The 288,358-nt window shown below is 43.1% G+C and overlaps 2 protein-coding genes and 1 long non-coding RNA gene across 5 annotated transcripts; 2 read left to right on the top strand and 1 right to left on the bottom strand.

Annotated features, from left to right (window-relative positions):
* Positions 1-5,489: 5,489 nt before the first annotated feature.
* LOC139546749 (transmembrane protein 163a-like) lies at positions 5,490-108,376 on the top strand. Of its 2 annotated transcripts, none has more exons than XM_071355495.1 (8): positions 5,490-5,968; positions 22,254-22,373; positions 84,760-84,803; positions 85,463-85,554; positions 86,450-86,546; positions 99,391-99,502; positions 100,586-100,727; positions 101,678-108,376. In XM_071355495.1, exons 1-8 carry the CDS (start codon positions 5,785-5,787, stop codon positions 101,736-101,738), a joined length of 852 nt encoding a protein of 283 aa, XP_071211596.1. In that variant the 5' UTR covers positions 5,490-5,784; the 3' UTR covers positions 101,739-108,376. The 2 variants fall into 2 exon arrangements, with proteins under 2 accessions (XP_071211596.1, XP_071211595.1); XM_071355494.1 differs by having other exon boundaries at positions 5,490-5,971.
* Positions 108,377-155,247: 46,871 nt separating this feature from the next.
* LOC139546748 (parathyroid hormone 2 receptor-like) lies at positions 155,248-273,496 on the top strand. 2 transcript variants are annotated; one of them, XM_071355492.1, is made up of 13 exons: positions 155,248-156,410; positions 162,568-162,667; positions 166,947-167,057; positions 167,266-167,393; positions 168,035-168,132; positions 197,341-197,524; positions 210,682-210,835; positions 240,156-240,216; positions 252,131-252,197; positions 259,894-259,988; positions 261,737-261,875; positions 270,984-271,025; positions 271,259-273,496. In XM_071355492.1, exons 1-13 carry the CDS (start codon positions 156,321-156,323, stop codon positions 271,655-271,657), a joined length of 1,668 nt encoding a protein of 555 aa, XP_071211593.1. In that variant the 5' UTR covers positions 155,248-156,320; the 3' UTR covers positions 271,658-273,496. The 2 variants fall into 2 exon arrangements, with proteins under 2 accessions (XP_071211593.1, XP_071211594.1); XM_071355493.1 differs by having other exon boundaries at positions 155,249-156,410; positions 168,038-168,132.
* LOC139546747 (uncharacterized) lies at positions 215,074-216,748 on the bottom strand. The gene is made up of 2 exons (XR_011669265.1): positions 216,301-216,748; positions 215,074-215,904 (listed from the first exon to the last, which is right to left on the bottom strand). It is a non-coding gene; the product is annotated as an uncharacterized lncRNA (long non-coding RNA).
* Positions 273,497-288,358: the final 14,862 nt, after the last annotated feature.

Below are 288,358 nucleotides of genomic sequence, written 5' to 3'. Positions count from 1 at the left end.
GACAGTTGATTTGAGGACAAACCATCCACAGAGACAAACTGATATCTTTCCGACAGATAAGATCTAAACCAGGCCAGAACTTGTTCGTGTAGACCAATTTGGGTTTCCAATCTCTCCAAAAGAATGTGGTGATCGATGGTATCAAAAGCAGCACTAAGGTCTAGGAGCACGAGGACAGATGCAGAGCCTCGGTCTAACGCCATTAAAAGGTCATTTACCACCTTCACAAGTGCAGTGATGGGGTCTAAAACCAGACTGAAGCGTTTCGTATACATTGTTTGTCTTCAGGAAGGCAGTGAGTTGCTGCTTAACAGCAAGAATGGGAGATTTGATATAGGCCTATATATATTTTTTTTTCTGGGTCAAGGTTTGGCTTTTTCAAGAGAGGGCCAAGCACAGGGAGCAGCTCTTTCAGTAGTTTAGTTGGAATAGGGTCCAGTATGCAGCTTGAAGGTTTAGAGGCCAGGATTATTTTCATCAATGTGTCACGCTGCGTGGTGCAGCGTTGTAAGCGCTTAAAAATAAACAATCGTGAAGCTTAACAGGGCTATAGTGCCACTAACAAAGATAACTACCCACAAATGCGAAAGGAAAAAAGGCTGCCTAAGTATGATTCCCAATCAGAGACAATGATAGACAGCTGCCTCTGATTGAGAACCACACCCGGCCAAACACAAAGAAATAGAAAACATAGAAATAAAGAAACTAGAATGCCCACCTTAGTCACAGATATAGTTGCGCTTGGTGACCTCTGACTGTTTCATCCTAACATCGTTGGTGCCGACGTGGATAACAATATCCCTATACTCTCTACACTCGCCAGTTTTAGCTTTAGCCAGCACCATCTTCAGATTAGCCTTAACGTCGGTAGCCCTGCCCCCTGGTAAACAGTGTATGATCGCTGGATGATTCGTTTTAAGTCTAATACTGAGGGTAATGGAGTTGCCAATGACTAGGGTTTTCAATTTGTCAGAGCTAATGGTGGGAGGCTTCGGCGTCTCAGGCCCCGTAACGGGAGGAGTAGAGACCAGAGAAGGCTCGGCCTCTGACTCCCGACTCGCTGCTTAATGGGGAGACCGGTTGAAAGTTTGTCGGCTGAATGAGCGACACCGGTTGAGCATTCCTACAGCATTTCTCTCCAGAAGCCATGAGAAAGTTGTCTGGCTGCGGGGACTGTGCGAGTTGACTTATACTATTATCTGTACTTACTGGTGGCACAGACGCTGTTTCATCCTTTCCTACACTGAAACTACCCTTGCCTAACAATTGCGTCTGAAGCTGGGCTTGCAACACAGCTATCCTCGCCGTAAGGCGATCGTTCTCCTGTATATTATGCGTACAGCGACTGCAATTAGAAGGCATCATGTTAAATGTTACTACTTAGCTTTGGCTGGTGGAGGTCCTGATGAACCACGTCCAGATAAAGCGTCCGGAGGAGAAAAGTTGAATGAAAAAAAATGTTGAGTGAGGGAAAAACAAAAAAATATTAACAGTAATTAAAAAGTAAAAACCGTAAAGTTGTCAGGTAGCAAAGTAAGGTTGGCAACAAAACGCACAGCAGCACGTAAACAAGTCTGCAAGTTGTGACCGGAATATGCTGTTTAACCCCAAATGGAAAAAACAGTGGTGATGCGATAGTAGCCAACTAGTATAGCACAACTGAATGAAAACATCAAGTTTGCAGACGACACAACAGTAGTAGGCTTGATTACCAACAACAACGAGACCGCCTACAGGGAGGAGGTGAGGGCTCTCGGAGTGTGGCGTCAGGAAAATAACTTCTCACTCAACGTCAACAAAACAAAGGAGATGATCGTGGACTTCAGGAAACAGCAGAGGAAGCACCCCCCCATCCACATCGACGGGACAGCAGTGGAGAAGGTGGAAAGTTAAGTTCGGCGTACGTATCACTGACAAACTGAAATGGTCTACCCACAGAGACAGTGTGGTGAACAGCGCCTCTTCAACCTCAGGAGGCTGAAGAAATTTGGCTTGTCACCTAAAACCATCAAACTTTTACAGATGCACAATTGAGAGCATCCTGTTGGGCTGTATCACCGCCTGGTACGGCAACTGCACCGCCCACAACCGCAGGGCTCTCCAGAGGGTGGTGCGGTCTTCTCAAGCATCACCGGTGGCAAACTACCTGCGCTCCAGGACACATACAGCACCCGATGTCACAGGAAGGCCAAAAAGAACATCAAGGACAACCACCACCCGAGCCACTGCCTGTTCACCCCGCTACCATCCAGAAGGCGAGGTCAGTACAGCTGCATCAAAGCTGGGACCGAGAGACTGAAAAACAGCTTATATCTCAAGGCCATCAGACTGTTAAACAGCCATCACTAGCACAGTGAGGCTGCTGCCTACATACAGACTTGTAAGCACGGGCCACTTTAATAAATGGAACACTAGTCACTTTAAAAATGTTTACATATCTTGCATTACTCATATCATATGTATATACTGTATTCTATACTATCTATTGCTTCTTAGCCTATGCCGCTCTGATATTGCTCTGACATTGCTCATCCATATATTTATATATTCTTATTCCATTCCTTACTTAGATTTGTGTGTATTAGGTATTTGTTAGATATTACTTAGATATTGCTCCACTGTCAGAACTAGAAGCACAAGCATTTCGCTACACTCACAATAACATCTGCTTACCATGTGTATGTGACCAATAACATTTTATTTGATGCCACCAGAGGTCTCTACACAGCCCCCAAATCCAGAACAGACTATGGGAGGCGCACAGTACTACATAGACAGAGCCATGACTAAATGGAATCAAGTAACTCATCCAAGCAGTACAATTAGACAGAAGAAAAGACACCTTATGGAACAGCGGGGACTTTGAAGAAACATAGGCATAGACACATGCATACAAATGTAACAGATGTTTATCTACTCTACTTGCATTGTGTTTTGTCCAAATAAATCACCCCAGTCTGTGGTCCCAGTTGAGCATTATTTATTATCTGCTGTTGTTAAATAGGAAACAGCACGTTAGTTGTGCATGGCTTGATGATGTTGATGGCTGTCGATGGTAAAATCTGTAGCATGAAAACAACTGTGTTAGCAGTGGGCTTATGTGACCAGCATACTAGCTAACACACTTATATACAGCAATCATATACCAAAGCACATCCCAGAAAGCCCCTAAATCCCTAACAGGTACCATATACCCACACATGTATAAAATCAGCAATGTACAGCAAACTTGTACACACTGTAAAATAGAAAACAATATTCAGAACGTGACCTACCCCTTGCCTCACATTTTCATACTGGGGAGACCTGCCGTTCGCGATCTCCCCCTATCTGCAAGCGGGGCCAATCACAACACGCCTTATTGTCATCAGAATTGAACAAACCAATAAGAATGCTTGAACATTAAATAGAACCTTTCTTTAGAGGCAAGTGGAAACATAACCAACCCTGTTACACAAACACACAATAACATACACTATATACACGTACACATAGATTTTGTGTTGTAGATGTGGTAGTAGAGTAGGTTCCTGAGGGCTACACACTTAATATGTTGTGAAATCTGTTGTGAATGTATTGTCATGTTTTAATTTTTTTTATAACTGCCTTCATTTTGCTGGACCCCAGGAAGAGTAGCCAAGGCAGCAGCTAATGGGATCCATAATAAATACAAATACAAACGTTACTTTAACAGGCTAGGTTAGCTAACGTTAGCTTGGTAGATTATAGCCACGTTAATGTTAGACAACAATACAAACCTAGTACACATACACCAAAGACACAGCTCACAGTGAATGGCAAAATGTTTTGCCTAACTGAAATTCCTTATCATCTCTGTTAACCAAGACCATGAGGAAGACTCACTGAAAGTTTGAAACACAGCATAACAAATCTGCTCAATTAGCTTATTCGCTTGAAATATGCCCACTTCGGTTGATCAGCCCACTTCTGTTTACACATCACTTTCAAAGACTCTCCACACATGACTCTGAAAATGCGGCAAGTCAATAAAGTTATGCGCCACATTTCGTGTTTACTGGATGTACACTACAATGTATACTACAATAAATTAATGTACACTACAATACCAAAAGTATGTGGACACCTGCTCATCGAACATTTCATTCCAAAATCATGGGAATTTAGCATTGTCATGCTGAAACAGGAAAGGGCCTTCCCCAAACTGTTGCCAGAATTGTATAGAATGTCATGCTGTAGCATTAAGATTTCACTTCACTGGAACTAAGGGGCCTAGCCCGAACCATGAATAACAGCCCCAGACCATTATTCTTCCACCATTAAACTTTACAGTTGGCACTATGCATCTCCTGGCATCCGCCAAACCCAGATTCGTCCATCGGACTGCCAGATGGTGAAGCGTGATTCATCACTCCAGAGAATGCGTTTCCACTGCTCCAGAGTCCAATGGCGGCGAGCTTTACATCACTCTAGCCGACGCTTGGCATTGTGCATGGTGATTTTAGGCTTGTGTGCGGCTGCTCGGCTATGGAATCCCATTTCATGAAGCTCCCGATGAACAGTTCTTGTGCTGAAGTTGCTTTCAGAGGCAGTTTGGGACTATGTTGTGAGTGTTGCAACTGAGGATAGACGATTTTTATGCGCTATGCACTTTAGCACTCTGCAGTCCAGTTCTGTGATCTTCACTGCTTAGCCATTGCTGCTCTTAGTTGTTTCCACTTCAAAATAACAGCACTTACAGTTGACCGGGGCAGCTCTATCGGGGGAGTAATTTGACGAACTGACTGACTTGTTGGAAAGGTGGCATCATAAGACGATGCCACATTGAAAGTCACTGAGCTCTTCAGTAAGGCCATTCTACTGCCAATGTTTGTCTATGGAGATTGCCTAGTGTGGCTGAAATAGTTGAATCCACTAATTTGAAGGGGTGTCCACATACTACTGTATATATTGTGTACGTTGCAAAACTGAAAACTATGTTTTGGTTGGTAATGTGAACCATAGATTAAGCTATAATACACACATATTTTATGTTTATAACTGTTTATTATAATTCAACAACAGGTGCATCCGGCGTTCTGTTTTCTAGTATGTGCAGTTTGCGCCACCTTGTGGACTCATGCTTTCAAGTTGCTGATACCATTCACTCATACCATTCAATCCATTACTGAAGTTTAATCTATTACTTGTAAAACCAGATCAACTGTAGGCAACATTGAAAAGTAACCTATTATAATAATTAATATCAAACTAGAAAATATATTTACAAACCAATAGCTTAAGTAATTATTGTCAATCAAGTCGGCCCAGGTAGCCTATCGATATCACACTAAAGGCTATTATTTTCCATCAAGAAATTAGAGAAATAGTGTATGGAATCCAAACCCAGTGATACTGTATATTGACAGTAGTTTTTTTGAGCGGGGTTCTTGCATTTTGCGCATGGTTGCGTGCAAGGATTTAGAGGGAGGGGTGAAAAAGTTGCTGTGTCTCAAATCGACAATTGAGCATCACATGGCAGTCTTATGTCTAGCAAATGCATGTGCTGACAATCAGATCTCTCCTACACAAGTGAAACAAAATAACCTTAATTTAGGATTCTGCACACGTCAGAGTTGAGAGGGAGGGATTTGGGGTCTGTTGCTGCTGATGCTGTGGTGTGGATATTGCGTTTATCTTTCTTCTAGTCATCGCCGCCTTCACTTCGTACCTGTCAACACCGGCGGCATTCGCGCCCTAGATGGCTGCACTTGGCAGTCCTTTGTGAGATTATTTTCCCGAGGATTTTTGACCTATAAGTAAACCATGACTGACCCAACGACACAAGATTCCTTTCCCGTCCCGGATCCCACAATCGTGGATCCTTCAGCTGTAAGAAACGGCGGATGCGCTCCGGAGGCGAACCTATCCAAAAGACCGAGTCAGGGCGATCCTTTCAGTATGGACCGGGACCAAGAGATGAAAATCACGGACAGTGTTGAGGGACAAGGTAGTAAGTAATGCAGGGATTACAAACTTTATTGTTGTAAAAGTAAATCCCCACTTCGATGTGATTGATTGGCACTTCTGGACTTTACTTATAGGCCTACCATCTAGAAAGTGTTTTTTTAAATATATAAATTATGAATTTGCTCAATTGTTAATGTGTTTTTCTAATAATTTACAACGTGCACAATAGCCTATCAAATACATGGCACTATGTCACACATTTCTTTGAGAGACAAATAATAGTCAAGCATTTTTCTTGTCATTATATTTATCAAGGTGTTAATTGAGTGTGACATCTATTTTTTCTGGATGAATCACAAAAACCCTTATGTGAATGTGTATAGGCTATCAAACAATACAAAAATGAATGTACATTCTGAGCCCTAACTCAGTCTGTAACATATATATATTTTAAGTTATTTTAAGAGAGATAATAAGATACAGTTTACAAAACAGTCCTGCAAGAGAGTAGAGTCTTTGGTGATGCAGTGGTTATGAAAATTCACTCAATATTCAGAAGTTTTGTCACTCTCTCTCTCTTTCACACTCACTCACTTACTCACTCACTCACTCACTCGCTCGCTCGCTCGCTGACACACACACACACACACACACACACACACACACACACACAGGTTAGCACATACTCTTGTTTTAAGTCCCTGTTTGAAAGAATTGTGTTCACAACCACAAACTGTGCTATTGTCCTCAGAAAGGTGGTGAGGACATCATTAATCTTTACTTTATGGTCATGCAACATAATCATACATGATTACTATAGCTTATTTGAACTCAATACCTGACATAAATTCTATACATAACCTATGTTATATACACTTATAAAACTGGTTGTTTGGATCCTGGATGCTGATTGGACAAGCAGCGTTCCAAGCCGTGCTGTATTGGCAGTCACAGACACACACATATGCCTGCTAAAAGTTCCATCTGAAAATGATCACTACGCCCCCCTAAGAATATCATGTTCATTGTTGCTGTACGAATCATCCAGTGGTGTAGTGGTATACCCACTTATTTTCCCGTGGGCGTTCTGTAAACTCACTTCTTAATCCCCACTGATACGTACCAAAGTAGTGTAGTGGAGGTATACGCCGTTTTAATTAAGAAGGCTGATGGAACAGATCAGCATGTTTAGCTTAAAATGTTGATAAACTATTATTCCTTCACTTTTTAGTCGCGACAATGTACAGACAGACGGCGGTAGGCCTTCGCTTAAATGTTCCAAAATGCAATTTGCTGGAAAACAACGTTCTATAACGTGCACCGCACATGCGAGCGGTTTCATGGACAGAGATAGACATATCTTTTAGAAATTTAGAGAGAGGGGGGATTTAAACATGCAACAACTATCGTGGGTTGCTAATATGACTAGGATAATGCCTTTGGCTGCTAGACAATGAAAGACAGTTGAAAGAAAATCAATAGAACATTAGAAAGCATATGAGTAAGTCATACAAATAATTGCCTCCACGTTTCTATCGTGGGATTTTGGCTATGGGCTACTTTCAAGTAAGGTAGGCCTAAAACATGCCTCATAATATGAAGTAAAACGTCCAAGTTTCAAACAAATAAGGAATAACGTATATGTTTTCTAGCGATGCTAATGGTAGGCCTAACCATCTTCTGGTAGATGGAAAAGCTTTCCCAAAACCTTGTCTATTAAATGTTAACTACAGTAGCTACAAAGTAGCTTTGTCTGTCAGAATGATATCATGATTATTTGCATCAATCCAATAGCCATTTATTTTGCAAACTCCAACTCATGTGGTACAGAAACACCGCTAATCAAACAACAGTGCTAGGTGCTTCTACACTTTAATTAAGGGTAACTACACTTAAAAATATACATTTCTTACATTTTTCCAAGACCTCAAAAGTGGTCTCCCGATGTAGTTTGAGCATGGTTATGGACTTAGAACTGTGTTTCCCAACCCTGGCCCTCGTGTACCCCCAGCAGCACACATTATTGTTGTAGCCCTGGACAACCACACCTCATACAGCTCATTGAGGGCTTGATGATTAGTTGACAAGTTGAATCAGGTGTGCTTGTCCAGGGTCACAATAAAAAAGTGTACTGTTGGAGGTACCCCAGGACCAGATTTGGGAAACACTGATTTAGGACATTCAATTTTTGTTTGTTGCTGTTAAAAAAAGTGTGACTTTTTTGAAAACCTGAAGAAATTTGGAAAAATCTGAAACCTGTGATTTTGATTTTTACAAGTATCTGTTTCAATGGTAGGATTACTATTATCCTACTTGCACAGTACAGCTTGGGTTGGCCACAGGGTGCCTTTCCTTCACGGTGTTTGAATTAAAAAAATTATAATAATTCAGTATACCCACTTCTCCAGACACCACTATACCACTGGAATCATCTCTTGTAATTATCTTGTATTTATCCTAACTCACACATTATTTCCCCATGCTTCCAGCCTAGTATTTAGTTTGGTACAGCGGTGGTTAATATAACCCTGTCCAACCTCGGAAACAATGTTTCACTTTTGAATTTCTATTTCTGTAGTACCATACATAGAGTGAACGAGACAACCACGTTGCGTCGTGCATAAGAACAACCATTAGCTGTGTTATATTGGCCATATACCACACCACCTCGGGCCTTATTGCTTAATTCTTACATGTTCTATGTTTGAGCATCGTTCATTATTTTCCATAGAACGCATAGCCCCTCGTTGATTATCCTTTACATGATCTCGTTCACAAGTTTGATCATAATCCCTTTGTTATCCACATGGAGGCTTGAAAATTATAAAAAATATTACTGGATTGTCACGGATGCCTCTGGAACTTTCATTGCGCACACCTGGCCCCTATTCCCACTGATTGTATTTGTATATATGTGTCCTTTGTTCACCATGGTGGGGTTGATTATTGTTACTAGGTCCGTTGGTGCATGTGAGTACCTGTGCTGTGTGTTTTGGGCTTTCGTGCCCTTGTGGATTGCACAGATGATTACGGGTCTCGTCCCAAGTGTTAATCATTGTGCTCGTGTGTGATTTATTCGAGGTACTCCTCGCTCTTTTGTTTGGGTTTCAACTCTGTGTTTTTGTATAGTGTTTGTTTGGTCTTCGTCCCCGTGTCTTTACACGGCACGCCATAATTTGGGTGCAATAAATACCCCTATTACGCATTGCTGCGCCTGTCTCCCGAATCTCTTTATACCAACGTGACATGGATATGACCAAGGATATGACCAAGGCCCCAATTGTGCTTATCATAACTCCCACCCCCACTTGGCATTCATCTTTGTAATAGTGTGAGATTACACATGGGGGCCCCTTCCATGCCAAATTATTAACACATTTTCTTTTTTGCTTTATGCTGTAATATTTATATTTACGCTTAATGGAAATCCATTACCAATTGGGTCATATGATGACCAGAGCCGTTGTAATGAGATGGTAATAAGGTAATATAACATATAATTGCCCTAAAAATTATAGTATTTATAATCTCAATCTCAATCAATCTCGGTAGAAATTTTACAAATAGAGAGGTTCAAGACCCTCATAAGACATCACAGTAAAATAGAAGGATGTATTGCAAAAATAAACAATACAATGGTAGTGAACTGGGAAAGATGGGTTAGTCTGTGGACATTTGAGGGTTGGAATTAAGATTGGAGTGATTGGTTGATTGGCAGATGTGCTTGGATTCCAGTGCAATTAGGAAATAAACTTATATATAATTTTTATGTTTTCCATTAAGTCTTCCAACCAGGGGAGAGGGGGTATCGGCATAATAAATAAAACAATACAGTATATATAAAAAAAGGGGATTAGAAATTATGCAAGTAATGTTACTTGATAGACTTCAATTCTATCTGCTTATTTCATAGCTGATTTATCCCCCCGCCCCCCGCCAAGGACCACCTACTCTAGTTCTGTAAGTACCTATCAAAAGCGTCTGTTGAAGACAGACAGGTAAAGTGGTGAATGAGGTGAAATCCTAACTTCCTTAAAAGGAGCCACTCACCTGCCCTCTGGTTATTCTCAAGCATGCTTCTCTTCCTCACACTCTTGCAAGCAGGGGAATGCGATGATTGATGTCACTCATATTATTAGTTCTCTTTCAAATACTTGACAATTTTTAAAATATTTTTTATATAGTCACATAAACCAGATAGGTGTAGTAAAATGAGTTAATTTACAGGGTCAGCCATAGTAGTACGCCACCCCTGGAGCAAATTAATGTTAAATTCCTTGCTCAAGTGCACATCGATAGATTTTTCACCTTGTTTGCGCATGTATTCAAACCAACGATCTTTGTGTTTCTTGCCCAATGCTCTAACCGCTAGGCTACCTGCCACCCTAATTTCACTGCATCACTATGGGGATATGGCCAACATCTGTATCGCAAAACATACTCTCCGAAGCCAGGGAAGTCCCAAAATCAGCAACCCTCAGAGGTCCCGAAACTAAGGGAGTACTGCCCCAAAAAGATGCAGAGACAACCCATTAAGGGAAAAACCTCATAACAAAGTGAGGGGAAGCCCAATACAAGGCGCATACAGTGCCAACAAGAAAATAGCTTCAAGTGTTTTGTCCAAATACTCATGGATTCTAGTAATAAAAGAATGGACGACCTGACCAGAGAGGTCCAGGACCTGAAGAACAGTTTGCAGTTTTCTCAGGGTCAGCTCGATGAGTTGAAACAGGAGAACGGCAAGAAGACAGCAATCTGTAAGTCATTGATAGAGGACATCAGTTCTGTGTATGAGTCCATGATAGCAATGATTGTCTCGAGGGACAATCAAGGCAGAACAACATGGTTGTGGATGGAATTGCAGAATCTCCACATGAGACCTGGATGGAATCTGAGGACAAAGTGAGGGAAATGATCTCTGAGAAATTGAAGATGGACCACAGGAAGATTGAGGTGGAGCACGCCCACAGGACTGGAAAACCCACCCCTGGCCCAGGTGATAGGCCCAGGTGACAGGCCCAGGTGATAGGCCCAGGCCAGTAGTGGTCAAGTTCCTGAGGTTCAAGGACAAGGTAGCTGTTCTGGAAAGAGCAAAGAACTTGAGAGGAACGTATATCTTCCTCAACGAGGACTATCCAGAAGCTGTGCGCCAGAAGAGGAAAGAACTGATCCCAGCCATGAAAGCTGCCAGAGTGCATGGGGACATTGCTTGCATCTGTTATGACAGGCTCCTTGTCCACCCTCCCTCCCAGAAGCCTGGAAGGGATGAGAGAGCCAAGCCTATGGTTTCGTAGCGCGCGCACGCACACACACACACACACACACACACACACACACACACACACACACACACACACACACACACACACACACACACACACACACACACACACACACACACACACACACACACACACACACACCAATTGATTAATGGACTGCTGAAGGTATATGTTTTTCTCTTGCTTTGTTTGTTCTTTTCAGTTTTATGTCTATCTCTGATAAGGTTCATGAAATCAATAACTTGCTAACATCAGATAACATTCATATATTAGCCATTTATGAGACTCACTTAGATAATTAATTTGATGATACATCAGTAGCAATACAAGGATATAACATCTATAGAAGAGACAGAAATTATTTTGGGGGAGGTGTTGCTGTATATATTCAGAGCCATATCCCTGTAATGCTTAGAGAAGATCTTATGTCAAGTGTTATTGAAGTGTTGTGGTTGCAGGTTCACTTGGCACATCTAAAGCCTTTTCTTTTGGGGTATTGCTATGGGCCACCAAGTGCTAACAGTCAGTATCTAAATAATATGTGTGAAATGCTTGATAGTGTATGTGATGTAAACAGAGAGGTCTACTTTCTTGGGGACCTGAATATTGACTGGTTTTCATCAAGCTGTCCGCTCAACAGGAAGCTTCTTACTGTAACCAGTGCCTGTTATCTGGTTCAGGTTATTAATCAACCTACCAGGGTGTTTACAAACACTACAGGAACAAGATCATCTACATGTATCGATCACATTTTTACTAATGCTGTAGAACTTTGTTCTGAAGCTGTATCCGTACCCATTGGATGCAATGATCCCAATATAGTGGCTATATCCAGGAAAGCCAAAGTTCCAACAGCTGGGTCTAAAATAGTGTATAAGAGATCATACAAAAGATTTTGCTGTGACTCTTAGGTGGATGATGTTAAAAATATGTGTTGCTCTGATGTGATTAATGAGGAGCATCCAGATGGTGCACTTTACACAATTTATGCAATTGCTTCTTCCAATTATTGATAAACATGCACCTGTCAAGAAACTGACTGTTAGAACTGTTAAGGCTCCATGGATTGATGAATAATTGAAAAACTGTATGGTTGGAAGAGATGGGGCAAAAGGAGTGGCTAATAAGCCTGGCTGCACATCTGACTGGCTTACTTCTTGCAAATTGAGAAATTATGTGACTAAACTCAACAAAAAGAAGAATAAACTTTATTATGAAGCCAAGATCAATGATATAAAGAATGATTTTTTTTGAGTACTTTAAATTAAATTATGGGCAGAAAGACAAATTCAACTCCACCTTTCATCGAATCAGATGGCTTATTCATCACAAAACCATTTGATGTTGCCAATTATTTTAATTATTATTTCATTGGCAAAGTGGGCAAATTTAGGCAGGAAATGCCAACAATGAACAGCAATTGTATTCATGCATAAAAAAAAACAAATAATGAAAGAAAAGCATTGCAAGTTTGAATTTTGTAAAGTTAGTGTGGGAGAGGTGTAAAAATGATTGTTATCGATCAATAATGACAAACCTCCTGGCATTGACAACTTAGATGGAAAGCTACTGAGGATGGTAGCTGACTATATAGCCACTCCTATCTGTCATATCTTTAATCTGTAAACTGTCTAGGTCAAAACATATAGATTCAATGGTTGTAAATATGGGGAGAGGTCTAGACGTAATAAAGAGATACTCTACTTTTTTGACACCACACTTCAAAAAGTATGTTCTGCTAGTTTTGTCTAATCTTGATTATTGTCCAGTCGTGTGGTCCAGTGCTGCAAGGAAAGACCTAGTTAAGCTGGCCGAGAACAGAGCGGTACGTTTTGCTCTTAATTGTAATCAGAGAGCTGATATAAATACTATGGATGTCTATGGAGTCTTTCTTGGCTAAGAGTTGAGGAGAGACTGACTGAATCACTTCTTCTTTTTATAAGAAACATTAATGTGTTGAAAATCCCAAATTGTTTGCATTGTCAACTTACACACAGCTCTGACACACACACTTACCCCACCAGACATGCCACCAGGGGTCTTTTCACAGTCCCCACATCCAGAACAAATTCAATAAAGCGTACAGTATTATATAGAGCCCTTATTGCATGGAACTTCTCGTATTGCTCAAATAAACAGCAAACCTGGTTTGAAAGAAACAGATAAAGCAAAACCTCGCGACACAACGCCTCTCCCCTATTTGACCTAGATAGTTTGTGTGTATGTACTGATATGTAGGCTACGTGTGCCTTTAAAAAAAAAAGTATGTCGTTCTGTCCTTGTCTATTGATGTTCTGTATTATGTCATTCTGTATTATGTTTCATGTTTTGTGTGGACCCCAGGAAGAGTAGCTGCTGCTTTTGCAACAGCTAATGGGGTTCCTAATAAAATACCAAATACCAACTGAGATATGTTCCAAAAACAGTTCCCAATAGGTAAACTCATCAGAATATTGTCCCAATGAGAGAAGAGCATGACACCCTTGCCCAAGCTCTCTTACAATCCAAGTTGATGCGAACCGCACGAACTGGACAACGACAGGGACACCTTTCTAGGGAAGGCGACAGGTGAAAAGCCATAGTCTCCTAAGGTGCAACAATGCGAGAAGAAAAAAAATTGACCCGAGCCAAAGATGGGGTTCGGTACATTAACCTGAAAAACCTCTGGGCAGACTACAGGCGCGAACAGTGGCTGGTAGAGCACAGTCCAGACATACGCTTAGGGCAGTAGTAAAGCATAAGTTGGAGAAATATTATATCTCCAAGCTTTAAGCACAATAGACATGTCCCAGGACGAGCTAAAAGCTTAGCGACTGGGCATAAGCAACATGCCCCCCTTAGAGACGACACAACAGTTATGGATAAACTGTATAACTGTCGGGGCCTTGGCAGGCAGAGAAAGATGAACCTTCTCTCCATCCAAAAGATCCCGCAGGGAGTATAGGACCATGGAAAACAGAGTGTAGGAAGGAACAATCTGTATAGTCACACCACTTCTCCACAAAAAATGTAACAACTGTAAAACAGAGAGCGTGCATAAGAGGCTGGCACTCTTTTCCTACTCTCTTCCCCCCCCCCCCCTTTTTCTCTCATCGGCTATCCCCGAAGGCTAAAGTGTCCTAGCCTGACGACTTATACTACATTCTTCCACTGCTCTATTGCTTGCTAAATACTTTAGTCTGAGACTGCCACTATTGAAGTCGTTGGTGGTGACGAGGGGCATGGGTGGTGTTGTACAAAACAAAGTCATCAGCGATTGGATTGTCTCTAACAAATCAGAATATCAAAGCCAATGACACATTTTCTAACTGCCTACCACCGCTCAGTCAGACTGCTCTATCAAATCATAGACTTAATTATAATATAATAACACACAGAAATACGAGCCTTAGGTCATTAATATGGTCAAATCCGGAAACTATCATTTCGAAAACAAAACGTTTATTCTTTCAGTGAAATACAGAACCGTTCTGTATTTTATCTAAGGGGTGGCATCCCTAAGTCTAAATATTGCTGTTACATTGCACAACCTTCAATGTTATGTCATAATTATGTACAATTCTGGCAAATTAATTACTGTCTTTGTTAGGAAGAAATGGTCTTCACACAGTTCGCAACAAGCCAGGCGGCCCAAACTGCTGCATATACCCTGACTCTGACTGCACAGAACGCAAGAGAAGTGACACCATTTCCCTAGTTAAAATGAAATTCATGTTAGCAGGCAATATTAACTAAATATGCAGGTTTAAAAATATATACTTGGGTATTGACTTTAAGAAAGGCATTGATGTTTATGGTTAGGTAAACATTGGTGCAACGACAGTGCTTTTTTCGTGAATGCGCTTGTTAAATCACCCGTTTGGCAAAGTAGGCTGTGATTCAATGATAAATTAACAGGCACCGCATCGATTATATGCAACGCAGGACAAGCTAGATAAACTAGTAATATCATCAACCATGTGTAGTTAACTAGTGATTATGTTAAGATTGATTGTTTTTCATAAGGTAAGTTTAATGCTAGCTAGCACCTTACCTTGGCTCCTTGCTGCACTTGCATAACAGGTAGTCAGCCTGTCACGCAGTCTCTTCGTGGAGTGCAATGTAATCGGCCATAATCGGTGTCCAAAAATGCTGATTACCGATTGTTATGAAAACTTGAAATCGGCCCTCCCGATTAATCGGTCGACCTCTAGCATAAAGCAATCACAGGTGTTGATCAGGAGAGCTAAGACAACACCGGGTAAATGGCGATGGGCAGAGCGGGTCAGTTAGGGTCAGTTAGGTACATATAGGACCTGAGTTGAAGGTTTGGGCCGACAGGTAAACAAAATGAAGTACCGTGTTATTGAAACAGTCCAGGGGGCATCAGCTGTGTAGCCGAGTGATCATAGGGTCAAAAGAGCAGCAATAGGCGAGTCAGGGTGCCGTTCGGTAGTCACTACTACGCTAGGCGAGCAGGGGACACAGCGTTCAGAAAAGCTAGCGGGCTTGGGCTAGTAAATGGTTCTGACTGGCTATTTACACGGGATAAGACACGGGATAAGACAACGACAAATACACACGTTCTACTGCTACGCCATCTTGGGCATTTGTATCTTAGCTCTTCCATCCCAAACGGCATGGTCACCATGTTTTGGGATGGGGTCTCCCTGGGCCCTCATAGGGTTGTCTTGTCTACCAGGCTGCAGCAAGTCAGTCTGGATAGATGCAGCAAGCGGGCTCTTTCGGGACAGAGCAGCCAGCGCCATGACATAAGACGTCAAGCAATAAAGCCTAAGGAAGAAGCAAACAACTGTGGCGCAGTATTCGTAATCCTGGGCAGCAGAACAGCTTCGTAACTGGTATGTCTTGGCCCTGCTCCATGAAGAAGGGTTTTCAAGAGCAAAGGCAGAGCAGGCAGTGACCCGGCTGCGTGAACCAATCGCAGTAAAAAGCGGTAAGATGAAAAGCCGAAGCTTTGTGGACTCCCAAGACCGCAGAGCCATGAGGCTAGCCAGTCGGTCTAGTTAACACAAGCAAATAAACATGGGTTAAACTTGATGAGAGAATGGAGAATGGCCCCGGTGATGTACTGGGCTGTACGCACTACCCTCTGTAGTGCCTTGCAGTTGCCATACCAGGCAGTGATGAAACATGTTGGTATTATAGACTCAGACAGGGAGAGGTTGAAAATGTCAGTGAAGACACTTGCCAGTTGGTCAGCGCATGCTCGGAGTACACGTCCTGGTAATCCGTCTGGCCCTGCGGCTTTGTGAATGTTGACCTGTTTAAAGGTCTTACTCACATCGGCTGCTTAGAGCATGATCACACAGTCGTCTGGAACAGCTGATGCTCTCATGCATTTTTCAGTGTTACTTGCCTCGAAGCGAGCATAGAAGTTATTCAGCTTGTCTGGTAGGCTCGTGTCACTGGGCAGCTCTCGTCTGTGCTTCCCTTTGTAGTCTGTAATGGTTTGCAAGCCCTGCCACATCCGACGAGCATCGGAGCCAGTGTAGTACGATACGATCTTAGTCCTGTATTGACGCTTAGACTGTTTGATGGTTCGTCGGAGGTCATAGCGGGATTTCTTATAAGCTTCCGGGTTAGAGTCCTGCTCCTTGAAAGCGGCAGTGCGAATGTTGCCTGTAATCCATGGCTTCTGGTTGGGGTATGTACGTACAGTCACTGTGGGGACGAGGTCCTCAATGCACTTATTGATAAAGCAAGTGACTGATGTGGTGTACTCTTCAATGCCATCGGAGGAATCCCGGAACATATTCCATTCTGTATTCCAATCTACTATCCCCCAAAGTTGATGTATTCTATTGGTGAACTTGTCCTTCTGTGAAATAAATATATATTTAACACTCTTTGTTTCTGTCCATTTTGAGCCTGTAATCGAACCCACAAATGTTGATGCTACAGATACTCAACTAGTCTAAAGAAGGCCAGTTGTATTCCTTCTTTAATCAGTACAACAGTTTTCAGCTGTACTAACATAATTGCAAAAGGGTTTTCTAATGATCAGTTAGCCTTTTAACATTATTAACTTGGATTAGCTAACACAACATGCCATTGGAACAAAGGAGTGATGGTTGCTGATAATGGGCCTCTGTATGCCTATGTAGATATTCCATAAAAAATGTGCTGTTTCCAGCTACAATAGTCATTTACAACATTAACAATGTTTACACTGTATTTCTGATCAATTTGATGTTATTTTAATGCACAAAAAAGTTGCTTTTCTTTCAAAAACATGGACATTTCTAAGTGACCCAAACTTTTGAATGGTAGTGTACATGTTAGATATAACATACTGTATCTGTGTCTGTGTGTCTACAACTGTGCCTTTCTGCTCCTCATAGATTTAAGCTGAGGTTTCAGAGTCTTCAGACACCCATCATGTGTTACTTGGAATCACCCCAACCAATCAATTCAGTGTGTTGACTCATTTAGGAGTGTTTTTAATTGACAGCTGGCAATATGGGAGACTGTGGGGAGGAGTGGAATGTCAGAGTGAATTGACATTCTGTTGGATCTACCTTTTGAAAGGGAGGGTGCCATGGGTTTTATTCATATAATTTATTAACATTCTAAGAGAGATTATACTCATAGCCTAGAGTGTCATGGGAATCTAATTACCTATCCATTAGAGGGAGAAAATTGGAATTACTGCCAATATGAGTATGTTGAACATTCTGAATCTATTCAATCCACAAAATCAACATGGATGGAAAATCTATGTATTTCTCTGGGATGAATTAAACACTAGCCACTACGTATACAGTGATCTTTACCCTCCGTAGTTCTGGGAAAGGGAAAGTGTGAATCATCCAATGTATGCTGTTTATCATCATGACGGCAAATGTAGTGTGTGTGTGTGTGTGCATGTGTCTACAGAGGGGTTTGTTGGGCACATGCTTCCACTGCTGATCCTAGATGTGGATCATGTGAGTTGAACGAGGCTGCATCCTTCCCTGCTGCTCTCTCACTCACTAAACACACACACACACACACACACACACACACACACACACACACACACACACACACACACACACACACACACACACACACACACACACACACACACACACACACAGCTGATTGCAGGTCAGTGCTCAACAAGTGATAAGATCTGTTGGGTCCTGATGACATTCAAATCAAGTCAAATCAAATGGTATTTTTCACATGCGCCGAATACAACAGGTGTAGACCTTACAGTGAAATGCTTACTTACAAGCCCTTAACTTAAAAATGCAGTTTGAAGAAAAATAGATACAAATTAAATAAATAAAAGTAATAAATATTTAAAGAGTAGCAGTAAAATAACAATAGCGAGGCTATATACAGGGGGTACCGGTACAGACTCAATGCAAATAGTCTGGATAGCCATTTGATTAGCTGTTCAGGAGTCTTATGGCTTGATGGTAGAAGCTTGTTAAGAAGCCTTTTGGACCTAGACTTGGCGCTCCAGTACCGCTTGCCGTGCGGTAGCAGCGAGAACAGTCTATGACTAGGGTGGCTGGAGTCTTTGACAATTTTTAGGGCCTTTCTCTGACACCGCCTGGTATAGAGGTCCTGGATGGCAGGAAGCTTGGCCCCAGTGATGCACTGGGCCGTACGCACTACCCTCTGTAGTGCCTTGCGGTTGGAGGCCGAGCAGGCAGTGATGCAACCAGTCAGGATGCTCTTGATGGTGCAGCAGTATAACTTTTTGAGGATCTGAGGACCCATGCCAAATCTTTTCAGTCTGAGGCTTTGTCGTGCCCTCTTCACAACTGTCTTTGTGTGTTTGGACCATGATAGTTTGTTGGTGATGTAGACACCAAGGAACTTGAAGCACTCAACCTGCTCCACCACAGCCCTGTCGATGAGAATGGGGGCGTGCTCGGTCCTCCTTTTTCTGTAGTACACAATCATCTCCTTTGTCTTGATCACATTGAGGGAGAGGTTGTTGTCCTGGCACCACACTGCCAGGTCTCTGACCTCTTCCATATAGGCTGTCTCATTGTTGTCAGGGATCAGGCCTACCACTGTTGTGTCATTGGCAAACTTAATGATGGCGTTGGGAGTCGTGCCTGGCCATGTAGTCATGAGTGAACATGGGGTACAGGAGGGGACTGATCACACACCCATGAGGGGCCCCCGTGTTGAGGATCAGCATGGCGGATGTGTTGTTACCTACCCTTACCATCTGTTGGGGCAGTATGCAAATTGGAGTGGGACTAGGGTTTCTGGGATGGTGTTGCTGTGAGCCATGACCAGCCTTTCAAAGCACTTTATGGCTACAGACGTGAGTGCTACGGGTCGGTAGTCATTTAGGCAGGTTACCTTACTGTTCTTGGGCACAGGGACTATGGTGGTCTGCTTGAAACATGTTGGTATTACAGACTCGGTCAGGGACAGGTTGAAAATGTCAGTGAAGACACTTGCCAGTTGGTCAGCGCAAGTACATCCTGGTAATCTGGCCTTGTGAATGTTGACCTGTTTAAAGGTCTTACTCACATCGGCTACGGAGAGTGTGATCACACAGTCATCCGTAACAGCTGAGGCTCTCATGTATGTTTCAGTGTTACTTGCCTCGAGGCGAGCATAGAAGTCATTTAGCTCGTCTGGTAGACTTGCGTCACTGGGCAGCTAGCGGCTGTGTTTACCTTTGTAGTCTGTAATAGTGTGCAAGCCCTGTCACATCCGACAAGCATCGGAGCCGGTGTAGTACGATTCAATATTAGTCCTGTATTGACGCTTTGCCTGTTTGTGTCACGCCCTGACCAGAGAAAGCTTCCGGTTTAGAGTCCCGCTCTGTCACGAACGTCGTCAGGGAAATGACCGGACCAAGGTGCCAACAAAACAAGAAACAACAAAAACGAACGTGAAGCTGTCTAGGGCTATACAGGCCACTAACACAGTCAAATACCCACAACTAAGGTGGAAAAACAGGCTGGCTAAGTATGATTCCCAATCAGAGACAACGATAGACAGCTGTCCCTGATTGAGAACCATACCCGGCCAAAACATAGAAACAGAAAACATAGAAATAAAGAAACTAGAATGCCCAACCTAGTGACACGCTCCTTGAAAGTGTCAGCTCTACCCTTTAGCACAGTGCGGATGTTGCCTGTAATCCATGGCTTCTGGTTGGGGTATGTACGTACAGTCACTGTGGGGACAACGTCATTGATGCACTTGTTGAAAAAGCCAGTGACTGATGTGGTGTACTCCTCAATGCCATCGGAAGAATCCCAGAACTTATTCCAGGCTGTGCTAGAAAAATTGTCCTATAGCTTAGCATCTAACCACTTTTTTATTGACCGAGTCACTGGTGCTTCCTGTTTTCGTTTTTGCTTGTAAGCAGGCATCAGGAGGATAGAATTATGGTCAGATTTGCCAAATGGAGGGCGAGGGAGAGCTTTGTACGCGTCTCTGTGTGTGGAGTAAAGGTGGTCTTGAGTTTTTTTCCCTCTGGTTGCACATTTAACATGCTGGTAGAAATGAGGTAGAACTGATTTAAGTTTCCCTGCATTAATGTCCCTGGCCACTAGGAGTGCCACCTCTGGATGAGCGTTTTCCTGTTTTCTTATGGCAGTATACAGCTCATTTAGTGTGGTCCTAGTGCCAGCATCAGTTTGTGGTGGTAAATAGACAGCTAGGAAGAATATAGATTGGTAAATAGTGTGGTCTACAGCTTATCATGAGATGCTCTACCTCAGGCGAGCAAAACCTTGAGACTCCCTTGGATTTCGTGCACCAGCTGTTTACAAATATATACAGACCGCCACCCCTTGTCTTACCAGAGGCAGCTGTTCTATCCTGCCGAAAAAGTGTAAAACCCGCCAGCTGTATGTTATTCATGTCGTCGTTCAGCCATGACTCGGTGAAACATAAGATATGACAGTTTTGAAATATTCCGTTGGTAGGATATACGTGCTCGTAGTTCATCTGTTTTATTATCCAATCATTGTACGTTGGCTATAAGGACCGATGGTAAAGGCAGATTACCCACTCGCCGTCGGTTCCTTACAAGGCACCCAGACCTACGTCCCCGATATCTCTGTCGCTTTCTCCTGCGAATGACGGGGATGAGGGCCTTGTCGGGTGTCTGAAGTAAATCCTTTACGTCCAACTGGTTAAAGAAAAATATCTTATTCCAGTACGGGGTGAGTAATCTCTGTCCTGATATCTATAAGCGCTTTTCGGTCATAAGAGACGGTGGCAGAAACATTATGTACAAAATAAGTTACAAATAACGCGAAAAAACACACACAATAAATCTGTAAAATGGCAGCCATCTCCTCCGGCGCCATTATTCCTGCCTCCCACTGAATACAAATCAATGAATGAAGGGACTGGGAGAAGAGCTGTGAATATTCTGTGAAAATTCTATCACTATTGTCCTCCCAGGCAATTTCTCAGAGAGAGTGCCCTTGTCCCCTAGCATGGGACTGTTAGGATCAGAATAAAATGAGAGGAGGGGTTCCCATGTTGTTTTCCACCCTTATGATATCACTACATGACTTTGCAATCTCCTGTCAGTCAGTGTGTATAAAATGTTAAGTCTTACTGCTCATTCACACGAAGCCACATGACAATGGAGAAGGAAGCCACGCCAGATTCACAATCCCAATATCTAGTAATTCTCTCTCTGTGCCTTTTCTTCTCAGGAGTCTGTCTTCATGGGTCCATGATCACACCGCCACTTGTCAGCACACTGTATTTAACTTCGCAACAGCAAACTTAATTCATCCTTTATCAAAAAGAGCAGCAAATTAGTGAGCCCTGCCGTGTCCTGAGAAACAATTTAGTCAAGCTAATTAAATGTAGCTGTGTTGTACCTTGCTCTCAGTGAGTCATGCACCCTTTACCTCCCTACAACACCTAGCAAATTACATATTCACTGACCCAGTGCTTTCTTTGCTAGCTGGGACAGGAGGAGAGGGAGAACTACTCCATTGTGGTTTGAGGCAGTGTTAATTAGCTCTTGTTGTGGTGTATTCTTCTCCTGCCTTTGGTTTGACGTGCATGGGGGCTGCCATTAACCACCAGTTTCTCACCTCTCTACAGGCCTGCTGGAAAGCAGCATGCGACTAAAGCCCCACGAGGCTCAAAACTACAGGAAGAAGGCATTGTGGGTGTCTTGGATCTCCATCGTGGTGACACTCATCCTGGCAGTGGCAGCGTTCAGTGAGTACATACCATTAAATGGTGTCCTTCAATGGTTTAGTGTACCCTGGTGTCCTTCAACTGTTTTATATTGTTAAGTGAATGTCCCTGAGTGACTGTGGTTCCAGATGTTTCTTGATGAGCATTGCTATTAGGTTTTTAACTTGGTGCTCATGGTGAAGTGTGACAGAATATTTTTATTGCAAAAAAGGCTATACTGTAATATTTTGTTGTCAATATGTTTGTTACACTCAATTATAACTCAGTACAACAATAAAAAGACCAGAAGAAAGAATGAGAGGGGGAAAAAACGTGGATAGTCTTTTGAAGCATTTGTAAGCTAAACCAACCTGCCACTAAATTTCTGGCCCATTGGCACTACTGTACAAAACAACAGAAAGATAACTTTGCAATCAGACAGAACAGAAGACCAAATCTAACTCTTGTTCATAAATATTGTAGAACATAATTATTTTGAAGCCTTCACAATGCACTGTGAAAAAAGAAAGCAGGCCTATGAACTACAATTCGGGAAAATACTCTTGCAGTGCTGCCATTCATTGCTAGTCGCGTCATGTCAAAAAGTTCACTTCATGAGGACTCATTCTGTTTGGTGTATTTTGGTGTTTAGATTCAAGAGATAAAGAAGAGAGAGATTGTCTCTTCAGGTTCAAAGCACACTAGGGCATTACATTCCAACTTCCTGTTACAAGTCACTTTAGGGCCCTTGAACTTTCCTGTGACCTTCGACACCATGAAAAGGGGTCAGGGTTGTCTTTATGGTGTGGTGCATTCACTTGGCAGGTTTGACTTTTAAATATCTCTGTGAAAGGCAGCGGTGTCATCATGTAACCTTTTCAAGCTTTCTTCCGAGGAGGATGTCTTTTGTCCTCTTTCAGGTGTAACTGTCTCTCACCTCAGTGTTTTATATTACAGTTGTATTGCCATAAACGGCCTTGCGTGACTCAAAGTACAGCTTACTGTTGCTAGCTGCGAACAGCTGTGGCTCAGAATCAACATTTTGTTTCCTTTCATAAACCAGCTTTTGATTGTACGAAGTAGTTGCACAAAGTGGAGCATCTTTAAACTGGCTCAGTCATAAGTGTCTGCAAACTCAACAGAAAAATAGAATATAAAACGTTGGAGGTTTGGAGTAGACAAAATCAAATCAAATCAAATTGTATTGGTCACATACACATATTTAGCAGATGTTGCAGGTGCTGTGAAATGCTTGTGTACCTAGCTCCAACAGTGCAGTAGTATCTAAAAATTCCCAACAATACACGCAAATCTAAAAGTAAAAGATTGGTATTAAGTAATATATAAATATTAGGACGATCAATGTCGGAGTGGCATGGACTAAAATACTTCAGAATAGAATACAGTATATACATATGAAATGAGTAAAGCAGTATGTAAACATTATTAAAGCGACTAGTGTGCCATTATTAAAGTGACCAGGGATTACATGTCTATGTATATAGGTCAGCAGCCTCTAAGGTGCAGGGTTGAGTAACCGGGTGGTAGCCGGCTAGTGATGGCTATTTAACAGTCTGATGGCCTTGAAATAGAAGCTGTTTTTCAGTCTCTCTGTGGATCTATTGGGGCGGTAAGCAAATTGAAGTGGGTCTAGGATGTCAGGTAAGGTAGAGGTGATAGGATCCTTAACTAGCCTCTCAAAGCACTTAATGATGACAGAAGTGAGTGCTACAGAGCGATATTCATTTAGTTCAGTTACCTTTGCTTTCTTGTGTACAGGAACAATGGTGGACGTCTTGAAGTAAGTGGGGACAGCAGACGATGTGCCCTTGAGCAAGGCCCTTCACTCTAATTCAGATCTATCCAAATAGCTTGATTGTCCACATGGTAATGAGTATCTACAGTGGAATAAACCTAATGTATATTCTAATGTTGCACCTTCCAGAATAGTGGCGTTTGTTTATTTTTTATTAAATTTTTATTTCACCTTTATTTCATTTAACCAGGTAGGCCAGTTGAGAAAAAGTTCTCATCTACAACTGTGACCTGGCCAAGATAAAGCAAATCAGTGCGACAAAAACAACAACACAGAGTTACACATGGGATAAACAAACGTACAGACAATAACACAATAGAAAAATCTGTATACAGTGTGTGCAAATGAAGTAAGGAGGTAAGGCAATAAATAGGCCATAGTGGCGAAGTAATTACAATTTAGCAATTAACACTGGAGTGATAGATGTGCAGATGAGGATGTGCAAGTAGAAATACTGGTGTGCAAAAGAGCAGAAAAACAAAAACAAATATGGGATGAGGTAGGTAGTTGGGTGGGCTATTTACAGATGAGCTGTGTACAGCTGCAGCGATCGGTAAGCTGCTCTGACAGCTGATGCCTAAAGTTAGTGAGGGAGATATGTCTCCAACTTCAGTGATTTTTGCAATTCGTTCCAGTCATTGGCAGCAGAGAACTGGAAGGAAAGGCAGCCAAAGGGGGTGTTGGCTTTGGGGATGACCAGTGAAATATACCTGCTGGAGCGCGTGCTATGGGTGGGTGTTGCTATGGTGACCAGTGAGCTGAGATAAGGCGGAGCTTTACCTAGCAAAGACTTATAGATGACCTGGAGCCAGTGGGTTTGGCGACGAATATGTAGCGAGGACCAGCCAACGAGAGCATACAGGGCGCAGTGGTGGGTTGTAAATGGGGCTTTGGTGACAAAAGGCACTGTGATAGACTGCATCCAATTTGCTGAGTAGAGTGTTGGAGGCTATTTTGTAAATGATATCGCCAAAGTCAAGGATCGGTAGGACAGTCAGTTTTACGAGGGTATGTTTGACAGCAAACGTGAAGCAGACTTTGTTGCGAAATAGGAAGACGATTCTAGATTTGATTTTGGATTGAAGATGCTTAATATGAGTCTGGAAGGTGTAACGGGTGACGCTCTCCTCATCCTCGGAAGAGGTGAGGAGAGAAGGATCTTCAGACCAAAACGCAGGCTCAGGGAAATAAGCCATCTTTATTATAAATTACGATGGCACACGAAACGAAACAAAACACTTTCCAAACTACAAAATAACAAAACGACGTTGACGAGACCTGAACATAAACTTACATAACTAAACATAAACTTACGTACAGGTAACAGACGACATCGAAACGAAACGAACAACCGAAACAATCCCGTATGGTGTAAGACATAACACAGACACAGGAGACAATCACCCACCAACAAACAGTGAGAATGCCCTACCTAAATATGACTCTTGATTAGAGAAAAACGCAAACCACCTGCCTCTAATCAAGAGCCATACCAGGCAAACCAAAACCAACATAGAAACGAATAACATAGACTGCCCACCCAAAACACATGCCCTGACCATAAACACATAAAAACAACATAAAACAGGTCAGGACTGTTACAGTACCCCCCCCTCAAGATGCGCACGCCGGGCGCACAAGCACAAAGTCCAGGGGAGGGTCCGGGTGGGCAGTTGACCACGGTGGTGGTTCCGGCTCAGGACGCTGTCCCCATACCACCATAGTCCATCCTAACTCCCTCCCTTCAAGAATGTCCACCCTCTTTTGACCCCCACAAAATCCCCTTAACAACATATCTAATAAGGACAACACCGGGACAGAGAGATAAATCAAGACAGAGGGATAGATAAGAATATAGAAGTAGATAAAGATAGAGAGGGAGATCAGGATAGAGGGGCAACTCCGGACTGAAAGGCAGCTCCGGACAGAGAGACAGCTCTGGACTGATGGGCAGTTCTGGGTATCTAGCCTTTTCAGGCTGAAGGGCAGCTCATGGCTGACTGACGACTCTCGACGCTCATGGCAGGCTGACGGCTCTCGACGCTCATGGCAGGCTGACGGCTCTCGACGCTCATGGCAGGCTGACGGCTCTCGACGCTCATGGCAGGCTGACGGCTCTCGACGCTCATGGCAGGCTGACGGCTCTCGACGCTCATGGCAGGCTGACGGCTCTCGACGCTCATGGCAGGCTGACGGCTCTCGACGCTCATGGCAGGCTGACGGCTCTCGACGCTCATGGCGCTCTGACGGCTCTGGCTGCTCATGGCGCTCTGACGGCTCTGGCTGCTCATGGCGCTCTGACGGCTCTGGCTGCTCATGGCGCTCTGACGGCTCTGGCTGCTCATGGCGCTCTGACGGCTCTGGCTGCTCATGGCTCGCTGGCGGCTCTGGCAGATCCTGTCTGGTTGGCGGCTCTGGCAGATCCTGTCTGGTTGGCGGCTCTGGCAGATCCTGTCTGGTTGGCGGCTCTGGCAGATCCTGTCTGGTTGGCGGCTCTGGCAGATCCTGTCTGGTTGGCGGCTCTGGCAGATCCTGTCTGGTTGGCGGCTCTGGCAGATCCTGTCTGGCTGACGGCTCTAGCGGCTCCTGTCTGGCTGATGGCTCTAGCGGCTCCTGTCTGGCTGACGGCTCTGTAGGCTCATGGCAGACGGGCGGCTTTGCAGGCTCATGGCAGACGGGCGGCTTTGCAGGCTCCTGGCAGACGGATGGCTCAGACGGCGCTGGGGAGACGGATGGCTCAGATGGCGCTGGGGAGACGGATGGCTCAGATGGCGCTGGGGAGACGGATGGCTCAGATGGCGCTGGGGAGACGGATGGCTCAGATGGCGCTGGGGAGACGGATGGCTCAGATGGCGCTGGTGAGACGGATGGCTCTAGCCGGATACGGCACACTGTAGACCTGGTGCGTGGTGCCGGAACTGGAGGCACCGTGCTAATGATAAGCACCTTCCTACTAGTGCGGGGAGCAGGGACAGGGCACACTGTATTCTCAAAGCCTACTCTATCCCTGATGCGTGGTACCGGCACTGGTGACACCGGGCTGAGGACAAGCACATCAGGATTAGTAGAGGGAGAAGATACAGTGGGTACAGGGCTCTGGAGACGCACTGGTAGCTTAGTGCGTGGGACCGGAACTGGAGGCACCGGGCTAGATACACGCACTACAGGGAGAGTGCGTGGAGGAGGAACAGGGCTCAGGATACCAGTGCGTAGTGTAGACACTGTAGGTACTAGGCTGGGGCGGGGAGGTGGTGCCGGAAATACCGGACCGTGGAGGCGTACTGGCACTCTTGAGCATTGAGCTTGCCCAACCTTACCTGGTTGAATACTCCCGGTTGCCCGACCAGTGCGGGGAGGTGGAATAACCCGCACCGGGCTATGTAGGCGAACCGGGGAAACCATGCGTAAGGCAGGTGCCATGTATGCCGGCCCGAGGAGACGCACTGGAGACCAGACGCGTTGAGCCGGCCTCATGACACCTGGCTCAATACTCAATCTAGCCCTACCAGTGCGGGGAGGTGGAATAACCCGCACTGGGCTATGCACTCGTACAGGAGACACCGTGCGCTCTACTGCGTAACACGGCGCCTGCCCGTACTCCCGCTCTCCACGGTAAGCCTGGGAAGTGGGCGCAGGTCTCCTACCTGCCCTTGGCCCACTATCTCCTAGCCCCCCCCCAAGAAATTTTTGGGAATTACTCACGGGCTTTTTTGGCTTCCGTGCCAGACGCGTTCCCTCATAGCTCCGGTTCCTCTCCCAGGTAGCCTCTGCTCTCCTCAATGCCTCCACCTGTTCCCATGGGAGGCGATCCCTCCCAGCCAGGATCTCCTCCCAAGTGTAGCAACCCTTTCCATCCAAAACATCGTCCCATGTCCATTGCTCCTTTCTCTCCTGTCCCTTACTCCGTTTCGTTTTCCCTTGCCGCTTGGTCTTAGCGTGTGGGTGGGTGATTCTGTAACGGGTGACGCTCTCCTCATCCTCGGAAGAGGTGAGGAGAGAAGGATCTTCAGACCAAAACGCAGGCTCAGGGAAATAAGCCATCTTTATTATAAATTACGATGGCACACGAAACGAAACAAAACACTTTCCAAACTACAAAATAACAAAACGACGTTGACGAGACCTGAACATAAACTTACATAACTAAACATAAACTTACGTACAGGTAACAGACGACATCGAAACGAAACGAACAACCGAAACAATCCCGTATGGTGTAAGACATAACACAGACACAGGAGACAATCACCCACCAACAAACAGTGAGAATGCCCTACCTAAATATGACTCTTGATTAGAGAAAAACGCAAACCACCTGCCTCTAATCAAGAGCCATACCTGTAACGGCTGTCCTCTCTCTCTTCATAAGAAGAGGTGGAGTAGTGATCGAGCCAAGGCGCAGCGGGTTGTGAATACATGAATGATTTATTAAATAAACAAAACGAACAAACACGAAAACGGACTATACTTGAAAATGATACAAAATAACAAAACGAAAGTAGACAGACCTGAACAACGAACTTACATACAACGTGAAGAACGAAATGAACAGGAACAGACTACATGAAATGAACCAACCGTAAACAGTCCCGTATGGTGCAAACATCGACACAGACACAGGAGACAATCACCCACAAACAAACACTGTGAACAGCCTACCTAAATATGACTCTCAATTAGAGGAACGCCAAACACCTGCCTCCAATTGAGAGCCATACCAGGCAACCCTAAACCAACATAGAAACAGATAACATAGAATGCCCACCCAAACTCACGTCCTGACCAACTAACACACAAAACTAAACAGAAAACAGGTCAGGAACGTGACATAACCCCCCCCTCAAGATGCGTACTCCGAACGCATCACCAAAAAGTCCAGGGGAGGGTCTGGGTGGGCATCTGACCACGGTGGTGGCTTAGGCTCCGGGCGTGGTTCCCACCCCACCATAATCAATCCCCGCTTCCTTAGCCTCCCCACAATGACCACCCTCCAAATAACCCCACCTAAATTTAGGGGCAACACCAGAATCAAGGACAGCTCTGGGACAAGGTAGTTCAGGACATAGGGATAGCTCAGGACAGAGGGATAGCTTAGGAGAGAGAGGTAGCTCAGGATAAAGAGGTAGCTCAGGATAGAGGGGCAACTCCGGACTGAAGGGCAGCTCCGGACAGAGAGACAGCTCTGGACTGAGGGGCAGTTCTGAATTACTAGCCGCTTCTGGCTGAGGGACAGCTCTGGACGCTCATGGCAGGCTGACGGCTCTGGACGCTCATGGCAGGCTGACGGCTCTGGACGCTCATGGCAGGCTGACGGCTCTGGACGCTCATGGCATGCTGACGGCTCTGGACGCTCATGGCAGGCTGACGGCTCTGGACGCTCATGGCAGGCTGACGGCTCTGGACGCTCATGGCAGGCTGACGGCTCTGGACGCTCATGGCAGGCTGACGGCTCTGGCTGCTCATGGCTCTCTAACGGCTCTGGCTGCTCATGGCTCGCTGACGGCTCTGGCTGCTCATGGCTCGCTGACGGCTCTGGCTGCTCATGGCTCGCTGACGGCTCTGGCAGATCCTGTCTGGCTGGCGGCTCTGGCAGATCCTGTCTGGCTGGCGGCTCTGGCAGATCCTGTCTGATTGGCGGCTCTGGCAGATCCTGTCTGATTGGCGGCTCTGGCAGATCCTGTCTGGTTGGCGGCTCTGGCAGATCCTGTCTGGTTGGCGGCTCTGGCAGATCCTGTCTGACGGGCGGCTCTAGCGGCTCCTGTCTGGCGGACGGCTCTAGCGGCTCCTGTCTGGCGGACGGCTCTGTAGGCTCATGGCAGACGGGCGGCTTTGCAGGCTCATGGCAGACGGGCGGCTTTGCAGGCTCATTGCAGACGGATGGCTCAGACGGCGCTGGGGAGACGGATGGCTCAGATGGCGCTGGGTAGACGGATGGCTCAGACGGCGCTGGGTAGACGGATGGCTCAGATGGCGCTCGGGAGACGGATGGCTCAGATGGCGCTCGGGAGACGGATGGCTCTGGCCGGATAAGGCGCACTGTAGACCTGGTGCGTGGTGCCGGAACTTGAGGCACCGGGCTAAGGACACGCACCTTCATACTAGTGCGGGGAGCAGGGACAGGGCACACTGGACTCTCAAAGCCCACTCTATACCTGGTGCGTGGTACCGGCACTGGTGACACCGGGCTGAGGGCAAGCACATCAGGATTAGTAGGGGGAGAAGAAACAGTGTGTACAGGGCTCTGGAGACGCACAGGAGGCTTAGTGCGTGGTGCCGGAACTGGAGGCACCGAACTGGATACACGCACTATAGGGAGAGTGCGTGGAGGAGGAACAGGGCTCTGGAAATGCACTGGTAGCCTAGTGCGTAGTGTAGGCACTGTAGGTACTAGGCTGGGGCGGGGAGGTGGCGCCGGAAATACCGGACCGTGCAGGCGTACTGGCTCTCTTGAGCATTGAGCCTGCCCAACCTTACCTGGTTGAATGCTCCCGGTCGCCCGACCAGTGCGGGGAGGTGGAATAACCCGCACCGGGCTGTGTAGGCGAACCGGGGAAACCATGCGTAAGGCAGGTGCCATGTATGCCGGCCCGAGGAGACGCACTGGAGACCAGACGCGTTGAGCCGGCCTCATGACACCTGGCTCAATGCCCAATCTAGCCCTACCAGTGCGGGGAGGTGGAATAACCCGCACCGGGCTATGCACACGTACAGGAGACACCGTGCGCTCTACTGCGTAACACGGTGTCTGCCCGTACTCCCGCTCTCCACGGTTAGCCTGGGAAGTGGGCGCAGGTCTCCTACCTGCCCTTGGCCCACAACCCCTTAGCCCCCCCCCAAGAAATTTTTGGGAGTTACTCACGGGCTTCCGTGCAAGACGCGTCCCCTCATAACTCCGGTTCTTCAACCCAGTAGCCTCTGCTCTCCTCAGTGCCTCCACCTGTTCCCATGGGAGGCGATCCCTTCCAGCCAGGATCTCCTCCCATGTGTAGCAACCTTTACCGTCCAATACATCGTCCCAAGTCCATTCCTCCTTCTTTCGCTGTCCCTTACTCCGTTTACACCGCTGCTTGGCTCTGGATTGGTGGGTGATTCTGTAACGGCGGTCCTCCTCCTCTTCTACCGAAAAGGAGGAGTAGTGAGGGAACCAAGGCGCAGCGGGTTGTGAACACATAATATTTATTAAAGACAAGACGAAAACGAACTATACTTGATAATGATACAAAATAACAAAACGAAAGTAGACAGACCTGAACAACGAACTTACATACAACGTGAAGAACGAAATGAACAGGAACAGACTACATGAAATGAACCAACCGTAAACAGTCCCGTATGGTGCAAACATCGACACAGACACAGGAGACAATCACCCACAAACAAACACTGTGAACAGCCTACCTAAATATGACTCTCAATTAGAGGAACGCCAAACACCTGCCTCCAATTGAGAGCCATACCAGGCAACCCTAAACCAACATAGAAACAGATAACATAGAATGCCCACCCAAACTCACGTCCTGACCAACTAACACACAAAACTAAACAGAAAACAGGTCAGGAACGTGACAATACCAGGCAAACCAAAACCAACATAGAAACGAATAACATAGACTGCCCACCCAAAACACATGCCCTGACCATAAACACATAAAAACAACATAAAACAGGTCAGGACTGTTACAGAAGGAGAGTTTACAGTCTACCCAGACACCTAGGTATTTATAGTTGTCCACATATTTTAAGTCAGAACCGTCCAGAGTAGTGATGCTAGTCGGGCGGGCGGGTGCGGGCAGTGAAGAGCATGCATTTAGTTTTAGTAGAATTTAAGAGCAGTTGGAGGCCATGGAAGGAGTGTTATATGGCATTGAAGCTCGTTTGGTGGTTTGTTAACACAGTGACACTTGACAATTACATGTAAATGAGGCAATGTCTCATCTGTTAGACAAACGGTAGGCAATTTGTGGTTGTTAGTAGTAGTGGTCCTCTGTAGCTCAGTTGGTAGAGCACGGCACTTGCAACGCCAGGATAGTGGCTTTCAGTTCCAGGGACCACCTGTATATGAACTGTATGCACGCATAACTGTAAGTTCCTTTGGATAAAAGTGTCTGCTAAATGGCTTGTGTTATACTGAACAAAAATATAAATGCAACAATTTCAAAGATTTTACTCTGTTACAGTTCATATAAGGAAATCAGTAAAATCAGCCCTAATCTATGGATTTCACATGACTGGGAATACAGATATGCATCTGTTAGTCACAGATATCTTTAAAAAAAAGATAGGGGTGTGGATCACAAAACCAGTCAGTATCTGGTGTGACCATTTGCCTCATGCAGCACGACACATCTTCTTCACATAAAGATTATGGGAATGTTGTTCCACTCCTCTTCAATGGCTTTGCCAGGTTGTTGGATATTAGCAGGAACTGGAACACGCTGTCGTACACATCGATCCAGAGCATCCCAAACATGCTCAATGGCTAACATGTCTGCTGAGTATGCATGCCATGGAAGAACTGGGACATTTTCAGCTTCCAGGAATTGTATACAGATCCTTGTGACATGGGGCTGTGCATTATCATGCTGAAACACGAGGTGATGGCGGCGGATGAATGGCACGACAAAGGGCCCCAGGATCTCGTCAGGGTATCTCTGTGCATTCAAATTGCCATTGAAAAAATGCAATTGTGTTCTTTGTCCGTAGCTTATTCCTGCCCATACCATAACCCCACCGCCACCATGGGGCACTCTGTTCACAACGTTGACATCAGCAAACCGCTTTCCCAGAACAAGGTGCATCTGTTTAATGATCATGCTGTTTAATCAGCTTCTTGATATGCCACACTTGGATGGATTATCTTGGCAAAGGAGAAATGCTTACTATCTGTGATGTAAACAGATTTGTGCACAACATTTTGGAGAACTAAGGAATCTTTTATTTCAGCTCATGAAACATGGGACCAACACTTTACATGTTGCATTTATATTTTTGTTCAGTGTATATAATCATATCTCTGTGGGATTGTGTGATGCCTGATGATGATTGAAAGTGTTTTAATTATTGTGCCTGCTCTATCTACAGTAGTCTATGCCTTCGAAGGTTAAATACGGTGTATTACTGTTCTGCGTGCCTGCTGAGAGAGCACTGTATAATAGCAAAGCTGCTTCATATTCAAAGACGCGTTTCTTCACAACAAGCTGATTTAAGAAAGCCTACAGCCCTGTTAGGGATTGTCTGAGGATTCTGGATGGTGACAAATGGTGTGCTGCTCGATTAATCTGTCCCTCTGTCCGGTTCCATTTGATGCTATGTGAGGAGGGAGGGAGAGAGAGAGGGAGAGAGGCAGAGAGAGAGAGGTAGGGGCAGAGGGAGGGAAGGAGAGAGAGATGGGAGAAGCAGGAAGGAGTAGATGAGAAGGAGAGAGATTGGGATAGAGAGTGAGATAGAAAGAGGGATAGAGATAGGGATATAGAGAGGGAGAGACAGAGAGAGGGTGAGACAGATAGAGAGAGAAAGCGGGAGAGATGGGGAGCGAGAGAGAGGAGGATGAATAAAGCACATCAGTGCAATCTCTGTTATGGGTGGTCCAAATTATTCCCATCTGAATGAGGAGAGAGCTAGTTTGGCTGAGAAAACAGTCGCTCCCTCCTTTTATCCATCTCTCACAGCAGTAATTGGCTTGGTTTTAACCCAGTTATAGTCTGAACACAAGTTAAAAATAAACACTCAATGATTTTGGCTATTGAATCGGGCCAGCAACATACCACCCTGCATCCCACTGCTGACTTTTCTCTGAAGCTAAGCAAGGATGGTCCTGGTTGGCCCCTGGATGGGATACCAGATGCCAGATTGGGAATCACACACGAAGTGGTGTTGGAGAGTGTTGGAGAGCCAGTAGGAAGCACACTTACCTCTGGTCTAAAGAAATATCCCAATGCCCCTGGGCAGTGATTGGGGACAGTGCCCTGTGTAGGGTGTCCCACGTTAGACGGTTGTTCTGACTCTCTGTGGTCACTAAAGATCCCATGACAATTGTCATAAGAGTAGGGGTGTTAACTCCGGTGTCCTGGCTAAATTCCCAATCTGGCCCTCATATCATCATGGCCACCTAATCATCCCCAGCATCCAATTGGCTCATTCATCCCCCCTCCTCTCCCCTGGAACTATTCCCCAGGTCGTTGCTGTAAATATGAATGTTTTCTCAGTCAACTTACCTGGTAAAATAAGGGTTCAATTAAATTGGCTATCCAGTTCACATTAAACGGATTCTCTGGTACTTTTGTATACTTTTTAGCCAGTAGTTCTGAAAGTAGCGCCCACAAGCCAAAAGTGGTCTCCTAAAATTGCGTACTACATCACATATGTGCAGATAATGTGCACCAAGTCATTGCTCTCTCTCTCTCCCTCTGTCGTGTGTGATTCTTGGCTGGAACTTGAATTGCTAGGGGGCTGGCCCATGTAGGGGGAAATGTAGGGAAAATGGTGCAGCACCGCTTCCAGAAAACAGTTGCTTTCAAACTAGGGATGTCTTGGCTAATTGAGGTAAGACAGTGATTATGCATGTATGAACTACACATTGATACATCCACCCCAAAGTGGTTTAAAAAAGACTTAGTAGTCCCCAAATACCGGAGTCTTTAAGATAACTTTGTGCACATAAGGGACATTCTCTTGCAGGTACTAAAACAGTTAAATGTGGTAGCTAGTGCAGGCAAATGTTCACAGGAATCTATATATTGTGTATTGGACATCAGATCTGAAGAATTAATTATCTTATTTGAGACCACTTATGTCGTAGAGGTAGCCCTTTAACTAGAATCATTGGCCTTCAACTTGGTGCTGTGTTTTCCTATGTTGCTCCTAGACCTCCAGCTTTCCCCTTGGTTTTAAATAAAACATTAGCTGGCTTTCACAAACCGCTGTGCCGCCAGGCTTAGTGCACTTCGCCTCATCCTTCTCCGTTCCCTCTGTTTTCTAATCAACTTCAAATCTAATAATTTCAGCCAAAGTGCAGCATCAAAATTGCTTTTAGAGCACAGGAGTATAAGGGAATGAATACCTTCACATCTTTAGAAGATACTGTTCATATTCCATTCGTATAAAAGGATATTGTCATATAATATTCTGTTCTTTGAAGTGGATGAGGCAAACAATGCCTTCAGAAAGTATTCACACCCCTCGACTTTTTCCACATTTTGTTGTGTTACAAAGTCGAATTAAAATGGATTTAATTGTCATTTTTTTGTGAACAATCTACACAAAATACTCTGTAATGTCAAAGTGGAAGAGAATATCTAACATTTGTATAAAAAATATATAATGTCAAATAAAACAGTCATATATCTTGATTAGATAAGTATTCACCCCCCTGAGTCAATAAATGTTAGAATCACTTTGAGTCTTTCTGGGTAAGTCTTTAAGAGCTTTCCGCACCTTGATTGTTCAACATTTGCCCATTATTCTTTTCAAAATTCTTCAAGCTCTGTCAAATTGGTTGTTGATCATTGCGAGACAACCATTTTCAGGTCTTGCCAAGGATTTTCAAGCAGAAGTTTAAGTCAAAACTGTAACTCGGCCACTCAGGAACATTCAATGTCTTCTTGGTAAGCAACTCCAGTGTAGATTTGGCCTTGTGTGTTAGGTTATTGTCCTGCGGAAAGGTGAATTCATCTCCCAGTGTCTGGTGGAAAGCAGACTGAACCAGGTTTTCCTCTAGGGTTTTTGCATGTGCTTAGCTCCATTCCGTTTCTTTTTTATCCTTGCTGATTACAATAACATGATGCAGCAACCACTATGCTTGAAAATATGGAGAGTGGTACTCAGTAATGTGTTGTATTGGTTTTGCCCCAAACATAACACTTTGTATTCAGGAGAAAAGGTTAATTACTTTGCCATATTTTTTGCAGTATTACTTTAGTGCCTTGTTGCAAACAGGATACATGTTTTGGAATATTTTTATTCTGTACAGGCGTCCTTCTTTTCACTCTGTTATTTAGGTTAGTATTGTGGAGTAACTACAATGTTGTTGATCCATCATCAGGTTTCTCCTATCACAGCCATTAAACTCTGTAACTGTTTTAAGGTCACCGTTGGCCTCATGGTGAAATCCCTGAGTGGTGTCGTTCCTCTCTGGAAACTGAGTTAGGGAGGACGCCTGTATTTTTGTAGTGACTGGGTGTATTGATACACCACCCAAAGTGTAATTAATAACTTTACCATGCTCAAATGGATATTTAATGTCTGCTTTAATTGTTTTACCCATCTACCAATAGGTTCCCTTCTTTGCGAGGCATTGGAAAACCTCCCTGGTCTTTGTGATTGAATCTGTGTTTGAAATTCACTGTTTGACTGAGGGACCTAACATATAATTCTATGTGTGGAGTACAGAGATGAGGTAGTCATTCAAAAATCATGTTAAATTATTATTGCACACAGAGCGAGTCCATGCAACTTATTATGTGACTTGTTCTCAACATTTACTCCTGAACTTGTTTGCCGAAGGGGTTGAATACTTATTGACTCAAGACACTTCAGCTTTTAATTTTTTATTAATATGTAAAAAATTTGACATTATGGGGTATTGTGTGTAGGCCAGTGACACAAAGGTTCAATTTAATCCATTTGAAATTCAGGCTGTGACTCAACAAAATGTGAAAAAAGTCAAGGGGTGTGAATGCTTTCTGAAGGTACTGTATATTTTAATCTAATGCTATTTAGGTTTGTTTCCAACAATAAAGCTTTACATTCCATGGTGAAATTACAATGCGGTGTTGTGAAAAGATTAAACCTTGTTCGAACATAAATGTACCTGAGGTCATTACTCACACAGTATTCAGGGATTTGACTATGACTGGTCCCAGATTTCATGCCAAATACCATAGAGTTGGTAAGACAGCACAACGAGATCTGGGACAAGGCTTTGGAATGTGAGTGACACTTGGAAGGAAAGCTTCACTATAGTTGCTGGGCAGCTGAACATGACAGATGGGTGGAAAAGACACATTACAACGGAAGGCAGTCCACCCCCATTCTGTCTGAAAGCTCTGCTAAACTGTTGGTGATTATCTGTGTCCTAAATGGTACCCTTTTCCTATATGGCTCTGGTCAAAAATAGTGCACTATATATGTACATGTAGGGAATAGGGTCCCTATTGGGACTCCCTCAAAATATATTTTTTAGAGAGACAGACAGATGTACAGGAGTCTGGAGGGAATACAATACCTCATTTGTAGCTTTGAAAACACCCAGCAAAGGAAAACATTCTCACCGGCGCAGCCATTCATCTTGTCGCCTTTTGCTTGGTGGAAAACATGATTATTTATTCATTTGTTTTTCTTTCCTGTAACCTATTTGTGTTGGTAAATGTCAAAACAACAGGGAGAGATGGACAACAAGGCATGGTGAATAAAAATGGAATCCATTTGTGTCTATAATTAGAGGGGCCAATGTGTGACATCAGGGTTAAAATTTCTAAATGGTTTGATATACATTTAAATATAATTTTCTTGCAGCTTCACATGTGCAGTTACATTAATACAATTCTAGGTAGGCACAATGAGACCATAAATCCACCTAGCAACAACAAAACATCTACATGTCATTCAAAATGTCACAAGAAACATGTTTCTTTGTCATGCCTAGTTGGCAGGTCTTTTTGTGCTTTAGTAAACTTCTCTATAATGTATAGCCATGCTAAACATTCCTGAATAATGAAAAAGATAAATAACAGCATTTCTATATGTTTTAATAGTTGATATAATAATGGAATATAATACAATTATATAATACAATGGGTTCTGTCAACAAAATCATTTATAACCACACTTATAACCAATAATGAAATCATTATAATAAGTTAACTCTTCAAGCATTGTGTGTGTGTGAGTCTGTCTGAAAACTAGCCATCAAATTCTTGCTTCCTCTGTCCTTCCTCCACTCCTTGTCTCTCCTTGAAAATGCATTGTAGCCTGAGGAGAAGGACCTTCACCCCTCACCCCCAAAGTGCTTTGAGAGGGATGAGAGGAATGGTGAAAAAAAGGGGAGAATCTCAATTGCATTTCCTTGCTGCCTCACATCCTCTCTCCTCGCCTCCTTCTTAAAATCCATTGGATAAGAAGGTGAGAGGGAAAGGACCGCTGACATTCTCATCCAATCGGTTTTGAGAAGGAGATGAGGAGAGAGGATGTGACGAATCAGGGAAATACAATAAAAATTATACCAAACACAGAGGAAGTAAGTATTTGACAGCTATTAAAGCCCCCATGCAGTCTTTCTAATTGTATTTTTAAATCATCACTGTATGTCTAATAAATCCCTCCAAAATATTTGTCTCTTGAAATGCTCAGTCTGATCGTGTGGGTGTTATGAAACAAATTTGAAGATATTTACATACACAGCCCTGATCTGCTGATAGGATTGTCTAGAGAGCCTACCCCCTTACCAAGATGAACAGTCATTGGTGTATTATAATCAGATCACATTGTGACGTCATGATGTTCCAGAAGGACAACCATCTCTGCAGCACTCCACCAATCAGTCCTTTATGGTAGAGTGGCCAGACGGAAGCATCTCCTCAGTAAAAGGCACATGACAGCCCGGTTGGAGTTTGCAAAAAGGCACTTAAAGGACTCTCAGACCATGAAAAACAAGATTCTCTGGTCTGATGAAACCACGATTGATCTATTTGGCCTGAATGACAAGTGTCACGTCTGGAGGAAACCATGCACCATCCCTACGGTGGAACATTGTGGTGGCAGTATTATGCTGTGGGGATGTTTTTCAGCGGCAGGGACTGGGAGACTAGTCAGGATTGAGGGAAAGATGAACAGAGAAAAGTACAGAGAGATCCTTGATGATAACCTGCTCCAGAGCGATCAGGACCTCAGACTGGGGGCGAAGATTCACCTTCCAACAGGACAACGACCCTACGCAGGAGTGGCTTCGGGACAAGTCTCTGAATGTCCTTGAGTGGCCCAGCCAGAGCCCAGACTTGAACCCAATGGAACATCTCTGAAGAGACCTGAAAATAGCTGTGCAGTGACGCTCCCCTTCCAACCTGACAGAGCTTGAGAAGATATGTAGAGAAGAATGGGAGAAACTCCCCAAACGCAGGTGTGCCAAGCTTATAGCGTCATACCCAAGAAGACTCAAGGCTGTAATCGCTGCTAAAGGCGCTTCAACAAAGTACTGAGTAAAGGGTCTGAAAACTTATGTAAATGTGATATTTCAGAAGTTTTTTAAATAAATTAGCTAAAATTTCTAGCAACCTGTTTTTGCTTTGTCATTATGTGATATTGTATGTAGTGTAGATTGATGAGGGGAAAAAACATTTTTAATCCATTTTAGAATAATGCTTTAAACGTTTTCTTTGGGGGGAAAAGTCAAGTGGTCTGAATACTTTCCGTATTTACAAACGATCAAAACGTACACGGACCACAATCTTACCTCAGGAATCTTGACATAATGTTGTTCATGGCTAATTATCTTGACCACCATAACAAAATGGACACAAATGTTCTGTCAATTCTCCAGATCAACATTAATTCCCGCACTTTGGCTGTTGTTCAATCGCGTGCAGTATTACACCCACTCTTTATCACTTGACTGTCATTCAGAAAATCCTTTCCTGAATTAGCTGATGTTGCGCGATAATTTCCCCACGTAACTAAATAGCTAGACATCAAATGCGCATCAAACAACTATTACGCATAATTATTGAAGAACCCCATTATTGACCCTATCGATTTTGTTTAATTCATCTTGTTAAAGTTACTCTTTCTGTTAGAAGCAATCAATTTTGCAAACCATACATTATTTTGGATATGTGTGCCCGTGAAAACTATTGTCACACTAACATAGAGAGATACAAAATGTTACAGGTAGGTTACAGTGCTCTTCTGAGATCTCCATAGATAAAAAGTCTGACAGCAACATTGGCATTCATTCATGGATGCCAAGGGAAGCCAGGCTTCCCCCAAAAATGTTTAAAAAATGTCTCTGTGTTTATTTTTCTTCAATTCGCAAGAGGTTGAATGCATCTCACCTGAGATGGCATCCGAGTGCCCCTCTGTCTCTGTATGTGTAGCCCATCTATCTGATACTGTCTGGTCAAAAAGAATATGATATTGTTGCCGCCCGTAGCATTGAATGCAAGGGAAGCCAGCGAGCATTTGGCCTCCCGTGATAAAAAATGTATAAAATAATAGCCATTCAGCGTTGAGCTAAACTGAACGAGCTCAACTGTGAATGGTCCTGGCGCACCAAAAAAAAGCGTCAAGGGAAGCCAATTTGACTTCACACCAATCACATGACATCGAAAGCCAAATGTCATTGACAGAAAAACTTGAATTGCTGCATCTTGTAGTGTTGTTGTACTCCAGTGTCCCTTTCCTAAATTAGCAATTTTTTTGTAAATGTTTTTTGGGGGGTTGGGGGGGGGGGTAGATCAGCTTTAATATTGCAGATAGATTGTGGCTTCTGTCAATGTAATTGTCGGCATCATTTCCAATCCCCCATATATTATTTATATATAGTTTCACTTAATTCCCCGAACTGGCCAATGATGGCGTTTCTGATCCAACCATAAATTCGTACATTGTGCCCCTTGCCTGAAAGGATGAAATTTCAATATGTAGCTAGCTGTATTAGGCTAATATTAACTAGCTGACCCATTGTTGCACATGAAAGGAAGGTAGGCTAGCAAGCAAGCTAAAAAGCGTGTACTAGGGTTGCCAACTGTCCCGTATATTGGGCTAAATTGGTTTGTCCCATACGGGACCTCCCTTGTCCTGTATATTCATCCAATCACAGTATAGCGTAAACTCGCCAATTCCTGCAAAGTAATTTCTGTTATTGTTCGGTCGGTTTGGCATATCAAGGAAATATGGATAAACATGCAAAAATGAAAAGACTGTGCAGCTACAACAAACAATGTGAAGCAAAAAAGACGTGGGTTAAGCCCGTCAGTGGTGACTCGACGAAAGCTTTCTGTACTTTATGTGTCTGGAATTCTCAATTGGCCATGAATGGGAGAATGACCTAATTCAGCATGCATCCACAGAAATGCACAAGGCCTCGCTAGCTAAAAGTGCTAGCAATATCGGTGTATTCTTCGTGACGTGTCCTGCAGAAACTGACAAAATTGGGAAACACCTCTCCGTTTACCAGTTATTGAGCAGTGCCAACAATCACATTCTGAAAGCTAATTGCCCAGCTCATAATGCCTGCAAGCACACCTGTGATCAGCTGTCAGTGGATATTGAGACAATTGTTTTACAGATCTACAGCCACTTATCAGTATCTGCTTCCCGAAGGGACGAACTGCGAGCATTTTTTTGCCTTTGTTGACATTGATTGGAGTGAAATCCTGCGACATGTTTGCACACGATGGCTCTCTCTTCATCCAGCTGTCGATCGTCTCCAGAAAAGCTGGCCAGCTCTTACATCATACTTCAGGTCCCTTGGAGAGACCTGTCCTGTGGCACTGAAGAGTATTTTTGAGTATGAAGAAAAAACAGAAGCTGTTGAGATTTATGTGATTTTTTCCACAACGTGGGGTGTGTTTTTGACCAACTCGTAAAAAAGCTGGAGGAAACAACGCTCTGCATCACAGATGTTTACGAGGAAGTCCAAAAGTTCAAAATGAAGATGCTTCAGCTGAAACAGGACAGTTTTTTCCCCGATACCAGACCAAGCAGCTGATGGACAAACAATTGTCAGCACAAAGGTCCAAGCAGCAACAGGACTTTGAAGTTCTATGACACTGTCATTACATACATTGACAAGTGGTTTGATTTCTCATCAGAAAATGTAATGGTGAAACTGATCGGCCTCTATGAGGAGCTCTCCTTCACTGACCTGGAGCAGGTGGTGGTTGACCTCAAAATGACAGAGACGGTCAGTATGGACCAACTCTATGAAGAGTTTTGTGCTAGCCGGGAGGAAATACAGAAAGCCAGACAGGATATCACAAAATCCACCAATGAGCAGTAGGTGGCATTTTTCCAAAACCTAGGGAAAGCCAACTTGGTCAACATGCTCAGGATTGTCTCATTTGTCCTCAGTGTGCCAGGCTCAAATGCATTTGTAGAGAGAATTTTCTGTCTGATGACCATTAAATGGTCAAACTCAAGAAAAAGATGTAGCACAGAGCTGATCAAAACTGAACTTCAAATATCTGTTAACTGTGACTTGTCATGTAATGACTTCTCTCTGGCTATGCAAAAGGAGAAAGGACTGCTTGAATCAGTGAAGAGCAGCAAAAAAAATGGGAACTTGGTGAGTGACTCATGCTCCTCTTTTCCTCTTTTGCATTTGAAAAGTTTTTTTGCTGTAAAGGTCCAAATTGGGATTTCTTTGATAATTTATTTTGAGGTTTATTCACATAAGTTTACATAATGATACAGTTTTAGTAAAGCTATAGGCTAAATGGAATATACAAATGTTTTTCCTTTCCAATTGAATAATAATATGAATATACACTGTATATTCATTCACACAACACCATACCCCCACCGCCGTGGCACCATGCACTGGCACGCAACCTTTTGTCCCTTATTTGGTAGTGAGAACGTTGGCAACCCTAGCATGTACTGTATGACAGTATCATAGACCATGTCAGCAAAATGAAAGAGAGGAAGATGGCATTGGCATTTCTTTACAAGTAGGGTGAGTCAACATGTTTGTTCTACTTACAACCACGTACACGCACACGCACAGAAATCAGTTCCATGGACAGCCACATCATATTTAGCTGACATTGATTGGACTAAATTGTTTTTGGTATCTTTTATTTGTCACTGTGTTAGACTAAGCAGAGGTGATTTGATGATGTTGAAATGTTAAAGTTGAAATGGTGCTAGAATAGTGGAGGCAGCTTCGGTTTTCTTTGTAACTTGCGGTAGGTAGCCTAACTCTCCATGGTTTTAAATCAATAACATTAGTTGTTTATTAGTCCGGATATGTTGGAAACATTGACTTGCTTGACCGTGGTGTAGGTTTTGTAACTGTTTGTTACGTGCTTTGTGGACTTCACTAGATAGATGTTGCTCTCCGGTTTTGTGATGAAACACAGGTGTGGTTGAATTTATTCTGCCACTGTGTCTTCTTATTGTCTCAGCCTTAGGCCTATATATCGTGGTGGCAAGGCATATGAACTAACAGGTTATAGCGCAAACAATACAATTATCACAACACATACAGTAGGTTGTAATATGGCTATTTTTCCTGGCTTGGCTTCCCCATATAAGGGCACAAGGCGAGACCCAGATGCAGACACAGGAGGCAGATGGTTTGAGTCTTTGATATTTATTAATCAATCCAAAAGGGGCAGACACGAGAATGGTTGTGGACAGGCAAAAGGTCAAAACCAGTTCAGAGTCCAGGAGGTACAGAGTGGCAGGCAGGCTCGAGGTCAGGGCAGGCAGAATGCTCAGGCAGGCGTGTACCTTAGTCCAGAAAACAGGCAAGGGTCAAAATCGGGAGGACTTGCAACAAGAGAATAGAAGCAGGAGTACGGGAAAAAAACGCTGGTTGACTTGAAAGGCAAACAAGACGAACTGGCACAGAGAGACAGGAAACACAAGGATAAATACACCAGGGAAAATAAGCGACACCTGGAGGGGGTGGAGACAATCACAAGACAGGTGAAACAGATCAGGGCGTGACACCCCAGTGATTTTACCAAGGCACCGCTACTTGACAGCAATATCCACACATTTTACAGGATCAAGCTCATTGTGTAATTAAATTGTGAAATGCTTAGTACGATATAAGAACAAACAGCAGCATCATAAATGTAAGAAAAGAAAGGTAGTGTTTTATGTCACATGATTTTTGCCAAATATGTGAAGACTCCAAGCATGAGAAAAGTTTTAAACATTAGGCTTTGATTCAACTCATGGATTATATTGAGTGTATTTATGTTCCTTCCCCCTTTATATCTTAATGTATTAACGTAAAAATTGAAAAATTGAATTATTATGAATGACTTTGTAACAGCTCCAAACAGTTGTCCTCTACAAGAAATAGAATATAGAATGACCCATTTACTGTGGGACATTTACAGATTTTTCTTCAATGTAATTGTGTTTTCCTCCTTCACATAAAGGCAATATTCTGTCGGGTACAGTACATTGATTAAAACACTTAGTAAAGCAGTGATCTATGGAATGCGTTGTTTGTATGAACTGCTATAGGAAAATAATGTGTTACTGGAAAAGCAAGGACCAGTGAGTTCAAGCCTGCACAGCTTTTATATCCTCTAGTCTACGGGATCGGTGTCCCTATACCGGGGCGGTTGATGCTAACTTGCGCTAACGTGACTAGAATGACGTTGTAAGTAACAGCAAACTTTCCAGGACGTAGACATACAGTGGGGAGAACAAGTATTTGATACACTGCCGATTTTGCAGGTTTTCCTACTTACAAAGCATGTAGAGGTCTGTAATTTTTATCATAGGTACACTTCAACTGTGAGAGACGGAATCTAAAACAAAAATCCAGAAAATCATATTGTATGATTTTTAAGTAATTAATTTGCATTTTATTGCATGACATAAGTATTTGATACATCAGGAAAGCACAACTTAATATTTGGTACAGAAACCTTTGTTTGCAATTACAGACATCATACGTTTCCTGTAGTTCTTGACCAGGTTTGCACACACTGCAGCAGGGATTTTGGCCCACTCCTCCATACAGACCTTCTCCAGATCCTTCAAGTTTCAGGGCTGTCGCTGGGCAATACGGACTTTCAGCTCCCTCCAAAGATTTTCCATTGGGTTCAGGTCTGGAGACTGGCTAGGCCACTCCAGGACCTTGAGATGCTTCTTACGGAGCCACTCCTTAGTTGCCCTGGCTGTGTGTTTCGGGTCGTTGTCATGCTGGAAGACCCAGCCACGACCCATATTCAATGCTCTTACTGAGGGAAGGAGGTTGTTGGCCAAGATCTCGCGATACATGGCCCCATCCATCCTCCCCTCAATACGGTGCAGTTGTCCTGTCCCCTTTGCAGAAAAGCATCCCCAAAGAATGATGTTTCCACCTCCATGCTTCACGGTTGGGATGGTGTTCTTGGGTTTGTACTCATCCTTCTTCTTCCTCCAAACACGGCGAGTGGAGTTTAGACCAAAAAGCTCAATTTCTGTCTCATCAGACCACATGACCTTCTCCCATTCCTCCTCTGGATCATCCAGATGTCATTGGCAAACTTCAGACGGGCCTGGACATGCGCTGGCTTGAGCAGGGGGACCTTGCGTGCGCTGCAGGATTTTAATCCATGACGGCGTAGTGTGTTACTAATCGTTTTCTTTGAGACTGTGGTCCCAGCTCTCTCCAGGTCATTGACCAGGTCCTGCCGTGTAGTTCTGGGCTGATCCCTCACCTTCCTCATGATCATTGATGCCCCACGAGGTGAGATCTTGCATGGAGCCCCAGACCGAGGGTGATTGACCGTCATCTTGAACTTCTTCCATTTTCGAATAATTGCGCCAACAGTTGTTGCCTTCTCACCAAGCTGCTTGCCTATTGTCCTGTAGCCCATCCCAGCCTTGTGCAGGTCTACAATTCTATCCCTGATGTCCTTACACAGCTCTCTGGTCTTGGCCATTGTGGAGAGGTTGGAGTCTGTTTGATTGAGTGTGTGGACAGGTGTCTTTTATACAGGTAACGAGTTCAAACAGGTGCAGTTAATACAGGTAATGAGTGGAGAACAGGAGGGCTTCTTAAAGAAAAACTAAGAGGTCTGTGAGAGCCGGAATTCTTACTGGTTGGTAGGTGATCAAATACTTATGTCATGCAATAAAATGCAAATTAATTACTTAAAAATCATACAATGTGATTTTCTGGATTTTTGTTTTAGATTCCGTCTTTCACAGTTGAAGTGTACCTATGATAAAAATGACAGACCTCTACATGCTTTGTAAGTAGGAAAACTTGCAAAATCGGCAGTGTATCAAATACTTGTTCTCCCCACTGTATCTTATATGGGCAGAACACTTAAATTATTGTTAATCTAACTGCACTGTCCAATTCACAGTAGCTATCACAGTGAAAAAATACCATGCTATTGTTTGAGGAAAGTGCACAACAACAAACTTTTATCACAGCAACTGGTTTGATACATTTAGCTCTGAAGGTAAATAATGTACTTACATTCAGTAATCTTGCTCTGATTTGTCATTCTGAGGGCCCCAGAGATCAAATGTAGCATAGTTTTGTTTGATAAAATCAAGGAACTGGGTTTTACAGTTTGAACCCCTGCTGTCTCTGGCTCAACACCCACCCCGCCCATTCATCTAGATGTGTGAAAGTTAGTGTATGAGCTAATGATCCATCATGTATGACATTCCTGGGAGTGTGTAAACTTAAATGTTGTATTACCATATCATTTTTGTATTTTCTCTATAGTTATGTACTTGAAAATGTATCAATTGACCAATTCCGCACATTTGGGCAGACTTGATACAAAATACTGTTCAGTATTGCAACGCTTCTATCACGCTTTAAGGTATGACCCAGGTGCAGACAGTGTTGAAGAAACAAACGTTTATTCTTTAAACAGGGGCAGGCAAACGACAGGTCAAGGCAGGCAGTGGTCAATAAACCAGAGAGGGTGTAAGGCACCAGAACAGCAGGCGGGTTCAGGGTCAGGTCAGGCAGAGGTCAGTAATCCAGAGTAGTGGGGCAAAGGTACAGGACGACAGGCAGGCTCAGGGCAGGCAGAACGGTCAGAACCTGGAAACTAGAAAACAGGAGCAAGGAGTAGGCGGGCGCAGGGAAACAAAACGCTAGTAGGTTCTACGAAACAAAACGAACTGGCCCCAGACAAACAAAGAACACAGGTATAAATACACAGGGGATAATGGGGAAGATGGGCGACACCTGGAGGGGGGTGGAGACAAGCACAAAGACAGGTGAAACAGATCAGGGTGTGACAGCTTCACTGGATCAATCTGAAACGTTGCACACACACTGCTGCCATCTAGTGGCCAAAATCAAATTGCGCCTAAACTGCAATATTATATTATGGCCTTTCTCTTACATTTAAAAACATTTGAAAACGCTTTTTTTTTTTGTATTATCTTTTACCAGAACTAATGTGTTATATTCTCCTACATTAATTTATCCTACATTAATCTAGTGACTTGTGTTATAACATTGTATTTTTCCACCGAGGCTGCCCACACGCCTACATGGTCACAACCACTTTACTTTGTTGACCCTGGATGTGAGACATAAACGCTGCCTGATTTCGACCCATCTCTTGCATTGGTGTCATTTGTTGTGGACTGCATCTCTCGGAGTCTCTCTTTACTGCGGCAGGTAGTCAGGTAGAGAGATAGAGACACTGGGGTGGTGGACTGAAAGATCTCACAGGGAAGTGTTTGTGTGTGATGATAGATACTTTATTATCTGTTAGGACAATGCCTTTGTATCACAGGCACCATGGTGGCAGCAATAGTGTGTGTGTGTGTTTTGTGTGAGACGTGTGTATGTCGGGATGTATCACTGACTATTTGTCTTGTTTATTATCAGGGCCGCCACTTGCCACAGGGTAGAGAATAATTTTGTAATAAAAGTAGCAATGTGCCTCTCCGCTGTCTCCCGAGGTCTGGTGGTATGAATAAATCTTTGTTACGTGTGTCTAGATGACCGGGCTATGGGCAGATCGACTGGAGCTGTTTTTCACCACTGATGTAATGGTTATGGTGTGTTGAATGCCTTGGATTCTGGCTTCTGCATGACTTCGTACACAAGCACAGTATCTCATGTGAGGGGTGGTATGTACATTGCTGAGATTTACATTGAATTGGGAATCTATGGTGTGACGTGAGGTTCATCCAACTATGCTGAATACAGCTTTTTCAATCATCAGGGAATTAATGACACAACATGCCCTGTCTCCTGATACATTCCTTGGCATGTATATTTGCTCCCATTAGGCCTGCATTGTAAACGTTTACAATGCCTGTTGTCAGTAAACTGATAGGGAGTCGATCTGTTAATCAAACAAGGTATGGTAACCCAATTATGTTGAATTAGTTGAAGTAAGTAACAGGAAGCACCCATTGATACCACAACATTTTTTAGTAACTATCAATGGAAAAGGTACCGTAAAATAAAGTGATAAAGTGCAACCTAATAGGTAAAATAGCTCAACAATGGTTTGTAAGTAAGTAGTAAGTAAGTTTGTATTAATTAAACCTATAGCTAAACTCTGTTAATCAAACGAGGTATGGTATAATAATCTTGTTAGAAGCTCAACAATCCAGGACTGATTCTTGGGGTATGCATGTCATGAATGAGCAGTCTGGTTTAACCAGGCTATAGGAGAATGCTGTATCATTATTAGACAGACAGACTCCCTCTCAACTGGTCATCATTGCACAGCAGTGACTGAGCCCTCCAACAGGAAGTTCTTAGGTCACATGCCAGATGTAACATTTCACAGTTCCCCCTTTCCTCTCTTCACGCCTAATGACACATGTTGTGGTGGACTTGTGACTCTCTCCTTCTGATTCTAGATAACACAAACACAGAGGCATTCTCCTCTTTTACATTTGTTTCTTTGATAAATATTGCCTTACCCTCAAAATACGTGTTTGTACCTATCATATGATGTGTTTATGAAATGTGTTCTTTATGGATATTACGAGAGGTTATGATCATTTTGCTTCAGCTGTGGTTATTAAATATTTTATAAGGCCATGGAAATGTCACTGTCACGACTTCCTCCGAAGTCGGTCCCTCTCCTTGTTCGGGCGGCGTTCGGCGGTCGGCGTCGCCGGCCTTCTAGCCATCGCCGATCCACATTTCATTTTCCATTTGTTTTGTCTTGTCTTCCCACACACCTGGTTCCAATTCCATAAATACATATTGTGTATTTAACCCTCTGTTTCCCCCATGTCCTTGTCCGGATTTGTTTATTATAATTGTTTGTGCTAGTTATGTCTGGCGTGCGAAGGGTTTTTGTCCCGTTGTATGTATTTATTGATTTTGTTCATGGTGATTTTTATTATTAAACTGCGCCATTGTAACACAGTCTTTGCTCTCCTGCGCCTGACTTCTCTGCCGCCAGTACGCACTCACTACAGTCACAATGAATAATCGCTGATTATTCATTATTTGTTTAAAATTCCGTCATTATTATTTATTATAAAACATCCACATACAAACAACAACATACAAACGCACACCAACATCCTCAACATCACCCCTGCCCAGACCCACCTGCTCACACCCCCGTCTCCAGCGCCCGCATCACTCTCCGCTACATGGCCTCAAACTGCACCATTTTTGTTTCTCTTCGTCGCCCATGGCACTTTCAACATATAGTTAATGAAGCATTTGACCTTTATAATTCACAGTCATTCTGCTGCAATAGTTCACAGTTAAACTTTGTTCAATGAGCTTTGATTTATGCCAAACCCATACTAAAATATATCGTTTTCAGCAGAAATTTGATTTTTGTTGATACCTTATGCAGTTTTATTGAATAGAAAGCAGTGTTAGAAAATATTCCTCGCAAATGATTAGAGCCAAATTCAGAGGATATTACAGTAAATAAATACAAAACAACACTTCCAGTTATTGGTCCTTTCCCTAGGGCACAACCACAGTTTCCTCCATAGGATCACATCAGGACATAGACATTACTGGTGTCATATACACAACACAGAGCATCTGCTCACTGTAGTGCTACATGGAATTATTAGGTACCAGCTCATAGAGACAGTGGCAGAGGATCTGTTTCTGCTTACCTTTTGACAATTCCGTCAGTAAATGTCTAATTACTATTAATTGAAATGTGGAGTAAATGTTTGATTTCATTCTGATAGGACCAGCCAGCTCATAGAGACAGTGGGCTAACTAATGGGAGGGTAAAGTTCAGGTCTGGTGAATCTGTATAAATCCTATAGTTTCTGTAAGTCATATAACTCATAGTTTGACCCTATCTGCCTACTGAAGCATGTATGTCGCCCTGCAGTCCAAGGTCACTCATGGCAACTGAGTGGACTGAGTGTGCTGGTTAGATACAGCAGTTTGTTTATGGGCTTGAGGGCATCAGCTGTTTATGGGATGCAGAGGGGATGTAAAGGGGATGTGTCCTTCAACATGTGCTTCACTGATCCCAGTCCAAAGGGATGTAAGAATGAAAGTGGGATTTTCTGTTTACCAGTCTGACCACTGTGTCTAAAAGACCCTATTCACACTGTGCATTAATATGCAACATACTGTAGATAAAATAACCAGTATACTATATGTCACATTCTTGTTGTACTGCGGTTAGATACAAACGCTGATGTGTTGCACCATAGTGTGTATAGCTTGCGCAAATGTTTCCAGGTGCAAGGTAAACATCCCTCAAAGAGAGAGATTGGGGTCACATAATGCTCACTGCCACACCCTGATCACAGACACTTCTCATGGGATTATGTGTAAAATTCCACCACAAATCCGACTAATCCAGCCAGACTGTTGTGCCAAGGGAAAACATCCATACAGGCCAAGTGACCGACCCAGCCAGCTAAAAGGCCTAAAAAGGTGCCTCTTTATGACCTCCTAGACTGCCAACTAAAGCTAATCTCCCCATGGCACTAAAAATAACTCCTTGATATATGTTTTATTTTGAGTTTAAACAGATACAAATAGATGTATTCTCTCTCGGCTTGTCAAAACGACAAAGTCATTGTCAGTGCACAAATGTTCACTTGTATTTCCCTCAGATAGGCCTACAACATGTAACTGTCTGTCCGTGCCATGTAGTCAGTAGTTCATACACAAGGTATATTCACTGGTGTGCTAATGCCAGTTAATCTGTGTATGACCACTTGTAGCGTGTGTGCTGTACATTTAGTCAAAGGCACAGGTGTACATGTTGTTGACCAACCCCTCTTACATCACAGGTACAGGCAGCTGCTGTGAGGTGAGTTGGTCCAGGATTCTGGCCATCCTGATATACTGTCTCTCTCTCTCTCTCTTTCTCTCTCTCTTTCTCTCGCTCTCGATTAGTACTCTGGTCATCCTGTTCTGATAGCAGCTGCAGGGGCAGTCGGGGCTTAAAGGGAGTTGTCAAGGAGATGATAAGTTGTCTATCCCTCAGCGTCAGGAATTGGCCTTGTCTCTCTCCTGTCTGAGTGGATGGAAGCTGTTTGAGCATTACACCAGATTTACCTCTGATCTGGCATGTTGTTTGTTCCGCCCAATTAGGTTTTATGAGTGGCGCGCTCTGCAACCCCACTAGGCCCTGGTAATGCTCCATCAACAGAAAAAGCAGTACTCTTACAACAGCAGCATCAGTCACTGTCACTTATAGAGTTCCCTGTTTAGTGGAGTTCCTTCTTCTGTAGCGGGTTTGGTAAACTAGGTTTGGCCTCGGGCAAATTTTTTATGCGCTAATAATCGGCGGGCCAGAAAATAATTTGCATAATAGCACAATGAATAGGCCTACACTACAAATTGAACAACATTTTTAACACATCTGATTAGTGCATAATAAATTCAATGACAATAAATAATAATTTCGATCTGATTACACTCATAAAATCACCAAAGTCTCTATTCAATGATTATATTTGTCTATTTCTCTGTGTGTTCATTGGTGGGGAAAAAGGTCTACCTACGTAGCCTACTATAGGCTACTCTACTTTTTTTTACGTCAACATTCGTTCAGAACAATTAGTTTGCTAGCAAGAGAAACTGCCGCTCTCAAAAAGTAGCAAAAGAAAGGTGGATAATGAAAAGGTTCAGGGAAGAGATATGCATTCATCTTACCATCTTTCTCCAATGCCATGCCAGTGTGTCTTATTTGCAATGAAAATGTTGCTTTTTTCAAAGAATTCAATCTCAGACGTCATTATAATTCTAAGCGTGGTACTTTCAAAGTGGCTTTCCTGCCCCAGACAGAGGCCCGACGCAGAATAATTTAAACGTTAACTGCAAGCTGCACATGGCAGCCGAATCATCCTTCATGGCCTGACCCAACAACAGAAGGTCACCAGTGATCGTCGTGTGTTCTGACTAAACACAACATGCCCTTCACAGACGCGGGGGTATTTAAAGTGCCTGGGGACAGTTTTGGAGGAATTGGCTACCGGCAAGTCTATGGATAGCATAATTGGATGGGCTCAATCAGGCTGAGAATTTTTCCCTGGCTATTGATGAGAGTACTGACAACACCGATGTAGCACAGTTGTGTGTCCGTTATTTTGATAGAATTGAATTTAAAGAACAGCTAGGTACTGGCACTGATTCTCATCGAATGACACCACCGTGGGACATCATATTCACAAAGCTGGAAGAATTGTTTACGCAGCATGGCCTGTCATTCCATTCCTTCGTGGTCACCGACGTGGCACCTGCTATGGTGGGCCGAAACAGGGACCTGGTCATCAGGTTAAAGGAAATCGCCCCCCAAATGAATGGCTTGCGTTGTCTCATCCACCAGAGTGTTAAGTGTGCCAGACTAAACGCTGAGCTAAAAGATGTGATGGATAATCAACTTTGTCAGGGGGACATCAAGCACCCAACACCGTCTTTTTCACAAGTTTGTGACATAATCAGAGGAGGCCACCCAAGATGATCTCCTGCTTCACATCGACGTTTGTTGGCTGACTAAAGGAAAAGCGCTGGAGCGGTTCTGTGAGCTGCATGACCAGGTTGTGGATTTTCCCAGAAAAAGCTAAATGAGGACAGCAATTGACCATCTTCGTATTCTGGGAAATTGTCACAGAGGTGATGGAAGATCTCATCAAGCAGCTGAGGGACATCTTCTCCACCAGATTTGAAGACTACAGCATGCCCAATGATATCATTACGTTTGTACATGATCCTATCATAATCTGCACAAGTGGAGAATTCTCCTCCCTTGCTAAGAAAACGATACCCTCGCTGGATGAGGCCGCAATTCAAACTGAGCTGATTGAATTCCAGATATCGAGCCAAATCAGAAATGTGCTCAGGACTTCCGAGTCCCTGTGTGCGTTTTGTGTGGCATGCACAGAGGAATACAGCGAGTGCTTGACTTGGACTGAAATCGGTGCCGATACTCATGTTGGGTGCCAGTACTGTTTATATTTAGGTGCAGGAGCTCCACAATACTTTTGAGCTAATATTCTATAAGAGGAACAGGAGCTCAAGTAGTAGAAATGTGAGGCGCCTGTACTCAGCTCCTATGAGCTCCTGCCCAAATCATACAGTGAATACAACACAATCAAGAAACATCGAAATAAAGACTTACACCTGCAGGTTCTCCTTTTCGTCTTTGAACGCAATCAAGACTCACGACAGGAACCGATACAACATTTTTGGCCAGTTGCCACTGTAAGTAGGACTAATTAAAAAATACCACTTCTATTAGGACACATATTTTCTCAGCCAGTTAAGTAATTTTTTAAAGGCTTGAAAGAAATAGACTCCAATTAAGCCCTCTTGTTGTTTGTAAAGTCAAATTAAAATGAAGATTATTGTTGAAATGAATTACTCGACTGGTGTAGTTTTTCTCCATCTGTTGCTGTGCGCCAATTGCATAAAAAGTTAGCTATATTTTCAGCACCAGGCGCTGTTCACCTCCTATTGATTGCGCTGCAGTTGCACCACAAAATGGCCCGCTGCCTGCTTTATTAGTTGACTGTCTCCTGCATTCTCTCTCCTCATGAATGAAAGTTAAAATGTAACTTTTGCATTATTTAGGTGGGGTAACTTCCTTCTTGGGACATTGTAGTTGGGACTTTTTGCATCTCGGGACCGAGATGCAAAAACAAATAAAAAAGATTGATATTTCATTTTGGGGGCTTTGGGGGGCCAAATAATATTGCCAGATTTGGCCCGCTGCCGTTGGTTGGGGAACCCTGTTCTATAGAGACCACCATAAGACCAATACCTTCTGAGACCAATTTAATGGTTGATGGAAAGTCTAGTTTTGCCATGTTTTTGGCAGTGCTTCTAATGGAGGTAATAATAAATAGTGTTATAATGTGTCTAACACATTATAGGATCAACATAGCATCGTTTCCTCCTATCTTCTACAGTCTATATATACGGTATACCACTCCTCTGCTGTCTGAAAGGAGAAAGTGAGACTTCATGGTGTGAGGAAAGAGATCTGGCATAGGGAATGGTAGGGCGTGATGAGGATGGGGATGGTAAGGGGGGCTAGTGAGGCCTTTAAGCGTGGTTGTGATGGCCCACGAACTCGAAGAGGAGGTGCAGAATTTCACACCCACTTTAGAAGTCCCGATTACTAGGGCTAGAGCTGTGACCCTCTCACCTCTCCCACTCCAAACCTGTCAAGTTCATCCGTGCTGCTGTCATTCAGTGAGCAGATTACGTATGTTCTGTTTGACAGGGCTCACCTTTCAACTACGCAGCCACCTCATGCATCATGCTATCAGCACGAGACAAGCCCGTGCTACTAAATCAAACCCAGAGGACAAATATAGCTCACTGAAACACCTTTACACAGACACACTTTGTGACACTTTTCAATAATAAATGTCCTCGTTTTCTTTACACACATATGAAATGTCCCTCATCCCCTGCTCTTTAAGCATCTCATCATGTGGTATATATGAAGCATATTTGAGCTCCCTATGGGAAGAAGCTGAGAGTGCATAGAGCTATCTTTCTTTGCATCAGCATAAAACCTCCTGGAGAAATCAGCACTTACATATTGATCAAAGGGAAGTGAGCACTATATGTTATCCATTACCAAAGGCCTGCTTCAGGCTTTGTATTAGAGGGTTATTTGTTACCTGCAAACACATCTAGCTGTGCTCCAATTTGGCCTCCGGAGTAAACTGTTCCCCAGCTGTGTTTAATGTATGTATGTTATATATCCTCCTATAGAATTGCTTTCCACAGTTCCTATAGCGGAGGTAATGGAAAACAGAAACCAGGCAGCCAGGGGTAAGGTATCTCTTGACTTCATAATGATTCCAAGACTCTGCCACCTATTTCAGAACAAAAATATATTCTCACATGAGATGGCCTTAAGCATAGATGCATCTATTTTTCACCACGTTCTCAGTTCTGTTTGGTGCCAGCCTGTGAGAAAGCTTGTGAGAAAAGGTGTCTTGACAGGAGTCTTTCTTCAAAAGCTGAACAGTGCCTTAGTTTCAAGCCTGCCTCTAGAGCCATGGAGTTGCTGGTCTATTTCTCAAGCTCCGATGTGTGATATTGAGATGAAAAGACAATGGCTGATTTGAGACAAGTTTCTTGACAGGATGGATTAATTCCTGTACAAATGGAAGGTGGTTTCGGGGGTATCGTTGGTCATCCAAGCAGAGTTACTGTCCTTTACTCAGTGTCCCCTAGCACAGTGTTTCCCAACCTAGGTCCTCGTGTACCCCCTACAGCACACATTTTCATTGTAGCCCTGGACAACCACACCTCATTCAACTCATTGAGGGCCTTTTGAATCAGGGTGCTTGTCCAGGGTTACAATAGAAATGTGTACTGTTGGAGGTACTCGAGGACCAGGGTTGGGAAACATTGCGCCCAGCATATCAATTAAGCTGCTATATTCTTATAGTTGGTTATTTTGTGGCTTGGAAATGTCATTTTCAGAAAAGTGTCCTGCTATGGGTTGAGATAATTAAGAAGAGTTCAGTGCTGTGTAGCAATTAGAACCAAGGTGAGAGAATGGAATCAAATGTTTTTCAGAACTAATATAAAATATGCTATTTAGCAAACACTTTTATCCAAAGCAACTTACAGTCATGCTTAAATAAATGTTATATATAGGTGGTTCTGGGAATCAAACTCACCACCCTGGTGTTACAAGCGCCATGCTCTAACAACTGAGCTACAAAGGATCACTGTCTGAATCCTTGAGACGGTGGCCTTCTCAGACACACAGACAGACTGCTCTTGAGACAGCAGAGTAATTTACACTCAATTTGAAGGCAATCACTGGGCACCTCTCTCCCAGATAGAGTTAAGAGTCCTTCAACCAGGACTGTGACACATACCTCACTGTCTTGCTTTTTATCAAAGGAAGTGGATATATTCTGTGCATGTACACAAACAATAAGCATAGATACAATGACTTATTCACACCCCTTGACTTTTTCCACATTTTGTTGTGTGACAGCCTGAATTTAAAATGGATGAAATTGAGATTTTGTGTCACTGGCCTACACACTATACTCCATAATGTAAAAGTGGAATTATGATTTTAGACATTTTAACCAATTAATAAAAAATGAACAGCTGAAATGTCTCAAGTATTTAACCCCTTTGTTATGGCAAGCCTAAATAAGTTCAGGAGTAAAAATGTGCTAAACAAGTCACATAATAAGTTGCATGGACACATTCTGTGTGCAGTAATAGTGTTTAACATGTTTTTTGTTGTTATGACTACCTCATCTATGTACCTCACACATACAATTATGTGAATTTCAATAACAGATTCAGCCACAAAGACCAGGGGGGTTTTCCAATCCCTCGCAAAGAAGGGTACCTATTGAAATAGCAGACATTGAATATCCCTTTGAGCATGGTGAAGTTATTAATTAAACTTATCAATACACCCAGTCAATACAAGGATACAGGCGTCCTTCCTAACTCAGTTGCCGGAGAGGAAGGACACCACTCAGAGATTTCACCATGAGGTCAATGGTGATTTTAAAATAGTTACAGAGTTTAATGGCTGTGAGAGGGGAAAACTGAGGATGGATCATCAACATTGTAGTTACTCCACAATACTAACCTAAATGACAGAGTGAAAAGAAGGAAGCCTGTACAGGATAAAAATATTCCAAAACATGCATCCTGTTTGCAATAAGGCATTAAAGTAAAAAGAAACATAATAGAGCTATGCACAGGCAAAATCCTAGAGGAAAACTCAGTTTATTCTGCTTTCCAACAGACACTGGGAGATACATTCACCTTTCAACAGGACAATAACCAAAAACACAAGGCTAAATATACACTGGAGTTGCTTACCAAGATTACATTGAATCTTAAAATCGGCTTGAAAATCTATGGCAAGACTTGAAAATGGCTGTCTAGCAATGGCGAACAACCAATTTGACAGAGGTTGACGAATTTTTTAAATAGTAATGTGCAAATATTGTACAATTCAGGTGTGCAAAGCTCTAAAGAAGTCAGCTTGCTTCAGTTCCACTGCCACCTAGCCGAACTCAGCTAGCCGAACCGAATGAGTGTGCTCACATACTCCATTAAAAGACCTTTGCTTGAAAAATGAGAAAAAAGCGGCAATTTGTCTATTTTGGTCCATTTTGAGACGCCATAGCCAGTATACACTTCCTCAAAATAGTCAGAATTAATCTAACATATCTCAAGAAATCTGTCATTAATATTGACGTTTTGACTTGAGTCAAGTCAAGCATATTGACTTGAGTCAAGTAATTTTACATCTAACTTTACATCTAATCTAAGATATTTGGTGCAGTATTTCTCCTCAAAAATGTTTTAATGAAAACTAGTTGTCTCTTGTTGAATGATAACAAAGACTTTATTAAATAACCCCTATTGTTGACCAACCCCCGACGAGGGGGTGTAGACTTTAGAACTTCGACTTTCCTCCATAAGAAATGTTGTGTTCCCAAAACAGCCGAAATAAAACCCCTCACCAAAGTCCAAAATGAAAAAAATACTTCACAAAAATGTCGTCAAAATAATATGTACGAACTCTTCTGAACTGTTTCGGCTGGGAAGCATGCTGACACCTTTAGAGACTTACCCAGAAAGACACAGCTGTAATCGCTGCCAAAGGTGTTTCTAACTTATACTGACACAGGGGTGTGAATACTCATGCAAATTAGATATTTCTGTATTTCATTTTTAATACATTTGCAACAATTTCAGAAAACATGTTTTCACTTTATCATTATGGGGTATTGTGTGTAGATGGGTGAAAAAAAATCTATTTAATCCTTTTTGAATTCAGGCTGTAACACAACAAAATGTTTAATAAGTCAAGGGGTGTGAATAGTTTCTGAAGGCACTATATATGCTTTCTTGACTCTCATCGTGGGCATATGGGGTCAACCACTGAGTTTGCATGTTACATAGAGAGCCTTTCCAGAAAATGGCATTAGTTGAGCTCTATCTTTTTAGTGACGCATGTGGATCATGACAAGCCCATGATCAGATGGATTTCAGATCAACATTAGACCATGACTAGGCAGACGATCATGTGGCTGGCTGTTGTTATGAGGACATTGTTGTGGTGTGATTTATCTGCCCTGTGGTACAGTTCATTTTAAATGACCATACTTACTAATTCTCCATGGCTCACCACATGCTGTTGACTGAGATTCTTTGAAATGCAGGGCTTGTGTTGATATTTGACAATATTGATTTGTTATTTATTTTACTTCTCTGACCCTTTCTTCTCTTTCTATCTGACTCTCGCTCATCCCTTCCTCCTTGTTCAGATCTGAGATCAGACAGAGACTGCCAGTCAGCAGAGACAAGAAATGGCAAAGGCTACTTTCATCCACTCTGTCTCCCAGTTTTCAACCCACCCAAAATGAAGGGTAGAGTATTGAAAAGTGACAATAGAATAAAAATAGATGTTGGTATGATGAGTTAGACATCATGCATTTTTCAGTGATGAATGTGCAACTTAATGTTTTTTCGTGAGACGTTTGTATTAAAGCCTTATGTGTGTATGGAACACAAGGCTTTGTGCTAAATGTTTTTTTCTTAAACTTCCTGCTCTACACCTGTGATTTAGTTGAACAGCCAATCAGTGTGGAGTGGGGGCCACTGCTTTTGGCTGTTGCTTAGGGAGATAATGAAACTGCCCTGGGCTGACAGGATAGGTGTGGCTCTGGTATCAAAATGGAAGTCCTATCCTCCATCCTCCACTGCAATAATCTTTCACTTTCACCACTTCAGCCCAGTTTTTTTGGCGGCAGAAAAATGAACAGTTCAGACTCAGCCATTTAGGATATCAGACTCTTTTATGCTCTCTAACATGACTGGATCACATATAGTATATTGCAGATCTGATATTTAGACCACCTAATTACAGCTAGAACTATATGAGGAAGACATTTGGACTCAATGTAACTCTCTTGACAGGCTATATGATATGTGCAATGCCAGAGAAACAACCAAACATCGCTTATCGCTTTGCATTTGCATATTAGCATTTTCATAGCCTGTCCTCAATATTCGTCATTGGATTTAAAGACACTGAAAAGTATTTCATAACAGTATATTAATTTATCTACTCCCTGTGTGTGTTCTTTACTAAGTGATAAATAGGTGTGTTATAGAATTACTGGTACTATCATCCAAAGGGATATTAAATTGTAATTTCCAACAGTAGGAGGACATTTAGACAGCGCTGTTGTGATGTGTGTGCGTGCGATGTACTGTTACTGTATGAGTCACAGTTGCATTGACGTCACAACATTACCTCTGATTAATCACATCTCCTGCCTTATTTGTGCTGTGCTTCATAACATTGAGATATACTTGATCACTTACTGTTGTACAATACAAGTCATTAATAATATCACTGTAGAAATATGGTCTGCGTCCCGAATATTAGGAAGGTGTTCTTTATGTTTTGTACACTCAGTGTATAGGGAATAGGGTGCCATTTGGGACACAGGCATGTTGTCTGTGTCTGCTCAACCAATGAGCCTCTGTCTGCCTGGTACACTCTAAAGCAATAAATAGTGGTTTAGCCTTGAATTTAGCCCCGATTTGAGGTTGTTTTGTCACTATTTCATCTTGCGTTAATAAACTCGACTGGATCAGTGTCCCGAAATCGGGAAACTTGTTGCTCAATATGCAATATTTGACTAGAATGTCTTTGTAAACAACAGCCAACTTTCCGAGGCATAGACATGTCTTATATCGCCAGAAAGGTAAAATGATTGTTAATCTAACTGCAGTGTCCAATTTACAGTTGCTATTACAGCGAAAAAATACCATGCTATTGTTTGAGGAAAGTGCACAACAGCAAAACACTTTCATCAAGACAACTGGCTTGATACATTCACCTCTGACGGTAAATAATGAACTTACTTTCAGTAATCTTGTTCTGATTTGTCATTCTGAGGGTCTCGGAGATAAAATGTTTTGTTTGTTAAAATCAAATTTTATATCCTAACACATGTTGTTTACAGCGATTTGCATGAATTCTGACTCTTTCAACTGACAATTTATGAAATCTAATTAGCAAAACTTTGTTTAACCCGGTCAAGTTCGGTTTCTGTGCAATCCTCAGATGCTCTAGAAGGCAACCAAACTTGTTTCGTCATTCTACATTACGTATTGGCTACACAACACGTCAATTAGCCCATGAAGGTCAGCCATCATTACGCACAAATGAGACGAGCGGTGTTCACTTGATTGACAGTGTCTTGGTCCAATGGCAACCTATCATTTTGAAACATAGCTAGCTAGAAAGCCAATGAGCTGGGCTTTACAGTAGTATGTAAAAGCCCTTTGTACGACAAACAGCCATCATGCTAGAGCTGTGCGCAACCGTATTCATTCTCAAGGGGAAAGCAAACAGGACGCACAGTGGTTTACATTACGCAGCGTTTCGTTCTCTTTTACAAACTTTTCTCAAAACTGAAAAAGTAAAACATGGCTACTAAGAGTGTAAAAACTAAATATAAATCCAAGTATACAAATTTGGATGAGATTATTGCAGAAATTGACCGGGACAGTGACATTGAACGAATGGATGAGGACTCTGAGTGAGCGCAGTTTTGATTCCAGCACGGAATAAATGTTTTTGGATGGAAAATATCCTAGATCCCTTTCCTTTCCCTTAAAATACGTTTTTGCTTCTCATGCTAATGTAGTTGTTTAAATGGTTGCATACTCATTTGAGATATTTTATTTTGATTTCTATATGTATATACATAGACCTAAGGCATACAATGTATTAGCAAAGCCTATGTGTATGTTATGTTGGCCATGACATGCTGTGGCTGTGGTTTTTGAGTGTCTTATTTTTTATTTTTACCCCCTTAGACCGCTGCGCCACTCGAGAGGCCCAAGGTTTTTGATTGTCTTATTGCCTATTGGTCCACATATTTCATTATAGTGATTGTGTTCCCCATACTCTATATAATATATTTGTTTATAGATATGTGTTGTGTATTTGATGTATTTATGCAGGGCTGATCTGTAAAAGTATTGATGCAGGGCTCACCCCCTGCTAAAATAAAGGTTAAATAAAATAAGTAAAAGTAAACGTGAGATCTAACTGAATTTAAATAAAATCCTCAATAGTGGTATAGACTCAGATTACCTCTGGGAGCCAACCCCAAAGAGACCACATTTAAGTCCTCCATCCCCACTCATTCAAACGTAGGAACTGGTTCCTCCAGTCTGACCTCTGCTGCTGTCTCTGGCTCCGCACCCACCCCCGCCTGGCCAAAATACGTAACTGCAGACCTGAATGTGCCTCAGGGCAAAAAGAACAGTACTCTGTGCCACAATAAATCTCCCATCACCTGCACTATCTGTGCTGTTTCTCTCTGCTTCACAGCAGAAATGGACTGCTATGGGACTTGGTATCAGCAGCACAATCTTGTGTTGAGGACTGTGGGTGTTCTAAATACTCTAATTGTAATAGTGTGTAAATGTGTGGTTTCGTCACGTCTCCTCATAGGACCTTTTATGTAGGGAAGCTAATGATCCATCATGTATGACATTCCTGGAAGTATGTCAACTTACATTTGTCATTACCATAGCATTTTTGTATGTTCTCTGTAGTTATGTACTTGAAAATGTATCAATTGACCAATTCGGCCATTTGGGTACATTTGGGCAAACTCGTGAGGGACACCTGGGAGACTTCATACTAAATATTATGTATCTCTCTCATTCTCGAATGTACCAGTCTGAAACTGTGCACACACACTGTAGCCCTATTGTGGATAACATCTAAATTGTCCCCAGATACCTATCTCAATGTATAGCTTTTATTCTGCATTTCAAAGATGATGCAACAAAAATAAAAATAGAAAATGCATGTTTTTGTTTGTTTTCTCTTTTACCAGATCTATTGTGTTATATTCTCCTACATTTTTTTCACATCTCCACAAACTTCAAAGTGTTTCTTTTAAACTAGTATAAAGAATATGCATATCCTTGCTTCAGGTCCTGAGCTACAGGCAGTTAGATTTGGGTATGTCTTTTTAGATGGAAATTGAGATGAAGGGTCCTATCCAGAAGAGGTTTTAAGATGGGTGTATCAGCTCTGTGTCTGTAATTTTTTTAGGTTAGAGGCTGTGGACTTGCTAAGAGGAGTGTTGCAAAACCGAATAACTAGCCGGCTAATATTGCTGCACTCGCTAAGTCAAATCAAATCGTCATGTACACATATTTTGCAAATGTTATTGCAGGTGCAGTGAAATGCTCATGTTTTGTGGCTCCAACATTACAGTAACACCTAACAAAACAATACACACAAATCCCCAAAATAAAAAGAAAGAAATTAAGAAATATCAGAACGAGCTATGTCAGAGTCCGGAACATATAGTGCATTCGGAAAGTATTCAGACCCCTTGATTTTTTCCACATTTTGTTACGTTACAGCCTTATTCTAAAATTGATGAAATATTTTTTCCCCTCTTCAATCCACACACAAAACCCCATAATGACAAAGCAAAAACAGATTTTTTGAGAAATGTTTGCTAATTTATAAAAAAAGAAACCCGCTAATATCACATTGACATAAGTATTCAGACCCTTTACTCAGTACTTTGTTGAAGCACCTATGGCAGCGATTACAGCTTTGAGTCTTCTTCGGTTTTAGTCTTCTCGGGTTTGATGCTACAAGCTTGGCACACCTGTATTTGGGGAGTTTCTCCCATTCTTCTCTGCATATGTCAGGTTGGATGGGGAGCGTCGCTGCACATCCATTTTCATGTATCTCCAGAGATGTTTGATCGGGTTCAAGTCCAGGCTATGGCTTAGCCACTCAAGGACATTCAGAGACTTATCCCGAAACCACTCCTGCGTAGGTTCTTGGCTATGCGCTTAGGGTCGTTGTCCTGATGGAAGGTGAACCTTCGCCTCAGTCTGAAGTCCTGAGCGCTCTGAAGCAGGTTTTCATCAAGGATCTCTCTGTACTTTGCTCCGTTCATCTTTCACTCGATCCTGACTAGTCTCCTAGTCCCTGCCGCTGAAACACATGATTGGTGGAGTGCTGCAGAGCGTGCTGCAGAGATGGCTGTTCTCCTATCTCCACAGAGGAACTCTAGAGCTTTGACAGAGTGACCATCAGGTTCTTGGTCACCTCCCTGACCCTCCCAGGCCCTTCTCCCCTGATTGTCAGTTTCCTCTGACATGCACTGTCAACTGTGGGACCTTATATAGACAGGTGTGTGCCTTTCCAAATCATGTCCAATCAATTGAATTAACTACAGGTGGACTCCAATTAAGTTGTAGAAGGCAGTATTACAGCCATACAGGATGCTCTCAATGGTGCATCTGTAGAAGTTTGTGAGGGTCTTAGGGGCCAAGCCAAATTGCTTCAGCCTCCTGAGGTTTAAGAGGCGCTGTTGTGCCTTCTTCACCACACTGTCTGTGTGAGTGGACCATTTCAAGTTGCCAGTGATGACCACGCTGAAGAACTTGAAGCTTTTTGCCCTCTCCAATGTGGATAGGGTCTTGCTCTCTCTGCTGTCTCCTGAAGTCCACGACCAGCTCCTTCATTTTGTTGACGTTGAGTGAAAGGTTATTTTCCTGGCACCACTCTGCCAGGGCCGTCACCTCCTACCTAGAAGCTGTCTCGTTGTTGTTAGTAATCAGGCCTACTACTGTTGTGACGTCAGCAAAGTTGATGATTGAGTTGGAGACGTGCATGGCCACGCAGTCATGGGTGAACAGGGAGTACAGGAGGGGGCTGAGCACACCCCTTTTGTGTGGCTCCCTGCATTGAGGATCAGCGTGCCGGAGGTATTGTTGTCTACATTCTCCACCTGGGGTCGGCCTGTCAGGAAGTCCAGCACCCAGTTGCACAGGGGTGGGTTCAGACCCAGGGCCCTGAGCTTAGTGCCCTATAAGCTCATCATTATGGTGTTGAAGGCTGAGCTGTAGTCATCTTGTCCAGATGGGATAGGGCAGTGTGCAGTGCAATGGTGATTGCGCGTCCGTGAATCTGTTGGGACGGTATGCAAATTGTAGTGGGCCTAGTGTGTCGGGTAAGGTGGAGATGATATGATCCTTAACTAGCCTCTCAAAGCACTTCATGATGACAGAAGTGAGTGCTATGGGGCGACAGTCATTTAGTTCAGGTACCTTTGCTTTCTTGGGTACAGGAACAATGGTGGGAATCTTGAAGCAAGAGGAGACAACAGACTGGGATAGGGAGATATTGAATATGTCCGTAAACACTCCAGCGAGCTGGTCTGCACATGCTCTGAGGACACGGCTTGGGATGCCGTCTGGACTTGCAGCCTTGCGAGGGTTAACAGGGTTTGATTTGCCGAAGGTAGGGCGGGGTAGGGCCTTGTAGCCATCCCGGGAATGGGGAATAGCAATGTTCAATAGTGCTCAATGCCCGAGTAGCACAGGAGATGTGTTGATAGAACTTCGGGTAGCGTTTACCTCAGATTTCCTTTATTAAAGTCCCCAGATAAAATAAATGCAGCCTCACGAAATGTGGTTTCCAGTTTTCACAAAATCCAATGTAGTTCCTTGAGAGCTGTTGCGGTGTCGGCTTGGAGGGAATATACATGGACGTGACGATGACCGAAGAAAATTATCTCGGGAGGTAATGCGGTCGACATTTTATAGTGAGGTCTTCCAGATCGGGAGAACAAAAGGACTTGAGTTCCTGTACGTTTCCACAATCACAGCATGGGTACTTAATCATAAAACATAAACCTCCACCTTTCCTTTTCTCTGAGAATTCTTTCTTCCTGTCTGCGCGATGGACGGAGAACCCCACTGGCTGAATGGACAGGGACAGTATATCCAGAGAGAGCCATGATTCAGTAAAACAGCGTATTTTATAGTCCCTGATGTCTCTCTGGAAGGAAATCCCTGCCCTGTGCTCATCTAGGGTTCTTAGGCCTAGCTAACTGATCTTTAACCTGATTTGATGTGTGCATTAATATGAGAAGTATGCCTTTGCTATCAGGTGTTGAATTTACATGCGCCCAGGAGACCTTTTAACACTACGATAGATTCTCTAGAGGTTTCGAGAGAATACCCTTGACTATACCTTTTTTGATAATGTGAACTTGCTACGTCTCTACCGCTACCTCCGGAGGTAGTGCACGACACTCGCCTGACAGTTGCCCCACTCCGAACAGGGCTGTGTCTCGTTCAGTCCAACACGCCTACAGTATAAATGGTCATATCAGAGCAATGATTTTGAAACAGCTGAAATGTATATATTTGTTTTATTGAGGTTTTACAAATAGACAACAACTGCGATAGCACAATAGAACTACAGTAATAACAGGGCTGAGCTTGTCATCACTATTTTGTAATTTCAGTCAATAATTTTTCCTTAAAAAGGCCTAGGTAGCCACTCAAAGTTAGAAAATAAACTACATTTTATCATATTCACATTTTCTCAGAACACAAATAAATGGGCCTATATTAGGCTATGAATACATAGCTTAGGCTATAAATACATGATGTTACCTCTTTGTTTCCCTTTACCAGGTCCAGAAAGGATCTAGGCTACCTGCGGCTGTGGTTGTTATAGGCTGCAGTTGATCAGACTGAAGCACAAATTAATTGTGCACAAGTTGACAAATCATGAGGCATAATGTATTAATGTTTTCGGGTGTCAGGTATGGGCTTCCATATAAAACAGCTCGTCACTTGTCGCAACTTGTCAGTGAATTCACTTATATGTTATTCAGTCACAATTTGCTTTTACCACATGTAGGCCAAATGATTTGCATGATATTGATAAAAATGAAGCTTGACTTGTTGTTATGTTGTGAGGTAGGCCTACTCAATTGGCAGCACCTGATATGCTCATCAAGGCTTCCTGATATGCTCACCCCCCTGTGTTTGGTTGATATGAACTGGTTCAAAAGAGCAGATTCAGCCAACATCATACATGTAAAGCCATGGGGAAGGCCGCTGTTGATGATGTAAATGGCAATGCTGAATATTAGTACCCCCTTTACAACTAGAGAATAGGGAGTGTGTTGTAAAAACTCTTCAGAGGAATTTTATTATTGCAAGAGTTGATGAAACATTGATGTGCAGTTTGACATATTTACATGACTTATTTAGAGAAATGCAACGTTCGCTGTCTGTCTTTGTATATAATAGGAATACTATACACCTGGTGTACAAAACATTAAGGACACCTGCTCTTTCCATGACATAGACTGACCAGGTGAATCCAGCTGAAAGCTATGATCCCTTCTTGATGTCACCTGATAAATCCTCTTCAATCAGTGTAGATGAAGGGGAGAAGACAGGTTAAAGAAGGATTTTTAAGCCTTGAGACAACTGAGTCATAGATTGTGTATGTGTGCCATTCAGAGGGTGAACGGGCAAGACAAAATATTTAAATGCCTTTGAACGGGGTATGGTAGTAGGTGCCAGGCACACCGGTTTGTGTCAAGAACTGCAACGCTGCTGGGTTTTTCACGCTCAACAGTTTCCCGTGTGTATCAAGGCTAGCGTTGCACATTTTGGGGAATATATATTTTGAGGTGGAAACGTTCCGTGGGAATTAACGGGAATATATGGGAATTAACGGGAATATATGGGAATTAACGGAAATATATGCAAATTAATATTAATGCCATTTAAATGTAGATGTTTTTTGCATTGGATATATGAACCATATCATATGTAGACAGAGACATAAATATTTTACCTTATCATAAGTAGACATAATTGCAAATTATTAAATCCTTCCAATAGAAATAAAAAAAACAATTTAGTTACGAATTGAACTTAATTAAATGAGTTGACTCTTCACATCGGATGATTTCACTGAACAACAAAAGAAAGGGAATATTTAACCCCAATGATCCATCGCATCTCCCAGAAACGTTTTCAACATACATCTGTAAAATGATAATCTAGAAACTAAAGCTTTGGTTGTCTTCCTCTCAGGCTTCCATGTCTTCTCCCTGGACCTCCTCAATGTCCACCTCTTGAACATCACTCTGAGTCCTCATCTTCACTGTCACTTTCCAACCTTGTTGAGGATGGCTCGTTGTCAGGCTCAAAAAGCCTCAAATTTGTCCGGTAACGCCACCAACCCTAAATCCGTAACCATGGGCACCCTTGTAGATATCATCCTGACCAACTTGCCCTCTAAATACACCTCTGATGTCTTCAACCAGGATCTCAGTGATCACTGCCTCATTGCCTGCGTCCGTAATGGGTCCGCGGTCAAACGAACAACCCCTCATCTCTGTCAAACACCCCCTAAAACACTTCAGCGAGCAGGCCTTTCTAATCGACCTGGCCCGGGTATCCTGGAAGGGTGTTGACCTCATCACGTCAGTAGAGGATGCCTGGTTGCTCTTTAAAAGTGCTTTCCTCACCATCTTAAATAAGCATGCCCCATTCAAAAAAATGTATTACTAAAAACAGATATAGCCCTTGGTTCACCCCAGACTTGACTGCCCTTGACCAGCACAAAAACATCCTAATGCGTACTGCATTAGCATTGAATAGCCCCCGCGATATGCAACTTTTCAGGGAAGTCAGGAACCAATATACACAGTCAGTTAGGAAAGCTAAGGCTAGCTTTTTCAAACAGAAATTTGCATCCTGTAGCACTAATTGCAAAAGGTTTTGGGACACTGTAAAGTTAATGGAGAATAAGAGCACCTCCTCCCAGCTGCCCGCTGCGCTGAGGCTAGGAAACACTGTCACCACCTATAAATCTACGATAGTTGATCATTTCAGTAAGCCTTTATCTACAGCTGGCCATGCTTTCCACCTGGCTACCCCTAACCCCTGTTTGTCCTTCACCCAAATCCAGACAACTGATGTTCTTAAAGAGCTGCAAAATCTGGATCCCTACAAATCAGCTGGGCTTAATAATCTAGACCCTCTCTTTCTAAAATTATCCACCGAAATTGTTGCAACCCCTGTTACTAGCATGTTCAACCTATCTTCCGTATCGTCTGAGATCCCCAAAGATCCTAAACGATATCATAACTGCTAAATGACTTAAATGTAAATGTAAATAACCGCCAATAAAAGACAGTACTGTGCAGCCGTCTTCTTCGACCTGGCCAAGGGTTTCGACTCTGTCAATCACTGCATTCTTACCGGCAGACTCAATAGTCTTGGTTTCTCAAATGACTGCCTCGCCTGGTTCACCAACTACTTCTCAGATAGAGTTCAGTGTGTCAAATCATAGGGCCTGTTGTCCGGACCTCTGGCAGTCTATGGGGGTGCCACAGGGTTCAATTCTCGGGCAGACTCTTTTCTCTGTATATATCAATGATGTCGCTCTTGCTGCTGGTGATTCTCTGATCCACCTCTACGCAGAGGACACCATTCTGTATACATCTGGCCCTTCTTTGGACACTGTGTTAACAAACCTCCAAACGAGCTTCAATGCCATATAACACTCCTTCCATGGCCTCCAACTGCTTTTAAATGCTAGTAAAACTAAATGCATGCTTTTCAACCGATCGCTGCACACACCTGCCCGCCCGCCTACATCACTACTCTGGACGGTTCTGACTTAGAATATGTGGACAACAACAAATACCTAGGTGTCTGGTTAGACTGTAAACTCTCCTTCCAGACTCACATTAAGCATCTCCAATCCAACATTAAATCTAGAATTGGCTTCCTATTTCGCAACAAAGCCTCCTTCACACATGCTGCCAAACATACCCTTGTAAAACTGACTATCCTACCGATCCTTGACTTCGGCGATGTCATTTACAAAATAGCCTCCAACACTCTACTCAGCAAATTAGATGTAGTCTATCACAGTGCCATACGTTTTGTCACCAAAGCCCCATATACTACCCACCACTGCGACCTGTATGCTCTCGTTGGCTGGCCATCGCTTTATATTCGTTGCCAAAACCATCTATAAGGTCATCTATAAGTCTTTGCTAGGTAAAGCCCCGCCTTATCTCAGCTCACTGGTCACCATAGCAACACCAACCCGTAGCACGCGCTCCAGCAGGTATATTTCACTGTTCATCCCCAAAGCCAACACCTCTTTCCAGTTCTCTGCTGCCAACGACTGGAACAAATTGTAAAAATCACTGAAGCTGGGGACTTATATCTCCCTCTCTAACTTTAAGCATCAGTTGTCAGAGCTGTGCCTGTACACAGCCCATCTGTAAATAGCACACCCAACTGCGTCATCCCCATGTCATCCCCAAATAGTTTTGCTCTTTTGCACCCCAGTATCTTTACTTGCACGTTCATCATCTGCACATCTATCAATCCAGTGTTAATGCTAAATTGTAATTATTTTGCCTCTATGGCCTATTTATTTCCTTACCTCCCTAATCTTACTACATTTGCACACACTGTACATAGATTTTTCTATTGTGTTATTGACTGTATGTTTGTTTATCCCATGTGTAATTCTGTATTGTTGTTTTTGTCGCTCTGCTTTGCTTTATCTTGGCCAGGTCGCAGTTGTAAATGAGAACTTGTTCTCAACTGGCCTACCTGTTTGAAATATATATATTTTTTAAATACACATTTAAAAAAAAATCAACCCTTGTATTGGTCAGCCTGTTGCGTACTTTGGTGTGTGTGTTCCCAAACACGGACCAGTTGCGCTCTGAGGCGGCTAATGGTGGCATTTGGCATTTTGGAGGATAGTGGAGGCAACACGGGAAAGAGCCTCAGATCCACAAAGTCCCTTCCACCAGGTGGCTGATGAGATATGTTGGCATGACTTCCATATTGCATCTCCATCCCAAAGCCCTTGCTTGGAAGTGTACATCGCCAGACTGCCAAGAACCTTGCCCTCATCCAGGCCAACGTGGCGAGACACGGTAGTGATGACACCATAGGCCTTGTTGATCTCTGCACCAGACAGGATGCTCTTGCCAGCATACTTGTGGTCCAACATGTACGTTGAGGCTTGTATGGGCTTCAGGCAGAGTTCTTCACGCTTTTTGATGTATTTCAGAACTGCAGTTTCCTCTGCTTGGATTAACAGTGAGGTGGGCAGGGCAGTACAGATTTATTACATCTGCAAGCAGAGTCTGACTCTGAACATCAGACAGGATGGCATTGTCTCCCTCAATCCGTGCAATGGCTACTGCTATAGGTTTATACTTACCAGTCTCTCCCAAAATACATCATCCAGGATGATCCTCTTGATGGGGCTGTCCATATCGACAGACTAAGATATGGCCAGTTCTTGGGGAGACTCCTTCCCCTCCAGGAGACTGTCAAACATGATGACAACACCACCCCAACGGGTGTTGCTGGGCAGCTTCAATGTGGTGCTCTTATTCTTCTCACTTTGCTTGGTGAGCTAGATTGCTGCTATAGCTTGATGACCCTTCACATATCTAAACATTTTCTTGGCTCTCTTGTAGAGTCTATCCATTGTTTTCAGTGCCATGATGTCCTTGAGGAGCAGATTCAATGCATGAGCAGCACAGCCAATGGGTGTGATGTGAGGGCAGGACTCCTCCACTTTAGACCAAGCAGCCTTCATGTTCAGAGCATTGTCTGTCACCAGTGCAAATACCTTCTGTGGTCCAAGGTCATTGATTACTGTCTTCAGTTCATCTGCAATGTACAGACCAGCGTGTCTGTTGTCCCTTGTGTCTGTGGTCTTGTAGAATACTGGTTGAGGGGTGGAGATTATGTAGTTAATAATTCCTTGCCCACGAACATTTGACCATCCATCAGAGATGATTGCAATACAGTCTGCTTTCTCACTTGAACTCTGTGTAACTCTGCATCCAGCAAATGAGTAGATAAAGCATGTCTGGTTGGAGGGGTGTATGCTGGGCGAAGAACATTCAGAAATCTCTTCCAATACACATTGCTTGTGAGCATCAGAGGTGAACCAGTTGCATATACAGCTCGAGCAAGACATTCTTCAGCATTTCTCTGACTATGTTCCTCCATGGAGTCAAAAAAGCTTCTGTCATCATTGATTCATCATGATTCATCATTTTCACCTCGAATAGAAGTAGAGGGACTTTTGTCAAGGTTGCTTGTTGTGAGCACTGAGGGATACCTAATGCACTTGGCCAGATGATTCTGCATCTTCGTTGCATTCTTCACATATGATTTGGCACAGTATTTGCAAAAGTACACAGCTAATTCCTTGAGTAAAAAAATGAGTAAAAAACGAATACAATTCCATGTACAGATAAATAGTTAAGCAGTTAGATTAAACAACTCCTTTGTAAGATAAATGTTTTGAAATGATACATGTATGGAAACAGGTGAATTAATACTCCTCAGTTAGCAGGCTCAAGCAATCTAAAACCCACATGGTAACAAAAACTAACTAGCAGAAATTGTTAACACGTTAGAAATTATTTAAACACACTTTGCTGTAGGTTACTATTTACTAGTTAACAAAAAATCATGTATGTCATATAAAATATATTCACCCCACCCAGTATTGTAATCATATCTTACCAGAAAGCATGTAGTCCTTGGCTCAGACGGTGAGGTAGTGTGGGCTCAATAGCATCTCATTAGTGTGCAAGATCTTGAGAATCAGCTGTACTTGTGATGGAAAAGTGCACTGCCCATGTGATGGAAGAATGCATTGTGCATGCAGAGGGTTGCAATTCCATTGAATTGGGGATAGTTTAACCTTATGCCTTATGTGTATCCCACAAAGAAGTTCACTGTTATAAGCTACATTTTTTGATGAATTTAAGCAAAATTCAACTTAACTTCCCATGGAAAATTCCAGAAATTTACCGGAAAGTTTCTGACCCCTTGCAACCCTAATCAAGTATTGTTCACCAGCATTGGAGTCGACAGGGGCTAGCATCCCTGTGGAACGATTTCAACAGATTGTGGAGTCAATTTCCTGACAAATTGAGGTTGTTCTGAGAGAAAAAAAAGGGGGGGTGCAACTAAATTTTAATGTTTGGTAACCTCAGTGTATATTTACCTCAGTAAATGGAAATAAAAGCATAGGTTTATGTCCTTGAAAAAGTTGCTTGAAATATATTCTACCATTGCTTACAAGCTGATCAATTCCGCCTCTTTGAGGTGTGTGTGTGTTATGTGTGTGTGTGAATTGATTTAAAGTGAAACCCAAAACAAAATGCAGATCTCCATCTTCAATTTACACAGGAAATTAATCCCATGTATTACCCAGTGTAATTCTGAATCAGCATCTCTACAAGGTTGGCCGGACTCGATCAGAATGCAAGACAACAACAACAAGGCCCCCACTTTGTATGATTCCAATCATTCTATGAGAGACTCACAAAGTCTAACTGGGCACAGACGTCAATTCAACATCTATTACACGTTGGTTCCACATCATTTTCTCATTGAAATGACATGGAAACAACATTGATTCAACCAGTGTGTGTCCAGTGGGTTGTAAGTACCTCACCATACTTCGCTACATGTGATATTAATGAGGTTTGATGGTGGCTGTAGAAAGATAATGTGTGCTATGGATTCTGCCTCTGTAGAATTGTGACAACCAGTCACAGTATTTTCACAAATGTGTGAGGCTTATAGGTCTGGTAGATGACTGTTTATGGCCCCAGCAGATTGGCCCTTGGCTTTTTTCATTACCTATTTCTCCCATCATCAGATTAGCCTGCCCAGAGAGTAACCTGAGCAGGGCTGTCCAGTGCTGTCCACAGAGTTACGTGCCCTTCTGCCCCATTAGAGACAAGTCTAACCATGTTAAGCCACAGTGTTTAACTCAGGTTAATTCCATCTATTAACCCATCACTATGGCCAGGCTCCCACCACCCAGCACTTCTTTGATTAGAGGGGAAAGTCTGGGAGTTCCAACGATGGCCGCCATTCTATTATCGATTAATTAATCAAACACAATCATTCCTCATACAGTTTAGAATCATACTTCCTAATACAGTTTACTTTTCTCACCCTTAGACATGTGTCTCTCTTTTGAATAAATTACACACCTCAATATATCAAATACTGTTGATTTAGCTATGTATGTTACGTCAATATTCCCTCAAAACGCTGGTTGTGGGGTAACAGAGACATGTCGGCGGCCATTTTAGGCTACACCTTAGAACGAGGCCCTGATGCACATCAGTAGAGAAACACTGCTGGGTTAGCTGCTATGGAAACACAATGACTGACCACATTAATGTATTCCCAACGCTGCTTCTTGCCACTAAAAGCCAGAGCAGCAGCCCCTCAGTCTAAAAATAAAAGGATGATGTAGACCAGCGAGTTTGGACCAGTCCAGCTTTCCTCTGCTTCTCAACCAACCCAGACACAGCCCTTCTCAGGAGAGGCTCAGCACCGTCTGCTCCCAGGGCTGGCACGACACTGGCATGCTGACAAAGGTCTATTGACCTGAAACATTGTTTCTACTGAGAGATCCATTATGTTGTCTGGGGACTATTCAGTATTACCAATAGTTATCTTCTTTTTAAAATCGAAAATGTCTGCCAATATCTGCCAATCCTTGATCTCACTTTAGAACCTTGGTTTGATCAGTACACAGTCACTTTGGGCATCTGCTTCTGGGCTCCCGAGTGGCGCAGCGGTCTAAGGCACTGCATCCCTGTGTTAGAGATGTCACTACAGACCCTGGTTCAATACCAGGCTGTATCACAACTGGCTGTGATTGGGAGTCCCATAGGGTGGTGCTCAATTGGCCCAGTGTCATTAGGGTTTGGCCAGTGTAGGCCATCATTGTAAATAAGAATTTGTTCTTAACTGACTTGCCTAGAAGGTTAAATAAAACATTTTAAAACCATGGACCAGTCAGTCTGACTGTGTCCTGTCAAAAATATTCTGTTCTTCAGCAAATCAATGACACTCCTCTTCCCCCACCCCTCCTATCCCCAACGGGTTGGACTGACTGCTCATATCTCCCTAATCACCCTAAGGAAAGAAATTGTAAGCAGCTTTCTGCTATTCAGTTGTCCAGGGTGATGGATTGCAAAGCACCATTGGCGCGCAGGACATTCTAGGGACTTGGACAGAGTCCAGACAGAAGATTTGCTGTGTCAATAAACACGTAGCGAGCTGGATGAGGCTATTGTTCATAGAGTGTCTGGCAAGCAGGATGCATCTCTATCAATTCAGGACTGACCAAGTACTGCTGCTTGGTGCTGATTTAGATAGTCTTCTTATTATTCTAATACTTTCCGAAGGCACTGTATGTATCTGACACAGCCTTTGATTCCTACTCACAGACAGACCCGGTCATATCAACCAGGATCAGATGAAAAGACAGGTGTGCACAGCCCTGGTCATCAGGCCATTGGAGTCACTCATACAGCTGTACTCAGCTGATAGGTTCCTGGTCAACATGTAGGCTACTGCAGCCACTGGGAATAAACACGTATCACAATGAACCTTCCAGGAATGCATTAAACTACTATAATCCTCTGTACGACCATGTAAAAAGTTCACATGGTTTCTGCATGTTACGCCCTACTACTCCATGGGTCATGCTGGCTACTACTGTACAGGATTCCGCTACCCCTATTGTTTATCAGTACAATCATTGCTCAGTTTAACTCACTTTTGTTAATCCAAATGAGCTGGAACAGACAGGCAGTCAACGTGTCTGTGGATGCCGTAGATAGATAGAGATGGCACAGACAGAGACAAAGACAAAGAGAGGGAGAGAAAGAGAAACAGAGGGAAAGTGAGAGAAGGGAGCGAGAGACAGAGAGAGAGAGAAGGGGGGGGAGATTGCACAGCACACACTGGGCTCTCTCTGTGAGATGTTCCACAACCTACATGTGTTGTTATATAAATAATAAACTCACTAGAAAGTCTCTGTCTCTGTCTCTGTGTCTGTGGAGCCCTACTGCAGAGAGCTGGCAGACAGTAACTGTCTAAACTTCTTCAAGGGCCGCTGCCCTCCATGTAACTGCCAGCGGCAGCCAGCCAGCCGGTAACGGACGCTGCTATTGACCATCCAGTGGGTGAGGGAAAGAGAGGCGTCAAACCCAGCAGAAGGTGAAAGATGACTGAGACCAGAACCGTGGCACATTTGTGCCTGCTGACAGTCATCCATTTGAGACTGAAAAACCCTGTGGAGAAAGAGGCTTAGAGTGATACTGGCTACAAACAGATCCTTCTCCATCAGACTCATTACCGAATTAAATATACAGCCTATTGCCAGTTAGCTAGTAGCCCTAATGCATCTGAAGCTGAGCTGAGAGGGAAATTGGTGTTAGTTTGTGTTTGCATTTGTGTACATGTGTGTGCGTTTGTGTGTGTGCGTTTGTGTGTGTGTGTGCGTTTGTGTGTGTGTGTGTGTGTGTGTGTGTGACCGTGTGTGTGTGTGTTTGTTTGTGTGGCTGTAAAGGGAGGGTTAGGATGGAGCAGGTGCAGTGTGGAGGACTACTGCTGGCCCTGGTGTGTAATCAGAGCCTAGATGCATCATGTTGTTCATGAAAAAGGAGTTCAAGTGAATCCACAGCCAGTCCCAGTTAGTTAGCCTGGTCTCAAGAGGCACTGTGGAACCATGGAACCTTCATGGAGCTGGGAGTAGACAACATTAGGCTGCTGTAGTGACCTCAATAGATCAACCCAGATTAGACATGCCAAGGTAGCACTGGATACAAAGTGTACCTTTTCATATCAGCCACAACAAGGCAGGCACAAGGCAGCTGTCAGACTCTGCACTCAATGGCCTCAACATAGGAACCAAACAGATATAGCCTGTTCTCACACTGTCTAGTCTTCAGAGGTGTACATCACTCATGCTTTTCTCTATCTAGCTCCATAATGTTTAATTACTCTTCAGTTATCCAGGATAATGAATCATAAGCTGTTTAAGATCAGGCTGTGGCAGTGTCAATTCTTGCTACTGGCGAATAAGAGTCCTTAAGGATTAAGGATTTGAAAGCTGATAATGAATTGATTTAGTAAACACTGTTGTAATGTTGTTTGGCCTCTAATGTGTTGGTGGGTAAGTTGAGTTTGCCCCAAGAGAAATGTGGTTTCTTTGTGTGTGTGTGTGTCCACGTGAAATTACTCAAAATTACATCATAGACTTTCTATGGCTCTGTAAGCCTCTACAAAAAACTTTAACAAACTGTCCAGTTTTTCAAGATTTGTATAAAATAGGACCTATAATTATTTACAGTGTGAGTAAAATAGTTTTCCTTGATGATATGGGCATATACGGGCCATTAAAAATATTCAGGAGAGTAGACTGCTGATTGGCCAGCTCCTCCTCTATGAGGAAACAAGAATGTTCTGTTTGAGATCAAAGTTCGAGGTGGGGTGTTTGAAGTGTTTTTTTCTCTCCAATTAATGCTTTGGGCACAAATACACTAGACGACCAAAAGTATGTGGACACTTGCTCGTCAAACCTCATTCCAAAATCATGGGCATTAATAGAGTTGGTCCTCCATTTGCTGCTATAACAGCCTCCACTCTTCTGGGAAGCCTTTCCATAAGACTTTGGAACATTACTGCGGAGACTTGCTTCCATTCAACCACAAGAGCATTCGTGAGGTTGGGCACTGATGTTAGGCGACTAGGCCTGGCTCGCAGTTGGTGTTCCAATTCATCCTAAAGGTGTATGATGGGGTTGAGGTCAGGGCTCTGTGCAAGCCAGTCAAGTTCTTCCACACTGATCTCGACAGACCATTTCTGTATGGACCTCACTTTGTGCACGGGGTATTGTCATGCTGAAAAAGAAAAGGGCCTTCCCCATACTTTTGCCACAAAATTGGAAGCACAGAATTGTCTAGAATGTCATTGTATGCTGTAGCGTTAATATTTCCCTTCCCTGGAACTAAGGGGCCTAGCCCAAACCATTAAAAACAGCCCCAGTGTAACGTTTGTCGTCGGAATGAGACCAAGGTGCAGCGTGGTAGAAGTACATTCTTCTTTAATTTAAATGTACACCAAAAAAACAATAAACAATACAACGACCGAACAGCTTCGTCGTGCAAACTACATGCATTCAAAACAAAGACAAGATCCCACACTGAAGGAGGGAAAAAGGGCTGCCTAAGTATGATTCCCAATCAGAGACAACGATAGACAGCTGCCTCTGATTGGGAACCACACTCGGCCAAAAACAAAGAAATAGAAAACATAGAAATAAAGAAACTAGAATGCCCACCCTAGTCACATCCTGGCCTAACCAAAATAGAGAATAAAAACCTCTCTATGGCCAGGGCGTGACAGTACCCCCCCCCCCCCCCCCCCCCCCAAAGGTGCGGACTCCGGCCGCAAAACCTGACCGTAACGGGGAGGGTCTGGGTGGGCATCCCTTACGGCGGCGGCTCCGGTGCGGGACGTAGACCACCCTCCGCCCGCAGATCCCTCCGCTTTGGTGGCGGCCCTGGTGCATGGACCTTCACTGGAGGAACCGGGCCGCAGATCATCGCTGGAGGAACCAGACCACCGATCATCGCCGGAGGCCCCGGACTGGGGACCGTCGCTGCAGGCCCCGGACTGGGGACCGTCGCTGGAGGCCCCGGACTGGGGACCGTCGCTAGAGGCTCCGGACTAGGGACCATCGCTGGAGGCTTAGTATGTGGCGCCGGAACAGGTCTCACCAAACCGAGGAGACGTACTGGCAGCCTAGTGAGTGGAGCTACCACAACACATCCTGGCTGGATCCCAAACCATCTCAATTGGGTTTAGGTCAGGTGATTGCTGAGGCCAGGTCATCTGATGCAGCACTCTCCTTCTTGGTCAAATAGCCCTTACACAGCCTGGAGGTGTGTTCTGGGTCATTGTCCTGTTGAAAAATAAATTATAGTCCCACGAAGCGCAAACCAGAGGGGATGGTATATCGCTGCAGAATGCTGTCGTAGCGATGCTGGTTAATTGTGCCTTGAATTATAAATAAATCACTGACAGTCTCACCAGCAAAGCACCCCCACACCATCACACCTTCTCCTCAGTGCTTCATGGTGGGAACCACACATGCAGAGATCATCCGTTCACCTACTCTGCGTCTCATAAACCAAGCATCTCAAATTTGGACTCATCACACCAAAAGACAGATTTCCACCGGTCTAATGTCCATTGCTTTTCTTGGACCAAGCAAGTCTCTTCTTCTTATTGGTGTCCTTTAGTAGTCCTTTAGTAGTGGTTTCTTTGCAGAAATTCGACCATGAAGGCTTGATTCATGCAGTCTCCTCTGAACAGTTGATGTTGAGATATGTCTTTTACTTGAGCTCTGCAATCTGAGGTGCAGTTAATTGCCGATTTCTGGTAACTCTGAGGTGCAGTTATTTGCCGATGGCTGGTAACTCTAATGAACTTATCCTCTGCAGCAGAGGTAACTCTGGGTCTTCCTTTCCAGTTTCTTCATAGCGCTTGATGGTTTTTGCAACTGCACTTGAAGAAACTTTGAAAGTTCTTGCAATTTTACGCATTGACTGACCTTCATGTGTTAAAGTAATGATGGACTGTCATTTCTCTTTGCTTATTTGAGCTGTTCTTGCCATAATATGGACTTGGTCTTTTACCATCTAAGGCTATATTCTGTATACCACCCCTACCTAATCACAACACAACTGATTGGGTCAAACACATTAAGAAGGAAAGAAATTCCACAAATTAACTTTTAAGAAGTCACACCTGTTAATTGAAATGCATTCCAGGTGACTACCTCCTGAAGCTGGTTGAGAGAATGCCACAAGTATGCAAAGCTGTCATCAAGGCAACGGGTGGTTACTTTGACAAATTTGTTTAACACTTCTTTGGTTACTACATGATTCCATATGTGTTATTTCATAGTTTTGATATCTTCTACAATGTAGCAAATAGTAAAAATAGAGAAAAACCCTTGAATGAGTAGGTGTGTCCAAACTTTTGACTGGTATTGTATAGATATATTTTTAGGAAACATTGCACATCTAATAGTCAAATCATAGCAGGTGAGTTGGTTCTACTATTTTGGGACATTTCTGGTGTTTTGTGGTGGAAAATTGGTGGGTCAAGCATAACATGTTTAAACCAGTCTGAGAAAACACACATACATTATTTATCTCCATCATATTTGTCCTGAATTCTCACAATTAAGCTGTTCCTCTGTTGGCTTCTCGCTGCGCCCTCCCACGGCTCAACGTAAATCAGATCAGTCGGATTCTGTAGAGTGGCCTCAGTTCTCCACCAGCAAATCATCAGTAGTGCAAATATGCTTTTCAAAGGTGTATAATTGTAATTTGCCAGCTTACTCCATGGAATTGCAATAAGAGAAAACAAAGCATTTATTTTCAGTTAGCCAAAACTAAACCTAAACTGTCAAATGTATGTAGTATATGCAGTAGACTACAGTTGGCAGATGCAGCCCCACAGGATTTAATATCAACGGCAAGTGTTTTTTAAATGTATTGTCATTTTGGTGCAGTAAGCCTTTGCAGACAGTTAGTGAACAAACAGCCTGGTGGACCTTGAAAAGTGATGCTGTTGTTTGGTGCTGCTATGTTGTGTTTTCACACTCAGCTGGTGTTTTGTGAGAGAATGTGCTGAGATGTCCTTCAGCAGCACACAGAACGATGTGTCTCAGAGCTGTGAAGAAAGTGAATATACTGACACACTGGAGACCGTTTTTCTTCAAAATATAAACATTTTAACACTTTCCATGTCTATTTTGTTGTTGTGGGTCAATGTTGATACCACTGAAGACTTTCTCCTGTAATGTGTATTTGTGCCATGCTTTAGTCCAGTCGCCTGCACCCCACTTTTCTTGACACAAACTCTCATCAAAACAACAGAAGCCTCAGTGGCAGGCAGCCGAATCCCAGGTGGCACTTCCCTTACTGAAGGAATCGATCGTTTGCATTGAAATCGATTTGGGAGAGGGCCTGAGAGGTGCTGCAGACAAAGGGGAGGCTGGGGAGCCAGTATGGACTGGAGCGAGAGGGAGGGGGAGGAAGGGGGAGAGAGGGATGTGGGTTCCTCCCCTGGTCATGCAGGGGAGCTGTGGACTGGAGCGGTCCTCTCAGCCAGAGTGGAGCGGCCCAGTGCTGTAGGTCCTGAATTATTAAACACAACATATTGCAGCTGAGCAGCGGGGTAAAGCCATGTCGGATGTGTCTACTTTTCAACTGGGCCGCTGCTCTGAGGCTCTGTGAAGGACATAGGGGGGTGTTTTGGGAGGAAGCGGAGGACAGAGGGGAGTGATTTGGGAGGAAGGGGAGAGGTCTGAGTGGTCTTGCAGTGGGAGGCTGAAGCCCCTCAGATGTCTTCTTATTGTATAAGCGCCTGTTAATTAAGAAGAAAAGATCCGGGAGCAAAGGGCTTTGTTTAAACCAGCTGCTGCTGCACCAAGAATTTAGTTATGTTTATCAACATGAGACAATTAGCTAACGGACCAAGATAAAGGACTAAACCATAGCTAACCTCTCTCAACAACACTGTTCTCAACCTCACTCTTACTGTATGTACAGTACATGCAGACATGCACTAGTACACACACACACACACACACACACACACACACACACTGCAGTGATCTGCCAGTGATTTCTAGAGCATCCCATTTCCACGAAGGTTTGAAAGTCTGCCTCTGAAGACAATGATAGTGCATTCTCAAGCTCAGTCTCTCTCTCTCTCTCTCTCTCTCTCTCTCTCTCTCTCTCTCTCTCTCTCTCTCTCTCTCTCTCTCTCTCTCTCTCTCTCTCTCTCTCTCTCTCTCTCTCTCTCTCTCTCTCTCTCTCTCTCTCTCTCTCTCTCTCTCTCTCTCTCTCTCCCTTTTCTACACTCAGATGGGGTTTTATGTTTTGGTATCTGACAACACTGCATCCATCTAAGATAAGAGATGCTATATGATTGCAGATGACCCTCCCCAATTCATTTGGATTCTCCCAAGATCATTGACTACACCCCGGAATCTGGGTCTCGCCCCTAAGAAGAGGGAACATAATTACATTTCTCGTTAGCCGCAAATGATTCCTGCGAGTCTATCAGAGCTATTTGTCATAGCAGGGTGAATGATGGGTTTTTTAATGAAGAGGAGTGGAGTTGGGGTTTAAAGGGGCGTGAATCACAGTTCATGGCGAGGTGTGATGCTTGTCTCCTGGGATAAGGCTGACAGCAATTTATTTTGTTCTAGTAGATTTTGTATTGATCCTCTGAAGGGATTTAGCCAGAATCTGGGGTTCATTTAAAGTACTAGGACTGGGTTCCAAACCAGAAACACCCTCTAGAAAGCAGAGCACTGTCAATGTATTTTTTATTTTTATTTATTGAACCTTTATTTAACCAAGTCAGTTAAGAACAAATTCTTATTTACAATGACGGCCTACACCGGCAAACCCTAACCCGGATGACACTGGGCCAATTGTGCGCCGCCGTATGGGACTCCCAATCACGGCCTGTTGTGATACAGCCTGGAATCGAACCGAGGGTCTGTAGTGACGCCTCTAGCACTGAGATGTGCCTGAGACCCTGTGGTTGGGCCACTTGGGAGCCCAACCAGCTCCTAATAGGGGGAGCATGGTTATCTTTCCTCCAAGAAAGAAAGAGGATAGCTACACACTATATTGCTCAGATACAATACATTTGACAGCAAGCTGCCTTTATGAGGGCATCTTTCTACCAAGCTACTTCCTTTCAGCTCTACATCTCCTCTCTCTGCTTTAATGTCTTGAAGTAAGACGTGGGGACTGATGTGAGATCAGTTGCTGTAGTGTAGTGTAGCATCTTGCGACCCTGGGCTCAGCAGTGCCACTCCTGCCAACTAAACGACCCTGCTTTGGTTTGGCGTTCACCCAGTCCTTACATAACAGGCTCAGCATTAGGACATTACTGCTGTAGTTAAAACCCTGCAAAGTTCATTAGTATCTCTACCTCAGATAATTTAGGATCTTTGCAGGTGTTTAGGGTCCCAAATCAATTTCTTAGTGAAGGTAGTCATTTCAGTACTAAACTGAGACTCGATATGCAGTAATATATCTGAAAAAGCTGACTGATTCTTGAGTATACGCTGTGTGGGTGTGTGTGCAGTAGATCACCAGATTTCTAGTTATGGCACATTACTGTATGTGTGTCTGACATGTTGAGAAATGAGATGTGTTTAGTTGCCACTGAGAGCTCCGCTGCTATTTGTCTTACTTATGGAAATACCCAGTCTCACTTTTATGATCAGTGTTGAAGATAGAGGAGAATACGAGATAAGGCTGTCTGTGAGTTAGAGAGGGGACAGTTGATGCTGAGGAGACGGAGAAGAAAGGTGAGGAGTCACAGTCCAATTAAACTTAGCCCTGTGAAAATACTGTTGTTACAAGATTCATAGAACAGAACAAAAGAGCAAATGAGATGCAAAACCCTGTATACAGTACATCATATTCTGTTTTCCACAGAAGATTATATACTGTATTGTGTGTAAGAGTAGTCAATTCTCAAGCCAACAACGGAAGCATCCTATATCTTCAATAACAACATCTTCATCTGTATCTGTATACTATCTATGTTCTCCCCAGCTAAAGTGCTGCTTGTCAGGCATGGTTGGCTCCCTGATAAATGTGTGGTATCAGCCGAGTGCTGAGTGCTCCTCCATGCGCCTCCTTTCATAAATCACAAAGAGATCTTCTACACCAAAGCTTTGTAGCACTGCCGTCTCTCTTTGTTTTGACACGGAACGGGTACATTTTCTGACACGCCATAAGAAAAGCTTATGTTTTCATGAGTCTGTCAAGCGAGACTTTTTTTTGCCTTTTATCCAGCTCAAGTTTTTGCTTATCTTTGACGCCTTGGCTGGATAAAAGGCTACACTTATTAGCGTGATTCAATACCTTTTCGCCCCATCGCCCAACACACTAGCCCCATCCCTCCCTCCCTCCCTCTCCTCCCCTAACCCATGGTCATTGCTCAGGAATGTAGACAGTCACATTTCCAAGCTTACCCTGGTCCCTGACCCATTTCACCAGCATGGAAGCCTCTCTTGTCTCTGTATTCCTGTTGCCCCTCCTCATTACCCCACACAGTGTGTTCTCTGTGGAAATGAATGCACAGATTAATGATCCCACTTTGTGCTGAAACAAATATACAATTGCTGTTGTTATAGGCTAACTGCTGTGCTGGTCAGTGCCAAGGCTAATGATAAGCATCACTGTAGTGACCTGCTGTATTGCTTGTCTTGTTCTGGGTTCTGTATCTGCACTCACTCTGAGTGAGTGCATTTATGTATGTGGCTGCATGGTTCAGTGCCAATAGTAGTGAGTCTGTCTGTTAGTGTGGGTGCTGTGCTTGCAGGGCAGACTAACATTCTGGGCACTATGTAGGGAATAGGATGCCATTTGGGATGCTTCCCTGGTCTGGGAGAAGAGAGTGCGGAGCTTTGGCAGCCCTTGGCAGGCTGTGTTGGCTGGCGTCCTGGTGCCTTGATCCAGCCTCCTGACGGCTTGGGAAGAGAACAACCTAAGGGCTCCCTGCACAGGACTGGATGCTGACAGTACGGCCAGCAGATCCACTCATCCTGTTTCACGCTGTACTGCTGCCGCAGCTAGCAGACCAGCTGTCACCAGGAGTGAGCCTGTTTGTTCCTCTCTCTCACTTGACTGTTGGACTGTCAGACTGTCCCGCAGATCCTTTTTTTGTTTGTGTTATTTGCATCGATCCGGCCTACGGTGTTGACTGAGAGGATAAGAGGAAGTTGGTAGTTCTAATGTGGTGCCAGTCTGCCAGAGCGTCTTAGCATCATGCGTCATGGGTCTGTCTGTCACCATGGTCCCCTACGCCACAGACCCTTTTTAAGCCTTTTAAGACCTAGACCAGAGAGGTCACATCATAGCCTCCATGGCAGCCATTGATTGGTGGATCAAAGATAGAGAGACTGAGATAAAAGCCCTGTTGAAACTCTCCTCCAGCTCAGCTCGCACTCAGATTGCCCGTCTCCATGGTGATCTGCCTAGCGACAGGGCGCCCCGTGGGACTGTTACTGCCCTGAAAACGAATGCATCACAGAGGAAACTCAAAAGCCCCCAGCTTCACAAGGACAGAATGAACAGAAACGGATGGAGAGAATATGGAGAATTTGGGCCAGAATCAGATGAATCAAGCCTGTTATTATAACCATTAAGTGCCTGATGAGTCAAATGCTACGAATGTATAAGATGCTTTAATGGATAATCTTCTGTTACATTCTCAACTCTAACAATCCAGTATTGAGGAGAAATCAAATGGAACCTGTTAACAGATCTTTATCCTCTATGCCTTTCAAACCTTCCCTGTGTAGGATTATAGCTGTTTAAATCCATACCATTTTTGCTCAGAGATTATTACAGTATAGTGCTAATCTCTGAATAATTCTCCTCCAATTCAAGCTACACTTTAAGGTGTGCTGATAAAATGAATTAGTATGTACAAACAGAATAGGTTATCAGTGTTTTGATCTTTGAACCTGAAAAATCATAAACTATTACATAACAAAAATGATTTATGCGTGTCTGTGTGTGTCCGTGTGTTTGTCTGTGTTTGAAATAGCAATATTTACACGGATGTTGCTGTTATCATTACTTTTGCTGTTAGAATCCTTTGTATTTTGTTCCTCAGGCATTCATTTATTCTCTCTCCCTCTCTCTTCTCTCTAGCTGTTTCATTCATGAGACACAGCGCATCAGCATTTGGATTTGCAGTGAGTTCCATTTATACTTATTAATTAGTCATAAAGTCATGGTGTTAATTTATTAACTCTGGTTGGGATCAGATGCAAGTTGTCTGCCATTGTTTCCTTGGTAACAGCACATCAGAGCTGAGATACAGAAATATCCCCACAGATACTGTGGGAAGCTCTAGAATGCTATAAAAGAAGCTATCATGTCATATCAGGTAAACGAGGACAGTTTACTAGAGAGAGTCAGCATATTAGACATGGATGATAATGAACCAATGAGGAGCTGTTAAGGCCATGTCTATAGAGGGGTCATAATAGTTTTGTAGGCCAAACCGTTCGGACACTCCGGACAATTTTGTGAGAAGACGATTTTCTGCTTGTCTCATGGTCTGACATACACCGCTCTAGCTCTGTCACTTTTCACCACAGGTGTGGAAGTGCGACATCGGCGGATGGGGTTATTTGAGGCAGATATCGCTATTTTAAATTTACAGATTTTAATGGGGATTTTTATCCTACTGTTCAATAACCAGCCTAGTCTGTTAGTAGAGCATATGGAGTTTAAGTAGGGGGGAATGTGAGGTGGGACTAGAGTTGAGTGTTTTCCTGAATGTACTATATACTTTGTTATTTGATTTATCCTCACTGGAGGCCTAATAGCAGATTGTCTGTCTTTGCAGTTTGACGCCACGTTGGACGTGCTATCTTCAATTATCGTGCTGTGGCGCTATAGCAACGCCGCAGCTGTCCACTCCGCCCATAGGGAGTACATGTGAGTAAAACGGGCACAACATTCATATTCATCTCATTGAACATACAGGTTGCATGGTGTCCCCTATTAGAACATTCCATGTACACCACCATAAAAACAGTTCTCTCTCCCCTAGTAGCCTACTGGGTTATTATCTTCAGAAACCTGCCTTGTACATTCCCTTTGGCTTGAATCTTTATCAGTGTGTCTCATACGTTACATTATTGAGCTGTTGAGACATTAAATGTATTTTTAGTCCAGGCAGCCACATCCAGGTACAGTATATCTCTCCCAGTGTACAATGATACAGTACATTGTCCACAGTAATACAGGGGTTCGTCCCAGTTTACATCTTGTTCCTGGTTGACGGCCTTGTTCTGGCATGTCACAGCTACTTCCTCAGCACTGCAGGCGCTACAATGATAAAGGACAATGCCGCCCATCTACCATCCATCTTATACCCGCCTGCTGTAGGGGGGATGGAGGTAGAGGGAGGGAGGGATGGATGGAGACATTCTCATTCCTCCTTTGTGGAAGTGTCAAAATGAGAGATAAATGGGGAAGAAATGGCAGAGGAAGCAAACATCTTTCTCTGGCGCCAAAGTACTGAGCTGTGAAGCTGCTGCTGTAACCGTAGCCAGGAACCCAGATAACAGACGCTTTTCACTTTTATTTAATTGGAACAGATCTCCCCTGCCTCTCTATGCCTGATTACACCTGTGTTAAAGTAGCATTCACAAACAGTTATGGCTCCCTGGAGAACCAATACATCTATTTAAGTGTACCACGGTGAGGTGCAGCAGAGAAAAATAAAAAATTAACTTAAAAATATGTTTTTGTGAATATTTTTGATTCCAATTTTACTGGAGGATGACAATGGAAGAAGCCCTAAGACTTGATTTCTGTCTGTCCACAGAGCGTGCGTGGTCCTTGGGGTGGTCTTCATCTTGTCCTCCCTGTGTATTCTAGGAAAAGCAATCCATGACCTGGCCACCAAGCTGCTTCCAGAAGTGGTGAGAGACCCCCCCTCACACACACAGATGTGCACGCAAGCACACACACACACTAACACACACACACTAACACACACACACACACACACACACACACACACACACACACACACACACACACACACACACACACACACACACACACACACACACACACACACACACACACACACACAGAATCCTAGGGCGATATATAACTGATATTTTCAGAAGCTTTTCTCAAAGTCTTCACCGTGTTTTATACTGTATGTACTGGCAGGTGGCTTTTTATAGCCCCAGTTTGTGCCTGTGACGTCAAAGAACTATGCCTGTTCCTCTGTCTCTCTCTGTTTCACCTGCCCATGTGATGGAGTGCAAGAGCTGCTGAAGTTAAGGCGAGGAAAAGGAAGCAGAGAAAATAGTGACTAGTTTATGAAACTAATCCCGGAATAGTCTCATTTCGCTGTTGCCAGGCAATGCAACCTTTCCTACATTTCTGTAGATTGATGCTGCAGTAAACATCAAAAACATCAACAGGACGAAAGTTACCGAATCAAAACAACTGTTCAGAGATTTCCATTCTAGGTAGACAACTAGATGCACTTGCAGCTACGAGAGCAGAATTATCACTTTTTCAGACTTAGCCCTTAACATTTCTTACAATTTCTTTCTTTATATATTAGGTCCACAATTTGCACATATCCTATCTGTTCCTACAATGTTTGAATGAATGCAAATATACTTCCACCCTCACATTTTTTTTTTCTCTCTCTCTCTCTCTCTCTCTCTCTCTCTCTCTCTCTCTCTCTCTCTCTCTCTCTCTCTCTCTCTCTCTCTCTCTCTCTCTCTCTCTCTCTCTCTCTCTCTCTCTCTCTCTCTCTCTCTCTCTCTCTCTCTCTCTCCTTTCCTTATTTGCTATATTGGTTTGTAAATTAGTGGTTTCTCTCTCTGATTTGGAGCCGACACCTGTAATCAGTGGCGCAGAAGGACTGATAAGTCTTTTAAGTCTGCTCCATGGCAACGAAGCGCCAACAGCTGCTGTGCGATGTACCCACTGGTCTGAAAACGACCAATTAGCTGCACATTACCACGTCAGGAAGTACAGACCTACAGCCCAGCCTAGCCTTGATCTGTGTTGTAAGGACAGAGATGGAGAGAGGGAAATGGGGAATAGAGGAAATTGTGTGCGAAGGGGGGTAGGGAAGCAGTGAGAAGGAGAGAGAAAATGATGGGTAGAGAGAGACAGAATCAGAGCGAGGGGAGGAGTGATAGATTGAGATGAGTGCGAGGGGATATCTGTTTGAACCAGCAGCTCTGCTATGTTAATCAAGCCAGTGAGTTTTGTGCTCAGGAGGATATGTCTGTCCGGGGAGGGCCCATTATCACTGGCTCTTCTTCTGGCGCATGCAAGCACAATCTAAAAATATCTGCAGTATTTCATCTCTCTCTCTCTCTCTCTCTCTCTCTCTCTCTCTCTCTCTCTCTCTCTCTCTCTCTCTCTCTCTCTCTCTCTCTCTCTCTCTCTCTCTCTCTCTCTCTCTCTCTCTCTCTCTCTCTCTCTCTCTCTCTCTCTCTCTCTCTCTCTCTCTCTCTCTCTCTCTCTCTCCCTCTCTAATTCAATTCAATTCAATTCAATTGGCTTTATTGGCATGGGAAACACGCACGCGTTTACATTGCCATAGCAAGTGAAATATTAACGGTACACATATCCTGTTCATTCTGGCCCTTCTTTGGACACTGTGTTAACAAACCTCCAAACAAGCTTCAACGCCATACAACACTTCTTCCGTGGCCTCCAACTGCTCTTAAATAATAGTAAAACAAAATGCATGCTCTTCAACCGATCGCTGCCCGCACCCACTCGCCCGCCCGACTAGCATCTCTACTCTGGACGGTTCTGACTTAATATATGTTGACAACTATAAATACCTAGATGTCTGGCTAGACTGTAAACTCTCCCTCCAGACTCACATTAAGCATCTACAATCCAAAGTTAAATCTAGAATTGCCTTCCTATTTCACAACAAAGACTCCTTCACTCATGCTGCCAAACATACCCTGGTAAAACTGACTATCCTACCGATCCTTGACTTTGGCGATGTAATTTACAAAATAGCCTCCAACACTCTACTCAGCAAATTGGATGCAGTCTATCACAGTGCCATCCGTTTTGTCACCAAAGCCCAATATACTACCCACCACTGCGACCTGTATGCTCTCATTGGCTGGTCCTCGGTACATATTCGTCGCCAAACCCACTGGCTCCAGGTCATCCTTAAGTCTTTGCTAGGTAAAGCCCCGCCTTATCTCAGCTCACTGGTCACCATAGCAACACCCACCCATAGCACACGCTCCAGCAGGTATATTTCACTGGTCATCCCCAAAGCCAACATTTCCTTTGGCCGCCTTTCCTTCCAGTTCTCTGCTGTCAATGACTGGAACGAATTTCAAAAATCACTGAAGTTGGAGACTTATATCTCCCTCACTAACTTTAAGCGTCAGCTGTGAGAGCAGCTTACCGATCGCTGCAGCTGTACACAGCCCATCTGTAAATAGCCCATCCAACCAACCAACTACCTACCTCATCCCCATATTTGTTTTTGTTTTTTTGCTTGTTTGCACACCAGTATTTCTACTGCACATCCTCATCTGCACATCTATCACTCCAGTGTTAATTGCTAAATTGTAATTACTTCGCCACTATTGGCCGATATATTGCCTTACCTCCTTGTTTCATTTGCACACACTGTATACAGATTTTTCAATTGGGTTATTGACTGTATGTTTGTTTATTCCATGTGTAACTCTGTGTTGTTTTGTCGCACTGCTTTGCTTTATCTTGGCCAGGTCGCAGTTGTAAATGAGAACTTGTTCTCAACTGGTCTACCTGGTTAAATAAAGGTGAAAAAAAAAAGATTTAAAAAAAATAGATAAACAAAATTGAAACAAACAATAAAGAATGAAGAATAAACATTACACCCACAAAGTTCCAAAGGAATAGAGACATTTCAAATGTTATATTATGGCTATATACATTGTTGTAATGATGTGCAAATATTTAAAGTACAAAAGGGTGTCACGATCGTGTGGAAGAGATTCGGACCAAAACGCAGCATGAGGAAAATAAGCCATCTTCTTTTAATAAATGACCGAAGATGAACATGAAACGAAAATACTATACAAACAAACAAAAAACAACAAATGATCGTGAAGCTAAATAACGCAAGTGCACAGACAAGCAACAAACGTTAAACAAGACAACTACCCACAAAAGCCTACTGCCTATGGCTACCTTAAATATGGCTCCCAATCAGAGACAAATGAATGACAGCTGTCTCTGATTGAGACCCAATCTAGGCAGCCATAGACATAACTAGACAACCTCACAATTATCTATCCCATACACAATACAACACCCATAGACTAAACAAAACACACACAACATACAATGCCCACCCCAACTCACGCCCTGACCAACTAAACATAATCAAAATAACATAAAAATAGGTCAGGAACGTGACATAACCCCCCCCCCTCAAGGTGCGTACTCCGAACGCACCACCAAAAGTCTAGGGGAGGGTCTGGGTGGGCATCTGTCCACGGTGGTGGCTCAGGCTGAGGGCGAGGTCCCCACCCCACCATAATCAATCCCCGCTTCTTTATCCCCCTCACAATGCCCACCCTCCAAATAACCCCACCTAAATTAAGGGGCATCATCAGGATAAGGAGCAGCACCGGAATGAGGAGCAACACCAGAATGAGGGGCAACACCAGAATGAGGGGCAACACCAGAATGACTGGCGGATCCTGGCTGGCTGGCTCTGGACGCTCTTGGCTGGTTGACGGCTCTGGACGGTCATGGCTGGCTGACGGCTCTGGACGGTCATGGTTCGCTGACGGCTCTGGACGGTCATGGCTCGCTGACGGCTCTGGACGGTCATGGCTCGCTGACGGCTCTGGACGGTCATGGCTCGCTGACGGCTCTGGACGGTCATGGCTCGCTGACGGCTCTGGACGGTCATGGCTGGCTGACGGCTCTGGACGGTCATGGCTGGCGGAAGGCTCTGGCTGATCCGGTCTGGCGGAAGGCTCTGGCTGATCCGGTCTGGTGGAAGGCTCTGGCTGATCCGGTCTGGCGGAAGGCTCTGGCTGATCCGGTCTGGCGGAAGGCTCTAGCGGCTCCTGTCTGGCGGACGGCTCTAGCGGCTCCTGTCTGGCGGACGGCTCTGTAGGCTCATGGCAGACGGGCGGCTCTGCAGGCTCATGGCAGACGGGCGGCTTTGCAGGCTCATGGCAGACGGACAGTTCAGACGGCGTTGGGCAGACGGGCAGTTCAGGCGCCGCTGGGCAGACGGGCAGTTCAGGCGCCGCTGGGCAGACGGGCAGTTCAGGCGCCGCTGGGCAGACGGGCAGTTCAGGCGCCGCTGGGCAGACGGGCAGTTCAGGCGCCGCTGGGCAGACGGGCAGTTCAGGCGCCGCTGGGCAGACGGGCAGTTCAGGCGCCGCTGGGCAGACGGCAGACTCTGGCCGGCTGAGACGCACTATAGGCCTGGTGCGTGGTACCGGAACTGGAGGTACCGGGCTAAGGACACGCACCTCAGGGTGAGTGCGGGGAACAACAGGGCACACTGGACTCTCGTGGCGCACTCTAGGCCTGGTGCGTGGTACCGGAACTGGAGGTACCGGGCTGAGGGCACGCACCTCAGGGCGAGTGCGGGGAGAAGGAACAGTGCGTACAGGGCTCTGGAGACGCACAGGAGGCTTGGTGCGTGGTGCCGGAACTGGAGGCACTGGGCTGGAGACACGCACCATAGGGAGAGTGCGTGGAGGAGGAACAGGGCTCTGGAGATGCACTGGAAGCCTGGTGCGTGGTGTAGGCACTGGTGGTACTGAGCTGGGGTGGGAAGGTGGCGCCGGATATACCGGACCGTGAAGGAGGACACGTGCTCTTGAGCACCGAGCCTCCCCAACCTTACCAGGTTGAATGGTCCCCGTAGCCCTGCCAGTGCGGCGAGGTGGAATAGCCCGCACTGGGCTATGCAGGCGAACCGGGGACACCACCTGTAAGGCTGGTGCCATGTACGCCGGCCCGAGGAGACGTACTGGAGACCAGATACGTTGGGCCGGCTTCATGGCACTCGGCTCGATGCCCAACCTAGCCCTCCCAGTGCGGCAAGGTGGAATAGCCCGCACTGGGCTAAGCACGCGTACTGGGGACACCGTGCGCTTTACCGCATAACACGGTGTCTGACCAGTACGACGCCCTCTTACTCCACGGCAAGCCCGGGGAGTTGGCTCAGGTATCCAACCCGGCTTCGCCACACTCCCCTTTAGCCCCCCCCCCCCCAAGAAATTTTTGGGTGAGCCTCTCGGGCTTCCAGCCTCTCCTACGTGCTGCCTCCTCATACCAGCGCTCCTGGGCTGTGGCTGCCTTCTTCTCCTCCCGCAAGCGGCGATTCACACCAACCTTAGCCCAGGGTCCTTCTCCATTGAAAATTTGCTCCCAACTCCATTCCTCTTCTCTCCATTGTTTTAGTTCCTTTTCTCCTTCCTCAATCCGCTTGGTCCTGTTGTGGTGGGTAGTTCTGTCACGATCGTGTGGAAGAGATTCGGACCAAAACGCAGCATGAGGAAAATAAGCCATCTTCTTTTAATAAATGACCGAAGATGAACATGAAACGAAAATACTATACAAACAAACAAAAAACAACAAATGATCGTGAAGCTAAATAACGCAAGTGCACAGACAAGCAACAAACGTTAAACAAGACAACTACCCACAAAAGCCTACTGCCTATGGCTACCTTAAATATGGCTCCCAATCAGAGACAAATGAATGACAGCTGTCTCTGATTGAGACCCAATCTAGGCAGCCATAGACATAACTAGACAACCTCACAATTATCTATCCCATACACAATACAACACCCATAGACTAAACAAAACACACACAACATACAATGCCCACCCCAACTCACGCCCTGACCAACTAAACATAATCAAAATAACATAAAAATAGGTCAGGAACGTGACATAACCCCCCCCCTCAAGGTGCGTACTCCGAACGCACCACCAAAAGTCTAGGGGAGGGTCTGGGTGGGCATCTGTCCACGGTGGTGGCTCAGGCTGAGGGCGAGGTCCCCACCCCACCATAATCAATCCCCGCTTCTTTATCCCCCTCACAATGCCCACCCTCCAAATAACCCCACCTAAATTAAGGGGCATCATCAGGATAAGGAGCAGCACCGGAATGAGGAGCAACACCAGAATGAGGGGCAACACCAGAATGAGGGGCAACACCAGAATGACTGGCGGATCCTGGCTGGCTGGCTCTGGACGCTCTTGGCTGGTTGACGGCTCTGGACGGTCATGGCTGGCTGACGGCTCTGGACGGTCATGGCTCGCTGACGGCTCTGGACGGTCATGGCTCGCTGACGGCTCTGGACGGTCATGGCTCGCTGACGGCTCTGGACGGTCATGGCTCGCTGACGGCTCTGGACGGTCATGGCTGGCGGAAGGCTCTGGCTGATCCGGTCTGGCGGAAGGCTCTGGCTGATCCGGTCTGGCGGAAGGCTCTGGCTGATCCGGTCTGGTGGAAGGCTCTGGCTGATCCGGTCTGGCGGAAGGCTCTGGCTGATCCGGTCTGGCGGAAGGCTCTAGCGGCTCCTGTCTGGCGGACGGCTCTAGCGGCTCCTGTCTGGCGGACGGCTCTGTAGGCTCATGGCAGACGGGCGGCTCTGCAGGCTCATGGCAGACGGGCGGCTTTGCAGGCTCATGGCAGACGGACAGTTCAGACGGCGTTGGGCAGACGGGCAGTTCAGGCGCCGCTGGGCAGACGGGCAGTTCAGGCGCCGCTGGGCAGACGGGCAGTTCAGGCGCCGCTGGGCAGACGGGCAGTTCAGGCGCCGCTGGGCAGACGGGCAGTTCAGGCGCCGCTGGGCAGACGGGCAGTTCAGGCGCCGCTGGGCAGACGGGCAGTTCAGGCGCCGCTGGGCAGACGGCAGACTCTGGCCGGCTGAGACGCACTATAGGCCTGGTGCGTGGTACCGGAACTGGAGGTACCGGGCTAAGGACACGCACCTCAGGGTGAGTGCGGGGAACAACAGGGCACACTGGACTCTCGTGGCGCACTCTAGGCCTGGTGCGTGGTACCGGAACTGGAGGTACCGGGCTGAGGGCACGCACCTCAGGGCGAGTGCGGGGAGAAGGAACAGTGCGTACAGGGCTCTGGAGACGCACAGGAGGCTTGGTGCGTGGTGCCGGAACTGGAGACACTGGGCTGGAGACACGCACCATAGGGAGAGTGCGTGGAGGAGGAACAGGGCTCTGGAGATGCACTGGAAGCCTGGTGCGTGGTGTAGGCACTGGTGGTACTGAGCTGGGGTGGGAAGGTGGCGCCGGATATACCGGACCGTGAAGGAGGACACGTGCTCTTGAGCACCGAGCCTCCCCAACCTTACCAGGTTGAATGGTCCCCGTAGCCCTGCCAGTGCGGCGAGGTGGAATAGCCCGCACTGGGCTATGCAGGCGAACCGGGGACACCACCTGTAAGGCTGGTGCCATGTACGCCGGCCCGAGGAGACGTACTGGAGACCAGATACGTTGGGCCGGCTTCATGGCACTCGGCTCGATGCCCAACCTAGCCCTCCCAGTGCGGCAAGGTGGAATAGCCCGCACTGGGCTAAGCACGCGTACTGGGGACACCGTGCGCTTTACCGCATAACACGGTGTCTGACCAGTACGACGCCCTCTTACTCCACGGCAAGCCCGGGGAGTTGGCTCAGGTATCCAACCCGGCTTCGCCACACTCCCCTTTAGCCCCCCCCCCCCAAGAAATTTTTGGGTGAGCCTCTCGGGCTTCCAGCCTCTCCTACGTGCTGCCTCCTCATACCAGCGCTCCTGGGCTGTGGCTGCCTTCTTCTCCTCCCGCAAGCGGCGATTCACACCAACCTTAGCCCAGGGTCCTTCTCCATTGAAAATTTGCTCCCAACTCCATTCCTCTTCTCTCCATTGTTTTAGTTCCTTTTCTCCTTCCTCAATCCGCTTGGTCCTGTTGTGGTGGGTAGTTCTGTCACGATCGTGTGGAAGAGATTCGGACCAAAACGCAGCATGAGGAAAATAAGCCATCTTCTTTTAATAAATGACCGAAGATGAACATGAAACGAAAATACTATACAAACAAACAAAAAACAACAAATGATCGTGAAGCTAAATAACGCAAGTGCACAGACAAGCAACAAACATTAAACAAGACAACTACCCACAAAAGCCTACTGCCTATGGCTACCTTAAATATGGCTCCCAATCAGAGACAAATGAATGACAGCTGTCTCTGATTGAGACCCAATCTAGGCAGCCATAGACATAACTAGACAACCTCACAATTATCTATCCCATACACAATACAACACCCATAGACTAAACAAAACACACACAACATACAATGCCCACCCCAACTCACGCCCTGACCAACTAAACATAATCAAAATAACATAAAAATAGGTCAGGAACGTGACAAAGGGAAAATAATTCAACATAAATATGGGTTGTATTTACAATGGTGTTTGTTCTTCACTGGTTGCCGTTTTCTTGTGGCGACAGGTCACAAATCTTGCTGCTGTGATGGCACACTGTGGTATTTCTGTCACGCCCTGACCGTAGAGAGCTTTTTATGTCTCTATTTTGGTTTGATCAGGGTGTGATTTGGGCGGGCATTCTATGTTCCTTTTTCTATGATTTGTATTTCTGTGTGTTTGGCCGGGTGTGGTTCTCAATCAGAAGCAGCTGTCTATCGTTGTCTCTGATTGAGAACCATACTTAGGCAGCCTTTTCCCACCTGTATTTGTGGGTAGTTGTCTATGTGTAGTTGCATGTCAGCACTAGTTGTTTATAGCGTCATGTTCGTTTTGTTATTTTGTTAGTTTGTTTATTTTGTTAGTTTGTGTTCTTCGTTTAATAAAGAAGAATGTATTCCAATCACGCTGCGCCTTGGTCTCATCGTTACGACGAACGGGACAATTTCACCCAATAGATATGGGAATTTATTAACATTGGCAGGATGTTAGGAAGTGCAGCTCAGTTTTCACCTAATTTTGTGGGCAGTGTGCAGATAGCCTCTCTTCTCTTGAGAGCCAGGTTTGCCTACGGCGTTCTCTCTCAATAGCAAGGCTATGCTCACTGAGTCTGTACATAGTCAAAGATTTCCTTAATTTAGGGTCCGTCACAGTGGTCAGGTATTCTGCCACTCTCTGTTTAGGGCCAAATAGCATTCTAGTTGGCTCTGTTTTTTTGTTAATGCTTTCCTATGTGTCAAGTAATTATTTATGTGTTTTCTCATGATTTGGTTGGGTCTAATTGTGTTGCTGTCCTGGGGCTCTGCGTGGTCTGTTTGTGTTTGTGAACAGAGCCCCAGGACTAGCTTGCTTAGGGGACTCTTCTCCAGGTGTATCTCTCTCTAGGTGATTGCTTTGTTTTGGAAGGTTTGGGAATCGCTTCTTTTTAGGTGGTTGAAGAATTTAACGTCTCTTTTCTGGATTTGGATAATTAGCAGGTATCAGCCTAACTCTGCTCTGCATGCATTATTTTGTGTTTTACATTATAAACTGAGGATATATTTGCTGAATTCTGCGTACAGCCTCAATTGGGTGTTTTGTGAAGTCTTGGTTTGGGAGTGGACCCCAGACCTCACAACCATAAAGGTCTCTATCTCTCTCTCTCTGTTCAGCCTCTTGTTAATAAGCCCCCAGAATACTCTTGGTTCCTGTTTAGGTAGCTGCTGGTAGGCCAGTTTCAGTAGAAGAGGGCCTGTGTGGTCTAAGCTTTGTAAGCCTCAGCTGTCTGGTTAGAAGTTTCTCAGTGCATAGCTTCCGGCAGAGTGTAAGAGAAGTAGAAGAAATAATGTGAGTTCATTTGGTGTTGTATAATACAATTTAGTGACTGAACTGATCCAAAAGATCTGTCTTTACACAGACATCCACCCTCACACCAACTCTTTTTAAAGATCTCTCTCCATCCTGCTCTCTCTGTCTATGTCTATGTGTTGATATCCCACTCCATCCTCCTTCCATTGACTCTAAACAAGGATGAGTGTGATGGGAGGGAGTTTAACAAGCTTCGATTCATTCAATGTCTTGGCCTTATCGGGCCAAAGACTCATTTAGCTGTCTCTCCTCAGTAGGCTCATCTATACTATACTATACCAGGGCCTGTTGCTAAATCAAACCTGCCCCTGGGGTCTCCATCAAGCCACACACACACATCTGCCTTGGCGCCTCATTTATCAAAGGGGCATGTGCACAAAAAAGACTCTAAACCTAAACTCTAAAGGTTGGTATTTAAACATCTTGAACTTGAAGAGAAAGTGTGTGCATCTCCACGCAAATCTCAGACCATGTGTACACACAACTTCCAGTGGTTGATCAAGCAAACGTTGTTCTTTTGGGGGAAATGGAGATGTTTGATGCACAGGAATTATAATGATGGTAGGCTAATAAAAACATTCAAAACGTATGCCTAATGATAAAACAGATACATTTGCCATTGGTAAGAAGATCACATAGCAGCATGTTGCCTAATATATTTATTTTACTTATTTTACTTTTATTATATGGGCCTAAATCATGATCATATTGCAGGGCATGTCTCTCCTCTGCTACACAATAAGTATTAGGCTACCATTTATCCATTGCTCATTCAATAGCCAACCATGCCTGAAAGTAAATAGACCGGTAGCCTATGACAGTATGGGTAGTCTACAGTATTGCTGTGTGATAGGAGCGCGACATTATAGCCTATTTAATCCCAGAGCCTATACCAAGGCAGGAGATGGAAACAAAATCATGTATTGATAAACAAAATATTGAGGAACAACACACTTTTGCATAGAGGTGTAAGCTGTAGGCAGCATGTACTTGTCTTGCAGTGTTTGGCACTCACTATAGACAGCATGCATTTTTTGTTTGAAAAGTCACTGCTACAGATTTAAACATTCTGCCCACACCTCTACAGAAATGTGATATTCTGCTCCTTTAAGAAACTGTCATGGCCCAGTTCCACCATTTCCAAATCATACAGCAAATGAAGGCGTTTTTGTTTCCATAAAAGGTTAACGGATGATATTTTCCAGGCGGGGTTGTAACATGGCTCTTGTTTATCAATGAAAACATGTGTATACGTTGCGGTTGACAGTTTGATAAATCCTAATCCTCTTGTTTATCAATGAAAACATGTGTATACGTTGCGGTTGACAGTTTGATAAATCCTAATCCTCTTGTTTATCAATGAAAACATGTGTATACGTTGCGGTTGACAGTTTGATAAATCCTAATCCTCTTGTTTATCAATGAAAACATGTGTATACGTTGCGGTTGACAGTTTGATAAATCCTAATCCTCTTGTTTATCAATGAAAACATGTGTATACGTTGCGGTTGACAGTTTGATAAATCCTAATCCTCTTGTTTATCAATGAAAACATGTGTATACGTTGCGGTTGACAGTTTGATAAATCCTAATCATTTGGCACATGCAAATCCTACAATCTCCACGTACGCCTGAATTTTGTAAGAAATGTACATGAGAGGTTATCCATCAACCGGACACGATTAACTGGCCTGGGTCCTAGTTTGACACCAAGTATGGTGGATAGGGGTCATTGCTCCCAATTCAGACTGGGGAGGACTGGGTGGTAGAGAGTGATCAGGCAGATGGCCTCATTTGGTGTGTGTGTGTGTGTGTGTGTAGCAGTGTATGGATGTGATTCCTATCATGCTCCCTCAGAGTGCCCAGTGAGTTTGAAGCCTCATTAAAAATGGAGGAGGGATATTGGTTTCCCAGCTGCTGTGTGGGAGAGGACCTTTAATTTGAACCAGGGGAGAACAACAGAAAGAAACAAAGAGAACGAAAGACACCTTCTGTATTTCCTCTCTCTCTCTCTATCCCTCTCTCTCTATCCCTCTCTCTCTCTCTTTCTCTTTCTCCCTTTCTCTCTCCCTTTCTCTCTCTCCCTCTCTGTCCCGCCCTCTTTCTTTCTCTCTCTCTCTCTCTCTCTCTCTCTCTCTCTCTCTCTCTCTCTCTCTCTCTCTCTCTCTCTCTCTCTCTCTCTCTCTCTCTCTCTCTCTCTCTCTCTCTCTCTCTCTCTCTCTCTCTCTTCTCTCTCTCTCTCTCTCTCTCTCTCTCTCTCTCTCTCTCTCTCTCTCTCACTCTCACTCTCACTCTCACTCTCACTCTCACTCTCACACACACACATACCCAACAGTCTCACAGCCAGAAGGTGTTTAAGTCTGAACACGTCAAGGGAAGACAAGATATCTACACATTAGAGGGAGGAACAAAAATATGTGTTGTTCAGTTTTGATACCAGACTGCAGTTTGACCTTATACTGTAAAGGCTTGTGATGTAAAGAATGACGCTTTAACAAAACAAGGATCTAAAAAACAAGATTGAGACTATTGAGGTTTACAGAGAATAAACATTTATATCTAATAAAAAATAAATCCTACTCCATGTACAAGGCACTGAAATTGACCATCCTATTAACAGTAACAAGATATGTGGCATATTGCATCAAGACAACATGTCTACACTAAGCTGATTGTCATCTCTTTGTTTTACTAATACTCTAATACTGTATCATGTGTTTGTAAAGCAGTGTGTTATTACCAGGCTCCTCACAAATGTAATGACCTTGTGGAGAGGAGAGGCACCTGATCAGGCCTCTGATCCTGACTGTGCAATATTAATGATACTGCTGAGGACAAGAGAACTCTGTAACCCTTTGACTCATCACTCTATATTTACTACTTTTTCCCCTTTTTATTCTCTCCCCTCTCTCCCCTCTCTCACTCTCTCTCTTTTTCTCTCTCAGGATGACTTCCTCTTCAGTGTGTCTATTGTTAGTGGGATTGTATGTATCATCCTGGCTGTGTTCAAGTTCCTGCTGGGGAGAGTGCTGACCAGTAGAGCCCTCATCACTGACGGTAGGCTGGGAAAGACTGACTCACATGTCCAAATTCCAAACATATACACACACACACACACACATATACACACACACACACACACACACACACACACACACACACACACACACACACACACACACACACACACACACACACACACACACACACACACACACACACACACACACACACACACACACACACACACACACTGTGCACACACTGTACTGTACTGTACTGTACACATACACACAACCCCCCCCCCCCCCCTCCCCCCACACACACACACACACACTTGCACTCACAAATACCAAGGGCTTGCACAGCATGCCTTGTTGAACTGAAGCCAATTAAAGTAGAGATATAAGGCCTGGTGCCAGAGAGGTGAGAGAAATAGATGAGAGGCGGAAAAACAAATGATGGTAATAAATAAGAGCTGGGGGCGACTGGTGTACGTGGTTCAGCTGTAGACGCTCCGCCCCTTCCCTCCATCCCCCTCCCCTTCTAGACTCCTTCCTCTCTATCTCTGTCTTTATTGTTTTTTGTCTCTGTCCCTGTCTCCTGCTCTCCATCCTGTCTCTCCCGCAGGCTTCACAACACACACAGCAACAATCCAATAAACCTGATGTTGCTGTTCTACTTTCAGACCGTCCACTTATCTCCCACTAGACACATATGGAGGCAGGTGCTAGATCGAAGCACATGACTGACTGGTTAGGAAAGGGTCTCTGTCTATCACTCTGTTTCGGGGGTGAAGTTGAGCTCACCTGCACTGTTACCACAGGCATTGGAATAATCAAAGAGGTTTGACTCTGACTGACTGGCTTTGGATGCCAGATATTCAGAATAGAGTAGCTTCGTATATTATAGTTCTAAAAGAGTGAAAGAAAAGGGAACGTCATTGTATAAATTTGTATGATAGCCAGGTAAATGCACATAAACTCAGACTGCTGAATGAGAACACACCTGGTTTGTTTTATCAGATGTGAAAAGGTAGATGTTGTTATTTATTATAGCCCATCTCCTTTACTTTGCCTAATCAACATGTTCCATTTTCCCTCTTGTGGTTATTGATGTGGTTCTTCTCTGTGGCCGTAGCTTTTAACTCCATGGTGGGGGGCATCATGGGTTTCTCCATCCTCATCAGTGCTGAGGTGTTCAGACACCACCCTGACGTCTGGTACCTGGACGGATCCATCGGCGTCATCATCGGACTCATCATCCTCGCTTACGGTGTCAAGTAAGAGACATGTAGCCTACAAACACACACACATACAAATGCAAACAGACGCACAGACACGCTCACAAATGTAAACAGACAATCACATGTCAGGCAGTCACATGACACACCTGTACGCACACTCATATTATGCACAGACACACACATACCCATTATATACTGTATTCTATTATATACCCCTTATATACTGTATTCTATTCTATTCTATTCTATTCTATTATATACCCATTATATACTGTATTCTATTCTGTTCTATTATATACCCATTATATACTGTATTCTATTATATACCCATTATAAACTGTATTCTATTATATTATATACCCATTATATACTGTATTATATTCTATTCTATTATATACCCATTGTAAACTGTATTCTATTCTGTTATATTATATACCCATTATATACTATATTCTTTTCTATTCTGCTATATTATATTATATACTCATTATATACTGTATTCTATTCTGTTATATACCTGTTATAAACTGTATTCTATTCTATTATATACCCGTTATATACTGTATTCTATTATATTCTATACATTTTAAACTGTATTCTATTCTATTCTATCTTAGTCTATGCCGCACTGACATTGCTCATCCATATTTTTATATATTCTTAATTCCATTCCTTTACTTAAATGTGTGTGTATTGTGTGTATTGTTGTGAATTGTTAGATATTACTGCACTGTTGGAGCTAGAAAGACAAGCATTTTGCAACACCCGCAATAACATCTGCTAAACACGTGTACGTGACCAATACAATTTGATTTGATTAGCCATAAATAGGAATACATATTGACACATGCACATATGCACACACATTCCCCCATGGGGAAAATAAAGTATTTATCTTACATTATACACAGTTAATCATCTAATGTCTTATGACACATCTTGTCTGCTCTTGTATCCCACAATGTCTCTGTCTTCTCTCCCTCCAGACTGCTGCTGGACATGGTACCCCGTGTGAGACAGACCAGGAACTACGAACGCTTTGAGTGAACGCTCCTAGGACCAGGGTTACACCTGATGCACCCCCTTCCCCTCCCCCTCCCCCTCCCCGCCCCTCCTCTCTTTCTCTCTCTCTCTCACACACACACACACACACACACACACACACACACACACACACACACACACACACACACACACACACACACACACACACACACACACACACACACACACACACACACACACACACCCTGGCCTTGAAAGACTCTGAGGGCAAAATAGTAAAAGACATTATGATGTTGTTGGCGTGTTTGCCAACCTCTCATTCAAGGTTTTCCCACCGAGCCACCCCCTTCTAACTATTTGTCTTTACCTCCTGTCCATCATTATTACTATCCAGAAGGAGGGAATGAAGAGGTGTGAAAAAGGATTAAGAAGAGGTTGGCATTAACGGCTGGTCCAGAGAGATCAGCATTTGTTTGCCATGTGTATCTGAACCCACTGCTGTTGCTAAGCGACCTAGAACCACTGGCATTTTGAAAGGCACAAGATCCTTTTCATATTGCCCAAACCTTTTTTATGTTCCAACCCTGATTAGTACGGGTGGGGGGGGGGGGGGGGGTTCACAGGAGAAAACCTGTTGTAGACCATCCACATAAACTTCTGTGACTTTTAAAATCCCTATGCATTGTTAGAATCGGAATAACTTATAACTTGGAATCATGCCACTGCTTTCTGCCCTTGTCTGTTTTCACAGATCTCCCTGGTTCTGTGTGTGAGTCTCCATTGCTCTTTGAGAATAGAAGCTACAGTTGAAGTCCTAAGTTTACATATACTTAGGTTGGAGTCATTAAAACTTGTTTTTCAACCACTCCACAAATTTCTTGTTAACAAACTATAGTTTTGGCAAGTCGGTTAGGACATCTACTTTGTGCATGACACAAGTAATTTTTCCAACAATTGTTTACAGACAGATTATTTCACTTATAATTCCTTGTATCAATTCCAGTGGGTCAGAAGTGTACATACACTAAGTTGACTGTGCCTTTAAACAGCTTTGAAAATTCCAGAAAATGATGTCATGGCTTTAGATGCTTCTGATAGGCTAATTGACATAATTTGAGTCAATTGGAGGTGTACCTGTGGATATATTTCAAGGCCTACCTTCAAACTCAGTGCCTCTTTGCTTGACATCATGGGAAAATCAAAAGAAATCAGCCAAGACCTCAGAAAAAAAACTGTAGACCTCCACAAGTCTGGTTCATCCTTGGGAACAATTTCCAAACGCCTGAAGGTACCACGTTCATCTGTACAAACAATAGTACGCAAGTATAAACACCATGGGACCACGCAGCCGTCATACCGCTCAGGAAGGAGACATGTTCTGTCTTCTAGAGATGAACGTACTTTGGTGCGAAAAATGCAAATCAATCCCAGAACTACAGCAAAGGACCTTGTGAAGATGCTGGAGGAAACAGGTACAAAATTATCTATATCCACAGTAAAACGAGTCCTATATCAACATAACCTGGAAGGTCGCTCAGCAAGGAAGAAGCCACTGCTCCAAAACCGCCATAAAGAAGCCAGACTATGGTTTGAAACTGCACATGAGGACAAAGATTGTACTTTTTGGAGAAGTATCCTCTGGTCTGATGAAACAAAAATAGAACTGTTTGGCCATAATGATCATCGTTATGTTTGGAGAAAAAAGGGGTAGGCTTGCAAGCCGAAGAACACCCTCCCGACCGTGAAGCACGAGGGTGGCAGCATCATGTTGTGGGAGTGCTTTGCTGCAGGAGGGACTGGTGCACTTCACAAAATAGATGGCATCATGAGGAAGGACAATTATGTGGATATATTGAAGCAACATCAAGACATCAGTCAGGAAGTTCATGCTTGGTCGCAAATGTGTCTTCCAAATGGACAATGACACCAAGCATAATTCCAAAGTTGTGGCAAAATGGCTTAAGGACAACAAAGTCAAGGTATTGGAGTGGCCATCACAAAGCCCTGACCTCAATCCCATTGAAAATTTGTGGGTAGAACTGAAAAAGCGGGTGCAAGCAAGGAGGCTTACAAACCTGACTCAGTTACACCAGCTCTGTCAGGACGAATGGGCCAAAATTCACACAACTTATTGTGGGAAGCTTGTGGAAGGCTACCCGAAACGTTTGACCCAAGTTAAAAATTTGATGGCAATGCTACCAAATACTAATTGAGTGTATGTAAACTTCTGACCCACTGGGAATATGATGAAAGAAATAAAAGCTGAAATAAATAATTCTCTCTACTATTATTCTGACATTTCACATTCTTAAAATAAAGTTGTGATCCTAACTGAGATAAAACAGGGAATTTTTACTGGAATTAAATGTCAGGAATTGTGAAAAACTGAGTTTAAATGTATTTGGCTAAGGTGTATGTGAACTTCCGACTACAACTGTATGTAGCTATAGTACATAAAGCAAGATATATAGAGTGGAAGTCTAGGTAGGTCTGTGAGCAGGTCACACAGCTGGAGTCATATATTGTAAATGAATGTGCCCTCTGCAGTGTTTCTCCTTGCTGCTCCACTGATACGACCCAAGTGGGAGTAGAGGGCACAGAGATAAATCACACATGTATCTATCCCTAGGGTAGAGGACTATGTCTAGTCAGTTCGCTGCAGTCCTCCACTCTCTGGCTTGACAGAGAAACAAAAGAGAGAGAGGCCCAAACAGCAGGGCCAGGCCAGTATCTGGAGAAGTGTGGCTGCCCATAGAGCAGTAGTAAGATAGAGAGTACTGTACTGTACATGCACAAAGCAAAGCACACCAGAGCAGACCAGACCTTGACTGTCAAGCAAGGGAGTGACTAGTTCACAATCAAGACTGACTTCAGGGTTGAGGGAAAAAAGCAAACTGTTGGTACAGTGTCAGTAAAAAATATATGACATAACAGTGTCACACCGAAAAGCTGAAAACAAAGCGCACACGTTTTTCAATCACTATCCAGATGGGAGGACTAATTATTGTTCCACGTGATCTAAACTAGAGAATGGTTAGGTAGCTACAGTGATAACGCTTGTCCCAGATAGGCTTACCACACTGTTTTGTTCTAACAGTGTTCAATCTTGTCATAATAATGACTACATCCCTCCACCACCTTGTCTGGGATGACCATGACTATATAATTGATAGTCATATGTTTCAGTGCCATACATGCTCAGATTCCTAAACTAAGACAACATTATTTGCCAGCTTATTTGCTTGGAATGCCATATTTATGTTTACAATTATAGATATTTATCTGTCGGTAGAAGTTGAGAGAAAGACTGAGGGCAAGGTGTTTTCTCTTATTTGTGAGACATAAGTAACTGGTTCAGGTAGTGTAGTGTACGTATGTAATGAATACTGTATTGCAAAATTGTACTTATCATTTTTTAAGCAAAATTAGAATTATTAACATGTCATGCAGTAGCCAATAAATGTAAATATGTGCCATGTTTTACAATTACACTTATTTCTATGGGGATACATTCGAGTTCTATTGCAAAAATGTACACATCCCCACTTCATCTGCCTGTCCTGACAGTATGGACAATAACCAACATAGAGATTCAATATTATGTGAAGCCATAGATCTCTACACATATCAGTGATCTGCTTCACAGCATATTGGATCATCATTAAAGGCAATGTCCTTTCTCTTACTGTTTACCTTCGCTTAAACCTCATAGCAGTAATGCCAGCACGTTTCGTGTATACTGTACGTAAATGATTGTAAATACAAAACATGAAATGTGTACAAATGTTTAATACACTGTTTAGATAGAGGCTTCTAGCTGTAGCAAACCAATAGGAATAGCCAGACTTGACAGATGAATTGTTCTAGTGCTATTTGTTCTTTTCTAAATGATATATTATTATTAGATTATATTTACACTGTAAGTTCCGCTCCGCTTTGAGTTGATACACTGTAAACTTGTAAAGTGATAGTTTTCTTTATATCTTTCAGTACCATTCAAACATTTGGACACACCTACTTATTCAAGTTTTTTACATTTTTAAAAACTATTTTCTACATTGTGGAAGAATAGTGAAGACATCAAAACTATGAAATAACACATGGAATCATGTAGTAACCAAAAAAGTGTTAAACAAATCAAAATATATTTTATATTTGAGATTCTTCAAAGTAGCCTCCCTTGATGACAGCTTGGCACACTCTTGGCATTATCTCAACTGACTTCACCTGGAATGCTTTTTCAACAGTCTTGAAGGAGTCCTCACAGATGCTGAGCACTTGTTGGCTGCTTTTCCTTCACTCTGTGGTCCAACACATCCCAAACCATTTCAATTGGTTTGAGGTCAGGTGATTGTGGAGGCCACAATCATCACTCTCCTTCTTGGTCAAATAGCTGTTACACAGCCTGGAGGTGTGTTGGGTCATTGTCCTGTTGAAAAACAAATGGTAGTCCCACTAAGCGCAAACCAGATGGGATGGCGTATCGCTGCAGAATGCTGTGGTGGCCATGCTGGTTAAGTGTGCCTTGAATTCAAAATAAATCACTGACAGTGTCACCAGCAAAGCATCATCACACCTCCTCCTCCATGCTTCTCGGTGGGAAACACCGAACACCGGATCATCCGTTCACCTACTCTGCGTCTCACAAAGACACATCTGGCCATGATTGGGAGTCCCATAGGGCGGCGCACAATTGGCCCAGCATCGTCTGGGTTTTGCCGGGGTAGGCCGTCATTGTAAATAAGAATTTGTTCTTAACTGACTTGCCTAATTAAATACAAAATTTAGCTCTGGGTCTTCCTGTCCTGTGGCGGTCCTCTTTAGAGCCAGTTTCATCATAGCGCCTGATGGTTTTTGCGACTGCACTTGAAGAAATGTTCAATGTTCTTGAAATTTTGCGGCTTGACTGACCTTCATGTCTTAAAGTAATGATGGACTGTCATTTCTCTTTGCTTATTTGAGCTGTTCTTGCCATAATATGGACTTAGTCTTTTACCAAATAGGGCTATCTTCTGTATACCACCCCTACACAACATAACTGATTGGGTCAAACCCATTAAGATGTAAAGAAATTCCACAAATTAACTTTGAACAAGGCACACTTGTTAATTGAAATGACTACCTCATGAAGCTGTTTGAGAGAATGCCAAAGCTGTCATCAACGCAAAGGGTGGCTAGTTTGAAGAATCTCAAATATAAAATATATTTTGATTTGTTTAACACTTTTTTGGTTACTACATGATTCCATATGTGTTATTTCATAGTTTTGATGTCTTCACAATTATTCTACAAGGTAGAAAATAGTAAAAATAAAGAAAAACCCTTGAATGAGTAGGTGTGTCCAAACTTTTGACTGGTACTGTATATCAATGATTGAGAGTGTGATCTGTTCACAGCTCATCTTTTCAACTCATTAACAGCACAGGCATTTGTATGGTCCCTTCCCCCACAAGATGACAGTCTCATAAGTCTTTAATGACTCAAAATGACAAAAGCACCGAGTTTAGACCGTTAAATTCCATCCAAATAAGCACATAAATAGGTGTTTCATATTATTTATAATAGATAAAGAAATTGTATACTTGCTAGATTGTGCTCTGATAATGTCTAATAATACTACTAGTATCATTCCTGGTCTTACATTGTTACATTTTGTCTGTGTTTACTGCTTAGAAGTATAACACTCACAATAACACAGACAAACTGTCTCAGCAGCTGAATTTATAGATGTTGAAAAGGATTGGAAAATTAAAAAGGTACTATACTCTCATGCCAGTCAGTGTATTAATTCCAGTGTATGATGTCATACAACTGAGTTGTGCTGTGTGTATTGTAAGGTGAATATACTATAGATGTGATAGATTGACTGATGCTATAGGAGCAATATTGATTTTGTATTTACTTCACTGTATGGATGTGTTTTCTCCTAAATGTTGCCAGATGATGTCTCGTAAAGCTGAATTCTTGCTAATCATCTCTGTTACAGTAATTCCCGATTCAAAGCTGTGAAATCATTTCTAGATATGTGTTTAAGGATGTAAATGGCAGCAATTCTCTTTGAATGAATTGGCCCATGCGTTTGACTTCATAATAAGACAGACACAGGTATACATAGAAACACACAGGTAAGGTAGGGAAGCAGACACAAACACAAAAGCACAGTCTCACAGACAGTGTGCAATCATAGTGATGCCTTCTACTAATCATTTAATTAAGTTATATTATACAATAGCAATACAAGCCCTTTCCACTGCTTAGCTTGGACTGACACAAACCTAATCTTTAAAAGTAACATGCTTTTCAGCTTTTCTAAGACACACACACACACACACACACACACACACACACACACACACACACACACACACACACACACACACACACACACACACACACACACACACACACACACACACACACACACACACACACACACACACACACACACACACACACTCTCTCTCTCTTCTTGACACATCTTAATGCAAAATACGCCTGTGAATAGTTTGAGAGTAGAATTATGTGTCTGATTGTAAATATTTCAATGGTATTACATATGATGTAAAGACTATGTATATTTATGTAGGACACATACAGTATATATATGACTATGTGGACCTCTGTCACAGAGGAAACGTTTTATTGAAAAATAAAGTTTTATCCTGCTCATTCATTAAGAATGTTGAGTCACTCCTTTCTTCCTACCTTTGCATAATTTACATTTGAATTAAATAATACAATAATACAAATGAAATAATAAATACATATACAAATAATCAAATAATACAAAACAAATATGGAAATTCTCGCCGGTGTTAGAAAAAGCTAAAGCATTACCTGGGGTATAATAATAATAATAATAATAATAATAATACAAATTCTTCTCCTCATGGACAAGTGAGAAGACTCCGGGCAATGAGGTCATGATACAGTGCAGATGAGTTTGTGCTGCCTGTACTTCCATTGTAAACCACACAGGGGGCAGCAGAGACAAGCTGATACAATTATTGGGCTGCAAGTCTTTTAAAAGCAGCTTTTGTAGATTTACTTTTTTCTTGAAGTTAGGGTTAGGGTTATGGATACAAGTAGAGTTATGGCTAGAGTTAGGGTTGAGCCTGAGTGTGGACATGAAGCTAGGGTTAGGGTTTAGGCTCAGGTTACGGCTGAACCAGGGTGTGGACGGGAAGCTAGGGTTATGGTCAGAGTTGTGGTTGAGTCTAGAGTTAGGGTTGAACCAGGGTGTGGACATGAAGTTAGGTCTAGGGCTGTGGTTGAGGGTTAGGGTTGAACCGGGTTGTGGACATGTAGCAGAGGAGGCTGGTGGGAGGAGGTATATGAGGAAAGGCTTATTGTAATGGCTGGAATGGAATAAATGGAACAGAGTCGAACGTGGTTTCCATATGTCTGATGTGTTTGATACTGTTCTATTTATTCCATTCCAGTCTTTACAATGAGCCCCTCTTACAGCTCCTCCCACCAGCTTCCCCTGACATGAAGCTAGGTTCGTGTTAGGGTTATGTCTAGGCTTAGGGTAGATTATATACAAAATAGATAAAGTGAACATAGAGCAGCAAGAGAATGAGCAAATTTACAGTGGATATACAAATTTACAGTATAAATATAGCAATATCTACACTCACTGGCCAGTTTTTTAGGTACACCCACCTAGTACCGGGTCGGACCCCCTTTGCTTCCAGAACAGCCTGAATTTCCGGGGCATTCTACAAGGTGTTGGACAATGCTGATGCGATGACATCACACATGTTGCTGCAGACAGGACGATGGTACATTCATTTTGTGAACAGCCCGTTCCATCTCATCCCAAAGATGCTCTTTTGGGTTGAGGTCTGGGCCCTGCTCAGGCCACTCAAGTATACTGAGCTCTCTGTGCCATGTTCCAGGCAATGTTCTTCCACTCCTCAATTGTCCATTGTTGATGACTGCGTGCCCACTAATCACATATTTTTGTCTGATCTATTGCAATAGCCCATCCGTGACAAGGATCGAAAAGTTGTCCGTTCCGAGATGCCGTTCTGCCCACTACTGTTGTACTGTGGTGTTATTTGTCTGTTTGTGGCCCGCCTGTTCACAGTTGTGCTAAGTTGGCTGGCTGTCATTTGGGTGGTGGACCATTCTTGATACACACAGGAAAATGATTGAGCATGAAAAACCCAGCAGCGTTGCAGTTCTTGACACAAACCGGTGCGACTGGCCCCTACTACCAGACCCCGTTCAAAGGCATTTAAATATTTTGTCTTGCCCATTCACCCTCTGAAAGGCACACATACTGTACACAATTTATGTCTCAATTGTCTCAAGGCTTAAAAATCCTTCTTTAACCTCTCCTCCCCTTTATCTACTCTATTTGAAGTGGATTTAACAAGTGACATCAATAAGGGATCATAGTTTTGACCTGGATCCACCTGGTCAGTCTATATCATGGAAAGAACAGGTGCTCTTAATGTTTTGCATATCAGTGTATGTACAGTTCAACGATGGCTTCAATTGGTGTGCAGCATAGACTGCATAGTCTCTTAATGTCTCTGGTCCAGATGGCCGGTTGGTGATGCTCACAGCACGGGGAAAGAAACTGTTCAGGTGGCAGGTGGTTTTGGTCTTCATTGACCTGAACCGTTTGCCAGAGGAGAGTTTTAGGGAGAGGGGGTATTTTTCCTGCACTCTTCCTTGCCCCGGAATCATACAGGTCCTTGATGGAGGGCAGGTGACAGCCGATGACCCTCTCCGCACACCAGACAATGCGTTGCAAATTTCCCTTGGAGCCGGCAGACGCATTACGAACCAGACGGTAATGGAAGAGGTGAGGATGGACTCTATGATTGAGAATGGACTCTATGATTGATGCGTAACTGGATCATGATTGACTGGGGGAAGGTTGTGTAGTGCTAGGGCAAAAACTAAAATGTGCACCCATTGGGTCCTGAGGACCGAGTTAGGGTGGTTAATACAAATATGTTTTGTGTGTCCAACTTCTAACCACTAGGTGGGAGCATAGGCCAGCACACAGTTAGCTTGAAGCAGGTTGGCCACTGCATAAGACACACAGCTCATTGGAAAGGGTAAGGGGGATATCTAATCAGCTGTCCAACTGAATGTATTCAACTGAAATGTGTCTTCCGCATTTAACCCAACCCCTCTGAATCAGAGATTGTACTTATGTAATCGAGTTGTATGCAACAACAAAGCTGGACAGTCAGAAGTCACAGAATGATGCTTTGGTACCTTGATACCTCATTTCTTTGGAATATCAGAAAGGATAGTATAACTACTACTGCGAGGTTTTAGCTGTTAGTTTTGGATATACTGATGAGAACTGCACCCGTGAAGGCACAAAATCTTCACCAAATTTTGCTCTGCATATAGTTCCCATATTGGCCTTCTTAATTTGATTATAAAACCATTAATATGATGTGACGTGTAATAAAGTGATAATATCGAAATGTTATAATATTGTGGTATTAAATTACTTAGCATTACAAAGATAGTTGTCTCATTACCAAAATGTTTGCTGTTAGGACAACCTTTATTGCACACTGAGTTAGTCCATGCAACTTATTATGTGATTTGTTAAGTAAACGTTTACTCCTGAACTTGCCATAACAAAGGGGTCAATACTTATGCAACCAATATATTTTAGTTACTTATTTGTTATTAATTTGTAAAAATAATGTTTTCATTATTTTTTACGTTGACATTATGGAGTATTTAGTGTAGATCAGTGACAAAAAAAAATCACAATTAAATCCATTTCAATCCCACTTTGTAACACAACAAAATGTAAAAGAATCCCATGGGGGGTGAATACTTATATGATAGGCAGTGTATCTCCCCAGACCCAATTATTCACACAAAGCCAGAATACATTCATATTGTGAACAGCATCATTTCTCTAGCTTAATTGCTGTTCTGCATTACATTAAAACCCAAACCGCAGATACGATGGTGTGACTCGGCTTCACAACAATGTTGATACAGTGTTCTCATGGAAACCAATGATTCTTGCCATACAGTTAAAAACCATTAAAGCAAACACCCATTAAAACTTTGTTCAAAGTTTAGCATATACCACTTAATGATTAAAGTTGGATACAGTGCACAGTACTTTAAGAGTGAGTGTGTCACTTTTGACGACGCAAATCTGGCCATTCCATAACCTTTTTTTTTATTTCAAAGTCTATGGTCTTACTTACCTTCCTAAACGCTTGAATAAATCACCTGGAACCTCTGACTCATTCAAGTTATTACCCAAAGGAAAACATTTTGATATCGAACAACAATCATTAAAAACATACTGCGTGCAAATCACTTAATTACCGAAACTGGTTGTCTGCCGTACCTACTGTATACTTGACAAAGCCACAAAATGTCAATTGGTTAAAAATGATCCTCAAAGGTCGATGATTCACATTCAGATTCACTTAAATAAACATTTACTGCCGGATATGTACAGTGGCTCCTTTGTTTTCTCACACAATCACCTTGTTATCCCTGTGATTTTTATATCTGCTCGCCCTTTTATCCCCATCGCCATCCTTTCAGCCCTAATTGCTGGTAGAGTATGTTAGTGTAATCACTGGTATGCTATGTCAGTGATTAGGCCATGAGTTGCTCCCTGGATCTGAACAGCTCGGGGGGTGACACAAGAGTTGGAACCAAGAGAGATGTACAGTGCCTTCATAAAGTACTCACAGCCCTTGAGTTTTTTAGAAATAAAAATGATTTAATGCGAGGCACTGGAAAATCTCCCTGGTCTTTGTGATTGAATCTGTGTTTGAAATGCACTTCTCGACTGAGCAACCTTACAGATAATTGTGTGGGGTACAGAGATGAGGTAGTCATTCAAAAATCATGTGAAACACGATCACACATAGTGAGTCCATGCAATTTATGTGACTTGTTAAGCAATTTAAGCTTTTTATGAATTTGTAAAATTCCCCTTTGACATCATGGAGTATTGTGTGTAGGCCAGTGACAATTTTTAAAATTAATTTTAAATTCAAGCTGTAACACAACAAAATGTGGAAAAAGTCAAGGGGTGTGAATACTTTTTGAAGGCAGTGTAAGAGAGAGAGAGAGAGAGAACACTAGACACAATGGAACACAAAGCTTTTACTATCTCATTCTGGAATATACAAGATCTGAGGTCATCTGACTTTGGCCTATAGAGCAGGCTGTATAAATACAGACATTGTCATTCACAAGAACATGATATAAAGGAGACGGACCCATTGGTTGCCCTCTAGGTTACAGAGGGCTGGTAGTCCCATCGACCAAACTACCAGGTGTGAAACAGGGAAGAGACTCAGGGGGTATGTCAAAACAGGAACATTTTACATCTGGCTAGAAATTAATAAGGAAATTATCTCAACAGAGAACAATGTCCTCATGTGTGCTACCTATATCCTCCCAATAGAATCCCCATACTTTAATGATGACAGCTTCTCCATCCTAGAGGGGGAGATCAACAATTTCCAGGCTCAGGGACATGTACTAGTCTGTGGCGACCTAAATGCCAGAACTGGACAAGAACCCGACACCCTCAGCACACAGGGGGACAAACACCTGCCTGGAGGTGACAGCATTCCCTCCCACATACAACCCAGACACAACTACGTCAACATAACCAACAAAAACGGGTCACAACTCCTGCAGCTCTGTCGGACACTGGGTATTTACATAATCAATGGTAGGCTTCAAGGGGACTCCTATGGTAGGCACACCTATAGCTTACTGACCTCAACCCAGAGTCTCTTAAAGCATTCACAGTCAGCCCACTGACACCCCTATCAGATCACAGCAAAATCACACTCTACTTGAACAGAGCTATGCTCAATCATGAGTCATCAAAGCTAAAGGAACTGAATAATATTAACAAATGCTATAGCTCATAGAAAAGTAGGGTGGAAATCTACCAAAAAACAATTAGGCAACAACAAATTCAGTTCCTTCTAGACAATTTCCTGTACAAAAGGTTTCACTGTAATAGTGAAGGCGTAAACGTGGCAGTAGAAAACCTAAACAGTATATTTGACCTCTCAGCTTCCCTATCAAATCTAAAAATGTCAAGCAGACAACCTAAGAAAATTAACAATAATGGCAAATGGTTTGATGAAGAATGCAAAAACCTAAGAAAGAAATTGAGAAACCTGTCCAACCAAAACATATAGAACCAAAAAACCTGAGCCTACTCCTTCACTATAGTGAATCACTAAAACGATACAGAAATACACTCCGGAAAAAGAAGGAACAGAACGTTAGAAATCAGCTCAATGTAATTGAAGAATCCATAGAATCTAACCACTTCCTGGAAAATTGGAAAACAAACAACAACACAAGGAGTTATCTATATTAAAAAACGAAGATGTATGGATAAACAACTTCTCCAATATTTTTGGCTCTATAACAAAGAACAAACAGCAAAAACATATACATGATCAAATACAAATCTTAGAATAAACCTTTAAAGACTACCAGAACTCACTGGATTCTCCAATTACATTGAATAAACTACAGGACAAAATACAAACCCTCCAACCCAAAAAGGCCTGTGGGGTTGATGGTATCCTAAATGAAATGATAAAATATACAGACCACAAATTCCAATTGGCTATACTTAAACTCTTTAACATCATCTTCAGTTCTGGCATCTTCGCCAATATTTGGAACCAAGGACTGAAAAGTGGAGACAAATTTCACCCCAATAACTACCGGGGGATATAGCAACCTTGGGAAAGTCTTCTGCATTATCATTAACAGCAGACTTAACAGCCAAAACAATGTACTGACAAAATATCAAATTGGATTTTTACCAAATTACCGTACGACAGACCAAGTATTCACCCTGCACACCCTAATTTACAAACAAACAAACTAAAACAAAGGCAAAGATTACCACAGGTAGCCTAGTGGTTAGAGTGTTGGACTAGTAACCAAATGGTTGCAAGATTGAATCTGTCGTTCAGCCCCTGAACAAGGCAGTTAATCCACTGTTCCTAGGCCGTCATTGAAAATAAGAACTTAACTCTTATCTGTCTTGCCTAGTTAAATAAAGGTAAAATAAGAAAAAAAGAAAAAAAAGAAAATACATATACCAATAGGTGCCCTTCTTTTCGAGGTACTGGAAAACCTCCCTGGTCTTTGTGGTTGAATCTGTGTATGAACTTCACTGCTAGACTGAGGGACCTTACAAATAATTATGTGGTGTACAGGGATGGGGTAGTCATTCAAAAATCATGTTTAAAACAATTATTGCACACAGAGTGAGTCCATGCAACTTATATGACTTGTTAGGAGTTTTCTTTTTACTCCTGATCATATTTAGGCTTGCCATAACAAAGGGGTTGAATGCTTATTGACTAAAGACATTTCAGCTTCTCATTTTTTATACATTTTCAAAACAACTTTCAATAAACATAATTCCCTTTTGACATCATGGAGTATTATGTGTAAGCCAATGACAAAAAAAATCACAATTTAATCCATTTTAATTTCAAGCTGTAGCACAACAAAATGTGGATAAAGTTAAAGGGTGTGAATAATTTTTGAAGGCCCTGTAAGATAGAGAGAGAGAGAGAGAGAGAGAGCGAGAGAGAGAGCACATACTATAAAATAATAGAATATAATAAAACACCTGATAGAATGTGCAAGCAAATACTCACAATGATTACAGTTGTTCCGTGCATAGGATGTACCAGACTATTAAATCTGGTCTCAGAGTATTTCGTATTATTTGGTAAGTAAATCTAAGACACGTTAGATTTACTAACGTTTCCTATGGTACAGCATGTATTAATTTGTGGATGTCCAACAACCATTCTGTATAATATTTTACTAATAAAAATTAGTATGATATGTTACAAATTTGCTAAATGCATGATATGTTAAGAATTCCAATGCTAATGTTAGCTAGGTGGCTAATGCTAGGAGTTTTGGTTAGGGGTTAAGGTTAGGTTTAAGGTTAGGAGTTAGGTTAAAGGGTTAGGGTTAGGGGAAGGGTTCGCTTCCATGCTTAGTAGTTGCAGCAAAGTAACTAAAAGGTAGTAAGTAGTTGCAAAGTTGCAAATTAGATAAAATGCTAAAGTTGTCCGTGATGAGATTCGAACACACAACCTTTGGGTTGCTAGACGTTCACGTAATACACCTACCTATCCACCCCGACCAACCACCCATATTTTGGTTTAGCCTTAATTAAGTAACCTTCTGTCTTATGTAAGCATACCAAACATAACACAAAAGAGCTGATTTGTGAGTCCTGGATTTAAATGTCTAGTCTATGAGACCAGGCTGGACTATTGTAAACTGTAGGCTGTTTCACATGAAAACAAACAAACAAATGAAAGTGTGATATAATATCTTATTACATTGGGTAAAATGGATGCCCGATACTTCATTCAGATGCAAAACCACAAAAAAACATGACTCTACTGCTGTGTTCAATATAGTACATTTACAGGCTACACATCTACAGTAATCATTATACAGAATTCTATAGAGTGCGCGTATGCAGTGTCATACCAAGGATCACTTTGCTATTTCATTTTGAATTTGAAGACCCCTTGAAGTATCAAAAACTTTTTATTAATTAAACATTTTATTTGACCTTACTGCTATTAGCCTATACAAACGTAGAATAACAGATTTACTACATGAAACAACAGAGTCCCCCAATTTTTTTTTATAGAAGTTTGTTCTGAAGTGTCTGCAATATATCTGCGAGATATAAGATAGATCAGGAAACATTGGTTATTTTTCTACATGTATTTAACCCCTTATTTTTGGTACTAAACAGTCTAAGCCCTGTCTAAGCCTGGATAGGAAATTGTTTTACTAAGGATAATTTAGCTATTTCATTTTGAATTTTAAGACACCTTGAAGTGTAAAATACAAATATAAAAATGATTTAATGAAACATTTAATTTGGCCTTACTGCTATCAGCTCATACAAACACATTGAATAACAGAATCACTACATGGAACAAAGACCAGCCACCAATAATACATCAGTGGTATTCTGAGATCTTTAAAATGTTATCACTTGAGAAAATGAGTGCTATATTTAGGAACAAGGAAGGAGATGTCCATACATTATGTGACCCCTTTTTGCTATCTCTTCCCCCAAATCTTGCACATACCCTAAGAAGTGTCAATATATAAATGAAATTAATTTATGGGTCAACTTGAACCCGGTCGCTTGCTCGTAGAAAATACATATCTTGTTGTGTAGGCCTCGATTGTCACGCCCTGATCATAGTTTGCTGTGTATGTTTCTATGTTTTGTTTGGTCAGGGTGTGATCTGAGTGGGCATTCTATGTTGTTTGTCTAGTTTGTCTATTTCTACGTGTTTGGCCTGATATGGTTCTCAATCAGAGGCAGGTGTTTGTCGTTGTCTCTGATTGGGAGCCATATTTAGGTAGCCTGTTTTGTATTGTGGTTTGTGGGTGATTGTTCCTGTTCGTGTGTTCCTGTTTCTGTGTTTGTTCACCATACGGGACTGTTTCGTGTTCGTTAGTTTATTCGTTATTTTGTTTGTTTGTTTCAAGTATTCTAAATACATATGAATACTCACCACGCTGCGTATTTGTTCGATATCTCCTACTCCTCCTCAGACGAGGAGGACGAAGAACACCGTTACATCGATACTTTGTTACGGGTATTTAACACACTACAGCCATGCATTTTATGACAGTCAAATGATTAAAGGTATGTAAGGAAAATAGATAATAATAATGTTAGTGAAATTCATGAGAAAAAAAATAATAAAGTAATGAAAAATGAAGAGCAGAACACTGAAACTTCTACAGTGCCTTGCAAAAGTATTCATCCCCCTTGGCATTTTTCCTATTTTGTTGCATTACAACCTGTAATTTAAATAGATTTTTATTTGGATTTCATGTAATGGACATACAAAATAGTCCAAATTTGTGAAGTGAAATGGAAAAAATTACTTGTTTTAAGAAATTCTAAAAAATAAAAACAGAAAAGTGGTGCGTGCATATGTATTCACCCCCTTTGCTATGAAGCCCCTAAATTAGATCCGGTGCAATCAATTACCTTCAGAAGTCACATAATTAGTTAAATAAAGTCCACCTGTGTGCAATCTAAGTGTCTAATGGTCTCAGTATAAATACACCTGTTCTGAAAGAGTCCCAGAGTCTGCAACACCACTAAGCAAGGGGCACCACCAAGCAAGTGGCACCATGAAGACCAAGGAGCTCTCCAAACAGGTCAGGGACAAAGTTGTGGAGAAGTACAAATCAGGGTTGGGTTATAAAAAAATATCCAAAACTTTGAACATCCCACGGAGCACCATTAAATCCATTATTAAAAAATTGAAAGAATATGACACCACAGCAAACCTGCCAAGAGAGGGCCGCCCACCAAAACTCACGGACCAGGCAAGGAGGACATTAATCAGAGAGGCAACAAAGAGACCAAAGATAACCTTGAAGGAGCTGCAAAGCTCCACAGCGGAGATTGGAGTATCTGTCCATAGGATCACTTTAAGCTGTACACTCCACAGAGCTGGGCTTTATGGAAGAGTGGCCAGAAAAAAGCCATTGCTTAAAGAAAAAAATAAGCAAACGCGTTTGGTGTTCGCCAAAAGCATGTGGGAGACTCCCCAAACATATGGAAGAATGTACAGTAGTTCCTCCTTTAAAAGTTGCGTCAAACTGCGGCACACTCTGCGTGCTGCTGCAGCATTCTGTGGCAAGTCATTAAACCTCTTGATGCTAGGGGTCAGATTATTATATATTTTTTTTAAATAACGTTCCCAAGGTAAACGGACTATTTCTCAGGTCCAGATCGTAGAATATGCATATAATTTACAGATGAGGATAGAAAACACTCCAAAGTTTCCAAAACTGTCCAAATATTGTCTGTGAGTATAACAAAACTGATTCTGCAGGCAAAAACCTGAGAAAATATAACCCGGAAGTGATTTAAAAAAAACAATAATCTGTGTTTCCTGGCCCGTCTTTCTTCCATTTAAAGGGGTATCAACCAGATTCATTTTCCAATGGCTTCCTCAGGCTGTGACCAGGCTTTAGACATAGTTTCAGGCTTTTATTTTGAAAAATGAGCGAGATTTTTCAAAACTAGTCAGGTGTCCTCTGATTAGTTCCTGCGCGCGAGAGGGGTAGCTCTCCATTTTCTTTCTCTCTTTTATTTAATAGGTTACGGTCCGGTTGAAATATTATCGATTATGTATGTTAAAAACAACCTGAGGATTGATTATAAAAAACATTTGACATGTTTCTACGAACATTACGGATACTTTTTGGAATTTTCGACGAACGGAACGAGGCTTTGGTTTTCTGAACATAACACGCAACCCAAATGGTGTTTTTTTGTTATAAAAGTAATATTTATCGAACAAAAATAACATTTGTTGTGTAACTGGGAGTCTCGTGAGTGCAAACATCTGAAGATTATCAAAGGTAAGTGATTCATTTTATTGCTTTTCTGACTTTCGTGACCAAGCTAACCAAGCTAATATAAGGCTAACTGTTCTAGCATTGATTGATACACTCACAAAAGCTTGGATTGCTTTCGCTGCAAAGCATATTTTCAAAATCTGACACGATAGGTGGATTAACAACAAGCTAAGCTGTGTTTTGGTATATTTCACTTGTGATTGCATGATTATAAATATTTTAGTAATATTTTAGAATCTGATACGTTTGGGAATTTTCTTCTGCCTTTCAGGACCGGAACGAGGCTGTAGTTTTCTGAACATAACGCGCAACCCAAATGGCGTTTTTTTGTTATAAAAGTAATATTTATCGAACAAAAATAACATTTATTGTGTAACTGGGAGTCTCGTGAGTGCAAATATCTGAAGATTATCAAAGGTAAGCGATTAATTTTATTGCTTTTCTGACTTTCGTGACCATGCTAATTTGGGGCTAGCTGTTGTAGCATTGATTGATACACTCACAAAAGCTTGGATTGCTTTCGCTGCAAAGCATATTTTCAAAATCTGACACGATAGGTGGATTAACAACAAGCTAAGCTGTGTTTTGGTATATTTCACTTGTGATTGCATGATTATAAATATTGTTAGTAATATTTTGCGCCCTGCAATTCAGCGGTTGTTTAGGAAAATGATCCCGCTAAAGGGATCCGTACCGCAGAGAGTCTCCCTCCTGTCCGGAGCTGCCAGAGTCTCCCTCCTGTCCGGAGCTGCCAGAGTCTCCCTCCTGTCCGGAGCTGCCAGAGTCTCCCTCCTGTCCGGAGCTGCCAGAGTCTCCCTCCTGTCCGGAGCTGCCAGAGTCGCCCTCCTGTCCGGAGCTGCCAGAGTCGCCCTCCTGTCCGGGGCCCACTGCGAGGGTCCCCAGTCCGGGGTCGGCGGCGATGGTCCCCGCTCCAGAGGCGCCACCTAAGTGGGCCAAGCCTAAGGTGGAGGGGGGTCCACGTCCCGCACCAGAGCCGCCACCGTGGATAGATGCCCACCCAGACCCTCCCCTATAGGTTTAGGGGGGGGGGGGGGTACTGTCACGCCCTGACCTTAGACATCCTTTTTATGTCTCTATTTTGGTATGGTCAGGGCGTGAGTTGGGGTGGGCATTCTATGTTTTGTATTCTATGTTTTCTATTTCTGTGTGTTTGGCCGGGTGTGGTTTTCAATCAGAGGCAGCTGTCTATCGTTGTCTCTGATTGAGAACCATACTTAGGTAGCCTTTTCCCACCTGTGTTTTGTGGGTAGTTGTTTTCTGTTTTTGTGTCTGCACCAGACAGAACTGTTTCGCTTTCATTCTCCTGTTTGTTGTTTTTGTTCGATTTGGTTTTTTGGATTAAATCATGAACACTTTTAAAGCTGCACCTTGGTCCACTCTTCCTTCAGCCCACGAGAAGCGTTACAAGCACTGTAATTCATAAATCATTTGTAAATCATATGCTCTCTGTTCTTACCTCTTTCCCTCGCTGTCTTCTACACCTCTCTCCCCACCTCGTCTTTCTTCCTCATTTTATAATTCACACCATATGTGCATTGAAGTACAGATTCAACTTGTATTTATAATATTACAATTATCATAATTATAATGCATTTATGTATTTATAACACCTGGATAATGAACTTCTTTCAAAGCGTTTCACATTCTCCACTGGTTGAAATTAAATATCTAATTGAAATACTATCCTGTGTCCTCAGATGAATGCAGATGAAGGGAGTTAGATTTGCATAGTTTTTTTTTTCTGTATAAAGAATTACAAATCAATCATGTTTCTAGTCTATTGCATAGTTACAATGTGTAATCATTGATGTCCCAGGAGCAGTAATGGTAAACACTGTTGATGTGTATAATTGTAATACATACATGCAGACACAGCATCATTCAAATAATGGAGTTTGATATGACTGAAAAATAATGTCTCAGAGATTCATACCTGAACCGCACCTTTATTTGCCAAGGAAGAGTACATGATCAGTGAATATTCAATGAACAGGCTACAATGTGGCAATCTCATGCGTGAGCATAACTACAGTACTTGCATCCTTGGCACAAAGTTATTATATTCTACTCTATCCATAGGCTTCATTAATGCCATTCAGACTTGAGGTTGATACAACTATGATAGCTGAGGTTCATAGGTTCTGAACTAATATTCATACCAATCTAACGTTTTAGGGTCCATACACAGATCGGCTACATACTGTAGCTAGCTACACATCCATAGGCATACAGTTATTTTTATCCTCCATTACACAATAAGCAAGTAAATAGTTAGCTAGCTATGCTACTTCAGCTGCATTGCAAGGCAAGCTTACACAATCGCACATTCAATTTGCAGTAAATGCTTTAGCTAGCTAGATTCTTTACATCCACCGTTTCACAAGACGACAGCCTGGTTTGCTGGTTTTCTCAAGAGTCCCTAAAACATTGAACAACACAAATTACAAATTCATTCTCCTAACACTAGCTAGCTGGCTAATGTTAGCTAGTCAACTTGCTAAACAGCGATTTTCGTAAATTAACTTCATGACAAAAATATATGCACAAACGTTTGTCTCTACATTAACTAACATATTCATCTCAATTGTAAATTATTTTTGCTTGACGCGTTATGATGTTATAACAACTTACATCTGGTTCCACTGTAATGTTTTGTCAGCCTTCTTTGTTAAAGAACGCCACAAGGCAAGGGTGGCTCGTGTCAAAATTCGGCTTTGGAACCACTCAATATGATTGGTCATATAAAAACCTTGGGACCCAAATGCATAATGAGGGCTCTTACTCCCCCTTGTGGTGGTCTGGAGCAATGAAGCTGTGACGCTGGGTACCTCTAAGTCCCACGGTGCAATCTCGCAACTTTTAAACGAGGAACCACTGTACTCTGGTCAGATGAGACTAAAATGTTGTTTTTTGGCCATCAAGGAAAACGCTATGACTGGCGCAAACCCTACACCTCTCATCACCTCGAAAACACCATCCCCACAGTGAAGCATGGTGGTGGCAGCATCATGCTGTGGGGATGTTTTTCATCGGCAGGGACTGGGAAACTGGTCAGAATTGAAGGAATGATGGATTTCTCTAAATACAGGGAAATTCTTGAGGGAAACCTGTTTCAGTCTTCCAGAGATTTGAGACTGGGATGGAGGTTTACCTTCCACCAGGACAATGACCCCAAGCATACTGCTAAAGCAACACAAGTGGTTTAAGGGGAACATTTAAATGTCTTGGGATGGCCTAGTGAAAGCCCAGACCTCAATCCAATTGAGAATCTGTGGTATGACTTAAAGATTGCTGTACACCAGTGGAACCCATCCAACTTGAAGGGGCTGAAGCAGTTTTGCCTTGAAGAATGGGCAAAAATCCCAGTAACTAGATGTGCCAAGCATATAGAGACATACCCCAAGAGACTTGCAGCTGTAATTGCTGCAAAAGGTGGCTCTACAAAGTATTGATTTGGGGGGTGAATAGTTATGCACGCTCAAGTTCTCTGTTTTTTTGTGTTATTTCTTGTTTGTTTAACAAGAAAAAAATATTTTGCATCTTCAAAGTGGTAGGCATGTTGTGTAAATCAAAAGATACAAACCCCACAAAAATCTATTTTAATTCCAGGTTGTAAGGCAACAAAGTAGGAAAAATGCCAAGGGGGTGAATACTTTCGCAAGCCACTGTATTGTTTTTGTATGTTTTTGTTTGTTCGTTATGTTATGTTTTATGTTACCTTGTTACTTTTTGGAATTCAAATATATGTGCAAATATACAATTTGTTTATGTTGTTGACCTGAGACAAGGAAGTTTGCTCTGAAGTGTCTGTCCTATATCTTAAAGATATAAGAAAGATCAGGAAACATTTATTATTTTTAACATGTATTTAATTGCTTATTTTTGGCACTAAACTGTCTCCATATACTGTATACTTCTATTCCTTTTTTTAACTGGTACCGGGGGACCTTCAGACGAGTCTTGTGAAGCCTGTGGGTGTCCTAGAGCAAAACATCCAACATGTATGTGTTTGTGAGAGTCCCAGCGGTCATATTAGTGTGTACCAAAAACTGTTAAGACGCTACAGAAGTTGACAAATCTGCTGTACCGACCTCAGACCAGTCCCAAGACGCTTGTTGTCGTAGAGCAAAACAGAGAATATAGAGGGGTCATAATAGTTTGTAGGCCAAACCATCAGGACGCTAAAGATGATTTTGTGAGAAGACCAATTTTCTGGATGTCTCATGGTCTGACAAACACCACTCTAGCTCTAGCTCTGTCACCTTTCACCGCAGATGCTTAAGTGCATTGTAGAGTAGGCGGATGTGGTGGATTGATATGCATCCAATGAAAAAAGAATAGAGAGTTGAAGTCGGAAGTTTACATACAGTACACCTTAGCCAAATGCATTTAAACTCGGTTTTCACAATTACTGACATTTAATCCTAATAAAAAGTCCCTGTCTTAGGTTAGTTAGGATCACCACTTAATTTTAAGAATGTGAAATGTCAGAATAATTGTAGAGAGATTGATTTATTTCAGCTTTTATTTCTTTCATCACATTCCCAGTGGGTCAGAAGTTTACATACACTCAATTAGTATTTGGTAGCATTGCCTTTCAATTGTTTAACGTGGGTCCAACGTTTTGGGTAGCCTTCCACAAGCTTCCAACAATAAGTTGGGTGAATTTTGGCCCATTCCTCCTGACAGAGCTGGTGCAACTGAGTCAGGTTTGTAGGCCTCCTTGCTCACACACGTTTTTTCAGTTCTGCCCACATAATTTTCCATCCTCATGATGCCATCTATTTTGTGAAGTGCACCAGTCCCTCCTGCAGCAAAGCACCCCCACAACATGATGCTGCCACCCCCGTGCTTCACGGTTGGGATGGTGTTCTTCGGCTTGCAAGCCTCCCCCTTTATCCTCCAAACATAACGATGGTCATTATGGCCAAATAGTTCTATTTTTGTTTCATCAGACCAAAGGACATTTCTCCAAAAAGTACGATCTTTGTCCCCATGTGCAGTTGCAAACCGTAGTCTGGCTTCTTTATGGCGGTTTTGGAGCAGTGGCTTCTTCCTTGCTGAGCGGCCTTTCAGGTTATGTCGATATAGGACTCGTTTTACTGTGGATATAGATACTTTTGTGCTTGTTTCCTCCAGCATCTTCACAAGGTCCTTTGCTGTAGTTCTGGGATTGATTTGCACTTTTCACACCAAAGTACGTTCATATCTAGGAGACAGAACGTGTCTCCTTCCTGAGCGGTATGACGGCTGCGTGTTCCCATGGTGTTTATACTTGCGTACTATTGTTTGTACAGATGAACGTTCTACCTTCAGGCGTTTGGAAATTGCTCCCAAGGATGAACCAGACTTGTGGAGGTCTTGGCTGATTTCTTTTGATTTTCCCATGATGTCAAGCAAAGAGGCACTGAGTTTGAAGGTAGGCCTTGAAATACATCCACAGGTACACCTCCAATTGACTCAAATGATGTCAATTAGCCTATCAGAAGCATCTAAAGCCATGACATAATTTTCTGGAAATTTCCAAGCTGTTTAAAGGCACAGTCAACTTAGTGTATGTACTCTTCTGACCCACTGGAATTGTGATACAGAGAATTATAAGTGAAGTAATCTGTCTGTAAACAATTGTTGGAAAAATTCTGTCTCATGCACAACGTAGATGTCCTAACCGACTTGCCAAAACTATAGTTTGTTAACAAAAAATGTGTTTTAATGACTCCAACCTAAGTGTATGTAGTTTTAATGACTCCAACCTAAGTGTATGTAGTTTTAATGACTCCAACCTAAGTGTATGTAGTTTTAATGACTCCAACCTAAGTGTATGTAAACTTCCGACTTCAACTGTATCTCTAACTTTAACTGACAGATTTTTATGGGGATTTTTTCATTATGCTAATTGGATTTCCGTGGGGGCCTGGACATCGACTTTAGTGGGTTAAGAGCCACTCGACAGGGGCTGGGTCTCCTTAGGTGGTAAAACCATGTGATGAGAGACTCTGAATTGAATGGACTCTGTTGACTACGAGGGCTGTGCCTTACGTCAGTGCAATCCCATGAAAGTTATGGTTGGTGAGAGCTTTTACACCACAGACCCAGGATGACTCCAAAATAAGGATAGCTCTGTTGTTGAGGGATGCATTCCACTTACGTCAATGCAATTCCATCAAAGTGGGAGAGAGCACCTGGAGATTGCACCTGGAGAGGAAAGATTAGATCTAAGACATGAAGGCTTTAAGCCATTAATATCAAGCAAAGTAAGGCTTTTACCTTACCACGGATTCATGGACTCCAGGATGATGTTTCACAAATTGGAGGATTTGAGAGGGTTCGGCAAGGTAGGTGTGCGTGCGTGTGTGCGCATATACGTGTGAGTATGTGTGCTGGTGCATGTATGCATGCGTGTGTGCTCTTTCAAAAAAAATTATTAAAAAATCATATTTGAAGAAAACACAGGGTTTTCGGAAACGTGTGAACATGTGTCAACAAATCATGTGAAAAATGTCACGTGAAAAAAATTATCTTCACAAAAATCTTCACATTCATGTGTGAAGTTTCACATGCAAAATTGTTTCCCCACAGGTTTTTTTTTCACCACTTCAAGTTACATCCGGTCTCCCTTCCAGGAACCAACAAGGACCGACCATGCTTAGCTTTATATGCAAACCAGCAGTGGGATGCAGGGTGCTATATCGCTGGAATTAATTTGTACCACAACTTGCAACTGGCAAAAAGCAGCGGAAGCAAAGGCCAGGGTAACATAACCAAAGATAGGGAAAATTGCAGGAAAGAAATAAAAAGAAATAAAAAATACTGAAAAAAATGTTTTGCATCCATTAGCTATTAGTACTTTTGGGTTTATGTTTTGTTTTGCTTCCAATATAATTATTTTTGTTTGCAATACGAAGAATTTTGTCCTCGACTTCAGAGGTTTTGCTTGATATTAATGGCTTAAAATTGACTCACTAGAGGATTGCACTATATAATAACACGATTACTCCATCAAAGCTGTTTAAAGTATTTAAAGCAGCAATCCTTAATTGAAACATTAACAAAGTGTCCTCCCCGCCACACTTTCAGTAGCAGCTGAGGGATGGGTCTGGAGAAATGCAACCACTCTCAAATCCATAGACTACGCTATGGATGCAAGGACTGACAATCCATGATATCAAAATTATGGTTTTAACCATGTTTTTAGCTATACACTTAATTTTCTTACAATTGGTGTTAAACAAGCTTATATTTTGGGTTCTGATGGGGTTTGACAGTTGAACTAAGCTCATGAGGCATTTATAAGTTATTTTCTTCAAGAATCAATGAGTTTATACAGTGCATTATTTATTTATTCTTTATTTAACTAGGCAAGTCAGTTAAGAACAAATTCTTATCTACAATGACAGCCTACCCCGGTCAAACCCTAACCCGATGCTGGGCCAATTGTGCACCGCCCTATGGGACTACCAATCACGGCCGATTGAAATACAGCCTGGAATTGAACTAGGGTCTGTATTGACACCTCTAGCACTGAGATGCAGTGCCTTAGACCCCTGCGCCACTCAGGAGTCCATTTTCATAAGTATTCAGACCCTTTACTCAGTACTTTGTTGAAGCACCTTTGGCAGCGATTACAGCCTCGAGTCTTCTTGGGTATGATGCTACAAGCTTGGCACTAGTGTATTTTGGGAGTTTCTCCCATTCTTCTCTGCCGATCCTCTCAAGTTCTGTCAGGTTGGATGGGGAGCGTCGCAGCACAGCTATTTTCAGGTCTCTCCAGAGATGTTCGAACGAGTTCAAGTCCGGGCTCTGGCTGGGCCACTCAAGGACATTCAGAAACTTGTCCCGAAGCCACTCCTTCATTGTCTTGGCTGTGTGCTTAGGGTCGTTGTTCTGTTGGAGGGTGAACCTTCGCCCCAGTCTGAGGCCCTGATCGCTCTGGAGTAGGTTTTCATCAAGGATCTCTCTGTACTTAGCTGCGCTCATCTTTCCCTCGATCCTAACTAGTCTCCCAGTCCCTGCCGCTGAAAAACATCCCCACAGCATGATGCTGCCACCACTGTGCTTCACCGTAGGGATGGAGACAGGTTTCTTCCAAATGTGCCGCTTGGCATTCAGGCCAAAGAGTTCAGTCTTAGTTTCATCAGACCAGATAATCTTGTTTCTCATGGTCTGAGAGTCCTTTAGGTGCCCTTTGGCAAACTCCAAGCGGGCTGTCATGTGCCTTTTACTGAGGAGTGGCTTCCGTCTGGCCACTCTACCATAAAGGCCTGATTGGTGGAGTGCTGCAGAGATGGTTGTCCTTCTGGAAGGTTCTCCCATCTCCACAGAGGAATTCTGGGGCTCTGTCAGAGTGGCCATCGGGTTCTTGGACACCATCCTGACCAAGGAACTTCTCCCACGATTGATCAGTTTGGCCGGGCGCCCAGCTCTAGGAACAGACTTGGGGTTCCAAACTTCTTCCATTTAAACTAGTGAACAACAACACTTGGGATTCTACTTCCAGTTTATACATACTATATACATTTTATGGACACAGTCTATTTCACAATAGCGCTATTTTGTTTGTTTTTACTCCTGTCCTTCCTCTACCCTCAACCTCTCCCATATTTCTGATGTCCATCCGGTTTGATTTATATTTGCTATATCTTTCAAACTGTGCTCTTTCACAAAAGTTCTTAACCCATATACGGACACTGTGTATTTTCATGTTTGTGTGTGGAAAACCTTATTTATCTTGAGGCAGAGTGTTAAACCTTGTTGTCTTGTTCAGCCTCCGCTTTTCCTGACAGGTCTGTTTCTCACAAAGCAGGTTTCCTCCACACAGACTTCCTTTGAAGACTCCCATCCCTTTTTTTGTCAGCAATTTTCTTCTGCGTCTTCTTGACTTACTTCAGTATGAACTTCGGGAACAAAGAAAAAATATGCACTGTATATATGGCAGACAAATTGCAGCACGGCTGATCGCTAGTTCCTTCAGCATCAAAGTCAGTGCTCAAGAAAATAACAAACTGACAAACACGTATTCTTTATGTTCATTGTAATTTCACTGGTGTGCACTTAGGCGTTACAGTTTGTCCTTTAAGGCAGTGGTTCCCAACTAGGGGTTGAACTAGGACCCCTGGGGGTACTTGGCCTATCAACAGGGGTTACTTGAGATGACTCATGAGACAATAGACCTACTGTTAAAATGCACAAGGGGTACTCCGAGCAGAGCAAAATTCAGTTGGTGGTACAGTAACAGAACAAGGTTGGGAACCACTTCTTTAAGGGACAAGACGATTATGCAGCACATAAAGGGATTCCAAGATGACACAGTGTAGAATCATTTTTTACAAGTGTGAAGATTTTGTTTACCCTTATCCAGGTGTGAGCTATCCTCCAGATGGGACTTATAGATCTCTATTGTGTCTTTCCGTCAGCTCTTGCTGATAAGAAGCTTAGCTGTACAATATGTGTCTGGTTGACAGTGGCAGAAGCTGATAGCTGAAGACTGCTGTGCATCCCAAATGGCACCCTATTCCCTATTTGAAGTTTGTAATTTCCACTTTGAATTTCAGACCCCCACAAAAATGTACATTAATTATAAACCACATAATAATTAACATTTCCTGTTGCTGCATGATTATTTTCCTGCTGTAGCAAACTGGCTCAAACTAAGATCCTACATCTGTAGACAGGGGTGGGAGGCTAAGGGAGGTGAACGTAGATCCGGTACCTCTCTGACTGACGTGTAGGAGATCCATATCTGAGCTAGAGATAGGAAGATTAACAAACAAATCTTTGTAGCTTGCAGTTTATCAAGACTGAGTTCCCATCACATTTTAAAATGACTTATATATATATATATATAAACTGACACTACGGACAGCTGCAATTCAATAATTCAGTCACAGCTGCACTTATCATGCATGTCAAAGTATTGATACTGTAAAAAAAATAATTTTGTTGAGCAAATCCTGATTTGATTGTATGCATATCAAAGACACTGTTGCACTCAAGTCACACACTCAGGGTTGATGCCACCCATAGTCAATCACAAGCCAACAGTCTACAGGGAGAGTATCTCTACAAGGAATGCAAATACATTTGACACCCATTACAGCTTTTCGGTTATGAAAGACATACCCCAGCAGCACCATAATAACTGTGATCTATCAAAACAGTTCTTCCTACATTCAGTGTGGATAACCAAGGGGTTACATCCATTGAAATACAATGGAAATAGTTCGGTGCTTCTAGTCTCATTCTAGTTCTGTTGTTACCCACATGAAAAAATATTATACTATTCTATGGTATAAATACTATAGCAGTCACAGTAGTGTTTTTGCGTATTTTACTGTAGTTATTTTGTTTTATTAAATGTCGACATAGAAGTGGAGGCTTTCTCCTTCAGGAAGCCCACTGGAGAAATACAAAAATAGCACATTTTCCATAACTTGTAGGTAGGTAGGACTGGGGTCTGAACATATAGTTTAGCTTGTGCTCCTTTCTATAACCTGTAGGGAACACAATATATGATCTATACTTGGCATGTAGGTCTCTGACTTATACGTGGCACAAATTGCAATATGGGGGAGAGAAATGGACAGGGTAAATGCAAATCAAATACTGTAGTATTTACCATAGTTAAACAAGTGTAGTGTTTTTTAGGACTGTACTGTTTTTGCGAACATTAGTGTAGTATTTACTATAGTGTTTATTTTTCTTGGATAATACTATATTATTATTACATATACTACAACATTCTACAGTAAGTACTACACATGATCGAGGGATACAGTGTGTAGAATATAATTCTACAGTATACTTCAGTTTACTATAGAATTATATAGTAAGTACTGTAGTGTTCTATAGTAAACTGTTGTATTTTTTCATGTGGTTACATCACCCAGAGATAAGGTTGGAAGTTTAGTAACCCATACATGCATTTTGCCAAATGTACTGTGCTTCAATTGTCCATTGGACCAAGGACACTACAATCACCTGCCGCTTATCTAATTGCCCATGTGATTATCATGATGTTTCCCCACGGCATGTGCATTTTAATAGGAGCCTGTCAAAACCACTGATCACACCTCAGTTATGTGTTAAAGATAGTACCAACCAATATATCATTGGAAAGCAGCACTCTCCACATAGTGAACAAATTGGTGAGGAATGTGGTGAAATTGTTTGAGCTGTTTGAACTGTGATGAAATGACTTATCTCGGAGTCTTTGGTTTGTTATTACTCAGTTGGTCTACTCAGTGTCGACTTTCTGTAGAGCATCCCAACCTATTGAATAAAGACATGCATTAAAAACACCATCAATTTGAATGAATTGACTTTCCAATTTTACCTTCTCAGGCCTTTTCTGAACACAGATTCGTATATATTACTTAAAATAAAATAAAATAAAACTTTATTTGTCACATGCGCCGAATACAACAAGTGTAGACCTTACCGTGAAATGCTTACTTACAAGCCCTTAACCAACAGTGCAGTTCAAGAAGAGTTATACAAATACACTAAAGTAAAAAATAATAATGAAAAGTACCACAATAAGAATAACGAGGCTATATATAGGGGTACTGGTACTGAGTCAGTGTGCGGGGGTACAGGTTAGTTGAGGTAATTTGTACATGTAGGTAGGGGTGAAGTGACTATGCATAGAAAATAAACAGCGAGTAGCAGCAGTGTACAAAAGGGAGGGGGGGGGGTGATCAATGTAAATAGTCCGGTGGCAATTTGATTAATTGTTCAGCAGTCTTATGTCTTGGGGGTAGAAGCTGTTAAGGAGCCTTTTGGTCCTAGAATTCGCGCTCCGGTACCGCTTGCAGTGCCGTAGCAGAGGAAACAGCCTATGACTTGGGTAACTGGAGTCTCTGACAATTTTATTGGTTTTCCTCTGACATCCAGGACCTATTATATAGGTCCTGGATGGCAGGAAGCTTGGCCTCAGTGATGTACTGGGCCGTACACACTACCCTCTGTAGCGCCTTACGGTCAGATGCCGAGCAGTTGCCATACCAGGCGGTGATGCAACCGGTCATGATGCTCTCGATGGTGCAGCTGTAGAACCTTTTGAGGATCTGGGGACTCATGCTAAATCGTTTCAGTTTCCTGAGGGGGAAGAGGTTTTGTCGTGCTCTCTTCACGACTGTCTTGGTATGTTTGGACCATGATAGTTTGTTGGTGATGTGGACACCAAGGAACTTAAAACTCTCGACCCGCTCCACCACAGCCCAGTCGATGAGAATGGGGGCCTGTTCGGCCCGCCTTTTCCTGTAGTCCACAATCAGCTCCTTTGTCTTGCTCACTTTGAGGGAGAGGTTGTTGTCCTGGCACCACACTGCCAGTTCTCTGTCCTCCTCCCAATATGCCATCTCATCGTTGTCGGTGATCAGGCCTACCACTGTTGTGTCGTCAGCAAACTTAATGATGGTGTTGGAGTCATGTTTTGCCACGCAGTCGTGGGTGAACAGGGAGTACAGGAGGGGACTAAGTACACACCCCTGAGGGGCCACAGTGTTAAGGATTAGCATGGCAGACATGTTGTTGCCTACTCTTACCAGCTGGAGGCGGCCCGTCAGGAATTCCAGGATCCAATTGCAGAGGGAGGTGTTTAGTCCCAGAGTCCTTAGGTTAGTGATGAGCTTCGTGGGCACTATGGTGTTGAACGCTGAGCTGTGGTCAATGAACAGCATTCTCACATAGGTGTTCCCTTTGTCCAGGTGGGAAAGGGCAGTGTGGAGTGCGACTGAGATAGCGTCATCTGTGGATCTGTTGGGGCGGTATATGAAACATGTAGGTATTACAGACTCGGTCAGGGAGAGGTTGAAAATGTCAGTGAAGTCACTTGACAGTTGGTCCGTGCATGCTTTGAGTACACGTCCTGGTAATCCGTTTGGCCCAACGGCTTTGTGAATGTTGACCTGTTTAAAGGTTTTGTTCACATCGGCTACCGAGAGCCTTATCACACAGTCATCCAGAGCAGCTGTTGCTCTCGTGCATGCTTCAGTGTTGATTGCCTCGAAGCGAGCATAAAAGGCATTTAGCTCGTCTGGTAGGCTCACGTCAGTGGGCAGTTCGCGTCTGGGTTTCCCTTTGTAGTCCGTAATAGTTTTCAAGCCCTGCCACATCCGACGAGCGTCAGAGCCGGTGTAGTAGGATTCAATCTTAATCCTGCATTGACACTTTGCTTGTTTGATGGTTCGTCTGAGGGCATAGCGGGATTTCCTATAAGCGTCCGGATTAGTCTCCCGCTCCTTGAAAGCAGCAGCTCTAGCCTTTAGCTCGATGCGGATGTTGCCTGTAATCCATGGCTTCTGGTTGGGATGTGTACGTACGGTCACTGTGGGGATGACGTCGTCGATGCACTTATTGATGAAGCCAATGATCAAGGTGGTGTACTCCTCAATGCCATTGGATGAATCCCGGACCATATCCCAGTCTGTGCCAGCAAAACAGTCCTGTAGTGTAGCATCCGTGTCGTCTGACCACTTCCATATTGATCCGTATTGGTACTTCCTGCTTTAGTTTTTGCTTGTAAGCAGGAATCAGGAGGATAGAATTATGGTCAGATTTGCCAAATGGAGTGCGGGGGAGAGCTTTGTCTGCATCTCTGTGTGTGGAGTAAAGGTGGTCTATGATTTCTTTCCCTCTGGTTGCACATGTGACATGCTGGTAAATTTTTTGTAAAACTGATTTAAGTGTTTCTGCATTAGTCCCCAGCCACAAGGAGTGTCGCTTCTGGGTGAGCATTTTCTTCTTTGCTTTTGGCTTATAGAGTTGGTTTAGAGCGGTCTTAGTGCCAGATTCGTTCTGTGATGGTAATTAAATGGCTATCAATAATATAGATGATAACTCTCTTGGTAGATATTGTGGTTTACAGCTTATCATAAGGTTCTCTACCTCAGGTGAGCAATACCTTGAGACTTCTTTAATATTAGATATCACGCACCAGCTATTATTGACAAATAGACACACACCCCCACCCCTTGTCTTACCAGACGTAGCTTCTCTGTTCTGCCGGTGCATGGAAAATCCCGCCAGCTCTATATTATCTGTATCGTCGTTCAGCCACATCTCAGTGAAACATAAGATATTACAGTTTCTAATGTCCCGTTGGTAGGATAATCTTAATCGTAGTTCAACAATTTTATTTTCCAATGTTTGCACATTTGCAAGAAGAACGGATGGCAGTGGGAGTTTACTCGCTCTCCTATGGATTCTCAGAAGGCAGCCCGATCAGCGGCCCCTTTTCCTGTGTATTTTCTTCAAGCAAATGACGGGGATCTGGGCCTGTTCCAGTGAAAGCAGTACATCCTCCTCGTCGGACTCGTTAAAGGAATGTCACGTTGTTCGTAATAATGATGGTCGGACCAAGGCGCAGCGACTGGGCACTGTTGCCGGAAGCTCTGGACTGGGAACTGTCGCCAGAAGCTCTGGACTGGGAACTGTCGCCGAAAGTTCTGGACTGGGAACTGTTGCCGGTAGCTCTGGACTGGGAACTGTCGCCGGAAGCTCTGGACTGGGAACTGTCGCCGGAAGCTCTGGACTGGAAACTGTCGCCGGAAGCTCTGGACTGGAAACAGTTGCCTGAAGCTCTGGACTGGGAACTGTCGCCGAAAGCTCTGGACTGGGAACTGTCGCCGGAAGCTCTGGACTGGGGCTCGTCGCAGGCAGCCTGGTGCGTGGGGCCGGCACAGGTGGCACTGGGCTGGTGACACGCACTTCAGGGCGAGTGCGGGGAGGAGGCACAGGACATACTGGGCTGTGGAGGCGCACTGGAGGTCTGATGCGTGGGGCCGGTACAGGTGGCACCGGGCTGGTGACACGCACTTCAGGGCGAGTGCGGGGAGGAGGCACAGGGCGTACTGGACTGGGGACACGCACTTCAGAGAAAGTGCAAGGAGCAGGCACAGGACGTACTGGGCTGTGAAGGCGCACTGGAGACCTGGTGCGTATAGCCGGCATCAATTGTACCGGAACTTTAACACACTTCTCAGGATGAGTACGGGGAGTTGGCACAGGACGTACTGGGCTGGGAAGGTGTACTGGAGACCTGGTGCGTATAGCCGGCATCACTTCCGGCATCACCGGAACTTTAACACACTTCTCAGGATGAGTACGGGGAGCTGACTCAGTTGACTTAACACGCAAATGTCGTGCATCCTCCACCAATTCAATAACTCCCTCATTTCTCTCTCCTCCACATTCTCCCTCAACTCACTGACAGTGTCTGGTTCACTCCCCTCAACTTTCGCCGCCCACTCCTCGCTCAATCTGTCCCGATATTCCTCCTCGGTCTCTGACTCACACCTCAGCGTCGCCGACCACTCCCTAACCTAACCCTAACCCTAACCCTGACCCTGACCCTAACCCTAACCCTAACCCTAACCCTTCGGCGCCATCTTTTGTACTTGAATAACTTTCGTGGATGCATACTGTAGATGAAATTTCCCCTTTTTCCTACTTAGATTCCCCTATTCCAAGAGTACCTATGGATGTTCAGATTCTCTGAAACATTCCATGTATACTTTTTTCCCTTCACATACCCTTCAATTGATTGGGTGAAACTTGGAATTCTTAAAGCGTGTCACTTTGTAGAATCAGAGGCTACATGTCTTGAGTTGCTGAAATCTCTGTGTTGAAGTAAGACAACTGTAATTTTCCTCTTTAAGTGATTAGAGATTACACCTGCTGGACTGTGGGGGCCAATGGATGGTGTTTATTCAAATTATAATTGTTTGAATCAATGCCACTCAGTGGTGAATCAACTCCAATCACAGTAATTGATATCTTATTAGAACAAAAAAACAGCCAGATGGAACAGAGTAAATAGGCATTTTAACGTCATAGATTTAGCTGGTGGTAATTTGTGGAATAGACACCGGCTGGAATGCGGTTTTAACCAATCAGCATTCAGGATTAGACCCCTCCGTTGTATAAACAAATCATAATTGTTTGAATCGATGCCACTCAGTGGTGATTCAACTCTAATCACAGTTATTGAGCTCTTATTAGAACAAAAAAACAAAATTTACTGGACTTGAGTAACCAGACTTTTCATATTGCAATAAGGATATAGTACCATCCTTGCATTAAAAGGTTGTTCTCTCCCTCCATGTAATTGGGAAAATCAGGAGTGAGGAAATTAATCAACTCTTGGAGGACAGTGCTTCTTTATTGTTAAAAGTAAAACCAACACGTTTTGGCCCTTAACCTTCATCAGATTTTTGTTCCTCTTCACTTCAGATTACTCCTTAATTCATGCTTCTTTGCTGGAAAGCGTGGTAGTGACAGTGTTCCCTTCCCATTGGGAAAATCAGGATCAGAAAGTCAATGTTCAACGACTCGTATGTTTGAACCAGCTCATATACATAATGTAGGGAAGGCAAAGTCTGTAGCAGGGTGCAGGGAACGCAAATTGCTAGTCTAGGGGTTTTAAAATAGCATGATTGGGAAATTAGCTCCTACCAAACAACCTTTGACATTATAACTGTCAATCACAAATAATAGAATTCAAAGCCATTCAATGAAGCCCCTATGGTTCTTTTCCTTTAATATCATTTGTTGCTCTTTCTTAATCTTCATTGATCTCTGGTGCACAAAGCCACATGATAAAACAGCACACACGTGTCCCTCAAGGTTTCAAAATGTTGCTTATTTTTAAGACACCTGTTGAAAAAAACATTTCTTTCTTCCCCCGAGAGGTTGGTGAAATCCTATTGCATTATAAGAACATTATTGGACAAAGATGAAAACATTCCACTAAGACAGAGATATTATAATTCTCTTTGGATGAAGATATGATCATCCTGCAACGGCTTTCTAGACATAGGATCTTAATTGTAAAACTTGCAGTGTATTTGAGGTTTAAAAAGGCTTCTGAAGTTTGTAATTTCCACTTTGTGTATCATTTCCATTTTCCCTTTTCGAAAAATGAATCAAACCTTACAAAAATGTCCATGAATTATAATCCACATAATAATTCTAATTTTCTGTTGCTGCAGGATTATTATTTTCCGACTGTAGCAAACGGTCTCAAATTAAGATCCGACATCAGTAGAATGTCAGCAGTTGTATTTGTTTTGTAGTGGCCATATCTATGATCCGTCACTGTCTTTAATGTCGTGGTATCATGGTGGGATCATGGCTCCTGACCCACTAGCTACAGGTGAAAGAAATCAACCATGTTTTCATGACCCCTTCAAAGATAGGCCACATGGAGTTTACATTTGAGCACCATAGCGTACTCTTTCTGTCACGATCGTCGTAATGTGGAAGAGAGGAGGACCAAGGCGCAGCGTGAAGTGAATACATTCTTCTATTTATTAAAGAAGAAACGAAGAACACTTGACAAACTTACAAAACAACTAACGAACGTGACGCTATATATAAACAGTGCAGACACAAGCAACTAACATATAGACAATAACCCACAACCCACAATACAAAACAGGCTACCTAAATATGGTTCCCAATCAGAGACAACGCAAAACACCTCTGATTGGCAGCTCCGGACTGAGGGGCAGCTCCGGACTGAGGGGCAGCTCCGGACTGAGGGGCAGCTCCGGACTGAGGGGCAGCTCAGGACTGAGGGGTAGCTCCGGACTGAAAGGTGGCTCTGGCAGCTCCTGACTGGCGGGCGGCTCTGGCGGCTCCTGACTGGCGGGCGGCTCTGGCGGCTCCTGACTGGCGGGCGGCTCTGGCGGCTCCTGACTGGCGGGCGGCTCTGGCGGCTCCTGACTGGCGGGTGGCTCTGGCGGATCCTGACTGGCGGGCGGCTCTGGCGGCTCCTGACTGGCGGGCGGCTCTGGCGGCTCCTGACTGGCGGGCGGCTCTGGCGGCTCCTGACTGGCGAGCGGCTCTGGCGGCTCCTGACTGGAGGGCGGCTCTGGCGGCTCCTGACTGGCGGGTGGCTCTGGCGGTTCCTGACTGGCGGGCGGCTCTAACGGCTCAGGACAGACGGGCGGCTCAGGCGGCGCTGGACAGACGGGCAGCTCAGGCGGCGCTGGACAGACGGCCAGCTCAGGCGGCGCTGGACAGACGGGCAGCTCAGGCGGCGCTGGACAGACGGGCAGCTCAGGCGGCGCTGGACAGACGGGCAGCTCAGGCGTGCCGAGGCGCACTGTAGGCCTGGTGCGTGGTGCCGGAACTGGTGGTACCGGGCTGGGGACACGCACCTCAAGGCGAGTGCGGGGAGAAGGAACAGGGCATACTGGACTGCCGAGGCGCACTATAAGCCTGGTGTGTGGTGCCGGCACTGGTGGTACTGGGCTGGGGACACGCACCTCCGGGCGAGTGCGGGGAGGAGAAACAGGGCGTACAGGGCTCTGGAGACGCACAGGAAGCCTGGTGCGTGGTGTAGGCACTGGTGGTACTGGGCTGGTGCGAGGGGCTGTCAGAGGCGGACTGGTGCGTGGAGAAGGCACCGGATAAACCGGACCGTGGAGGCGCACTACAGGTCTCGAGCACCGAGCCTGCCCAACCCTACCTGGCTGAATGCTCCCCGTAGCCAGGCCAGTGCGGCGAGGTGGAATAGCCCGCACTGGGCTGTGCTGGCGAACCGGGGACACCATGCGTAGGGCTGGTGCCATGTACCCCGGCCCAAGGAGACGCACTGGTGACCAGATGCGTAGAGCCGGTTTCATGGCACCTGGCTCGATGCCCAATCTAGCCCGGCCGATACGAGGTGCTGTTATGTACCGCACCGGGCTATGCCTGCGCACCGGGGACACCGTGCGCATCTCTGCATAACACGGTGCCTGCCCGGTCGCTCTCTCTCCACGGTAAGCACGGGGAGTTGGCTCAGGTCTCCTACCTGGCTTAGCCACACTCCCCGTGTGGCCCCCCCCAATACATTTTTGGGGCTGCCTCTCTGGCTTCCAGCCGCGCTTACGTGCAGCCTCCTCATACCGCCGCCTCTCCGCTTTCGCTACCTCCAGCTCAGCTTTTGGGCGGCGATATTCACCAGCCTGTGCCCAGGGTCCCTTACCGTCCAGAATCTCCTCCCAAGTCCATTTCTCCACAAAGCGCTGTTCCTCCATTTCACGCTGCTTGGTCCATTGATGGTGGGTTATTCTGTCACGATCGTCGTGATGTGGAAGAGAGGAGGACCAAGACGCAGCGTGAAGTGAATACATTCTTCTATTTATTAAAGAAGAAACAAAGAACACTTGACAAACTTACAAAACAACAAACGAACGTGACACTATATATAAACAGTGCAGACACAAGCAACTAACATATAGACAATAACCCACAACCCACAATACAAAACAGGCTACCTAAATATGGTTCCCAATCAGAGACAATGCAAAACACCTGTCTCTGATTGAGAACCATATCAGGCCAAACACATAGAAATAGACAAACCAGACATACAACATAGAATGCCCACTCAGATCACACCCTGACCAAACAAAACATAAAAAGCAAACTATGGTCAGGGCGTCTCTCTCTCTCTCTCTCTCTCTCTCTCTCTCTCTCTCTCTCTCTCTCTCTCTCTCTCTCTCTCTCTCTCTCTCTCTCTCTCTCTCTCTCTCTCTCTCTCTCTCTCTCTCTCTCTCTCTCTCTCTCTCTCTCTCTCTCTCTCTCTCTCTCTCTCTCTCTCTCTCTCTCTCTCTCTCTCTCTCTCTCTCTCTCTCTCTCTCTCTCTCTCTCTCTCTCTCTCTCTCTCTCTCTCTCTCTCTCTCTCTCTCTCTCTCTCTCTCTCTCTCTCTCTCTCTCTCTCTCTCTCTCTCTCTCTCTCTCTCTCTCTCTCTCTCTCTCTCTCTCTCTCTCTCTCTCTCCACGATTACAGTATGTCACAGATACAGTTTGAAAAGTAATAATCAGGTTATTTTTGGACGGTGTACTGAACAAATGAATGAAAGCGAGGAAAGCAGTGTATACTGGGAATAAAGCTGTGACAGCATCACAAGGCTGTACTGGCAGCTGACTAGACTACTGGACATAGAAATAAACATAAGAAATATGTCAGGTTTTGGCCAGGACTGTTCTGGTTTTTTGTCACTAGATGTCCCCATTGCACCTTTTTTGTACCTTTTGTTTTTCCCTTTCTCTAATTATTGTTTGCACCTGTATGTCGTTCCCTTGTTAGTATTTAATCCCTGTGTGTTCCTCAGTTCCTTGCTCAGTGTTGGTATGTTAGCACCCAGCCCCAGCCCAAGCCTTGTTGTGAACATATATTTTTCTCTTGTTGGATTTTCCAGAGGTTCTCTGGTTTTGTTCTTTTGTATTTTGGATTAGTCTTTTAAGGTTTGTTTTTCCCTTGCTGTTTTTACCACTTTGTGGATTTCTTTGTATTTTGGAAGATATCTATTTTTTATTAAACCACCATCTCTAGTACTGCTGTGTCTGCCTCATCTTCTGGGTTCTGCCGATTTAGTGACTGTTTCTCGCACCGGGTCCTGACAGAAACACTGAGCCATTAAAATGAACCCAGAGGCAGCCAGTACCCAGGACTTTTTTCCCATGCTGTTCCACCACGAGGGGACTGTCCAACGTCACGAAGCTGCTCTGGTTCAGCAAGAGGCCTTAATGGCTGGACATTCTCAACTTCTGTCGGAGATGATGACTTCCATAAAGCAGATTTCTGATCAACTTTCTCCTGCAACCGCTTCTGCTCCAGTTCATCAGATTCAAGTGCCCGTGGCAGTTAACCCCCTGGCTGAACCTCGTCTGCCGCCTCCCCAACGGTTCTCAGGTGATCCGAGTGGTTGTAAGGGGTTTTTCACCCAATGTTCTCTCTCCTTCGAGCTGCAACCCTCGTCATTTCCCACCGACCGGTCCAAGATAGCATATATCATCACCCTGCTGTCGGAAAAAGCCCTAGCCTGGGCTACTGCTGTGTGGGATGCCCAAAGTCCCTGCTGTGCCAGCTACTCTACCTTTGCTGAAGAATTCAAGCGAGTGTTTCAAGGTCCTACCAGCGGTCCTGACTCAGCCAAACAGCTCCTGACTCTCCGCCAAGGTCGGCGCAGCGTGACGGACTATGCCATCCAGTTCCGCACGGTGGCAGCAGCGAGTGGCTGGAATGACGAGGCGCTCACAGTGTGCTTTTTGAAGGGTCTTTCCGACACCATCCAAGATGAACTGGCCACTCGGGAACCACCGGACAACCTCGAGTCCCTGATCAAGTTGGCTTCACGCATAGACCAGCGTCTGAGAGAGAGAGAGCTCAACCGTAGACCTCTCACCCTAGCTCCTATCGGTCCCAGCTCCGAGTCTCCACCTTTATCCCCGCTGACTCCACCGGAACCCATGCAGGTTGGACGCATCTCCCAGGCTGAGAGAGACCGCCGGATGAGGGAGCGATGCTGTCTATATTGCGGCAAACCGGGCCATTTCCTCTCCACGTGTCCCGGGCTCCAGGGAAAACGCACTCTCCCGTGCAGGCCTGGGAGGACGGTAACGGGAAACATAACCTCCTCTCATCCATCCAACTCCCGCCTGCTCATTCCAGTTACCCTTTCCTGGGACAACCACGAGCTTCCCCTTCAAGCCTTGGTAGACTCTGGAGCCGCAGGTAACTTCATGGATGGTGTCTGGGCGAAGGAGAATGGCGTTCCCTCTGAACCTCTAAGTGACCCCATAAGGGTTACTACGTTGGATGGAAGCCCTTTGGGATCTGGACTTGTCACTCGTGTCACTACCCCCTTGCGTCTTTCAGTTTCCCAACACCAGGAAGTGATGAACTTTCATCTGACCTCGTGTTCCGAGTTCCCTCTCGTCCTTGGATACCCCTGGCTTCACAGCCATAACCCTCACATCGACTGGTCTGTGGGCACTATCAAGCAGTGGGGTCCTACGTGCCAAGCCACTTGTATCTTCCCAAGTTCCCCGAGTTCCCCTGCCGAGTCTCTAGAATCCATCGACCTGTCCCGAGTTCCCGAGTGTTACCATGACCTCAAACCGGTATTTAGCAAACAGAGGGCCACCAAACTACCACCCCATAGACCTTACGATTGCCCCATCGACCTGTTTCCGGGCACCTGCCCTCCCAGGGGTCGGATCTTTTCCCTATCTCCTCCCGAACGAGCTGCTATGGATACCTACATCAAGGACGCTCTGGCAGCAGGCCTCATGCGTCCATCCACCTCGCCGGCGGGAGCAGGGTTTTTCTTTGTGGCCAAAAAAGACGGGGGATTACGTCCTTGCATCGACTACCGGGGACTTAATGCCATAACCGTCCGTAACCGCTACCCGCTACCCCTTATGGCCACAGCCTTTGAGCTGCTCCAGGAAGCAGTGGTCTTCACTAAGCTTGACCTGCGGAACGCATACCATCTTGTGCGGATCAAACCCGGTGACGAGTGGAAGACCGCTTTCAACACGCCTACTGGTCACTACGAATACTTGGTGATGCCCTTCGGCCTGACCAACGCCCCGGCTGTGTTCCAAGCGCTCATAAACGATGTGCTTAGGGATATGCTTAACATTTTCGTGTTTGTTTACTTGGATGACATCCTCATCTTTTCGAGCTCCCTTCAAGAACACACTAAGCATGTCAGACAAGTGCTCAAACGCCTCCTAGACAGCCATTTGTACGTTAAGCCGGAAAAGTGTGAATTCCATTCCTCTCGAGTACAGTTCCTGGGATTTGTAGTGGAACCCGGTCGAGTCCAGATGGACCCCAAGAAGGTAGGGGCGGTAGCAGATTGGCCCACCCCCAAGTCCGTTAAGGAAGTTCAGCGTTTCCTGGGCTTCACTAACTTCTACCGCAAGTTCATCAAGAACTTCAGCTCGGTGGCAGCCCCTCTCTCAGCTTTAACCAAGGGTGGCAACACAAGGTTTCTGTGGGGAAGAGAAGCTGAGACGGCCTTCCAAGGACTCAAGCAGCGCATCCTCTCTGCTCCCATCCTGACACTACCGACGGCGGATGAACCTTTTGTGGTGGAGGTAGACGCATCAGAGGTTGGTGTTGGAGCTGTCCTGTCTCAGAGGGGTGAAGACAAGAGGCTTCATCCTTGCGCCTTCTTCTCTCACCGGCTTACCCCGGCCGAGAGGAATTACGATGTGGGGGATCGTGAACTCCTAGCGGTTAAGATGGCATTGAAGGAATGGAGACACTGGCTCGAGGGGGCTTCTCAACCGTTTCAAGTGCTTACGGACCACAAAAATCTGGAGTATATCCAGCAGGCGAAGCGGTTGAACTCCAGACAAGCTCGATGGTCTCTTTTCTTCAGCCGATTCCAGTTTATTCTCACCTATAGACCCGGGTCGAAGAATCTCAAACCGGATGCCTTGTCACGAGTCTACTCTCCTGCCATTCGAGAAGATACTGACATGACTGTTCTTCCTGCCGCTAAGATCGTGGCTCCGATCTCGTGGCAAGTGGAGGATACCGTGAAACAAGCTCAAGCCATCGAACCGGGCCCTGGAGGAGGTCCTGCTAATCGGTTGTTTGTTCCCAAGGCAGCAAGGTCCCAAGTCCTTCTGTGGGGGCACTCCTCTCGCCTCACCTGTCACCCGGGCGTAGGTCGCACCTTGGAGTTCATCCAGCGTAAGTTCTGGTGGCCCACCATAAAAGAAGACGTTGCCACTTTCGTCAAGGCCTGTTCCGTGTGCTGCCAGGGCAAATCTTCTCACCTCCGCCCTCAAGGACTCCTTCACCCCTTATCTATTCCCCACCGACCCTGGTCCCATATCTCGCTGGACTTTATTACTGGCCTTCCTCCGTCCCATGGTAATACTACGATCCTAGTCATCATCGACAGGTTTTCTAAGGCGGCCAGGTTTGTTCCCTTGACCAAATTACCTTCTGCCAAGGAAACAGCTGAGTTGGTGATTAACCATGTGTTCCGAGTCTTTGGCATCCCGCAAGATATGGTTTCCGACAGAGGTCCCCAGTTCGCCTCAAGGTTTTGGAAGGCCTTCTGCCAACTCATAGGGGCCACGGCCAGTTTATCTTCAGGGTACCATCCGGAGTCCAACGGCCAAACTGAGAGGATGAATCAGGAGCTGGAAACCACCCTCAGATGTATGGTTTCCAACAACCCATCCACATGGTCATCCTTCATTGTTTGGGCCGAGTACGCGCACAACACCTTGTGCTCCTCCTCCACTGGTATATCCCCGCACGAGTGTCAGTTTGGCTATGCTCCTCTATTGTTCCCGGACCAGGAGGCAGAAGTCAGAGTGCCTTCAGCCTCGAGGTTCATCAGACGCTGTCGGCTTACGTGGAAGAAGGCCCGTCTTAATCTTCTGCGTTCCTCACAGCAGTACCAACGACAAGCCAACAGACGTCGCCGTCCCGGTCCTACCCTGTACCCCGGCCAGAGAGTATGGCTCTCAACAAAAAACTTACCGCTACGGGTGGAGTCTCGCAAGCTGTCCCAGAGATTCATCGGACCCTTTAAGATTGCCAGGAGAGTCAATCCCGTTACTTTTCGCCTGCACTTACCCAGATCCCTTAAAATCAATCCCACATTTCACATTTCTTTATTAAAACCTGTTGTTTTTTCTCCCCTTATTCCGGCAGGCAGACCTCCCCCTCCGCCCCGTGTCATCGGAGGCCAGTCGGCTTATACCGTCCACCGGATACTGGACTCCCGCCGGGTGCAGCGGTCCTGGCAGTATCTGGTGGACTGGGAAGGCTACGGTCCCGAGGAGCGCTCCTGGGTTCCTGCCAAGGACATACTGGACCCTGACCTCATTCGTCAGTTCAGGGCCCTCCACCCTGAGAAGGCTGGTAGGAACGTCAGGAGCCGTTCCTAGGAGGGGGATTCTGTCAGGTTTTGGCCAGGACTGTTCTGGTTTTTTGTCACTAGATGTCCCCATTGCACCTTTTTTGTACCTTTTGTTTTTCCCTTGCTCTAATTATTGTTTGCACCTGTATGTCGTTCCCTTGTTAGTATTTAATCCCTGTGTGTTCCTCAGTTCCTTGCTCAGTGTTTGTATGTTAGCACCCAGCCCCAGCCCAAGCCTTGTTGTGAACATATATTTTTCTCTTGTTGGATTTTCCAGAGGTTCTCTGGTTTTGTTCTTTTGTATTTTGGATTAGTCTTTTAAGGTTTGTTTTTCCCTTGCTGTTTTTACCACTTTGTGGATTTCTTTGTATTTTGGAAGATATCTATTTTTTATTAAACCACCATCTCTAGTACTGCTGTGTCTGCCTCATCTTCTGGGTTCTGCCGATTTAGTGACTGTTTCTCGCACCGGGTCCTGACAAAATAAACATTTGTACACGCTGTGAAATGAAAATCCATTTAGAAAGCTAATAAGCTTGATCATAGATTTGGTGGATAGTTTAAGTTTTAAGCAAAATTATACTAGTGAAAGCAAAGCAGCCCCAACTTGATGAAAAACAACATATTCTATGTGGGATCCCTTATTACAGAACTCTGGCAGAGCAGTTTGCCCAGGCGGGTGTAGGCGGGACTGGGCTGATCTTTTCTTAAGGGCTGGATTCAAGCCAAATCACCAAAGTATCGAGGAAGATCCGCGTTAAAATGTAAAGGTAATTTTTGATTGGTCCGACATATGTAGCGTTTACTGAGAAGGCAGTCTCCGTGACATGGGAACATTGCCTTTACTGGTCAATCGCGCTATAAAGCAGATCTACAGATTGAATAGAGCCCTTAGACGGCAATTATCCTGTGGGTTTTGGCTGCGGAGGATATGGAGGCTGTGGAGGCAGGGACAGCACGGTGCACTACATCACCTACTGGGTGGGAAGACAAAAGTAGTAACACTGACTAGACTAGAGGGTCATACCCAGGTTCACACCATCTCATCATGCAGCATACCAAAGGGAAACCAGAAAGCAAACACCAAATACCAAGGCTTATCTTGGTCCAATAAGAATTGAGTTTGCCTTTTCTCAACGTGCGTGCATCCGTGTGTGTGCACGCGCGCATGCATTCTGTGCGTTTGAGCGAGAGAGTGCTTCAGGGAGTGTGTGTGTGTGTACTTCAGTTTGTGTTTAAAATCTGTTTACGTCCGCTTTTGACAAAAGAACCAACAAGAACATGTCATTGTTGGAAACAGCCCAAATGGTATCTGCTTGGGGTCCTGTACTCCACCTCCACAGCATATTTGCATTTAGCTCAGGAGGTGGGATAAGGGCATTGGTAGGATATGTTTACAATGAGCCTAAATACAGAGTAGAGACAACTAGAGACTATTCCACAAATTAACATGATGTGTAATGATTTGCAAGCCACAGAAACACTGCTGTGTAATAAAAAATAAAAACATTTAATTGAAATCTAAAGAATTAAAAGTGGGTCATTTATTCATAGACTTGTCACTTGTTGTGTCTAGACTATTTTTTATCATTGGATGTAAGGAGCTTTATGGTTTATATTTATGTGTTATAATAAATATTGGAGCTCAACCATCTGCCTCCTGTGTCTGCATATGGGTCTCGCCTTATAGCTCTAGCATATGGAGCTGAGAAACTGAAGGCAATGTTCCCGTGTAAACCCTAAACCTTTCAATTTGGCAAATTGTCACATATTTCAGTTTCTCAGCTCCATATGCTAGAGCTATAAGGCGAGACCCATATGCAGACACAGGAGGCAGATGATTGAGCTCCAATATTTATTATAACATAAGGGGTAGGCAAAAGGTAGGTCGGGTATAGGCGAGAGTTCATAAACCAGGTCAGAGTCCAAACAGTACAGGGCGTTAGACAGTCTAGAGGTCAGGGCAGGAAGAATGGTCAGGCTCGGTTCGGTGTCAGGACAGGCAAGGGTCAATACCAGGAGGACTAGGAAAAACAGAGACTGGGAAAAATAGGAGCTAGGAGATAAACGCTGGTTGACTTGGCAAACAGGATGAACTGGCACAGAAAGACAGAAAACACAGGGATAAATACACCAGGGATGATGAGCGACACCTGGAGGGGGTGGAGACAAGCACATGGACAGGTGAAACAGATCTGGGTGTGACAAGCTCTCTCTTGAGGTATGCAAATGTTCAGTGGTGCTACTTTTTTGTATATCATTGATAGCCATTTTGAGACTGGTTTTAGCTGTTTGTTTTATTGCGTCTTTGAGGACTAAAATACCATGAGCAGTTTTAGGCAAGAAAGAGTCAAAGCTGTTACTAACTGGTGAGCAGCAAGCTCTTAAAAAAGATTAAAGTCTGTTTTTTTAATGTTATTTGAGCACTGGTATTGTTGGAACACAATGAGTAGTAAACCAAGCAGAAGAGATTCTTAGGATTATAGGGCTCTCTGTTATGAAACAATGATTTTAATTACCATACTAGTAATGACCAATGTTGAAGGCTGTTGTCAGTCATTCACCTACATTTCAAGGATACTACTATGCTTACTCATACAAAGCCACAGTATGTGGACTTGAGTGCACAACTATTTACCCAAGAATGCAAACAGAAGTGAGGAAATTGTGCCCAGCTGGCAAAACAGGTTGCCATTACGTCATCACCCGTTTGTGTACTGGTTGTTTGAGGAAGATGATAATGCTTCATGTTGTTACATGGTACCAACTAAGAAACTATGTGGTAACAATGGATATTTTCCAGTACTTGGTAGTATTTGGTGGTACCAAGGGACACTTGTGCTTCATAATCCAGTTAATAATGTAGTCTAACAAGGCGATATGGGAAAATGTGACGTAACTTTTTTGAGAACTTAATTCATATTATCAGAACAACAATTATCAGTCTGTCTGGCGATAGGCACCTGTCGACAATTTCCGGTGAAATTGGAGGGCGCGCAATTCAAATAAATAATCATAAATATGATGGATATTAAACATTTTGGTACATACAAGTATCTTATATCGGTTAAAAGCTTAAGTTCTTGTTAATCTAACTGCATTGTCCAATTTACAATAGGCTTTACAGCGAAAGCATACCATGCGATTGTTTGAGGACGGAGCCCCACATCAACATATTTTTCAACCAGCACAGGCTTCATAATCACTTACTTTTTGAAAATCTTTCTCTGTTTGCAATCCAAAGGGTCCCAGCTACAACATGCATGGTCGTTTGTTAGATAAAATCCTTCTTTATATCCGAAGAAGTCTGTTTAGTTGGTGCCATCGATTTGAGTAATCCACTCGTTCAACGTGCAGACAAAGGAATCCAAAAAGCTACCGCTAAACTTTGTTAAAACAAGTCAAACTACGTTTCTATCTAATCCTCAAGTACACTAAAATGTAATTAGACTATAATATTTCATACGGAAAGCAGTATGTTCAAAAGAAAAGTAAAATTAGCAAGTGCACGTCCTCTTCATCTCGCGCCCACAGACTGATTTCCAACTGTGACTCTCGGTGCCAAAACTCAAAATTCTTCCTCGTTTGGAAAGAAACAAGCCTGAAACCTTGAACAAAGACTGTTGACATCTATTGGAAGCCATAGGAATTGCAATCTGGGAGCCGGATTTAACATTGTCCCTATACGTTGTAATGTAAGAGCATGGGATCTCCCCCAAAAAATAAAAATCTGGTTGGTTTTTCTTTGGATTTTCTCTTACCATATCAATTGTGTTATAGGCTCATGCATTATTTTAACATTTCTACAAACTTCAAAGTGTTTTCTATGCAATGCTACCAATTATATGCGCATCCTGGCTTCTGGGCCTGAGTAACAGGCAGTTTACTTTGGGCACATCAGTCAGACAGGAAGTGGAGAAAAATAGACCCTAGCCTGAAGAAGATGTTCCGGTGACTCTACTGGGTACTGTGAAGTTATGTATGTAACTCAGCTGATGTGTCTTACACAGTGTACAATATGGATGTGACAATGACAGATAATATTCTTCTAGTACCCATTAGCTTCTCTTTTTAGACTTTGATCTAACCCAGGAACATTGGACAGGAACGTTGGACGTAATGCATATACTGTAGCCTTACAGTAAAAATCTGGTATTAGAACTAAAGTATTCAGACCCCTTCCCTTTTTCCACATTTTGTTACGTTACAGCCTTATTCTAAAACGGATGCAATTCTTTTTTTCTTCATCAATCTACACACAATACCATATAATGACAAAGCGAAAACAGGATTTTTGAAATTTTGGCACTTTTATTGAAAATAAAAAACAGAAATACCTTATTTACTTAGGTATTCAGACCCTTTGCTATGAAACTCAAAATTGAGCTCAGGTGCATCCTGTTTCCATTGATCCTCCTTGACATGTTTCTACAACTTGATTGGAGTCCACCTGTGGTAAATTCATGTGATTGGACATGATTTGGAAAGGCACACACCTGCCTATATAAGGTCCCACAGTTGACAGTACATGTCAGAGCAAAAAACAATCCATGAAATCGAAGGAATTGTCTGTGGAGCTCAGAGACAGGATTGTGTCGAGGCACAGATCTAGGGAAGGGTACCAACAATTTCTGCAGCATTGAAGGTCCCCAAGAACACAGAGGCCTCCCTCATTCTTCAATGGAAGAAGTTTGGAACCGACAAGACTCTTCCGAGAGCTGGCTGTCCGGCCAAACAGAGCAATCGGGGGAGAAGGGCCTTGGCCAGGGAGGTGACCAAGAACGCGATGGGCACTCTGACAGAGCTCCAGAGTCCCTCTGTGGAGATAGGAGAACATTCCAGAAGGACAACCATCTCTGCAGCACTCCACCAATCAGACCTTTATGATAGAGTGGCCAGACGGAAGCTATTCCTCAGTAAAAGGCACATGACAGCCCGCTTGGAGTTTGCCAAAAGGCACTTAAAGGACTCTCAGACCATGAAAACCAAGAAGATTGAACTCTTTGGCCTGAATGCCAAGCGTCAAGTCTGGAGGTAACCTTGCACCATCCCTACGGTGAAGCATGGAGGTGGCAGCATCATGCTGTGGGGATGTTTTTCAGTGGCAGGGACTGGGAGACTAGTCAGGATGTCAGGATCAAGGGAAAGATGAACAGAGCAAAGTACAGAGAGATCTTTGATGAAAACCTGCTCCAGAGCTCTCAGGACCTCAGACTGGGGCGACGGTTCACCTTTGAATAGGACAATGACCCTAAGCACACAGCCAAGACAACTCAGGAGTGGCTTCGGGACAAGTCTCTGAATGCAGCGACACTCCCCATCCAACCTGACAGAGCTTGAGAGGATTTGCAGAGGAGAATGGGAGAAACTCCCCAAATACAGGTGTGCCAAGCTTGTAGCCTCATACCCAAGAAGACTTGAGACTGTAATCGCTGTCAAAGGTGCTTCAACAAAGTACTGAGTGAAGGGTCTGAATACTTATGTAAATGTGATATTGATGTTTTTATTTGTAATAAATTAGCCAAAAAATAAAATTTTTAACTGTTTTTGCTTTGTTATTATGGTGTATTTTGTGTAGATTGATGAAGAAAAAAACAATTTCATCAATTTTAGAATAAGGCTGTAAAGTAACAAAATGTTGAAAAGTCAATGAGTGAATAATTTCCGTATGCGCTGTATATAGCAAGCAGACTCACAAGGAACACAGGACATAATTATAGTACTGCATATATACTGTGTAGCCTACAGTAGTAATCTCTTGTAAGCTGAATTGACCATAGGTGGACAATAAGGCAAACCGTCTCTAAGATACTTTAAGTTTAATTATAGCTGCCTGCCACTGCTGTATTGTACAGTGAGCAACAGGAGAAAGGTAGAGCACATGGTAGGGTATTAGGGGGTAACTGCCTCTCCCCCCTGGAATTCACATTAAGACCATAAGATGTCACCAAATTATTTTCCTAACACTTTCCCTGGTTGACACTGCTCTTGCTCAACCAAAAATTTCCTTTGTGGCAAAAGTTGTAGCTATACAGTGATCCCTCGCCACTTCGCGGTTCACTTATCGCGGATTCGCTATTTCGCGGATTTTCATAATGCATTTTTTATTTTTTTTTGGTGCATTGTGCTCTGCATTCTGATTCGCTAAAAACTCACTCCCGCTTCTTGTATCAAAACATGCTACGAATTGTGCTATCATTTTGTCGTCTCGTGCAGTTATGTGTACGTACATAAAACAGCTTGGCAAATTTACATTAAGTTGGCCAGGAAGGAAGGAAGGACTAACGCTTGGTCGCTTAGCAACCATGGTGCGAATGGCCACTGAACTTAAGCGAGTAGCTGAGGAATGGGACCCTTTGATGAGCCGTTCATTACAGTTCTCCAACGTAATCGATGGTGGCATGTCGGTGTACAAGGATCTTTTTGCAAAGAAGAAAAAAGAGCGACAACAGCTGCCTATCACTATGCTCTTCTCCCGAACAAACACACCTGCACCGCGGGCTTCAGAAGAAGAGAACACTGCAGAGCGCAGTCAGGATGCAGCGGCCCAGTCTGAAGAGCAGTGAAACGGCCTACACGTGAGTCACTGTATTTGTATACATGTAATAGTTGCTAATTGTAAAAAAAAAAGAAGTTTTCTATTTCGCGGATTTCACTTATCGCGGGTCATTTTCGGAACGTAACCCCCGCGATAAACGAGGGATTACTGTATTCCAATGAAGTTAGATCTATATATATATATTTTTTTATATACAAGAAGGAAAGCCTTAAGATAAATAATCCACTTGTTTAGAGAGAAAAATGTAAGTAGTAATATGTTGGATGAGTGTATTGGAGGCAACTCGCCCCCCCTACTAGGGGTAACTGACCCCATGGGGCTTGTTACCCCTTTATGGTTATGAATGTATTTCTACCGGTCATTTAGACATTTGGTGTGTGCTAGTTTATGCTAACCTTTTAGGTAGCGTTACATTTGTCTTAAAAAAAAACATTTAACTAGGCAAGTCAGTTAAGAACAAATTCTTATTTACAATGACAGCCTACCCTGTCCCAATCCAGACTACACTGGGCCAATTGTGCACCACCCTATGGGACTCCCAATCACAGCTGGATTTGATGCAGCCTGGATTTGAACCAGGTACTGCAGGGATCCCTCTTGCATTGAGATGCAGTGTCTTAGACCACTGCACCACTCAGCAACCTCATTAGAAGTAAATGCTAGTTAACATAAGCTGCTAGCAGTGCTAGCTAGCAACCTTACTACAAGATCGTCTGTGGTAAAATATATAAAAAAATATAACGTAACTTAATTGTAAATGTTTCCACTAGTGACGGATAGCTTTACAGTTAATGTTACTTTATAGCCTTTTAGCTATTTTACATAACATGTTATGACATATAGCTATATAGCTAGCTATGTGTTTATTTTAATTGTATTTTTATTATTGTTTTGTTGGTAATTATTTTTATTTTTTTATGTATCCCCTTTTTCTCCCCAATTGGTAGTAAGTCTTGTCCCATTGCTGCAACTCCCGTACAGACTCAGGAGAGGCGAAGGTCAAGAGCCATGCATCCTCCAAAACATGACCCTGACAAGCCGCAATTCTTCTTGACACACTGCTCGCTTATCCTGGAAGCCAGCCGCACCAATGTGTCAGAAGAAACACCGTCCAAACTTGTGACCATGTCAGCGTGCATGTGCCCGGCCCACCACAGGAGTCGCTAGAGCGCAATGGGACAAGGGCATGCCGGCCAAACCCTCCCCTAACCAATTGTGCATCACCACATGGGTCTCCCGGTCATGGCCAGCTGCAACACAGCCCGGGATCAAACCCGGATCTGTAGTGACATCTTTTGCACTGCAATGCAGTGCCTTAGACAGGCTGCAAAACTCGGGAGGACAGCTAGCTACGTTTTAAAAAGAGAGCCTTTAAATTGGCACCTCTCCCCCTGCAGGTTAATAGGGTTAGGGGCCATCTATTATATTAGGGGTTAGGGTTAGGGAGGGTTTTGGGTAAGGGTTAGGGGACATCTGTTAGATTAGGGGTCAGGGTTTAGGTTAATGGTCAGTTCCTTACAGTTCCTAATATAATTTCATGTTTTTATTTTCAGATGAGAATATACAAGAAGAAAACAGACTGTGGAAGCTATGTCTCTGAGATGATACAGCATGCCCTGAAGGCAGTAGAAAATGCGCAGAACTTAACATTCCACCAAGAACCCTATGGTCTACAGAGTAAAGGAGGTGAAAAACCCAGGCTTCAGCCAAATGCGTGGAGTGCCAGTCTTCTCTTCCATGTATGAAAGTTACCTTGTCAACCACATTCAACAAATGGAAAGAGCCCTATTTGGTCTAACATCATGGGACATGAGAAGACTCGCCTTCGATCTGGCAGAGAGGATGGGAATCAAGCACAGATTCAGCAAAGGAAAGGGGTATGCAGGGGTGGATTGGTTCAGATGCTTCATGAAGCTCAACCCTCAACTGTCAGTTTGAGTACTGCAAGCAACTAGTCTTGCGAGGGCCTTGGGCTTTAATAAGCTTAAGGTTGACAATTTTTTTTACGGCCTACGAGGACATTTTAAACAGCGTCATGGACATCGGGCCAACGAAGATTTGGAACATGGATGAGACGGGAATACGAAACATCCAGAAACCGTTGCCAGTGGTGGCCACCAAGGGAGCAAAATAGGTTTCATGGATGAGTAGCACAGGAGGTGCTTCACAGTCACAGTAATTTGGACTATGAGTGCAGCGTCCCGCCCCCTTCATCTTCCCCCAGAAAACGATGAACGAACACCTGCTGGTTGGAGCACCTCCAGGGTCCATTGGAAGGGTGAGTGACTCAGGCTAGGTGGACAGTAGCATATTTGTTGGCTGGCTCCACCACTTTGCCCACAGTGTTGGTTGTACCCCTGAGGAACCCCACATTCTCATCCTTGATGGGCACCACTCCCATAAGACCCTGGAGGCTGTTCTGACAGCAAGAGGCCATGGAGTGATTCACATCACTCTGCCACCCCACTGCAGCCACAGGCTGCAGCCGTTAGACGGTACCATTTTCAATATATATTTGCATATAGTGATTAGAAGTGTTTATTGTACCAATAGTCATGTGTTCTTGTTGTTTGTTTGTTTTTGTTTAAACCAACAACCAACAACTGCAGCAGTTCTAATGGAGTTGTCCCCAAGGCCGAGACCGAGGAAGAGGAATGCAGAGTCTGCGGCTGTACTGAAAGCCTCACCTTACAAAAGGTTGCTGGAGGAAAATGCTCGACAGAAACATCAACAAGAAGAAAAGAGAGAGAGTAAGAAAACGAAGCAGGTTCTTCAAAAAAAGGTTGTCTCAAAGAAGGTTGTTGCAACACAGTTAGTTAAGTAATGATTTATTGTTATTAAAAGTTATATTTCAATGTTATTTAATGTTATTAATTATATTCCATTCCAATATTATATACCAATGCATTTTTATGAATTAAAAACAGCTATTGAAAACCTTTTGCTCTTGAATGTCATTTTAAAGTGTCACAACCTCCGCCGAATTCGGCTCCTCTCCTTGTTCGGGCGGCGTTCGGCGATCGACGTCACCGGCTTTCTAGCCACCGCCGCTCCATTTTTCATCTTTCCATTTGTTTTGTCTTGTTCCATACACACCTGGTTTTCATTCCCTAATCATACTGAATGTATTTTGTCCTCTGTTCCCCTACCTGTCTTTGTGTGTAATTGTTTATTGTTAGATGGTGTTTTGTCTGGCGCTATACTTTATTATTGTTTCCGTGTTATTTTGGCACGTTGATTTTTCATGTATGTCATTTGTGGAACGGAATTAAAGTGTGCCTATTTATTTCACTCTGCTCTCCTACCTGATTTCGCCTCCCTTATACACAGCTAACATAAAGACTGCTGGGATTTTAAAATCTTGCATTATTCCAATAAAATGTAGTGCAATTGTACATAATGGATTGTAAGGAAAAGGAACAACAATGAAATAACAAAGAAAATGAATGTGCAGGTGAGTTGAAAAGAGGGACTTTACATCAAATCTCCTCATAGTGCAGATATTAATTGTGACATGTCGAACACCATTTCCCCCCATATTTTATTTAAATATTTAAAATAAGACAACTAAACTTAGCTTTTAAGTATTACTTACTAAAGAATTTCTAAATAAAACGGATAAAAATTGGGGGTACTTTAACCCCGGTACTTTAAAAAAGCGCCCCTTCTCTAAAACCAACATTTCATGAAATGTAAACTGAAAAATGTAAACTACAACCATTTATTTCCCTTTATAGTTTATTTCCCTAAGCATGACCTTCGTCCACATTCCAATTTTTTTTCTCCAAACATTGTTTTTTTGTGTCAGCAATTAAACATTGTTATTAGTGGGGGGGGGGGCTAGTTACCCCCTAGTACCCTACAAATGTGTTGAGGTGAGCTCAACTCAATCGAACGGACGTTTCTGATCCGACAAGCCTCAGAGTGGGCAATTCAATTCAATCGGCCCAGGACAGAAATAATTAAATATTACAATATTGGGATTACAATTGTATTTACGTATATTGTCCAGAATATAACATGAAGTGATGCACCACTCAAAACTTATTCCACACTGTAGTTGCATTGGGAGTTAATTGAGTTGAGATGATTGATGATTAGAGCTGTAGTGGAACTGATGCTTTGGGGGAACGGATGTTTGTGGATTCATTCACACGCCGGGCTGATAAACATCTTGGAGACAACATATGTGGAGTTCAGGCCAAGTTTATTCTGTTATTTTACCATCAGATGGAAGGGAACAAAACCAAATAGAACACCCTCTCTCACACACATTGGGGGCAGCAGCGACAGAGTCTGAGTTTTATTATGCAATTATTGATGTTTCACTTTTTTTATCCTGCCTCATGCCCAGTTCATAGATAAGTTGCCGACTTCCTGCTCTGTACATTGGATGTGTCTAAAATGACACACTATTCCGTTTATAGTGCACTTTACCAGGGCCCATAAGGCTCTAGTCAAAAGTAGTGCACTATATAGGGAATAGGGTTACATTCGGGATGTGACCTGTGTATCTGAAGGAACTAGTAGAGAGGACGATATCAGGTGTTATATTTTAATTAGCATTGATAATTGGATGCTCGGAGGGCACCATGCAATTACTAGTTGAGTACATGCTGCTTCTATCTTCTGTAAGGAAAAGGATGGTTTAGTGTGATGCACACACACACACACACACACCCACACACACACACACACACGTGCGTAGCTTCTGATTACAGTCTGCTTGTATTATTTCCACCTGTTGTTCGTGCCTTCATTCGCAGTGGTATGGTGAGTAATATCAATGGAAGCGGTCATGTTATTGTTGAACTCCACATCTTGCAAAGTACAACCTGTCTTAGTCACATATGAATGTGATTTCAAATATATTGGCAGAGTAGGCCTATTTAGTGTTTAAATTATTTTGTCCTGGTATGACATCGGACATTTTTTTCTCCACTCGGCTAAAGACAGAGATGATTTCTTGCATTAAAACGCCCATGCCAACTTTCGGGTCAGTCCTTCGAACGAAGTTTCAGCACCAAGGATAGCTCATCAGCCACTTTAGCACTGCAGAACGAGGACAGCAGAGGAAACCTCGCTTCACATCCCAAATTACGTTTAACGGTCCTTGAATAGAAGAGTTTCTTAAAATAATAATATCCTGTGGACAGATTCTGCGCATTTGACCAAATTACGCGATATTTTACTGCGATTACTGAAATATTTCACTAGTCAAGAGTTGCTTCAAAGTGCGTTTCTGCTTACTATCAAACCTGGAATGTGATATATGTATTAGGTGGAATTTCGTGTCAGGATATGCAACGCTGTTCATTTACTGTTCAGTCATTTGGATGCTGATAAAACTGCACTGAATGTACAAGGACTCTTTGGAAATTAAAGAAGAGAAAGGGTGATTTTGCCGAACAACCAAAAGATCCCCGCGCTTTAGTTTAGCGGTATCAACAGCACGTGCCTTTTCACGTCTTCACTAAGCTTGTTGAGGACGGAAAGAGATTTCGCGTCCTTCTCTCTAAAAAGACAACTGGAATGTACAAACTTGTTCTGAGAAGTCGTGGCAGAATGTATATGCTATAGCCTACTATATGGAAAAATAAATGTGTATTATGGATAAGGAATTATTGTTAATGTGTTTGCGAGCTCTCTCTTGACCTTTTCATATTTTTTTTTGCGTTTGTTATTGACATTGTATGAACATGTTACCTTATATTTATTATCGTAAAAACGTGTTTTGAAGATTTTACAGTCATAGTCGAAAAAAAGTCAGATATTTGTCATGTGCCCTATATGGAAAGGTGAACCAGACAACGGCTATTGGAGTCGGAATAGCAAATAATAATTCTTTCAAATTACGTTTAACCTAACTACATTTAGAGTTTCAAAGAGATAGGTGACGTTTTTCTACAAACAGTTATGACATTTGCCCTGTTTGGAAGTATGGTGAAGTGGATCTTATGGAACTTGGTCTCATTCGTCCTGTGCTGGACATTTGTTAACGCACAGGTAAGAAACAAAACGTAGTCCTAATTGTTCAGCTGTGTTCAGAATAGGACAGGAAATGTCAGATTTTTTTTGATTAGTGCATTATGTTTAGAATAGTATAAATTGCCAAAGTTGAACATTGAGTCGGCAAACAATTTTTATCAGCTGTGGAAAATCATATTTATGTTTTCATAATGAATGAAATATTTAATAGACTCAGTTATTTAATATTTAATAGACTCACAGGCGTTAATTCAACGTATATTCCACGTAATTTCATTGAAATTATCGTGGAAACAACGTTGATTCAACCAGTCTGTGCCCAGTGGGGTGTCATTCACTTGTGAAAATTCAATCCATTTGTCATCTCATTCATACAAAGAGAAATCTGAAATTCGTCATCAGCGGGCAGCAGGCTCACTGATCTTGTTCAATTTAGGGACCCCTGTTATAATGTAGGCATTATGGAGACCCCTTAACAGTGTTGATATTCCCCACCTCACTGAATGCAGTGTGTGACTCACTATTATTGTACAGTGCTGTGAAGGATGTTGTTTCCTTTTGTGTTTTTCTACATGTAATTACAACATTTGTGATATTTACCCAAATAAAAGACAGGATAGATACTCCTTATTTTTGCTTAGAGTGTGTATGACACATCTAATTAAGGGATTGTGGTGTATATAATTATCTGTGCTCACTGTCAGTCAGTAGTGTGGTTTAGTTGTGCTTCAAACTTATCAGCCATGCACTGTAGAGAATGGAGTACAACTTCTCCTCACGACCTCAAATACGTTTCTTAAGACACATGAGAGATCAACTTTGCAGGCACACATCTGGAAATAGATACATATTAAACCGTAATAATTGTAATGTCTGATCAACCAGTACCACCTCTCACGTCTGATCAACCAGTACCACCTCTCACGTCTGATCAACCAGTACCACCTCTCACGTCTGATCAACCAGTACCACCTCTCACGTCTGATCAACCAGTACCACCTCTCACGTCTGATCAACCAGTACCACCTCTCACGTCTGATCAACCAGTACCACCTCTCACGTCTGATCAACCAGTACCACCTCTCACGTCTGATCAACCAGTACCACCTCTCACGTCTGATCAACCAGTACCACCTCTCACGTCTGATCAACCAGTACCACCTCTCACGTCTGATCAACCAGTACCACCTCTCACGTCTGATCAACCAGTACCACCTCTCACGTCTGATCAACCAGTACCACCTCTCACGTCTGATCAACCAGTACCACCTCTCACGTCTGATCAACCAGTACCACCTCTCACGTCTGATCAACCAGTACCACCTCTCACGTCTGATCAACCAGTACCACCTCTCACGTCTGATCAACCAGTACCACCTCTCACGTCTGATCAACCAGTACCACCTCTCACGTCTGATCAACCAGTACCACCTCTCACGTCTGATCAACCAGTACCACCTCTCACGTCTGATCAACCAGTACCACCTCTCACGTCTGATCAACCAGTACCACCTCTCACGTCTGATCAACCAGTACCACCTCTCACGTCTGATCAACCAGTACCACCTCTCACGTCTGATCAACCAGTACCACCTCTCACGTCTGATCAACCAGTACCACCACTCCCCCACCTTGGTGACTGCAGAGTCTCTCATTCTGCTTCTATGCATGTCACATAAAAGAATGATAACCCTTGTTAACCATCCTCCTACACAATATTTATTGTGTATGAACTCCCCTGTGTCATGACTCTCCTCTAAAACTTCCTCCAGAGCTTTCTATTTACAGAGAGCTTCTTAGTATTCTATAAGAGGTACTGGTGCTGAAGCAGTATATATATAAAAAATTCAAATATTCTCAAATTTATTAAATTGTTATTTTTCTCATCAATCTACAGACAATACCACATTATGACAAAGCAAAAACATGTTTTTAGACATTTCTGCAAATTCATATGAAAAAACAACTTAAATACCACATTTAAATGTGGTAAATGTGGCGATTATAGCCTCAAATCTTCTTGGATATGACACTACATGTTTGGCACATCTGTATTTGGGGTGTTTCTCCCATTCTTCTCTGCAGATCCTCTCAAGCTCCGTCAGGTTGGATAGGGAGCATCGTTGCACAGCTATTTTCAGGTCTCCAGAGATGTTCGATCAGGTTCAAGTCTGGGCTCTGGCTGGGCCACTCAAGGACATTCAGAGACTTGTCCCGAAGCCACTCCTGTGTTGTCTTAGCTGTATGCTTAGGGTTGTTGTCCTGTTGAAAGGTGAACCTTCACCCCAGTCTGAATTCCTGAGTGCTCTGGAGCAGGTTTTCATCAAGGATCTCTGTACTTTGCTCTGTTCATCTTTCCCTTGACCCTGACTAGTCTCCCAGTCCCTGCCACTAATAAACATCCCTACAGCATGATGCTGCCACCACCATGCTTCACAGTAGGGATGGTGCCACCATAGGGATGGTTTCCTCCAGACGTGACACTTGGCATTCAGGCCAAAGAATTCAGTCTTGGTTTCATCACACCAGAGAATCTTGTTTCTCGTGGTCTGAGAGTCCTTTAGGTGCCTTTTGGCAAACTCCAAGCGGGCTGTCATGTGCCTTTTACTGAGAAGTGGCTTCCATCTGGCCACTCTATCATAAAGGTCTGATTGGTGGAGTGCTGCGGAGATGGTGGTTCTTCTGGAAGGTTCTCCCATCTCCACAGAGGAACTTTGGAACTCTGTCAAAGTGACCATCGGGTTCTTGGTCACCTCCCTGACCAAGGACCTTCTCACCCGATTGCTCAGTTTGGCCGGACAGCCAGCTCTAGGAAGAGTCTTGGTGGTTCCAAACTTCTTCCCTTTAAGAATGATGGAGGCTACTGTGTTCTTGGGGACCTTCAATGCTGCAGAAATGTTTTGGTACCCTTCCCCAGATCTGTGCCTCGATACAATCCTGTCTCGGAGCTCTACAGACAATTCCTTCGACCTCATGGATTGGTTTTTGCTCTAATATGCACTGACAACTGTGGGACCTTATATAGACAGGTGTGTGTGCTTTTTCAAATCTTGTCCAATAAATTGAATTTACCACAGATGGACTCCAATAAAGTTGTAGAAACATCTCTAGAATGATCAATGGAAACAGGATGCACCTGAGCTCAATTTCTAGTCTCATAGCAAGGGCCTGAATACTTGTGTAAATAAGATATTTCTGTTTTTTTATTTTTAATACATTTGCAAACATTTCTAAAAACCTGTTTTCTCTTTGTCATTATGAGGTATTGTGTATAGATTGATAAGGAAAAAAATAATTCAATACATTTTAAAATAAGGCTGTAATGTAACAAAATGTGGAAAAATCAAGGGGTCTGAATACTTTCCAAATGCACTGTACCTCTGCTCTCTCCTATCTCTCTCACAGTATAACGGAATCACACACAGTAGCCTTAGGATCACTGGATGTATGACCTGTTAGGAATGAGCACTCCCTCACCTGCTTGGCTGCTACATGGTGAAGAGATATCAGTTTGCCCTGGAAAGAAACAACTGTCTACAGGTGTCAGAGAAGGGGACTGTCAGTTATGACATATTAGTAATTTATATCTGCTGCAGAGTACCTTAGTGGAATGGCGAGGGTTCAATGAACCACGCTCGCATGATGAGTAACCTTGGGTCCAGGCTATGATGAGTAACCTTGGGTCCAGGCTATGATGAGTAACCTTGGGTCCAGGCTATGATGAGTAACCTTGGGTCCAGGCTATGATGAGTAACCTTTGGTCCAGGCTATGATGAGTAACCTTGGGTCCAGGCTATGATGAGTAACCTTGAGTCCAGGCTATGATGAGTAACCTTGGGTCCAGGCTATGATGAGTAACCTTGGGTCCAGGCTATGATGAGTAACCTTGGGTCCAGGCTATGATGAGTAACCTTGGGTCCAGGCTATGATGAGTAACCTTGGGTCCAGGCTATGATGAGTAACCTTGGGTCCAGGCTATGATGAGTAACCTTGGGTCCAGGCTATGATGAGTAACCTTGGGTCCAGGCTATGATGAGTAACCTTGCCTGAAACCTGAAGACTTGCATTCTCTCCCCAAGTTAATGCGTAAGGCTGAACCTGTAGTGTAGCGTGCAGGAAACTGTAACATCAGCATGCGAGGGGTGCAGGGGCCAAGTGGCAATTGTGATAGACAGTGGGATATGACACATATCGTCACAGCCTGTAATTCTAATATCTATCCATTCCATCTGCTCATCAATGAAGGTGTATGGTCCCAATGCCCCCCAGTGCTCCACATGCCCCTTGGGCAAGAGATGTTCATCACAGATAGCACACATACGCCTTCCTATCATTTCCATTTCCATTAGATGCTCCCAATGTGTCTGTGTCTGTAACTGTTGAAGTTGTTAGTGTCTATGAGGTTGACCCCTGGTCAACACCATTCAATCATTTACTGTAGGTGTACATGTAATTCAGACTGCCAGTGAGATGTGAAGGGCCATTCAGCTCCAGGCCTTGGTGGACAATGTCAGTTATTTTTTTCAGGAATATGCTTGCAATTCAAATCAAATTTGAAGATATGCATGTGGACTGTGTGCCATTGAAAAATGTGTTCTGTACGAGGACATACACCATCTAAATAGTGATTTACATGGTAATATAAAACACATTCATAATGTTATTTTAAAAGGATATACAACCACGAACAAAAATACAAACTCTTTCAACTCCTTCCTTGTCATATGTCATGGTAAAAACCAAACTTTACCTTCTGAGAAAAATCTATTATCAAAATGAAAATAAATGGATCATTTATCTTGACTCTGGTTCATGCCATTCAATGAGTCATCCACATGCAAAAATAGTTTTTTCTTAACTCAAGAGTGATATGGCATTTGAAGACACCGTACAGTAACTGAACTCAAAAGGGCATAGAGTCATTCAAAGTACTTTAGGCTAATTTGGGCTCCCAGGTGGCGCAGCGGTCTAAGGCACTACATCTCAGTGCTAGAAGCATCACTACAGACACGCGGGTTTGAATCCAGGCTGTATCACAACAGGCTGTGATTGGGAGTCCCATAGGGCGGCGCACAATAGGCCCAGCGTCGTCCGGGTTTGGCCAGTGTAGGCCGCCATTGTAAATAAGAAGTTGTTCTTAACTGACTTGCCTAGTTAAATAAAGGTTAGATTCTAATAAAAAATAATTGAGGAAAGCATATACAGACTTAGAATATGTTTGTTATTCCATAAGGCACAAATATAACAACAGAACATGTTCCAAAACATTTGAAGTTAATATCCTTCACAATATGGTAATGATTGTGCATTCTGTATTGTTTGAACACTGTTCAATATTTTGTGTGTGATTTGAAAGGGAAGCATTGCTTTAATTGTTATTGGGTTCAAATACATGTGTATTTGAGTATCTGGTATTTCAAATACTTTTTTTCTGTGTATTTGAGTATTTTCAAATACAGAGCCCAAAACAAGTACTTTTATTTGAGTATTTGACTGGTTATTTGTAAAAAAAAATATATATATATATATATATCTTACAAAATTGTATTGAAGAGTATTTTCAAATACAGAGCCCAAAACAAGTACTTTTATTTGAGTATTTGACTGGTTATTTGTAAAAAATAAATAAATATATATCTTACAAAATTGTATTGAAGAGTATTTTCAAATGCTTATTTCAAATACTATTTTCAAATACCTGGGTTAAATGCATGGGAGTGTATTTGAGTCAATGTATTTGAGTATTTTCAAATACATTAAAATATTCAACCACTTGCCTTTTCAAATAAAATATATCTGAGTACTTACTTTGAATGTACATGAAAGTAATTTATATATTTTAAATTGTATTTGAACCCAGGTCTGGTTGTTATGTCGGTGCATTGTTATAAATGTTTTCTTTGTGTTAACCATTTCCGATCTCTTTGCATTTCCAATCTCTTTCATTACTTGTGAATCATTTGAAAAGTCTGTGACCAATCTTTATATCGCTGTGTGAAATACTGTAAGGCCGTAATCAGATCATAAGGTCACAAGGTCTTTGAGAACATTAGACAACCACTCAGAAGAGATGTTAACTTAGTCTTTTTTTTGTCAGAAACTTGTAACTTGTAAACCTCAATTTATCACAGACAAATGTATGAGACTGACACTAGCCACTGCTTGTCGTCTGCAGGGTGGATCTGATGAGAGTCTGACAGCAGAGGAGCAGATGTACATTCTGTATGACATTAAACTCCAATGCCACCAGAACCTCTCCACCCGCGACCCTGCAGGTAATAACAACATATACTGTGGACTGTAACCTTAAACCTGCCCTAACTTGACATATCTCTATGGTGCTGTATTGCTTCTGTGAGTCATAGTTAAGCAGACATACTCTAAGTAAATACGTTTTCCCTGAAACCAACGTACATGTGGTAAAATAAGACGTCTGCCTCCTGACTGACTTCCAGAATTACAATACAAGTCAAGGAAATAATAAAGCAGTATGCAGTATGGACACTGTCTCATTGGCCAAACGTTATATCCTAATTTGACTTTGAGGCAGGTCGTGTTGTTCTTGACATTACCGTCTCTGGTTAACACACACTATATCAAATCAAATCAACGTTTATTTTGTCACATGCACAGGATACAGAAGGTGTAAATGGTACAGTGAAATGGTTACTTGCATAGTGGAGTCTTTTGTTTAGACATGTAGCTAGCTAGCTAAACAATGAACCATAGTCCCAACTCATAAAGTTACTACCCTGCATGAATCTGCAGGTAGCTAACCAACTAGGTTCAACGTTAGCTAGCTAGCTAACATTAGGCTATATCTAGCAATGCCAATGGCTCTGAGATACGAATAATATTACTACACAGATCACACACGTAACGTTAGCTAGCGAGCCAGCCAGCTAGCTAGCTAGCTAACAGTATGCTTTAACTTGCAATAAAAACAACTTTCTGACTAAATTACAAATGTATAATATCTGAAAATGTATCTAGCTAGACTCTCTTACCTGTATACATGGATGAACGCTTCTCACTATCTGTCACGGATGCCATGGTTGCCCTTAGTTTGAAGATGTAATCCGGAGACAAGTGTTTTATACAACAGCCTTCTGTGTTCTCTTTTTGACTCTCTCCGCATACTTGCAGTCAAATGCCAGAATTGTCTCCATCTACTAAGCTATTATACTCTGCTTCCATCGGGCATTCTACTGATTTCAAAACTCGGTCCTCCAGAAAGTGGAGAGCAACACTTTTGCAATTCATCATGATATCTTTAAAAAAAGCTGTGTGAAAAAGAGTAACCTACACATACGGTGCAGCTCATGTTATAGACAGAAGTCAGCTACATGGCAGACCAATCCGAACTCATCTCTAGGCATGTCCAGCCCATCCATTATCTCAGCCATTCATGGCTAGCGAGAAGGTTCCTGCCTTTTTCTGTGGCTAAACCAACTAGGCTTGTAATTTAGCAATTGTATTGATATTTACAGATGGCATACACGTTTGTTATTAAGGCACATGAAAGTTCACATGTTCCAGAATGCATTTCTGCCAAAAGACATTAAAATGTCTCTCCTATGAAGTAATGATGTACTTGTCCTCTTGCTCAGTTGTGCACCTCTTTCTATTCTGGTTAGAGGCAGTTTGCGCTGTTCTGTGAAGGGAGTAGTACACAGTGTTGTACGAGATCTTCAGTTTATTGGCAATTTCTCGCATGGAATAGCCTTCATTTCTCAGAACAAGAATAGACTGTCGAGTTTCAGAACAAGCCTGTAATCGAACACACAAATGCTGATGCTCCAGATATTCACCTAGTCTAAAGAAGGCTTGTTTTATTGCTTCTTTAATCAGGACAACAGTTTTCAGCTGTACTAACATAATTGCAAAATGGTTTTCTAATGATCAGTTAGCATTTTAAAATGATAAACTTGGATTAGCTAACACAACGTGCCATTGGAACACAGGAGTGATGGTTGCTGATAATGGGCCTCTGTACGCCTATGTAGATATTCCATAAGAAGTCAACCGTTTCCAGCTACAGTAGTCATTTACAACATTAACAATGTCTACACTGTATTTCTGATTAATTTGATGTTATTTTAATAGACAAAAAAATGTGTTTTTCTTTCAAAAACAAGGACATTTCTAAGTGACCCCAAACTTTTGAACGGTAGTTTAAGTATTCACACCCCTGAGTCAATACTTTGTAGAAGCCCCTTTGGCAGCGATTACAACTGTGAGTCTTTCTGGGTAAGTCTCTAAAAGCTTTCCACACCTGGATTGTGCAACATTTGCTCATTATTCTTCAAAATTCTTCAAGCTATGTCAAATTGGCAACCGTTTTCAGGTCTTGCCATAGGTTTTCAAGTAAATTTAAATCAAAACTGCAACTCAGCCACTCATCAACATTCATTGTCTTCTTGGTAAGCAACTCCAGGGTAGATTTGGCTTTGTGTTTTAGTTTATTGTCCTGCTTGCCACATTTCTTGCAAACAGGATACATGTTTTGGAATACTTTTATTCTGAACAGGCTTCCTTTTTTCACTCTGTCATTTAGGTTGGTATTGTGGAGTAACTACAATGTTGTTGATTCATCCTCAGTTTTCTCCTATCACAGCCATTAAACTCTGTAACTGTTCTAAAGTCACCATTGGCCTCATGGTGAAATCCCTGAGCGGTTTCCTTCCTCTCCAGCAACCGAGTTAGGAAGGACGCCTCTATCTTTTGTAGTGACTGGGTGAATTAATACACTATTCAAAGTGTAATTAATAACTTCACCATGCTCAAAGGGATATTGAATTTTTTTAAATCTACCAATATATCTTCTTTGCGAGGCATTGGAATACTTCCCTCGTCTTTGTGTGAGGGACCTTACAGATAATTATATATGTGGGGTACAGAGATGAGGTATCAAAAATCATGTTAAACACTATTTTTGCACACAAAGTGAGTCCATGCCACTTATGTGACTTGTTAAGCACATTTTTACTCCTAAACTTATTTAAGCTTGCCATAACAAAGGGGTTGAATACTTATTGACTCAAGACATTTTTGCTTTTTATTTTGTATTAATTTGTAAAAATGTTAAAAAACATAATTCCAATTTGATATTATCTGGTATTGTGTATAGGCCTGTGACAACAACATGTTATGCTTTTTAAATTCAGGCTGTAACACAACAAAATATGAAAAAAGTCAATGGGCGTGAAAACTTTCTGAAGGCACTGTATATTCCGTCTTTAGCCAGAGAAGGCCATCGAGATCTACGAACAGTCTCGGAAGAAAAACCCCAAGATGGAGCTCTGGCCTTCAAGATTGGTGGGCTCCCAAGTGGCGCAGCGGTCTAAGGCACTGCCTCTCAGTACTAGAGGCATCACTACAAACCCTGGTTTGATTCCAGGCTGTGTCACAACCAGCCGTGATTGAGAGTCCCATAGGGCGGTGCACAATTGGGTTAGGGTTTGGCCGGGATAGGCAGTCATTGGAAATAACAACTTGTTCTTAACTGACTTGCCTAGTTAAATAAAGGTAAAATTAAAAAAAAAAATTGCTACGATTTAGGTGCTATTTACAAACTTTTAATACAAATTACACATCAAAGTAGTAAGTTTAAGGATAAATTCAGCCACTATTTATTGCTAAACTCGGCAGGTTTTGTCTGACTAATAGTAATTCATTCATAAAGCTTTTAAATTTTCATATGTAGGGAAAGGGAAGTACCTAGTCAGTTGTCTAACTGAATGTATTCAACTGAAATGTGTCTTCTGCATTTAACCCAAACTTTCTGAATCAGAGAGGTGCGGGGGGCTGTCTTAATCAACATCCACAGTGCCCAACAAACAGTGGGTTAACAGCCTTGCTCAGAGGCAGAACAACTGATTTTTACTTTGTAGGCTCGGGGATTTGATGCAGCAACCTTCTGGTTACTGGCACAACACTCTTCCCACTAGGCTACCTGCCTAGTGGTTAGATGCGCTTTGCAGAGCAACATTTGGGCGAGGCAACAGCCAGTCATTTAGGAATTGATCTAAAACGAGTGAGAGATGTAAAAAAGTCAGGCTTCAACATTTGTCTGTGGTGGATCAGAAGAAGGCGAGACTGCAAGGTGGGTGCATTAAGGGAATAGACACCTGCCTCAAATAGAAGCCTGTCTCCAATAAGCGGCAGTTATGTATTTGTATTTATTAAGCATCCCCAAGGCGGCAGTTACTCTTCCTGGGGTCCAGCAACATTAAGGCAGTTATATACAACTTTAAATATTACATGACATTAAAACACTTATGTTCAGTGATTGAAGCAAATAAACACCCAGGCTATTAATTTAAGTTTTACAGGTAAACAATTTAACCGTTATGATCGAGGCATAAAATCAGCCAAAGTGTGCACTCCTTGTGTTGCATGGGGAAGTGTGTTGAAATATCAATACAGTAAAGCATCAGTATTCCGAACAACCTCCATTCCCAACGTGTTCATATTTCTGAGGTTGTACACCGGTCACATACTGTAGTTGAAATTAGTAAACTCTGAATTCAAAGCATTCTACCTCTCCTCCAGATGACCTTTGCCCCCCTGGTTGGGACGGCCTGGTTTGCTGGCCTCAGGGTTACCCAGGAGCTGTCACCAAGGTCCCCTGCCCCAGCTATGTCTACGACTTCAACCACAAAGGTAATAACCAACTCTACTCTGCATGCATGGAAGAATGGGTTCCACATATAAATAGGATTAAAACACAATATCTCTGTGTGGTTCCCCTTTACCAGTGAATGATTGATAATATTGTAATTTTTTTGTGAATTTTAATGCTTGAATTACCATATGTATTATCTCACATGAACCAAGTGAAGTGCTACAGTGTGTTGTTGATATGTTCCAGGTCACACCTCCAGGAAGTGTGACATCAATGGGTCGTGGGTGTTTGTGGAGAGCCTGAACAGGACGTGGCCTAACTACTCAGAGTGTCTGGGCCCTGGGTTTATGAAGCCAAGCAACGAGAGAGGGAAAGTGGGTACTGTTCTATAGCTACTGTAGATTAATCTTAAATCCAAACATAAACCCTCCATGTCACCATATATTGCATGTAAAATCATATGCTTTCATTCAAAGCCACTTATAGTTGACAGTGACACATTGTCACGATCGTTATAAGGAGTGGAACAAGATGCAGTGTGGTATGTTTCCATCCTCTTTATTTGGAAGAGAAACTCAAAGAAAAAACAATAAAGCGTAAACCGAAACGTGACGCTCAATGTAGTGCTCGCAGGCAACTATACCTAGACAAGATCCCACAAAGCACAATGGGGAAATGGCTGCCTAAATATGATCCCCAATCAGAGACAACGATAAACAGCTGCCTCTGATTGGGAACCATACCAGGCCAACATAGATATATAATCACCTAGATGACCCATCCTAGTCACACCCCGACCTAACCAACATAGAGAATAAAAAGCTCTCTATGGTCAGGGCGTGACACACATAGAATATATCAGTATATGTGGCCCATGTGAGGAACAAACCCACAACCCTAGTGTTGCCAGAACCATGCTCAAACCCGCTGAAACCACTACATGACTGTTTCAGCTCATCTAGTAACACCTCTGTATGGGCAGCTTTACGGTTATACATCCCTCTCTCTCTTCCAGCAGAACTTCTTTGAGCGTCTCTATGTCATGTACACTGTGGGCTATGCTGTGTCCTTCAGCTCTCTACTAGTGGCTATCCTCATCATTGGATACTTCAGGTGAGTGAGTGTGTGTGTGTGTGTGTGTGTGTGTGTGTGTGTGTGTGTGTGTGTGTGTGTGTGTGTGTGTGTGTGTGTGTGTGTGTGTGTGTGTGTGTGTGTGTGTGTGTGTGTGTGTGTGTCTTTCTGAAAGAGTGTGAGAGGCTGCCAGTTATAATCATTTGATCAATAAAGACTCAGTTTTGCATACAAACACTGAGCCAAACCAGTTTTGGTTTGACTTGTGCAATTGAGCACTATATACTGTAGCTGTTCCGTGGCCGTGCACTGCAAAGGTGAAAATATATTTGTCAACATGTAAATGCAGTCTGCAGAGTAATCCAAAATGAAAGCCACATTTTTGCAAATGTATTAAAAATAAAAAAACAGAAATACCTTATTTACATAAGTATTTAAACACTTTGCCATTCCACTAAAGTACTCTGCAGCAGATATAAATCACTGATATGTCGTAACTGACAGTCCCCTTCTCTGACATCTGTGGACAGTTGTTTCTTTCCAGGGCAAACTGATATCTCTTCACCCTGTAGAAGTCAAGCAGGTGAGGGAGTGCTCATTTCAAACAGGTCATACATCCAGGGATCCTAAGGCTAGGTGTGATTCTGTTATACTGTGAGAGAGATAGGAGAGAGCAGAGGTACAGTGCAAGAGAGAATACAGTAGACGGCACACGTCAAACGTGTGATTTATGACCCTATGTCATGGGTCACGTATGTATGCCCATATATGGGCATCCTGTCAGGACGTCCTGGCGGGAAGTTATCACGTGCTCTAGGGAGTGCCCATATATGAGCATCCTGTCGTTCCTGTTCTCACGCTTTAGAGGGAGTGTTAATTTATGCATATATTTCATCTGTTCCTTTGAAGCTGTCATGATGATTGATGTGTAGGGACCTTGTTGAACTGGGGGATGTGTTTGAACATTTCAAAGAGTATGGCCCCCACCCTGTTTTAGTGACTTTAGGGCTGTTGTCTATGAAACAGGAATGTCCGGGGTTATTGGGGGGGGCAGGCACATTATAAATAAGCCCCAGAACACCACAAGCGGCCACGATAAACCACAAAAGAAATTAAACATGGATTTTGTGATCAGTGACACACCCGTGATGACCGTAACAACGGAAGCAGGACCTCGGAAACATAGAGAAAGGTCAGAGTATAAAGCATCAATATACGATGCGCCAAAAAAGCCGTTTCTAAATATGTATAGAACTCAAATACCGCCCGCAACTGTGCTGAAAGATCAAGTGATGATGTCTAATGGACAGCAATTGGATTATCTGTTTGATTACCCGGCCTGTAGAGTGAAACTCTATACCGTAGCCGAAGGAGAAGAATATACAGACCAGACTTTAGGAGTGGACTACAGGTTTGAAGACTGGCAGGTTTTTCGCAAGATGGTGTGTCCCGAACTGAGAGTTATCACAAAGGGGTATAGCTTGTTCACGGGCTACGAGACCCATTGGGAAGGTACCCCTGACTCCTCAGGAAGAATATTTCATAGGGTGAAAATACAAAGAAAGAATGGACTTCCATGTGGGTGCGTGGAGTTCTATATCAGCAACGAGGAAATCCGCAACCAAAACATTTGTGATGGTGGCCTGACTGGGGATTTTAGGTTGCGTATGCTTATTCCTTTTAAAAGTTGGGACCTAATGGAATTGAAAATGTTAGAGTTGGTGGATGCTCTTTTTGTACAGAGCCAACAATGGCAGAGCATTGTTCGTCTAAGAAAGTGCAAAATATATACGAATCCTGAGGATTATGATTCAAAGGAACCCCAAGAAGGGTCATCCTCAGAAGGGTCAGCCCCAGAAGAAAACTAAGTATGTGGCTGTGTTAACCACGCCCTGATACCAAAGGACTGGTTCAACAATAAAAGGAGTGCCCATAAAGCCTCCAGTTCTTCATTTCAGCATATACCATGGATATTCATACAACATACCAGGACTCCGATACGACATGGGGGCCAGACCCTAAGGACTCTATGCCTCACAGCCCTCCATTCTACTCTCCCCAGGCAAGACCCCCGACACCCCCTACATGTACACCGCCTGAGGATGTGTTTGATGGGGTGGTCAGTACTATTTTTGTGGACACCATCAAGGCCTCTGTAGCCGCACTTTTAGACGTGGTGACTGGAGAGTACATAAGAGAAAAATGCATCGGTTGAGAGATCAATCACCCCAGCCAACGACGACATCCGTGTTTATACGACCCCCCACGGTACTACTTCTTTGACCATTTTGAGGAGCTGGGGAAAAGACTGTGGCCCAGCCGTTTTATACCTTCGATGGTCAGAGCCCTGGAGTCTATGGGTCTTGTGCCGTCTATTCCCAGAGTTTACGGGGTAACCGTACGGGGTAACCGAACTGAAGGAGGCGATCTACATCCACGAGAAACTCAAAGAAATCTGGCACACCCTGGTGGATGACAACAAATACAAGGAAGCTTTGGTGGCTGATGTGGTGACTTTCTGGCTCAATAAGCCGCAAGAGACTGAGTAACAATACATATTTTTTATTTAGATGTAAAGCAATGGGTAACTATATGCATACGATGTTAGAGAGAATAAAAAAAAAATTTCTTTTGAGAGAACGTACAAATGTTATGCAGCAAATTATTGAAAATAAAGTGAACAATGTATCATTCTACACAACCCACAATACATGGGCTAATGCAGAGCGTGTGCTAAAAATGGAGCAAATCATGAATCATGTACGACATACGGGCGAGAGTCTACAATGGACACAACTGGTATCCCGTCTTGTGGATGATTCTGAAGAACTAGAAACAAACTTTTACTTTATTTGTTTGAAACACCGTTTAATTGTAACATGTATCATATTTGTTGTTTATATACTTATATAACGGATGTGTGTGCTTTACAAATTCAGCGACACAAGCCTGTAAATCTAAACCAAATATACATGGTGTTGCATGCATGGATCGTTGAGAAAACGGGGACTAGTATCCTGCTACGTATCCTGAATTGTCTGTATAGGTAATACTTGATGTTTGAAAAATAAAATAAAAATGAAATGTTTTTGAAAGGGGCTCATTAACGTTATTGTACATCAGAGAGGCAAGAAGGATGACGGAGCAGATGTTGAAAAACATTTATTATACCCCTTCTAACCCAGGGTGTTATGGGGGTAAGGAGCGGTTCCAAAGAGCTATAGCCGAAGAAACAGGTAGCAGGTTAGGCGCTGCTCAAGTGAATGAATGGCTAGCAGAGCAGGATGCTTATACTCTGCATATACCTGTGCGAAAACAATTTCCACGAAATAGAGTTTTTTCTACCCATCCCTTGTCACAGTTTCAGGTGGATCTATGTAACATGCAGGCCCTTGCAGATAAAAATGATGGAAATTGCTACATGCTAACAGTTATAGATATTTTCTCTAAAATAGCATTTGTAAGGGTCTTAAAAAATAAGAGTGGGGCAGAGGTGACCCGGGCCTTTGACTCTATCTTGAAGGAAGGAGGAGCCCCCAAGAAAGTGCAGACTGACGGGGGATTTTTTGTTTTTTAATAATACTTTTCAGAAAGTCATGAAGAACCACAATATCGTACATTTTGCTACAGGTTCGGATTTGAAAGCTTCAGTTGTTGAACGCTTTAACAGAACTTTGAAGGAGAGGATGTTGAAATATTTTACAGCTCACAACACACGTAGATATGTCGATATAGTTCAAGATTTAGTAAAGGGTTACAACTCCAGCTACCATAAGAGTATACGGATGAAGCCCTCCGAGGTCTCTTCTGAAGACTCTTTTCAAGTCTTTCAAAATCTGTATGGTTTGTTCCCCCTTCACCGTAAGAAAAAAAAAGATTTTAAATTCATAGTGGGGGACTTGGTGCGTATATCCAAGTTGAGGGGTGTTTTCGACAAAAGATATGAGCAATGTTACAGCGATGAGTTGTTCACAGTTACCAAATGTCTACCACGTATTCCCCCTGTCTACAAGTTAAAAGATTATGACGGGGAGCTTATAGAGGGTTCCTTTTATGAGAAGGAACTACAGAAGGTACAGATGGGTAAAGACAAAGTCTTTCACGTGGAGGAGATTCTGGATCAAAAGAGAGAAAAGGGTAAAAAATGGGTGTTGGTCCGTTGGAAAAACTGGCCCCAAAAGTTCAACAGTTGGGTATTAGAGCACGATGTGGTGGAGGCAGCAGGGGTTAACTTAAACCCTCATGCATGATAAATACAACATAATTTGAGTGTACACAGGAGTGCATCATGTAACACAACGGCTTCTACCTGACTCTCCCCAGTAATGCGTCTGCACATATATATGAATAACCAAAGTTCGAATTATACAACCAATTTTCTAAAGCCTATAGAGTTATCAGAGGCCTGGGAAGTAGGTCTCAGCGAGATTACATACCCCCATAGTTGGTATAATATCAAGGATAAGGATCGTGATTTTTATTGCAAAAGGATATCGGAACCCCCGAAACTTATAAAGTAAAAAAAAGGGTTCTATAGAACCGTCGACAGGATTGTCTCAGAGTTGAACGAACTCCTAACCCTGAACAATATGGAAATACTCTTGAACTACAACCCTATTCATAAACGTGTACAAATCTCAGGGGCTGCTGATGGGGGTATAAAGACCAGCGGTAATTTAGCCTACATGTTGGGGATGAGTTCCAATAAATGGACGTATGTGAGAGAGAAATGATTCCCATTCCCTGCGAATATACATGCAGGGTTTTACAACATATTTGTGTATACCGACATCATATCCTATCAAAGGGTAGGAGAGTTGTGTGCCCCTCCTGAGAACAGTTCATATAGAGGGAAAGGATGGTGATGTAGTCACTGTCACCTACGACAAGCCACACTATGTACCTGTAAGCAAGAAATATATTGAAAACATTCTGCTTGAGCTTAAAACGGATCAGAACGAAAACATTGAATTTACTTATGGTAAAACGATTGTAAAACTCCACTTTAGACCCACCAAAACCTCTCTACAAATCGAATATATTATTAGTATTATATATATATATATATATTTTTAATAAACATAATACAAATAAATTAAAATGGTTATGGAACACAACCACCATCTCGACCCTAAGCGCGATGTCTCATACTATTTTGATCAAGTGGGTAATGGGTTACCCGGCTATCACGGATCAAGTGGGTAATGGAGGCATATTTCGTAACCTCTTTAGGATGGTTTTACCGTTTATGAAGAGAGGCTTCAGCATAGCCAAACCACATTTAAAATCAGCGGCTAAAAATGTGGTGGTCTATGAGGTTGTAGCCAATGCTATGACCAGAAGGGCGTCACCAGATGCCGAGCATCAAGAAGGCTCGGGGCTTATGCCGTTGTCTTGAAGACCAAAAAAGAGACCTCCGGGTATAAGGTGAAGGCCAGCCCCTAAAAAGCGGAGGTTAATCGTTAAAAGAAAATCAGTAATTCAAAGACGTGGTAAAGTGAGGAGGTCTAGACTAAAAACGTCAAAAAGAATTCTCTGAAGTATTTTCTAAAAGAACAAGCAACATGGCTATTTTACACAGCATGTCCTCTGAAGCTATAAAGACAGGGCTTGATCTTTTCACGGCCCCCTTAACCCAATTTTCAATAGATAGGTCCTGTTATGTGGAGATTGCCCCACTCTCTGCCATTACAGACAACGGTCCTATAGAATTTTTCATACCAGGCCACGGTGACAACTATCTGGACCTCAACAACACCTTATTGCATTTACATCTCAAAGTGACCAAAAGAGATCGTACTAATATTGCAAACGATGCCAAAGTGAGTCTCATTAATTACCCCTTGGCGACCATCTTCTCCCAAGTGGATGTGACTTTGGTTGAATGCCTAATCAGTCAAAGCAGTGCCACCTACCCTTATAGGGCCATCATGGAGTGTTTACTAAACTACTCCGAAGACACTCTCAAGACACAATTCAGCGCCGGGCTGTTTAGCAAGGATACTGCAGGAGTCTCTATGGAATCGAAGGACTGGCTGCACTGTGCCGAATCTCGAGAGTTTCATCTGCTAGGGCCTATACACTCTGACATTTTCTTTCAAGAACGTTTACTCTTAAATTCGGATGATTTAAGGCTAAAATTAACCAGGGCCAAGGATGAGTTTTGTCTGATGTCCGCCCTAGACGGTGACTTTAGTTAAAAAATGTTGGGGGCAACGCTTTATATAAAAAAAGTGTCTGTATCTCCGGCCGTTCGTCTGGGTCATTCACAGGCTTTGATGAAAGGAAATGCCATTTACCCTCTCCAAAGAATTACCATGAAAACCTTTAGCAGACCGTAGAATCTGTAGTCAAGAAAACCTTTTTCTAGGCCCTTTACCCCGCTACATGGTTATAGGCTTGGTTGATCACGCCTCTAATACGGGCAGCTTACATAAAAACGCCTTTAATTTTCAACACTTCGATGCAGAGTATGTAGCTCTCTGTCAGGATGGACGTCAGGTCCCTGCTAAGGCTTTCCAACTGCAATTTAATAACAACATATCTGTGCAAGAATTTTACAATCTATTCCTGGCTACCGGGAGGCATCTAAAAGATCTCTCTTTACCTATTGACAGAAATTATTTTGCAGAGGGTTACACATTGTATGCTTTTATATTATCACCTGATGATGACACCTCAGGAAATCTGTCTGTGGTGTCCCAAGGTAACCTCAGGCTGGAAATGCGTTTCCGTACCCCTTTAGCCTGTACAGTTAGCATGATTGTTTATGCATGCTCTGATTCAATCTTGGAAGTGAATGCCCGAAGATAAGTCTTAGTGGATTATTATTAAGGATCGTTGAGCAAAGACATGAATACCCAAGAGCTAGAAGGTCTCATGAGCCGTTTGATTGGAAAACAATTCTTTGGAGTGATGAATTACCTATTGAGAAATGGCCGGAGCGACCGGCCATGTTTATTGTCAATCCCCATCCTAAACACATGCCGGGTGAACATTGGCTTGCTGTGACATTAGAAGACAAAGGAGGAAGAAAAATCAAAACTTTTTAAAATTCCTACAGCTTTCTCCCGGATTTTCACATTTCCCCAAATCTATTAAACAGTTTTTGACCAAAAATGGATCAAAGATCTACTACAGCATCAAACAAGTACAAGATAACCTTTCCACTACACGTGGTCAACACTGTGTATTCTACCTATGCCAAAGAGCTCGTGGAGTTTCTTTTGAAGATGTTAGGTCTCTTTATAATGAGCATTTAAGAAGTAATGATAGCGTTGTAGCTTGTTTTGTTAGAAAATATCAAAAGTGTTCAAGTATGTGTCCTTTAAGATCCTGTAATTAAGGCGTATCTCACGACAAATGTTTCAGGAAGGTCACAAATGTTGAATTGTATAATTTTTCAAATAAAATGTATTGAATTTTATCATAGTCCATCATAAGTCATTCAAGTCTAACCACCCTGAGAGATCAGGATTAGGAAAAAGTCTGGAGACTTTCAGGGGTGTAAATGAGTTATCATCAGCCCATTCAAAGGGGGGAGGGGTTGTTAGAACATCTTTAGGGGTGCTGTAGCTCATTGAAGGTTTTTGTTTTAAAGTTTGAATCTGTTGACGAAGCGTATAGTTGGGTACACCCGAGAGGGGAATGTTGAGGATTGCCAGGGCCTTAAGAAACTGACACCACCCGGGTGGTCTTCTGTCATCAGCAATCTTGGCCGTGGTACTTTTAAGCAAGTCCATCATATGAGGACCTTGACAACAGCGCCCTGAAAGATAAACTCTCCTTTGTCATTCCAAGTAGCGGCCCCCTTTGAGTCTTTTATCTTGTTCATAATGTATCTAACATTTTTCCTGTTACGTGCCAGAACATGTGTCAACATGTCATGCATAAAGTTACCTTCAACAGGCATTTGATCTTCAACCAGTAAGATCGCCGGTCCAGGCGTTACAGGTGCTTGGCTCTCTCTAGGCGCGTCATCTTTTAAAGGGTCCGGTAGGGTAAGCGTTAAATGGTTGGTCTCTCTCTCACCTTGTTTTACCAAGGCCAGATACCTTTGCAAGAGGTTTGTGTATTTTTGGACCTTATCATAGCGGTTCCATCCTTTTCGGTTCAAAATATCCTTCATGGCCGTATTCAAATCCTTTTCCATTGTTAGTCTGATATTTTCAGGACCCTGTAATTGCTGTCTATCCAACTCTTGTTGAGGCACCAAGTACATTTTATTTGCCATCACACTCGGTGTTCAACCCCCACGTCTGGCAGCAATAAGGCTGGTGATGAAGGGCACGGCTATACTTAGTAAAGGTAGAAAAAAAAACAGACTGTTGAATGCTATGTCTTTTCTTTTGAAGACTGGCCCTTTTATTGGCAAAGAGTTTGATCGCGGTCTTTTGTCTCTTTAAGTTTTTTCATTGAGTCAGGGTGAGTGGAATGCGGCCTTTGAGAAGATTCAAAGCAATCTCACAAAGGGATAATATGAGATCTGAAGAACAGTGACCCAAGAAGGCCTTCCGTTCTTTAGTGGTAGCCCCAACTAGGCTTCTCAAGAGCGGCAGGTTTCTTTTTAAACGCAGAGACATAGCGGTTACTTTATAGGAATGTAAGCCGCCGGCCACTCCCACGGGAACAAGCCGGTTTGGAGCCTCAGGTGTTCTGGACTATTTGATTTTAAATCCATGATTAAATAAGAAAATGGCGCTTTGGTAGCATCCTCATAGCTCTCCATAAAGTAGGTTTTCCTTCCCGGGTACATCTGCTGAGCTAGAGTGTATATTTGTAGTTTGTCTCTAGGGTTTTTGAACAAAACCATATAATTGGCGTTCAAACTAATGGTACGGCTATTTTTACCTTGGTGAAACACATTCTGCACCAAGTAAAGCACGGACAGGTTTCTATGGTGAGTATATTGGGTAAAAGCTCATGCAATTTCAGGATGTTCGCTACCTGCAAATAGCATATCGTCCAAAACCAGCAGATTGTTTTTATGAGGAGGTAAAAGTTCATCATCAGACAGGGATCTGATGGGTATTCGGGTATTCCTTCAACAAACTTGATTTTTATTTTCTTCAACAGCTCATCATACAAAGGTTGATAACATGAATAACACCACACAATATTGTCAGGTTTCTGAGATAATACATGTTCAGAATTCTCTAAAATACTTTTTACAAAACAAGTTTTACCGCTATTGGATGGGCCTGCGATTAAGGCCGAAAATGATAGTTGCAACCTGGGGTCAAAACCTTCTACAGCAGCCATTATATCTTAAGCTTTACGACACACGGGGCTTGTAACATAAGTCAGTAGCCAAAGGGCAAGGTGGTCTATGACAAGAGATTGCTTTTAGTAATGTCACAGCTGTTGAAAGGAGAGGACCAAGGTGCAGCGTGGTGAGCGTACATTTTATTTATTTTTATCAAAATGACGCCGAACAAAACAATAAACAGTACAAAAAACTAACCGTGAAGCTCAAAGGCTATGTGCCCTAAACAAAGTCAACTTCCCAAAAAAACTGGTGGAAAAAAGGGCTACCTAAGTATGGTTCTCAATCAGAGACAACGATAGACAGCTGCCTCTGATTGAGAACCACACCCGGCCAAACACAAAGAAATACACAACATAGAACATAGAATACCCACCCCAACTCACGCCCTGACCAAACCAAAATAGAGACATAAAAAGGAACTCTAAGGTCAGGGTGTGACAAGTAAGTGGGGCATTCCTTAGATGAAAGCCCTTTTTATCCGATCTCTAGACTGCTGAATGAGACCTGTTACAACTTACAAAACCTTAAAAGGAGCTCTAATTCAAACATGCAAAGATATATATTTGATACAATTACCCCATTAAAAACTGTTGTTACAATATCACTTCTCATTGTGTACATTTCAAGGTTTCACAAACATAAAACAACTATCTAATTAATGTTTCTCGGACTAAGACACTGTTGAGTTTCCTATTTACTAAAGAACAATCACTAAGACAAAACACAAAAAGTTGTAATATAATCTATACATGTCATTCTATACTGAAAACAGGTACATTCTGTAAGATTTTGATGTTGATGTGATAAAACATTTTTTTTTAAATTAATCTCACAATATAGGATAATACTGTTTATTTTATACTTTACTTAAATTGTATTATTTATCTTGTCTCATACCATGCTAATACACTACCAAGCAATGCAAACATATGTGGAATCAACCCCATAACATGTGTGTGTCTTTTTGGATCAATAATTGATCAAGAATACCAATAAGCGTGAACAGATCCTCTTCCCTTTTACTCCATCATATAATGCACAGTCATATGCAAATCCATAAAACTCTGTCAATAAAACATTGAAAACCTTAAGAAGACTACCATGCATATGCATATCCTAGCTTCTGGGCCTGAGTAGCAGGTAGTTTACTTTGGGCACCTCAGTCATCCAAACTTTCGAATACTGCCCCCTATCCCTAACAAGTTTTTAAATGTTTTCATCACTGCCTGGTTCTGGGTATGTTGCCCATGTAACATAATAATAATAAAGATTATGATAATAATAATGTTATGTATTATTATTAAAAAATATATATCTGTCAATCAAACAAATGTATTTCTTAAAACCCCTTTTTGCATCTTCAATAGTTACAACCGTTAATGTTGGATGACCCATATCAATTATTCCTGGTCTCAGCTGGGTATCCTATAGACGTTTTAAATAATTGAAAGATTAGTGGAATCTGTGTTGGTAGCTGGACAGGTAGTATGACTGACAGTGAAGGTGAACAGGTGACAGAGGAATGGATGAGACTGAGGCATGAATTCCTTTAACCATAAAGTGGTATATTTACTGAGTAGTCTGTGCTGCATAACACAGGAAACAGAATAACAGGTATCCCATCAAATTCATAATCACAAAGATCATATCATAACAATCATTCATTTTTACCATAATTAGGGAATTCAACAATCCAGTTTATTAAGAAGTCAACAGGAATCATCCTTGAGTCATTTATGCTCGTAACTACTTATCCTAATCATGACCATTCACATTACACAATAGATTTGAAGCGTGCGCTCCAAGCCACGCTCCGCGGTAATAACTATAAACAATAACTGATGGCCCACTCTCCCGATCGCAACAGATAGTTCAGCTGAAATGTAACAGATTTGGTGGACTTACGTGGATTAATGGACTTCACAGAACTTCTGGATTAGACGGAGTTAAGGAAGAGAAAGCAGCGAGATCGGGTGATGGCGATTTCCTCATTTTATGGTGATGATCCAAATCAATTATTCCAGGTAGCAACTGGGTATCCTATAGACGTTTTGAATGATCCAAATAATTTATTTCCGGTAACAGCTGGGTATCCTATAGACGTTAGATAATATTAACAAATATTTATACGAAATATATACATTTTAACTTATAAAAATAAGTGCAATTGTCATAAATACATACCTGAAAAATTGATGTCCACCCGTTTTAGAATATCTGTAAAAACATATATAACACCGGTTTAATATTAGAGAGAGAGAGAGAGATAGTTCCCAACAGTGCATTAATTTCGTAAGATCAAACAATTCCCAGGAAATACCTAACGCACCCAAAAGCGAAAATATTATTTTCACTACCTCACCTTCAAAATTCTCCATGTGTATAGGCTTGCAGAAAAGCAGGAAAAGAGTTTTCAGCTGGGCCGCTGTGTCCTGACTGAGACAAAGTATGGAATGAATTTACAGAGCGATGGGTAAGTTTAGTGTTTTTTATACGACATCCTCTATGCAAAAATGAACCGATAGTAACGGTATTGTTTAGAAATAAACATTGTTTTTAGGGGGCTGTCTAGACCTTTTATATGCAGGGTTGGCTGTATTGCCTTTTGCTTCCTACATCCTCGGGGGATATAACACCTGCTGTGTTTGGTGACACCCAGTATGCATAATGAACCGTTAGTACCGGTGTTGATTAGAAATAACATTGTTTTTAGACCTTAGGGGCTGTCTAGACCGATTATATTGTGGCTGTGGGGTTTGACTTTTGAGCCCCCAAATCCTCTGGAGGGGAAATAAATTCGGATTTGAGAGGCTTATGTGTTAATGACACGAAAGTGCCTACCTGGTTTCAAACACCCCATGCAGACACACACCCTCGAAAAACCCATTGTTTTTGAAACACAAACACATACACGCCCGCACGCTCACGCACGCACACGCACACACACCCGTCTTTCCTGAAAACCTTTTTTTCTGAGACACACAGGGAGAGAGGGAGCATGATATTCCAGGTGTTAAAGGTGAGATACAATTTTAAAACCCTTTATTTAATTCAAAATATTTAGTACAGACCTTTTAAAACATGCTATAATTAGTACAGACAATTTTACTATTCCTTTCTTACAGATAAAGGGGCTGGCTATAGGGTTAGCCCTGACATCCATCCGTTTCCAATTCACCGTCGTCAAGACAGGCTCTCTTGCTCGCTAGATATCCCGCACATTCCACGTTCCGTAAGTTTTAATTCCATGGATAGATCAAACGTCTTGCATGTAGACCCTGGGTATGTCTTAAGGATAGAAGCGCCCAGCTGCCAAATTTTGGAAAAGATTGTCCAGCTTTTTCATCATGGCCAGGTATATACGATAATCTCCCCACTGTAAAGTTAATGATGGGCATAAAATAGTTCACATCCTTGCAGGCTTTGGAAAATACATATGAACTAACTGATTTTGTAGCATTTGAACTATCATATTGTTCACATGCTAAAATTGTCACTTTGGAGTCGCACACCTCCTCTTCCAATGCGTAGCCGGGCAGGGATGTACCACTCAGGGCGTGTTCGATCTGATATAGCGCTAGCCGTATCTTAAGACATTCTCTCATACGCAGCGCAGGAGAAAAACATCCGGGTTTTGCTTGATAAAGGGGGCTGGGCCGCTGTCTGTGAAAATCTTCACAGTTGAATCCTCCGGTTGGAATATGTAAGCCATATATCCATCACTCATATCCAAAACTCCTTTAAAACCTGTTTGGGACCAGGGGTACTATTTTCACTTTTGTTGAAAATCGTATGATTTTTAAACGGCCTCGTACTCAATTCTTGCTAGTACAATATGCATATTTTTAGTACCATTGGATAGAAAACAACCTCTAGTTTCTAAAAACGTTTGAATTTTTTCTCTGAGTGGAACAGAGGTCATTTGGCAGCACTTTCCCTGACCAGGAAGTAGAATGCAAGATGTCTATGCTCGCTTCAACGCTCTGCCTATACATGGTCATGCCACCTATGACCCGAAACACACCTCATACGTCTTCCTCTGGGTGTCAAGAGGACGTCAGAGGAGAAATTTTGTGTTTATCTTGTTCTGACGTGAAATAAGACCTATTTCTTTGACGTGACCGTCCATTTCCGGAAGTCTGAAGTGCGCGACTTTGAAGAGAGATTGTGTTTTGTTTTGCTGCCGTTTCGGATGTCAACTATCTCCGGCTCGGATTTGATTTGATAAATGCGACCATATCATCGTAATGTATGTTTTTTCAATATAGTTTAATCAGATTATTTGAATTTTTTCGGGAGTTTTTCCGTGTTCCGTTCTCTGAATTTATTTATGTTGGACAGATCCGTGCCAGTGGACCAGTACCCATGCTAAATTAAGGTGGAAAGTTGCCATTATGAATCCAAACAACGACTCATCTGGACAAAGGACACATTGATCAACATTCTGATGAAAGATCAGCAAAAGTAAGACCCAATTTATAATGTTATTTCATATATCTGTCGTGCATGTCAACTGGTCGTGCGCGCCCAAGTGTGTCTTGCTGGCGTGGCTATGCTAATATAGCGCTACATTTTGTTTTCGCTGTAAAACATTTAATAAATCGGAAATATTGTCTGGAATCACAAGAATCCTGTTTTTCAATTGCTGCACAGTATGTATTTCTCAGAAATGTTTTATGAGGAGTAATTAGGTATTTGACGTTGGTGTCTGTAAATGTTATGGCTGCTTTCGGTGCAATTTATGATTGTAGCTGAAATGTAATTTATGATTTATACCATAAATATGCACATTTTTCAAAAAAAAACATATGCTATACAATAAATATGTTATCAGACTGTCATCTTATGAAGTTGTTTCTTGGTTAGTGGCTATATATATCTTTATTTGGTCGAATTAGTGATAGCTGGTGATGGAGTAAAAAACTGATGGTGTTAGAAAGTGGTGTCTTTTGCTAACGTGGTTAGCTAATAGATTTACATATTTTGTCTTCCCTGTAAAACATTTAAAAAATCGGACATGTTGGCTTGATTCACAAGATGTGTACCTTTCATATGCTGTATTGGACTTGTTAATGTGTGAAAGTTAAATATTTCTAAAAAACATTTTTTTGAATTTCGCGCTCTGCCTTTTCAGTGGAATGTGGGAGGAGTTCCGCTAGCGGAACGGGGGAGTGAGACATGTTAAAACATTCAGGGGCCTCACACAAAATGTCCACAATGCTTTTGTCATTGGGTTCTTGACACAAGGCACAAAGTAAACCCAGAATTGGCCTAGGAGACATGTTTAATTTTCAGTTTAATGTTCTGGGTTTATTTTTTATTTCTTGTTTAGTGTTCTGGGGTGCTTGTGGTGTTCTGCGACTTATTATAATGCGTCTGCCCCCCCAATACCCCCGGACATTCCTGTTTCATAGACAACAGCCCTAAGGTCACTAAAACAGGGTGGGGGCCATACTCTTTGAAATGTTCAAACACATCCCCCAGTTCAACGAGGTCCCTACACATCAATCATCATGACAGCTTCAAAGGAACAGATTAAATATATGCATAAATTAACACTCCCTCTAAAGCGTGAGAACAGGAACGACAGGATGCCTATATATGGGCACTCCCTAGAGCACGTGATAACTTCCCGCCAGGATGTCCTGACAGGATGCCCATATATGGGCATACACACGTGACCCATGACATAGGGTCATAAATCACACGTTTGATGCGTGCCGTCTACTGTATTCTCGCTAGTGCATTCGTACCCCTTGATTTTTCCACATTCTGTTACGTTACAGCCTTATTTTAAAATGTATTAAATAATTTTTTCCCTTATCAATCTATACACAGTACCCCATAATGACAAAGAGAAAACAGGTTTTTAGAAATGTTTCCAAATGTATTAAAAATAAAAAACAGAAATATCTTATTTACAGAAGTATTCAGGCCCTTGCTATGAGACTCGAAATTGAGCTCAGGTGCATCCTGTTTCCATTGATTATCCTTGAGATGTTTCTACAACTTGATAGGTGTCCACCTGTGGTAAATTAAATTGATTAGACACACACACCTGTCTATATAAGGTCCCACAGTTGACAGTTCATGTCAGAGCAAAAAACATGTCTTGTTCCGGGACTGGATTGTATCGAGGCACAGATCTGGGGAAGGGTACCAAAACATTTCTGCAGCATTGAAGGGCCCCTAAAACACAGTAGCCACCATCATTCTCAAATGGAAGAAGTTTGGAACCATCAAGACTCTTCCTAGAGCTGGCTGCCCGGCCAAACTGAGCAATCGGGGGAGAAGGGCCTTGGTCAGGGATGTGAACAAGAACCCGATGGTCACTCTGACAGAGCTCTAGTGTTCCTCTGTGGAGATGGGAGAACCTTCCAGAAGGACAACCATTTCTGCAGCACTCCACCAATCAGGCCTTTATGGTAAAGTGGCCAGACGGAAGCTCTGGCCACTCCTCAGTAAAAGGCACATGACAGCCCGCTTGGAGTTTGCCAAAAGGCACCTAAAGAATCTCAGACCATGAGAAACAAAGATTCTTTGGACTGATGAAACCAAGACTGAACTCTTTGGCCTGAATGCCAAGCGTCACATCTGGAGGAAACCTGGCACAATCCCTATGGTGAAGCATGGTGGTGGCAGCATGTTTTTCAGCGGCAGGGACTAGGAGACAAGTCAGGGTCGAGGGAAAGATGAACAGAGCAAAGTACAGAGAGATCCTTGATGAAAACCTGCTCCAGAGCACTCAGGACCTCACCATGGGACAAAGGTTCACTTTCCAACAGGACAACGACCCGAAGCACACAGCCAAGACAGCGCATGAGTGGCTTCGGGACAAGTCTCTGAATGTCCTTGAGTGGCCCAGCCAGAGCTCGGACTTGAACACAATGTAACATCTCTGGAGAGACCTGAAAATAGCTTTGCAGCAACGCTTTCCATCCGCCCTGACAGAATCGGCAGAGAAGAATTGGAGAAACTCCCCAAATACAGGTTTTCCAAGCTTGCTGCGTCATACCCAAAAAGACGCAAAGCTGTAAGCAACTCAAACTCTTGGACAGGGAATAAGGGGGTTGATAACCCAGAGCACACTCGAAGGGTGACATACCTGACAAGGTGTTGGTGAGGGTGTTGTGGGCATATTCCACCCAGGGTATCTGAGCACTCCAGGAGGAAGGGTTAGCCGAAGTTGCGCAGCGTAGGCAGTCTCCATATCCTGGTTGGCCCGTTCGGTTTGGCCATTGGTCTGGGGGTGATACCCAGTGCTGAACAGAAGGATCTCCATACCTGGAATGTGAACTGGAGTCCCCTGTCGGATACAATGTCAGTAGGAATGCCATGCAGATAAAACACATGGGACACCAGCAGGTCCGCAGTCTCCCTGGAGGACGGAATGAAAGATCCGCTGTGGAAAATCTGTCAATTATGGTGAGGATGTCTGACTTACCATTGGATTGGGGAAGGCCAGTGATGAAGTCCAGAGCTGAGTGTGACCAGGGGCGACTGGGTATGGGAAGAGCGTGAAGCAGGCCGGACGTGGGTTTAACTTCTACTTGCTACGCATCCCGGATCCGGGAGCACCCCCCACAGTAAAAAAGCTGACTAGCATAGCTTAGCATAGCGTCACAAGTAAATACTAGCATCTAAATATCATTAAATCACAAGTCCAAGACCTTAGATGAAAGATACACATCTTGTGAATCCAGCCATCATTTCTGATTTTTAAAATGTTTTACAGGGAAGACACAATATGTAAATCTAATAGCTAACCACGATAGCAAAAGACACAACTTTTTTTTCCCACCATTTTTTTCCTGCATGGGTAGCTATCACAATTTCGACCAAATAAAGATATATATAGCCACTAACCAAGAAACAACTTCATAAGATGACAGTCTGATAACATATTTATTGTATAGCATATGTTTTTTTAGAAAAATGTGCATATTTCAGGTATAAATCACAGTTCTACATTGCAGCTGCAATCTGAAATAGTGCCGAAGCTGCCAGAATAATTACAGAGACCAACGTCAAATACCTAATTACTCATCTTAAAACATTTCTGAAAAATACACAGCGTACAGCAAATGAAAGCCCAACATCTTGTGAATCCAGCCAATATGTCAGATTTTTTAAGTGTTTTACAGCGAAAACACAATATAGCATTATATTAGCGTACCACAATAGCCAGAAACACAACCGCATTTACCAGCAGCAAAGGTTAGCGATCGTAACAATCCAGCAAAAGATATATAATTGGACTAACCTTGATATACTTCATCAGATGACAGTCCTGTAACATCATATTACACAATGCATATAGGTTTTGTTCGAAAATGTGCATATTTAGCAGCACAAATCGTGGTTATACAATGTGATCAGTGGCAACAGGTCATGCATTCTGGTCGGCGCCATCTTGGAAAGGCACCTAATCTAATCAATAAATAATCGTAAACTTGACTAAAAAATACAGGTTGGACAGCAAATGAAAGATGCATTAGTTATTAATGCAACCGCTGAGTTAGATTTTTTAAATTAACATTACTAGACATACAGTGTGCGTTACAGCCAGACTAGTGCCGCAATAATGGCGGACAAATGCGTTTACATTTTTCCACATAAATACGGAATAACATCATAAATAGCTCTTACTTTTGGACGAGCTTCCATCAGAATCTTGGGCAAGTGGTCCTTTGTCCAAAAGAATCGTTGCTTGGTTGTAAAACGTTGTCTTCAACTTCGGAATTAGCAGCTAACAATAGCTATGTGGCCACAACATGCCCAAATGTTCAAAACGCAATTCTAAGGAAATTCCGAAAATAGCAATATACTCGCATAAACTGATATAACTCGGTTTAAAATAACTTCGTTATGATGTTTCTAACACCTATATCGAATTAAATTACAGACGGATATATCTAAGGTCGATAACTGAGCGTTTCAAAATGCCATCCTGAGGTCTTGCTTTGCGCAATGACGAACGACGAAAAGCTCCCTTCGTTCCTTGGCCTTTTATAAAGTCTGAGATCTACGTAGAAACTCCATTCCAATTCTCATTGGTTACTGACATCCAGGGGAAGGCGGGTGCAGTTCATGTCGACCCATAGGATACATACAGAGCTTTAAACTGATCTGAGAACAGAGCCTCGTTTTCAGACCTTCGCAGTTCCTGTCATGGATTTCGCTGCAGAAAGAGTTCTGGTTCACACACAGACATAATTCAAACGGTTTTAGAAACTAGAGATTGTTTTCTATCCAATAGTAATAATAATATGCATATTGTACGAGCAAGAATTGAGTATGTTTAATTTAATAGTTTAATTTGGAGACGATATTTTCCAAAGTGGAAACAGCACCCCCTATATTGAGAAAAGGTTAATGGAGGTCTTATTCCGGGCACAGACCGAGCAGGCTGAGACAAACTCCCGGACATCTCTCTCCATGTTGGACCACCAAAAGCGCTGATGCAGGAAGGCGAGGGTCCGGTTCATACCCGGGTGACAGGTGAGTAGAATGGGCCCACTGAAGAACATCGGAGCGAACTGAATCTGGAACAAACAGAGCATTTCTAGGACCGTTACCGGGGTCAGGCTGGTTCTGCTGAGCCTGGCGAATGCGGGACTCGATCGCGGAACCAGTGTTGTAGGTGTTGAACTGGCGGAAAAGGGCGTCAGGCTTGGTATTCTTTGAACCGGGGCGATAAGTGAGTATGAAGTTGAATCTCCCGAAGAACAATGCCCACTTGGCTTGCTGGGAATTCAGACGCTTGGCGGTCTGGATGTAGAACAGGTTTTTGTGGTCCGTCCACACGATGATGGGGAGAATAGAACCCTCCAGTGACGCCATTCCTCAAGAGCTAGCTTAACTGCCTGGAGTTCCCGGTTACCGATGTCAAAATTGATCTCGGACGGTGAGAGCTTACGGGAAAAGAATGGAGCTTCTGATCAGAGGGGGAACGTTGGGACAGAACAGCATCTACCCCGTTGACGGCGACATCCACCTCCACGATGAACTGGAGTTCTGGGTCTGGCTGAGTGACGACTGGAGCGGAAGTGAAGCGGCACTTGAGTTCCAGGAACACTGCCTCTGCTTCAGGGGTCCAGTGGAACGGAGTGGAGGTGAGAGTGGTGAGAAGTGCTGCCAGATGGCTGTAATTGTGGATGAATCATCTGTAAAAAAATTCAAACCCCAGGAAACACTGTAGTTGCTTCAGGTTTTTAAATTTTTAATTTAACCTTTATTTAACTAGGCAAGGGCAGCATTAGGAATTTTGGATGAAAAGCGTGCCCAAATTAAACTGCCTGCTACTCAGCCATAAATATGCATATAATTAGTAGATTTGGATAGAAAACACTCTGAAGTTTCTAAAACTGTTTGAATGATGTCTGTGAGTATAATATGGCAGGCAAAAACCTGAGAAAAAATCCAACCAGGAAGTGGGAAATCTGAGGTTTGTAGTTTTTCAAGTCATTGCCTATCGAATATACAGTGTCTATGGGGTCATGTTGCACTTCCTAAGGTTTTCACTAGATGTCAACAGTCTTTAGAACCTTGTTTGAGGCTTCTACTGTGAAGTGGAGGCGAATGAGAGGGGATTGAGTAAGGTCTCTCCCAGAGTGCCATGAGCTGACCACGCGCATTCACGTGGGAGGTAGCTATCACTCCATTGCAATTCTAAAGACAAAGGAATTCTCCGGTTGGAACATTATTGAAGATTTATGTTAAAAACATCCTAAAGATTGATTCTATACATCGTTTGACATGTTTCTACTGACTGTAATGGACCTTTTTTGACTTTTCGTCTGCACCTAGTGATCGCGCATCATGATTTTTGATTACTGGGCTAAACTTGCGAACAAAAGGAGGTATTTGGACATAAATGATGGACTTTATCGAACAAATCAAACATTTATTGTGGAACTGGGATTCCTGGGAGTGCATTCTGATGAAGATCATCAAAGGTAAGTGAATATTTATAATGCTATTTCTGACTTGTGTTGACTACACAACATGGCGGATATCTGTATGGCTTGGTTTTGTGTCTGAGCCCTGTACTCAGATTATTGCATGGTGTGCTTTTTCCGTAAAGTTTTTTTGAAATCTGACACAGTGGTTGCATTAAGGAGAAGTGGATCTGAAATTCCATGCATAACAGTTGTATCTTTTAGCAATGTTTATTATGAGTATTTCTGTAAATTGATGTGGCTCTCTGCAAAATCACCGGATGTTTTGGAACTACTGAACGTAACGCGTCAATGTAAACTCAGATTTTTGGATATAAATATGAACTTTACCGAACAAAACATACATGTATTGTGTAACATGAAGTCCTATGAGTGTCATCTGATGAAGATCATCAAAGGTTAGTGATTAATTTTATCTCTATTTCTGCTTTTTGTGACTCCTCTCTTTGGCTGGAAAAAATGGCTGTGTTTTTCTGTGACTTGGCTCTGACCTAACATAATCGTTTGGTGTGCTTTCGTCGTAAAGCCTTTTTGAAATCGGACACTGTGGCTGGACTTTCAACAAGTGTATCTTTAAAATGGTGTAAAATACTTGTATTTATGAGGAATTTTAATTATGGGATTTCTGTTGTTTTGAATTTGGCGCCCTGCAGTTTCACTGGTTGTTGACGAGGTAGCGTCCCACATACCCTAGGGAAGTTAACTCCAGCGCAGGCCACTGTGACTGCCCTGACCTTGGTGGGATCCACACGTAACCGTCCCTGTGCAATAATGTAACCCAGGAAAGACACAGAGATAGCATGGAACTCACATTTTTCAGCTTTATTTAACAAAAAGCTTAAAAAAGGCGTCCATCGAGGGCTTGAATCTGCAGAGGGATGGGACATTCCATGCAGGGGATTTGTTATTCTCTGGCGAAGTCTTGGTAATTTCTTTAAAAAAATATTTAGTTATTTCACCTTTATTTATCCAGGTAGGTCAGTTGAGAAAAAGTTCTCATATACAACTGCGACCTTGCCAAGATAAAGCAAAGCAGTGCGACAAAAACAACAACCCAGAGTTACACATAAACAAACGTACAGTCAATAACGCAATAGAAAAATCTATGTACAGTCTGTGCAAATGTAGAAGAGTAGGGAGGTAAGGCAATAAATAGGCCATAGAGGCGAAATAATTACAATTTAGCATTAACACTGAAGTGATAGATTTGCGGATGAGGATGTGCAAGTAGAGATACTGGGGTGCAAAAGAGCAAGAGGATAAATAACAATATGGGGATGAGGTAGTTGGGTGTGCTATTTATAGATTGGCTGTGTACAGGTACAGTGATCGGTAAGCTGCTCTGATAGCTGATGCTTAACCTTTCTAGGACACACGTTCCGCTAGCGGAACCCCCCCCAACATTCAGCTGAAAAGGCAGCGCGGGAAATTCAAAAATATATTTTTAAAATATTTAACTTTCACACATTAAAACCTCTACCTACCCCCCATCCCGGATCCGGGATCATCCTCATCAGAAACGCTGACTAGCATAGCCTAGCCTAGCGCCACAGGGATATCATATAATATAATTTCATGAAATCACAAGTCCAATACAGCAAATGAAAGATAAACATCTTGTGAATCCAGCCAACATGCACGATTTTTAAAATGTTTTACAGCGAAAACACAACATATATTTATGTTAGCTCACCACAATAGCCCAACACACAACGCCATTTTTTCACCGCAAAGATAGCTTTCACAAAACCCACAAATAGAGATAAAGTTAATCACTAAGCTTTGAACAACTTCATCAGATGACAGTCTTATGACATCATGTTATACAATACATTTATGTTTTGTTCGAAAATGTGCATATTTATAGCTACAAATCGGGGTTTTACATTGCAGCCATGGTCACAAATGGCACCAAAACAGCCAGAATAATTACAGAGAGCAACGTGAAATACAGAAATACTCATCATAAAACTTTTATGAAAAATACATGTTGTACACATAATTAAAGATAAACATCTTGTGAATCCAGCCAACATGTCCGATTTTTTAAATGTTTTACAGCGAAAACACAACATATATTTATGTTAGCTCACCACAGTAGCCCAAAACACAACGCCATTTTTTCACCGTAAAGATAGCTTTCACAAAACCCACAAATAGAGATAAAATTAATCACTAACCTTTGAACAACTTCATCAGATGACAGTCTTATGACATCATGTTATACAATACATTTATGTTTTGTTCGAAAATGTGCATATCTATAGCTATAAATCGTGGTTCTACATTGCAGCCATGGTCACAAATGGCACCAAAATGTACGGAGAAATTTTAGACAGCCACGTAATCTAACAGAAAAACTCATCATAAACTTTGCTGAAAAATACATGTTGCATATATAATTAAAGATACACTGGTTCTTAATGCAACCGCTGTGTTAGATTTAAAAAAATAACTTTAGTACAAAGCACAGCATGCAATAATCTGAGACAGCGCTCAGCCATTCTCCGCCATGTTGGAGTCCAAAGAATCCACAAAAATACGAAATAACATCATAAATATTCCCTTACCTTTGATGAACTTTCATCAGAATGCAGTGCCAGGAATCCTAGTTCCACAATAAATCGTTGTTTTGTTTTAGAATGTCCATTTCTTCTGTCGAATTAGCAACTTTGGCTAGCATGGTGGAGCTCACGTGTCCATGAAGGTTTTACCCATGAACGAAAAATTCACAAAGTCATAATAATAGTCGAATAAACTGGTCAAACTCAGTTGATAATCCATCTTTAGGATGTTTTTCACAAATATATCCGATAACGTCCCAGACGGAGCATTTCTTCGTGTCTACCTACCGCACTGCAGACAACGATATGACAAACCGAAGTGCGTAGCCAAGTACTACCAATATGGCTGACCTCTCACTCCAACGAGTCCCATCCGGTCCCAGAAAAGGCTAGAGACTTCATTCCACGTTCTACTGCCTGTTGACATCTAGTGGAAGGCGTATGAAGTGCATACAGATCCATAAATACAAGGCAATTGAATAGGCAATGCCTTTCACAGAGACCCATTTCAGAATTTTCACTTCCTGTTTGGAAGTTTGCCTGCCAAATGAGTTCTGTTTTACTCACAGATATAATTCAAACAGTTTTAGAAACTTCAGAGTGTTTTCTATCCAATAGTAATAATAATATGAATATCATATGATCTAGGACAGAGTACGAGGCCGTTTAAATTAGGCACGATTTTATCCAGAAGTGAAAAGGGTGCCCCCTATTTCCAAGAGATTTTAACAAGTCCAGTACAGCAAATGAAAGATAAACATCTTGTTAATCTACACATCGTGTCCGATTTTTAAAATGTTTTACAGCGAAAAACACAACATATATTTATGTTAGATCACCACCAAATCCAAAAAACACACAGCCATTTTTCCCAGCCAAAGATAGTCACAAAAGCAGAAATAGATATAAAATGAATCACTAACCTTTGATAAACTTCATCAGATGACACTCATAGGATATCATGTTACACAATACATTTATGTTTTGTTCGATAATGTGCATATTTGTATCCACAAATCTCGGTTTACATTGGCGCCATGTTTAGAAATGCCTCCAAAATATCCGGAGTAATTACAGAGAGCCACGTCAAATAACAGAAATACTCATCATAAACTTTGATGAAAGATACATGTTTTATATATAATTAAAGATACACTTGTTCTTAATTTAATGCAACTGATGTGTCAGATTTTTTAAAAACTTTACGGAAAAAGCACACCATACAATAATCTGAGACGGCGCTCAGAAATACACAACATTTCTCCGCCATGTTGGAGTCAACAGAAATACGAAATTACATCATAAATATTCCCTTACCTTTGATGATCTTTCATCAGAATGCAGTGCCAGGAATCCTAGTTACACAATAAATCGTTGTTTTGTTTGATAATGTCCATTACTAGTGTCCAATTAGCTACTTTTGCTAGCACGTTTAGTTCACATGTCCAAACGTTGGCGCCGGTCCAGGCGAACTCGGATGAAAACTTCATAAAAAGTTATATTCCAGGTCGAATAAACTGGTCAAATTAAGTAGAGAATCAATCTTGAGGATGTTGTTATCATATATATCCAATAACGTTCCAACCGGAGCATTCATTTTTGTCTACAGAGTAAATGAACGCATGGCGATATCATGAGTAATGCGCTTAACCAGGAACTAGCATTCTGCCAGACCACTGACTCAAATAGCTGCCATCCGGCCCCACATCACACTAGAGGCTTCATTCCACGTTCTACTGACTGTTGACATCTAGTGGAAGGCGTAGGAAGTGCGAACAGATCCATATCTTACTGGGATGTGAATAGACGATGAGTTTAACATCAACCAGCCCCAGAATTTCCACTTCCTGTTTGCCTGCCATATGAGTTCTGTTATAATGTTTTCTATCCAATAGTAATAATACTATGCATATATTAGCATCTGGGACAGAGTAGGAGGCAGTTCACTATGGGCACGCAATTCATCCAAAAGTGAAAATGCTGCCCCCTATCCCTAAAAAGTTAAGGTTAGAGAGGGAGATATGAGACTCCAGCTTCAGGGATTTTTGCAATTGGTTCCAGTCATTGGCAGCAGAGAACTGGAATGAAAGGCGACCAAAGAAAGTGTTAGCTTTGGGGATGACCAGTGAAATATACCTGCTGGAGCACGTGCTACGGGTGGGGGTTGCTATGGTGACCAGTGAGCTGAGATAAGGCGGGGCTTTACCTAGCAAAGACTTAAAGATGACCTGGAGCCAGTGGGTTTGGCGACGAATATGTAGTGAGGGCCAGGAAATGAGAGCATACAGGTCACAGTGGTGTTTTGTATATGGAGTTTTGGTGACATAACGGATGGCACTGTGATAGACTACATCCAGTTTGCTGAGTAGAGTGTTGGAGGCTATTTTGTAAATGACATCGCCAAAGTCAAGGATCGGTAGGATAGTCAGTTTTACGAGGGTTTGTTTGGCAGCATGAGTGAAGGTGGCTTTTTTGCAAAATAGGAAGCCGATTCTAGATTTAATTGTGATTGGAGATGCTTAATGTGAGTCTGGAAGGAGAGTTTACAGTCTAACCAGAAACCTAGGTATTTGTAGTTGTCCATGAAATTATCCACGGCCCCCGAGTCCACGAAGTCTTGAATGTGGTGCTGACGGTTGTCCCAATGGAGGGTTGCCGGTAGTATCAGACGGTGATCGGTTTGCTGGGATGTAACTGCACAGCTCGTCAGGGTCTCCCCTTGTCCTGGTGAGCCCCGGCGTTTCCCATCAACTCTATGTGCCTGTCACGTTCCTGTGGGCTTAGACGTGTGCATCCCAGCTGCCTGGGCTCCTCAATGCTGGGCTTGGGGGGCTTGGGGTGCTCTGGAAACCGGGATACGGGGGTGGTGTAAAAAAGGTGCCGTCTCATACGTTCTCAGATGCAGTTGTCAATCCTGATGGCTAGTGTTATCAGGGACTCGAGGTCCTCTCCCAGTTCCCGAGCAGCCAGTTCATCCTTGATGGAGTTAGACAGATCCTAGTGGAAAGCGGTGACCAGTGCCTCAGTATTCCCCGCACTCTCGGTGGCGAGGGTGCGGAACTCAATGGCGAAGTCAGCCACTGGTGTGGCCCCTTGGCGGAGATTGAACTGTCGGCTTGCCGCTTCCCGTCCGCCGACTGGGTGACTGAAGACTCGTCGCAGCTCGGCAGTGATGGCTAATATGGAGCTGCAGGATGGTGGCTGCTGTTCCCACTCCACCACTGCCCACGCCAGGGCCTGGCGAGATGATGTAGGTGATCATGGCCCGATCGGTGTGGAACGAGGACTGTAGCTCGAACACCAGAGAACACTGAGTGAGGAACCCCTTGCATCCTCCCGGGTGGCCGTCATACTGCTCTCCTTCCCTCAGTAAGAGCATTGAAGATGGGTCGTGGCTGGGTCTTCCAGCATGACAACGACCCGAAACACACAGCCAGGGCAACTAAGGAGTGGCTACGTAAGAAGCATCTCAAGGTCCTGGAGTGGCCTAGCCAGTCTCCAGACCTGAACCCAATAGAAAATCTTTCGAGGGAGCTGAAATTCCGTATTACCCAGCGACAGCCCCGAAACCTGAAGGATCTGGAGAAGGTCTGTATGGAGGAGTGGGCCAAAATCCCTGCTGCAGTGTGTGCAAACCTGGTCAAGAACTACAGGAAACGTATGATCTCTGTAATTGCAAACAAAGTTTTCTGTACCAAATATTAAGTTCTGCTTTTCTGGTGTGTCAAATACTTATGTCATGCAATAAAATGCAAATGATTTACTTAAAAATCATACAATGTGATTCTCTGGATTTTTGTTTTAGATTCCGTCTCTCACAGTTGAAGTGTAACTATGATAAAATTTACAGACCTCTACATGCTTTGTAAGTAGGAAAACCTGCAAAATCGGCAGTGTATCAAATACTTGTTCTCCCCACTGTATATATATATATATATATATATATATATATTTATATTTGCAAAAAGATATATGGGGAATGGATGTGATGCTGACAATTTCATTGATGGAAAGTACAATCTATCTGCAATATACTGTATATTCCCCCCCCCATAAAAAAAGGTAAAACGAAACAAAATGCAACAAGTTTGCTGTCTTTCCAGCTTCAGTTTGAAGTGCAAACTAGTTGCATTTTGTTTTGTTTTACCTTTTTTTATGGGGGGAAGAATATATTGCAGATAGATTGTAGCTTCCATCAATGTAATCGTCAGCATCACTTCCAATCCCCCATATGTTTTTGTAAATTTTAATATATATACAGTGGGGAGAACAAGTATTTGATACACTGCCGATTTTGCAGGTTTTCCTACTTACAAAGCATGTAGAGGTCTGTAGTTTTTATCATAGGTACACTTCATCTGTGAGAGACGGAATCTAAAACAAAAATCCAGAAAATCACATTGTATGATTTTTAAGTAATTAATTTGCATTTTATGGGAAAAGGTTGAGTGTGAAAAATCCAGCAGCCTACCCCGTTCAAAGGCACTTACATTTTTTGGTCTTACCTATTCACGTTCTGAATGGCAAACATACACATTCCATGTGATATAATAATTTGTATGTTATAAGATAATGGCTAAAGTGTTCCACTCTGAAACTGTATAACTGTGTGAAATGTATTAGAATTATAAGACTATAATCCAATAATGTGTGTGTAAAACAAGTTAAGACAAAAAACATTGTGCTACTATGTAGCAAGGTGAGAAATGTATAGTTGAGACAACAAAGGACAACTGAACTACAGATGACCTAGTTATAACTCTGACAACTGACAACAGGAAAGAGGACCCTTCAAAGGCCCCTCTAATCTAGGGAGGAGAGGAATGGCTAGATAAACTAGGAATGTGAACTGTGGGAAAAATACATCCCACCTAAAAGAAAGGTGGAGTTTCTATTGATAAGAATTGAGTTGTGTGTGTGTGTGTGTGTGTGCGTTATAAAAAGACTGGGTTCTCATTTTGAAGTCAGAGTACTCTCTGAATAAAGGATTGATCTATTGCAGACTGGGGGCTTTGTCTAATTCTTCATTAACCAGGGTCTTACAAACATCTGGGAATTGGTCAAAGTTATAAAATAGTTCAGTTAGGACATTGGGATAAAAATTCTCGTGACACCATGTCTCCCGAGTGGAGCAGTGGTCTAAGTCACTGCCGCTCAGTGCTAGAGGCGTCACTACAACCCCTGGTTCAATTCCAGGCTTTATCACAGCAGGCCGTGATTGGGAGTCCCATAGGGTGGCCCAGCATTGTCCAGGTTAGGGTTTGGCAGGGGTAGGCTGTTGATGTAAATAAGAATTTGTTCTTAATTGACTTGCCTAGTTAAATAAAGGTTAAAAATATAATGTCTCAGCTTAAAAATCATTCTTTAACCTGTATCCTCCCATTGATCTACACTAATTGAAGTGGATATAACAAGTGACACCAATAAAGGATCATAGCTTTCACCTGGTCAGTCTATGTCATGTAAAGAGGTGTTCTTAATGTTTTGTATGATCAGTTAATAAGACCAGTGCTTATATGGACTGGTCTATTACGTCAGAGTACACTAGAGAGAGAAAAACACAGGCTATCAGACAGCTCATGTGGGAGACATCTCTTTATTAAGAGTAGTTCTGGATGAAAGAATACTCTTTCTCCAGTTAATGGAGCTTTTGAAGAGAGTGAAATAGAGACTGCAGAGAGAACACTCAGGGACTGACTCAACGGTCCCCAGAATCAATGTGAGTGGGTGGCTTGGAAAGTGTATCTTTCCTCTGAGCAAAGAGTAACCGATTTTGTCTATAATCCAGCTAAATTGTGTGGGAGACTATTATGCCTTGTTCAGATTTAATAGCTGAGATGAAATGGCTTTAAGTCTTGGCCTTAACCTTTGTATGTGGGCTAAATCAGTCTTAAACAAATCTACTTTGAAACAAAAGTATACACCTCACACACACGGTTATGGGTTTAAAAAAATGAAGACATCTGTACCATATCAGATATAGAGTTGAAATGTATTCAATTTTGAGTTTGCATCCAAATTTGACACATTATATACATCACAGAAGACTGAAATATAACAAAACTGTTTGACATAGAAACACCAGATTTTCATCTGTTTTTTCAAAATAATCTTTATTAATGATTACATTTTGAAAAATATTAATAACATTGCACCCATGAGGCCAAAGAAGGCATTTTTGGTCATTGACTGCAGGAAAGGCCTACAAGACGAGACACACCGTGACGGCAAACAGTTAAAACCAGCAGGCCTCTGACAAGAATATCGCGGTCATTTTCTGTTCATTTCCAGGCGATTTTATATGTTGGATCATGACCGTTCGTCGACACCCAGCAAGTGATCGCTAACACACCGCAGCCACCCGCTGCTTTTCGACGTTCTTATTTGCATTTTGTCTCAGCTATAATAGACTTTAAGGACTATTGCTAACTTTTCCTGGGTCTGTGTTCTCTTTCAGGCGTCTCCACTGTACCAGGAACTACATCCACATCCACCTGTTTGTCTCCTTCATGCTCCGAGCCGTCAGCATCTTCGTCAAGGACCGGGTGGTGTACGCCAGCGCCGGCCTGCAGGAGTTTGATGCGGTGCTCATGGACAACTTCAAGACTGTGGCCATGGCGCCACTGGACAACTCTCAATATGTGAGTAGTGGTGCTGCACCTCCTGCCTGCGCTTCCCACTCCTACTCTCCTCCTCTCCTCTATGCATCCACTCCTGCCCTCCTCCACTAATTCTCCCTAAAGATCCCAATAAACCCTGCTCTTCCAGGACTCATGAAGAAATGAAATAGGGAAATAGAGTAAAATATTTAAACGAAATTGGGATCCTTAACGTTAAGAAAAGTCCCTAAACAAAAAACTACATTTTTAGTTTCCCCCCTCCCACAAAATTTTATTCATAGTGCAGTTATCACAAAACAGATCATTTTCCGTGTTATAGCCTAACTAGATAATAGGCTATGACTGCCTGGGGAAAGTTGTGTAATTTAAATAAAACCAGAGAGGTGAACTATAGGCTACTTTGGTGAATTTGTGAGGCATGCAAGACAAGAGATACAGATTACCAAGATACTGTATATGCACACCACGGTTCTTTCTGCCTGCCCCCTCCTCTCTTTCCTTCGTGCTGGTTAGCCTGCTCTTTCTCTTAGCTAATGAAGAAAGTTTGTGTTCAGTCTTCAGTCTGTTGTGTGTAAAATATCCTAGCCTATTCATTGATGATAGGGCCTGTTTTAATGAAGTTGCGAGACATTGCAAGCCAAGAAATTGCGAGATACAGCATATCCCATGCGAAATACAGATTTTGATTGCCGATACATAGGCCTAGTGCATGATTTTGACGCTGTCTGCCTCGTGGCCGACCTGCCTATAGTGTGCCCTTACCCTTTCTCTCTATCCCTCGCTAGCTCGCCATGAAAGATGCGATTGTTTGTGTTCTCGGAAGTACCACAACCAATCAGTCTCCTCTGTTCCAAAAATACGTTGTTAACAGTTGGAAAAATTGCAGAGAAGAAAAGCAACAGCAGCAAAGTCCTGTATGGTAATACTTTGAGAAGTTAAATGAGAAGGAAATGCAAACCTTGTGAGGTGGAATTTAGGTACAGTAATGGTATTACAAGTGCAATGCTTAACCATCTGAAAGGAACAGAGGAGACTGATTAGTTGCGGTACTTCCGAGAACACAAACACTTGCACCATGAGACCCAAACCGTTGCTGGCAACAGTGCAGGTGCATTGTGAATTCACGTGGAATTTTATGATTTTTCAGGTTTGAACAGAAAACCGGTAAAAAACTAGCAGTTTAAACGAAAATGTGTTTTTGTCACTTCCCTAACCTGGACACATGATTGCTCCAACACATACCATTAACTAGGCTAGTAAATGCAACCTCGTGTGAGGGACCTACTTCATTTCTAGATGTTTTCTTCAGTCCACCATGCCTGTGATGTGCGTTTGAATATACAGACTAGTCTTCCATGACTCATGCCCATTCAACCCACTGCACATTTAATGAAGAGCTCGAGCCAGGGGGCTATTTGATTTTTCCTGGTCTTTCCTCAACACCTCAAAATCATGCATGCTGTTGCACTCAAAAAGCAAATCAGACTGGCTATGCTCAGTACCCCAAGGCTATAGTCTCCACTTGTCTGTGATTTTAATTGTCCAGCTCTGAAAATGCTCTGTCAGTCTGTCTGTTCCCCTACTGTAGCCTCCTCTGCTCTGTAATTGCTGTATAGACAGCGATAAATACAGCAAACATGTGAGGGAGGATATACCACAGGGAGCACTAGCTTAGCGCTATAGATTGCTAGCCCGCTGCCATAGGCTTCACAGGTGTTACACAGAAAATGTGTATTTTCTATAAGGGATAGCTGGTTCAAAGAGTTCAAAGCCATAGAGACTGCCATGTTTTACTTTAATCTCTTCCCTTTGTATAGTAGTTCCTCAGGGCCATTTAAAATGTTTTGTGCTTCTTACTGTACTATATTTTCTATCAACGTGTTTTGTCTTAAGTCATTCAGCCTTAAGGCTGTCTGTTGCATGTCTAATGAGGGCTGGAACATAACAAGATATATTTACAGAGTCATTTTCCTTTCAAGTGTGAGACACCAGCTGAACATTTATTAGCACTATGGCACAGCGTGACATGCTCATGTCGCAGTGCTTTTGCTCAGAGCTTGGCCAACAAAAGCAGTTTCAATGGTTCTTCCCATGGGATGTGCATCTTGATTAAATACTTTTATGCTTATTGTTTTACCTGTGATTAAATGTGCAATGCTGCAGCTGTCATGGATTCCCGGTACTGCTGCTCATTCCGTGCACCAGTTCCGGAGGTCTACGTCACCGGCCTCTAGGCGTCACTGAACTGTCTCATTACGCACACTTGATTCCAATTCCCCTGATTAGTTATTGTATATATGTGCCCTCTGTTCACCATTGTCTTGTCAGTTATTGTTACCATGTCCGTTGGTCGTGTGAGTACCTGTGCTTTGTTGTTACGGCTTTCGTGCTGCGTGTATTTTGTACTCGTTATTACGGGTCTCGTCCCGTGTATTGTTGTGCACTTGTTATTACGGGTCTCGTCCTGTGTATTGGTATTACGGGTCTCGTCCTGTGTATTGTTATTACGGGTCTCGTCCTGTGTATTGTTATTACGGGTCTCGTCCTGTGTATTGTTATTACGGGTCTCGTCCTGTGTATTTATTGTGTTTGGGTTACATCCCTGTGTTTTTGTATACGTGTTTGTTTTTAGCTTCGTCCCTGTGCCTTTCATGGTGTGTTGTATTTTTGCGTGGAGTATTAAAACCCCCTATTACGTATTCCTGTGCTTGTCTCCAATAATTTATAAACGTGACAGCAGCCTATTGAGAGAAGACAATTGTTTTCAGTTTATTTGTGATGCGATTTAATCTCTGGCTGAATTGTGAGTAGGCTTTTGTTTGAGACTTCAAAGAAGGAAGTTTGTCAAATGATTTTGACTGATCTGACTGGTGATTAACAGCAGAATCAGCTAAATCTAATCTCCTCCCTCTCTCTCTCCCCCCTCCTCCTCCCATTCCTACCCCTCGTTCAGATCCTTCTATTCCTCCCTCCTCTTCCTCCTCTACCCTGTTTTCCACTTAATGTTCCTTGCAAGGATGCAGAGTTTTTTCTTATCAGATGTCATGTGCAATGACACACTTTTATATCATATCATACCTGCCAGCTTCAAAAAGCTGAGCGTTCACATATCACTAACATGAAACACCCAAGAAGCGAGCCTCAGATGGTGACACCCTAAATATTATTTTGAGTATAAATTCAACTGCCTGGGTCCTCTTCCTCCCTGACAGAGAAACTGACCTAAGTGTGTGGAGAAGCAGCTATCAGCCCAGGTTGATCAGAGAGACAGTACTGACCATGCCTCAGAGAGGTGTAACATACTGTATGAGTGACACGTTGATGACTTGTCTACCTCAGATTGGTGAGGACAAATAGTTACTGAAAGTTGCAAAGATACTGTATGCTATTCTGAATGCTGCAGATCAACTGTCAGAGACAGCCGTTGGAATATATTATACAGTATATTTATAACAGTGGAACAGAGTACGTAGGAGGACAGAGAGAGAGAGTGAATGTCTTAGTGTGGTGTTTGAAGGCCACTGTATTGAGTAACCCGAGGATATGCTTCAGTCTGATCTTCTGTACGGTGGGGCAAACTCATCATTCACCATAGTTTGTTGTGATAATGAAAGAGGTGTCAGAGAGCTTCAAAACTCAAGCTTTCTGGGTAATATAAAATGTGAGAAAAAGGTTCAAGGTCTCTAGTAGCACTGTGTCAGCAGAGACTGAGGGAACAAAGAAATTAAGTGAGATAAAAGGAGAGCGAGACAGAGAGAGAGAAAGAGAAAGGGGGGTAGTGAGAGAGGAAGAGAAATGGAGGTAGAGGGAGAGCGGCAGGGAGAGAGAGGGAGAAAGAAAAATAGAGAGTAAGAGAGGTAGAGAGCGAGAGAGACAGAGCTCCATCAACAGTTTGTGGAGAAACAGAGGGAGAGAATATTGCGAACTGAACACATTACAAAGTATAGGCTCCCCTGGGGTCGTTAAGACAACACAGAGGAATGCTTCTACTCTTATTTGTCAGGCAGCAGCTATTTGATATTCCATAAGGAGGCCACAGGCACCAAGTTCTTACAGGATCATCATCTGACCTCTCCTCAGCAATTATCCTAAAACAAACTTAAAAGCACTGGTGGCATAGTTAGATTAGAGACACAGACAGGTTCTAACAAACCTGTTAATGAACTGATCATGTTTTCCTCTAGAAGACTAATTCGTAAATGTTTTTGGCAATGAATCACCCATTTTTTTTATAATAGCAATTTTTTTAAATACTATATTAATATAATATATATTCTCATTGTAAGATGTGAGATAAGTTCATCTTCTCAGAATTTCATTTCCTTATCCTTTGAGCTCTTACTGAAGTGAATACCTGAATTCCATGTCCTCACTATTCAAACAGCATGTCGTTGTCTAATTGCACTGACTTGGTAAAATGACACATTTGCTAATGTATACAGATTGAATAGTTATGTGTGGTTCTATTGTGTGAGTGGAAGTCTCATGACAAAAGAACACATAGTGTTCTTGTCTGAAAAGAGGAAGACCAATGATACAATGATTCTACATTCCATTCCAAGATGGCGTAGCAGTCAGACGTCTTTGTCTTTGTTCTGTCCCTTGTATATATATTTTTCTTCTCATATATTTTTTAAATATTTTCCTAAACAGCAACTTCTAAATACTCTCCTGCAACCCGCCTCACCCAATGTGGTCTGGATCTGCTTTTTTCTAAAGTATTTCTATTTACTTTGGATCTGGAATCCCTCAACTGAAGATGGCCAGCTAACTACCTACCAGCTATCAGTTAGCAAACCATTGCTAGCGGTCATCAGCTAACCTTTAGCTCGGAAAGCTCTCGCCAGTTCGACCAACATGACTCAAACCAGAGCATAACGGACCTATTTCTCTCCATATCCCCGGATTCCTACCTCAAACTCTGAACATTTCCATCTGGATCTTCGCAACTAGCTAACCGCAATCTCGGGTGACCACTCCTGGCTAGCGTTTCCATCCCGGAGCAAGCACCAATTAGCCTGAAGCTAGCCCGGCCAGGGCTCCTGTGCTACCACCGAAGCCCACTCCTGGGCTACAATACCCGGACCCCTTCTACTGCCGGTACGGGGCACGGAACCCCGCCGATCCTCTACGACTGGAATCCCAACATAATCTGCCCGAGGACTCCAACAGGCCCCTCAGGCGCGACGCCCGCTGAAGGCCCATTCTGCTAACCTGCTAGGCCTGCTAGCTACCTAGAGCTACCTGGAACCCTACTAATTCTACGACTGGTCTATCGACGTCACCACACGAAGAGGCAAAAACAGACTTACCCCCATCGCGACGTCCCCCAAAGGCTAACTTGCTAGCACCGGTCTGCTAACTGCTCGCTTGCCTTCCCCGATCTGCTAACTGCTAGCCCCTGCTAACTGCTTGCTTGCTAACCCGGCCTGCTAACTGCTAGCTTGCCAGCCCCGGTCTGCTAACTGCTAGCTTGTTTAGCCCCGGCCTACTAACTGTTAGCTTGTTAGTTAGCAGGCCGATGCTGTCTGAATCGCCGTGTCAGCAGTCAGCCCAACCACTCACTGGACCCATTTGTTCACTTGGCTACGCATGACTCTCTCTAATATCAATATGCCTCGTCCATTACTGTCCTGGTTAGTGATTACTGTCTTATTTCATTGTGCCCTGCTCAATATGCCTTAACCAACCATATTGTTCCACCTCCTACATATGCGACGACATCACCTGGTTTAAACGTCTCTAGAGACTATATCTCTCTCATCATTACTCAATGCCTAGGTTTACCTCCAATGTACTCACATCCTACCTACCTTTGTCTGTACACTATGCCTTGAATCTATGCTATCGAGCCCAGTAACCTGCTCCTTTTACTCTCTGTTCTGAACGTGCTAGATGGCCAGTTCGTATAGCATTTAGATGTACCCTTATCCTACTTCTCCTCTGTTCCTCTGGTGATGTAGAGGTTAATCCAGGTCCTGCAGTGCCTAGCCCCACTCCCACTCACCAGGTGCTCTCATTTGTTGACTTCTGTAACCGTAAAAGCCTTGGTTTCATGCATGTTAACATTAAAAGCCTACTCCCTAAGTTTGTTTTACTCACTGCTTTAGCACACTCTGCCAACCCGGATGTCTTAGCCGTGTCTGAATCCTGGCTTAGGAAAACCACCAAAAACCCTGAAATCTCCATCGCAAACTATAACATTTTCCGCCAAGATAGAACTGCCAAATGGGGCGGTGTTGCAATCTACTGCAAAGACAGCCTGCAGAGTTCTGTATTACTATCCAAGTCTGTACCCAAACAATTCGAGCTTCTACTTCTAAAAATTCACCTTTCCAGAAACAAGTCTCTCACTGTTGCCGCTTGCTATAGACCTCCCTCTGCCCCCAGCTGTTCCCTCGATACCATATGTGAATTGATTGCCCCCCATCTATCTTCTGAGCTCGTGCTACTAGGTGACCTAAACTGGGACATGCTTAACACCCCGGCCATCCTACAATCTAAGCTTGATGCCCTCAATCTCACACAAATTATCAATGAACCTACCAGGTACAACTCCAAATCCGTAAACATGAGCACCCTCATAGATGTCATCCTAACTAACTCGCCCTCCAAATACACCTCTGCTGTTTTCAATCAAGATCTCAGCAATCACTGCCTGCATCCGTAATGGGTCTGCGACCAAACGACAACCCCTCATCACTGTTAAACGCTCCCTAAAACACTTCTGCGAGCAGGCCTTTCTAATCGACCTGGCCGGGGTATCCTGGAATGACATTGACCTCATCCCGTCAGTAGATGATGCCTGGCTATTCTTTAAAAGTGCCTTCCTCACCATTTTAAATAAGCATGCCCCATTCAAAAAAAATGGAACTAGGAATAGATATAGTCCTTGGTTCACTCCAGACCTGTCTGCCCTTGACCAGCACAAAAACATCCTGTGGCGTTCTGCATTAGCATCGAATAGCCCCCGTGATATGCAACTTTTCAGGGAAGTTAGGAACAAATATACACAGGCAGTTAGGAAAGCTAAGGCTAGCTTTTTCAAACAGATATGTGCAACCTGTAGTACTAACTCAAAAAAAGTTCTGGGACACTGTAAAGTCCATGGAGAATAAGAGCACCTCCTCCCAGCTGCCCACTGCTCTGAGGCTAGGAAACACTGTCACCACCGATAAATCCACTATAATTGAGAATTTCAATAAGAATTTCTCTACGGCTGGCCATGCTTTCCACCTGGCTACCCCTACCCCGGTCAACTGCCCGGCACCCTCCACAGCAACCCGCCAAAGCCACCACCATTTCTCCTTCACCCAAATCCAGATAGCTGATGTTCTGAAAAAGCTGCAAAATCTGGACCCCTACAAATCAGCCGGGCTAGACAATCTGGACCCTCTCTTTCTAAAATGATCTTCCGAAATTGTTGCAACCCCTATTACTAGCCTGTTCAACCTCTCTTTCGTATCGTCTGAGATTCCAAAAGATTGGAAAGCTGTCCGCGGTCATCCCCCTCTTCAAAGGGGGTGACACTCTAGACCCAAACTGCTACAGACCTATATCTATCCTACCCTGTCTTTCTAAGGTCTTCGAAAGCCAAGTTAACAAACAGATTAACGACCATTTCGAATCCAACCGTACCTTCTTTGCTATGCAATCTGATTTCAGAGCTGGTCATGGGTGCACCTCAGCCACGCTCAAGGTCCTAAACAACATCATAACCGCCATTGATAAGAGACATTACTGCGCAGCCGTATTCATCGACCTGGCCAAGACTTTCGACTCTGTCAATCACCACATTCTTATTGGCAGACTCGACAGCCTTGGTTTCTCAAATGATTGCCTCGCCTGGTTTACCAACTACTTCTCTGATAGAGTTCAGTGTGTCAAATCGGAGGGGCTGTTGTCCGGACCTCTGGCAGTCTCTATGGGGGTGCCACAGGGTTCAATCCTCGGGCCGACTCTCTTCTCTGTATACATCAACGATGTTGCTCTTGCTGCTCGTGATTTTCTGATACACCTCTACGCAGACGACACCATTCTGTATACTTCTGGCCCCTCTTTGGACACTGTGTTAACAAACCTCCAGACGAGCTTCAATGCCATACAACTCTCCTTCCGTGGCCTCCAACTGCTCTTAAACGCAGGTAAAACTAAATGCATGCTATTCAACCGATCATTGCCCGCACCTGCTCGCCCGTCCAGCATCACTACTTTGGACGGCTCTGACTTAGAATACGTGGACAACTACAAATACCTAGGTGTCTGGTTAGACTGTAAACTCTCCTTCCAGACTCACATTAAGCATCTCCAATCCAAAATTAAATCTAGAATCGGCTTCCTATATCGCAACAAAGCATCCTTCACTCATGCTGCCAAACATACCCTCGTAAAACTGACCATCCTACCGATCCTTGACTTCGGTGATGTCATCTATAAAATAGCCTCCAACACTCTACTCAACAAACTGGATGCAGTCTATCACAGTGCAATCCGTTTTGTCACCAACGAATTGCAAAAATCTCTGAAGTTGGAGACTTGTATCTCCCTCACTAACATTAAGCGGCAGCTGTCAGAGCAGCTTACCGATCGGTGCAGCTGTACACAGCCCATCTGTAAATAGCACACCCAACTACCTCATCCCCATATTGTTATTTATTTTTTTGCTCTTTTGTACCCCAGTATCTCTACTTGCACATCATCATCTGCACATCTATCACTCCAGTGTTAATGCTAAATTGAACAGGGTTCAATTCTCGGGCTGACTCTATTCTCTATATATATCAATGATGTCGCTCTTGCTGCGGGTGATTCTTTGATCCACCTCTACGCAGACGACATCATTCTGTATACATCTGGCCGTTCTTTGGACACTGTGCTAACAAACCTCCAAACGAGCTTCAACGCCATACAACACTCCTTCCATGGCCTCCAACTGCTCTTAAATGCTAGTAAAACTAAATGCATACTCTTTAACCGATCGCTGCCCGCACCCGCCCGCTCGACTAGCATCACTACTCTGGACGGTTCTGACTTAGAATATGTGGACAACTATAAATACCTAGGTGTCTGGCTAGACGGTAAACTCTCCTTCCAGCTTTTACAAACAACTGATTCTCCAGGAGGTGCTGAAGGACTAATCGAACATGGAGAACGTGTTCTTGGGCAGAACAGGAGAAAACCAGGATGTCATCGAGGTAGACAAAAACAAAACGATTCAACATGTCCCGGAGCACATCGTTGACCAGAGCCTGGAAGACAGTGGGAGTGTTGGTGAGACCAAACGGCATGACCAGTGTCATGACGTTGGCCTGAGGGGGAGGTTTATGACCCCCATAAATACCTTCCCCCTTTTTCCTCTCTCTAAATATACCTGTGCCTATCATAACTATTCACCCCCCTTATTTGTAGCCATTGGTGGAGCATCAGGTACTGTCTAGTAATGTGTCCAGCTTTTGGCGAGTAATAAGTCATTTACAAACATTTATAAAGTATATTTTATAGTGCACACTTTAGATTAGGGTGCTGAAAATAGCTGATTCATAATTAGTAAATGGTTTAAAAGGATATACATTAATAATCAACTGAGGTATTATTAGTAAGTGCATGTACTCACATTTATAAATATACTCATTAACAATGAATAACTATACCATTCATGACATATATGAATATGGCAACAAAAGACATATAAATAATCTGATGAGTTGACAATAACTCTTATAAATACATTACTACTACATTATTAATCATTTATAAATTAATGTTATTACTGTTCCTATAAATCATTAATACATCATTTAAAATAGTGTTTATAGATGTATAAAATAATAATTAGAGATTGCTTATTGACATTTACGAATGTAGGAATAATGATTAATACATGGTAAGTAAACAGTTTACAAACTGTTTATAAATAGTTTATTCAGGGACCTTAATATAAAGAGTTACCAGCTGTCAAAGGTTAACTAATGCAGGGGTTCCCAAACATTTTCAATCAGGCCCCCATTCCAGCATTGGGGAACATCCCGTGCCACATCTATTTCTATGGGCACAGTTCCTGACACAAACTTTTCACATCCCTCTTGTTGGAGATACAATTCTACACATTTTGTAATGGGGTGCAGAGAAAACTTCAGTTTTAAAGCTAATTTTAGTGAATCAAACATTACAACAAAATCAATGGGCTAAAAAACCTAGGTAAAAAACATTAGCTGACATGGGCTAGTTGATCTGGACATTTTTGGCATGTTATAAATTGCTCTCTAAGGTCTGCAATGACAAGAGGAAAACTGCCGATGCACTACCCAATTTCAAAATTGCAATCTACAATTACATCTTTCAGGAGTAAGTTGAAAGTCGCCCGATAGGGGTCTCTGACATGTGGTTAGACTCGCTCAGGTTGAACAAACTTACACTTGCGCCTTTTTTCTATGCTCAATTGAATGTAATTTACAAAAAAGAAAGGGGTCAATGTATTTTTATTCTCACAAACATCCTTTCTCAATTTTTCTATTATCCGAGAAGTAATCATCTTTTTTTTTTAAAGTGTCTGTAATATTTAATTTTTGGTTGAGTTGAAGACGTGAATCCAACATATAATTTGTTAACAAGTTAATAGGCTATTTTTTGTATTTCAAAGGTGATATTAAATTGTGTTTGGTTGTCATTGCAACCACATATCAACATTTGAAGGAGATTTATCTTCTGCTTCGATTTTTATTTATTTTTTATTTCACCTTTATTTAACCAGGTAGGCCAGTTGAGAACAAGTTCTCATTTACAGCTGCGACCTGGCCAAGATAAAGCAAAGCAGTGCGACAAAAACAACAACACGGAGTTACACATAAACGTACAGTCAATAACACAAAAGAAAAGAAAATTAGAAAGAATTTATGTACAGTGTGTGCAAAAGTAGGAGAGTAGGGAGGTAGGCAATAAATAGGCCATAGAGGTGAAAATAATTACAACTTAGCATTAATACTGGAGTGATATATGTGCAGATGATGATAGTTCTATCTGTGCAACTGATTTAGTCTGGCTGTAATTACAGTATGTATACAAATTAATAATTGATGTGTTGTATTCACATCTCCATCTCAACCAAAAATCTAAGTTAAGGAATAGGACTAAATCAGATCAAACTTTAAATGCACATTAAATAAAGTTTGATTTGAATTAGTCCTATTCTTTAGTTTAGATATTTGGTTGAGATGGAGACTTGAGTCCAATATTCTCACAATAGCACATTGATAGAGTACTAGTCAGAGACCAATATCGTAGCTAAGCAAGGCTGGGCTTGGTTAAAACCTTGGATGGAAAACTAAATGGTAGCTGTAGATATATCAATTCTCCAGTAGGAGGTACCTGTTGTTGTTTTTCCTGATAGAAGATCTGACATTGTTTAAAAGGTACAAATCCAACATATTTTATACAAGGTTTGTCTATGTTGAAATTTGGTAACAATGATGATATAATCCTGTGGTTGAAATTTCACCTCGATTACCTTTTTCAAAACCGCTGTATTTTCCACGTAGATTCCACGTCACAATACGTTGAAACAACGTTGATTCAACCAGTTTGTGCGCAGTGGGTCGTAACTGTAACAAGGGGTTGTAACCAATTCAGGGAACATAACAGAAAAATGGAAAAGAACAAAAAACGTCAAGGAGCAGAAACAGAACCTGGAACGAAAGTGATCAGTACTGTTCCAGAACAGAACTGTTGTACCATTTTAACGTTCTTTTACGTTCAGGGCATTTTTTCCAGTCCCACAAAAAAAGTGCCTATGCAAAGCGTCCCTCTGTCAATCAGAAAGTTCTTCCAGTGTCTGCCTGACAGCTGAAAATCTTTGCCAGTGAGTGTGCGTGTAGACTACCTGCCTCTCCCCCGCCGAAGCATAGCTGTAGCCTACTGACTTTACAATGGTGATTCCGAAGATAGGGAGAGATATTTTGAATTAGAGAAGAATGGATTAACTTTTTCAATGCAAGTTAGGGATACCATTTCATATTGGATGTATTATCTACAAAAAGGTAAGACGTGTTTTTAATTATGGTGCACACAAGCTGTTAGCTAGCTCTGGTCCAATGTTAAGCCAACTCTGAAGTTAAAAGACATTCAAAGTTCCTCCATAGGTATAATTCATCACAAGATCCCCAGTGCTTCAAGCCAAGCCTCCTCCTCCACCATCATTCACTCTCTCCCCCCTCACTTCCTCTCTCCCCCCTCACTCCCTTTCTCCCCAACCTAAAAATGTCTGTAGCATCTCACACCCTACACTTGTCTTAAACAACTTGCTGAGATATAGCTTGCCCGCCCAATAGCAAGCTGCTCTATCCACATTGCATGATTGGTAATTTACTGTTGAGCTAAATGTAAAAACATATACGATTTCAGAGGTTTAAAAAGAAACAGGAAGGATCGGAATAAACCAGTACTTTTTGGGGGTTTCTAATCAGTTCAGAAATGTATTTTGCTGGTCAAAACAGTGGAATGGAATTTAAAAAAGAATGGTTCTGTTCATAAGGAAACAATTTGAAAATCATTTCAGTTCCAACCAACCCCTGACTGTAACGGGTGACATTTAGAAAGTCACTGACCCAATCCTGATCAATGACTAGTATAGTTTACTAGAGAAGTCATCAATGGTAGCAGCCAATGAGCAACAGTAATGTGTCCCTTTCTTTTCGATTGGCTTGGCATTACTGGAACGTGGGCTGGCAGGGAAGCCATTTAGAGAAATGTCACATTGTAATGTTTCCGCTGTCTCCCACTGTGATAGACGTGTCTATAGTGTTTCTTGGGCGCTGTTATTTCCATTTAGACTCTAGCTTCCTTTGGCACCTAACAGACCTTTTGTAGACGCTGAAAATGTGAGGGATGCGTCTCAACATCTGAGACAGTATAGGCCTCCTGATACAAGGAAATCACAGAACCAGAACCAGTTCTCTCTACAGAAGAAGGGAACTGGAACAGGGACCTTTATAAAGTACCTGCAGTGAGAACAAGTAATTTTTTTTGGAAGGATGAGTTTCAGACAGTAAAACCTTGGGCAATTGTTATTTTCTTATTAATCATTCTTCTTTCTCAATTTTTTTGAGTTTGTCTCTCTCTCCATCTCTTCCCCCTATCTCTCTCACTGTCTCTGTCTCCCTCTCTGTCTCTCTCTCTTTCTACAGATTGGGTGTAAAGTGACAGTGCTGCTGTTCATCTATTTCTTGGCGACTAACTACTACTGGATCCTAGTGGAGGGCCTGTACCTCCATAGTCTCATCTTCATGGCCTTCCTCTCTGACACAAAGTACCTGTGGGGCTTCACCCTCATCGGATGGGGTGAGTGTGTGTCATGATTTAATTTTAATTTACCTCTGTCGCTACAGGTTATTGTCATTGAGATTAAAACTATTTTGCAAGAGAGACCTGTGTGTGAGAATGTCATTGTAGGACTGCAGCGTTTATGGGATTTGATTGGGTTGGTGTGCATTCTAAAAACAAATGTAGTACCCAAATTGTTGTTTACTTAATTTCATCAAGAGCTTTGGTAATCATGCTGTAATATGTGTTATCTAAATGCCAGTACACATTGATAATGCACTCTGACACCAGAGACCTATAATACGTGCTTGGTTTGAGGAGTGAGCGAGTTAACTCTGATCAACTCTGAGTTCAACTCGGGATAATCAGAAGTGGAAAGAGTACTGAAGTATCCTTCTTAAGTAGATGTACTGTTATATAATAACATTTTACTAAAGTAGAAGGCAAACTAATGGTGTAAAAACGACTTAAGTAAAATGTTGTTTGTTTAAAAAGTACGCAGAGTAAAAATAATGTAGTTATATTTGTATAAAAATGTTTACCTTAGCTAATTTCGCCAAGGTTACCTGAACGTTGTTCCACATGATATTTTACATGCAATAAATAGAAAAAGGAAGAGAGGAAATACCCTGAGTGTACAAACATTAGGAAAACCTGCTCTTTCCATGACATAGTGTCACGACTTCCGCCGAAGTTGGTTCCTCTCCTTGTTCGGGCGGTGTTCGGCGTCGCCGGTCTTCTAGCCATCATTGATCCACTTTTCATTTTCCATTTGTTTTGTCTTGTCTTCCCACACATCTGGTTTCAATCCCATCATTACATGTTGTGTATTTAACCCTCTGTTCCCCCCATGTCCTTGTCCGGAATTGTTTATTGTAAGTGCTTGTGCACGTTATGTCTGGTGTGCGACGGGTTTTGTACCTATTGTATTTGATTGTTTTGTTTACGGTGATTTTTATTATTAAACTGCGCCGTTGTAACACAGTTTTTGCTCTCCTGCGCCTGACTTCTCTGCTGCCAGTACGCACCCCTTACACATAGACTGACCAGGTGAATCCAGGTGAAATCTATGATCCCTTACATATGTCACCACCTGTTAAATCCACTTTAATCAGTGTAGATAACGGGGAGGAGATGGGTAAAAGAAGGATGTTATCCTTGAAACAATTGAGACATGGATGCTGTACTTTATGTGTGCCATTCAGAGGGTGAACGGGAAGGACAAAATATTTAAGTGCCTTTGAATGGGCTATTGTAGTAGTTGCCAGGCGTACCAGTTTGAGTGTGTCAAGAACTGCAATGCTGCTGGGTTTTTCACAGTCAACAGTTTCCCATGTGTATCAAGAATGGTCCACCACCCATAGGACATCCAGCAAACTTGACACAGATGTGGGAAGCATTGGAATCAACATTGGCCAGCATCCCTGTAGAACGCTTTCTACACCTTGTAGACACCATGATATTACTGCACTGTTGGAGCTAGAAACATAAGCATTTCACGGCACCTGGGATGACATCTGCAAATATGTGTACGCAACCAACACATTTGATTTGATTACAATAGCCCAAACACAGACCTTACATACGTATTGTTCTCAGATGTTCTCAGACCTAAAAAGATGTCTAATGTTGAGATGAGTTCATGTCTCGCTGTACCTATTATGTCAACTCACACAGTTATATGCAACAAGATTAATTAATTTCAACCAACCCATCTATTGTTCTCTCTCACTTCACACACACACACACACACACACACACACACACACACACACACACACACACACACACACACACACACACACACACACACACACACACACACACACACACACACACACACACACACACACACACACACACACACACAGAATACAATTTGGATGATGCGTAGACAAAACGTTACTTGTGAGAGACACTGATGTTGTGTAAAATCATAGAATAGCCCAATATCACATAATTCATTACATTCAATCACATAAAATTTATGTTTGCTTGGTATAACGTTACTTTAACTGAGGCCTGAAGCCTAAACTTTACATAAGTATTCATAACACCTTTATGAAGCCGTTCATGAAACCTTAATGAGAGTTGAAGTAAGCATATCATTCATTACATTAACCTTCATGATTGATGTATTCATTCATCATCATCATGTATAATGATCATACATCATCATGTATGATTTCATACATCATGATCTAACCAAATATAATTAGCTAAAAGAAGAATACAATTTGACCCAGATTCTATCTGAGATTTACTGAGTCTGGCTTTTAAATGAACTTTATCCTAATTTACACAGACAAAGTGCATAGCTAAAAATCCTAGGTCTCTCTAAATACTGTATGTCATGACCAAGCAAGCTAACATTAGCTAGCTAGTTCAATTACTGACGTGCTATCCACAATAACGGCTATTATCATTGGTTGGTGGTTAGCCATGCAGCTAGTTAGCTAACTTAGCTGCAAGGATAGCTAGCTACTAACTGCTACATTTTTTATTTTTCATATCTAGCTATCTTACCTCTGTTTTAGCAGGAAGTCAACTCCGCCATCCTGGGTATGCAGCTTGCATTGCATAATTACACTCTCGCCTCTCCTGTACTTGAAGGAGCCCTGGTCACTGAAATGCCGCCATAGATGCTTCTCTTCGTCTTCTTCAGAAGATGCAGACACTGGATAGCTCTACTCCGTATCCATGTCTCTCTAACTAGCTAAATGATTTTTGTATTTTTGAAAATCTTCATTATCGTTCAGTTTGTTTGCACAGTTTGATTTGATTGGCCTGTTTTGCGCGCCAAGTGAGAAAATAAACACACTAATACACCACAGAGTATATATCTGTAATAGCTGAATAAATACAAGGTTGTCTCTAGTTGTTACACAGGATTTAACTATTTAAACTGAAGTGTAACTTTATAGTTACCTATGAGCAATTTCTATATATTTACTTATTACTCAGTACCAAGTGAAAATACCTACAAACTATTTTATTGCAACGTAAAATACCTTATAGGATTTTTATTGTTAGATTAATAATTTGATTAAACAAAGATATTGTCCGACTCAATAACATAAAAATATTATATACTATTCTATACTATTCTAGTGTTGACTCAAATCTGTAGCCTATAGTATGGTGAGTAGCTTAGATGGCTAATTTAGAAAAATAGAATTGCCTTTTTCTTCCCTTTTTAGCATTACAAGTAACAAGGGAAATTAACAACTCAGTCTTGGACTCTTTCTTCATCTGTTTCTTTTTTGTAAGCATTTTCCCATTCTGGAGTCTAAGAGTCTGTGGTAGAGAAGAACAATGTATGACGATTTAGTATAGACACTCTACATTACCCCTAGCCCTTTCACACGTACCATCACACGGGTGTGATCGTTCTACAGTGGTCCCTGAAGCGTACGATCACACCCGTGTGATTAGAACACTCATTTAGAACGCTCGTTTAGAACGGCCAGTTTTGAATGACGCAACAATCAGCGTTTGAGCTGGCCACACTTTCAGAAACTATTTACACACAGTCCTTACAAAGTTATGTCCAGAATGTGAGCAGTTTATTTTTGGATTCAATGTTCAGATATTCACAGAAGAATATATAGCATAACACAATCATCCTAACCGGAAAAATGTAGGCTACATTTGTCCTAGCGCTGAGGAAAGATTGACCCAACACAAGCAGTCATATTTTCTAACTCTCGGCTGACATAAACTACAATATGAATTAGCTAATAGCAATTACTATGTATAATTAATCACATCACGGGTGAGCACACCATTGATCGAAATAATTAGGTAAAGCACTTTTTAGAAATCGAAAGTAATCCGACGATTAGTTTCAGCGCGCAGCCATGCAGACCGAAGATAATAAGAGAAGACGAGATGAGTTTGGTCTGTTTATAGTATGCATGTTGAAGGGGTGTGTCGTCTACCGTCGTTCACATCCCACCATTCATTTCCGGAAGTCCTCAAAAAACGAGTGAACTCTTACTCACCTCATTTTGTTATAACATCTTTGGTCAAACAGACGATTACGTGAACCCAGAATGCATTGAACGTCAACAAACATGACTACACAGCAGGAATTAGCTTAGCTCATCATAATCAGTACAACCTTCAAAAAAGTATTTTACACACATAATATGTGCCCATTACAATCTGTGCAAGAATCGGAATGCATGATTTGTCACCTAGATTTGAAAACATGTGAATAAAACCGTAAATACACAAATAATTGCCACACAAAACATTTTCTGATAGTGATTTATTGATACAAGTGGCGCGTGCCGGCAGTCAACCACGTACCCTCTCACTCTAAACCATTCAGTGTTGTTGTTTATGTATGTAGCTAGTGAGACGAGCTGAAGCATTAGCAATGTCTTTCAAAAGGAGACAACAAACAAATGTGGAAATTCTGGAGATTTTTTAAAATTCTGACAATGAGTCTGAAAGTCAGGAATCAGATTCTGACAGTGACAGTGAGGAGCTGCCCCCCAACCTTGTAGCCATTGAGAACCCTGAATCTGAATTTCCCTTGTCCACTGACAAAGTCCCAGTTCCCTTTGAAGATGCTGGTGGTGATGGAGGCATACCAACAGTGGATGAAGTACAGGAGTTCTGTGGTAGCTGGAAGGCCACCAGTCATTTCACCCCTCCTGGCCCTGCTGTTTCACCCCTCCTGGCCCTGGTGTTTGCTTTGATGAGTCCCAGTCTGGAGTGCAACGCCCCTTGCCATTTCCAACTGAGGCAGAGTGCTTCAAGTTGTTTCTGACAGAGGAGCTGGTGGGAGACATAGTAGAGACCAATCGCTATGCCTTGGAGCTACAGGATAAGAGAGAGCCAGGAGTGGGGGACAACCACAATTAGTGAAATGTATACATTCCTGGTGACAGTAAAGACTGCTTTCTAGTTCTGCTGCTATGACTGCATTTCATCAACGCTACTACCATCCTAAATGACCCGTTATACAAAATAAGAAATGTTAACAGCTGGCAGTAAAGTGGCATGACAAACGAGACGTCCATGTCCTCTCCACTGTCCATACAGCAACCATGTCGGCCACAGGGAAGGTGGACCACCTGACGGGAGAGAGAAACAAACCAGACAGAGAAACATGAAACCAGACTGCGTGCTTGACTATTACCTCAAAATGGGGGCAGTGGATGATAAACAGCTTTGTGGAATGCACTCAGAAAACGACCAAGTGGTATAAGATATTTTTCAATTTTTCCAGGGTAGCGTCAAAATACAACATGCCAATACTTCTGACGCATTTAGCATTGTTTTACAGAACTAATAGAATAATGTAACTAGCTACATAAGCACGATTGAATATAACACCATAAAAGGCGAGTAACGTTACCTCGCGTGTCCGCGGTTATAAGGAATATATACAAATATATTATGCTCCATTCACACAGTGAGCTATAGTAGAAACGGTATAACACGACACAATAACGTAATTAGGCACTTACTTTGATAGAAACGCAGTCTTGATTTGAAGATGGGTGTCTGGAGTGACGCCTCTAGCACTGAGACGCTGTGCCACTTGGGAGTCATAAGGCCAGGGTAGCTTCAAAATACAACACATGCTAATACTTCCCTGACGCAATTAGCATTGTTTTCCAGAGCTAATAGGAGAATGTAGCTAGCTACCTAAGCATTGAGTATAACACCATAAATGTTATGAAATGAGTAACGTTACATCGCGTGTCCGCGGTTATAAGGAATATACACAAAAACATGATGCTACAGTAGAAACGACATAACACGACATGCAGAAACTATTATAACGTAATAAGGCACTTTGATAGAAACGCACACATTTCCAAAGGTATTATTGGTAACGAAAACAACTTTGATTTCGATGCAGGCGACAGGTGGAATAATATGAACACGTGTATGCAGGACGGCAGATGAGTAAATGTCATGCACAAACAATTGAGAAGTGTTTGGGGAATTTTGTCCGGGTCAGAAATGTCAAAAAAATTAATTGGTCCGCAAAAGTAAAAATGACTACTTTTATGTGAATGAATGAGGCGGAACACACCTAATTTCAAACTGTTATTAGAAAATAAAAAACTTGTTAGAAATAATTTAAAATTGACAAATAAAAACAGGCTGCGTGCTTTTGTTTGAGGGCAGCGCGGATGAAATGTACTGTTACATAACAAACACATTCTGGAATGGAGAGAACGTTCTAATATCACGTGCATAAAAAAACTCACGCTGGGGCGACCGTTAGAGATATTTGGAACTCACGCATGAAAGGGCTAGTTATAATCATCATGATTTTTATAGTTTAGGTATATACCTAGCTAGTTATTGTGTTATCCAGCTGGCAATAATAGTGCTTGCTAACAACAAAAAGTTAGCTAGTGTTTAGCTACATTGAAAAGGAACTCTTGTTACTCATAATGTGTTGACACAAGTAGGTAGCTAGTTAACATTGTTATGCTGGGTGTGTCTAACGTAATACCCTGAGAACAAGGTTCAGGGAAGATAAGACCATAGAGTCCAGCTAACATTAGCTAGCGAGTAACGATCGTAGGATATTTGCCTGCTTTAGCTAGCTAGTCAAGGATAGAAAATTAGCTAGCTAGCGTGCTAGATAATCCAAGAAAACTCAGATTGCATGGAAAGTCCATTATTTAGATGGTAACTAGCTAGCTAGATTGCCTAGTTGGTAGGCCCAACAAAAATGAAAGCGGACGTTTGCTAGCTAACCAACACTAGGCTAGCTAGCAAACCTTATTCTCCTTCTTTAAATTTGTATTGGCGGATCGCAAACGAGAGGTGCATACACCACCACCTACTGTACTGTGGTGTGAGGCAGGTCACGGCCTCCCTATTCATCAATTTCTCTTATCTAGCACTCTGTTTCCGCCTACTGTTCTGGAATGTGAATTCATTACAATTAGTGACACAAAAAGGGAAGGGGAAAAGGATGGAGAAAGGGGAAGAAAAATGCCCTACCAACTAACCCTACTAAGGTCGATAACTAAGGTTGATGTCCTCACTCGCCGTGGAAATCTAATTCGATTAATACAAAAATCCCCATAAAAAGCCGTCAGTTTAAGCTAGAGATGTTTTTTCGCGTTGGATGCGTCTCAATCCACCTATGTCTCATTTCCATATCTGCGGTAAAAGTTGACAGAGCTACAGTAGAGAGGTGTTTGTCAGACCATGAGACATCCCAAAAATCGTTCTTTTCACAAAATCGTCTGTAGCGTCCAAACAGTTTGGGCTACGCACTAATATGATCCCTCTGTGGAAACGTGAGACTCTCACCTTCTTTTGGTCTAGGATGTGCACAAGACTCACTAGACTCGTCTGAAGGTCCCCCGGTACCATTTTAAAAAAAATATGGAAGTATATACAGTACAGAGACTGTTTAGTGCCAAAAATGAGGGGTTAAATACAAAATAACAAATGTTTCCTGATCTTTCTTACATCTCTCAGATATAGGTGTGAGCGGACCAAGTAATTTTGGCGTCACTCTAAAGCGGAAAGGTGGAATAAACGAGCCAGGAGTAGGTTTTCTTGATTGAACACAGTTCTCTATTGAGGGATTTTGGTCAATACAAACACTCCAACATAATCAATGAAAATCTCCCAAGGAAAAACATACATCTTCTTCTCCAGGAACACAATACGATTATCTTTAAACTACAACAAAAGTCACGGGTTTGTCACCGTCTTAATGGTTCTTCGTGGATAGCTCCCCTCTCTTGGTGGCCATCCTCCAGAGATAGTTTTCCCCCCTTTATCTGCTGGTTCCATACTCTCTCTTATAGGGGAAAGAGAATATGTCATGAGTACCGTCAGCTGTGCTTAATTGTCTCTGGTTACCTTGTCTCACATGCCTTGTTGGGCTACTACCCGTGAGCCCAGCCTGCCCTCTGCTGGTCCTTCCACATACCTCCCCCCAAAGACACACCGTCTTTGTCGTGTCGGGACAGCGTGTCTGCATTCCCGTTCCTCGATCCGGCCCTGTGGATGACATGGAAAGAGAAAGGTTGTAAAGCCAGAAACCATCTGGCTATTCTGTTATTGTTTCTCTTACCATCCATCCACGTGAGGGGCGCATGGTCAGTAACTAATGCAAACCTCCGACCCAGTAGGTAGTACCGGAGATAATCGAGGGCCCACTTAATGGCTAAGGCCTCTTTCTCTATGGTAGCATATCTCTGTTCTCAATCGCTGAGCTTCCTACTTATGACCGGTGAGACCCTTTTCATTACCTCGTAGGGCCCCCTCCACTGCGCCAGCAAGCGGTGTTCGGCCGTGCGCACAAGCACCATCACTTTCTCTCCCACGGTGAACTCACGGGGTGTCGCGGACTTATCGTAGGCCCGGCGTTGGGTCCTTTGCGCCTTCTCCATATGCTCTTTTACTATGGGCCACACTGCCGACAGGCGGTCTCTCATCAGGGTAATATGTTCTATTGTGGATCGAAAGGGGCATGGTTGGGTCTCCCAGGTCTCCTTGGCTAAGTCGAGGATCCCTCGACAGGGTCTGCCGTAAAGCAATTCAAACGGGGAGAATCCAGTGGGCGCCTGGGGTACTTCTCGCAGGGCAAACATTAAGTGTGGGAGAAGCATGTCCCAATTTTTCCCGTCTTGGGACACCGCTCTTCTCAACATGCTTTTAATCTTTTTGTTCAAGCATTCGCACAACCCGTCTGTTTGAGGGTGGAATATGCTTGTACGTATCTGTTGAACCTGATATAACCGACACAAGTCCTTCATCAACCGGGACATGAACAGGGTTCCCTGATCGGTTAAGATCATCTTGGGAAGGCCCACCCGAGAGAACATCATGAACAATTCCTTGGCAATTCCCTTTGACGACATGTTACGCAGGGGTATGGCCTCTGGGAACTTGGTAGCGTAATCTACGACCACTAGGATGTACTCGTGTCCTCTGGTGGATTTTGGGAGAGGTCCCACGAGGTCCATAGCTATGCGTTCAAAGGGGGTCTCTATGATGGGGAGAGGAATCAAAGGGTTACGTAGGTGTGGCCGTGGAGCTGTACGCTGACATTGATCACACGTCCTACAATACCTGGCCACATCCCGGGTGACACGGGGCCAATAGAATCTCTGCATGATTCTGTCGATAGTCTTGTCCCGTGCCAGGTGTCCTCCTAGAACGTGGGAATGAGCTAACGGTAGGACTGTATCCCTGTATGGTCTAGGCACCATTAGTAATTCCTGGTTTTCCCCCCTTCGTTGCACGACCCAATATAAGAGACCCCGCCTGATTGCATAGTAAGTAAGAAGGGGCTCACCTGATCCGTCGAAGTTCCTCCCATCGATCACCTTCACCTTCCTCATGGCCTCCCTTAGGTCTGGGTCTCTATACTGCGAGGTGCCGAACTGTCCCTTTAATTCCTGGGGCAGGTCGACCTCGGTAGAGGGGTGTGGAGGTTGTTCCCCATCCCCGCCAGTGGTGACCGAGGAGAATCCCTTCCAGGTTCCCTCCTCGGATGGTGCTTCAAATATATCCCTTAGCGCCTGGTTGCTCCTTCCTTCCTGCGTCGTGTATAACCCTTCGCAGGTATCTTCATCGGTGGTTTCCTGGAATATCTGTCGTAAACGTTGGGTCGCTATTTCTTCCTCTGCTCCAGAGGACGAGGACGCGGCTACATCTCCTTGTAGGACAACTACCCCGGGGATTTGGGTTTTTTCTTCTTTCATGTCCCCCTTCTTCCCGTGCATAACGTCATCTGCCGAAGCTCCTTATATAGTGGACAGTCTCTCCCGATCAATAATGGCACCTTCAGCTGGGGTACTTTCCCTACTCTGACTTTACACCTTCCTTTCGGAGTGAGAATAGACAGATTCACGGTGGGGTAATAGTGGGTGTTCCCATGGATACCGGACACGGCTACTTGTCTGGTAGCAGTGTTGCGGAGGTCACCATCCGCTCCTCTACTAACGTAACCATACTTCCCGAGTCGAGAATAGCTACCACATCTTGTCCTTCTACTCGAACCGTAATCTCTGGGGCTGGGGCTATTTCTGCTAACCAACAGTGTTGATCCTGCCCTCTCGAACCGAGATGTGTGGGGATGGGCAGCGATGACTCCGTGACCATGGACTCGTCCTTGCTAGGACATTGTGGGGCATAATGGTCGGGAGACTGACATTTATAACACCGACCCTGCTGGGGGATGACTTCTCCCACCTCCGGAGGGGTTTTGGACGTTTCGGTGGCGGCCTCGCCGGGGTGAGTCGTGGTACGGGATTTACAGAATCCTTCCGTTCCTCCTTGTCACTTTTTTGTCACTTTTTAACTACTCCCCTGTAGATCGATATGTTTCCACCGCCTGGGCTATGTCGTCGGCTGACAACGGGTTGGCTTGCCCCACAACACTTTTTAAGTCACTGGGTAATTCCCTCAATATCTTGTCCACTACGAGGGTCTCTATCACATGTCCTACTCCCTTTCCAGGTTCCAGCCACTGTTTCGTCAGTCGTATTAGTGCGAAGATCTAGGCACGGACGGGTTGGTCGGCCGTATAGGTCCTTTGATGGAACTTTACGGCTCTATCTCTGGCAGTCAGCTGGTACCGGGACAGGATCTCGGTTTTTAGTCGCCCATAGTCCGCAGCTTCGCGTGAATCCAGGTCAAAATAGGCTTCCTGGGCCACCCCGGTCAAAAGAGGGGCTAATGCGCTCGCCCATTCTGTGGGCGGCCACTCTTCCAAGGTGGCCGTCCTTTTGAAGGTCATGAGGAAGGCCTCGATATCATCCTCCTTGGAGAGGCGAGGTAAGATGGCGTGAGCAGCCGCTCTTGGCTTAAATCTAGGTTCTTCTCGCCGGCTCAGCTGTTGTTGCAGGAGTTCTATGGTTGTCTGCTGTGCCGTGATCAACTGTTATAGTAGGGCGTTGTCCATCGTTCTTGAATGGTTCCTCTGTGTCTACTGGAAGAATTTTGATTTACTCACTTATCCTTGTGTCACTCGTCCACCTAATGCCCGCATTCTCCACCAATGTGAGCGGACCAAGTAATTTGGCGTCACTCTAAAGCGGAAAGCTGGAATAAACGAGCCAGGAGTAGGTTTTCTTGATTGAACACAGTTCTCTATAGAGGGATTTTGGTCAATACAACACTCCAACATAATCAATGAAAATCTCCCAAGGAAAATCATACACCTTCTTCTCCAGATGAAACAGGGACACAATACGATTATCTTTAACTTCTCTGCGCTACGGATCCCTTTTACGGGATCATTATCCTAAACAACCGCTGAATTGCAGGGCGCAAAATATTACTAAAAATATTTATAGTCATGCAATCACAAGTGAAATATACCAAAACACAGTTTAGCTTGTTATTAATCCACCTATCGTGTCAGATTTTGAAAATATGCTTTACAGAGAAAGAAATCCAAGCTTTTGTGAGTGTATCAATCAATGCTAGAACAGCTAGCCCCAAATTAGCATGGTCACGAAAGTCAGAAAAGCAATAAAATGAATCGCTTACCTTTGATAATCTTCGGATGTTTGCACTCACGAGACTCCCAGTTACACAATAAATGTTATTTTTGTTCGACAAATATTACTTTTATAACAAAAAAACGCCATTTGGGTTGCGCGTTATGTTCAGAAAACTACAGCCTCGTTCCGGTCCTGAAAGGCAGAAGAAAATTCCCAAACTTATCAGATTCAAAAATATTACAAAAAATATTTATAATCATGCAATCACAAGTGAAATATACCAAAACACAGCTTAGCTTGTTGTTAATCCACCTATTGTCTCAGAGTTTGAAAATATGCTTTGCAACAAAAGCAATCTAAGCTTTTGTGAGTGTATCAATCAATGCTAGAACAGTTAGCCTTATATTAGCTTGGTTAGCTTGGTCACGAAAGTCAGAAAAGCAATCAAATGAATCGCTTACCTTTGATAATCTTCGGATGTTTGCACTCACGAGACTTCCAGTTACACAACAAATGTTATTTTTGTTCGATAAATATTACTTTTATAACAAAAAAACACCATTTGGGTTGCGTGTTATGTTCAGAAAACCAAAGCCTCGTTCCGTTCGACGAAAATTCCAAAAAGTATCCGTAATGGTCGTAGAAACATGTTAAATGTTTTTTATAATCAATCCTCAGGTTGTTTTTAACATACATAATGGATAATACTTCAACCGGACCGTAACCTGTTCAATAAGAGAGAAAAAGAAAATGGAGAGCTACCCTCTCGCGTGCAGGAACAAATCAGAGGACACCTGACTACTTTTGAAAAATCTTGCGCATTTTTCAAAATAAAAGCCTGAAACTATGTCTAAAGCCTGGTCACAGCCCGAGGAAGCCATTGGAAAAGGAATCTGGTTGATACCCCTTTAAATGGAAGAAAGACGGGCCAGGAAACACAGATAAAAAAATAAAAGATAATAATCACTTCCGGGTTAGATTTTCTCAGGTTTTCGCCTGCAGAATCAGTTTTGTTATACTCACAGACAATATTTGGACAGTTTTGGAAACTTTGGAGTGTTTTCTATCCTAATCTGTAAATATGCATATTCTACAATCTGGACCTGAGAAATAGTCCGTTTACCTTGGGAACGTTATTTTAAAAAATAAAAAAATCTGACCCCTAGCGTCAAGAGGTTAAACTACAACAAAAGTCACGGGTTTGTCACCGTCTTAATATTTCTTTGTGGATAGCTCCCCTCTCTTGGTGGCCATCCTCCAGAGATAGTTTTCCCCCCTTTATCTGCTGATTCCATACTTTCTCTTATAGGGGAAAGAGAAAATGTCATTAGTACCGTCAGCTGTGTTTAATTGCCTCTGGTTACCTTGTCTCATATGCCTTGTTGGGCTACTATCCGCGAGCCCAGCCTGCCCTCTGGTGGTCCTTCCACATAGGACAGACACTTCAGAACAAACTTCCATTAGATTGTTTGGGGGGACTTTCTGTTGTTCCAGGTAGTGATTATGTTAGTCCATGCATTTGTATGGGCTAATAGTGGTAATATTACACTTTATATACACTACCGGTCAAAAGTTTGGACACTGTCACGACTTCCACCGAAGTCGTTTCCTCTCCTACTTCGGGCGGTGTTCGGTGGTCGGCGTCACCGGTCTTCTAGCCATCGTCGATCCACTTTTCATTTTCCATTTGTTTTGTCTTGTTTTCCTACACACCTGGTTTCCATTTCCCTCGTTAAGTGTTGTGTATTTAACCCTCTGTTCCCCCCATGTCCTTCTGTGGAATTGTTTGTTTGTAAGTGCTTGTGCACTATGTTACTGGTGCGCGTCGGGTTTTGTACCCATGTAGGTCCTTTTTAGTTGCCGTTGATTTTGAAATTAAACTACTCCGGCTATTACCCATTTCTGCTCCCCTGCGTCTGACTTCACTGCCACCAGTTCTGAAACCCTTATAGACACACCTACTCATTAAAGGGTTTTCTTTATTTTTACTATTTTCTACATTGTAGAGTAATAGTGAAGACATTAAAACTATGAAATAACACATATGGAATCATGTTGTAACCAAAAAAGTGTTAACTTCTTTGGGGTAGGGGGCAGTATTTTCACGTCCGGATGAAAAGCGTGCCCAGAGTAAACGGCCTGCTACTCAGCCATAAAAGCTAGAATATGCATACTATTAGTAGTTCCTAAAACTGTTTGAATGATGCCTGTGAGTATAACAGAACTCATATGGGAGGCAAAAACCTGCGAAAAAATCCAACCAGGAAGTGGGAAATCTGAGGTTGGTCGATTTTCAACTCAGACCCTATTGAAGATACAGTGGGATATTGGTCATGTTGCACTTAGAGCCTTGTCTGATGCTTCTACTGTGAAGTGGGGCCGAATGAGAGGGGATTGAGTAAGGTCTACCATGAGCTGAACATGTGCTGACCATGCGCGTTCATGTGAGAGCGAGCTCTGTTCCATCGCACTTCTGAAGACAAAGGAATTCTCCGGTTGGAACATTATTGAAGAATTATGTTAAAAACATCCTAAAGATTGATTCAATACTTTGTCTGTCATGTTTCTACTGACTGTAATATAACTTTTTAAACTTTTCGTCCGTACTTTCCGCTTTCCGTACACTTTCCGTACACTTTCCGAGTTTGGAAAGTGTACTGAACGCTAGAACAACAAGGAGGAATTTGGACATAAATGATGGACATTATCGAACAAAACAAACATTTATTGTGGAACTGGGATTCCTGGGAGTGCATTCTGATGAAGATCATCAAAGGTAAGTGAATGTTTATAATGTTATTTCTGACTTCTGTTGACTGCACAATATGACGGATATATTTTTGTCTTGATTGGGCTCTGAGCGCCGACCTCAGATTATTGCATGGTTTGCTTTTTCAGTAAAGCTTTTTTGAAATCTGACACAGCAGTTGCATTAAGGGGAAGTGCATCTAAAGTTCCATGCATAAAACTTGTATTTTCATCAACATTTATAATGAGTATTTCTGTAAATTGATGTGGCTCTCTGCAAAATCACCGGATGTTTTTGAACTACTGAACGTAACGCGTCAATGTAAACTCAGATTTTGGGATATAAATATGAACTTTACCGAACAAAACATATATGTATTGTGTAACATGAAGTCCTATGAGTGTCATCTGATGAAGATCATCAAAGGTTAGTGATTAATTGTATCTATATTTCTGCTTTTTGTGAATCCTCTCTTTGGCGGGAAAAAATGGCTGTGTTATTCTGTGAATAGGCACTCAACATAATCGTTAGATTTGCTTTCGTCGTAAAGCCTTCTTGAAATCGGACACTGTGGCTGGATTTACAACAGGTGTATCTTTAAAATGGTGTAAAATACATGTATGTTTGAGGAATTTTAATTATGGTATATCTGTTTTGAATTTGGCGCCCTGCAGTTTCACTGGCTGTTGACGAGGTGAGACGCTACCGTCCCACATACCCTAGAGAGGTTAAACAAATCTAAATATATTTTATATTTGAGATTCTTCAAATAGCCACCCTTTGCCTTGATGACAGCTTTGCACACTCTTGGCATTCTCTCAACCATCTTCGTGAGGTAGTCACCTGGACTGTATTTAAATTAACAGGTGTTCCTAGTTTAAAGTTAATTTGTGGAATGTCTTTCCTTCTTAATGCGTTTGAGCCAATCAGTTGTGTTGTGACAAGGTGGTGGGGTATACAGAAGATAGCCCTATTTGGTAAAAGACCAAGTCCATATTATAGCAAGAACAGCTCAAATAAGCAAAGAGAAATGACAGTCCATCATTACTTTAAGACACGAAGGTTAGTCAATACGGAAAATGCCAAGTTTCTTCAAGTACAGTTGCAAAAACCATCAAGCGCTATGATGAAACTGGCTCTCATGAGGACCGCCACAGGAATGGAAGACCCAGAGTTACCTCTGCTGCAGAGGATACATTCATTAGTTACCAGCCTCAGAAATTGCATCACAAATAAATGCTTCATAGAGTTAAAGTAACAGATGCATCTCAACATCAACTGTTCAGAGGAGACTGTGTGAATCAGGCCTTCATTGTCGAATTGCTCCAAAGAAACCACTATTAAACTACACCAATAAGAAGAAGAGACTTGCTTTGGCCAAGAAACACGAGCAATGGTCATTAGACCAGTGGAAATGATTTGTCCTTTGGTCTGCAGTCCAAAATGGAGATTTTTGGTTCCAACCGTCATGTCTTTCTGAGACGCAGTGTGGGTGAACGGATGATCTCCGCATGTGTTTTTCCCACATAAAGCATGGAGGAGAAGGTGTTATGGTGTGGGGGTGCTTTGCTGCTGACACTGTCTGTGATTTAGTTAGAATTCGAGGCACACTTAAACAGCCTTGCTACCACAGCATTCTGCAGCAATACGCCATCCCATCTGATTTTCGCTTAGTGGGACTATCATTTGTTTTTCAACAGGACATTGACCCAACACACCTCCAGGCTGTGTAATGGCTATTTTACCAAGAAGGAGAGTGATGGAGTGCTGTGTCAGATGACCTGGCCTTCACAACCAAATTGAGATGGTTTAGGATGAGTCGGACTGCAGAGTGAAGGAAAACCAGCCAACAAGTGCTCAGCATATGTGGGAACTCCTTCAAGACTGTTGGAAAAGCATTCCATGTGAAGCTGGTTGAGAGAATGCGCAAAGCTTTCTACAATGTAGAAAATAGTAAAAATAAAGAAAAACTCTTGAATGAGTAGGTGTTCTAAAACTTTTGGCCAGTAGTGTACATCACAGAAGATTGAAATATAACAAAACAGTTTGACATGCAGTGGGAAGAAAATTTATGTGAACCCTTTAGAATTACCTGGATTTCGGCATGAATTGGTCATATCTTCATTCACAACAATAGACAAACACAGTCTACTTAAACTAATAACACACAAACAATTATATTTTTTTATGTCTTTATTGAACACACCGTGTAAATATTCACAGTGCAGGCTGGAAAAAGTATCTGAACCCTTGGATTTAATAACAGGTTGGCCCTTCTTTGGCAGCAATAACCTCAACCAAACATTTTCTGTAGTTGTGGATCAGACCTGCACAATGGTCAGGAGGAATTTTGGACCATTCCTCTTCACACAACTGTTTCAGTTCCACAATATTCTTGGAATGTCTGGTGTGAACCGCTCCCTTGAGGTCATGCCACAGCATCTCAATCGGGTTGAGGTCAGGACTGACTGGACCACTCCAGAAAGCGTATTTTATTCTGTTCAAGCCATTCTGTTGTTGATTTACTTCTGTCTTTTGGGTTGTTGTCCTGTTGCATCACCTAACTTCTGTTCAGCTTCAACGTGCGGACAGATAGCCTTCCATTTTCCTGCAAAATGTCTTGATAAACTTGGGAAGTAATTTTTCCGTCGATGATAGCAAGCTGTCCAGGCACTGAGGCAGCAAAGCAGACCCAACCCATGATGCTTCCTCCATCGTAGTTTACAGTTGGCATGAGGTTTTGATGTTGGTGTGCTGTGCCTTTTTTTCTCCACACATAGTGCTGTGTGTTCCTTCCAAACAACAACTTTAGTTTCATCTGTCCACAGAATATTTTGCCAGTAGCGCTGTGGAACATCCAGGTGCTCTTTTGCAAACTTCAGACGTGCAGCAATGTTTTTTTTGACAGCAGTGGCTTCTTCCATGGTGTCCTCTCATGAACATCATTCTTGTTTAGTGTTTTACGTATTGTAGACTTGTCAACAGAAATGTTAGCATCTTCCAGAGATTTTTGTAGGTCTTTAGCTGACACTCTAGGATTCTTCTCAACTGGCAAGTGTCTTCACCTACATTTTCAACCTCTCCCTGACCGAGTCTGTAATACCAACATGTTTCAAGCAGACCACCATTGTCCCTGTGCCCAAGAACACGAAGGTAACCTGCCTAAATGACTACCAACCCGTAGCACTCACGTCTGTAGCCATGAAGTGTTTTGAAAGGCTGGTCATGGCTCACATCAACACCATTATCCCAGAAACCCTAGACCCACTTCAATTTGCATACCGCCCCAACAGATCCACAGATGATGCAATACTATTGCACTCCACACTGCTCTTTCCCACCTAGACAAAAGGAACACCTATGTGAGAATGCTATTCATTGACTACAGCTCAGCGTTTAACATCATAGCGCCCTCAAAGCTCATCACTAAGCTAAGGAACCTGGGACTCAACCCCTCCCTCTGCAACTGGATCCTGGACTTCCTGACGGGCCGCACCCAGGTGGTAAGGGTAGGTAACAACACATCCGCCACGCTGATCCTCAACACGGGGGCCCCTCAGGGGCACATGCCCAGTCCCCTATTGTACTCCCTATTCACTCATGACTGCACGTTTTCTGATGACACAACAGTGGTAGGCCTGATCACTGACAACGACGAGACAGCCTACTGTATAAGGAGGAGGTCCGATACCTGACCGTGTGGTGCAAGAACAACAACCTCTCCCTCAATGTGATCAAGATAAAGGAGATGATTGTGGACTACAGGACGGGGCTGTAGTGGAGCAGGTTGAGAGCTTCAAGTTCCTTGGCGTCCCCATCACCAACAAACTAACATGGTCCAAGCACACCAAGACAGTCGTGAAGAGGGAATGACAAAACCTATTCCCTCAGGAGACTGGAAAGATTTGACATGGGTCCTCAGATCCTCAAAAGGTTCTACAGCTGCATCATTGAGAGCATCCTGACGCGTTGCATCACTGCCTGGTATGGCAACTGCCTGGCCTCTGACCGCAAGGCACTGCAGAGGGTAGTGCTTATGGCCCAGTACATCACCGGGGCCAAGCTTCCTGCGATCCAGGACCTCTACACCAAGCGGTGTAAGCCCGAAAAATTGTCAAAGACTCCAGCCACCCTAGTCATAGACCGTTCTCTCTGCTACCGCACGGCAAGCGATACCGGAGCGTCAAGTCTAGGTTCAAGAGGCTTCTAAACAGCTTCTACACCCAAGCCAAAAGACTCCTGAACATCTAATCAAATGGCTACCCAGACTTTTTGCATTGTCCCCCACCCCCTCTTCTATGCTGCTGCTACTCTCTGTTATTATCTATGCATAGTCACTTTAATAACTCTACCTACATGTACATATTACCTCAATTACCGACTAACCGGTGCCCCTGCACATTGACTCTGTACCGGTACCCCTGTATATAGCCTCGCTATTGTTATTTTACTGCTGCTCTTTTATTATGTTACTTTTTTAGGTATTTTCTTCAAACTTCAAACTTCAAACTGCATTGTTGGTTAATGGCTTGTAAGTAAGCATTTCAACTGTCTCTTGTATTCGGCGCATATGACAAATACAATTTAATTTGATTTAATTTGATTTGAGTTTGGCATTCGACTATTCACGTGCAACATGATTGCACAATTACAAGCCTGATAGAGTTAGCGGAAGACAGACGAGCAGTATCCACCGTCGAGATACGGAGCTGGCTAGCTTTAGAAGACCCTGAGTAGATCTAGCTTGCATCGTAGTATACCCCTCTGCTGTGTCCAGCCCAAACGATTTACCAGTGACAGCGTGGTTTAAGCAGAGTTGAATTGAACCACACTTCAGTCCACCATGACAACCCTTAAAATATCATTCTTTTTTGTGTGTGTGTGGGTGTGTTTATTAGGGCTGTGACGGTCATGCATATTTGGATGATGGTTATTTGTCAGTCAAATGACTGCGGTCACCCTAATAACCGTTTTTTTAAATACTGACAACCAAAGACTTGTTTGCTGCAACACTGTACTTGTTTCAGCCAGGAGCAACAAAGTTTAGTCATGTTGTAGAGTCCATGTTACAGCAGAAACAGACTCAACCGCATGAATGCCCGGCCGTCCCGTCTACAGTCAGCTGTTCGTTCCACGCAACAAAAAAGGGTCATGACAGTCTTAAACCGTTGGTTACATGGTTATTAAACAGTAATTGTGCCAGCCCTAGTGTGTGTGTGTGTGTGTGTGTGTGTGTGTGTGTGTGTGTGTGTGTGTGTGTGTGTGTGTGTGTGTGTGTGTGTGTGTGTGTGTGTGTGTGTGTGTGTGTGTGTGTGTGTGTGTGTGTGTGTGTGTGTGTGTGTGTGTGCATGAGTACATATATTTTTGCATGCGCATTGTGTGTATTTGTGTGTGTGTGCGGGCGAGTGTGTGCGTGTGTGGTTGAGGTTAAAAAGATTTTTGATAATTGTAAATGTCACGTGTGCTCCCTCTCCGGCCTCTGTGTGTTTTTCGTGTTTCGTTGTTTTGTATTATGTTGGTGTTTATTTATTAAAACACTCACTCCCTGAACTTTCCTCACCTAAGGGAAGCATCAGGGAGTGTTTATTTTTTTTGTGTCAGTGGGAATGACGTCGGGTCCGGGAGCCGCTACAGGTTCTCATGCCTCAGCCAGATCGCCAGGCTCCCCTGCCTCTGCCGGCTCGCCAGGCTCTCATGCCTCAGCCGGTCTGTCAGGTTCCCGCGCCCCAGCCGGCGACAGATTCCCGCGCATCAGCAGGGGTCACCGTTCCGCTCCTGATCCCCGGGATCGTCCCTTTGGTTGGCGTCCTACAACTGAAGTCGAACGCGCCGGGGAGGGGTACTGTGACGTATGCTCTCTCTCCGGCGCTCTAGGTCGCCATGCTCCCACGTCTCAACCGCTTTGACAGGTTTCCCGCGCCTCATTTTGGTCAGCGTCCTCATTTTGGTCAGCGTCCTGCAACTGAAGGGGAGGGAGTACTGTCACGTGTGCTCCCTCTCCGGCCTCTCTGCTCGTTATGGAGCACACCTGTCACCATTGTTACGTGCACCTGCGCATCATTAGACTCAACTGGACTCCATCACCTCCCTGATTACTTTCCCTGTATATGTCACTCCCTTTGTTTCCTTCATTGTTTCTGTTCCAGTGTCATGTCTGTCTTATTAAAACACTCACTCCCTGAACTTGCTTCCCAACTTTCAGTGCACATTGTTGCAGTAAACTACATTCATCTGACTGAATACATGCTATAGGTCAAACGTAATCCAAATAGACTAAGCCATTTTGCGAGTTTCGGCATCCCAACTCTGATATTTTAAGTACATGTATTCTAACATAACTTTATGTGATTTATTATTAAGAGGCTTATCGGACTTATGAGCTGTTTATAGCGACCACAGTCCATTTATTAATTTAAATTAATTTAATTTATCAAATCTATCTTAGCCAGAGATGTAAAGTTAAAACCTATGCATAATGATACGTGTATAGTGTAAATCACATTTACCAATAGACATACTACATTTTGAACATATAATCAATCAAAGAGTTTACTCTTTAAACGAGCCATGCAATTACTCCAGTCAACTAATACGTTGTATTACTCACAAATGAATTGACACTTCCTGTGTACATGTAGTAGAGCATTCGTTACAGTATAAGACAGAGTAAATAACTCTACTAATAAGAAGTACGTGGTTCCAAGTTTTTAAAAATAATCTCCAAGTGAAAAAGTTTAATGTGTGTCTGTCTGCACACACATGGAGCTTGCAAACAAGTTCTCAATTAGACTTAGACCTTTTATCCATGGAAAAAACGGAAACTCACCCCCAACAGAAATGAACATTATTTTGCACATTTCTGGGGGAAAACAAAAGGCAGGACATCACACCCAGATTTAAAATCAACTCAATTCAATTTGAATGTTATGACCGGACAACAGAAATGTGCCTGAAAACCGAAAAATACAACATATGATTTCAGCCCTGTCTCTCTGAAAATACATCAACCGGAATACATACAATGTAATAAGACATATAAAAATGTACAGCTCTTTATGAACTCTTGAAACAATCCAAACACAACAGTAACATTTATTTAGTCGATTCAAGTTTATCGGTCTTCACACTTCAGATGGTGTCCGTACTCCCAAGGTCTGTGGGAACGTTCTTCTCTGGGAAATGCCACAGTGGAGGTGTGCTTCCCTCCTGTGATAGCAAACACAATATGGCCAGCCATTGGGACAATGCCATAAATTGTGATTGAATCATCACTCTGTGCTCCCACGCCAGCCTGTCGCCGACGCATCTGAATCACAGACTCCAAGGTCATCATCTCTCCCACTACGTGTGTGTTTTCCACCTGCTGACGATAAGTACTCATAACATAGATTCCCACTGAGTCCCTAGTACTATAGGATCAGGTCCTACTAGTTTCTCTATTGGAGTAAAGGTTGGACTCCATTTTAAGGGCAAAAGACATTCTGAGTTGAGTTACTGTAACTGATACAGGATGATTGTGGTTATAATACTCTCCTCTACCACTGGGTTTCAGGTGTGCTGCTCAGATAGGTGTGTTGTGGCAATAGTGGTGTTGGTTATAGTGGTGTTGGTTATTTAGCTTGAGGCAAACTTCTCTTTTCCGCCTGTCTCGCGTTGCTGATTGGATACGAGACTATGAAGTTGGTTGGATGTGGTGTAGATCTTAAGAACTAATATTCCTTTCCATTTCTTTCAACATAATATTAAATAATTATCTGGGTCTTCATTTTATCCTTGGAGCCACAATACCCACAGGACAAGGGGAGATGTTGAGAACCTTTCCCTGGCCCCTTAGGGCGCCCGGCCATTGAAATTGTGGCCAATATCAAATCCTTACTTTTATGATCCTAGAAACCACCATACTTTATGACACCAAAGGACCCCTCATAGGACACTTCAATGTTGTTCTTAATCAGTGAACATCACAGAAACTCAAGGCATGCCTCTGTCTCTGCTGGGAGACAACTCTACCAACACAAACAGCAAAGCTAGCTGAGCATAAGCAAGTCTACTGGCATGCAGACACCGGATTCACTCATAACTTAAACGTATTCCCTACTTTGTAACGGCACTCCTCTATTCACACTGAATATCATTTGTTGGAGCATTTTTCTTCACACTCTTTTTAGTCGGTATTTCATAAAATACTCAGATAGTGAGTCCTGCCCCAGGAAGAATTGATTGTTGATCTCACAACTCTACTATTAGACTAGTTTCTTCTCACAGATGCTGTGTTAGAAGCACATTCAGAAAACAATCATCAGAAGCAGCATCTAAACAAATCCTCTTACAACCTCCTCTGACTGTTGCTCTGTTTGTTTTTATACATCAGAACGAGGATGGGGCATGAATAAAGCACCTCAAACGAGGATGGGGCATGAATAAAGCACAATTTACCATAATTTACCATAAGAGGTCTCTTATGGTAAATTGTGCTTTATTCATGCCCATCCTCGTTTGATGTGTTCCTTCTGGTAGGGAGCAGGAGGCATGAAAGACACCTTTGAAATGTAGATGCTGAAAAAATACTTTTTTCAGAAGGAAAGGCAGTGCTTGACTTGGGGCGGAGCTGTCCTGAGCCCCTACCAGCGCCTCCCATTTTTTCGGGAAATGCATACTGGCACCTCTGTAAAGCAAAGTAGCCTATCACCAGCCTGGAATCACACACAGTCAAAAAAAAAGTTTGTCAAAGCGGAATGAAGGTGGGATCTGCAGTGAATAACAATGGAGTGTAGGCAATCATATCCTGATTCCGCTTTGTTTAAGTTTATTTGCACTAGTCTGTGAATCTGGTGTATGCTTGCCAGAAGGCCAGCATCCCGGAGTTTTGCGGGTTTTGCGGGTACTATTTAAGGAACCTGCCAGTCGAGGGCTTGTGAGGCATCTGTTTCTCAAACTAGACACTCTAATGTACTTGTCCTCTTGCTCAGTTGTGCACCGGGGCCTCCCACTCCGCTTTCTATTCTGCTTAGAGCCAGATTGCGCTGTTCTGTGAAGGGAGTAGTACACAGAGTTGTACGAGATCTTCAGTTTCTTGGCAATTTCTCGCATGGAATAGCCTTCATTTCTCAGAACAAGAATAGACTGATGAGTTTCAGAAGAAAGTTATTTGTTTCTGGCCATTTTGAGCCTGTAATCGAACACACAAATGCTGATGCTCCAGATACTCAACTAGTCTAAAGAAAGCCAGTTTTATTGCTTCTTTAGTCAGAACAACAGTTTTCAGCTGTGCTAACATAATTGCAAAAGGGTTTTCTAATGATCAATTAGCCTATTAAAATGATAAACTTGGATTAGCTAACACAACGTGGCATTGGAACACAGGAGTGATGGTTGCTGATAATGGGCCTCTGTACGCCTATGTAGATATTCCATTAAACATCAGCCGTTTCCAGCTACAATAGTCATTTACAACATTCACAATGTCTACACTGTATTTCTGATCAATTTGATGTTATTTAATGGACAATTTTTTTCTTCTTTCAAAAACAAGGACATTTCTAAGTGACCCCAAATATATATATATATTTTACCAAATACAAAACATACACATACAAACAATCAACATCACACAAACATGAACTACACAGTGGTGAAAAAAGTACCCAATTGTCATACTTGGTTAAAAGTAAAGATACTGTATCTGAAGAGAAAATGACTCAAGTAAAAGTGAACGTCACCCAGTAAAACACTATTTGAGTAAAAAAGTATTTGGTTTTAAATATACTTAAGTATCAAAAGTAAATGTAATTGCTAAAATATACTTAAGTGTCAAAAGTAAAAATAATTTCAAGTTATATTAAAAATACATTTTGGATTCACCAATGCAGTTGTTTTCAAATACATGCAACTTAAAAGTTTTATATCACAAAATGTCGATTTGAAATCTTTTAGACATCAGAGCAATCTTGAGGGAATCCTACTTGAGTCAGAAAAGGATATTGATATGATATGTAAGCTATACAAAACATTGCAGAGAGCCTATCCAACTCACAATCTCTTAGATAAATATAAACTATTGGAAACAAGACTTAAAAGGAACTGATATTGGCACAAGATGGAGGGAATGTTGGAACGTAACTAACGAAAATGTACACCTAATCCAGTAAAAATGAATTAAGATATAATATAGCACAACGGCAGAGTCATGTCTTAAGTGTAAAACTAACAATGACTCAATAATCCATGCCTTCTGGGAAAAGTCAACAAGTTATGGGTGGAGTTAGAAAGTTGGCTGTCAGAAGTATTACAATGTAAATGTACTTTTAATCCATCTGTCTGCATATTTCAAGACATGGCATATGAGGGTGCGGTGAGATACCCGATGAGTTAGATGATACTTTTCTGGTCAATCATCTTGAAAAAACGTATACTTAAAAACTGGAAATCAACCAATCCTTCGTCCTGAACACAATTGAAAGGTTAAATGCTTTATTATCTAAATGTTGAAAGTGCGTGGGCGACGGACAGAAACAAAATAGTGCAGTTTGAGGCCATGTGGCGTAGAGGGATGAGGACGCTGGATATTGGGGTGTGAGAATGTGTGTCTGGGCAGGTGTGATGTAGTTGCAGTACTTAAGTAAAACTACTTTAAAGTATTACTTAAGTCGTTTTTGGTGTATCTGTACTTTGCTATTTATATTTTTGACAACTTTAACTTTTTCCTCACTACATTCCGAAAGAAAATAAATGTACTTTTTATTCCATACATTTTCCCTGACACCCAAAAGTACTCTCTACATTTTGAATGCTTAGCAGCACAGGAACATGTTCCAACTCCCACACTTATCAAGAGAACATCCCTACTGCCTCTGATCTGGCGGACTCACTAAACACACATTCTTTGTTTGTAAATGATGTCTGAGTGTTGGAGTGTGCCCCTGGCTATCCATAAATAAAATTTAAAAAAGGAAATGGTGCCATCTGGTTTGCTTAATGCTGTCATGGAAATACATGTATTTCATATGGCCAAGTCATTTATGGTTTCAATGCCTTTAGTTTTCCATGTGGACCAATTTATCCGTGAATTCTGAAAAGCTATCCAATGATTGTTCCATAGGGTTTTCTTTTTAAGGAGTGATATTGGTTCTTGTAGAATACGTTTAAATCTGTTAAAATTTATTTTTTATCATTCTCATCAATCTACACACAATGCCCCATAATGATAAAGAAAAAACAGGTTTTAGAAATGTTGGCACATTTATAAAACAAACAACTGAAATATCATATTTACGTAAGTATTCAGACCATTTACTGAGTACTTTGTTGAAGCACCTTTGGAAACAATTACAGCCTCAAGTCTTCTTGGGTATGACGCTACAAGCTTGGCACACCTGTATTTGGGGAGTTTCTCCCATTCTTCTCTGCAGATCCTCTCAAGCTCTGTCAGGTTGGATGGGGAGCATCGTTGCACAGCTATTTTCAGGTCTCTCCAGAGATGTTCGATTGGGTTAAAGTCTGGGCTCTGGCTGGGCCACTCAAGGACATTCAGAGACTTGTCCCGAAGCCACTCCTGCATTGTCTTGATTGTGTGCTTTGGGTTGTTGTAATGCTTTTAGCTTTATCCTTTGAAAATAGACACATGAAAAGATTCTGGGGATGAGCATGCACATCTTCAATACAATATGTACCCATGGTTCCTCTTTAGTGCATTTAACTATATTTCGCAAGTAAAAGCCTTGGGTGGCAAGTTGGTAAAATTCCAAGTCTGGAAAGTTAAAACCACCCTCAGACTTAGGAAGATGTAAAACTTTCCTTTTTATTCTATACGTTTTCATTTGATAATGTATTATTTGTGTATATTTTTGCTTTAAGACAATTCTATTATTTTTATTAAATATATTATTTCCAATTGGAATGTTGAAAGCTTCCAAAGTTTTGAATAGTTGAGAAATAAATCTGACACCGTTATTGGAAAGCTGGGATTCCCCACTATTAAACATTAGGCTTTGTAGTAAAGATGCATCATTAAAACACTCGTAAGACTAAATTCCATCGCTATCGAGAAACTGGGCCTATGGGTGTGCTCCGGAGGTTCGTGTTTTTTGGAGGGAAATTATTATTTGGGATTTGAAAAAAACTTCAGGCCACTCTTGAATGTCTAAAACGAAACTCAGCAAAAAAAGAAACGTCCCTTTTTCAGGACCCTGTCTTTCAAAGATAATTCGTAAAAATCCAAATAACTTCAAAGATCTTCATTGTAAAGGGTTTAAACACTGTTTCCCGTGCTTGTTCAATGAACCACAATTAATGAGCATGCACCTGTGAATTGGTCGTTAAGACACTAACAGCTTACAGACAGTAGGCAATTAAGGACACAGTTAGGAAAACCTAGGACACTAAAGAGACCTTTCTACTGACTCTGAAAAACACCAAAAGAAAGATGCCCAGGGTCCCTGCTCATCTGCGTTAACGTGCCTTAGGCATGCTGCAAGGAGGCATGAGGACTGCAGATGTGGCCAGGGCTGTACATTGCTATGTCCGTACTGTGAGACGCTTAAGACAGCGCTACAGGGAGACAGGACGGACAGCTGATCGTCCTCGCAGTGGCAGACCACGTGTAACAACACCTGCACAGGATCGGTACATCCGAACATCACGCCTACGGGACAGGTACAGGATGGCAACAACAACTGCTCGAGTTACACCAGGAACGCACAATCCTTCCATCAGTGCTCAGACTTTCCGCAATAGGCTGAGAGAGTCTGGACTGAGGGCTTGTAGGTCTGTTGTAAGGCAGGTCCTCACCAGACATCACCGGCAACAATGTAGTCTATGGGCACAAACCCACCGTCGCTGGACCAGACAGGACTGGCAAAAAGTGCTCTTCACTGACGAGTCGTGGTTTTGTCTCACCAGGGGTGATGGTCAGATTCGTGTTTATCGTCGATGGAATGAGCGTTACACCGAGGCCTGTACTCTGGAGCGGGATCGATTTGGAGGTGGAGCGTCCATCATGGTCTGGGGCGGTGTGTCAGAGCATCATAGGACTGAGCTTGTTGTCATTGCAGGAAATCTCAACACTGTGCGTTACAGGGAAGACATCCTCCTCCCTCTTGTGGTACCCTTCCTGCAGGCTCATCCTGACATAACCCTCCAGCATGACAATGCCACCAGCCATACTGCTCGTTCTGTGCATGATTTCCTGCAAGACACGAATGTCAGTGTTCTGCCATGGCCAGCGAAGAGCCCGGATCTCAATCCCATTGAGCACATCTGGGACTTGTTGGAACGGAGGGTGAGGGCTAGGGCCTTCCTTGGTGGAAGAGTGGGGTAACATCTCACAGCAAGACCTGGCAAAACTGGTGCAGTCCATGAGGAGGAGATGCACTGCAGTACTTAATGCAGCTAGTGGCCACACCAGATACTGACTGTTACTTTTGATTTTGACCCCCTATTTGTTCAGCGACACATTTTTCCACTTCTGTTAGTCACATGTCTGTGGAACTTGTTCAGTTTATGTCTCAGTTGTTGGATCTTGTTATGTTCATACAAATATTTACACATGTTAAGTTTGCTGAAAATAAACGCAGTTGACAGTGAGAGAACGTTTCTTTTTTTTACTGAATTTAGATATACAGTATGTAGAAGTTATAATGGACCTGTAGATATATTTTCTATTGTTTTTGACAAACAAATTTGTGAAAATAATTATTGCCCAACCCTGTTGTTGACAAGCACAAAACGTGCAGATAGCTGGCAAGCAGGCAGGCACAAACACTTACACTGACTTACACACACACACAGACACACAAACAAACAAACAATCCTTTCTATCACAGTCAATCAGTGTGATTTTGTCTCTTTGGTTAAACCACACAATTGCAATCCATGTCAATCCAGCGAACCATGTAATTACATTTATATGAAGGAAATATGAGGGTATTGGAGTAAATAAGTTATGATGGAACTGTTATGTTCAGCAGAGCGGCATGTTTTCTTGTTTAAAGTTTTTTTTAAATGCAAATGTGATTGCTTATGTAAGATTCCAAGATTAAATTTGTCCTCCGAAAATCTTCTCTTTCTTATATTCAATGGTTTTTACACTCGCATTATATAAATACTTGCTGTTCTAATGCAAAAAATTACTTAAAACTTTATGCTCTAATCGTATAACTATATAGGCCCAGCATTGTCCTTATTCACACGTTTCAGCTCCAACGGGAAGAGAGACATACAGTGGGGAGAACAAGTATTTGATACACTGCCGATTTTGCAGGTTTTCCTACTTACAAAGCATGTAAAGGTCTGTCATTTTTATCATAGGTACACTTCAACTGTGAGAGACGGAATCTAAAACAAAAATGCAGAAAATCACATTGTATGATTTTTAAGTAATTCATTTGCATTTTATTGCATGACATAAGTATTTGATACATCAGAAAAGCAGAACTTAATATTTGGTACAGAAACCTTTGTTTGCAATTACAGAGATCATACGTTTCCTGTAGTTCTTGACCAGGTTTGCACACACTGCAGCAGGGATGTTGGCCCACTCCTCCATACAGACCTTCTCCAGATCCTTCAGGTTTCGGGGCTGTCGCTGGGCAATACGGACTTTCAGCTCCCTCCAAAGATTTTCTATTGGGTTCAGGTCTGGAGACTGGCTAGGCCACTCCAGGACCTTGAGATGCTTCTTACGGAGCCACTCCTTAGTTGCCCTGGCTGTGTGTTTCGGGTCGTTGTCATGCTGGAAGACCCAGCCAAGACCCATCTTCAATGGTCTTAATGAGGGAAGGAGGTTGTTGGCCAAGATCTCGCGATACATGGCCCCATCCATCCTCCCCTCAATACGTTTGTTGAGTATGAGTCACAACTTCCTGCTTTCTAGCTAGCTGGCTCTAAAAACACCTTGACTGGAAGAGAAATCCTATGCACTCAATTATCCTGCTTTCAAATATCATGCTGAGAGTGCCATTTCTGAGTTGAGTAACTCATTGTTTGTCTAACTAACCTGTTCCTGAGGTATTAGAGCTGCTGTTAGTGAGCTAAGAACAGAATAATGCAACAAGTAATTAAGTCATTGCATTATGTTTAGTAATTGTTTAGAACATTTGTAGAAAGCTGATGTTCTTTTCCTCATGTACAATTTCAGGTGTTCCAGCTCTGTTCGTGGCAACATGGGCAGTTGTCCGGGCAACACTAGCAGATGGAAGGTGAGTGAGACACTTGTCCAAATTCAGTATTTAGGTAATTAATGTAGATACAGTATCTAATAGCTATCTTCAATGATCTTCTCACCAGATGGAATCCTCCAGCTATGGCCCTTGCAAGCACCTTGGCAGGCTTCCATTATACATCCCCTGCTCTTCATATGCACTATATAAATATGAATTTATGTCGAGTGCCCTTACCAGTAGCAAGTGCACCATATCTCCTCCAAGGAATTGTGATGCAAAACATCATAATATTCAACATCACAATAGTGAATACATTTAAATTAACATCACCGTAGTGAATAGATTTACCTCTGTTTCATAGCTTTCTAGATAATCATATTGGTTTGAGCATTTTGTACTTACTTATATAGGCCTTTTTGTTCTTTGCGGAACATAAGCCATTGATGAATCGCCTCCATCCCTTTCATTATTTTGCTCTCTGCTCCAGGTGTTGTCATGTCACACCCTCAGCCTTCATTTGAGCATCTGTACCAGCATGATATGTTGGATGAATTTAAACAAATTATTTTATGCTGTGAGTCATCAAAGGTCAAATAGGGGGTGCTTATTTTTGTCCTGTTTCACACATGTACAAGTGCATATCCCATTCCCCCTGAGACACCCTCGGAGAGTGGGGTGAGGGCCATGTGCTAAACAACACATGTACGAGACAAAGTCTGCTGGCGGGGTAACAGGCTTTATTCAGCCCCGGTGCCAGGATAGAGTGACTAAGGGGGCAGTTGAAATCTGCGAGGGGGCACAATATTTTGGGGTTCTTGCATTGGAATGATATTTAATGATCAAAACCTGAGGAAAACTAAAATCACGCCCAACAGGCCATTCAATGCTGAGCCCTCTGAAGCCCCGCCTTCCTGGCTATAATTCATTACCTTAATTCTTCGCTCTTCAGCTCGCCTGAAGGAAGAATGTGTCACGCAATTTAAACACTTTTTAAGTACTCGAAGACTAGATTCAGCTCCTACTTAGGTGTCTGTTAGTGGGGAAAGAGTACTCGTCCCCCTAGATGTTGCGAGTTTGGTCTTGGTATTGTTTTTTGTGTTTGTTAAAAGCTCACTACTTTCTGCTCTGCTTGTGTAGCCAGTGCTTGAGTAAGATGGCCAGTGGTAAGAGTAAGTTCAAAAATATTTCCTGGGATTGCCTTCATTCAGCCATCTGGTGCTATCAGGTTATGGCGAGTTCATGAATGTAGAGGAGGAGAAGGGGTTAATTTTCACACCACCGATGGATAGAAAGCTGGCAAATTACTTAGCACCAGAGGCTAACAAGGGGGCTTATTCTAGCATGGTGCTTCCGAATAAACAGTGCCGGTTCTCGGCGGATCAGCTGGACAAAGTGTACCAGGCTGAGGATGTGGCGTCCCGGTCATTAAATATGGTCATAATGCTGCAGATATTGATTAAGTTTCAGAGCTTCTCGACACAATGCTATTGTAAATGTTGTGCTGCGTCTGTCCCACTGTACTATCTTGGCTGTGGGGGAAAGTATGGGGGCGACAGTGGTTGCTCAGCGCCACCTCTGGTTGACGTTGTCCCGGATTCCTGAGAGGGACAGGTTGCAATATTTGAATGAGCCAGTTTCGCCAGCAAGGTTGTTTGGCTCGGCTATGGAGTACTTACTGGCCATTTCGAGGAGAAACATAAACAGGACGCAGCTCTTCCGGGACTTTTCCCATGAAAATCCTTTGCGGGGGCATCTCGGCAGTTCCCGAGGCATGAAGGAAAGGGTCCAGGCCAGAAGCGGGTTTCCCCGGGCCAGAGGGTGGCTTCGAGGTCAGTTTATGACCATCTTGGTGCTTCTGGGCAACGGCAGATGTCTGGGTTGAAGGAGAGCATGGTGAAAGCAGATTCTTCCATGGTGCGGGGGAAGTAGCAGACCTTGCGACCCTAGCTGGAGGCCAGGGGAGGGGGCGTGTTCTCTGGGCCCTCCTTCCCAAGCATTAACTGTGGCAACAGTGCTCACAAGTGGCTCGGTCAATGGGGACAAGTTACTAGTTGCCGAAGTCCCCGAACCCAGTGTGGGCCGGGGATCAGAACGGCAGTACTACGAAAGCAGATTATTCAGGGGTATCGAGAGTGCAGTATCATCTAGGTGTGGGCATAATAAACACAGTTCCTTCCCCACGTTCAGACACACGGTTGTCAAGAGTGGTGGATATGAAAACAAGCATGACATAAAAAACACATTTTCCAGCCTCCCTAGTGGTGCAGCGGTCTAAGGCACTGCATAGCAGTGCTAGAGGCATCACTACAGACCTGGGTTCAATCCCTGGCTGTATTACAACCGGCCTTGACCGGGAGTTCCATAGGGTGGTGCACAATTGGCCCAGTGTCATCCGGGTTAGGGGAGAGTTTGGCCGGGGGGGCTTTACCTGGCTCATCGTGCTCTAGCGTCTCCTTGTGATGGGCTGGGCGCCTGCCAGCTGACCTCGGTTGTCAGTTGAAAGGTGTTTCCTCCAACACATGCGGGCGGGTGTTAAGAAGCGCGGTTTGGCTGGTCATGTTTCCAAGGACGCATGACTTGACCTTTGCCTCCCGAGCCCGTTATGGAGTTGCAGCGATGAGACAAGATCGAAATTGGGGGTAAAATACAAAAAAAATATATATACTACAGTTCAAAAGTTTTGGGTTACTAAGAAATGTCCTTGTTTTTGAAAGAAAAGCAAATTTTTTGTCCATTAAAATAACATAAATTTGATCAGAAATACAGTGTAGACATTGTTAATGTAGCTGATTTTTTATGGAATATCTACATAGGCGTACAGAGGCCCATTATCAGCAACCATCACTCCTGTGTTCCAATGGCACGTTGTGTTAGCTAATCCAAGTTTATAATTTTAAAAGGCTAATTGATCATTAGAAAACCCTTTTGCAATTATGTTAGCACAGCTGAAAACTGTTGTCCTGATTAAAGAAGCAATAAAACTGGCCTTCTTTAGACTAGTTGAGTATCTGGAGCATCAGCATTTATTGGTTCGATTACAGGCTCAAAATGGCTGGAAACAAAGGACTTTCTTCTAAAACTCGTCAGTTTATTCTTGTTCGGCTGACAGAAACCATATGAATTAGCTAATAGCAATTACTATTTACAATTCATATCATCACGGGTGAGCTCACCATTGATAAAAATAATTGAGTAAAACACTTTCTAAAAAATCGAAAGTAATCTGACGATAGATAGTGTGTGCTCGCCGCCATATTTGTTTTTTCATGTCAAACGAAGATAAGAGGAGACAAGATGAGTTTTGTCTGCAGTATTGATATTGATGGGGGTGTGTCTTCTACCATCTTTAATGTTGACGCAGGGAGTCAGGAAGCAGGTGCCATTGGTGAATTTAATAATAACGAACATAGAACGATACAAAACAAGCGAAACGTCTGCCAAGTAAACATAACCAATACTACCTGATAACAAAAGAGTGCTATATAAAGGGTAAGTAATCATGGAGTAATGAAGTCCAGGTGTGACTGATGATGAGATGCAGGGGTGCGTAAAGATTGGTTTGATCTGACAGATGTTTACGTGACACCCAGAATGCATCTCTGCTGACGTTGAGCGCCGGAGAGGGGGAGTAGACGTGAGTACTACATCAACTCCCCCCCACCCCCCCACCCCGACGCGAGGCTCCAGCCACAGGATGACGACGGCCCCAAGGGCGAGGAGCGGGCCGGTCCGGATGGCAAAGGTGGAATTCTTGGATGATGTTGGGATCTAGAATGTCGTCCACTGGAACTCAGAACCCAGCACCGTCTAGGAGTGATCTGACGGCATAGGCGGGGCTCCCCTCGATGTCCAAGGGAGGCGGAGTGGTGTCGGGGGATGTTGTGAGGAACGGGATCAGCCAAGGGACCAGGAACCACCGGCCTGAGGAGGGAAACATGAAAAGATGGTGAGATCCGGTAGTTAGTGGGGAATGGCCCTACAAACCGGGGACTCAGCTTTTTACAGGGCAGGTAGAGTGGGAGGTTCCTGGTGGAGAGCCCTTTCTGTTGGCGGACGGTGCGCTCGAGTCTCGTGGGCATCGTTCCATACCTCTTCTGTGCGCCTGAACCACTCGTCCATTGCAGGAGTTTCGGTCTGGCTCGGAGTCCACCGAGCCAGGGCCGGCTAATAACCCAGAACACACTGGAAGGGAGTTAGCCTGGTGGAGGAGTGTTGCAATGAATTCAGCCCAAGGAAGGAAATAGGGCCCAATCCCCCTGTCGGTCCTTGCAGTGACTCCTCAGGAACCTCCCTAGCTCCTGGTTCATCCTTTTCACCTGCCTGTTAGATTGAGGCCGTACCCGGAAGTGAGGCTGACCGTGGCCCCTAGCTTCTCCATGAAAGCCTTCCAAACATGTAATGTAAATTGGGGGCCACGATCAGAGACAATATCCTCCGGAATGCAATAGTGTCATAAGACCTGCTGGAACAGTGCCTCAGCCACCTGGAGAGTGGTAGGAAGACCAGAGAGAAGGATGAAATGGCATGATTTTGAGAATCTGTCCACAACCACCAAAATGGTGGTGAAACCATCAGAGGAGGGGAGATCAATGACAAAATCAATAGACAGATGAGACCAGGGACGCTGAGGCACGGGAAGGGGAAGGAGTTTTCTTGCTGGAGTGCACCGGGGAGATTTAGATTGAGCACATACGGAACATAAATTGACATAGTGTGCAACGTCCTGTGCCAAAGTGTGCTACCAGTATTTCTCAGAAAGGGATTGAGTGGTGTGGGTGATACCTGGGTGTCCAGCAGCGAGAGATGTGTGTGCCCAGGTCAACAACCAATCTCTGACCCCTGTGGGGACGTAGATGCGCTCCAGAGGGCAGGTGGCAGGAGCGGGTTCCCTCTCCTGAGACTGGCGGATGTCCACATCTATGTCCCAAAACACGGGGCCAACAATACGGGAGGACCGATTGATGGGCTGGCAGACACTCACAGGGCCTTCACTGACGTGGAACCACAGGGTGCAGGAAAGCAGATCCTCTAACATCCTGGTCCCCAGGTGGTAATCCACCTCTCTGACAAGGAGATGGTGGGATTATGGAGTTGGAGCCACGGGAGGCCAAGGAAGACTTTGTGTATGGGTGCGGATGTGATGAGGAAGGAAAGGCTTTCCTGATGCTTGGGTCCCATGGTTAGGGTGAGTGGAGCTGTGACGTGCGTAATAGTGCCAGATCACAATGGTCGCATATCCAACGCTTGGACCAGAAACAGAGAGGAAAGAGGCTATGAAGTGATGTGCAGGGAGGAGGCAAGGGCCTGGTCAATAAAATTCCCTGCAGATCCGGAATCCACTAGAGCTGGAGAAACAATAGATGAGGGAAAGCCAGCTAGTGAAATCGATACTAAAAAAGGTTTGGCGGAAAGTGATGATTGAGTACTCACGACCTAACCCAGGAGACTGATGATCACAGGGCCGTCCCTCTGCTCTCTTGGATTCTAGGTTGGGACGTACCAGGCATCGTTGAATTTGGTGCCCCTCCTGGCCGCAATAGGGACAGAGCTCTAACTGTCTCCTGATGGCATCGCTCAGCCGCGGGGAGGCATATGGCCCCTACCTCCATGGGTTCAGGCTCTGACTCAGAACGGTCAACGAAGGAGGGAGAGAGGTGATGGGGGTGCCAACGCTCCCGAAGAAGGTTATCCAGATGGATGGCCATCGCGATGAGTGTGTCCAAGGTTAGATTGTCGTCTCGGCACGCTAACTCCGTCTGGACCTCTTTGCAAATTCTGAATAGGGTGCAGAGCACCGGCTCATACTCCGCTGTGGTCTGGCCATCCTGCCATAGTTGGAGTAGGCGCTCACCCCCATCTCTGCCCTCCGAGGGTGGATGGTCAAAGACCCCCCTGAACCCTTCATAGGAACCCAGCTCCTTCTCTCCCAGACAGCCATAGCCCACTCCAACGCCTGTCCGGTCAGCAGGGAAATAACCGTGGCAACTTTGGACCTCTCGGTGGTGGGGGCTCCCATCTGATCATAGAAATCGAGGGAGCACTGGAGTAGGATGCCACGGCATTTGGAGTGAGACCTGTCATATTTGTCTGGGAGGGACAAACAGGCATCGCTGACCTGGGCGGACTGTTGGATGGGCTGGGGTGCTGTCTTGCTGGGTTGACTTGTGGTAGAAAATTCTCTGCTTGTTGGAGGTGACACCCCTTGGGGAAGGTTGAGACATTGAAGAACGCAGAGGACCTCATCCATAGCCATCCCCAGTTGTGCCAGCTGGTCGTGGTGTTGGCGAAGTAGGTGTCCCTGTTCGCTGACCATCTGGGAGATGTCCTGATTAATTGCTGCTTCCATTTGTTGAGGTAATATTCTGTAACATTGATGCAGGGTGTCAGGAAACAGGTGCAGTTAGTGAGTTTAATAATAACTAACATAGAATGATACATAACAAGTGAAATGTCTGACAAGGAAACATAACCAATGCTACACGATAACTGATAACAAAAGAGTGCTATATAAAGGGTAAGTAATCAGAAAGTAATGAAGTCCAGGTGTGCCTGATGATGAGACGCAGGTGTGTGTAAAGATGGGTTGCCAGGACGGGTGGTTAGTAGACCGGCAATGTTGAGCGCCGGAGAGGGGGAGCGGGAGTAGACGTGACACATCATTCACTTTCCTTCATTCACTTCGAAAGATCCCTTCACCTCATTTTGTTATAGCATCTTTGTTCTGACACCACGAATGCATTGCATAATGTCAACAAACATGGCTCCACACATAGCTGGCAAATATCTTAGCATTAGCTCATCACAATCATCACATCAGTACAACCTTCAAAAAAGTATGTTACACACATCATATGTGTCCATTGCAATCTATGCAATAATGCATAATTTGTCATCAGTACTTGAAAACGTGAATAAAACAGTGAATACATTATGCATTATACGGTAGGTATGCTACAGTAGGAACGACAACATGATACACAGAAAATAATTAACTTACTTTGATAGGCATGCATAAATGTCCAAAGTTATTATTTGTAAAGAAAACAACAATGAAGGCAATCCGAGCACCAGCCGGAAAATTTGCCGGTGGGAAAAAGTTTGTGCAAGAATGTGCAAATGTCTGCATACTTGATCTGGGGAACCACTGGGGAATTGCTTGGGCTCTCATGGAGGAGAGAAGTTTGTCCGGCTCAGTAACGCCTCAAACATAAATTGTCTGCAACAGTGAAATGGGCTACTTCTATGTGAATTAATGAGGAGGCGGAAGACACTTCAATTCAAACTGTTAAAAAAAAAATTGAAATTGACAAGTTGAAACATTAGCAGGCAGTGTGTCTTGGTTTGAGGGCAGTGCGCGTTAACTGTCCTGTTGCGTAACAATCACATTTTAGAACAATGAGTGCATTCCGACATCAGGCGCATAAAAAACACACGCTGGTGCGACCAGTAGAGATATTTGGAACTCACACGTGAAAAGGTTTTAAAGGAGTATCTCCTTTTCAGAGCTCTTTGGTGGACATTTTGATGTTCTTGCAAGAGCTCATTTCCACATTGAAGGGCCTTTAATTTTCCACATTGAAGGTTTATATGGCAGCCATCTCGACATGTCATGTAAGGATCAATGGCTCTACCCCGGGTTCACATCCTCTGGTGGTGCGGTTCCTGAAAGACATGCGTCTGCTCAGACCAGTGTCTAAGCCTATGGCACCGACCTGGCTTTGGTCCTGGGTGCTCTGTGTAAGCCTCCGTTTGAACCATTGGAGTCTGTAGACCTGAAGGTCCTTTCCTACAAGACTGTCCTCCTCATGGCCTTGGCATCGGCCAAGCACGTTGGGGATCTCCACGTGCTATCAGTACACCCTTCCTGTTTGGAGTTTGCGCTTGGTGACTCCAAAGTGATGTTATGTCCTAATGCAGCTCTTTCTTCCAAGGTTACGCCTATGACTTACAGGTCCCTGGCTTTCGAGCTGTTCCCTTTCACACCTCCTCCAATTGCTTCTAGTGAACAACAGGGGTTACGTGACCTGTGTCTGGTGTGCTCTTTACGCCTGTATATTTTACCAAGTCACGACAGATGTTCTGTTCTGACTTGTGATTGTTGTTGTAAACGTAGGGTCTATGGACTTGGGCTACAGTAGCAGTGTGTCCGTGCTCCAAGTTGCAGAAGGTTATGGTTCCCTATATGAGGCTCTGACATTTCAGGCCTCATGAGGCTCTGACAGTTCAGGCTGCTCCAGTAAGTATTAGGGGTAAAGGTGGCTTTTGTAACCCCTTTTTGGAGCTGGTAGAACCTGTATGTGCTTAGGCTGCCGTGGGCGTCCTAGTTTGGTACCCTCTGAGCCAGCTTGGGGCGTGATTGTACGTCCCCATAGTATGTTATATTGAGTGACCGACTGAAAGCGAAGGTACAATTATGAATAGAACTACTGTTCCCTGAAGGATGGAATGAGGTTTAACATATTTTTGCCCCGCACCATCAGGGGTTTGGGCTCACTGAAGAGCGGTACTGAATTGAGGAAATTAATGTGAGCCCTGGTATTATTGCCAGGAAGGCGGGGCTTCCGATGTAGGGCTTGGCATTCATTGGCCCGTTGGGCGAGTTTAGTTTTCAGGAGAATATGATTGGTCATTGACTCCCCATAGTATGGTATACCTTGTCCCCTCCTTCAGGGAATAGTAGTTATATTCATAACTGTACAATATATTTTCCCATCCAGTAGGATCCTTGGTCCTGTCTATCTTCAGTGTGTACTAAAATTCTCAGATTTATTTAACTATCTCACTCCGTAACCCTATGATTTCATTCTGAATATCGTGTGACCTGAATGTGGCATTGTACTGTAGGGTATGGTTCCTGGCAAGTGCCTTGTCTTTTCTGAGTGTATATTCTATCGTAGACATAGAAAGTTCCCTGTCCGCCTCCCCTCTGGACTCTATCACGTCCAATGTCCCCCTCATTGGTTGCTGGTTTAAAACAAGGAACTCAATAATGTCCACAATCGCCGACAAATGCATGCAATTTCTTGCCAGTTGCCCAAACCTTAACAAGTGTCGATACCTCAGTTCCCATAGCACTTTGAACTTGTTTTTCTTTCAATAGTGCAGTGCATTTCAAATGCTCCTGGCTTTATTCGTGCCTAGCGAATCCTTTGGTACTATGAATAGCATGCTTCCAGTTAGAATTCCCAGCTTGGGTGAAGGCCTTGTCTGTGTTAGCATTGGACCCAATACAGAACTTTCGACATGGGAAACAAAGTGCTGCATCTGCAAAAAGCGAGTATTCCAGCCTCTTCCTATGAATCAGTTGCTAATAAATGTTTTTGGACAGAAAACATGCAGCTAGGGTAGGATTCTCCTCTGTTCCAAGATCGTCAGGAACGGTTGGAGGTGGAGGGGGCTGTGGAGCCATTATCCTGGCAGCGCCAGGATAATGGGGGGTGGTACGCAGAGCTAGCTGGAGCTCAACAGCTTCATCGCTGCTGGGCTTGGCAGCGGCTTTGGTGGTTTGATGCTGCTACTGCTGTTCATCGCTATCAAATCAAATCAAATCAAATCTAATTTTATTGGTCACATAGACATATTTAGCAGATGGTGTGGGTGTAGCGAAGTGCTTGTGTTTCTAGCTCCAACAGTGCAGTAGTATCTAACAATTCATAACAATACACACAAATCTAGAAGTAAAATAATGGAATTAAGAAATATATAAATATTAAGACGAGCAATGTTGGAGTGGAATGAGTAAAGCAGCATGTAAACATTATTGAAGTAACTAGTGACCAGTGATTCCATGTCTATGTATATAGGGCAGCAGCCTCTAAGGTGCAGGGTTGAGTAACCAAATGGTTGCCGGCTAGTGATGGCTATTTAACAGTCTCATTGAGATAGAAGCTGTTTTTCAGTCTCTCGGTCCCAGCTTTGACCACCTGTACTGACCTTGCCTTCTGGATGGTAGCGGGGTGAACAGGCCGTGGCTCGGGTGGTTGATGTCCTTGATGATCTTTTTGGCCTTCATGTGACATCGGGTGCTGTAGGTGCATAGAGCTAATGCGTTTTAAAGCAAGATAATTACAGGCGGATGCATTATATCACGTTATTCACATAGCCTACCAGCGTTTTTCTCACTTTTTATGAAAACCAAAAGAAGTCATACCTAACCACCCAGCCCCCATACACACCCACACGCACACACACACTCCACACTCTGTCCATGGTGCTGATACAACGCAGTGGAGATACGGATTTCACGCCAGGGCGGCAAGTAGCCTCGTGGTTAGAGCATTGGGCCAGTAACTGAAACGTTGCCGGTTTAAATCCCCGAGCCGACAAGGTGTGTGTGCTCTGTCGATGTGCCCTTGAGCAAGGCAGTTAACCCTAATTGATCCTGTAAGTCGCTCTAGATAAGAGCATCTGCTAAATAACATGTAGGAACATAAAACTAGTTGGAAAAGTTTCAACTGAGGGGTCTAAGCCCCCTTTTAAGGGTCACACAGTTTACCTGTAGCCAATTAGCTAAACAAAATAGTTGGTTTGTGCCCTACAGTGTCAAGGCAGTTATCATCACACAAGCTTACATAAATGTCCCAAAAGGAATATGAATCCTATTCTGCTTGTCTATTAGTCATGGAAATTAATTTTTCCCTGCTGTTACTTAACACCTTCCTTAATTAAGGACCGGAGCGGGGAATTAGCGGCCTGCCGCAAATATTGGCTGAGGAAATCTGAAAGTGCTTGCTTTATATTTATTTAAACCTAAATGACACCCTGGGCTATCAGCTCTCTCTCTCTCCCACCATCTCTCTCTCTCTCTCTCTCTCAAGCTGCCTTAAAGAGAGTAAGCTTTTGTAGAAAGGGCAATCATTTTGAAAAAGAGCCAGCTTTTGAACAAGGCTGTGTAAATGGATCATTTTAATTTCTGTGTTCTTGGTTTGTTTATAGATGATGTACTTAATACACAACTTTTCAGATGTAGCATCATAGATAAAAATACATTAAAGATAGAATCCTTAATGGTGGAACAGCGACATCTGTTTGCAATATTACAACAACAAAGAAGTTACTGCAAACAACAAACGCTGTTAACCCCCTCGAACATCATTGTATGTGTTGGGGCGGCCAGTAGCGCTGTTTCCCCCTACTGCGGATTCCATCTTTAAGGATTTTTCTGTCATGGATTACTTGCAGCCAGCTTCACTGTCAGTTTGAAATGGGACTGCCTAGTTTTAAATCAAGTGTCAACTCTGTCCATTTGAGACACACTGCTGCTCAGTGCAGAAAAAACACAACTGCAAGGTTGAATACCTCAAATTGCCTACAAATTCCAATTATGGCTAGCTATCATACCTAAATGTGGCACATTTTTGGAGTGAAAATAAGACTTTTGCAGACTTTTTCAAACAGCTTCCTATCTAATGTGTGACCAAAAACCTTCCAAATCATGTTAGCAGAATGTCTACCTAGAATCTCCCTTGGTTCTCAGCATGACTCCACTTTGGATGGGTGTTTTATTTTCAGAGCTTGTCGTTCTGCGATTCATGAAGTAAACACCCCTAACCGGATTAAGTGTGCTCAAATAGCGGGTAAACAAACCTTTTTGACAGAATAAGCTAAACACATTCTCACATTGAATGGGTAGGCAGCCATAGCCTTTGCATTGGCCCTGATGGTACTCAATGGAGCTCTCTTTAACTGCCCTGTCTGTCACTGTAATGAATATGGAGGAGTCTCTTAATGGAGTTCATTATCCTACCACAGGAATGTTAAGTGCAGTTCTCCTCTTTCTCCAGCTCACTGCATCTCTCTCTCACTCTTCACCTCTTTCGCTCTCTCTATCCCTCCACTTCTCTTTTCGTTTCTTTGTTTTGATCACCCCATATTTATTCCTTCACTCCCTCTAACTTTATCCTCATTGTTTGACTTTTTTAACCATCTATTTTACTCTCCTATTTTCTAGGTGCTGGGAGTTAAGTGCTGGGAACATTAAGTGGATATACCAGGTTCCCATTCTGACAGCCATCGGAGTAAGTCAGAGAAATGCTTTGCTTTTTGCCTGCAATCTCCGTCTCAGGGTTGGTGCAGCTTAAGGATGACACGCTTCCTCAGGAAAATAGATCAACTATTCCCCCTAACTTTTCTCTCTGTTTCATAACACACAGCTGAACACCCCTGTGGCAGGGACACAGACTGATATGAGAGCAGGAAAGGCAAACTCAGTTCACATGATAATTGCTCTTTCTCTCTCGTGTGCGCGTGTGCGTGCGCGCGCGCATGCGTAGGTGAGACCGTGTGCATGCGTGCGTCTGTTTACGTGTGGGTATGTGTGGGCATACGTTTGTGCATGCATACCTGTGTGCATGTGCTTATCTGACGATCTGTCATGATCGTCAAAGGGACTGAGAGAGGACCAAGGCGCAGCGCGTGGAAAGTACATCTTCTTTTTATTTAAAGAAGGAAAAAACAAAACAAACCAACAAAACAGACGACCGTGAAGCTATACAAACATAAGTGCTGACACAAAAAACTTCGACATAGACACAGCTAGACTTCTATACTAAACATAAACCCAACTACTCTAATAAACCCCCTAAACCTTACAACCACCCTAGACACTACAAAAAACACATACATCCCCATGTCACACCCTGACCTAACTAAAATAATTAAGAAAACAAAGAATACTAAGGCCAGGGCGTGACATAACCCCCCCCCTTAAGGTGCGAACTCCGGGCGCACCAGCACATAGTCTAGGGGAGGGTCTGGGTGGGCGTCCGTCCACGGCGGCGGCTCCGGCACTGGTCGTGGTCCCCACCCCACCATAGTCACTACCCGCTTACGTAGCCTCCTCCAAATGGCCACCCTCCACATTAACCCCACTGGATTAAGGGGCAGCACCGGACTAAGGGGCAGCACCGGACTAAGGGGCAGCACCGGACTAAGGGGCAGCACCGGACTAAGGGGCAGCACCGGACTAAGGGGCAGCACCGGACTAAGGGGCAGCACCAGGATAAGGGGCAGCACCAGGATAAGGGGCAGCACCAGGATAAGGGGCAGCACCAGGATAAGGGGCAGCACCAGGATAAGGGGCAGCTCCGGACTGAGGGACGGCAGCTCCGGACTGAGGGACGGATCCTGGCTGGATGACTGCTCTGGCGGATCTTGGCTGGACGGCTCTGGCGGATCCTGGCTGGACGGCTCATGGCTGGCTGACGGATCTGGCTGCTCATGGCTGGCTGACGGATCTGGCTGCTCATGGCTGGCTGACGGATCTGGCTGCTCATGGCTGGCTGACGGATCTGGCTGCTCATGGCTGGCTGACGGATCTGGCTGCTCATGGCTGGCTGACGGATCTGGCTGCTCATGGCTGGCTGACGGATCTGGCTGCTCATGGCTGGCTGACGGATCTGGCTGCTCATGGCTGGCTGACGGATCTGGCTGCTCATGGCTGGCTGACGGATCTGGCTGCTCATGGCTGGCTGACGGCTCTGGCAGATCCTGTCTGGTTGGCGGCTCTGGCAGATCCTGTCTGGTTGGCGGCTCTGGCAGATCCTGCCTGGTTGGCGGCTCTGGCAGATCCTGTCTGGTTGGCGGCTCTGGCAGATCCTGTCTGGTTGGCGGCTCTGGCAGATCCTGTCTGGTTGGCGGCTCTGGCAGATCCTGTCTGGTTGGCGGCTCTGGCAGATCCTGACTGACGAATGGCTCTAGCGGCTCCTGACTGACTAACGGCTCTGACGGCTCGGGACAGACGGGCGGCTCTAATGGCTCGGGACAGACGGATGGCTCAGACGGCGCTGGGGAGACGGATGGCTCAGATGGCGCTGGGGAGACGGATGGCTCAGATGGCGCTGGGGAAACGGATGGCTCAGATGGCGCTGGGGAGACGGATGGCTCAGATGGCGCTGGGGAGACGGATGGCTCAGATGGCGCTGGGGAGACGGATGGCTCAGATGGCGCTGGGGAGACGGATGGCTCAGATGGCGCTGGGGAGACGGATGGCTCAGATGGCGCTGGGGAGACGGATGGCTCAGATGGCGCTGGACAGACGGATGGCTCAGATGGCGCTGGGCAGACGGATGGCTCTGGCCGGAATAGGCGCACTGTAGGCCTGGTGCGTGGTGCCGGAACTGGAGGCACCGGGCTAAGGACACGCACCTTCAGGCTAGTGCGGGGAGAAGGAACAGGGCATACTGGACCCTGGGGACGCACATTAGGCCTAGTGCGTGGTGCCGGAACTGGTGGTACCGGGCTGGGGACACGCATCTCAGGGCTAATGCGGGGAGCAGCAACAGGATGCACAGGACTCTGGAGACGCACAGAAGGCTTGGTGCGTGGTGCCGGAATTGGTGGTACCGGGCTGGAGACACGCACCATAGAACAAGTGCGTGGAGGAGGAACAGGGCTCTGGAGACACACTGGAAGCCTGGTGCGTGGTGTAGGCACTGGTGGAACTGGACTGGGGCGGGGAGGTGGCGCCGGAAATACCGGACCGTGCAGGCGTACTGGTTCCCTTGAGCACCGAGCCTGCCCAACCTTACCTGGTTGAATGCTCCCCGTCGCCCTACCCGTGCGGGGAGGTGGAATAACCCGCACCGGGCTATGTAGGCGAACCGGGGACACCATGCGTAAGGCTGGTGCCATGTATGCCGGCCCGAGGAGACGCACTGGAGACCAGACGCGTTGAGCCGGCTTCATGACACCTGGCTCAATGCCCAATCTAGCCCTACCAGTGCGGGGAGGTAGAATAACCCGCACCGGGCTATGAACACGTACAGGAGACACCGTGCGCTCTACTGCGTAACACGGTGTTCGCCCGCACTCCCGCTCTCCACGGTTAGCCTGGGAAGTGGGCGCAGGTCTCCTACCTGCCCTCGGCCCACTACCTCTAAGCCTCCCCTCAATAATTTTTTTGGGCTGACTCACAGGCTTCCTACCGCGTCGTCGTGCTGCCTCCATTCGCCGGTATCCCTCCTCACACTGCGCCAGAGAATCCCAGGCTGGCTCCGGCACTCGCCCTGGGTCGATCGCCCACCTGTCGATCTCCTCCCACGTAGTGTAGTCCATATTATGCTCCCATTTCCATTCCTCCTTGCGCTGCTCCTGTTGCCGCTTTTCACGCTGCTTGATCCCGCATTGGTGGGGAATTCTGTCACGATCATCAAAGGGACTGAGAGAGGACCAAGGCGCAGCGCGTGGAAAGTACATCTTCTTTTTATTTAAAGAAGGAAAAAACAAAACAAACCAACAAAACAGACGACCGTGAAGCTATACAAACATAAGTGCTGACACAAAAAACTTCGACATAGACACAGCTAGACTTCTATACTAAACATAAACCCAACTACTCTAATAAACCCCCTAAACCTTACAACCACCCTAGACACTACAAAAAACACATACATCCCCATGTCACACCCTGACCTAACTAAAATAATTAAGAAAACAAAGAATACTAAGGCCAGGGCGTGACACGATCCCACCAATTATTCAGCAGTTAACACCCACAATGAACTATAAAAATACATCTCCTTTCCCTGACAGTTGGAATCGAATGTCTAATAAATATCAGTCCCAGAAAAATAACAACAACATTGTCACTAATATGTAGATCCATACAATGAGCTGAGCAGCATCTAATGAATGTCAGACAGGGACAACATGAGTTCAGAAGTCTCATGGCCTTGGTGACCATGATGTTACAATTGCGAACACTACAGGACAGAGGCCAGAGAGGCAGGAAATGGAGATAGGAGGATAGCGAGAGATCATTCGAAGTCCCAGAATATAATGGGGCTTTAGGTCTATCGTAGGAATGAGTATATAATATACACATAATGATTATGATGTTTCGTAAGACTTGTTGTGTAATTTGATTCACTGATTGGTTCAAACCTTTGTTATAGAGTTGTTCTTACTTTATAATTACGACCACAGTGCACACAAATCCTTGGGAGAAAATATAGACAACCAATGAAGTATATACAGTATGTTTACAGCCTCAGTATTTATTTAGTTCAGACAACCTACTTTTTTGTCAGTGTGTGGGTTATCGGGAGCTTTAAAGATTAGACACACAGACCTGCCTGCTGAGACCCATCACCAAGCTAAGTTGTTTCAGAAGCTGAAGAAACAGACACAGTGTGATGATGTCTGCTTCTTACACTGTCTATCGGGGTCTCTCGCATGAATGAAGCCAGCTAGAGAATTTTGAGAATCTTTAACTGGAAGAAAATTGCACTCTGGCAAAATATGATTGATTTTGATGGAGTTTAAACATTCAACTCTGCCCCCCATTGCCCCGCCATCTCTGTGTTCGCTCTGGGAAATCATTTTTATGCAGACTGCGATGTGAGCAATAGTAACTCCTTTGGAGGCACACTTACAGTATCTTATCATAAGAGCCAATTTGCCAGTTGCAGCTTCCACTCCACTGACTGTCTGACTGACTTTGAAGTGTAAACCTTTGCGATGGGAGTTCACAATGCCTGATGTAGGATTAATAACATACTGTACATAATTTAAATCCTGATGTTGTTTCTGTTCACGTTTCACTTACTCGATCTGCCAGACTATGTATTCTAAAGCAGGTGCGTTGTTAAATCTTACATTAAAATTAATTTTGCCTCGTGGCCGGCTGTTTTAATCAGTTATTCTCCCATCCTCCCTGCCGGTAAGCAGCTTTGGTCTCAGTGTCTGTTCCCTTTGGGTCTGAGACTGGAGGGAATGTATACAATTACACTGATTTGAAATGAAGGAGTATTAAGTGATTGGGATCTGAGGAGGGTGATCTGAATCTATAAGTAAGGTGGAATGAATAAGAGATCAAGGTTAAATCCCAAATGGCACCCTGTTCCCTTTTTACCTGGTCAAAAGTAGTGCACTATAAAATAAATAGGGTGCCATTTGGGACGTAATCAAATAATCTGGCTGGAAGGAATGAACTGAGGTTGAGATTGGTTGTCTGAAAAGATTATATCTGTTCTGAGAATATACGGGATCTGGTTCTGAAGGCTTTCCATCCAGCCCTGCTACTCGTCATTTAATTATGGTCCAGGGAGAATACTTTTTAGTTAAATAGTTAGAGAAGTAGAATATTTGAATGAAAGTGTGTTAGTTCAGGGCTGGCTAGCTCTCCAGTATGGGATTTGGAAAACATTCTCACTCACATGGTGAGAATGGGCTGTCAAAGGCCGATCATATAGCTTATCATAGAGTTTTTTAATCAGATTTCATTAGTCACATATACACGCTACATGAATGGTGAAACAAATGAAGCCCAACAGTCTCACCAAGATGGTTGAGATGATCAAATTAAAATTCCATCCATTGCAGTCTGTTCCCACTGCAATGGATGGCACAATAACCAATCACTCTAAAATGAGACTACTGTTGAATGTATTTTGTATTCATATTGCCATGAGTTTTCTCATGCAAAGTGATAGAATGGTGTTTAATGGATGTTCAGTTTCATTAGGAACCCCAATCCAAAAGCCCTCTCAGAACGAAATGCCTAAATACATAAACGACAATTTGCATTTTCCAATTATTTCATTCTATTGTGGCAAAGGCATTCAACTGATTGCCACACATGTCCAAAGTAATAATTTTCTTAATGCTGTTCTCACCAGTCACTGAGAGGTTTTCCTCAGAGAGAAACGATCGTTCATCATAAATGGAACAATGACCTGATTCTGTTTATGAGTCAGGTATATTTCTGAGTTTGGAATTGAATGCTGCCTCAACACTCGGAACACTCCTTGAAGCCCATTACAAAGCCTATAGTCTCCCTTATATTAGATTTGGAGTTCTATAACTCACACTCGTACTTGTGCTGAATTGCTTTATGTAATGATATACAGTGCCTTCGGAAGTTTATTCAGACCTCTTGACTTTTTCCATATTTTGTTACGTTTCAGCCTTGTTCTACAATTATTATTTTTTTTTATTAAATTCATCATCAATCTACACACAGTACCCTATAATGACAAAACAAAAAAACGTTTTTTAGACATTTTTGCAAATGTATACAAAAAACTCAACAGAAATACCTTATTTACATAAGTATCCAGACCTTTGGCTATGAGACTTGAAGTGAGCTCAGGTGCATCCTGTTTCCATTGATCATCCTTGAGATGTTTCTACAACTTTATTGTAGTCCACTTGTGGTAAATTCAATTAATTGGACATGATTTGGAATGGCACACACCGGTCTATATAAGGTCCCACAGTTGACAGTGCATGTCAGAGCAAAAACCATGCCATGAGGTTGAAGGAATTATCCGTAGAGCTCAGAGACAGGATTGTGTCGAGGCACAGATCTGGGGAAGGACACCAAAGAATGTCTGCAGCATTGAAGGTCCCCAAGAACACAGTGGCCTCCATTATTCCCTAAATGGAAGAAGTTTGGAACCACCAAGACTCTTCCTAGAGCTGGCCGCCCGGCCAAACTGAGCAATCGGGGGAGAAGAGCCTTGGTCATGGAGGTGACCAAGAACCCGATGGTCACTCTGCCAGAGCTCCAGAGTTCCTCTGTGGAGATGTGAGAACCTTCCAGAAGGACAACCATCTCTGCAACACTCCACCAATCAGGCCTTTATGGTAGAGTGGCCAGACGGAAGCCACTCCTCAGTAAAAGGCACATGACAGCCCGCTTGGAGTTTGCCAAAAGGCACCTAAAGACTCTCAGACCATGAGAGGCAAGATTCTCTGGTGTAATGAAACCAAAATTGAACTCCTTTGGCCTGAATGCCAAGCATCACATCTGGAAGAAACCTGGCACCATCCCTACGTTGAAGCATGGTGGTGGCAGCATCATGCTGTGATGATGTTTTTCAGCGGCAGGGACTGGGAGACTAGTCAAGATCGAGGAAAATATTAACGGAGCAAAGTACAGAGAGATCCTTGGTGAAAACCTGCTCCAGAGCGCTCAAGACCTCAGACTGGGGCGAACGTACACCTTCCAACTTGACAACGACCCTAAGCACACAGCCAAGACAACGCAGGAGTGGCTTCGGTACAAGTTTCTGAATGTCCTTGAGTGGCCCAACCAGAGCCTGGACTTGAACCCGATTGAAAATCTCTGGAGAGACTTGAAAATAGCTGTGCAGCGATGCTGAATGGGAGACACTCCCCAAATACAGGTGTGCCAAGCTTATAGCATCATACCCAAGAAGACTTGATGTTCTGATTGCTTCCAAAGGTGCTTCAACAAAGTACTGAGTAAAGAGTCTTAAATACTTATGTAAATGTGATATTTCCAGTAAAAAAAAATCATACATTTGCAAACATTTCTAAAAACCTGTTTTTTACTTTATCATTATGGGGTATTGTGTGCGCAATGATGAGGAAAAAAACAAACGATTTAATACATTTTATAATAAGGTTGTAACGTGAAAAAGTCAAGGGGACTGAATACTTTCCGAAGGTACTGCACTGTACATTAGCATTGTAGATAGAACCTGTGTTTTCAGTGCAGCCACTGTATGGTCTAATCTAACAACTGCCTCCTGACTGTTAAACCCATTTTCTCTATAATGGGATTATGAAGAGATATTAAGTGCTAAGAAAATAGGCTTTTCAGATAGAGCTCAAGAATGCAGGGAATTGAGACGAGATTAAAGAAGTGAGGCAATTAGTTTCAAGCAGAGGAGTTGTACTCTCTGCAATGAAGTGTCTAGTATCTCTGGCTCGGCTAATTAGAACTTTTTCCAATTGTCTTTTCAGCTCAACTTTATCCTTTTTGTGAACATTGTGCGAGTGCTGGCGACAAAGATCAGGGAGACCAATGCAGGGAGATACGACACAAGAAAACAGTACAGGTGGGTAGATCAATGTCACAGTGACATTGGCAAAGATTTACATTTACATTTACATTTTCATTTAGCAGTCATTTAGCAGACACTCTTATCCAGAGCGATTTACAGTTAGTGCAAATATTTCTGTAAGATGTCTGTAAGGACCTACTAGTTATTTGAATCTCTATGGATTCAAATGTGAAATTGAATTTCACAATGAAAGTCAACTGTAGAGAAGGCATTCTACCTTGAATTATTTCTAAATGCACAATGTGTTTTAGGCTGTAGAGTTGCACATTTGAGATGAAATATGCTATTCACACTGCTCTGCATTCCTTTCATGTTTCCTTTTGAAAATAACTTGATAGGTGTACATTTTGTCTAGGGTGTAAAATGTCTTGCCTCTAGTTTACAATTCATGTTCTGTTCAGGCCTCAGGGAACGTATGGTACCAGTGTGTATTTGACCAAAACCAATTAAGCTTAATTGAACATTATGCTTTGAGAAAGTCTGCCCCTGGCCCAAAGCCTTATGATTTTATCCATATTTATCCATATAATATTTGGACATTGAATTCCTATACTCAGTACTAACTATATCCTTACATTTAGAAAATGTACTCATCAGCCTTGTAGTTATTACCCATGATGGTAAAAAACAACATCCACAGTGGATGTTGAAAGCCGCTGTAATGATAGGGCTGTGTGTTGGGGAGGTAACAGTTATTCAGGGGTTCATTCAGAGGGTGCATCTCAAATGGCACTGTAGTATTCCCTATATACTCAACCACTTGTGGCCAAGAGCCCATAAGGCTCTGGTCAAAAGTAGTGAACTATAATGGGAAGAGGATGGCATTTGGGACTGATCCAGAGTGTTTCCACCAGGGTCGCAGTTGGGCCAAACCCCACGTCACTGCTAGGCTAAATAATAGTCAGTGATCAATTGGTTCTGCCTCTCCTCCCCTGCTGAGCAGCGTACCACAGTGCAGTGCTGGGCACCAGGTGGCCGGTTAACAGCTGACATGATGCCAGGGATATCTCATGTTTGCACACACACACACAGGCATTGACGCCGACGTACACACACACAGGAGCGCACAGGCACACACACGCACGTTTACACACATGCACAGGCACAACACACACACACGCAGATAACATCACTCTGCTGGAGACTGTCAACCCTGCTGTGGGAGTCAGTCATGTGTTCACTGAACTGTAGCATGACTGATGATGGCGGTTGATACGAGGCACTGAACTAAATGTGCCATTTACACCCCATTTACATCATTCTCCGTTCGGAACGTCGGCCTACATGCCATTTAAAAATGCTTTATAATTACCGTTAGATTTTGTTGCTTATTGGCATTTTCACTGATGGATCAGGAGATTGGTTGGATAGATAACTAATGCAGATCAGATCTGAGGGGAAGAACCACCAGAGACCCCTCTGGAGAGGAGATCAGAAGGCAGCAAATGTGAAATGACTAATGGCCATCTGTGAAACTTGAAACACTGTTCATTATTAAACAGGGAGTTGTTGGTGAGTGTCGATGTCATGACTGAATCCACTGTGATGTAAAGAATGGTGATGTTCAGCCTTGGTTTTTGTGAGAAAAACAACTGCATTGGAGTTGGACTGCGCACGATTACTGATCACCTTCCATCCCAAATAATGACCTATTATGAGATAAAGATTCAGCAATTCTACATCTCGTCTTGTCTTGCTCAAACTTATCCCCTCCAAACCTCTGTTTTTGTCTGTACCCACAGGAAGCTGGCTAAGTCCACCCTAGTGCTGGTGCTGGTGTTTGGGGTCCACTACATTGTGTTTGTGGGGATGCCTCACACCTTCCAGGGCCTCAGCTGGGAGGTCAGAATGTACTTCGAGCTCTTCTTCAACTCCTTCCAGGTAACTATCTTTTGAAAATTAGTCATTTGTTACATTTGTTACTTGCCATGTATGATATGAGGCAAAACATGTATTTGCTACACAACCCTCAGGTTTATCAAGCTTGCATACTTTTACTTAGTTTTTTGTGTATTACACTTATATTGTTGAAGACATTTTTTTCAACTTCAGGGAGACTTCAATAACTTCAGGGAGAACTTTACTTTCAACACTCCTTGAACTTTGTCAACATAATTTCTCACCTGAGGGAAGTGAGGCTGTTTGTGGCCAAGTCCCACCAACATTCATCACAAATAATCAGGCAATGAAATTATGATTTAGCTTCTTCAACCCTACTTTTATCTATCACCACAGGTCGGTGACACTTAATCGATTCAAAACTCTGCCAGAAGCATTGGGAGAGGATCAATACAACTGATTGCTACTGTACTTTCTATATTATCATCTTTGTCCTTGGCTCTCCCTGGCCCTCACTGTCTAGACCTGTATGAGAAATTATGCAGTACCTGGGGGAAAACGAGGAAAATGTGTTTCTACTAGAGATACTCCTACTGAGGTGATAGTGAAAGATTACTCTTACTCTATTCTAGTCATGCATTCCTCTCCCTAAAGAAAGGCCAATCTACTAGGACTGATAAGATAGAGGTTGCTTTAGTGCACTCTAGTAGCAACACTTACAGTAATGCTAATAATGTGCTCTGAATCATATGATAAGTCCTGTGTGGCTCGGTTGGGTAGAATATGGCACTTGCAACGCTAGGGTTATGGGTTCTATTCCCACAGGGGACCAATACACAAAAGTATGAACAATTATGCAATTATGAACTGTTAGTCACTCTGGATGAGAATGGCCAAAATGTGGTGTCAATAACATATGGGTCCCACCCTCTTTTGGCACCTATAATCACATTCTGTACTAAATAATTCCTTTTGAATAGCTACAATAGAACCGGTCCTCAAGGTTGAATGTACATGTAGCTACGAAAGCTGATATAACAGTATCCAATTAAATAAAGTAGGATCCAATTTTTAAAGAAAGCTTTAAAGTTGTATCCCATGAAAATAAGTTGGAACAGGAGTTTGACCTGAACCAGTGAAAGCTACTTTGCTGTGTAGCATTCGCTACGCATCATTCGCTCCGTTGAAGTCACTCAGACTGGTGCGGTTTGACAGGGTCTACTACAGTTGAGAGCCTGATCCTCAGGCAGGTGGGGAGATTTCCTTCCCTCCTGCTACTTTATCTTCATCTGCCTGTCTAGCCGAGTCTAGCTGAGGCCAATAAAGACAGGGAAGGTCCTTCTCCGGACCAAGTGCTAGTGACAGATCAGGTTCACTCGGATCAGCTTCATTCTGTCTGTCATATGGCATATGAATAGACATATGAATCATATCAAAACATCTCATGCATTCTTATGGCATTTCAGAAGTCTGTGTTATGTTGAATAGAGGGAGTATTAAGGGGAGAAGGGCACTTTCCCCCCCTGGAATACAGTGCCTTTCGAAAGTATTCACACCCCATGACTTTTCCATATTTTGTTGTGTTACAAAGTGGGATTAAATGGATTTAATTGTTCTTTTTTGGCAACAATCTACACAAAATACTCTAATGTGAAAATTGATTAATAAAACACTAATATAGTTTGATTAGATAAGTACTCAACCGCCTGAGTTAAAACATGTTAAAATCGCCTTTCGCAGTGATTACAGCTCTTAATCTTTCTGGGTAAGTCTCTAAGAACGTTGTAAACCTGGATTGTACAATATTTGCCCATTTGTTTCTTTTTAAATTCTTCAAGTTCTGTCAAGTTACTTGTTGATCATTGCTAGACAGCCATTTTCTGGTCTTGCCATAGATTTTCAAGCCGATTTAAGTCAAAACTGTAACTAGGCCACTCAGGAACATTCAATGCCGTCTTGGTAAGTAACTCAAGTGTATATTTGGCCTGGCGGTTTAGGTTATTGTCCTGCTGAAAGGAGGATGTGTCTCCCAATGTCTGTTGGAAAGCAAACTGAATCAGATTTTCCTCTAGGATTTTTCCTGTGCTTAGCTCCTTTTCTTTTTATCCTAAAAAACTCTAGTCCCAATGACAAGCATACCTATAACATGATGCAGCCACCACCATGATTGAAAGTATGAAGAGTGGTACTCAGTTACAGTGCCTTCGGAAAGTATTCAGACCCCTTGACTTTTTCGACATTTTGTTACGTTACAGTCATATCGTAAAATGTATTAAATCAGTTTTTCTTCTCATCAATCTACACACAATACCACCTAATGACAAAGCAAAAACAGGTTTTTAGAAATTAAAAACAGAAATATCACATTTACATAAGTATTCAGACCCTTTACTCAGTACTTTGTTGAGGCACCTTTGGCAGCAATCAGAGCATCACGTCTTCTTGGGTATGATGCTATAAGCTTGGCACATCTTTATTTGGAGAGTTTCTCCCATTCTTCTCTGCAGATCCTCTCAAGCTCTGTCAGGTTGGATGGGGAGCATCGCTGCACAACTATTTTCAAGTCTCTCCAGAGATGTTTGATCGGGTTCAAGTCCAGGCTTTGGCTGGACCACTCAAGGGCATTCAGAGACTTGTTCCGAAGCCACTTCTCCGGTGTCTTGGCTGTGTGCTTAGGGTAATGTCCTGTTGGAAGGTGAACCTTCGCCCCAGTCTGAGGTTCTGAGCGCTCTGGGGCAGGTTTTCAGCTAGGTTCTCTCTCTACTTTGCTACGTTCATCTTTCCCTCGATTCTGACTAGTCTCCCAGTTCCTGCTGCTGAAAAAGCGGGCCATAAAATCTTGTTTCTCATTGTCAGAGAGTCTTTAGGTGCCTTTTGTCTAACTCCAAGCAGGCTTTCATGTGCCTTTTACTGTGGATTGGCTTCCGCCTGGCCACTCTACCATAAAGGCCTGATTGGTGGAAGGATCGGACCCTCAATTTTGGCCTAAAATGACATACCCAAATCTGCTTGTAGCTCAGGACTCAGGATATGCATATTCTTGATACCATTTGAAAGGAAGCACATTGAAGTTTGTGGAAATGTGAAATTCATGTTGGAGAATATAACTCATTAGATCTGATAAAGGTAATAGAAAGAAAAAAAACATGCATTTTTTCTTTTATTTTTGGTTCGATCATCTTTGAAATGCAAGGGAAAGGCCATTATATCACTTAGGAGTCTAGAAGCAATTTAGATTGTGGCCACTAGATGGCAGCAGTGTATGTGCAAAGTTTTAGACTGATCCAATGAACCATTGTATTACTGTTCAAAATGTTGAATCAAGTCTGCCCAAATGTGCCCAATAGGTCAATTGATACATTTTCAAGTACATAGCTGTGCACTCTCCTCAAACAATAGCATGGTATTGTTTCACTGTAATAGCTACTGTTTGTTGGACAGTGCAGTTAGATTAACAATAATTTAAGCTTTCTGCCCATATAAGACATGTCTATGTCCTGGAAAGTTTGCTGTTACTTACAACTGTCATGCTAATCACATTAGTGCACGTTAGCTCAACCATCCCAGTACAGGGACACCCCATCCCCTAGAGGTTATTAAAATCACCTTTGGCAGGCATTACAGCTCGGAATCTTTCTGGGTAAGTCTCTAAGAACTTTATAAACCTGGATTGTACAATATTTGCCCATTATTATTTAAAAAAATATTCAAGCTCTGTCAAATTACTTGTTGATCATTGCTAGACAGCCATTTTCAAGTCTTGCCATAGATTTAAGCCAATTTAAGTCAAACCTGTAACTAGGCCACTCAGAAACATTCAATGCCTTCTTGGTAAATTCACTCGGATCAGCTTTACTCTGTCAGACATGAGACTTCTGTTTTCAGTCAGTTTATCACAGCTGTGCCAGACAGTGTAATAGTGTGTATGACCCCTCAGTAGTGGCTCACCACCAAGCGTTTTCATCTCATTCTACTAATAAAATATTTCAGCTTCAAAACATACTTTTATGCTTTTGAATTGAATGATTTAAGTGGCTCATTATAGAGACACCAAACTGTTGTTTTAACGAGCAATGATACGTCTGACAGCTTGGAAGCTGCATTATTAGAAATCTCTGGTTAATCCTCATAAGCTGCTCATTGCATCTTAGCCTCTTTGTTATATCTTTAATAGTAGTTCTTCAGGCAAAAGGAACAACACTTTATTTTACTACAAAGCGTGGCTTTCCTCGCACAATGCAGAACTGTCATATTTGTCTGGTTGTCTTTCTATGGAATTGCCCAGAAGATAAGAGCTTTCCACCCATTGTTTTTTGTTTCCACGTTTGTTTGTGATGTGTTTTGTAATATCTTTCCCTTCCCTTGTCTCCAGTTAGCAAAGGGTATTTATATTATTCCGGTTTCTACATACATCATAGCTGTATTACCCTGAGGCATTATTCTTCATACAGCACAATATGAAGTGTGGAAACCTTCGTACATTAAAACATTAGTCATTTAGCAGACACCCTCATCCAGAGTGACTTACATGAGAAATTAGGGTTATGTGCCTTGCTCAAAGGCACAATGACAGATTTCTCACCTAGTCGGCTCGGGATTTGAACCAGGGACTGGCCCAACACTCTTAACCGCTAAGCTACTTGCCGCCCATTTAATATTGTACGTTTGAGTATGATCCTGTGGTTTATGTACCCAGCCAGGCCATACAATTTGGAGAGAATAATTTATTTTATTTCACCTTTATTTAACCAGGTAGGCTAGTTTTAATTTTAATTTTAATTTCACCTTTATTTAACCAGGTAAGCTAGTTGAGAACAAGTTCTCATTTACAACTGCGACCTGGCCAAGATAAAGCAAAGCAGTGTGACACAAACAACAGAGTTACACATGGAATAAACAAGCATACATTCAATAACACAATAGAAAAAAAGAAAGTCTATATACAGTGTGTGCAAATGGCGTGAGGAGGTAGGCAATAAATAGGCCATAGTAGCGAAGTAATTACAATTTAGAAGATTAACACTGGAGTGATAAATGAGCAGATGATGATGTGCAAGTAGAGATACTGATGTGCAAAAGAGCAGAAAGTAAATAAAAACAGTATGGGGATGAGGTAGGTAGATTGGGTGGGTTATTTACAGATGGACTATGTACAGCTGCAGCGATCGGTTAGCTGCTCAGATAGCTGATGTTTAAAGTTAGTGAGGGAAATATAAGAACAAGTTCTCATTTGCGACTGCGACCTGCGACCTGGCCAAGATAAAGCAAAGCAGTTCGACACATACAACAACACAGAGTTACACATGGAATAAACAAACATACAATCAATAATACAGTAGATAAATATATATACAGCATGTGCAAATGAGGTACGAGAGAGAGGTAAGGCAATAAATAGCCATGGTGACGGAGTAATTACAATATAGCAATTAAACACTGGAATGGTAGAATGTGCAGAAGATGTATGTGCAAGTAGAGATACTGGGGTGCAAAGGAGCAAGATAAATAAATAAATACAGTATGGGGATGAGGTAGATTGGATGGGCTAATTTACAGATGAGCTATGTACAGGTGCAGAGATCTATGAGCTGCTCTGACAGCTGGTGCTTAAAGCTAGTGAGGGAGGTAAGAGTCTCTTTTGCAGTTCGTTCCAGTCATTGGCAGCAGAGAACTAACAGTGTGACAATATTTTAGTTTTACTCATCATTCCGTTTCTCTATTTATCAGCTCAATGGGTGATGAGATAAAGGAGTGTAAATTACACTGTGTTCTTTGCAAGTTTAGTGTTCTCTCCTTACTAGGCAAGTCACATGCCTGCCTCAGCTCTGTCTGCAGCAAAGCCAACCACTGCAATAGATCTGCAACCTTAACAGAGAGCAAAAGGGTGCTGCTGCTTACACAAAGAAAGCAAGAGTGGAGAAAAGAGGGAGATTTGAAAGAGAGACGGACAGATATAATGGGCTGTGAGATATAGCAGAGGGATTCTTATAAATAATGATTCTTATAAATAATGATTTGAGAAATGAAGGTTGAAATAAACATATGAATCATATCAAAACATCTCATGCATTCTTATGGCATTTCAGAAGTCTGTGTTATGTTGAATAGAGAGAGAATAAAGGGGAGAAGGGCACTTTTCCCCCCTGGAATACAGTGCCTTTCGAAAGTATTCTCTCCCCATGACTTTTCCACATTTTGTTGTGTTACAAAGTGGGATTAAAATGGATTACATTGTCATTCTTTGGCAACAATCTACACAAAATACTCTGTAATGTGAAAATCGATTAATGAAAAATAAAACACTAGTATAGTTTGATTAGATAAGTATTCAACCGCCTGAGTCAAAACATGTTAAAATCACCTTTGGCAGGGATTACAGCTCTTAAATATTGTAGAATCCTTGATTGTATTTGTTCTTTTTAAAATTAGTCAAGCTCTGTCATCATTGCTAGACAGCCATTTTCAAGTCTTGCCATAGATTTGCTCCTGCTGTCTCTAGAGAGTTGAAAACAGCAGGTCTGTGACAGGTAGCACGTCCGGTGAACAGGTAAGTGTTCCATAGCCGCAGGCAGAACAGTTGAAACTGGAGCAGCAGCACGGCCAGGTGGACTGGGGACAGCAAGGAGTCATCATGCCAGGTAGTCCTGAGGCATGGTCCTAGGGCTTAGGTCCTCGATCGGGTTCAAGTCCAGGCTCTGGCTGGACCACTCAAGGACATTCACAGACTTGTCTCGAAGCTACTCCTGCGTTGTCTTGGCTGTGTGCTTAGGGTCGTTGTCCTGCTGGAAGGTGAACCTTCACCCCAGTCTGAGGTCCTGAGCAGGTTTTCATCTAGGATCTCTCTGTACTTTGCTCCGTTCATCTTTCCCTCGATCCTGACTAGGTTCCCAGTTCCTGCCGCTGAAAAACATCCCTACAGCATGATGCTGCCACCACCATGCTTCACCGTAGGGATGGTGCCAGGTTTCCTCCAGACATGACGCTTGGCATTCAGGCCAAAGAGTTCAATCTTGGTTTCATCAGACCAGAAAATCTTGTTTCTCATTGTCAGAGAGTCTTTAGGTGACTTTTGGCGGGCTGTCAAGTGCCTTTTACTGCGGCATGGCTTCCGTCTGGCCAGTCTCCCATAAAAGCCTGATTGGTGGAGTGTTGCGGAGATGGTTGTTCGTCTGGAAGGTTATCCCATCGCCACAGAGGAACTCTAGAGCTCTATCAGAGTGACCATTGGGTTCTTGGTCACCTCACTGACCAAGGCCCTTCTCAGTTTGACCGGGTGGCTAACTCTAGGAAAAGTCTCGGTAGTTCCAAACTTCTTCCATTTAAGAATGATGGAGGCCACTGTGTTCTTGGGGACCGTTAATGCTTCAGAAATGTTTTGGTACCCTCCCCCAGGTCTGTGCCTCGACACAATCCTGTCTCAGAACTCTACGGACAATTCTTTCGACCTCAAGGCTTGTTTTTTTTCTCTGATATGTACTGTTAATTTTGAAATCTTGTATAGACCAGTGTGTGCCTTTCCAAATCATGTCCAATCAATTGAATTGACCATTTAGCACAGGTGGACTCCAAGTTGTAGAAACATCTCAAGGAGGATCAGTGGAAACAGGTTGCACCTGAGCTCAATTTCGAGTCTCATAGCAAAGGGTCAGAATAGTTTTTTAAATAAGGTATTTCTGTTTTTGTAAATTTATAAATTTGCAAAACTTTCTGAAAAAACTGTTTTCGCTTTGTCATTATGGAGTATTGTGTGTAGACTGCTGAGAATGTATTATTTTTGAGATCCATTTTACAATAAGGCTGTGATGTAACAAACTTTGGAAAAAGCAAATGGGTCTGAATACTTTCCAAAGGCACTGTGTGTGCTGCGTTGGATTTGTCCCACTCTTAATGCTTTGTATTCAGGATAAAAATGTACATTTATTTGCCATTATTTTTGCAGTATTACTTTAGTGCCTGCAAACAGGATGCATGTTTTGGAATATTTGTATGTGTCTTTGTAGTGACTGGGTGTATTGATACACCAACCAAAGTGTATTTAATAACTTCACCATGCTCAAAGGGATATTCAATGTCTGCTTTTTATATTCTCCCAGTAGGTGCCCTTCGTGAGGCATTAGAAAACCTCAAACTATGTCATTGAATCTGTGCTTGAAAGTCAGTGCTCGACTGAGGGACCTTACAGATAATTGTATGCGTTGGGTAGTCATTAAAAAATCATGTTAAATACCATTATTGCACACAGAGTTACAGTAGTCCATGCAACTTATCTGACTTATTAAGCAATTTTCTACTCCTGGAGTTATTTAGGTTTGTAATAACAAACGGGTTGAGTACTTATTGACGCAAGACATTTTAGCTTTTCATTTTGTATTAATTAGTAAAAATGTCTTATAGCATAATTCTACTTTGACATTATGGGTTATTGGGACAAAATCTACATCTTCTTCTTTCCTGCAGTCGATGATCAAAAGCGCCATCTTTGGCCTCATGGGTGGAGTGTTATTAATACTTTTCATAATTTCATAATTAATAAAGATATATTTTTTAAATCAGACAAACGGTTTTGTTATATTTCAGTCTTCTGTGATGTATATGAAGTCTAATATATTGGGATGCAAACTCAAAATTATATCTTACTTTTTTTATTAAGCCCATAAATATGTGTGTGTGGTATATACTTTTGTTTCAAAGTAGATTTGTTTAAGACTACCAAGAATCACTCTGTGACCCTGATTTAGCCCACTGCAGTAAAAAGGTGAATCCATTTAAAATGCAAGCTGTAACACAACAAAATGTGGAAAAAGTCAAGGAGTGTGAATACTTTCTGTAGCACTGCACTGTACATGTCACCAGATTGACAAAGGCTTTGCGATTTACAGCAGATGCTCTTATCCAGAGCAATTAGGGTTACTGTAAGTGCCTTGTTCAAGGGCACACCAACAGATTTTTTTCACCTATTCTGCTCAGATTCAAACCAGTGACCTTTCGGTTACTGGCCCAACGATCTTAACTGCTAGGTTACCTGCAGCCCAAATGCTATACACTTGATTTACAATATGAACATTGAATTGCAAAGCCCCTGCAACCCAGAAATAAACTGATCTTCTTTATGACATTGGTTCTCACCTCACACTCCTCTGTCTCTTCCAGGGGTTCTTTGTATCCATCATCTACTGCTACTGCAATGGAGAGGTGAGTGAGGATGATTTTACACTCTGTATAAGTTGTGTAACTTCAACACAAGACATCTCTAGGTTGAGAACATCCCTAGAGCGGCTCCTTAGATCTCTGCTCTTTCGACATATGAGAAACAAGGGCTAAGATTCCCCCAAACCCTTTTCCTCTCTATTTCTTCCCATCTTCCTCCCCAACCACCCACCTACACCCTCTTTCTGCCCCTCACCCTCTCCTCATCTCCCCAAAAGGTCCAGACAGAGATCAAAAAGACGTGGACTCGTTGGAACCTGGCGTTTGACTGGAAGGGTCCGGTGGTGTGTGGCAGGTACCGCTACGGCTCGGTGCTCACAGTGCTCAACAACAGCACCATCAGCCAGTCCCAGCTGGCCGGGATTGGCTCTGCCACCCGATCCACCACCCTCTTCTCCAGCCGGGTCTACCGGAGCAACGGACCTCCTACACTCAGCACCCATGCCACCCTGCCTGGCTACGTCATTAGTAACTCAGACCCAGACAGCCTCCACCCCTCCATCCCTGAGGAACCAGAGGAGGACAGTGCCAAGCAGGTGGATGACATCTCTCTGAAGGAGACGCTGCATGTACTCAATAGTAGCATGACTGCAGATGATGATGAGGAGACACTGTAGACAAGGGGAGAGACGGTAGGATTTCCTGAATATGAATAATATATATCTTGGCTGGGAAAAACACCAGGCCTTTGGGATAGGGATCAAAGACTCCTGGCCCTAGACTTGGAAACGCATGTACATTCATAGAGATACAAACGTAATAGTGCTGTGCGGGTTGAATCATAACCCGCAGTCCCCACGGTTATATCCGCAAGGCGGGCGGGTTTAGGGTCCTTAATTATTGTGTGGATGAAGGGCGGATGAAGTGTGGATAAAGAGAAAACAATACCTTGAAAAATCCATAAATGTATAATTCTTGTGCAATTTATATCTATAGGCTACACTGAGGGTTTTCTTTCATTATTTTAGGCTATCTGGAATTAGTGCTTAAGCCTAAACTGTAGGTGCGCCAAATAACCTACACACCAATCGCCAAAAACTTTTTGAAACGGGCAGAGAAAGTTAACGTCGATCCACTGAGGCAATAAGGACAATGTCAGAGTTTAATTCAATAAGAGAAAATCTGCAAAGGGGAGAGTTGAAAATAAAGAGAAGGGATGGCCAGAAAAGTAGTGTTTGGGAAAGATTTGGTGAAGTGGTTAAAGAGGATGGTAGCAGTGCCATGTGTGATGATTGTGAGGAGCTATACAAATTCAACAGTCACAAGACAGGAACTTCAAATAGGCCTAGGGCATGTCAAGGGAATGGTAGCCTACTGTTCAGATGGGTTAAATGGAAACAGAAATCTGGACACTGACTGTAGGTCTATAACCTCTCACATAGCCTTAATATTAACTCCTGCGGAATTAAGCATTTTTTGCAGTAAAATGATACAGCAAATAATTGACTCAGGAACAGGAGTAATATGATTTCTTTATTTCAGCATCTTAGAGACAGCCTGGTCTCATAGACTAGACGTAACATAGTAAATGTAAATCTGGGAAAGTACTTTTGGTATGGTTACATAAAACAGATGGTTACTTAAGGCAAAAACAAAGTAGGGTATTGGTCGGATTGAATGGGTTAGCGTATAACGCGAACGTCTACATACAGAGTAATATGAAATGTAGGCCTTTATGGATACATACTGTACAGTAGGCCTATATGGATACATGCAGTAGGCCTATATGGATACATACAGTAGGCCTATATGGATACATACAGTGTGCCTATATGGATACATACAGTAGGACTATATGGTTACATGCAGTAGACCTATATGAATACATATAGTAGGCCTATATAGATACATACAGTAGGCCTATATAGATACATACAGTAGGCCTATACGGATACATACAGTGGACCTATATGCAGGCTACAGACTCAAACACACAGAAAAACGCCACAGTTGAGGGGTAAGACAACAAACAAGAAAAGACATGTCTCATCTTTGTACAAAATCATGGACTGACTTTTTGTAGCCAATGGATGACATTTTCAAGCGAAAAATACGAATGTTCATTGCTTTATCCATATGATTTTGAGCCACGGATCCATGTTTTCTGCCAAACACTCCCCAGTCGCTGACTATCAGACATTCCATCCTTTAGGGGAGGTGAGGGCTAAAGTCAGTACTAAGGGCTTGAGGAACTGACTGCATCATGTGTCTGTCTGTGCAAAGCATGATTTTTTCATCCAAAATTACATTTGACTGACTAACAGATGTCTGGATGCCAACAGTATTTTGTTTTCCCCCTTGTCAAGCTGAGTTCTATCCAGTCTAGAAAAATACCTTTAAAAAAAGCTAATTTCTCTCAATGTCTGGCTTGTTGTTGGCTTAAGTGATTACAGTCATGTCTCAGTTATATTTGTTGTTCTCTTCTCTGTTTACTTGTGATAAATGTTACTTCACTGCTCCCTGTTCTCGACTCTTTCTTTCTTTTAGAGTTACTTACATTACTGTCACTCACACTGAGAGATTGGTAAATTCACTGTGCATTGTAAACAGCTCTTTTTTTCTCCCTCAGGTCTGTATTGTGTATTTATGGTATCATTCTTTCAGACGAGGATCACATCAAATCAAACCTCTATTACTATGTTGGTACAGACAAGGTTATTCTATTCTATTTCCTGGAAGTCATTTTAGTCAAGCCAAGGTTGATTCCTATATGCATCAATAAAGATATGGTTCTCAATTGTACAGTTCCTAAACAAGCCAAAATGGTTTAATCATGTTAGTGTATATGTGCATGAGCACGTCCATTCAGGGGTGTCAAACTCATTTTCACACATTCAGTCTCCAACGAGGTCCAGAGGGCTGCACTGATATTTTTTGTATATTTCCTTGCCGTAGAAATTTGCAAACACTAGTCCTCTCTCCATTGTTTTTGGACTTTTTTATGCTCCCTGTCTAATTTTTATAATTTTAAAGTATTTTGAGTTTGGTTTATTTATTTTTAATGTTCTTACTCAAACCACCCAAGGGCCAAATTGAACCCCCTTTTTTTAGCAAACCAAAAGCTATTCTATGTTAGTTCCTGTAAAAATATGGCCCTCAATTTAACAGGGTTAAACAAGAGAAGCCCAACTATATCAATAATGGTAGTTAGTTAATGGGCACTTACAGGTAAAGGCCTGTTGAGGCCATATCTCCTGACTGTAAAAATGTAGAAAATAACAGGGACTTGGTAAATGTAAAACAAAAGTGTGTTCAACAAGGACAAACTGGAGTGAACAGATTTCAAGGACGTTTTCACTAAGTTTTTAAGTTAACACTGACGATAGGTATGCCACGTCCACAAAAGTCACATTTTGAACATATGCAGCAAAATATTCCACAAATCCTGAAAAATAGGCTATGATTAGAGTGGTTCACCATGCGCAATTACATTGGTTGGCGCCACTGGCACCACTGGCCCTCCAACTGTGAGTGTAATTGAACCAGCACCTCTAAAATCATGGGGCGTTGTGGTGAAATGAACAATAGTAATGTCCCAGCCAAAAAGCTGTGACTAGAGGAACAATGGATGGAATCAATGTTCTCTATAACAGTAGATAGAAGTTTCACTTGGAATCAATTGCATGGAATTGATCCAAAGGCTAAGCTAAAAAGCCAAACAGCCTTGACTTTAGGAAAATTGCATCTCTCTATGGTCTAACCAAGAGACTACATTCATGTTTAAAATGGGAATGGTGATGTCGTGTCTTTGGCTATGCTTGATTAAGTGATATGACATGCTATTCTATAAAATAATTTCTCTGTAATTAATATCACCTGATTAAGCTAATCAGGTAAATGTAATTAACTAGAATGTCGGGGCACCACGAAATAATGTTTATAGAGCTGTTATCTTCTGAATAAACTCTTAAAGACCTAGTAATATTTTACATCGGTAGCAGTCAATATTTAATCCTCACCTTATTCAGTCTCATCTGAAAGTTGTAAATTCTTGGTTATCTTCACGAACCCTGGCTAACAAGTTGAATCAGCAATACAAAATTAGGTTTAATTATTTATTTACTAAATACCTAAATAATCACACAGAATTGCATCTACACAGAATGGATCATACATTGATTACAAATGATGTCATGAAGGAAAACGTCCCTAGCGGACGGAACAGATATGACGGCTGGTTACACAAAGAAAGGGGGTTGGGTTTTGAATGAAAGAGCGGGAAGACTGAAGAACAAAAATATTTTGTGTTTCTATCGAGCCGTAGGCAGCTATGCTATCATAAATACAGTATCTTATGCATTCTAAATAACCGCCCATTTGAAAAAGGAAAATGCAAAAAATATTTACTCTGAGCTGCGCTTCGGTAGATTGGTTGTAGATAAAAGGCCGGGTTGTCCAGCATGGATCTCTTGTCCTCATCATCTTCACGTTGAAATTCGATGCTAATTTCGTTTGGTTCTTGTTGTTCAACCAGAGCTCACCCTGAGGTTGGCTTAGTTCTGGTGATCTTGTCTTTTTAACGTGGGGACCGCTGTTCTCTCGTCCTTGGAACAGAAAGTTGAATTTTTGTCAACGGGTTTATATAGTGGTGAAAGAAGGGCGTGTTTCATAGTTTACAACCAATGTCTGTTCACATGGGTGGGGCCTCTGAGTGAGCAGATTTTCTCTATGACAAACCGTTCTCTCATTTAAGAATCTAAAATTACATATAATCTTTTCACAAATAGTTTCATATTTAAACATTTAAATTGCACAACAATTCCATGTGAATCTGATAACTAGAATGTGTCGACTTTCCAAGATACAGTTTATGTCATCCTGTAGTAGTAAGTAGTAATGTCTCAGACAACAACTGATCTGAGATCATATTCATTAAGTACCAACGCATATTTTCAACTGGTTGGATTACCGAAATATGGTTCCGTTTCCCACTTTTTGATGTTACCAGACTCTCTATGTTACAAAGGCTTTACAAGAGTCAACTCTATAAAGTAGAGAGAGAGAAAAGGGGAAAGGTATTTATGGGGGTCATAAACCTCCCCCAACAGGCCAACGTCATGACAGTGAATACGTCTGGTTAGGGGGCACAAGCAGAACCAGGCCTTTTTACCAAAGTTCTCTTTTGTTCAAAAAAGTATCTGTTTCTTCAAGCATTATGGCAAAAGCCTTCATCAGTAGGGGCAGAGATAAGAAGCAAAATATATGTGTAAAAAAATGAGAGAAAATATGTTTTCACAACATCAAAGAGAAATGCAAATGCCATCAAAATCTGCTTGTCATCATTGGCAAGCAGCACCCGCATCAACACAGCACACATGCGAGGTTCACCTCTCTCTGTGTCAAGTCTGTTTTGATGGGTTCTGTGCCAATTGCTCTCCCTGGAAAGTGGGGGCTGAGGTACCGACCTCCCATTATTGCATTGATAAGAGATGAAAGAGAGAGAAAGAAAAAGAGGGACAGTGAGGGAATGGATCTACTCTTTGGCAGCAAGGAGCACAGCTCTCTCTTAAAGTGTCAATTAAGAGCTTAATTGCTTACCTGTTTGCTCCGGTATACTGCTGTGTATGAAACACTCATGCCACAAAGAAGTCACTTGGAGACAAGTGGAGCGCCCAGGACTAGGACACTGACGTTCCTATAATTCCTGTACTCACTTCACCGCAGTGACCCATTAGTAGGGAAAGTGTGTGAGGTCTGAAGCTTGTTATAGCGACTCTATGACAAACAACTTCAGCAGTCAACAATTGTTATGCTCTTTTAAACACCCTCATTAGCACAGGGAAGATAAGAATGATCTCTGGCCCCCGCCTGTGCTCTCGAAGGAGTTCGAAACGTTTCAGCCGCATCGCTGCCCTAAAACGAATACCTCAAGGAACTTTGCAATAACAAGAATGTTTCCTTTTGTGACAATTTTAATTTGCTATGGGAACAACCAGCGCTTTTTAAAGAGACGCGATTCACCCTAACCGCAGGGATTCCAGGAATATTTCCAGCAACATTGCAAACTGTTTTAGAGACTGATGGTCCGGGTCTGTTAGCGCTCCAGTCCTCCCTATTATAATTAGTAACAGAGGACATGGAAAGCATGTTATGTCCCGTACAAGTGTGGCTATTGTAAGTACCCTAATTTATGTTCTTCTAACTCCCCTGAATACCTCTGCCAATCCGGGAATACCTCCGTCAACCCGGCAGCTAGTGATTAACTCGACAAGTGCTTTTAGTTCTATTGTGAATTGAACAAAACGGTGACCCCCTCGGTTTTCAAATCATGTCTTGGGCAGTTGCACGTAAACATGCAAAGGTTAGTGTCAAATATGGACCTTCTTGATGTTTGGGTGCATGATATGAGCCCTGTTATTCTGGTTCTCATGGAGACCTGGCTCAAGAGCAGTGGAGGCTGCTGAGGGGAGGACGGCTCATAATAATGGCTGGAAAGGTGCGAATGGAATGGCATCAAACACATGGAAACCATGTGTTTTATGTATCTGATACCATTCCACCAATTCCGCTCCAGACATTACCACATGCCCGTCCTCCCCAATTAAGGTGCCACCAACCTCCTGTGCTCAAGAGTTGTATCATGGATAAGGACATTGAAATTACTGATTACAACATTTTCCGGTGTGATAGACTGATGGGGGGAGGGGTGGCTATATACACTATATCAAATCAAATGTATTTATATAGCCCTTCTTACATCAGCTGATATCTCAAAGTGCTGTACAGAAACCCAGCCTAAAACCCCAAACAGCAAAAAATGCAGGTGTAGAAGCACGGTGGCTAGGAAAAACTTCCTAGAAAGGCCAAAACCTAGGAAGAAACCTAGAGAGGAACCAGGCTATGAGGGGTGGCCAGTCCTCTTTTGGCAGTGCCTGGTGGAGATTATAACAGAACATGGCCAAGATGTTAAAATGTTCATAAATTACCAGCATGGTCAAATAATAATAATCACAGTAGTTGTCGAGGGTGCAACAAGTCAGCACCTCAGGTGTGTCTAGAGAGTTGAAAACAGCAGGTCTGGGACAGGTAGCACGTCCGGTGAACAGGGTCAGGGTTCCTTAGCCGCAGGCAGAACAGTTGAAACTGGAGCAGCAGCACGGCCAGGTGGACTGGGGACAGCAAGGAGTCATCATGCCATCATGCCAAGTAGTCCTGAGACATGGTCCTAGGGCTTAGGTCCTCGATCGGGTTCAAGTCCAGGCTCTGGCTAGACCACTCAAGGACATTCACAGACTTGTCTCGAAGCCACTCCTGCGTTGTCTTGGCTGTGTGCTTAGGGTCGTTGTCCTGCTGGAAGGTGAACCTTCACCCCAGTCTGAGGTCCTGAGCAGGTTTTCATCTAAGATCTCTCTGTACTTTGCTCCGTTCATCTTTCCCTCGATCCTGACTAGGCTCCCAGTTCCTGCCGCTGAAAAACATCCCTACAGCATGATGCTGCCACCACCATACTTCACCGTAGGGATGGTGCCAGGTTTCCTCCAGACATGACGCTTGGCATTCAGGCCAAAGAGTTCAATCTTGGTTTCATCAGACCAGAAAATCTTGTTTCTCATTGTCGGAGAGTCTTTAGGTGCCTTTTGGCGGGCTGTCAAGTGCCTTTTACTGCGGCATGGCTTCCGTCTGGCCAGTCTCCCATAAAAGCCTGATTGGTGGAGTGTTGCAGAGATGGTTGTCCGTCTGGAAGGTTCTCCCATCGCCACAGAGGAACTCTAGAGCTCTATCAGAGTGACCATTGGGTTCTTGGTCACCTCACTGACCAAAGCCCTTCTCAGTTTGACCGGGTGGCTAACTCTAGGAAAAGTCTTGGTAGTTCCAAACTTCTTCCATTTAAGAATGATGGAGGCCACTGTGTATGTGTATGTGTATGTGTATGTGGACACCTGCTTGTCGAACATCTCTTTCCAGAATCATGGGGATTAATATGGAGTTGATCCCCCCTATGCTGCCATAACAGCCTCCACACTTCTGGGAAGGCTTTCCACTAGATGTTGGAACATTGCTGCTGGACTTGCTTCCATTCAGCCACAAGAGCGTTAGTGAGGTCGGGCAATGATGTTAGGCGATTAGGCCTTGCTCACACTCGGCATTCCAATTCATCGCAAAGGTGTTCGATGGGGTTGAGGTCAGGGCTCTGTGCATGCCAGTCAAGTTCCTCCACACCGATCTCAACAAAACTTTCTGTATGGACCTCGCTTTGTGCACGGAGGTCCAATGGCAGTGAGCTTTACGCCACTCTAGCCAACGCTTGGCATTGCACATGGTGATCTTAGGCTTGTGTGCGGCTGCTCGGCCATTAAAACACATTTCATGAAGCTCCAGACGAACAGTTCTTGTGCTGACGTTGCTTCAAGAGACAGTTTGGAACTCGGTAGTGAGTGTAGTGAGTGTTGCAACTGAGGACAGACGATTTTTACACCCTACGTGCTTCAGCACCCGGCGGTCCCATTCTGTGAGCTTGTGTGGCCTAACATTTCGCGACTGAGCCGTTGTTGCTCCCAGAAGTTTTCCATTCTCAAAAACAGCACTTACAGTTGACCTGGGCAGCTCCAGCATGGCAGAAATGTTACTTGTTGGAAAGGTGATATCCTATGACGGTGCCATGTTGAAAGTCACTGAGCTCTTCAGGAAGGCCATTCTACTGCCAATGTTTGTCTATGGAGATTGCATGGCTATGTGCTCGATTTTATACACCTGTCAGCGACGGTTGTGGCTGAAATAGCCGAATCCACTAATTTGAAGGGGTGTCCGCATACTTTTGTAAATATATTGTACTTTACATGCTGATATTGTCTTTGTCTCTGGTCCAATGCTCTAACCACTAGGCTACCTGCTGCCCCTAAATATGGGTCATGACAGGGTTATGACAAGTTATGTCACCTGTTATGACATTTTATGACATGGTTATGATCGTGTCATAATGTGTTATGACGATGGACGTCAAGTAAAGTGTTACCATATGTTAGCTACTGTAAGCCTAAGCAGCCTGTAGCTGTGTAGACAACTTAATTCCCCACAGAGGAACATTTTCTGAAAGTCAGAGCCAGGGAAAAAACAACAACAAAACATATGATTAAACTTTAAAAGCTTGGTCATGCTTTCCTTTAATGGTAGTTATTATAGTCACAGTAGGAGACTCTGCATGAAGATTCAACGTGTTGTATTAGAATTTCACCACACAACGTGTAAATTGGTGGCAGCTTTTAAAGGGCTTTTAGCAACGTTTACTGCCTGATATTTTCAGTCACTAAACTATGTCTGTGTCTCAAATAGCACCCGTTTCACTACATAGTGCACTACTTTTGACCAGAGCCTAATGGGTCCTCCGTAGTGCACTATGGAGGGAATAGGGTGCCATTTGGGACGCGCAGTCCTCTACCTCCATGCCGTTTTGTTTTTACCTCTTTAATGTGCAGAGGGGGGCATGCTGAGTGTCTTGCAGGCGGCCCAGAGTCACAAGGGGTTACATCCACTGACAGGATAGGGGGAACTCAGGGTGTCACCAACGCTATCTGGCTTCCAGTCGTTGAAAGGTTTGACTTTTACGTTGCTCACTAGGATTGCATAATCAAGCGGAGCCGAGCACGTTGACTTGACCCGTTAGCTGAGGTTCAACAACCCTGGAGTGAATTTGTATTCCATGTTCCTAAAGGTATCAAAGGTCATTCAGGAGAGATGTGGATTTATAAAATGTATCCTTAAATCATATCTAATACCCTTTAAGATTTTTTCAGCTAGATGTTTTCTTAGACCCCTTTTCCGTCTGTTTGACCAGAAACAAAAGCCTTTGTTTATTCCAAATTAGGGTGGAAAATGGTTGAAAAACTCTATACTGTATGCCTTCATTTTCTAGAAAATATAAACTCTTAGCTTTCATTTGACAAGAAATCTGATGTGCTCCTATGAAATGTGATGTGCTCCAATACAATTCATAAAAATTGTGATAAATGCATTTAAAATACCACTTTCTGTTCTATGAAACTAGTGTAGTGTAGAAATTCCATACAATTACTATATATTTTTTCTCCTTAAACAATGGACATAAGGACAAAATACACTCCCCTACGTATTTATTTGGACAGTGAAGGTAAAACTTTTAATTTGGCTGAATACTCAAACATTTTTAATTTGAGATCAGAAGTTTTATTTGAGGCGACAGTACAGAATGTCACCTTTTATTTGAGGGTATTTTCATACATATATTTTTTAATGTTTAGAAATGAAAGCACTTCACAAGTATTTAGTTCTCCCATTTGAAAGTGTCATAAGTATTTTTTACAAATTCACTTATAGTTTATTAAGTGTAGTCACGTTTACTATTTGGTCCTATATTCCAAACACGCAATGGCTACATCAAGTTTATGACTCTACAAACTTGTTAGATTCATTTGCAGTTTGTTTTGGTTGTGTTTCAGATAATCATGAATGAATCGTGAATAATGATGAGTGAAAAAGTTAGATTCATAAATGTCAGACCCCCCAAAAATGCTAACCTCACAGTTATTGGTAATGGTGAGAGATTAGCATGTTTTGTAGGCATGATCTTTGTACATCTGTAACTTTCTCACTCATCATTATCCACAATTCATTCAGGATTATCCATAATCATGGTAGCATCCACATTAATGTAGAAGTGTTCAAAAACATATTATATTCTTATTTACAATAAAAATTATTCCAAAATGACACAATACATTTACATTAATTTCTATTGGGCACAACATAATCCGAAACACAACAAAACAAACTACAAATGCATCCAACAAGTTTGTAGAGTCACAAGCTTGATGTAGTCATTGTGTGTTAGGAATATGGAACCAAATTCTAAACTTTTAACGAAATGTAATAGAATAGTAGTTAATTTGTCCAAATACTTATGCCACCTTCAAATGGGGGGAGTAGACACATAATGTGCATTCATTTCTAAATGGTAAAACAGAAACGTATGAAAATACCCTCAAACAAAACGTGATGTTCTCTAATGTCGCCTCACATACCACATTTCATCTTAAATCCAAATTGGTGGAGTATAGAACCAAATGAATAGTCCAAATAAATATGTAGGGAAGTGTATGTGTGTGATTAGAGAAGCACTCCACCACGCCCACAATAGCAATCATAATTTCCTCTCACATCACACAATCATTAAATCCCCCTATTCATATTCAAGTGTGTTTAGTTTCGCATCCCCATCTAGGCTACATGTTAACATGGAACATATTACACACATCAAAACACAATGTAATTTCAATGCCATTCATGCATGTTTTCATCCCAATTAACATGTATTGAAAAAAATCGAGTCAAATGGACAGGCCTGCCATCTAAAAACAGACATTAATTAGCTGTTTCTTGGAAACAGAAAAACAACTGTGCTGACGTAAGGTAAGATGATCACGACAATAAATCCATAATGGACATCATCTCCATTTCCCACACTGACAACAACAGCCACTTATAGAGGCCTCGGAAAGTCATACAGAGCAAGGAGCAAAGAGCAGAAGATATCAAAGTATATCAATTAAGTCTCAGACACACAGAGAGGTAAACAAGGCTGGAGATGGAACAGTGATAGAAAGGCAAAGTGTGGCAGCAGGAGTCAGGAGGAGTTGGAGCAAAAAACGAAATGAGTGCGCCCCAAATGGCACCCTATTCCCAGTATAGTTCACTACTTTTGACCAGAGCCCCTATGGTCCCTGGACATAGTGTTACACTATAAAGGGAATAAGATGCCATTTGGGACGTACACCATTTCGTGTTGTCTGTGATAGGATAGTATAGGATGAACTTTAATGTCCCAATGGGGAAATTGTCTTAGACACACAGTACTGCTGTATACAATATAGAAACTGTACATTACACATTCATAATACAACATAATACATGCATTGCATGCCACCCTTATCATCATACCCTTCTCATATAGCCACATACATAAAACTTTGCATATTCCCTTATTCTGTCAGGTGTACTAACACAGCTCAGCTTTACTGATTGCTGTTTAGGTATTTGATGGACATGGGAATGAAGGAGTGCTTATACCTGTTCAACTTACATGTGGGGACCCTATAGCGTCTGTCTGAGGGGAGGAGGGACCCTATAGTGTCTGCCTGAGGGGAGGAGGCACCCTATACTGTCTGTCTGAGGGGAGGAGGGACCCTATAGCGTCTGTCTGAGGGGAGGAAGGACCCTATACTGTCTGTCTGAGGGGAGGAGGGACCCTATACTGTCTGTCTGAGGGGAGGAGGGACCCTATAGCGTCTGTCTGAGGGGAGGAGGGACCCTATAGTGTCTGCCTGAGGGGAGGAGGCACCCTATACTGTCTGTCTGAGGGGAGGAGGGACCCTATAGCGTCTGTCTGAGGGGAGGAAGGACCCTATACTGTCTGTCTGAGGGGAGGAAGGACCCTATAGCGTCTGTCTGAGGGGAGGAGGGACCCTATACTGTCTGTCTGAGGGGAGGAGGGACCCTATACTGTCTGTCTGAGGGGAGGAGGGACCCTATAGAGTCTGTCTAAGGGGAGGAAGGACCCTATACTGTCTGTCTGAGGGGAGGAAGGACCCTATACTGTCTGTCTGAGGGAAGGAGGGACCCTATAGCATCTGTCTGAGAGGAGGAAGGACCCTATAGCATCTGTCTGAGAGGAGGAGGGACCCTATAGCATCTGTCTGAGGGGAGGAAGGACCCTATTAGGACCATAGTACCTCATCCCCATACTGTATTTATTTATTTATCTTGCTCCTTTGCACCCCAGTATCTCTACTTGCACATTCATCTTCTGCACATCTACCATTCCATTGTTTAATTGCTATATTGTAATTACTTAGCCACCATGGCCTATTTATTGCCTAAACTCCCTTATCTTACCTAATTTGCACTCACTGTATATAGACTTTTTGTTTTATTGACTGTATGTTTGTTTATCACATGTGTAACTCTGTGTTGTTGTATGTGTCAAACTGCTATGCTTTATCTTGGCCAGGTCGCAGTTGCAAATGAGAACTTGTTCTCAACTAGCCTAGCTGGTTAAATAAAGGTAAACAAATTAAATAAATTGTGTCTGCCTGAGGGGATGAGGGACCCTATAGCATCTGCCTGAGGTGAGGAGGGAGGGACCCTATAGCATCTGCCTGAGGGGAGGAGGGACCCTATAGCGTCTGTCTGAGGGGATGAGGGACCCTATAGCATCTGCCTGAGGGGATGAGGGACCCTATAGCATCTGCCTGAGGGGAGGAGGGAGGGACCCTATAGCGTCTGTCTGAGGGGATGAGGGACCCTATAGCATCTGCCTGAGGGGAGGAGGGACCCTATAGCATCTGCCTGAGGGGAGGAGGGACCCTATAGCATCTGCCTGAGGGGAGGGACCCTATAGCATCTGTCTGAGGAGAGGAGGGACCCTATAGCATCTGCCTGAGGGGAGAAGGGACCCTATAGCATCTGCCTGAGGGGATGAGGGACCCTATAGCATCTGTCTGAGGGGATGAGGGACCCTATAGCATCTGTCTGAGGGGATGAGGGACCCTATACTGTCTGTCTGAGGGGAGGAATGACCATACAGTGATCTGAAATAATTTTCTGCTTCTGATAACGGTTTGTTCAAAAATAGTCTGCAGGGATGGATGTTGCCTCACACTCATGACCTTCATGGCAGTTTGTATCTGGTGAGCAATTTGGTATTTCAGTTGGACTGATACGTTGCCAAACCAGACTGTGATGCTGTATCTCAGGATGCTCTCTATGACCACATGGTAGAACAGGAGCATTCTTTTCTGATCAACTACAAAAACCCTGAGTCTCTGTGGGAAATAGAGGCGTTGTTGGACTCTACAGCAGACACTCTCTACTTGGACCCTCCAGCTCAGCACATTGTCCATGTGTACACCCAGGTACTTAAACGAACTAACCTGTGCTATGTTGGCATTGTGGACAACCACAGGCACGTGGTCGCCGACAGATTTGGTGTCAAACACCATCTCCTCCGTTTTCTTTACATTAAGGATGAGATGGTGCTCATCACACCACTTGACAAACCTTTGAATCTCTGACCTGTACACAGTAGTATCAGCAACTTACAGCTTACCCATCTTACATACAGCAGACCAAGAATGGTTGTGTCATCAGAAAACCTGACAATATAGTTATCAGGATTACTGCTAGTGCATTCATATGTGTACAATGTGAATAAGATGGGTGAACTCAAACAACCCTGCGGGGCCCCTGTGCAATTGTCTCTAGCCTCAGAGAGGGTACTGTTAACTCTAACCTGCTGAGTAGGCTAGTCAGGAATGAGCGGTACCACTTTACGTTATAGGGGTTAACGCCCATCTGCTTTAACTGGCTGAGTAGGACATGTGGCTGTATTGTGCTGAACACTGAACTGAAATCAATATATAACAGTCTAGCATGGGCCTTGTGGTTTTCCAATGACAATAAGATGCAACATTGTAAATAGTGTTGATTGCATCATGAGTTCCACGGCTTTGCTTTGACTCTAACACATGGTTCACATCTGAACGGAGCTCACACACCGTGATATTTTCGAAACACTTCATCACGATGGGGGTCAGGGCAACAGGTTTATAGGCATTACTTTATTTTGGACAAGGCTTTTTGAGGACTGGAGTGATAATGGCCTTTTTCCACAGAGATGGGACAGTATGGGAGTCTACAGACCTCTGAAAGAAAGGGCACCAAGCCAGAGTCAGTTCCACTGCACATGTTTTTAGAAGAAAAGCAGAGATGCCATCAGGACCTGTTGCCTTATTCGTACAGGTGTGCTTGAAGACTCTAGTGACAACTATAGGGTTGATTTCCAACCTTTGAACACAACCATCAATAACAATGGAGTCAATCACATTAACACACTCAACAGAGAAGTCATGTACATCAAATATTGCGGGGAAAAAAACATACAATTCATTGTCTTTGGTCAGCTCATATGGTGTGTGCAAGGATTATTTTTGCAGGGTTCATGCTGGTAATTGTTCTCATCGACTCCCACAGTTCTTCGGAATTCATTGTAAGGAACTATTTTCCCATTGTTTCCCTGTCTTCCTGAGCTTTTGGTTGAGCTCCTTTTCGTCCTTGTTTTTCAATGCTTGCCTGGTGATGTATGGTTTGTTGTTCGGGAATGGCCTTTACTGTCTTTTTGGGTATCACAGAGCCAACACAGAAATGTATATAGTCTTTGACAATCTGTGTTGACTTGTACACATCTAACTCTTGAAAAATGTCCCAATCTCTAAACAAAAAATATCCCTTAAGTGATTCTATGCTTTCTTGTGAGCAGTGTTGTGATCAGAGTTAGACAGGGATGGTTTGGCTCAAGCTGTGTATGCATTTTTAACATTTCTGTAACATTTATCAAGAATTCTGTTATTTCTAGTGTCACATTTAACCTATTGTTCATACCCAGGTAGTGACATTTCCAGTTTGCAATGATTGAAGTCCCCCAAAATGAAAATAGGGGCTTCTGTGGTAGGTTGTAGTTGTTGATGGACACAGTCAGCCACTTGGGCAGCCGTACACAGAGCAGATAAGCATGTTCCTAAATTCGGATTCTATTTACAATACACAAGACTCTGGTATTGTATATTGTCTACACCCCTTGTTGTTGATGTACACACAGATACCGGCCCTTCTGCTCTTCCGTGACGCATCACTACTATCCAAGCAGACATGAGTAAACCCCTCTACTTTAATAAGAGAGTCAGGGATGTCTTGATGTAACCAAGTCTCAGGAAATGTCATGATGCAGGACTCACTGTACTCAGAGCATGCTCTGGTGTTGAGTCGGAGCTCATTTTATTCTTCAGAGAACACGTGCTGCATAGGATCACAGACGGTAGAGGTGGTCTGCTGCTCCTTCGCTGGAGCCGCTGTCTGATTTCCCCCTCGGGTTCCTGTATGAGTGCCGATCGAGGATGATATTTGCTGCTTTACACTCTACAGTGCCTTCGGAAAGTATTCAGGCCCCTTGACTTTTTCCACATTTTGTTACGTTACAGCTTTATTCTAAAATTGATTAAATTAATTTTCCCCTCATCAATCTACACACAATGTCCAATAATAATAAAGCAAAAACAGGTTTAGAAATGTTTGCAAATTTATAAAAAATAAAAATAGAAATATCACACTTACCTAAGTATTCAGACCCTTTACTCAGTAGTTTGTTGAAGTAACTTTGGCAGCGATTACAGCATCGAGTCTGCTTGGGTATGACACAACAAGCTTGGCACACCTGTATTTGGGAGGTTTCTCCCATTTTTCTCTGCAGATCCTCTCAAGCTCTGTCAGGTTGGATGGAGAGCATTGCTACACATCTCTTTTCAGGTCTCTCCAGAGATGTTAGATCGGGTTAAAGTCCGGGCTCTGGCTGAACCACTCAAGGACATGCAGAGACTTGTCCCGAAGCCACTCCTGCGTTGTCTTGGCTGTGTGCTTAGGGTCGTTGTCCTGTTGGATTGTGAACCTTTCGCTCCAGTCTGAGGTCTTGAGCACTCTGGAGCAGATTTTCATCAAGGATCTCTCTGTACTTTGGTCCATTCATCTTTGCCTTGATCCTGACTAGTCTCCCAGTCCCTGCCACTGAAAAACATCCCCACAGTATGATGCTGCCACCACCATGCTTCACCGTAGGGATGGTGCCAGGTTTACTCCAGATGTGACGCTTGGCATTCAGGCCAAAGAGTTCAATCTTGGTTTCATCAGACCAGAGAATCTTGTTTCTCATGGTCTGAGTCTTTAGTTGCCTTTTGGCAAACTCCAAGCGGGCTGTCATGTGCCTTTTACTGAGGAATGGCTTCCGTCTGGCCAATCTCCCATAAAGGCCTGATTGGTGGAGTGCTGCAGAGAGGGTTGTACTTCTGGAAGGTTCTCCCATCTCCACAGTGGAACTCTAGAGCGCTGTCAGAGTGACCATCGGGTTCTTGGTCACCTCACTGACCAATGCCCTTCTCCCCCGATTGCTGAGTTTGGTGGGGCGGCCAGCTCTAGGAAGAGTCTTGGTAGTTCCAAACTTCTTCCATTTAAGAATGATGGAGGCCACTGTGTTCTTCGGGACCTTCAGTGCTGCAGAAATGTTTTGGTTTCCTTCCCCAGATCTGTGCCTCGACACAATTCTGTCTCGGAGCTCTACGTACAATTCCTTTGACCTCATGGCTTTGTTTTTGCTCTGACAAGCACTGTCAACTGTGGTATCTTATATGGACAGGTGTGTGCCTTTCCAAATCCAAGTCCAATCAATTGAATTTACCACAGGTGGACTCCAAGCAAGTTGTAGAAACATCTCAAGGATGATCAATTTAAACAGGATGCAATTG

Source organism: Salvelinus alpinus, chromosome 20, assembly GCF_045679555.1.
Source record: "Salvelinus alpinus chromosome 20, SLU_Salpinus.1, whole genome shotgun sequence".
In the NCBI taxonomy this organism is placed as follows: Eukaryota; Metazoa; Chordata; class Actinopteri; order Salmoniformes; family Salmonidae; genus Salvelinus; species Salvelinus alpinus.
The sequence above is the reverse complement of the archived record's forward strand: the minus strand, read 5'-3'. Positions and strand labels throughout refer to the sequence as shown.

Excerpts from the sequence above, each read along its gene's own strand:
- LOC139546749 (XM_071355494.1), top strand. The coding sequence starts at position 5,785 with ATGACTGACCCAACGACACAAGATTCCTTTCCCGTCCCGGATCCCACA. Across the intron at positions 5,972-22,253 it reads CAGTGTTGAGGGACAAGGTA|GCCTGCTGGAAAGCAGCATG; the intron begins GTAAGTAATGCA and ends ACCTCTCTACAG. Across the intron at positions 99,503-100,585 it reads TAGAGCCCTCATCACTGACG|CTTTTAACTCCATGGTGGGG; the intron begins GTAGGCTGGGAA and ends CTGTGGCCGTAG.
- LOC139546748 (XM_071355492.1), top strand. The coding sequence starts at position 156,321 with ATGACATTTGCCCTGTTTGGAAGTATGGTGAAGTGGATCTTATGGAAC. Across the intron at positions 167,394-168,034 it reads CAAGCAACGAGAGAGGGAAA|CAGAACTTCTTTGAGCGTCT; the intron begins GTGGGTACTGTT and ends TCTCTCTTCCAG. Across the intron at positions 271,026-271,258 it reads ACTGCTACTGCAATGGAGAG|GTCCAGACAGAGATCAAAAA; the intron begins GTGAGTGAGGAT and ends TCTCCCCAAAAG.